Raw genomic sequence first — 288,358 nt, 5'->3', positions numbered from 1 at the left:
TGTTTCCTGGCTTTTAAAGCCTATTCGTCGTCAGGTTCTGTTCCACACACAGTTACTTAAGAACTTAAACTCGGCTCAAACGTCATGTTGACACACCTGCAATGACACCTCTAAATATTTAAACTGCAATCGGCACGAGAGGTGCCATCATCATCTTCAGCTTGTCCTCTGCAGTAGAAGGCTGCAGTGTGAACATATCAGGCCATTTAAGATTGTGCACTGAGTTTAGAGTCATGTCTCTGAGACAGCGAACAGATAGAGGTGCGTCACTGCTGTCTTGCCTGATGATGGACACGAGGCAGCCATTCTGTGGAAACCATTAGCAAACACGTATGTAGCCTGAGAGGCCCATCAAGACCATTTTCACTGGCTTAGCATCAGCTACAGTTTGGCTACACACGTGCCCAGTGGAAGGAGTGTAAGTAAGGAGTAGATACTGAAACATTTTCAGGTCCAAAACTGCAGTAAACTCCTGTTACAGGTCGTGCTTGAGCTGGAGTACCGTGTTATTCAAAGGACGACTACAGGCTGTCCAACTCGTTTGCACCCATCAACACTGACACTCCTCCTTCCATCATACACTAACAGGACAGCTGCAGAGCAAAGACATGTCCTTGAGTTACATCTTCTAAACACATCTAAAGATTTATAACAATGATGATAACCACATGCCAAAACCAGCTGGGCGAGGGTTTGAAAGTGTGAAAATCACAGAGCACGTGTGTTGTGGACACGGCTCACTAACCACAGACGCATACAATGATTCAGACTGTTTCAGATCAAACTGGGCTGTTTATAGTGCAGGCTTACTCAGCGTGCAACATTCAGACTGTTCATATGAAGAATAAATGAGTAAATGTAAAAAGTCAAACACACCTCAACACAGTTGTCACAGACAGAACAGTGGGAGCAGCGTGGCGGCCTGTAGAAGCGGCAGGTTGAACACCACTTCATCCTGACCTGGATCCCTCTGATCTCCACCGTCTTGTACAGTGGAGCGCGGAAATCGTCTTCTTTGTCCTCGTCCTCCTCGGCTGCACAGAGAACACACACAATCCTAAAACTGACGATCTATTGGTCAAAAGTGAGACAGTGAAAGTGCCAAAGCTCGCAGCTGCCCACTCAGTCCACCCGAGTTTGACCGTAGGCGTCCACGTTCAAATGATGGACTACAAAGAAGGTTTCAGTCTGTAGAAACTATTTACTCTTTCATAGCAACTGTTTTTTACAGTTTCAAACAAGCCAGTCGTGTGGAAAGGGTCACGGGTCGCCTCTCCGTGTCAGTCAAACAAAGGGCCCTCTGACCCCTCGGTATTTTAACAATCCTGTGACTACACTGAAACCTCATCATCTCATATTTCGTGTCAGACTTTTCACCTCAGACTCAGATCAAAAGAAATAAAAAACAAAACAGAAATGAATGTAAAATATAATGTAAATTCACTGGTGTTGGGTTGCCTAGGAACACACATTCTGATAAGAGGCTGCTCTGACATGAGCCAGAGATAGCTAGCTAAAAACACAGAGGACTGCAGTTAAATAAAAAAGCAGAGCGTGTGACTGAACGCATGGACAACTGGGTGGACGGAAGTTCTGAACTGTGGGGATCCTAGCAGAGAATCCACAGTGTGGAGAGCTAATCCCACCAAATAAAGAGTCAAATCCAGAACAGCAGCGTGGACGACGGGGCGAGGCGACCGCATGCAGATGTGGACAACACGAACGGTTTTTGTAGCCAGCTGTGAGGCCAGTTTTAAAATGTTTAGTATAACTAACAACACACGTTATCCAAAACTCATAATGTTTATGTTCCGTAATAATTACATTATTTTATCTGTTAGCTGTTGTTGTGTTCACCATAATGATCTAAATGATAACAACTAATCAAACCTAAAAACCGTGTCAAAGCTTACTTTACATGAGGAGAATCGGATTAAAATGAACACGCGACCTTAAATGATGCCTGCTGCTAAACTTCACAGCTCCACTGTATCTATCTCAATAGTATGAACAGACCTCACACCACAATGAGGCTTTTGTGTTCAATTTGGAGTTTCCATTTGTAGCTACACCCTGGTGGTGGTGATGGGTAGACGGCCCTTTTGAATTTTAGATGTAATTTTGTTTTCGACAAAATCAAATTAGAAGGACGTAAGACATCCCAACGACTGAGCCGCGGCACGCTTCCTGTGCAGCGCGCCTCACTGAGGTGCTGCTGCGCTCTGCAGCTTTAATCCATCACTTCATCCAAGTCCTGCCTGTTCGACACAACTTACCTGTTTGGTGACACCCAGCATTAAAGGCATTCATTCAACCATCCGTGCACTCACCTCGGGGGAAGATGCCAGGGTCCATGAATGTGGCCATACAGAAGTTAGCCAAAACAAAGAGGAAGATGATGCCATTGTAGATGGGGATGGCCACTGAGAAACGCTCTGAAAGCCACGGACACCTGAAACAAGACCAAGCCTCACGTTGGAGATGTCCAAACAAATGCATTACAGAACTGTTAGAGCTGAGTGTCGTTAAACGTGAGGCTGCGGTCTTTGTAGCAAAGCTGCAGCACCATGTGTTTTCTAAGGAAAATGTTTATAAAGGAGCTGTTCTGCTAACTTCCACTATTTGTCTATTCTTGGATCTATCAGAACAGCACCCTGGAGTGCTCCTGCAGGGATCGATCGATAGATAGATGTTCACTATTTTAATTACAGATTATATCAGTAAGGAAGCTGACTAAATATTAACTGATAACTCATGGCAAAGGGGTGGGATTAAATAAGTGTTTACTTCTTCCCACTCACTTTCAACATGTCAGGGCTCGCAAAATCGCTAGCCCGATGTCCCGGGGCTAGCGATTTTTCCAGTCGGGCTACCAAAATCTATCTCTGCCCTGCCTGTTGGCCTATCGTAGGAAGGAAAAATATATGTCAATGCTTTTGCATTCTTTCAGAAATGTAGCTGGGTAATTATGTCATTGGCATCGATGAGCCACTGTCAATATGTGACATATTGAAGTCGCGTTTGAATTTGCGCTTGTTTTTTTGCTTTCACTTTGCAATCAGCACTGATCTGTGAGTGATGATAATTTGCGCACCAATTCCTCTGACATCGTCTTATCAATCGTTAGCTTACTATGCAAACATGACAAGTGAAATCTCCCGCAGCTTAAACATGTGAGAGGCTGATCGCGCAGAGAATCGCTGAGCTTATGTGAGTCCGTGTGTAAAAATAGCAGTATATATATTTTAGTTCTGCTGAGCCAAATAAGACAGGTCAGGGTGAAGAAGTGACAGCCAAAGAAAAGCTTACCACAAAACGGAGAAGTTATGACAAATCAGACTATAAGGCAAAAAGAAAGTGCAGCTTTATGGTTTCATGGACAAAATAATTTCTGTGGCTGCAATATGACGAGCTAAATAACCAGGGCTGCACATAAGTAGTCCGCAGGTGCGCATTCGCTGTCAAAATAAAAAAGATAAGAAGTTGCAACGCGTGTTTGCGTACATAAGATTTTCTGGAGGAGGACAGACATTTGTTTAGAACTCTTAAAGATGTCAAGAAGCTCCTTTAAGCAATTACTGTGATGTTCCTCCACCTCCAAAGAAATGTCAGAAGGAGTCCGAACCACAAAAGAAGCACGTATTCTCGGAAAAGTGGTTGCAGGAGGTGAGCTGGCTTCAAACAAATGATGAACGCACAGAGATGTGGTGCAGAATGTGCCGTGAAAATCCCACTCTAGGACAAAAACAGCCTTTTATATGGACGCAAACGCGCGCTGCAACTTCTTATCTGGTGCGCGTCTTTTATTTTGACAGCGAATGCGCACATGCGGACCACTTATGTGCACCCGTGTAAATAACATAATGTTCTGCCGGGTGTGTTGTTGGTTTTCTCTCGATTTCTGAACTGACAAGCGCCTTTGTTACTGGGACCAGTTATTTTAACTCATTCACTGCCAGCCATTGGCAGTGAATGAGTTAAACCCATTGACTCATACACTGCAATTGACGGCTATAGACGTCAATGGCAGTGAATGAGTTAAGAAAGGCCCCCATTAGAACCCATGAGAAATGCAAGAAATGCATTATTGCTCAGTCTGCAATATCTTTCCCAGAACAAACACCAATTGCAAATAACAAACTAAAAATAAACCTGAAAATCTGTTTAGAACAGCTACTATGTTGCAAAGAGTGAACGACCACTGGCACAATGCAGCAGTCTGTGCAAACTTCAAAAAGCAAACGGCCTCGATCTTGGTTCCACTTGTCTCTTACCCGTGACTTCAGTGGAAATTTCAAATTCAGGATCTGACACAGGCTGATTCAAGTCCTACACAGTTCTTACAAGTTCATAGAAATTTCTGTTCAATTAGAACCAAGTGTTTGAGTTGATGATTGTAATTTTTATACAATGTTGTAATTTGTGTTTAAACTATTTTTGATTGATGTTTTGTTTCCGTTACAATATTATACTTTAATGTATAATATTGTAACAGAAACAAAACATCAATCAAAAAATTGCTCTCTTTTTTATTCGGGCTACTTAAATTTATTTTGGGCTAAAACTGACGAGTCCCTGCCCGAAGGGCTACCAGGGGTTTTGAAAGTTTGCGAGCCCTGCATGTAAATGAATCAGAACAGTAGCAATATTGAAAAGTATTGACTTTTGTATAGTATTTTTTTCTCTCTTATTTTCTTTACTACATGTACCTGTATATTGTTTACATGTTTGAAATAAATGAACAAACAATAAAGAATAAACCACTCTGGATGCGAGTGGTCCAGTGCTGGACGCCTTTGAAAAACAAAAGCAACATGAATTATGTGATCCTGGATGGTAACAATCATGATTTTAAAATCTGGATCTTTCTGATCCTGAACTTGTGTGGGGCGTTTTTGTTTTTTGTTAGTTATTAGACACTGGGATCATAAAAAGACCATCTCCATTTTAACTGTCATACACGGCAACATGACAGAATACAGCAGGGGAACAAAGAGTGGCAGACCAGATGATGAGCTTTTGTCAGGGTGACAGATGTTGGCCTATTTTCTCTTCACTAATCTGATGCACAGAGCTGACTGACCACCATAATGAGCCCCCCTCTCCCACGCACGCACGCCAATCTGACATATTCATGTTTCTCCTACAGAGGACACACGCCCACTATTTTTTCCTCACACTTCCTGACACACGTGCACACCAGAGTGAGGTGTTTGCAAGATTACTGATAATAGTCTGTAACCTCATTGGCTTAGCATTCTCACACTCACAGAGTCTGCTTACCCCCCTAAATGTATGCTATCATGTGTGTGGCAGGTAAGTGAACCTGTTGGGAACATCCTGGCGAGTTAAGGGGTTAATGTCAACAATGAATTGGGGGTGAGGTTGCTCAATACTCCCATGGTCCTTTTGTTCCCCTCTGGCATCACCAGTGGACGACAACATTCCCACCATGTAGCAGGGGAGGTTATCCACCCTCCACAAAGCACACAACGTGCACATGGCACAGTGTTTATAGCTTTGGGACAAAAACCACCAGTGGGATAAAATAAATACATACTGGCAGCTAGTGCTAGCCCTCAGACTCCTACTAGATACACCGATGGGATCATTTCAGTGGCCGCCCAGCAGCCAATGACTCCATTGGCCTTTTACAGGTAAGAGGCAAAAATGGAAACAAGTGTCTCTGCAGATGCACCGTCACACTACAGTGGAGCACTGAAGTACATCACACACAAAATTCCTCTGCTTTCTTTTATTTGATGATGATAGACCAGTGCCACACACACACACACACACACACACACACACACACACACACACACACACACACACACACACACACACACACACACACACACACACACGTTTTGTGTGTCTGGGCAGGAGGAAACCGTACCAATGCAGATTGAAATGATCATCATCATTATAATACAGTGTTGTTATAGTCATAATTATTATTATTAAAACTAGAATGCATTAGAGGAGCAGTGAAATTGAAATGGTCTGGACTGGCGAGCTACCACTGCTTACTTTGACCATCAATGATTTGTGACGCGGCGTCCATCAGCACAACCCTAACTGGACGTGCTGGGCCTCATTCATTAACGTGTGCACAGAAATGTTCTCGCTCTGCACGCACACGTAAACCAACAGCTGTGTTCGTGAAACCTGCTCATCACCAACTCTGTTCCCACCACCATGGATATGCTAGTGAGTGAGAATCATTCTGAGTGGATCGTCTGTGGTACTGGCAGTATTTAGCTACGTGCTGTGGCTCAGGTACAAAAAAGAAGAAGAGTTTGAATCAAAGTTGATTATTGAACAAGATTAAGTGTCGGGCTGGGCGTCGTCACTGATTTCTACCACTGATCCAATTCTGATTCACAAGCTCCCGATTCGATTCAGAAATATTATAACTCTGATCATTTATCAGTACATGTCCACATTTTTGTATCTGTGTATACAAACAAAGCTGACGCTGTGAGACTTCAGAGGTGTGAACATCACAGCAGATGTCTTTGTGTCAAAGGAACTGAGGATAAAACATGAAGGAGATTTTCCTGGCCGGGCTTTTATAGCAGATAATAAATCCACCAATCAACATCTGAACATTAGCTGATGCTGCTGAAGAGAAGCGGAGCAAAGTTACAGAGTTTGATCAGAGACACAGCTGAGAGTTTGTAATTTGGTATAATTTTTAAAAGTTTACATTTCTTTGACAACAGTAGGCTGATGCTTAATAAGCAGAGAGTAATGCAGAAACAGATCTGAGGCGGGAAACTGTTCTTGAAGTACAGAGAGAGCTGTGCAGGAAGTGTGATTTTATCGTGGTGGAAGCAAAACAGCAAAGGTCAGAGATGACGATGCTTATCAAACATGAAGTGTAGTTTGGATCTCCTTTTGCTGCTGGTTCAGTCAGTTTTAGTCGGAGTTACTCAACCTGCAGCATCAGAATCTGTGAGATGTCTGCGTTCAGCACCCGACGTGTCCACGATCCACGCTGTGGACTCCGTGGACTACCGGCGCTCATTTCCTGTTTTAGCTGTTCGCCGGTTGTTGACGTAGTTTTGTGAGCTTTAAGCTGAGATTCTGGCATTTCTGACAAAATACATTTATATTTAAAAATCGATTCAGGATTTAATGAATCGATGTCACTTTATTCAAACTAAAATCGATTTTTAAACCCGCCCCTTATTCACTGACCACCTGAATGAAGAGCAGGCAGGAAGCAGAAGATTAAAGACCAGTGCTCCCAACATTCATAAGAAGAGGAGCGACTCTGGTTTTATATGTTAAACATTAGGGAGGAACACATGAGCATGAGAGTGTGAAATGGTTGGTAATCCTGCTGAAGCAGAACAACACGGCCGCTCTTTGGAACATGTTACAGGTATGCACTCCGTTTACATGTGATAGTCACATTTGACTTAATTACTCACGTACGGCTGGAAAAAACACTTTAAAATGTTCATTAGTTTAAGTTAAACAATGACTTTTGGCTCCCAGGTTGCTGCATGAAATATTCATGCTCAGTTTGTGTGCACTCGTTTGTCTATTTGCCTAACTTTTAATGTCAGAGAGAGTGACATACGTGCCACAGGGTGCTGAAGAGTTTAGAAAAGAGTTTTAAACCTCATGTTTGGTCATAAATGAATCTCTACGTCCTGCATGTGCAGCCAAAACCAAATGTAATGATTGCATTGATATTTTCATCATAATATAACTAATTAACGCATTTACACAAATTAATCTGCCATCACAGTCAATGCGATTAAAAATTTTCACACATTTAACGCATCTGGAGTGCAGAATGCCTCAAAATCCCTGAAATGTTTCTGTCAGCGCATTTCATGCAGTTTGTCCAAGTACAGTTACCTCCCCACATGCCCGACTGGGCAATAGGTCTGGTAGTGACGGGCAACTGAACCAATCAACTCAGTAGGAAGATGATAAACGCACATCAGCCCTCTCGATTGGACATTTGAGCATTAAAACAAATAAGACGGAACAGTCGGCTGATATAAAGTATTATGCACATTGTGCAAGAAGGAATTTTCTTTTCACCGAATCACTTCCAGCTTAAAATATCACATTGACACGAAGCACACGTTAGCCGGGGATGCTGCTAGCACTTTGCGACAAACCACTCAGGGAGCATCGGGGACTCAGTAAGTCTACCTCGGACACTGACTGACGCCAAGTGGATCGCAACAAACTGCAGACGTGTTAATATCACTGAGAACAGGCGCTTTACACAGCTTTGGTTTAGGGCTGGGCGATATATCGAGGTTTTTAAAAAAATATTGATATATTTTCATACGAGATATAAGATGTGACAATATCCTTCATATCGATATAGTCTATGTTACGTTATAATTATACTTGTGGAGCCACAAGTTTGCCTCTCTTTCGTCCACTTTTGTCTCTACGCAACGTTACTGAGCCTCGCCTCTCCTGCACTGAACACAACTCCCCCTTCTCCCCCATCGCTTCACCTGCAGGCAAGGACAAGATGGAGACGGCAAATCTCCGTTAACGAGTTACCGCGGATCGCCCCGTGCGTGGGGCTGGACGGCGTCAACGTGTTAGTGAGCTAACCGCGCTAACGACATGCATGGCCTAAAATCGACAGCGCGCCTTATGTATGAATTCTGGTTGTGCTTACTGACCGCAAACCGTTTTTATGTGATACATGGCGCTCAGCAATCTGTCAATAAATGTTTTAGTTCGACTTTGCTAAGCTACGGAGCTGCAGCGCTTGATGGATTGTCGGAGCATTACGGCTACCGTAGTAGTGATGTTTCGGTCGCGAACGAAACGGCTCTTAGAGCCGGGTCTTTGACGTGAGCCGGCTCCTTATTGGGAGCCGTGGGTTTTTTTTTTTCTTTTTTCTTTCTCACCCTCCCTCTCTCTCTCTCCCTCTCGCACTTTTTTCCGCTTCACTCCGCATGCGAGCCGTGTGCTTTACGCTGGGCAGAGGGGGGAGGGGCGGTAGTTACACTGTTACACTCGCAGTAGCACAGAGAGAGAAAGAGAGCAGGGACAACAACGTCCCATTAGAAAGGTATAGTAATCATCCACAACTATTTTCAGTTGCAGGTGATAAAGGATTCAGAAAGTTTATTCATGCAGGTCCATATGACAGAGAATGTGCATCTTCTTTTTGTTTTCATATTGTAATTTATACTTAATTGTGTTGTGGTTTGCAGTGTTTTGTGTTGTTTCACTTTAAATTTGTTTAAAAGAAAAAAGCTGAAAATTTAAATAGTTAAAAGTTGAAATGTGAATAGTTGGTTTTTGTATTATATGATTTATTTATTACATTTTATGTAGAGTGGATAAATAAAAGTATATTTACGGTGGCCCCTAGAGACAAAGCACTACAAACTCCGCAGCAAAACACAACAGAAGTGCTCCAGGATGCTAGGGGGCAGTGTTGAGCTTTTGTTACCTAGTGGCTACACAAGCCAGCAAGTACCAACGACCGGATCTGGTGTGTGGTAGTAACAGGTAAATGAACCTTTTTTTTATTTTTTTTATTATTTGAATATATGTGAGTGCTTGTGTACAAATACACAAACAATACACACATGCTTTCAATTGTGTAATTTAAGTAGCTCTGTTTTGGAAGTTCAGTTAACGCTAGGGATGTGTTTTGGAGTTTGTACGTGCTTTGTCTCTAGGGGCCACCGCATATATTTATATATAAACATATATAAATAAAACCACTTTTTTTACATTAGTAATTCCTTTTGTGCATAATTTTATATTATTGTTAATAATAAATTAAAGCAAAGAACAACCTGAAGAGCCGGTTCGGAGCTGAAAGAGCCGGTTCTCTAAAAAGAGCCGGAAATCCCATCACTAGTAACCATGTCTCTTAACAGGTGCCATTTATGGTCCTTATACACACACAAAACAGTAATATTACGTTGAAGCGCTGGAGCACTTCTGTTGTGTTTTGGAGTTGGTACTAGACGCTTCTTTTGGGCTATATTCTCAGCAGCATATTAAACATATCAGGTCCCCATAAGGAGAATCCTGTGCTAACGGCTGTCTAAATGACTCGGGTAAAGTTTGTAGCATGCATGCTTGTTGTTTTTGTCTGCTTCCACTTGTCTTTGCACTAGGATGATGTCGGCGTAAATGTGCAGTCATATTCGTTGTGTTCCCACTAGTGCTGTCAGCGTTAATCTGAAATGACGTTAACGCCACAACACGGCAAATCTCCGTTAACAAGCTACCCCTGATCGCCCCGTGTGTGTGTGTGTGTATATATATATATATATATATATATATATATATATAAATATAAAAACACCCAGCACGCCCCTGCGGGCGGTTTATCCTTCAAGCTCGGGTCCTCTACCAGAGGCCTGGGAGCTTGAGGGTCCTGCGCAGTATCTTAGCTGTTCCCAGGACTGCGCTCTTCTGGACAGAGATCTCCGATGTTATTCCCGGGATCTGCTGGAGCCACTCGCCTAGCTTGGGAGTCACCGCACCTAGTGCTCCGATTACCACGGGGACCACCGTTACCTTCACCCTCCACATCCTCTCGAGCTCTTCTCTGAGCCCTTGGTATTTCTCCAGCTTCTCGTGTTCCTTCTTCCTGATATTGCTGTCATTCGGAACCGCTACATCGATCACTACGGCCGTCTTCTTCTGTTTGTCTACCACCACTATGTCCGGTTGGTTAGCCACCACCATTTTGTCCGTCTGTATCTGGAAGTCCCACAGGATCTTAGCTCGGTCATTCTCCACCACCCTTGGGGGCGTCTCCCATTTTGACCTCGGGACTTCCAGGTTATACTCGGCACAGATGTTCCTGTACACTATGCCGGCCACTTGGTTATGGCGTTCCATGTATGCCTTGCCTGCTAGCATCTTGCACCCTGCTGTTATGTGCTGGATTGTCTCTGGGGCATCTTTACACAGCCTGCACCTGGGGTCTTGCCTGGTGTGATAGACCCCAGCCTCTATGGATCTTGTACTCAGAGCTTGTTCTTGTGCTGCCATGATTAGTGCCTCTGTGCTGTCTTTCAGTCCAGCTTTGTCCAGCCACTGGTAGGATTTCTGGATATCAGCCACCTCCTCTATCTGCCGGTGGTACATACCGTGCAGGGGCCTGTCCTTCCATGATGGTTCCTCGTCTCCCTCCTCTTTCTTGGGTTTCTGCTGCCTGAGGTATTCACTGAGCACTCGGTCAGTTGGGGCCATCTTCCCAATGTATTCTTGGATGTTCCTTGTCTCATCCTGGACTGTGGTGCTGACACTCACCAGTCCCCGGCCCCCTTCCTTCCGCTTAGCGTACAGCCTCAGGGTGCTGGACTTGGGGTGAAACCCTCCATGCATGGTAAGGAGCTTTCTTGTCTTTATGTCAGTGGCTTCTATCTCCTCCTTTGGCCAGCCTATTACCCCAGCAGGGTACCTGATCACGGGCAGGGCGTACGTGTTGATGGCCCGGATCTTGTTCTTACCATTCAGCTGACTCCTCAGGACTTGCCTGACCCTCTGCAGGTACTTGGTGGTTGCAGCTTTTCTAGCGGCCTCTTCATGGTTCCCATTCGCCTGCGGGATCCCCAAGTACTTGTAACTGTCCTCTATGTCTGCAATGTTGCCTTCTGGTAGTTCAATCCCCTCAGTTCTGACTACCTTCCCTCTCTTTGTTACCATCCGACTACACTTCTCCAGTCCGAACGACATTCCAATGTCATTGCTGTATAGCCTGGTAGTGTGGATCAGTGAATCGATGTCTCGTTCACTCTTGGCATACAGCTTGATGTCATCCATGTACAGGAGGTGGCTGACAACTGCGCCGTTCCGTAGTCGGTATCCGTAGCCAGTCTTGTTAATGATCTCACTGAGGGGGTTCAGGCCTATGCAGAACAGCAGTGGGGACAGAGCATCTCCTTGGTAGATCCCGCACTTGATGGTGACTTGTGCTATGGGCTTGGAGTTGGCCTCTAGTGTTGTACGCCACATCCCCATTGAGTTCCTGATGAAGGCTCTTAGGGTCCCATTGATCTTGTACAATTCTAGGCATTCCAGTATCCAGCTGTGGGGCATTGAGTCATAGGCCTTCTTGTAATCAATCCAGGCAGTGCACAGGTTGGTCAGTCTGGTCTTGCAGTCTCGGCTGATTGTTCTGTCTACCAGTAGCTGGTGTTTTGCGCCTCTGGTATTCTTGCCAATTCCTTTCCGTGTCCTGCTCATGTATTGACCCATGTGCCTGTTCATCTTAGCCGATATGATGCCTGACAGGAGCTTCCATGTAGTACTGAGGCAGGTTATTGGTCGGTAGTTGGAGGGGACCGGTCCCTTCTTGGCGTCCTTGGGGATCAGGACCGTCCGGCCTTCGGTTAGCCATTCCGGGTGTCTCTCGTTAACTAGCAGCTGGTTCATTTGTGCTGCCAGACGCTCGTGGAGTGCAGTCAGCTTCTTCAGCCAGTAGGCGTGAACCATGTCGGGCCCTGGTGCTGTCCAACTCTTCATACTGGAGACCCTTTCTTGGATATCTGCCACTGTGATGGTTACTGGACCCTGTTCAGGGAGGTCGCTGTGGTCTGCCCTCAGATCCTCTAGCCACTGAGCATTGCCGTTATGGGTTGCATCCTTCTCCCATATGCTCTTCCAGTATTGCGCCGTCTCCAGCCTTGGTGGTGCTGTTCTCTTATTGTTCCCTTGCCACTGAGAGTACACCTTTGCTGGTTCTGTGGAGAACAGCTGGTTTATTCTCCTGCCTTCTATCTCTCTGGTGTACCTCCTCAAGCGGCTGGCCAAGGCTGTGAGTCTTTGCTTGGAAGTTTCCAAGGCCTCAGGTATGGACAGCTTGCTGTATTTCTTAGGCACCTTATTTGTCGCACCTTTCTGCAACTCCGTTAGTTGGCTAACCTCCCTCCGTGCTACTTTGATCTTGCCCTCTAGCCTCCTTCTCCATGGAGGGTACTGCCCCTTGTCGCTGTTCAACTTGTAGCCAAGCATCTCACTGATCACTGCTGCCGTATTGTAGATCAGCTTGTTAGTGTCGGTAATCGTGGTTGTAGGTATTGCCCGTAGTGCTGCATTAACATCATCTAGCAGACCTTCTGAGGGTACTTCACGTAATCTTGGTAACCGGCTACGGGGGATCCAGGTTTCAAGCTTGGCCATGATCCTATTTTTCAGGTCAGTTCCTCTCGCACTCAACGATCCTTCTCCTATCGCACTTGGGGCTATGTACCCAATCTCGGGTGGGGGTGATGATATCTCCCCCCTGACCTGGCGTCCTGACTCCTCCTTGCCGTAGCATTTGTGTTGTACCTCGTCAATCTCTAGCTGTGAGAGCAGTCCCTTCTTTCGAATGTTGGAACACTGAGCTACTAGTTGTTTCGCCGTCATTGTGGATGTTGGGTATCGAAGAATCCATCCTATTCATGTACCCCCCTTCTTACGCAAGTAAGAAGGGGGGTACATGAATAGGATGAGGGGGCCTATGGATTCTTCGATACCCAACATTCTTACTTGCGTAAGAAGGGGGCCTGTTTTCGTCTCTTGCCCACCGATGCCTTCTTGTTCCAGTAGCCCACTTTTCGTCAGGGTGCCCTGGTTCCTCAACACCTGACGCGGACCTTGTTGATCCGGGCGACGTCCGAGCCGGCATGCCTTCATATTTATCTGTCTCGCTCATGTCTGCGGTAGGCTTGCTTAGCATAGGGGGTCTAGCCTTAGGACCCTTACTGGATACAGACGCCCCAGGCAGGAATCGAACTTGCGATCCTCTGTTCCAAAGGCGTGTAGTCTAACCACTACGCTATCCAGCTGCTTCCTAATATATATATATATATATATATATATATATATATATATATATATATATATATATATATATATATATATATATATATATATATATATTTTTTTTTTTTTTATTTATTTATTTATATATATATATATTAGGGGTGCAACGATACACAAAATTCACGGTTCGGTTCGATACTTTGGTGTCACGGTTCGATATTTTTTCGATACAAAAAAATGTTCATGCCTTTTTAATTTGTCATTTATTAAAATTATAAATATATATTTTAACTCAAAAGTACAGTTTTTAAATTTAACCCTAACCCTTGTGCGCGTTTTTTATTTTGACAGCGAATGCGCACCTGCGGACCACTTATGTGCACCCCTGGTTATTTAGCTCGTCATATTGCAGCCACAGAAATTCTTTTGTCCATGAAACCATAAAGCTGCACTTTCTTTTTGCCTTATAGTCTCATTTGTCATAACTTCTCCGTTTTGTGGTAAGCTTTTCTTTGGCTGTCACTTCTTCACCCTGACCTGTCTTATTTGGCTCAGCAGAACTAAAATATATATACTGCTATTTTTACACACGGACTCACATAAGCTCAGCGATTCTCTGCGCGATCAACCTCTCACATGTTTAAGCTTGCTGCGGGAGATTTCACTTGTCATGTTTGCATAGTAAGCTAACGATTAATAAGACGATGTCAGAGGAATTGGTGCACAAATTATCATCACTCACAGATCAGTGCTGTCATTGCAAAGTGAAAGCAAAAAAACAAGCGCAAATTCAAACGCGATTTCAATATGTCACATATTGACAGTGGCTCACCGATGCCAATGACATAATTACCCAGCTACATTTCTGAAAGAATGCAAAAGCATTGACATATATTTTTCCTACAATAGCCCGACGGGCAGGGAAGAGAGATTTTTGTAGCCCGACTGGAAAGATCGCTAGCTCCGGGACGTCGGGCTAGCGATTTTGCAAGCCCTGTATCTGATTGAGGAATCACTCATCTTTGGAAAAGAGAGTTTATTACAGAGAAATGTCTCTTTCCAAAATAAAAGCTATACTATCCGCTTCTTCTGGGCTATATTCTCAGCAGCATAAGGAGAATCACGTGCTAACAGCTGTCTAAATGACTCGGCTAAAGTTAGTAGCATGCTTGTTGTTTTTGTCTTTGCACTAGGATGATGTCGGAGTAAATGTGCAGTCATATTCGTTGTGTTCCCACTAGTGCTTTCAGGTTAATCTCGTTGAAATGACCTTAATGCCACAACACGGCAAATCTCCGTTAACGAGCTACCGCCGATCGCCCCGTGCATGGGGCTAGACGGCCAACACGTTAACGAGCTAACTGCGCTAACACACTAGTTCACACCAATGTAATTAAGCATTGCATGGCACATCCAACATACTGTTTTACTTTAGTCCATGACTCGCTTACCTTCAGGGTCATACGTCACATGAAAACCAAAATAATTCCAAACGCCAGATCTGAATGAGGGTGGGGGAGGTCCATCTTGCAAGGAGAGCTTAACTTCTGTCTCGCTAGCTTGCCCTGCGCTCTTCCTCCTGACTATGCTGTCTGTGTTGAGCGCTCAGTGGATCTGCGCTCGACAGTGCAGCCTAGGCGGAGTAGTCGAACACAGATTCACTGAGCGCTCAACACAGACAGCATCGTCAGAAGGAAAGTTGATAAAATAAATTACAAATGTTGTATTGTTCGATACATATGCGTACCGAACCGAAAGCACTGTATCGAACGGTTCAATATCGATACGAATATCGTTGCACCCCTAATATAAAAAAAAAAAAATATATATATATATATATATATATATATATATATATATATATATATATATATATATATATATATATATATATATATATATATATATATATATCTATCTATCTATCTATCTATCTATCTCTCTATCTATCTCCCTCTCCATCTCTCCCTCTCTCTCAAAAGTCCGTCTTAACTCTCTTAACTCGTCTGAACTCTCACAGGAAAGAACCTGTGTTGAAAGACTGAAGAAAACTATTCTCTTTGAATTGAAGCATTTAACATTCTGCATTTACTTCATTATATTGTATAAATGTCTTTTAAAAGCTTAAATATAAAGCTGAAAAAATGTAATTGCAACCAGGGTATTGATCAAGTAATTGTGATTAATTGCGATTAATTACAGAAAACTGAGATCAATTAGTTAAGTTTTTTTCATCTATCGACAGCACTAATTATAACATGTATTAATGTGAAAGGGCAACTTCAGACAATGTTCAGTCCTCATTCTTTACAGAGCGTCCGCAGGCAGTGGATTATTGTTCTTTTACTTGATAAATAATAAATATATCCTTTGTTACTTAATATATTTAGATGCACCTCATTTTGCATACACAGACCTGTAACATACATTTCTATGGGAAACACTGGGGTAAGGGTTAGCTGTGGCAGTTACACTCTGAGTGGCAGTGAATGTTCTCACAGGGACAGATATCCATGTCTGTGCTTATCCAGGTAAGTGAGAGGCATCAGTGACATTAGCTACCCCAGTGGTTCCCAAACTTTTTTTGCTGGGCCCCCCTTTGTTTCACAAGAAAAATGCCCCCCCCCCCACAAAACAAAAAAACCTTCCTCCAACCACGCGCCCATATTTTGCTCCATTGCTGTTTATTTCACACCTCAAACATTTAGTGAACAATTAAGCAAATACAAGTAATCTGCAGGAAGTAATAACATAAACTACTAACTCTGTCACGCTGCGTCCGCACCTACACGGGTGATTTTGAACACGCAGCTGTTTCGTCCACTTAAACGGCGTTTCAAATCACCGAAAACTGAGATTTTTTAAAACTCCTTTTTTGCGTTTACGTGTGGACGAGGAATACAGAGTTCGTCACGCAACGTCAAAGGTATGTGCCTTTTTCCACGTCACGCTGTGGCCACGTTATTGTTTACATGAGATGAATTGCAGAATGGCAGATATTCAGGGGTCCGTTCTTCGTACCTCGCTTACTACATCCAAGATCAAATCATCGCGCTAACTTTGAGCTCTCTATTCCGGTTCTCCAAACACACCTGTTGTTGACGATCAGTACAGCTGGATGAAGTAATGTGAGATCACTGGGTGGCTTAACAGGGGCTACGCATCGATAGTAGAAACATTGATCGGCAACCCTTTGATTGGTCGGCGAAAATGTCGAAGGAGCGCGCTCAGTATTTTTCGGCAGCAGAGCAAGAACTCTTGATTGAGAGATTTCAGGAGTTTCAGAGTTTAATTAAAACGCAAGGGAACACTGCAAAGGCTGCAAAAGCAAGGAGAGAGGGCTGGCAGAAAGTTGCTGACAAATTAAACTCGTAAGTGATTTAATAATAACAATAATAATGGATTGGATTTATATAGCGCTTTTCAAGGCACCCAAAGCGCTTCACAATGCCACTATTCATTCACTCTCACATTCATACACTGGTGGAGGCAGCTACAGTTGTAGCCACAGCTGCCCTGGGGCAGACTGACAGAAGCCAGGCTGCCATATCGCACCATCGGCCCCTCTGACCAACACCAGTAGGCGGTAGGGTAAATTTATTATATTATATTATATTATATTATATCATATTATATTATATCATATTATATTATATCCTTTCACATTAGAGCCACAACAGGACCCACGAGAACATGGGAACAAGTAAAAGTGAAATATAAGAATATTCTACAGAATGGTAATATTTATCACTTATATTGCTTTTAGTCTCTTGGAAAGAGACCCTGAAATAATCTGTTTGTTTGTTTATAACAGCAACCAAGAAAAGGGCAGAGCAAAAAAAGACAGGTGGTGGTCCTGCACCCCCTCGTCAACAAGTTGGTTAAGTAAATAATACCCTCACGGGAAAATCGATATCTCTCTATGAGCACACTGTCGCGCTGAGCTAAAGGATCCTGTCTATCCCGCAATATACGCTGGATTCTGAGGACTCTCCTTATCAATCTTGCACCTTCCGCAATGGGCTGCTCGCGTAAACGGACAGGACATGGCTGCGACAGGCTTCCCAAATCCACCTTCGCTTTTATAGCCGTGGTCTCTCATCTTGATTACACGAAGTAATTTACAATTACTACTCTGAAATATGAATTACATCTGTAATAATCACATACATGTAATAGAATGTTAATAGTACATTTCCCTTTTTTAGGAAATGACCTGTATGTATCTGTGTGACATCAATAAATGGATCAGGTGCTGCATTATCTTTAGTTACATTGATAATATTTATTTATGGTGAAACAGTGGTGGAATATCGCTGTTGCTTTCGTATAAATGAAGCGGACATACCTGCGTGGCCACGATCTAATCCTGTTTACATAAAGTAAACCTGCTCCCCAGCAGGTTTACGCTTACGGCTCTGTTGCTATGGCAGCAAGTCCCGGATGAGCTTCGGGGAACCGAACGATCCAGGATCACGCGTAATCATCAATAATCAAATCCAGCTAACTTACTTAGCGAGGTACGAAGAACAGGCCCCAGATGAACAGTATTTTGTCTCTATCTGCAGGTTTACACGCTTACATATAAACACGCAGTTACTGTCCCTCCATTTACAAAGGCAGAGACGTCACAGTGTGATTGTTTTACATGTGGTTGTTTTTTCCTGTGTAATAATGTTCAACATTGCATCAATACATTTTTCTCTCTGTGCAAAATGTGTTCAAAAACATAAACAGCTGTGGGATCCTGTTTGTCTGTGATTTGAACCGGGGGAACAAACTGTGTCAGGATCAGCCTGATGTTATTTGTATCCTGCTGTAACTTTACTGTATAAAGAGCAAACATCTCCAACATGTCAGGAGCAGTTAGTCATTACAACAAGTGTTTGTGAACTAAAGATCAAGAATGTGGGATCCTGTTTGTCTGTGATTTAAACAGCCCAGCGCTGCTCCCGACGAAGGGGAACCTGCAGGGAGACCTACCTCAGCACCTGTGCAGGTGAAGCCAAAGGGCAGATTTGCTTCACCATGTTTTCTAGTCTTTGGCTCAGAATGAAGTTGGTTTGGAAACATATTCAGCGACGCTTCATCTCCTGCTTTGTGTTTGTGTGGGAGCCCCGTGCTAGCAGTGTCCAAGCATTGTTGGGGTTTTTTTTTTCCCCTTTTCATGCCGCGCCCCCCCCCCCTTGCAATGGCTCTGCGCCCCCCCTAGGGGGCGGGCCCCACACTTTGGGAAGGTCTGAGCTACCCAAACATACAACGCTGACTGTAAAATAACCAAACGGAGCAATAAAACAATGGAAATGATCACAGCCCATGAACTGTGTGTGTGCGCAGTGTTTGCACTCACGTGAAACAGAAGAAGAGCGTGGTGGAGCCGACGAGGAAGAACGCTGCTGCTGACACAGGAACGTAGCGTGAAGGTCGCAGGGGTCTGCTGGACGGGACTACAGCATGAGGGAGGGGGGACGAGGATGGACCCCGCCCTCCGCTCTTACTACTACTGCCTGGCATCACTTCCTGTTAGTAGTGATGTGTGTGTCCACTAACTGCTATCCAAAGTCATTTATCATCAGCCTTAAACGTTCCCTTACGTGTACAGAGAGGGTTTGGTGTGCAGGGACTGTCGATAATAGTTGGAAGGTTTCACTTCTGAGATGGAAAAGAGAAAAATGCTTTACTGCACGCTCAGATGGGAGGAGGGCTGGATGCTTGTTATCTCAGGTTCTTAGGTCAATCCTGATCAACTGTGACAGATTAAAGTAAGCTTACAGGTATGTGCTGTAAAAGCCTCGTTTCCCCGTCTGCCTAAAAAAAAAAAAAAAAAAAAAAAACAGGTGGGAAGACAGGCTGCACAAATAAGCCACTGAACGTAAAGAGGAAGGTGCCTGATCCACCGTGTGCCACGAGCAAACACACTAAAGTTCTATTCTGTTTATTCCAACGTGTCAGTCAAGTATGAATACGACAGAAGGCGGTCTTTCCCAAAGGTCCCAGAACAACTGGTCCGCAAACGTCAACAAAACAAAACAAAAAAAATTGGCAAAATGATAAGAGTACAGTTTTAAATGGAGAATGGCTAATTGTGAAAAACAAAAACTATTTAGTACTTTGGTGCTGTGAAAAAACTCAAATTGTAACAGAACCTCGCAGCCTGATTGGTCCTCAAATAGGAGAAGGGTGAGCGCAGAGGCGGAGCTGTTTGGGTAGCAAGCAGTGAGAAATGTGATGAGGCTTAAAAAGAAAAGTGTGAATGAAAAATAAAGCACTGGATGAAAATGTCACTGCTTTGTGTTTTTTAAAAGCCGAGTCCTTCACATCAGCAACAAGCTCGTCCACACTAGCAAAATGTTCTCAGGTCAGGGGAACGATCCGAGGACAGGCTTTAAATTTAAAAAATGCATCAACCCCGACTGGCCTTCAGTCCAGGACTTGTATTAGAAACAGCAGTCTGTAAGCGGGCCAATGGAGTAGCCTGGTTTTCTTGTGTCGGGGCATCCCTAGACCCCGCTGGTGGCAGATTCAAACCACCACACCTGCAAGCTGCACTGTAGATGTGATCGCAAGACAGGAGGCAGTTTGTGAGTGGGTAACACTTTCCAAAACAACTGGGGGAAAATCCAGTAGACCATCCATTAGTATCCTTTTCATTAGTATTGGAAGTGTTGAGAAAGAGCCAAACAGGGAGGCCCGGGCTATGTGTAAACAGGTAGTGGTATCACATCAGCCAGCCATGGCAACACGGACCTACTCTGTTCCTCCGATGGTTTCATGGGTGTCAGTTATGCAACAGAAATGTCGGGCATCCCAGCTTCAGGCAGTTTTGTGTTTTTGTGCCCTCTCCTCCAGGGACGTCCCTCCACTTCCTTCCCTAGCAGAGCACTGAGGCATTGATAACACCCTCCCCACAACAATCCCGTGGAGGTTACAGTCTCTCCAGAGCCGTGCCCTAAAAACAACCTCAACAAGAAGGGAAAAGTGGTGCCTTTAATATGTAGGAAATAGAGGTTCCAAAGGCCAGCTGTGTACTGAGTATTCCTCAGGATGCAAACACGTTTCCTCGTCTGGTGGGTAAACAGATGAAACACTGGAACAGTAGAATCTGTCCGGAGTCACAAACAGCTGAATCCAGTCCCACGGTTGGTCAGGATGCTCCTATAGTGGTAAGAACAGGAAGAGAAACTATTATTTTCCACAGCCTTTGGGAGCTGCATTCACTGATCAGCTGTCACTGATCAATAGGATCAAACGCTGCTGCTGTGGAATTACTGACTGACTGCATTCACTTTTATTAAGAAAACAGTAACTCGAGGTGCTGCAGTCAGTGGTGCTGGAAACACTACCTCCTCAGACTGTTCTGATCAGCAGTGCTGCTTACAAATCAAATAATGAGAAGACATGTTTTATGTTTCACAGCAGGGATTTTCCCAGGGGACCAAGAACCAATTCAGGGAGTTGGGAAGTAATCCTGCATTTGGATGGGAGAAGGCAGCAAGAATGTCCATCTTATGCTGCAAGTGTAAAAATCTATGAAAAAGACAATGAGGGAACTAATCTGACAGAGTGTGACTCTCCGTGTTTAAGTGTACACTGAAACTTCAAATGGAAAGTATAATGGCAAAAACAGAAAATCATTTTATGGTCAACTTCAAAGTTTGCCCACGGACTGCAGTTGGTGCTTCCAGGGTGTGATGGCTGCACCTACAGCCACACAGTGGTAATACCCACCATGTTAGTGTGGAGGCTTATAAGTAACCTTGCATTCACATGTCTTTCTTTAAATATAGGAATTAATTTACAGGACAATAAATAACTGGTTTTGGTTTAGAGTTAATTCACATATCCACATAACGCTGCATTCTAAAATAAGTGCGCACATTTTAGTTTACACTGTTATGTATGATTGATCTTTTTGTTTTCTGAGTTACCGTAGTTGCAGCTGTTCCAGTCCCTTGATTAGGAGCCAAGACGTGGAAAAGGGGCGGAGCGAGCTTTAAAGGAGACTACAAATTGGTTCATGCCATAACTCAGGACCATGGGGGGGGATTGGAGTTCATTATGTTTAGTTAGGTTTTGTGTGTTTTAGCCCTTCTCCTGTTTTTGTGGGCTGATCAGCCACTATTTAAGTTTCTCCTTTGTCTCATTAAGTTAGGTCAGTTTGTTTGAGTTATCAGTTGTGTTGTCAACTTTGAGTAGAGTTTTGTTATTTTGACCTCTTTTATGGGCCCAAGAGTTTGATTCTTTTTGCATGAGTTAACCAATTATGTTTTTAGGGTTAAATAAAAAATCATTTTTTTGGACTTTAACCTGTGCCTAAGTTTCCTTCACTGCTCGGTCCATCACACAGGGCCTGACGATGCTTCGTCTTGTGATAAGCTGTCAGACTGTGCTACCAAAGAGTAATTCTACCTCACAGGCCAAACCTCTGTAGCTTTACAGGTTAGTTTATGTATGTGACTTTTGTTAACTAAGTAAAAAGTGTTACTGGTAATTTGATGAGAACAGTCAAAATCTAAAAATAAGGGTCTTGGGGACAGACCGTCGCCCCCTCGGCACTGCCTGCATGTGTGTGTGCTGGCAGAACGTTGACTGGCAGCGTCACAGGCCAATCCCTGCCTTTCTGATACTGCAGCAGAGCCCAGCAACAAACTGGGAAAGCTAGTATAGGGACATGGTTTAAGATGCTGAGGCTGAATTTGATCCCCTCTTCAACCAGCTCCTCCATCACACTCGTAAAAGCTGCTGCCACTTGGAGCTCACGGCAGTTTTTTTGGTTTACAGGCATTTCCTGCCATTCCTGAAATATAGTCATGCCTTGGTTAGGACAGACTCAACAGTGGGACGCGCTCGCTCTGTGACACTGCACAGGTTAGCTTACAGTCTGATCATGTGGAGCAGCAAGGACCTACCCTCATTGGGCACAACACACTTCCTGGTGCACAGACCGGGAAAGTGGGAATCCCCTCAACGGGGAGTAGGACTAAGAGGTTTAGGAAAAGGGAACCAGCTCTGTATCCTGGACTCATCTCATGAAGGAAGCTTATGCCACATCACTGACTGGCACATTAGGTGCTGGTGGAGGCCACTGTGATGGCATACGAGTGCCAGGACTACAACTTCCTGCGTGCACGTCACACCGGAGGAATGTCGATCTCACGGACCCTTCCTGAGTGTTTCTGTGGAGGACATCAGTGCAGCAGCTCGTTGGGTATCTCCACATACAGTTGTTAGCTTACTGCCTCAGTGGGACTGTGCCCTCACTGCCACACTCAGTCTTTTGTGTGGGTTCTTGGCTTTAAGCTGACCTTTAGGGTGGACGTCAGGTTGAAGCATGTGGGTTGATGAGTTGTAGGCTTTGTAGCAGACTACAGCTCCCATACGAGATGCCCAGTGGTTACCAGAGTAAATCCGGATTTCTGGAAACTGAGTAAAGCCGGCCAGTCTGCCAGGGTCCACCTAGGCCTGAATGAGTTATATTTCAATGTCCGTCAGACTGACAATGTTTTATAATTCTCACATCAAGGTACGAGGAACCAGTTACTGGAGGTGAAAAACATTTTAGTTATATAAAAACCAGACTTGATTTAAAAAAAGAAACTGAAATGGTTTTCTAAACTTACAAAAAAAAAAAAAAAAAAAAAAGACTAAATGTCTAGAGGAAATATCCTTAGTATTTGTATCTGTTAGTTTGTTAATAAAACAAATAAACTTACCCAACGAGTTGACAGATATGTTTGAGACTCTTGATGTCTACAATTACACCGTGAGTCATCTGCTTTCAAAAATCAGGTTTTTACTGTACCATCTATACTAATTTTCTTAAAAACTTTCCTCTGACACATGGCCTCCATACAGTAATGATTAAAAAGACTAAAACTAACTGAAACTAAACATCTTGAAACAATAAAAACTAAGAGGAAATAAGACAATCCACTCTGGAAACTAAAACCAAACTGAATTCAAAACAAAAAGTCTGAAAACTAACTAGAAATGATAAAACTACGATAACTCTGCTGTGAACAAACGTTAGCTATGAAAACTTAACAGATCACTTAAAGCCTGGATCAGTCCGTTTCTATTAGAGATTAATTGGCAGGGAAAAAACAACATCATTTTGATCGAACAAAGTTATAAAAAAAATAAATAAAATGAAAGTGCACATGTCAGGACTGCAGTATGTGGTCACCCTGAGGGAGCATTCAAAACTGTTGGATCCAAAAGCACCAGGAGTATTTCGCTAAATTCTTGAGCCACCACTCATTTCTTTACATTTTTGTGAGCAAAATGGTGCAAACACAGATGGAAATGCTTCATATAACCCACAGACAGACCCTGTACAATTCTAACAAGTTTCTCCTCTTTTCAGCAACGGGTCTTATGTAAGCTGGTCAGTACTTCACAGTGGATTCATGCTCCCATCAGGCAGAATCTCCACCCTTCAAGAAAACCTACAAGCACAATGGCACCACCTTCCATCTGAAGCAGCCTACAGCGCTGTCAGCACCTATGCACACACAGATACTGGGTGTGTATATCCTGCTGCAGTCCCAGCAGCAGACAGAGCCTTGATATATGCAAAGTGGAAAAAGGATGGCTTTTACTCAAAGATTATAATCTCCGAACACTGGCTGTGAATTGTCATTTTAATCGCGTTGAAAAAGGAAAAAACCCAGTAACGTGTCAAGTGCAGCGCGGGGATGTTCGGCTGATCCCGCAGAGCCAGGCGGCTGCCCGATTTACATGAAGGAAGCGGGCAGCGGACCAGACTCGGCCCTGCCAGGCTGGTCTTTACAGACGAACAGGGCGTCACGCTAAACGGCTCTGTGAAGCTGCCAGTGTTAACATGGTGGTCGTTATCATTACCATCCTTTCAGAGACACCGTGCAGTGGTGTCAGGGCTTCACTGCCAATACTCAGGAAGCAGAAGCTGACGGAATGTTCTGAGCCCCCGAGTGAGCGACACACAGCCCACACTGAAGCCGGGGTGGGGACGCAGAGCATTAGCCACCGAGAATGGTGCTAACGTCAAAGGGATTGGAGAAAATTTCGCTAAGATTTCAATTCCGGTGATAGCTAGCTTACACGCCTATCTTCATGAAATGAGTGGGATGGAGAAAACGAAGCCGAGCCACAGGACGCGAGAGTACGGCCACAGCCACGGGCTCTGCCTTGCTACTATGAGCTATGTGGACATCTAAAAATACCATTCATACAGGCACTCCACCGACTGCTAAAGCTCAGTATAACGCTGCTGCCCGAGTAAGCATTAACATGAGCTAACCGTGAGCTACCTAGGTCTGTACTGCTTAACCCTGGCTAGCAGCTAGCTAACAATTCATCTCACCTGCGAGGTTCAGTTCCAAACACAGTAAACCCGATGTTTCACTGTTGGTCATATTTTTTCTTCCTGCGGTTAGAATGACAGAAAAGTCGTTGTATCCGTCAGAAATCCATACTCCAGCCTTTCAGCGGTGATGGGGTCTTGTCTTGGTAGCTAGCTGTACCAGTTCCTGGCTAATTCAAAGATAAATAATCAGCTAGCAGCCCACCGATACGTCTTCCGTCATTTTACTACAGGCGGCTAGCTTGACCAACTGTTCGTAGAAGAGGCTGCTCGGTTTGTAACTTATCCAGGCCCGTGCAACGCCGAGAGGCCGCCAAATAAACGTAATCCCACAATAATTACGTGTTCTTCTCACAAATCCATAGTATTACTGGGTAACAGACTCTCAAAGAGCGACATATTTCTCAGTACTATTAAACTCTGATGCCAGCGTCCAACAGCAGACTTATCGCAATAAAAATAACAGTGATTGGACAACAGGGCTGTCAATCACCCTACAAGCGTATTGTATTCCTTCTGCACCTGCAAGCCCTCCCCAGTCCCCGCCCCCTGAACGCCGAGCGTCATGATTGCTCTTTATCGTGATAAAATTGATAGAGCAGCACAGAGCAGCACCCACACGTGTTAAAATACTTGCAGCTGAACGTTATTGTCACTGAGGCTGGATGCTACATAAGCTGAGGGTTTAATCCTTTCATGTGACACACTGACACAGTAACGTATGTTTGTTATATGTGTATGTGCACCCGTATTCTCGTTATAGGACTAACACACGCACACGCATACACCAACAACACAAAGGAGAGATTAAATGGACAGCAGGCGCTGTGATAAGCGCACAAACAAGTCCCCCATCAGCAGCCACAGACACAAAATCGCTAATATTAAATCTAAAATCCTGCCACAGGAAAAACATAGATGCGGCTGTATTATGGCACGGTGTGTGTGTGTGTGTGTGTGTGTGTGTGTGTGTGTGTGTGTGTGTGTGTGTGTGTGTGTGTGTGTGTGTGTGCTTCTTGAAAGACTGGACAGTTGGTGAAGGGGCAATCATAGAATTGAAAACAAAAACCAATGGATTTTGTGATGACCCACTTCTCAGAGGGGGTGGGGGTCATTATGTGCACTTCAGTCTAAAAACCTGATTAGTAAAGAATAGGTTACATTTTTTCACTACTTATCACTTCATGTAGACCAATCAGTCATAACAAAATTCACAATCAGTACTGGTGAATATTGTAGTCTCAGTTATTTAACAGGATTATTGACTACACCTTTCCTTATTCCAGTGAAATTTAAATGTAACACACAATGCCTCTGTGGTGTTATTAATGAAATAATGACTCAGTGTAGCACATCATGTGCTGTTGTTTATGTGTACTTTTTTTTTTTAGCACCACTTCTTTCTACATTGACCAAGGTATGAACATCAGACCACTGCTAAGAGCATCACACTGTTCTAATAAGCCAGGATGCAAAGCAGGGATACTTACAAACCAAAAACATAAATGTGAACAAAGAGAGTTATTCTAACTGACGGTGGTTTTGTTTTTCTTCCTTCAAAACAATAAAGAGCGTTCTCAAGAAAACAGCTGACAGTTGGTATCAGTGTTGGGTGTAACATACCCAGATTCATTTTTTGTTGTAGTTTGTTGTGCCTCCTCTGGGTACTCTGGCCGTCCCACACAGTCCATAAACATGTCTCTGTGTTAGTTCAGTTTATTTTCATTTATAGAGCACCAAATCACAACAAGAGCTGCCTCAAGGACTCGACTTTAAACACTCTACAGCTCTGGTATTGTGCCCAGGGTGCAACACACCTCAGCCCAGTATCAGCTGGGATATGGTCTAGAAACCCTAATTTGTATAAGTAGTCAAGAAAATGAATGATGGTTGTGCGGGTTCAGAGCTGTTTCCCAGTCATCTCGAATGTTAGGAGCTTCAACAGAAACGCAACTGTTTGATATAACATTTTCAGGGACCTTTATTTATTCATATAATTCTACAACAAATCAGAGCAGCATTGCAATCAAGCAAGACACTGCACACACATGTACAACAATGTACACAGGCCTTAATCACCACTGCTGAACAATGTCACAATAACACACAACAGGTGGATACAATAGGCTGGCTACACCATAACTACAACATTCTCTCTGTCTACAATGTGTTATGAAATCAGTCACCCGGTTCTTTTTATTCCTCGAGCATCCAGAGACGGCACCGGACTCAGTAGTCATTTTCACAAAACCTTTATTCACCTTCATTCATCTTCATTTAAGCATCTTCTAGAAGGGGAGAGGTGCCAGCGACCCCATCATAAAACCCCCACGGTGTGCTGCAAACTCTGTGTCTGTGTGTGTACGCACGAGCACGTGAGTGCCTGTGTGTGCGCGTACCCGTGTGTCTATGTGAGTGCACGTGAGTGAGTGTGCATGTAGGTGTGGGTGCGTCATAACAGTCAAAGCACTGCGTGTGTGTCTCTGTGTATGTGACTTCCTGCAGGTCACAAAAGTAATCTCCTCACCCAAGCTACACCAAATTCCTCTACACAACAGAGAAAACAGAGTTAACATATTACAAACACGGAGACCCCCACCCAGGTCTCCCCTGGGGAATTTCCACTCAACATTAACTTCTCTTTGTCTTACTGTCACAGTTCAAAGTGGGGGAGGGCCTCCTAGAAATCTACTCCCAAATTCATGACACACTCGGGCCTTTATTGCATCCAGGCAGTGTCAGTGTCTCTACAATAATTCTACATCCTACCTAACACATTTCTAAACTCTCAAATAAGCACATCTTCAAGCGTCCTATTATATATCAACTACGCCATATCAAGTTATTTGTGGGTGTTGTGTATTCGATTAGATTTTACAGCATGTATGGTGCCTAAAATAAAGACACTTTAGTGAGTTTAGTCTAAGGCACTAACACTAAAGCATGTCTCACATACACAAATGTACATACGTACACCTCTTATCTTTGCAGTGTTATCACTTTTTCTGTTCACTCTGTACAAGCTCTCTGGACTTTACCAGACATGACAAGACATAGTCTCAAGTAATTCTATATTTCTACTGATAGACTCTAATATGTGCTGTTGTGTTCCGAGTGTTGTTTACTGTGTTTTCCACTGTGTTTAAATCCCGTCACATTTGTCTGTGCCTGCACAGAATAAACATTAAAGAAGGAGAGAAAGGAGGAGGAGCTCTTGCTGATGTTTTACTCACAGCTAAACCAAATCGTATAATACTGTTTATGGCACTGATGATTAGTATTTAATCATATGTGGCTGTAGCTCAGGTGGTAGAGCAGGTAACCTCTTGATCCAAAAATTGGTGATGGCCCGCTTGAAGCGAGAAGGGTCTGGCTGCAGCCACTGTGGAGCTCCACACTAACCGGAAACACGTGACCTCCACAGTAGCCGTAAACACGCATGGATACCGTGGAAGTCTTGCAAGTTGATCGCAAAGGTTGGTTAAGTCTTTCTTAAATAAATTTGCCGTTAGTGATTTCATAATTCTAGGAATCGTCTAGTTTTCTTACAATGATCATGTTGCCACTTTTTTTGCGTTACAACAACATTCCTCCTTATTTTAATGTTTTTTCATCGTGCTCCATGGCAGAGAAACACACAGATATGCTTTTTCCTGGGCCTGGTTTCAGTAAGAGAGCTGGATTAACGGCTTCTGTGGGCGAGAAGAAGCAAAAAACACATTTTGCATTAGAGTATGATTTATTGTTGGCGTCAGAGATGCGAAATAACGAATACTTCAATACTGTACTTAAGTAGAATTTTCTGGTATCTTTACTGCTGTACTTTTTTGTGCCTACTGTATACTTCTTTATACTTCTACTTCTCACATTTTAGCACGCGTATCTGTACTTTGTAATCCGTACATTTGTAAATCAGCACGCGTGCTTTGGACGCAAGATTACTTCAAAATTTTGTACATAAATGATATTTTAGACCCTGTACTTCTTACTTCGACTTGACTAAAAAGTCGAGTCGGTGCTTTTTAAACAGAGGTAAGGAACGTGTGCACTTGTGACACCTTTGGTTAGCGTCAACACTGCAAATTTCGTCACAAACAGATTTATATATTTCTCAATACTTCTATTCATTATTCTTTTCTGTACAGCTTTTTTATTGCCCAGATTTTAGTTAGCCTCTGTTCAATTGACTGTTATATGTCAATAGAAACATGTCTCACAAATTAAAGTGTCTTGTAAAATATTTGTGGGGTTTTTTTCAAGGATTTTCTTCCCAAATCTATTACATGTCAACTGTAAATTGTTATTTCTGCTAAAACCTTAACTTAAATGTATATATGGTGTTTATCTGTTTCTCTCTCTGTTTTAGATGCACACATCAATCTGGAATTCGGGCTTAAAGCCAGAATTGCAGGAATGCAACACGTGTTGCAGAGGACTCTTTCACTGCCCTCTGTGCCCCACTTTCAGCCCTACTGTCAGGGCAAAGATTGAGGAGCATCTAAGTGTGCATATAAAAAAATGCTTTGCCTTTCAAAGGTATGTTTGTATTAAATATACTTTATAGTTATAAATATGCACTTTTTTAAGCACTTCTGCAGTATCTTTGTTGACTTAAAAGTTGCTGTTGATATTGTACTGTTCATCTGCAACAAAAATAGTGTTTTTATAAAATATATTTTTATTTAGTTTTCACCACTTTCCTAGACATAACTTTTGTGATCCATACCATTTTGCTTTCATTATTGAGGTTGGCTTGGATGTTTTTGTTAACATGTACAATCTGATTGTTAGACAAATTGGTTGCATTCTATACAACTACATTTAAATTACATCTGTTTGTTTGTTTGTTTGTTTTTTTCTCTTACAGATAAAATGATATGCCGGTGCAGGCTGCCTTGTAGGACAACAGGACACTTTCACCGCCCTGTCTGTAAGATTACAATCATACGGCGTGGGGATATGGCAAGGCATTTATTGTCTTGTCAGCATTCTTCAATACCAAGTCAGCCACCATCAACCCCCGTCATCAACGAGTGCCCAGTGGAGAGAGTGGACAGCTTCAAATACCTCGGAGTTCACATCACGCAGGACCTGTCATGGTCCTGTCACATCAACACCGTGGTGAAAAAGGCCCGACAGCGTCTCTACCACCTCAGACGCTTGAGAGACTTCCAACTGCCCTCCAAGGTGCTCAGGAACTTTTACTCCTGCACCATAGAGAGCATCCTGGCGGGAAACATCTTAACCTGGTTCGGGAACAGCACCATGCAGGACAGACGAGCTCTACAGAGGGTTGTGCGGTCAGCTGAGCGCACCATCCGCTCCGAGCTCCCTGACCTGCACTCAATCTACAGCAGGCGGTGCTGGACCAAGGCCAGGAAGATGGTGAAGGACCTCAGCCATCCCAACAACAGACTGTTCTCTCTGTTGAGGTCAGGAAAGCGATTCCGCTCCCTGAAGACCAACACAGAGAGACTGAGGAGGAGCTTCTTCCCGCAGGCGATACGGTCTCTCAATCACACCACCACACAGTACTGACCCACACATATGGTTCTTACACACACACTGGACTTTCTGGACTTTGGTTTTGCACAACACTGGTCACTATATTCTTCATTTCCGGTTAATACTTGTACAGCTGCTGTTATTGTGTATATATTTATTTAGATTTAGATTCCTTCATACATTCTTATATAGTTCTATATTGTGTATTGTGTATTTTGTTGTACAGTTATTTTATTTTCAACTTTAATTTATATATTTTATCTTATTCTTCCCAGTTAAATTTACCCTTCATTCTAATTTGTGTTGTACAGTTATTTCATTTTTAACCTTAATTAGTGTGAATGCTTGAAAAGCATTCACAGTATTGTTCTTCTAATCTTTATTATTATTATTATTATTATTAGTGTGAATGCTTGAAAAGCATTCACAGTATTGTTCTTCTAATCTTTATTATTATATTTTATCTATTCCGTACGTTTTTTGAAAGCCTACTCCTTCAAAACCGTTCAACTTAGAAAAACCATTCAAACACCATTAGATTCCTATTATTTTGGACATGATTGCTTGTATTTTTCTCATTTTTAACATTTATATTTTTAATTTTATTCAACTTTATTCAACAAAAATTTCCCATGTATTTCAATGGGGAGACCCTTCAAATTCTCATTCAACTTACTCATTTTTAAACTCTTACTACTTCAACATACGTTCACATAGAGCCACCATTCAAACTTTAAAACGAAGACAAGACATTCAACTATTCAACTTGTATTTATCTTTTCAATATCTATTATACTTTTTCTTCAGTTCCAGTTTAAGTTTCATGATGTTTTTTCACCCGTTTCAGAGTTTATAATGGGTGTGTATGGGACGGAATGTTGGGGCTAGAGTGAGGCAGCTCAACTGCTAGAGTGAGAGGAGCAAAAAAAATAATCTTAAAATCTTTTTTAAAACTGCTGCTGTGTCCGCAGCGTTTGCTCTACAGGTATGATTTTACCCTCAAAACGTAGCCATGGCTGTCCTCTTTCATCCAATGTGTTTACTATTGTACTAGGTGTTATGGTTCTTTCATAAATGTCACCAATGCACAGCCTCCTCCCTCCAACTCTTCCATAGACTCTAATGTTAAAATGGCTCAGAAGGTTCGTTTGAAAATCAGAAGAGCATGGTGTCTTTCCACTGTCACCACGTCCATATAATAAACTCCACAGACATGAAAACTGAGAATTTGGTAGACTAGACATTGCTGTCGCTCACGGTGAAAGAATTTTGTCAATACGACTTTTACTTTTCATTTGGGAACGATTTGTTTCGGCCTGACTTTTCTGTTCATTTTAAGCAGCAAAAGTGAGGTGCATGTCTGTGTCCGTGTGTATGGAGCCATTGGGTGCGGTCACTATAGCAACCAGGCTCACACCTGCCTGCTTAACGAGCTCTCTCTGCCACTCTGCCAAGATTCATCTTAAACACTTCTCTTTCAACTGCTGCTGTGTCCACAGTGTTAAAGCCATCATTTTACCCTCAAAACGTCGCCATCGTTGTTCTTTTTCCAACATCTTGTCTTTCAAAGCTCAGAGATGTAAACTTTTTAAACTGTGTGGGTCCAAGTGGAGGGATCACATTTTAGTCATTCAGTGATTCAAAGAATATGACCTTTTAATATTCTTTCAGATGTTTTCTGACTCTAAATGTTCTTTTCTCATTTCTTAGGTTTTTCTAATTTACAATTAAAACATTTTCAGCTTTTTTCCAACTTCTTCTTCTGTGTAACCTTCAGCTTTTAGCAGTTCCGCACTTTTGTTTTCAGGTTAAATTCGTTTGTTTTTTTTTAATCTCATTCAAAATTTTTAACTCAAAATTCAGCAATTAATTCATTTCAGTGCATACATTCAGATTCAAGCATTCACACTGCAGTTTCTTCAGAAAATGCACTTTCTAGTTATTATATTTGTGTGGATGCTTTAAGCATCCACACTATTGAGTTCCTGTTTCTCTTTATTCTTTATTGTGTGGATGCTTTAAGCATCCACACTATTGAGTTCCTGTTTCTCTTTATTCTTTATTATTATTATTATTATTATTCTTAGGACTTCCGTACACTTTTCGCCGTAGAACTACTTCCACAATTTTCAGCCGATTTTCACCGTTCAAATTTTAAACTATTCAGCTATTTTTGCTCTTTCCGGCTATGACTTTTGCTATTTTTAACTATTATACTTTTTAAAATATTCCACTTTTTTCCTTTAATTTGTCCCATTGAAATGAATGGGAAACTTCAGCAATTCTGCTAAAATTTGCTTGTTTTTGAAACTTAACTACTTCCTCATACTTTCACCTAGAACAACCATTCAAATTTTAAAATGTTCACAAATTATTGGGCTATTCAGGTATGATTCAGCTTTTTCAAATCTTTTACTGTTTTACTTTTATGCCTCTTAAAGTTTTGAGTTGCAAAATTGTGATTTTTCACAAAATACATGCGTTGTTATGGTTGCTATGCTCTTGGCTTCCAGTGTGACACTGAAGCTTTTGCAGTCTTCTCTTCATGTCCGAACAACTGTTTGCTACTTGCTCAATATTCACTCAACTTCCACAAATTATACATCAAAACGTAGGTATTTTTTCTGGCTTTCAGAAAATGTCACTATCATTGTTGTGGTATTCATAGAACTTTCGCAAATCTCCTCAGACTAACACAAGGTCAGAAAACTCTCCATATAAAGTCAATGGAGAGTTTGTTCAAAATCACCGCTGCATTTCTGTAATGAGAGGCATATTCGAATCGTCATATCTCCTTAACGAAGCAAAGTTAAGACATGAGGCTTGTCCCGGCATATCTTCAGACACTCCTGACGCTCACAATTCAAGAATTTCTTTCTCACCTATTACCGTTCTGAAATGAGTTGGACTTGTTTGAGGGTAGGAAATTCGTCCTTCGCTCAGATTTCTTCAGATTTCAAACTGTGGAAATGAAGCACTTTTTTCTCTCGTCATAACTTTTTGTTGGATTTCCACAGAGACCTGAAAATTTCCATGATTGTTCACCAAAGCCTGCTGTCTCTTACGGTGAAAGAATGATATCGATACTCCAAATAGATTTCAAGTTACAAAGCGTTGTTTGAGGGCAAGTCAAGGCAGTTTTTGCTTCGCTCTACTCAGTTATGGTGCATTAGAAGTCAAATATCTTTAATAATTCATATTTTAATGATAAATTGTAAACACTGGAAGATTCCCCCATGTCTTCTGAACAAAACGGTGTAAGAATGACCGTTCTAGCCCCTACGGTTAGGAAATTATGGTCATTTGTTTGAGGGGAGTCGTCACTATGAGAAATAGACTGCAATAATCCTGTGCCTCTCTCTGCTGCGTGTGTAAAAAGATGCACCTTTTTTGGCGGGAAAACGTAAACAGCCACTCTGATTGGTGGATTTAAATTCGGCAGCTCTCTCCCTCTGTGTCTGTCTGTGTGTGTGTGTGTGTGTGTACTAAATGTAGTATTTCTGCTTTTTATACTATTTGTGCTAAATTATAATATTTCTGCTTTTTATACTATTTGTGCTAAATTATAATATTTCTGCTTTTTATACTATTTGTGCTAAAACATAGTATTTCTACTAAATGTAGTATTTCTGCTTTTTATACTATTTGTGCTAAATTATAATATTTCTGCTTTTTATACTATTTGTGCTAAATTATAATATTTCTGCTTTTTATACTATTTGTGCTAAATTATAATATTTCTGCTTTTTATACTATTTGTGCTAAAACATAGTATTTCTACTAAATGTAGTATTTCTGCTTTTTATACTATTTGTGCTAAATTATAATATTTCTGCTTTTTATACTATTTGTGCTAAATTATAATATTTCTGCTTTTTATACTATTTGTGCTAAATTATAATATTTCTGCTTTTTATACTATTTGTGCTAAAACATAGTATTTCTACTAAATGTAGTATTTATGCTTAATCATACTATTTCTGCTTTTTATAGGATTTGTGCCTAATATAGTATTTCTGCTTTTTGTAGGATTTGTGCTTAATATAGTATTTCTGCTAAATTATAGTATTTCTGCTTTTTATAGTATTTGTGCTAAAACATAGTATTTCTACTAAATGTAGTATTTATGCTTAATCATAGTATTTCTATATATTTCTGCCAAGTCCCCAGGCAGCCAATCCTCTGTGAGGACTTAGATATTCAAATTTTCAAATCAGGGCCTGCACGGTTTCCCAGCCAATCATATATGTGTCCTGAGGCATTCAAATTTGCATATTGGGGCCTTCATGGCTTCTAAGCCAGCCAATCATATCTGAGGGCTGAGGAATTCAAATCCACAAATCAGGGCCTGCATGGCTTCCCAGGCAGCCAATCATATATGTGGTCTCAGGCATTCAAATTTGCATATTGGGGGAATTCGTGGCTTCTAAGTCAACAAGTCATCCATGTCGTATATCTCTAAAAATTCACATTTTAATGATAAATTGTTAACACTGGAAGATTCCCCCATCTCTTCTGAACAAAACGGTGTAAGAATGACCGCTCTAGCCCCTACGGTTTGGAAATTATGGTCATTTGTTTGAGGGGAGTCCTCACTATGAGAAATAGGCTGCAATAATCCTGTGCCTCTCTCTGCTGTAGTGATGGGTCGTTCGCGAACGAAATGGCTCTTAGAGCCGGCTCTTTGACGTGAACGACGCGAGCCGGCTCCTTATCGCGAGCCGTCACGTGGGTTTTTTTTTTTTTTTTTCTTTCTCTCAGCCTCTCTCTCGCACCTTTTTTCCGCTTCACTCTGCACGCGAGCCTTGTGCTTTACGCTGGGCAGAGGGGGGGAGGGGCGGTAGTTACACTCAGTAGCACAGGAACAGAGCCAGAGAGAGAGAAAGAGAGGCAGGGACAACAACATTAGAAAGGTATAGTAATCATCCACAACTATTTTCGGTTGCAGATGATAAAGGATTGAGAAAGTTTATTCATGCAGGTCCATATGACAGAGAATATGCATGTTCTTTTAGTTTTCATATTATAATTTATATTTAATTGTGTTGTGGTTTGCAGTGTTTTGTGTTCTTTTCACTTTAAATTTGTGAAAGGAAAAAGCTGAAAATTTAAATAGTTAAAACTTGAAATGTGAATAGTTGATTTTTGTATTATATGATTTATTTATTACATTTTATGTGGAGTGAATAAATAAAAGTATATTTACGGTGGCCCCTAGAGACAAAGCACATACAAACTTCAAATCACGTACGAACTCTGAAGCATGTACAAACTCCAAAACACGTAAAAACACGTACAAACTCCAAAACACGTAAAAACTCCAAAAACACGTAAAAACACGTACAAACTCCGAAGCACGTAAAAACTCAGAAGCATATAAAAACTCAGAAGCACATAAAAACTCAAAACACGTACAAAAGACAACAGAAGTGCTCCAGGATGCTGGGCGCAGTGTTGAGCCTTTGTTATCTTGTGGCTACACAAGCCAGCAAGTACCAACGACCGGATTTGGTGTGTGGTAATAACAGGTAAATGAACTTTTTTTTAAATTATTTGAATATATATATGAGTGCCTGTGTATAAATATACAAACAATACACACATGCTTTCAATTGTGTAATTTAAGTGATCTAGTAGCTCTGCTTTGGAAGTTCAGTTCATGCTAGAAATGTGTTTTGGAGTTTGTACGTGTTTTGTCTCTAGGGGCCACCGCATATATTTATATATAAACATATATAAATAAAACCACTTGTTTTTACGTTAGTAATTCCTTTTGTGCATAATTTTATATTATTGTTAATAATAAATTAATTAAAGCAACAAAACAACCTGAAGAGCCGGTTCGGAGCCGAAAGAGCCGGCTCTTTTTAGTGAGCCGAACCGAAAGAGCCGGATCTCTAAAAAGAGCCGGAAATCCCATCACTACTCTGCTGCGTGTGTAAAAAGATGCACCTGTTTTGGCGGGAAAAAGTACACAGGCTCTCTGATTGGTGGATTCAAATTCAGCAGCTCCCAGGCTGACCTAGAAACTTACTTCTCTCTCCCTGTGCATTTTTTTGCTGATTTTTTCATTTAACAAGTATATTTGAGGGACCCTCAGCATGTTCAGCATTTTTTCAGCTGTCCATTTTGCTTTTCCAATTTTTCTGTTTAACTTATTACTATTGTGCTAAATCATACTGTTTCTGCTATTTCATAAGATTTGTGCTTAATATAGTATTTCTGCTTTTAATAGGATTTGTGCTTAATATAGTATTTCTGCTTTTTATAGAATTTGTGCTTAATATAGTATTTCTGCTTTTTATAGAATTTGTGCTTAATATAGTATTTCTGCTTTTTATAGAATTTGTGCTTAATATAGTATTTCTGCTAAATTATAGTATTTCTGCTTTTTATAGTATTTGTGCTAAAATATAGTATTTTTACTAAATGTAGTATTTATGCTTAATCATAGTATTTCTATATATTTCTGCCAGGTCCCCAGGCAGCCAATCCTCTGTGAGGACTTAGACATTCAAATTTTCAAATCAGGGCCTGCACTTTTTCCCAGCCAATCATATATGTGTCCTGAGGCATTCAAATTTGCATATTGGGGCCTTCATGGCTTCTAAGCCAGCCAATCATATCTGAGGGCTGAGGAATTCAAATCCACAAATCAGGGCCTGCACGGCTTCCCAGGCAGCCAATCATATATGTGGCCTCAGGCATTCAAATTTGCATATTGGGGGAATTCGTGGCTTCTAAGTCAACAAGTCATCCATGTCGTATATCTCTAAAAATTCACATTTTAATGATAAATTGTTAACACTGGAAGATTCCCCCATCTCTTCTGAACAAAACGGTGTAAGAATGACCGCTCTAGCCCCTACGGTTTGGAAATTATGGTCATTTGTTTGAGGGGAGTCCTCACTATGAGAAATAGGCTGCAATAATCCTGTGCCTCTCTGTGCTGCGTGTGTAAAAAGAGGCACATGTTTTGGCGGGAAAAAGTACACAGGCTCTCTGATTGGTGGATTCAAATTCAGCAGCTCCCAGGCTGACCTAGAAACTTACTTCTCTCTCCCTGTGCATTTTTTTGCTGATTTTTTCATTTAACAAGTATATTTGAGGGACCCTCAGCATGTTCAGCATTTTTTCAGCTGTCCATTTTGCTTTTCCAATTTTTCTGTTTAACTTATTACTATTGTGCTAAATAATACTATTTCTGCTATTTTATAAGATTTGTGCCTAATATAGTATTTCTGCTAAATTACAGTATTTCTGCTTTTTATACTATTTGTGCTAAAACATAGTATTTCTGCTTTTAATAGGATTTGTGCTTAATATAGTATTTCTGCTTTTTATAGAATTTGTGCTTAATATAGTATTTCTGCTTTTTATAGAATTTGTGCTTACTATAGTATTTCTGCTTTTTATAGGATTTGTGCTTAATATAGTATTTCTGCTAAATTATAGTATTTCTGCTTTTTATAGGATTTGTGCTAAAACATAGTATTTCTACTAAATGTAGTATTTATGCTTAATCATAGTATTTCTATATATTTCTGCCAGGTCCCCAGGCAGCCAATCCTCTGTGAGGACTTAGACATTCAAATTTTCAAATCAGGGCCTGCACGGTTTCCCAGCCAATCATATATGTGTCCTGAGGCATTCAAATTTGCATATTGGGGCCTTCATGGCTTCTAAGCCAGCCAATCATATCTGAGGGCTGAGGAATTCAAATCCACAAATCAGGGCCTGCACGGCTTCCCAGCCAGCCAATCATATATGTGGCCTCAGGCATTCAAATTTGCATATTGGGGGAATTCGTGGCTTCTAAGTCAACAAGTCATCCATGTTGTATATCTCTAAAAATTCACATTTTAATGATAAATTGTTAACACTGGAAGATTCCCCCATCTCTTCTGAACAAAACGGTGTAAGAATGACCGCTCTAGCCCCTACGGTTAGGAAATTATGGTCATTTGTTTGAGGGGAGTCCTCACTATGAGAAATAGGCTGCAATAATCCTGTGCCTCTCTCTGCTGCGTGTGTAAAAAGATGCACCTGTTTTGGCGGGAAAAAGTACACAGGCTCTCTGATTGGTGGATTCAAATTCAGCAGCTCCCAGGCTGACCTAGAAACTTACTTCTCTCTCCCTGTGCATTTTTATGCTGATTTTTTCATTTAACAAGTATATTTGAGGGACCCTCAGCATGTTCAGCATTTTTTCAGCTGTCCATTTTGCTTTTCCAATTTTTCTGTTTAACTTATTACTATTGTGCTAAATCATACTATTTCTGCTATTTCATAAGATTTGTGCTTAATATAGTATTTCTGCTTTTAATAGGATTTGTGCTTAATATAGTATTTCTGCTTTTTATAGAATTTGTGCTTAATATAGTATTTCTGCTTTTTATATGATTTGTGCTTAATATGGTATTTCTGCTAAATTATAGTATTTCTGCTTTTTATAGGATTTGTGCTAAAACATAGTATTTCTACTAAATGTAGTATTTATGCTTAATCATACTATTTCTGCTTTTTATAGGATTTGTGCTTAATATAGTATTTCTGCTAAATTATAGTATTTCTGCTTTTTATAGGATTTGTGCTAAAACATAGTATTTCTACTAAATGTAGTATTTATGCTTAATCATAGTATTTCTATATATTTCTGCCTGGTCCCCAGGCAGCCAATCCTCTGTGAGGACTTAGACATTCAAATTTTCAAATCAGGTCCTGCACGGTTTCCCAGCCAATCATATATGTGTCCTGAGGCATTCAAATTTGCATATTGGGGACTTCATGGCTTCTAAGCCAGCCAATCATATCTGAGGGCTGAGGAATTCAAATCCACAAATCAGGGCCTGCACAGCTTCCCAGCCAGCCAATCATGTATGTGGGCTCCAGGTATTCAAATTTGCATATTGGGGAATTCGTGGCTTCTAAGTCAACAAGTCATCCGTGTCATATATCTCTAAAAATTCATATTTTAATGATAAATTTTCAACACTTGAAGATTCCCCCATCTCTTCTGAACAAAACGGTGTAAGAATGACCGTTCTAGCTCCTACGGTTAGGAAATTATGGTCATTTGTTTGAGGGGAGTCGTCATTATGAGAAATAGACTGCAATGATCCTGTGTCTCTCTGTGCTGCGTGTGTAAAAAGGATGCACCTGTTTTGGAGGGAAAGAGTGCACAGGCTCTCTGATTGGTGGATTCAAATTCAGCAGCTCCCAGGCTGACCTAGAAACTCACTTTTCTCTCCCTGTGTGTGTGTGTGTGTGTGTGTGTGTGTGTGTGTGTGTGTGTGTGTGTGTGTGACAGAGAGAAAGGCTTTTAATGGGATGATCTCATTCTAAGATTCAAATTCAATATATTTAGACTGGTTGACTGAATTGGATCTTGTGTGTGTGTCTCTCTGTGTATGTGTGTTTTCTTATGTGTACATATTTGTGATTGTGTGGCTGTTATAGATTTTTTTGCTGATTTTTTTCATTTAACAAGTATAGTTGAGGGACCTTCAGCATGTTCATCATTTTTTCAGCTGTCCATTTTTGCTTTTCCAATTTTTCTGTTTAAGTTATTACTATTGTGCTAAATCATACTATTTCTGCTATTTTATAAGATTTGTGCCAAATACCGTATTTCTGCCAAATATAGTATTTCTGATTAATTATAGTTTTTTCTACCAAATCATAGTACAGTATTTCTGCTTTTTATAGGATTTGTGCTTAATATAGTATTTCTGCTAAATTATAGTATTTCTGCCAAATTATAATATTTGTGCTAAAACATAGTCTCAATTTAAAATTACAATATTCATAGTTCATCACAGTGTCTCTGGTAAATCACAATATTTCTGCTCTGTTGTACTATTTTTCTAAATCATAGTGTTTCTGTAATGTTTAAGTATTTTTGGCTAAATATATTCTTTCTGTTATCTTATACTATTTCTCCTAAATTCTTGTATTTTTGAGAAGTTATCATGTTTCTGGTAAGTTACAATATTTCTGCTAAATTCTGCTATGCTATTGTATTTCTGCCAAGTATTATGTTTCCTCTAAGATATTGCAGTTCTGCTAAGTTATTCCATTTTAGCAAACTTCTTTTGCTTCTGCAAAGTTTTTACAATTTCTGCAACTTTTCAGCTTTTTCAGCTAGTTTTTGCATACAGCTTCAGCTTTAAGCATCCACACTGCATTTCCGCAGGAAATGCAAATTTTTCTAGTTTTTATTATTATTATTCTTCAAGTTGCTTCCGTACACTTTTCGCCGTAGAACAACTTCCACAATTTTTGTGCTATTTTCACCGTTCAAATTTTAAACTATTCTGCTATTTCTGCTTATTCCGGCTATGACTTTTGCTATTTTTTGCTATTATACTTTTTAAAATATTAAGCTTTTTTCCTTTAATTTGTCCCATTGAAATGAATGGGAAACTTCTGCAATTCTGCTAAAATTTGCTTGTTTTTGAAACTTAACTACTTCCTCACACTTTTGCCTAGAACAACCATTCAAACTTTAAAATGTTCACAAATTATTGGGCTATTCATGTATGATTCAGCTTTTTCAAATCTTTTACTGTTTTACTTTTATGCCTCTTAAAGTTTTAAGTTGCAAAATTGTGATTTTTCACAAAATACATGCGTTGTTATGGTTGCTATGCTCTTGGCTTCCAGTGTGCCACTGAAGGTTTTGCAATTTTCACTTCATGTCCGAACAACTTCCTGCTACTTGCTCAATTTTCACTCAACTTCCACAAATTATACATCAAAACGTAGGTATTTTTGCTGGCTTTCAGAAAATGTCACTATCATTGTTGTGGTATTCATAGAACTTTCGCAAATCTCCTCAGACCAACACAATGTCAGAAAACTCTCCATATAAAGTCAATGGAGAGCTTGTTCAAAATCATCGCTGGATTTCTGTAATGAGAGGCATATTCGAATCGTCATATCTCCTTAACGAAGCAAAGTTAAGACATGAGGCTTGTCCCCGTATATCTTCAGACACTCCTGACGCTCACAATTCAAGAATTTCTTTCTCACCTATTACCGTTCTGAAATGAGTTGGACTTGTTTGAGGGTAGGAAATTTGTCCTTCGCTCAGATTTCTTCAGATTTCAAACTGTGGAAATGAAGCACTTTTTTCTCTCGTCATAACTTTTTGTTGGATTTCCACAGAGACCTGAAAATTTCCATGATTGTTCACCAAAGCCTGCTGTCTCTTACGGTGAAAGAATGATATCGATACTCCAAATAGATTTCGAGTTAGAAAGCATTGTTTGAGGGCAAGTCAAGGCAGTTTTTGCTTCGCTCTACTCAGTTATGGTGCATTACAAGTCAAATATCTTTAATAATTCATATTTTAATGATAAATTGTTAACACTGGAAGATTCCCCCATCTCTTCTGAACAAAACGGTGTAAGAATGACCGCTCTAGCCCCTACGGTTTGGGAATTATGGTCATTTGTTTGAGGGGAGTCCTCACTATGAGAAATAGGCTGCAATAATCCTGTGCCTCTCTGTCCTGCGTGTGTAAAAAGATGCACCTGTTTTGGCGGGAAAACGTAAACAGCCACTCTGATTGGTGGATTTAAATTCGGCAGCTCTCTCCCTCTGTGTGTGTGTGTGTGTGTGTGTGTGTGTGTGTGTGTGTGTGTGTGTGTGTTTAGTGGGAGAGAGAGGACCCTGCCCTTATTTGGCAGCATGTCATTGTAGGATTTAAATTGAATATAGTTAGACTGGTTGACTGGATTAGAGCCTGTGTTTGTGTGTCCCTCTGTGCATTTGTGTTTCAATATGCCTCCATATTTGTAATTTTGTAAGTTATTACTATTCTGCTAAATCATAGTATTTCTGCTTTTCATAGGATTTGTGCCTAATATAGTATTTCTGCTAAATTATAGTATTTCTGCTTTTTATACTATTTGTGCTAAAACATAGTATTTCTACTAAATGTAGTATTTATGCTTAATCATACGATTTCTGCTTTTTATAGGATTTGTGCCTAATATAGTATTTCTGCTTTTTATAGGATTTGTGCTTAATATAGTATTTCTACTAAATGTAGTATTTATGCTTAATCATAGTATTTCTATATATTTCTGCCAGGTCCCCAGGCAGCCAATCCTCTGTGAGGACTGAGGCATTCAAATTTTCAAATCAGGGCCTGCACGGCTTCCCAGCCAATCATATATGTGTCCTGAGGCATTCAAATTTGCATATTGGGGCCTTCATGGCTTCTAAGCCAGCCAATCATATCAGGGCTGAGGAATTCAAATCCACAAATCAGGGCCTGCACGGCTTCCCAGCCAGCCAATCATATATGTGGCCTCAGCCATTCAAATTTGCATATTGGGGAATTCGTGGCTTCTAAGTCAATAAGTCATCCATGTCATATATCTCTAATAATTCATATTTTAATGATAAATTGTCAACACTTGAAGATTCCCCAATCACTTCTGAACAAAACGGTGTAAGAATGACCGCTCTAGCCCCTACAGTTAGGAAATTATGGTCATTTGTTTGAGGGGAGTCCTCACTATGAGAAATAGACTGCAATAATCCTGTGTCTCTCTGTGCTGCGTGTGTAAACAGAAGCACCTGTTTTGGCGGGAAAAAGTACACAGCCACTCTGATTGGTGGATTCAAATTCAGCAGCTCCCAGGCTGACCTAGAAACTTACTTCTCTCTCCCTGTGTGTGTGTGTGTGTGTGTGTGTGTGTGTGTGTGTGTGTGTGTGTGTGTGTGTGTGTGTGACAGAGAGAGAGAGAGAGAGATAAAGCTTCTTTAATGGGATGATCTCATTCTAAGATTCAAATTCAATATATTTAGACTGGTTGACTGAATTGGATCTTGTGTGTGTGTCTCTCTGTGCATGTGTGTTTCCTTATGTGTACATATTTGTGATTGTGTGGCTGTTGTATATTTTTTTGCTGATTTTTTTCATTTAACAAGTATATTTGAGGGACCCTCAGCATGTTCATCATTTTTTCAGCTGTCCATTTTGCTTTTCCAATTTTTCTGTTTAAGTTATTACTATTGTGCTAAATCATACTATTTCTGCTATTTTATAAGATTTGTGCCAAATATAGTATTTCTGCCAAATATAGTATTTCTAATTAATTATATTTTTTCTACCAAATCATAGTACAGTATTTCTGCTTTTTATAGGATTTGTACTAAAACATAGTATTTCTACTAAATGTAGTATTTATGCTTAATCATACTATTTTTGCTTTTTATACGATTTTTGCATTATATACTATTTCTGCTTTTTATAGGGTTTGTGCTTAATATAGTATTTCTGCTAAATTATAGTATTTCTGCTTTTTATAGGATTTGTGCTAAAACATAGTATTTCTACTAAATGTAGTATTTATGCTTAATCATACTATTTCTATATATTTCTGCCAGGTCCCCAGGCAGCCAATCCTCTGTGAGGACTGAGACATTCTGCTATGCTATTGTATTTCTGCCAAGTATTATGTTTCCTCTAAGATATTGCAGTTCTGCTAAATTATTACATTTTAGCAATGTTCCTTTGCTTCTGCAAAGTTTTTACAATTTCTGCAACTTTTCAGCTTTTTCAGCTACTTTTTGCATACAGCTTCAGCTTTAAGCATCCACACTGCATTTTCGCAGGAAATGCAAATTTTTCTAGTTTATTCTGTATTCCGTACGTTTTTTGTAATCCTACTCCTTCAAAACCGTTCAACTTAGAAAAACCATTCAAACACCGTTAGATTCCTATTCTTTTGGACAACACTGATTCTATTTTTCATATTTTTAACATTTATATTTTTAATTTTATTCAACTTTATTCAACAAAAATTTCCCATGTATTTCAATGGGGAGACCCTTCAAATCCTCATTCAACTTACTCATTTTTAAACTCTTACTACTTCAACATACGTTCACATAGAGCCACCATTCAAACTTTAAAACGAAGACAAGACATTCAACTATTCAACTTGTATTTATCTTTTCAATATCTATTATACTTTTTCTTCAGTTCCAGTTTAAGTTTCATGATGTTTTTTCACCCGTTTCAGAGTTTATAATGGGTGTGTATGGGACGGAATGTTGGGGCTAGAGTGAGAGAGCTCAACTGCTAGAGTGAGAGGAGCAAAAAAATTTATCTTAAAATCTTTTTTAAAACTGCTGCTGTGTCCGCAGCGTTTGCTCTACAGGTATGATTTTACCCTCAAAACGTAGCCATCGCTGTCCTCTTTCATCCAATGTGTTTACTATTGTCCTAGGTGTTATGGTTCTTTCATAAATGTCACCAATGCGCAGCCTCCTCCCTCCAACTCTTCCATAGACTCTAATGTTAAAATGGCTCAGAAGGTTCGTTTGAAAATCAGAAGAGCATGGTGTCTTTACACTGTCACCACGTCCATATAATAAACTCCACAGGCATGAAAACTGAGAATTCAGTAGACTAGAAGCTGCTGTCGCTCACGGTGAAAGAATTTCGTCAATACGACTTGTACTTTTCATATGGGAACGATTTGTTTCGGCCTGACTTTTCTGTTCATTTTAAGCAGCAAAAGTGAGGTGCATGTCTGTGCAGGCTCACACCTGCCTGCTTAACGAGCTCTCTCTCACTCTGCCAAGGTTAAACCTAAAAATGTTAGATTGTAGTAAGATTAACTTTTTCAAAAGTACAATAAGACAGATTTGACAGGGTTTTGCCACAGATTAATTAGTATATGCCAACTAAGTAGAGCATTGTGATTGGCACAAAGGTTTTTCAGATCTGGGCAGTTGGAGTCAGTTGATGACTTCAAAATCATCCTTTCTGACTGGATAATTAAAGCTCTCAGCATCTATCGGTCTGTAGTTAATTTCCCCACCTTTTAACTAACGTTTAACTAACCTAATCTCATTTAATGTCTCTGTTTATAGTCTGTATAGTTTATCTCCCCACGAATACACTCAAAGTAGTCTTAAAATAAAACCCACAAAACAGTTCAAGATTTAATACTTTTTATTTGCTCATTTAATGCCAGTTGTCCTGTTTTTCTGTATGTCACTCATTCGCTTATACTTGGGCAAAAAGGACCAATTTGTACACTAGTATAGTGTATTTTTTCCCTCTATCTCTCTATGTCTGTCACACACACAGAGACCAACACACAGACATGTATATGCTCATTATTGCTGTTCAAACTGATGGTCAAATTTCCAAGCACCACCTGAACGCCTCATCTGTTTTTAACCTATCACTGGACCAACTGTCGTCATTCCGCTTTGCTCTCTGCTGTGGTAAGTACAGTACACTCAGTACTGCAGTGTTTTATTTTTATGATGGAAAAAATACATGTTTGACATTTAAACTCACATATCAAGTCCAACAGAGTTAAAAACAATTCAAAGAAGAAAGAAAGAAAAAAGAATAACCTTCGCTATCATTTATATACGTTTATTACGTTTTGCTGTTAGCAGCAGTGCTAACGCTAGCTTCAATGCTAATGCTAGCAACAATGCTAACGCTAGCTATAGTGCTAACACTAGCCTTAGCAGTTGTTAACTGACAAAAATAATATTCCTGTGATATTTCTTGCTGGTCAGTGAGACAAAAGTAAGAAATTAGCTTTATTATTGCCATTGTGGCTCAGTTTTAACAGTAAGAGTGCTAGCGCTAGCAGCATTGCTAGTGCTAGCAGCATTGCTAGCGCTAGCAGCATTGCTAACGCTAGCTGCATTGCTAACGCTAGCTGCAATGCTGCTAGCGCTAGCAGCATTGCTAGCGCTAGCAGCATTGCTAATGCTAGCTGCAATGCTAACGCTAGCTGCAATGCTAACGCTAGCTGCAATGCTAACACTAACTGAAGTGCTAATGCTAGCCGGAATGCTAGCGCTAGCAGCAATGCTAAGGCTAGTAACAGTCTAACAGTAGCCTTACATAAGTGGCAATACTTCAGTTAACTAGTTTGAATTGTAAAATGACTGCTGTATCAGTTGGTGTGCTATATTACTCTATAATTACCCTGCTGACTAGAAGTTCAGTGTATCATGTCGTGTGGGCTTTGTATTTCTGTTAGTCTGATAACACTGTACAGACAACTAACGTATTATTTCTCGTTTCTTTCAGGAACCTGACTGACACTGTGCTTTGCCTGGTAGGTGTGCACATACTGTAAGAGAAGTAGACCAAAATAAAAAAATTATATGACTAATATAAGCTGTAAAGTGATGGGTTCAAACTTTGTGCTAGACCTTTTAAACACAATTTTATAATAAATACACATAAGTGCAGCTTAACAATTGGGCTAAAATATTTTTTTCGTACATTTTTGTAGTCACACTACATGTGATTAATTAATGATTCACTCAATCATATTTGTATTTAAAAATATTATTGCTGAATTTAATTAAATATTTATTCTTTTAAAAAGTGCCCAATTATGCAACTTTTTGCACATGGCAGCCGACAACAGTTTAGCTTGAATATTTGTTTTGTCCTTTTGCAGTAGTCACATTTAGTTCATACAATTACCATGTGATATAATTTTAATAAAATTATTTTTTTTTCTTGTTTTTTGTTCAGAGTGTGTAGAAGAAGAAGAACAAGGACCAGATCTCCAGTCTTCTCTCTCACATCCCAACCCCCCAACCCCTCTATCCTCTGTCCTGCTCCACCTATTGTCTCTGCCTTCTTTCCATCTGTATTTCACTCTGTGGTTTGTGAGAAATTTTGCCAAACCAACAATCCTTTTGCGGTTTGATTTAAAGCCGTGTCTCTCCTGCTCTGTCTGTTCTCTCTGCTAAATTTTCTCTCTACCTGTTTTTCACTCTTGGCTTGCTGCTGAAAAACGCCAAGCCAACAAAGCAATAAAGAGTGCATATTTTGCCTCAACCTATGAACAAACTGAACAAACAAAGAAAAATCTGCGGTTTGATTTAAAGCCGTGTCTCTCCTGCTCTGTCTGTTCTCACTGCTAAATTTTCTCTCTACCTGTTTTTCACTCTTGGCTTGCTGCTGAAAAACGCCAAGCCATTAAAGCAATAAAGAGTGCATATATTGCCTCTAACTGAGAACAAACTGAACAAACAAAGAAAACTAATTCACGGTTTGATTGTGATTTCCCAGCCGTGTCTCTCCTGCTCTGCCTGTTCTCTCTTCTAAATTTTCTCTCTACCTGTTTTTCACTCTTGGCTTGCTGCTGAAAAATGCCAAGCCAATAAAGAGAGTGCATAATATTCTCTCAACTGAAGAACAAACTGTCAAACGAAAGACAACTGTTTAAGACAAATAAAAACTGAAATATAAAAACAAAGACAACATCTCCTGGTGTGTGCCACTCTTATCTTGTGAACATATTTTCTAAAGACTAAGAAACACTTGCAGGTGTGTGAAAATGCCAAGGAAGCAGAAAAAGTCACAAGCTGCAAAACAACGCTGGAAGAAGTTTCATGAGTTTCACAAAGTACCAACATGTGAACAAGCTGAGTTTGATTTTCCTCAGAGCTCTGCAGAAGACAGTGTGTCTACAAAGACCAATTCTGACAGTGTCAAACAGGCAGGTCAACATGTTCCTGCACATGTACAACAGGTATCTTATGCTGATGCTGTAAAGCGTGGACTGCAGCATAAAGTTAATGAACAACATGAGGTGTCAAGTGCCCCACAGGTGGGTTATGCTGACTTTTTGAAAAGAGGCTGTCACAGTGATGTGGCAGGACCATCTCATGCAGAAAGAGTGAACCTTGAAAACCAGCCCTCTATTACACTTGTCTGTGCATCTCACAGCCAGGCACATCCTAAATATGGAGACTCCAGAAACAAGCAGTGCACATGCAACTCACTCACATTTCTTGCATTCCTTCATGAGAATGACAACATGACTACAGCTGACCTTAATCTGGTCTTGGATAAAGGTGATGTGATGTACAAAGAGGCCAAGAAAAGATTTCCTAAAAATATTCATTTGGCAACCGATGAGCTGCCAGACAAAGTTGATGCTCGCTGGTCTATATATGATGTCGACATGACACAGCCTTCCCGGTATGGGACATTTGAAGAACCTCCAGAGGAGGCAGTAGATACCTTTCTCAGCTTAGAAGCAGGACTGAGCTGCCTGTTGTCAGATGTGCAGTATGCCTTATTGATTATGAGTGGATTGTGTATCGCAGTGTTCAGATCCACATCAGGCAAATATGGTTTCTTTGATCCACACTCCAGAACACCCAGTGGTCTTCCTCTATTACTACAGTCACGTAATCGTGGTACAGCAGTGATGCTGAAATTCACACTCCTCAGTGACATGATTAAGAGGATCCAAGATTCTTATGAAATGATGGAGATATCACCCTCTTGTAACTATGAACTGAAGCCTGTGCAGTTCTACAGTATGAGCACAGTCAACCTGAGTGATACTATCACAGACACAGTCTGCAGACCAACAGCTGCCACTGCTGTGGCACCTACTCACTCTGATACAACTGTTGATGAAGCAAACTCCTCTTCTCCAAGGAGAAACACAACGACTGATCTGACTGAGAACATCTTTTGTCAAATGTCCATTTGTACGCCACCGGTGAAACAAAAAGAAGTTCACGTGACTCAGTTCACATCATATGAAGATCAGAATGAACCTCCTAATATACCAACTGAAGAACTATGCAGTGAATTAAGTTTCCTTCCATCAAGGGATGCTTTTTTATGTCAATCAAATGCTGCAATAACAAATGTTGCTTCCTGTGATCTTTCTGATATAGTTTTACAAAAACTGAAAAAAGTTAATAAACAACAAAGGCACAAAATGAAAAGAAGATTAATGGCATCAGAGAAACCCAGAAATCAGAGAAAAGAAAACCAAAAAAGGAAAGAACGACAAAAGTATGCTTCAAACAAAGAGTACAAAGAAAAGAAAAAGTCTTGCACAAGCGAGGCATATAAAAACAATCCTGAAGTCAGACAGAAAAAACAACAGTATATGAAAAGACGTTATTGTGAGAATGATGAATTGAGACAGAAACAACAGAGATATATTAGAAGACGTTACTGTGAAAATGATGAATTCAGAAAGAAACAAAAACAATATGTTAAAAAACGTTTTTCTGAGAATGCTACAGTTAGAAAGAAACAACAACAATATATTAAAAGACGCTACTGTGAGAACGATGAATTCAGAAAGAAACAACAACAATATATTAAAAGACGCTACTGTGAGAACGATGAATTCAGAAAGAAACAACAACAATATATTAAAAGACGCTACTGTGAGAACGATGAATTCAGAAAGAAACAACAACAATATATTAAAAGACGCTACTGTGACAATGCTGAATTTAGACAAAAACAAAAAAACTATATAACTAAAAGGTATCAAGAAAACCCCGAATTCAGAGAGAGACAGAGATCTCGAGTGACTCAGCGTTATGCACGTGACAATGCATTCAGAGTAAGACACAGACAACTAATGAAACAACTAATGCGAGACAGGTATCAAAGTAATCTTGCATTCAGGATTATGCACAACATGAGATGTGCAATGAAAATAAAAAGGAAATACAGATGGGTGAACAGACAAACCCAAGAGAGTGACAACAGTGTGATCAACGAGGCCATATCTGTGTTCAAATCACAAATCAAAGCTGGACCATCATACCCATGTACTGTATGCTTCAAGGCTTCATTTCCAAACCAAGTGCGACCCTGCACAAGGTCAAAGTATGTCAAAAACCCACATGTGGTTGCAACATGTTTGACTGGAAGATTTGTTCATGTTTGTGATGAAAACTGCAGAAATGAGCAGTGCAATGTTCCCGATGAGAGAAAGAGAGAGTGGATTTGTCACACCTGCCACGATCATCTTAAAAATGGATCCATGCCAGCACTTGCTGTTGCCAATAAACTGGATCTTGCTGATACTCCACCTGAACTGTCTGATCTCAACATACTGGAGAGACATCTCATAGCCAAGTGCATACCATTTGCCAAGATCATTCCTCTTCCCAAAGGCAGACAAAGAGCAATTAGAGGAAATGTGGTCTGTGTCCCATCAGAGGTACAGGAAACTGTTGAAGCATTGCCTCGATTAAGAATTAATTCTCAGGTCATGAGAGTAAAATTGAAGAGACGCTTGTCTTACAAAGGTCATCAGCTGTTTCAGACTGTAAGCTGGTCTAAACTTGTGCAAGCACTGCATAAACTCAAGCAGATTCATCCACAGTATAAGGATGTGAGCATCAGAGATGATGCTGAGCTGTGTGATCCAACACTTCCTGATGAAGATGATGATGATGATGAAAACATGAATGAGGACGATTATGATGAGGCTGATTTAATGGAAATTGACAGCTGTGAGAAAAATGCACTGAGTGAAGCACAAAATAAAAATGAACAGGATATTGACATGTTACCCTGTGATGGTGAACAATCACATGAACAGATGAGAGATGATTCAGAGCAAGAAGATGGACTGACTAATGGTGGTTTTGCACTCGAGTCCTGTTTGCAGCCCCCTGATGTGGCTGAGGAGATATTATGTTTCAGTGAAGGAATCTACTCTGTTGCTCCTGCAGAGAGAAACAATCCAATAAGTTTTTTCAAAACACCTAAACTGGAGGCCATGGCCTTCCCTGTGCAGTTTCCTACAGGCCAAAACACACTTGATGAAAGAAGGCTGATCAAAGTATCCCCCAGTGGGTATTTCAAATCAAGACTTTTCTGCATTGATGATCGTTTTGCCAAAGACACAAACTATTTATTCTTTGCACAGTTTGTGACTGAAATACACTTGGCTACATCCAGCATGACAGTACAGTTAAGGAAGGCAAAGCCTCTGACCAGAGATGGTAGAAAAATAACCTCAGGCATGTTACAAGATAAACATGAGGTGGAGAAACTGGTGCGAAATAAAGATGCAGTGAGATTCATGCAGCCTCTGAGAGGAACCCCAGCCTATTGGGAGAAAACAACAAGAGATCTTTTTGCCATGATCAGACAGTTGGGAACTCCCACGTTCTTTTGCACATTTTCAGCTGCTGAAATGCGCTGGCCTGAAGTGATCGAGGCAATAACAAGGCAGCAAGGTGAACAAGTGAATTTTGAAGGACTCGACTGGTCAGCAAAGTGTGACATCCTGAGAAGCAATCCTGTCACAACAATGCGCATGTTTGACAAGAGAGTTGAAGCATTATTCAGAGATTTACTCTTATCTCCTGCAGAGCCACTTGGCAAAGTCATTGACTACTTTTACAGAGTTGAGTTTCAGCACAGAGGAAGCCCACACATACACTGCCTCCTGTGGGTAGAAGGTGCTCCTGTGTTTGAGGAGGATGATGAGCAAACTGTTCTTGATTTTATAAACAAATACATCACAGCTCAGCTGCCTGATCCACATAAACAACCTGAACTGTACAAAAAAGTAACAGAAGTGCAAAAACACAGTAAGAACCACACAAAGACGTGCTTTAGGAGTTTAAGCTCCGGGTGCCGTTTTGGTTTTCCCAAACCACCCTGCAATGAGACAATGATCACAAGACCCAGTGAGGATGATGCACTGGAAGTAGAAACGGCAAAGAACAAGCTCAGACCACTGAACCAGCTGCTGAATGAACCTGAAACTGCTTCCATGAGTTTAGAGCAGCTCTTGGAAAGATGCAAGTTGACACATGCAGAATATCAGAGATACCTGAATAAAATGAACATGAGGAGTACGATCATACTAAAGCGTGATCCAAAAGACTCTTGGATAAACGGCTATAATCCACATCTGCTTGAAGCCTGGAACAGTAATATCGACATAAGCTTTGTTTTAGATGCTTTTGGTGCTGCAAATTATTTAATGAAATATATATCAAAAAAAGAGGGCGGGCTATCTGAGTACCTGAAAACTGTCATTGAGAACTCCCATAAGGACAGTGTAAATGAGTGCGATGAAATGAGAGCCGTCATGCAGGCATATTCAAAGAAGCGAGAGATCAGTGCACAGGAGTGTGTTGCTCGTGCATGTGGTCTTCACATGAAGCAATGCTCACGTGCTGTAATATTCATTCCAACTGATGATAATCCTGTGAAAATGAGTCGTCCCCTGTCAGTTCTGGACAACACAGCACCTGAGTCTTCCAATGTTTGGATGACATCTTTGAATGACAAATACAAAGCCAGACCTGAAACACCAGAGTATGAGGAGATGTGCATGGCAGACTTTGCTGCTACTTGCAGGATTGTCTATGGCCAACAGAAAAAAGGTAAAGATGTTTTGCCCCTTCTCAATGAGATGGGGTTTGTGCAAAGGCGCAAAAACAATAAGCCTGCTATCATCAGATTTCACCGCTGCTCACAAGAAAAACATCCAGAGCAATATTACGGAAGACTGCTTAAACTGTACCTTCCTCATCGTTCAGACCACGAACTGAAAACACCATCGTTGCCAACCTATCAGGCTTTCTATGGTGCTGGCTGTGTACAGCTACCAGGTACTGACCATCTTGAGTACGTGCAACACATTGTCAAAAGAAACAGAGAAAAATATGAGAAAAACAGTGAGGAGATCGAGAGCGCTGTTGAGGAATATGAGCAGAACAGAGGTGTGACTGACGAATGGTGTAATCTGGCACCTGAATCAGATCTCGTAAGGTTGCCACTTGTCGAACAAGAAAGAGAGCGAGACAATGAAAATGAACAGGAAGATGTGCCCGACTACAGCCGTCAGGCTGATGCTTCAACAGAAGTCAGAGCCATCAGGGAACCCCCTGCTATTGATCCCACATTGTTACGTCAGATGTTTCAGAATCTGAACAAGAAGCAAGCCTGCATATTTTATGCAGTTAGAGACTGGTGCATTAAAAGAGTCTGTGCTCTAAATCCAGAGCAGTTTTTCTTTTATATTAATGGTGGTGCTGGAACAGGAAAATCACATCTAATCAAATGCATCTACTCAGAAGCATCTAAGATACTGAGCAAAGTGCCCAGATATGCAGACGACGTTGACATATCAAAACCCACTGTCCTGTTAACTGCTTTCACTGGGACTGCAGCTTTTAACATTTCTGGAACAACACTGCATTCTCTTCTCAAGCTGCCTAGAAGCTTAAAACCTCCCATTCAGGGACTTGGCAATCAGCTGGATGAAGTCAGATCAGAACTTTTGAATGCTGAAATAATCGTCATTGACGAAGTGTCTATGGTGTCAAGACATCTGTTTGCATATGTAGATGCAAGACTCAAACAGATCAAAGGGACTCGGAGACCCTTTGGAGGCATGTCAGTCATTGCTGTCGGAGACTTCTATCAGCTACCCCCAGTGCGACAGTCTAAACCTCTCTGTGTGCACGACCCGTCTGAGATCGACCTGTGGCGGGAGCATTTTCAGATGATCACTCTGACTGAGATTATGCGTCAGAAAGATGATGTTGTCTTTGCAGAGATGCTGAACAGAATTCGTGTAAAAGGAAAGTTGGATGAGCTTTGCGAAGCAGATAGAGATTTGTTGTTACAGGCCATAACTGAACCAGCCCATTGTCCGACTGATGCATTGCACATTTTTGCAACTAATAAAGAAGTGGATGCACACAACTCTTCAACACTGGCTCTGCTCCACACTCATATCATTGACATCCATGCAGATGATTATAGAAAAGATCCTAGAACTGGCAGAATGGCACTTCAAGACAGACCATTGAAAGGAGGTAAAAACGAGTTACCAGACACACTGAAAGTTGCAGAAGGAGCTCGTGTCATGCTCACCAGAAACATTGACATACAAAATGGTTTGGTTAATGGAGCTTTTGGAATACTACTTAGAGTAGTTTACTCTGAAAATGACCAACACATCATCAAGCTTGGACTTAAAATGGATAATGAGACATCTGGAAAGAATAACCGCACACCAGCAGACGATATGGTGTACATTGAGAGAGCAGAGGAGAATCTGAAGCAGAAAGGAGTGGTACGAAGACAGTTCCCAGTGAAGCTGGCCTTTGCATGTACAATACATAAGGTACAGGGTATGACAACTACATCAGCTGTTGTCTCTCTTAAGAGCATTTTTGAGCCCGGCATGGCCTACGTAGCTGTCAGTAGAGTGACGTCTCTCAGTGGACTGTATCTTCTTGATATGGAGGAGAAAAAAATATTCACCAACCCAGAAATCACTGCAGCGCTTGAGAACATGAGACAAGCCAACCTTGATGACATGATGCCTCTTCTACACGTGAGGCAAACACTGAGCAGGTCAGAGGTTTTCACCATTGTTCATCATAATACAGAGGGACTGCCAGCTCACATTAATGACATCAAAAGTCACCATGAATTGTGTCTAGCAGATGTTTTGTGCCTAACAGAAACACACCTGCGGGGCTCTTTTGTCGCAGAGAGTCTCCACTTGGAAAATTACAATTTGTTCAAACGCAACAGACACCTGTCCTACACAAACTTTCCCCAGATGGCAAACAGAAGTGGTGGTGGAGTTGCTGTTTATGTGAAAAGTGACATTCAAGTGCATGAAAAACAGTACATCCATAATGTAACTGACCTTGAATTTCTGGCTTTAAAGGTTGAAGCACCAGTCAGTGCTCTGATTGCAGTTGTATACAGACCTCCAGACTACACTCTGAGGCCATTCCTGAAAAACCTGGTAAGCCTATTAGACTCATTGGAGATCATGGACTGTCATCCCATCATAGTTTGTGGTGATTTTAATGAGAATGTTTTATCCAGTGCAAACAAACCAATCCTGGAGCTGTTTGAGTCTAGGGGATACGCACAGGTCATCACTGCCCCTACCACAGAGAAGAACACACTGCTTGACCTAATTTTCATTTCTCAGTCAGATCGATGTCTCCATTCTGGAGTCATGAAGACATACCATAGTTACCATGACCCAGTATACTGTGTATTGTCCTGTGATGATTCATGATCTAGATCTTTGAATACAGTAAGTAATATCTATATTTTTGAATGACTTAAGAAAGTAGAGCGATGCTTGAACTCCAGAAAGAAGTCCAGACGCTTTTCTTTGCAAGCTCCTTTGACTACGATGACCTGGATGACTGAGAACCTTCACAGACATAAAGTAGAGCGATATTTAAAAGTTGACGCCCTGCATTGCAGTATAATGTTTGAATTGTTTACATAAAATACAATTACATGAATTAAGTAATGATATCAGTAAAAGATGACAATTTTATTTATTACAGAAAATCTAAAATTCACTAACAGTAACCTATAAATGTCAGAAAAATCAAATATAGCAGTTTAAAATGAATAGTGTAGGCATATCCTCTCTGCAGCCAGGCTTCAACATCCTGCCAGGCTGCCCCAGTCTCACTGTGGCTGGGAGGGAGGGAGGGTGGACCAGAGGATTGCCTACACAACACATAAATGTTCAACAGCTTCTTCATTGTTTCTGAGAGAACAATAATGACTAAAGGTTGCTTTTTAAAAAAACAAACAAACAAACAAACAAACAAACAAACCTAATTACAGCAATAATGACAGTTAAGCCACTTTATGTGTGCCTCTATTTTGAAATACTATTTACAAAAATGTTATTATTTTGGTTTGTTATAAACTTTAAACTTTTTCAAAAGTATACGATTATATTTTTGGACCAATTTTACTATGAAACATAAATTTTTATGAGCTTTTATCATGTTTCTGGCCAGTGCAATCATCAGGGTGGGTCTGGGTTGATAACTGCACATTTCTGGCCAGAAATGTTTCAGCAGTGTTACATATGTAGTGCATATGTTACACTTGCTTTCTGTTACCAGCTGATACCCTACATTTGTATAGACATTGGATGGTGTGAGGTTGGGGAGTTGAGTGGGAGGGGGGGGGGGGGGGGGGGGGGGAGGGTACGGTGGGAGTTGAGGGGGGGGGTTTCCTTTCCTGTTAGGTTTCCTTTTTTTTTCTTTTTTTTTTTTAAGCAAGACACAGTCCTCCTGTGTCTTCTCCAAGCTTCACATGTAAAATCCAACAATGTGAAGCACATAGCAGCCAGAAACTGTAATGCCACAGATCAGAGAAACTTCATGATCACCATCTTCATCGCCATACGATCAGAGCGTGAGACTTCACATCTGGAGCACAGGAGAGATTCTGTGATAAGTCCTCCTTCTAGCTTGTCCCACAAGCAGCCGGTGAGATTTACTCACAACAAAAAGGGTTAATGACATAATTTCCATGAAAACATGTATTCATTCTTTGTGAAGTGTTTAAATTGTGTTTTCACTTGACCTTAGGAGTGTTAGAGTGTATTGTAATGTCTGTACTCAGGTGTTTCCCTCTGTGATCCATCCCCTTCAGAGCTGAGACACTCAGGACTGAACAGACGGCACAGTTTCTGTGACTGAGCCTCCAAAACACCTTCTTTGAAACCACTCATGATAGAAGGGCTTCATATTTGCAGCAGCACTACTACAGGTATTCAGTTTATTACAGGATGTGTTTGTTTCTTAGGACCAGCTCTGAGTGCACACTACCTAACATATACACCTTTCTGTTCATTACAAACCCACTACTCTGGATCATATGGCCAGTTGGCAGGAATGTTGCTGCAGGAAAACATCCCTGGAGATCACCATCATTGTCAGACTGACTGTGCCTCCTCTGTGCAGTGTCAAGATCCTCCCTAAATGAGTGTGTAAGTTAACATTTTCATTATTTTATTCCCTTTGACAAGACAAGTATCACTGATATTTACATTTACAACTACATATTCCTGTTTTCTGCTCTTCTTTTAAAGTCCTCAGCTATCCTGCTTCTGTGCTGCTTGCCACACATCAAACACTGGCCGGATGACAGGGAGGATCCACTCTGAAGTCACTGGACATGATGAGGATCATATGGGACTTTATAGTTTCACAGAAACGATGTGCTCTGTGATTACAGGTTTTAAATGGACATAATGACTGCCTCTCTCTGATCAACAGGCTAAAGGATTGTTGTCATTGTTAGTGCTCTGTACAATGTATGCTTATTTAGTATTTCATCACAGAGCAAACCTTTTTTTCTTTAACATATTTTTATTTTTTTATTTGTGGGGATAGGTTAATTGATTAATCCAAATTGTCACTAGGTGTGAATGTGCGAGTGAATGTGAGTGTGAATGGTTGTCTGTCCCTGTGTGTTGGCCCTGTGACAGACTGGCGACCTGTCCAGGGTGTACCCCGCCTTTCGCCCTATGACAGCTGGGATAGGCTCCAGCGCCCCCCGCGACCCTGGAAAGGATAAGCGGAAGCGAATGGATGGATGGATGGATGGATATTTTTATTTTGTTCTAATGTTGAATTAACTGTGGGGATTTTTTTTAAGTGGGCACTCGGGATGTCATATGACCAGAAATGTGGTAACTGGAATTCAACAGTATGGAAGAAAAAATCTGCTAAGAACAAAACACACACAAAACCCCCCAAGAAAATTCAAATTCATTCCATGTAATCCAATCTAAAACATTTTAAACTGCTGAACAGCAACACAAACAGCGTTAAAAAACAGTGTTAACAGAATGATTATGATGATTTTGTACCAAAGTTTCAGGTCACATGGCACACCTAGTGTGTAGTGTGGGGTATCAGCTGGTAAGTATAGGTTTTTTTTTTTCATATTTGTGTCCTTAGAGTTCAGATAGATAAAGCCTTGTGTATAATAATTAGTCATAACCACAACTCAAAGTCAGGGACTAACTAATTTTGGGACTTTGTGTCTGAGCCCAGGTTAAAACAATGTGTAAAAAAGCATTTAGTGGCATGGCTGAACAATGCTGTATTGATACTTATTTATCCATGTTCACAAAAAGGACTAATGTGTTTATTTGATTATTTGCATGTGTTAAACTGTGTCACCACCTTACGCTTTCATTTGACTTTACTCAAAAATCTCTATACAGTTCTCTTTTACCACTGTGTGGACTCTGTTTACATTAAAACATAAAGAAGAATGAGTAATAAAAAGATGTGTAGACAGATTAAGTAGACCGATAGAAACAGCTGTTCAGCCATGTTCTAAGAAACCAACACAATTTAAAGGTTCAGGATTGTGGTTTTAAAAGTTGAATTTTCATGTATTTCATATCTTGCTTATTATTTTTTATTTAGTTATTTAATTTAGTTATTTTTATTTATTCTACTAGTCCTTTTCAGAAAGAAGCTGTAAAATATGACTTAAGATTTTTATGTTATTTTCTATGACATACAAAACAAATTGATGTATGTAATACTATTAAACATGATATACACATGTGTATATGTCTGAAAAACATTATGCTGTATATTAAAGTTTGTATTTTCTCCAGAATTTTTGTTCATCTTTTAAGTTCATTTCAATTAGAAGAATTTGAACTTTTAATATTCATTCAGAGGTTTTCTGACTCTAAATTTTCTTTTGTCATTACTCATCTTTTTATTATTTACATTTTAAACATATTTAGCTTTTTTCCAACTTCTTCTGTGTGAACATCAGCTTTCAAAAGTTCTGCACTTTTGTTTTCAGGTGAAAATTTCTGTATTTTCCAGCTCATTCAGAATTTTTAACTTAACATTCAGCAATTAATTCATTTCAGTGCATACATTCGGATATGGTTTTTAGTGCTGAACTTTTAGCAGTTCAGCACCTTTGTTTTCAGGTTAAATTCGTTTTTTTTTTGTTGTTTTTTTTAAATCTCATTCAATATTTTTAACTCAAAATTCAGCAATTAATTCATTTCAGTGCATACATTCAGATTCAAGCATTCACACTGCAGTTTCTTCAGAAAATGCACTTTCTAGTTTATATTCTATTCCTTCCTAGTTAAATTTACCCTTTTTAATTTTTCATATTTATTTCCTATCTTATTCATAGCCTTTTCCTTTTTTTCTTTAGGTCACGAGCAGTTGTCCAAGCATTTCACTACATATCGTACTGTGTATGACTGTGTACGTGACAAATAAAATTTGAATTTGAATTTGAATAAAACTCTCTCTCAGCTTGTTTGTTGCCAAAAATGGCCACTTTTTGTGTATGTTCACAAAATGCTATAAAATGTATATTTCTTAAAACATTTTTCTACTTTTACCGACGTGACTCTTTAAAATAGCACCAGTCCTTTTCATCAAAATCAAAATTGTATATAAATTTTTTACTCTTTATAGCCAGTTAGGTTATATATTACCATTAACTTTGAAGATAAAACGGTGATAAAGTCCTAATGTTTTCATGAAACTTCCTTTTTTTCCCCATCTGAGCATCGGGGAAAAGGCTGTCTTGCAATTGTTGAGGTCACTAGTGTGTGCCCCATTTCTTCCAGGATCACTCTCTTTATAGGTTTTAGTGGACTCCTAGTACTGCGAAGTGGTTTCTTGGTACAAAGGGATTGTATTCCAAGATCTGGGAGATTGTAGGAATGAGCAGTGATGCCCTTCCTACCATCTTTCCAGAAAAATAAGTGATCTGGAAGCTGTTAGGCTGACTTACAGCAGCAGCACTTTCTGCACCTGCATAAACTCCAGGACACATTTAATAACGGTGTTTGTTGCTGTATGTGCTGCAGCTTTTAAATTTTTAATAATACATATTTTGTTAATATTTTGGCTATGGTGTCTTGTTATGAAATGTACAAGAGTAAAAGTGTTTTTAGCAGGTGCTTCAAAGCTAAGTTTGACTGGGAAACTCAAAGCTCAATAGTCTGTATCAACAGAAATTCCCTGCAGCCTATGTAATATTTCATGCGTCATAATTTATTCTACTCTATCTTGCAAATACATATTTGTGTGGCAATGTCATGCACAACACACACAACTATTAGATCCTTAAGATCAAACCCGTGTCATTGTTTTGGTCCACTGCAGTGCAGTAGTCAAAAAAAAGAATAAGTGAAGTGTCCACAAATGGCCAGGATAGAGCCCAGAGTGTTAATGTTTAAAATGTATAAAAATATTATTGATTGCAATTCTTTACTGTTAATATCAACAATAAGCTTTTTATTTTGAAAATACAAGTTTAAAAAAATGCTGTTACATTTACATTTAATGCTGTTACACTGTAATCCTTTATTATAAGTATGGACACAGAATCAAGTGAACAACATTTTGAAATAAGTTTAATTGGAATTTTGTACTACGCAAAAAAACAACAACAACAACATATTAAACAAACAAACAAACAAACAAACAAACAAACAAACAAACAAACAAACAAACAAACACAGCCAGTGCCTTCATTTGTCCATTACATGTCAAACATAGCACTGACCCTTAGCCCCTGCTCATCAGCACATGCTTTCAAAAAGAGCTCCATGTCCTCTGCAAACTGAAAAACAAAGAGGAACAAGTCCCTTGCTCCAGTGTCTTCTTCCTCTGACATGTCTATTAAGACCCTCTGCTGGTCCTCTTGATTTAAGGACACATATTTGGGCATTGTTACATGTCCACGGAAAAGTGCCTTATTTTGGACAACCCACTGCACAGCAGGATGCAGATCTTCAACAACTGCTGGCTCCTGTGTCAGGCAAATGGGGATGAAAACATAGTTATTTCTCTGTTGCAGAACAGTTTTTTAACAGTTATTCAAATGTCACTAACCATGTAATTACACTACTGTTTAAAGTGAATACTGACCTGACTGACTTCCTGGAACTTGCGCTTTTTCAGTCTGAAAATGGGCACGTGTTGTCCTTCAAGCACAGCTTTGGCTTCCTCTCTCCAGTGTGCAAATAGCTTGCCAGAGCTACGAAGAGTAAGGCCACAGTGAGGGCATGTCATTTTCATGGACTTTCCATCAGCAGCAGTTTTATTGAACACAGAGGGTAGAGCATATGAATGTTCTAACAAAGCCTCAGACAAAACCTTGGGGGGGAGACGGGGCTCCTCGAAGAGTACTGCCGGAGGAATACGGGTCTCCTCGGAGAGTTCAGCGGGGAGCAGTCCTGATAATTCAAATTCAAATTCAAATTCAAATTTTTATTTGTCACGTACACAGTCTGGTAGTTCCTCTTTATATTTTTGGCTCTCCTTGAACAAAAATAATAGTGCATAATAATCAATGTCGATGTTAATCAATTAGATGTCCCAGACTCTACTATCAATAATACAGCAGCCCCTCGTTTATCGCTGGTGTTACGTTCTAAAAATAACCCGCGGTAGGTGAAATCCATGAAGTAGCCAACTTTATTTTTTACAATTATTACAGATGTTAAGACTGTGAAACCCCTCACTACATGCTTTATACACTTTTCTCAGACAGGCATGAACATTTTCACACTTTTCTCTTTTGTTTAAACACTCTTAGAGTTCAAACCTTCGTAGAAACATGACTCCAGTATTATGGAATGAAACCTAAAGGTGCATTTGAGGGTGCAAAACGTTTCGTCGGCATTGTTGTGTTTGTTTGGGAGAAAACTTACAAACATACAGTACAGCACTTCAGAGTTACATTGCTAGCGATCGAAGATTTATGTAAATTCGACAAGCTAAACGCATTCTGTACTGTACAGCAGGAGTCCCCAACCTTTTTTGCACCACAGACCACTTTAATGTCAGACAATATTTTCAGGGAACGACCTTTAAGGTGTCGCGGATAAATACAACAAAAGAATAAAAAAAAGACACTGTGGTATTTTGTAAATATAATAATAAACGTGACTTGAGCTGTGCGCCAACAACAATGACAGTGACATCCTCCTCTCTGCTTTTTAATGCTCTCTGGTCGCTATGGTAACGCGTAAATAGTTCTTTCAAAATAAGACACAGAAACTACAACCATACATTTCACACCGGAGGATCAACTCTCCCGGAACAGTACCAAAGGACTCACGGACCGGGACCGGTCCGTGGGCCTATTAGGGACCGCTCCTGTACAGGAGACACTGGACTAGATTGATTGACAATGGTCTACAGCAATCAGAACGCACAACACGATGTACTGTAAAAATAATAATAAATCAGCAAAACAGCAAGTGTCACTTTTGGCCACGAACAATTTAGGGGATGGTGAATTTTTTTTGAACAAACCCAGAGTGTTAAAAAAACACCCCACTTAAAACCATTTTATAGTAACAAAAACGCAATTTAGTTGTCGCTGTCAAAGTCGATTTAACCGAAGTTACGTGTTTACGGCTAGTGTGGAGGTCACGTGTTTCCGGTTAGTGTGGAGCTCCACAGTGGCTGCAGCCAGGTCCTCTTGCTTGAAGCTGACGCTCCGGTGCGTGTGTCACAAAAATGAACACACAGCTTCAGAAGCACTGTGTCGAAGCTTGATTCGTTTGGCCAGAGTCACGTGATCAGTGACGTCCGAAGCTTCATTTAGAACCTAACTGCTTCGGTGTCTGATTCAATGGTTTATAAGGAAGCGAATCATTCGCGGGATTTGTGGAGTGTTTGATGGTGACAGAGAGCGAACCACTGATCATTCTACTGAGAGATTTGGAGCCAGCGAGGAATAGAGGAGGTTCTGTTGTGTGGGAGGATTTGGAGTTGATTTTGGTCGATCGGGTGGGTTTTCCAGCTTTGTGTTCTGGTTGTTTGCTTTTGTTTTGTGCGTGTTTATTTTATCTGACAACGGGAAAAAGGTAAAATGTCAAAAATCCTATTTTCATAATATAAATATCATTAAATAACTTTAGAAAAACTTCCATTTTACTCTTCACATGTAATGTTGTAAAAATATATATCTTATTTTTTTTAAATTAATCTTAAAATGTTAGTCTGCCAAATGTGCAGCAATTGAATTTATTTATTCTCTTTAGCTGATAGTTTGTGGGGCCCAGACTGTATAACTGCATCTCTACCAGTTTCTCTGCACTGCAGCCTCCTCTGTGCCATGTGAAGAGAAATTATCTCCACGAAAAGGAACAGGTTCGGCCATCGCACACTAGAACAAATTCTCTTTTTAAATAAAAATGAAAAAGGGTTGCTTTAAATGCATCATGTTTTTAATTTGCAAGTTCATAAGCATTTTCCTTTTCCAGTTCACAATCAATTCTACCCCAAGGTCACAAATATGTATAGGAAAATGTCCCTAACATAATATTATTTATAAATATACCCGTCCGGCGATTAATTGCACAAGTACAAGGAGGCGGGACCTCAGAGCAGAAGCATACTCCATAATGTGTTGTACATTATCATATGTATATTATATGTAATGTGGTATTTTTCAATTATTGTAACCAACATCAAGAAGTCACAAGCAAAGAAAGACCACACCATGGTGCATGTTTAAACAAGGAGAGTTTACTGGTCAAAATTATGTATTAAAGAAATAAACAACATTTTTTTCACCCCCAAAAATACATGTTTAAAGCAACACAGCGGTGGCTCAATATCAGACAGAACTCCACTCTGTCGAGTGGGCAGTCATAATGAAGCGGTTGGTTTTATTTTGTGGATTCAAGCTGCTCTTCATATATTTGGCCACCAGATGTCACCAGAGAGGACTGTGTTGAAAAGCTTCGAGTAATGAACCGTTTTTCAATACAAGCTTCAGAAAGCTTCATTTGGCCATCACTAGTGGTTTGATCCCAGTCTGCCTGCCAAATATCCTTGGGCAAGACACCATTTACCATCATCAGTTCAATTTCTGTAACAAAATTTCCCAAATATGGGGTAAATAAAGAAAAAAGCCTTACATTGTTATCATCTTCTGAATCCTTCATTTGAGAATGAAGCTGCTTTGTTAGCCTAAGACAGGGGTGGGCAGCTCCAGGCCTCGAGTGCCGGTGTCCTGCAGCTTTTAGATATCACCCTGGGTCAACACACCTGAATCAAATGATTAGTTCATTATCATTAGTTCACATTCATTTGTACGCCTCTGGACAACTTCAAGACATGTTGAGGAGGTCATTTAGCAATTTGAATCTGCTGTGTTGGATCAAGCACAGGTCTAAAACCTGCAGGACACCAGCCTGAGGCCTGGAGGTGCCTACCCCTGGCCTAAGAGACCAGAGAGAGAGACTCTGTGGGTTTGCCTGAGCTGGAGACAAAGAATCATCTGAGTATCTTAACTTTGCTTTATTATCGAACAATCACTGTAAATAAACGTGCTGAGCTTAACCTCCCACATCTTGAGTCCTCAGATCTCCTTAGTTATGACCAGTGTTGGTCAAGTTACTTGAAAAAAGTAATCAGTAACTAATTACTGATTACTTCCCCCAAAAAGTAATCCCGTTACTTTACTGATTACTTATTTTCAAAAGTAATTAATTACTTAGTTACTTAGTTACTTTTTAAAAACACGATTTACAACCTGAAGAGGTGATAAAGCAATGGCTCTTTCAGCCCAATTCTACTTTTTCTGCATAATCCATCATACAAAATGTAATCAAATGGAAAAGTCTCTTTTTAAAACTTGTTTTATTAGTTTTAATCTTTAAATTTTATGCATCAAGCAAAAATTTAATTATCTGCAACATTCTCTGACTGGAAGAAATTAGTTTAACATTTAAACCTATTTTCTGCACATTCCAGCACATAAAATAAAATATTTTTTGTGTTTACACTCAGTCTTTCAAATAGATGCAAGTAAAACACAGCAGAAAATAAATAAAGTCAGAGACTCAGCGGTCCTGTTGCTCTATTTTCACCTGTAAAGCAGGAGCAGGGTAGGCGGAGGTTTACCCTGGTGCAGGTGTGCCGCGGTCAGTGGAAGAATCTGCGAGTTTCTCTGTGAGTTTCCCATTACGTCGTAGCTACTCGGTGCTTGCTTGGAGGTTTAGGGGTTTTTTTCGCTGTAAAAAGAAGTTTTCTTCCCACGCACAGCGGACACTAATGTTTTTGTCACTTTTTATGGAATCAAACTCAAAGTAAGGTCAGTACTTCCACGCTTTAAACGCTGCACGCTCATACTCTCTCCCACAATCGATATATGATCCACTTTCAGTGTTGGGAAGGTTACTTTTAAAATGTATTCCACTACAGATTACAGAATACATGCCCCAAAATGTATTCTGTAACGTATTCCGTTACGTTACTCAATGACAGTAACGTATCCTGAATACTTTGGATTACTTAATATATTATCATGCTTTTTACAACAACGTGAATGTACTATTGCTGTGTGATTTATTACTATTACTGAAGGTCCGCGACTCCGAACTGTAGTAAAGGGACCTCTGACTAATACGGCGGGGTCCCTGTCGGCTCGTAGCCGAAAACTAGCTTTACTTTGTTGTGTGGGTCAACTTTTCTTGCGAGAGACAGAGAGAGGCGTTGAAAGGCTGCTCCAACGGAACTTATTGTTTTCGGAGGAAAACACGAACACGGTGTACAGTCGAGTCTTAACAGCTTACTTACAACTGGGCTCGTCAGGCTCTCTTCTTGGCTGCAGTGGTTATTATTATATTTACATGCTTCCAGCTCCCGTTTTTCCTCGATGACAACTCGTACCTTTCCACTCCCCTTTTTCTCCCTCCTCACTCACAGACACATAACGTGTATGGCAGTCCATTCTCCCTGCAGCACGGACTACACTGCCCATGATGCTACATTCTTTAGAGCTATGCTTGTAGCATTCTGCCTGTTAGCTTAGCACAACAACAACAACAACGAAAAGGCGCTCTCTCACCCAGGAAACACACAGTCGCAGAGAGAGAGCGTCGCCCTGTAACCATGGCAACCGTAACGCTGCCGCCTGGAACAAAGAACGTAGCTGTCAAACAAAACCCAAACAGTCCTGACCCGCCACAATATGAAACAGGAAAGTACCGCAGTGTAATCCATTTATTTCAACAAAGTAACTGTATTCTGAATACCACCTTTTTAAACGGTAACTGTAACGGAATACAGTTACTCATATTTTGTATTCTAAATACGTAACGGCGGTACATGTATTCCGTTACTCCCCAACACTGTCCACTGTTGATCTGCACACAGCTGTTGTCACAAACGTCGCACTCGCTCACGTCACTGTCATGAGACATTCTCGCAAAAAAAATTACGGTTTTAGTAACGCAGTAACGCAGCGTTCCTACGGGAAAGTAACGGTAATCTAATTACCGTTTTTGCAATAGTAATCCCTTACTTTACTCGTTACCTGAAAAAAGTAATCAGATTACAGTCTGTCATAACCCATCTCTGGTTATGACAGAATGATTTAGCCACATCTCGACCCAGACCTGAATTTGCTGCTCCCCTGTCCTCCAAAAAGCCCAGCTGGATATACATAGGGACTACTCCACCATGTCTCTGGCCAACAAGATGCCAGTCTTCAGAGTTGAGGTATGTCTGTTTCCACTGTCCTATCACCAGCACGATCTGCTGCCCTGGTTAGAATAACCCCAAGTTCTGGTGGAGTTTTCCCGGAGGACTTCCTGAAAGGTGTGACAGAAGTTGGCCAGGCGTGGCTTTCTCCATTTGAGAGACACAGAATAATCAGAGAAGGTGTCATGGTCCCTGTGCCCCCCCCCCCCCCCCCCCCCCCCCCGGCCAGCCCAGTGTGGCCACAAGTGCTTGTTGTTTTTCTCTCGCTCTGAGTGTTTAATAAAGTGTTGTTGAACCGTGCTACTTCAGTCTGCACCTGAGTCCGTTCCACCTCCGTGACAGAACGGGGGTGGAACGGACTCAACAGTTTAACAACACTTTATTAGACACTCCGGTGCGCTATGTACACGTGAAGGGAGGGGGGGGGGGAACACCAGGGTCCCGGGGATCAACAGGGGGGAAACACACGTCTTCACACTCGCTCCGCTCCTCGTCCAAACACTCCTCACACGGGCAACCCACTCACACTCACGGGGTCCAGGAATCAAAACGGGCAGGTCCAGATAAACCTATCAACATAGACGAGGGTAAGTCGGCGGCAAGCACAGGAACAACTAATTCACAATGAAGCCAGGCAATACTGACGAGGGTCACTCAATATTCCAGCGACGAATAGCTCAGAGCCCCAGCCTTAAGAGCCAGAGAACTGCAATTCACCCGAGATCAGCTGCAGGTGCGTGGGCCAAGGGCGGGAGCCCAATCAGAGCTCTGCCCAGGCAGACAGGTAGGAGAGAGAGAGTGAGACAAAAACAACAAACACTTGTGGCCACACTGGGCTGGCCGGGGGGGCACAGGGACCATGACAGAAGGTGAGTTTTTTTTAAACATATCTGCGGCATATAAAAGACAACACCCCTCAGGAAAGGTGGGGATACTGGTGGGCACGTTAAATAAAGGTAAAGGGGGTGGCACGGTGGTTAGCACTGTTGTTGAAAAGCAAGATGGGACTGGGTTCAGTTCCACCATCAGGCTGGGGTCTTTCTGTGTGGAGTTTAGCATGTTCTCCCCGGTTACTCCGGCTTGCTCCCACAGTCCAAAGACATGCATCTAGTGGGGATAGGTTAATGTGAATAGGTGTGAATGGTTGTCTGTGCGTTAGCCCTGCAACAGACTGGCGACCTGTCCAGGGTGTACCCCACCTCTCGCTGGGATAAGCTCCAGCAAACTCTGAAAAGGATAAGCAGAAGCAAATGGATGGATGGAAGTTAAAGAAACATTCCCTGCCAAGATTGTTGTTGCCAGATAAACTTGTTTCCCGGTCTATTTCATATTCTGTCCAAGCCTTAATTGATTCTGGAGCAGAGCAGAATTTTCCTGAGTAGAACCTGACTGCCACACTCAAGATTCCCCTGGAAGAATTATCCAAACTCCTTCAAGTTTCACAGTTGGACTGGACATGTCTCCTGGAAATGATCTCTCTCTCTCTATAAATCCAGTGCCCACTCAGAACATATCCAAGTATACTTTTGCAGTGCTAGTGTTAGGATACCCTTGGCTGAGCAAACACATCCCTCACAGTTAAAAACAAATATCCATCGCCTCTGTTATCATCAGCATTTGAACTGTTGTAGCGACCCACAATCTTTTCAAAACTTGATTTATATGATGCAAATCACTTGGTGTGAATCAGAGAAGGAGACATATAGGCCCAGGTAATGGGCCACCTCTTTTTGTCCCCTCTTGTGTCCACTCCCAGGTCATCCACTGAGCTCATACCTCCGAGTTTGCATATCATCCCAGTAATAATGTAATTCTTCAAGCTTCTGTTTTGGTTGCAAACATAAAAAAGATAAAAGATCCATCGATCCATCTTCTTCTGCTTTTCTGGGGCCGGGTTGCAGGGGCAGCAGCCTAAGCAGAGAAGCCCAGACTTTCCTCTCCCCCGCCACCTCCTCCAGCTTATCCGGGGAAAGACCAAGGCAAGCCGACAAATATAATCTCTCCAGTGTGTCTGCCCCAGGGCCTCCTCCAGTTGGCACATGCCCTGAACTCCTCACCCAGGAGGCGCCCAGAAGGCATCCTTATGAGATGCCTGAACCACCTCAACTGGCTCCTTTTGATGCGAAGGAGCAGCAGCTCTACTCTGAGCCCTTTCCTGGATGGCCGAACTTCTCACCAAATCTCTAAGGGAGAGGCCAGCCACCCTTCAGAGGAAGACCAGTTCCACCGCTTGTATCCGAGATCTCATTCTTTCAGTCACTACCCACTGCTCGCGACCATATGGGACGGGACGTAGATCGACCCGTAAATACTCGTTGATATCTTGATAAAAGATGAAAAAAGAATGCGTTGCTTCCTGTACAGTGTGTGCTCAGAACAAATCTTCCAGGTCTCCTTCAGTCGGTCTGCTCCACCAACTTCCAACTCCAGGAAGTCCTTGGTCCCACATTGAAGTGTATTTTCTCACCGGCTTGTCCCCTTGCTCTGGTAACACAATAATCCTCACTATTGTTGATCATTTTTCAAAAGCTGCACACTTGCTTCAGCTCCTGGTAGACGATGTGTTCATTGAATTCGACTGGACATAGTTTCAATCCAGGGTCCTTAATTTACAGCACTTGTATGAAAGAATTCTGCTCCATCCTCGGTGTCCAGGTGAACCTTTCTTCTTCTGGTTTCCATTCACAGAACTGCATCACTTCCCTTAATCAGTCCACCCGGAGCACGCAACTCACCTGGATTAAGTATGCACAAAACACCATGACACCATCAGCCCCTGGTCTCTTTCAGTTTGAAGCACTCCTCGGGTATCAACCTCCACTGTTTCCAGCAATGCCAAATCCTCTCCGCTGCTGTCAGCGGATCTGGAAGGCAGCTCGGGCAGCACTATTGTGGACCAAGGATCGAAATAAAAGTCGTCCAGACCAAACTCCAAGTTACATGCCGAGACAAAAGGTTTGGTTATCAACAAAGAAAATTCCTCTAAGAACGGAATCTGATAAAACGTCTCCAAACTTCATCAGACCGTTTGAAATTGAGGCTCTGTTTAATCCTGTGTCTGTCAGCTCAAAATATGAGAATCAATAACATGTTTCTCAGATCAAATCCACTCTTGGTTGGTTCAGCCTCAGTGAGCCAGCCTTTACTGGCCAGCAGATTATGAATGTTCGACATCGCAGGAGAGATCTACGATATCTGGTGGAGCAGGAGTGATATGGCCCAGAAGAGCAGTTGTGGATTGGTGTCATGGTCCTTCAGTCCTCCTGTGCTGGCTCACTCTTTCTATCTGTCGCTCCTCTCCTCTGTCTGTGGGAGTGTATGTTTGCATTATTCACACCTTCTGTTGTGGGGTCTGGTCCTCCTGTTTCCCCCCCTTCAGTCCAGCATGCCTGTGTTAATTAACTTACCTGTTGACAATCCTGTGATAGGCCTGGCTGCTGTTTAAGACCTTCATTTGACACTGAATCGTCAAGCAGGAAACAATCAGTTTTGATGGCTCATCTTACTTGATGCACCTCTTTGTTCTCGTCTGCTCAGGATTCCTGGATGTCCTCCTGATGTCAGTTACTGAGAGTGAGAAAAGATTTTCCTGTGGGAAGAGACTCTTTTCCTGAGCTGGTGCCGAGGAATCCTCTGACTACTGCCCATTCACTTTGCATTACGGCATTTATTAACATTTTTAACATTCACTGTAAATAAATGCACTGAACTTAACCTCCACATCTTTAGTCCTGCACATCTCCTCAGTTATGCCAGATGCACATGTTGAGTATTGTTTCTTTTGATTCCTGTTTATTTGGTAATGGTAAATGGAGTGATCATTATATAGCGCTTTTCTACTCTCCCGGAGTACTCAAAGCGCTCTATACAACATGCCTCATTCACCCAATCACACCCACTCATACAAGCACTTCCTTCTATACATAAGTGCAATCTAACCAACATTCATACACACTGCGATGGATGCATCGGAGAGCACCAAGAATACTTGGGCATGCAGACTGGGGAAGCCAAGGATCGAACCTGCTCTACAACTGGCTGGGTGTTCTGCTGGTAGTGGGGATTTTTCTCCTAAGAAACACTGGCCTGAACAGAGTAATCTGTTATAAATACCCTCAAACTGGGATAAAGTACAGCAAAAACAAACCACCACCAATGAGAAAGCCAGTCTGACTGGAAAAGCACAGTACAGTCCTAATTCCCAAGGTTTTAAATACTAGTGTGTTTGTGTCTTTTAAAATGTCAGCAATAAATCACATGTATGCAATGTAACAGGGTACAACAGCTAACAGTTTATTTCTCCCCACAACCTTTGTCTTTGCAGCAGGAAATCATAATACCAACTGGGTTGAAAATTATTCTCAGGATAAGTTTTTGTGACATGCTGAGTATTACAACAACAGTTTCTGATAATAGAAGAGTTAACTGTGGTAAATAGTTGAAGATCACACATCTGCAGCTGTTTACATGGGTAGAAGTTCACATTCAGTTATTACATTTGCACTCAACAGCCTTCATGTTCTACAGAAATACACAACAAACTGGCAGCCAGTCGTGTCCTTTGAGTTGTGCTCATTGACAAAGACTCATTCACTAATGGCAATGTGTTCGCAACCTGTCCGCATTTAAGGATTAGGAAATATGAATAACGATGAGGAAACAAGGGGAAAGCAAATCCCCGTACCTGCATCGGTTAACCAAACCGACACTACAGTTACACTTGGTCCTTGGTCCTAGGATTTGATGAAGTGACCATACTGAAACAAAATATTTATGTTTCACACGTTTCCACACCTGTGTGTGCTCAAAGTAAAGAACATAAACTTCACTCACGTTTAAAAGGTAAGATGAAGCCATCCTAGTTACAAGCTGCCATCTGGCAGTCAGAGACAAGCTATTGCTTTTATACCCAGTGTGGGATGATTGTCAGTGATTCATACACATTATTTAATCCTGCTGCTTTCATGTTAGAGCCAGCAGTAGCTACTTCAACATAAGGAAGTGCCGACTGGTCAATCCTCGATTCATTTAGGAAACATCAGCTAAGAGAACGATTTCTCCACTTCGAGCAAAAACTCGTCTATAAAAAATGACTTAATTATGCTGAAGATGATCTTCTAACAGCGTGAAAGTTATTTTCATGAATTCTGTTACTCTCACTTCATAAAAATAAGACACTAACAAATCCACAGAAGAACTGAAGGAAGTTCTCCAAGCTGATGGAACAAAGGAACTGCCAAGTCCCTAAGGGCTGAGCACTCACCAGGTCAGCTCTGGCCTGCTCTTAGGCACAGGGCGAGGGTTGGCTTTGTGTAACTCAGATGTTACAGTCAAACAATCGCAAAGATTCAACAGATTAGTCATCTGACATGTGACATTTTGTCACATGTCATAATTGTTTCCAGCATGTAATGTTAGCACAGAAGTACTTCGGCCATGACTAGCCTTCAGTGCTTCAAGCCATAACCTCAAATGTCTGTATTTTAAATATAACTAAAGCCCAGAGCACAGACATTTATGTCTTCAAAATTAATTTCTCTGGAATTTAACTAGACCCTGTTCTTTGCAGTGGTACTGACTTCCTCCAAACCTCCTAGCCTAAGGGGACAATGAAATGTGCATGCTCATGCTAAACCTGGCTAATGTTTCAAATAATGAGCTCAGCAAATGCACAAGTAATCTCTGTAAGCCAAAAGCTTCGACTGCAGGATGCTCTAAACACTTTTCTTCTACAGTTTTTTCTACTCTCCAACCTGTATGATGTCACAGAGAGGGCAGGTCCCTAATATGGTCATCACAAGCACACACGTTTGGCTGTGAGCATGAAAGCACCACCCACCTGTGTTTACAAGGTCATCTTTCATGGGCACAGGTGCTCACTGCAATGATGCAATGACATTTCTTGTGCGTAAGTTCAGCAGTCTGTGTGCAGAGAGTCAGCAGCCACACACACAAAGACGCCATCATGCATGCGAGTGCTGCAGTGAATTCAAGCTCACGCAAGGAACTGTTGTTGAAACTAAATTCTGCTCACTCAAATCAACCCGACCACAAGGTTGGAGGGCGGGACCTCAGAGGAACAGGCGCCCTAATGTGATTGGTCAAGAGCTCTGTAACAGTTTACTGTGTCAAACCACGTTACACAGTGGCAGCAGCAGAAGTTTATAATTCTGAAAATAACGTTTGTGAACTATCAACAGTTCTTTTTCCATATTACCATTAACATAAATTATTTTCTCAAGATCGTAACAATATTGTCCATAATTGTCCTCAGTTACCAGGAAACAAGTGACTTTAAACCCACTTTAAATAACTAGAATATTTAAACAAACCAAACAAGCTCATAACTTGTGTAATAAGCATTTCATATCTGCACGCTTGCTTGAATTTCTACACTTGCATTGCTTTGTAAGCACAAGCCCACAGACCACCGTCACAGTTTAAACTACAGCTGGAAATGTTCTCATAAAACTGCTGCATGTGGTGAACAGGATGAAAGGATACAGGATGTTTCCCACATATTTCCAGGGTCATATGGGGATTGAAGCTCTTCTGAACAAGCCGTTCGTCACAGCCAACTCTTATTCTCACTCACGGAGTAATGCAGGATGTTATTTTTTGAAATATATGTTTTCTTTGGTTTGTGTGTGTTGTCCTTTTCATAATCAAGTTTGATTTATATCCTCAAAAATGAGCAAACTACTTACTAAGTTATTAATTTCATCTTAAACACCATTTGGCATGAGTTCATTAGCTGCATCCCCATTGGCTAGGGTCTTAGCAGTTCCACCGAATGACTGGGTTAGAGCAACATTTTCAGGCTTCGATTGGCCGACAGCTGTCCTATCGTGTTCTGCCTTTGCCCTGATCAGGTTTCTCCGGTGATAGAACAGGTAGCCTGGCAACAGGAAGCCAGCAAGGGAGAAGATGAGAAGGCCCAGATTGATCTGTGGTAAGGAGACAGCGTCGGTACATGTTTCAAACCAAAGCTCTTCTAAAACCCGTTGTTGAAAAACTCCTCTCGGTGTGCACGTGTCCTACCCAGTAAGGATTTCCACTGAGGGGTCCCACCATCAATATGAACAGTGGTTGTTGAAGCAGGGCAAACGCAGCACTGATCATTGACTGCATACCTGTCAGTGTCCCGAAGTGGTTGGCTGGATATCTAGAAAGAGAGGTAGACGAGCTTCTTTTTCTCGTTCATTTGTATTCATTCATTCTTAAATTACTGCTAAAGTACACCGAACCCAACCCAAGGGACTCTCATGTATTAATGTATTACAGACAGAGCTCATGAACTCTGGCTGACTCTGGCCCTTTTCACAATCATACAGTCATGTACAGGGAGTGCAGAATTATTAGGCAAGTTGTATTTTTGAGGAATAATGTTATTATTGAACAACAACCATGTTCTCAATGAACCCAAAAAACTCATTAATATCAAAGCTGAATGTTTGTGGAAGTAGTTTTTAGTTTTAGCTATTTTAGGGGGATATCCGTGTGTGCAGGTGACTATTACTGTGCATAATTATTAGGCAACTTAACAAAAAACAAATATATGCCCATTTCAATTATTTATTTTTACCAGTGACACCAATATAACATCTCCACATTCACAAATATACATTTCTGACATTCAAAAACAAAACAAAAACAAATCAGCGACCAATATAGCCACCTTTCTTTGCAAGGACACTCAAAAGCCTGCCATCCATGGATTCTGTCAGTGTTTTGATCTGTTCACCATCAACATTGCGTGCAGCAGCAACCACAGCCTCCCAGACACTGTTCAGAGAGGTGTACTGTTTTCCCTCCTTGTAAATCTCACATTTGATGATGGACCACAGGTTCTCAATGGGGTTCAGATCAGGTGAACAAGGAGGCCATGTCATTAGTTTTTCTTCTTTTATACCCTTTCTTGCAGCCACGCTGTGGAGTACTTGGACGCGTGTGATGGAGCATTGTCCTGCATGGAAATCATGTTTTTCTTGAAGGATGCAGACTTCTTCCTGTACCACTGCTTGAAGAAGGTGTCTTCCAGAAACTGGCAGTAGGACTGGGAGTTGAGCTTGACTCCATCCTCAACCCGAAAAGGCCCCACAAGCTCATCTTTGATGATACCAGCCCAAACCAGTACTCCACCTCCACCTTGCTGGCGTCTGAGTCGGACTGGAGCTCTCTGCCCTTTACCAATCCAGCCACGGGCCCATCCATCTGGCCCATCAAGACTCACTCTCATTTCATCAGTCCATAAAACCTTAGAAAAACCAGTCTTGAGATGTTTCTTGGCCCAGTCTTGATGTTTCAGCTTGTGTGTCTTGTTCAGTGGTGGTCGTCTTTCAGCCTTTCTTACCTTGGCCATGTCTCTGAGTATTGCACACCTTGTGCTTTTGGGCACTCCAGTGATGTTGCAGCTCTGAAATATGGCCAAACTGGTGGCAAGTGGCATGTTGGCAGCTGCACGCTTGACTTTTCTCAGTTCATGGGCAGTTATTTTGCGCCTTGGTTTTTCCACACGCTTCTTGCGACCCTGTTGACTATTTTGAATGAAACGCTTGATTGTTCGATGATCACGCTTCAGAAGCTTTGCAATTTTGAGACTGCTGCATCCCTCTGCAAGATATCTCACTATTTTTGACTTTTCTGAGCCTGTCAAGTCCTTCTTTTGACCCATTTTGCCAAAGGAAAGGACGTTGCCTAATAATTATGCACACCTGATATAGGGTGTTGATGTCATTAGACCACACCCCTTCTCATTACAGAGATGCACATCACCTAATGCTTAATTGGTAGTAGGCTTTCGAGCCTATACAGCTTGGAGTAGGACAACATGCATGAAGAGGATGATGTGGACAAAATACTCATTTGCCTAATAATTCTGCACTCCCTGTACTTATCCATTTTTTTAAACTGCTTTTAAAATTTGGGGTCTCTTTCTTCTCTAAGCTTCAACTTAAGGATGTTCCAGCTGACTAATTTGCTTTTCCACAGTGGTCTGATGTCTGTCTGTGTTAACGGGAACGTGAAGCTCAGTGATGTTGCTTGTTTGGTTAATCATAAGAGAGGAAAACAATGTTCTGTTGAAAAAACTGCTTTAGAGTTTCAGGGTTGGGGGATGGCTACAGCCTATCTCAGCCATAAACCCTGGAAGGTTTTGGCATTTTAAGTATGTTTCGATGGAAAAACATTTGTCTTTTAGTTAAGTAAAGAATCCAAATACTTGTCACAGCACTCGGCGATGCAGTTTAACAATATAAAACAAAGTTCAGCTGCCTGTGTGGTCATTTTCCACGTACAGTTGTACCGTCTATACGAGGGCACAGGACCCCATGTTAGGGCTGAAAATCAATATTTCAAACTCTGATTTCCTTGCCCATGCCTTCCTTACAGGGTTTCTAACTGTAAGCAAAATCTCTCACATTACATATGTTAATATATAAATACTGTAGCTTTATAAAAGCCCTGTTGTTACCCACACAGCAGCATAGAGACCTCCACAGCAGGAGTGAACAAATCCTCTTACTATGGTATGCAGAATGAATGACACCATCTATCAGAGAAGCAAAGTCAGATGTTAACAGTGATACTCGGATGTGTCAGTGAGGACTTCTGAAGCTCAGGATTTTGCTAACCTGTAAGGGCAAATTGTCTATCAGGGATGTGATGCCAAAGGTGACCAACAGGAGGTTGGTGAAGATGAAAGCTCTCATGGCATTAGTGAGTTTCTGGATCTTCCTGTTCCTCTTTGAGGCATTCAGTTGGCTGAGAAGGACAAAGTTCAAGTGTCAAAAGAGGCTCATGGCTACACAAAAAGTTTGAATGTGGTGAAATCAAGATGCAGAGGTACACTGTGATGTTAGTGACACCACCAGGCTTCTCCTCTTTTATATCGCAATCCAAGTTCAAAGTTAACATTAAACCCATCCTATGTACTAAACACCAGCCTTTGGGTCTGTCTGTAGTATCTTATCCTGAACACTTTTCATACCAATTGTCTGTTTGTGTGTTTGGACTTTCCTCTTCACAGTCCTTCATCCTCCAGTCCATGATGTAGCCAATCAACGGACAGGTCAGTAGACACAGCAGCTGCATCGTACCGAAGACAGATGAGTAGAATCCAACTGGAGAGGACATTTATAGAGAGGGGGAGTCAATAAAAAGTGATTTACATGGGTAATATCATTTGCCCCATGGCCAGACACAACTTGAACCTATACAATGAAATCCATCAACAATACGTTAACATTAAATCTTTGGCACAAGCCATATCTCTGAGCTGTATTACTTTTCTTTACCACCAGTACTACAGCTTTTATTCCCGTCTAACAAACGTTGTGGGCCAATAGGATGTCATCCTGTAATATCTTTAAATGTTGCAGACTCTTTCATTGACTGGACAGGGCCTGGAGCTGGAATTTTTCAGTGCTCTCGACATAGACAGGTAACCGGCATGTCAGCTTCCCACATGTCCGATTACCAGTGATGGGAATAACAGCGTTACGTTTTTCAGTAACGAGTAATCTAATTACTATTCCTATCGTTACAACGCCGTTACCGTTACTAACAAGAAACTGCGGCGCGGTCGCGTTACTATTTTACAGCAAACAGATGGTTGAAGCTGTCTGTAGTTTACAGCATCTTATATCAGCTGCACAGAAGTAGCTGTAAGTAATCTGGGCGCTGCAGCTTTAAGCAGCTGCGCTCCCGCGGACAGCGATCACTTTCTGCCCGACGATCACTTTTTGGCACAACACCTGGAGCTCAGGGGGCAAAACAATGGCATGAGTGCTGCTGTTTGACTGAGGAAGAATAAAGTAGTCGTGGTAAGCCGATCACATGACCACTTCAAGATGACAAAGCAACAAGGTGCCAGTTTTTAAATTGTGCTGATAGGCCACGTAAAACCAGAGTCATGATAAACAATATATACGTGTGTTTACTGTCTGAGGACAGCGCAGCGAGACCTCTCTGCTAATGAGCAAAAAAGAAAAATCAAACCAAAATCAGCCCGTTCATGTTGGTGCAAAAATGCACCATGTTGATATGGCAACATGACATTTGGTTGTTTAGGAAGATTTAGGAGTGACGGCGAGAGAGAGAGAGAGAGAGAGAGCGAGTTTTGAGATGTGAGAGATGTTTGCAGTGTGTAGTTAATGTGTTGTCTTGTGTAGTTAGTGTGTAGTGTTGTGGATAGTGTTGTGTTGTGTGTCAGAACAATGAGGCGACTGCTGTCTCCAGGTAGAAACAGGAGTGACACACCTGCTGCTGTCAGACCTGCAGGTATCAGGCTGTGATGTTTCCTTTATAGTGGACAGAAATATTTGGAGTGGCACAAACAATTTGTGGCATCTTATTGAAGAACAGCTGATTGTTCTGTAAACAGTTTGACATGGTTAAAAAAGGTAAATGGCTGCAAATCACTTTGTTGTTTGCAAAACTTGTGCAAATGATTTTAAAACTGACAATTTATATTTGCATTTAAAGTTATGAAATATGATTCAATAAACATGTTTGTGGTTGTTACAGTAACAAATATAACTTTCTACTCGGATTTTGTTGTTTGTCTGATTTTAGATCAATTGTGTTAATACAGTTTGTCAAAATGAAAACATGACTGTAAATTCAGACACGTGAGGTTGTGCTGAAACGAATGACACCAAACAAGGCAAAGTAACTAGTGAAGGTGAAATGTAGAGGAAACATCAGAAGTAGTTACATCGTGGACATGCAATAATGCCACATGCTAACACTGGGAGGGAAGACACAGCTCACCAAAGTAAACTGCAGGTGGACTACCACAAAAAGTTTGAACATGGCCATTTTAAAGAAGCCAAGAAAGACAAACTGGCTGAAACCAACTGTCATGGTCCAGGTGAGTGCGGGGTTTTTCCACTCTGCTGGGCTGCACCTTCAGGCGGAGACTCCAATCAGCCTTCACAGCTCAATGCAATCAAGTCACCAGCATTTAAGACCAGCACTCACAACAGACCTTTGCCAGATCTTCAGCTAACTCGCTTTAGTCGTGGCCACCTTATCTTTTGCATTTCTACCCACAGTGTTTTCTCTCTGTCATAGTACCACGTCACACTTCACAAGCAGGAAAAATACGCATCTCTGTCTGGACGCTGGTTTTCTGCTATCAGGTTGCACTCCCTCCATCGTGGCCTTTCACCTACCTGCCCCCTGCCAGGGCCGTTGCTCCAAGTATATTCTGGACTCTGTCTTGACCACTCCTCACCCAGACCCCCTAGACACCCTCCTTGCCTGACGCCTACCCCTGCAACACGTAAACCATAACCATCATAGCTTAATCTCTGGCTGTGATTCACTGGACTGCCACTGACTGCCTGTCTCTTCTCATTATAGTGACTCAGTGTACCTCCACCCAGGCCGCTGCCCCTTTTCCCTCCCCAGGATCCGTACTTAAACTCTTGTGTAACATGGTAGACTAATGTACCTGTGTTAATTCAGCTCCATATTATTGTGTGAAGTTGCACTGGGTTGGGAGTGGTTTTGTGTGTGTGTCACATTTTTGGTGAGCCAATGGGTGGAATGGGGTTGGACTAATTAGAGGCAGGTGTACTTGATTGCACTGATACACTGGTCTACTTATAGCCCACACTACAAACACTGTTGTGTCGTTTTGTCTCTCTGTGCAGGTATGTACTGTGATGAAATCAGATATGTTTGGGATGGATGGGTTTTGTCCTATGAATTCTATAGTGAAAGTGTAGTTTTGTCTCTCTGTGCAGGCCAGGGCCTATTATATGCCACAGCCTAAAGGTAGCAGAGTTGCAGAGGCTGGAGTGACCACTGGCTATATGCTTGCAGGGTGGTGGGTCTCCAAGGACAACTTCTAACCCTGTTACAGGCAACACATGGAGTGTAACTGGCCGTGTGGCATAGCTGGCTCTGGCCTTGGGACTGTGTGTTTTTATTTGATTCATAAATGGGACACTGGACTGTTTTATCTTTTATCTCTTGATATTTTTTGTCAATAAAGTATCTTTTAGAATTTTATTGACTGTCATCTTTTTGCCCACGACTGAGACGGTTGGTCAGACCTAGAGTCTTTCTTTGGGTGTGTTACAACTGGCGTTGTCGACAGGATCTGGCTACCATAATCTGTAGTGGGCAAAAGCAAGATGACTGATCAGAGTGAATTACAGTCTGGCCCAAATAGAGACGCACCAGTTTCTAGTGCAGGGTTTAGGCCCTTTGGTATGATCCCTATGTTTAATATGGTCACAACTAAATTTAGAGGGAAGGATTCAGATATTAGTCTAGGTGAATGGAAAAGTAATTTGCAGACAACATTTGCTTTGCAAGGAGTTCCTGTAGATTTTAGAGCAGAATTAACACTCTGTTGCTTGGAAGGCAAGGCTAAAAGAGAGATTTTAATTCTAGCACCAGAGAAGCGTAATTCATCTGAGCTAATTTTTAATGAGTTAGAGAAGTTGTATGGGGATAAAACAACTGCTTTGGTCCTGCGCTCTCAGTTCTTCAACGCTCGCCAAGAAACACATGAAGACATCAGTTCATTTGCACTGAGATTACAAGAACATTTTCTCAGGTTAAAGAGGAAGGACCCTAGAGGTATGAATGACGAAGATATTCTTCTCAGAGATCATCTGGTTGAAGGCTTGAGAGACACTGCCCTTAGAGGTGAATTCAGAACAAAAAGTCTAATGAATGATCAGTTGACTTTTGCAGAAATTAAAGCAGAACTAATCCTGAGGGAACACGTTTATGGTGAAATGGTTGATCCAGTCCAGTGTTTTGCTGCCAAAGGTGAAAGATACAAGACCTGTAATGCTAAGGATATGGAACAGATCAAATCAGAGTTGTGGGAGGACATGAACAAGCAAATGACCACACAATTCAATGATTTATCACAGACTTTGATCAAAGAAATCCGATCAGAACTCTTTTGTGTAGCTTGATGAATCAAGCTACACAAAAGACTTTGGACTGGAAACAGACTGACCAGTCCAGATCAAGAAAGAAAGGAGGGAGCAGACCCAGAGTCTACTCAAACAGCTATGATGAACAAGGTAGCCCCATCTGTAACACTTGTTCCCAGCCAGGCCACATAGCTCGGTTCTGTAAAAGCACGCCTAGATCTGGATCGTTAAACTAGACGACACCACTGTGGTGGCCCAGACAGTGGGTTGTGTCGATGCCAATGGGCCTCAAACTGATGTGAAAAAACTGATTGGAAAAGTTCCTAAAGTCAGCTTGTGTCTTGATGATGTTCCAATACAGTGTATTCTGGATACTGGATCAAATGTGTCACTGATAAAGAACAGCTACTTCTCTAAACACTTTGGCAGTAATGGGATGAAATTGAAGGATGCAAGCAGCTGGCTGGTGCTCGAGGCTGCTAATGGACTAGATATTCCATACCTGGGTTATGTATTGCTACATGTGAAGATTGGACAGGTGAAACTCCCTGAATGTGGTTTTTTGGTGATTAAGGACCAATGTTTAACCGACAATGAAGGCGTCCTGGGTATGAATGTTATTTCAGTGTTATGAAAAAATGGATCAGGAGAAGCCCTTAGCCTACCTCTCCTCTAGTGGGGCCGAACAGAGAGCTTGGACTACTGCTTTTCAGATTTGTGCCAGTCAGGCACGGTTTGCAGCTTCAGATGGGTCCATTGGGTATGTACGTACCATAAATCGCCATCCTATACAGATTCCCCCTCGGAGTGAGATGTTGGTTTGGGGTCGTACGAAGACTGGAGTGGATGGCAGGGATTATCAATGCCTGGTGGAACCTGTCGAGGTGGGTGAAGTCTTAATTGCTAGAAAATTATCTACAGTCCATGATGGGAGGCTTTTGATTAGGGTCCAAAATCTTAATGACTCACCAATGTACCTTTATAGACATCAGAAGTTGGCTAAGACTTTTATTATTGACCCAGCAGATATCATACAAGAGAATAGTGTGAACATGACTCGTGTTGGTGTAAACAGAGTATGGACAAGCCCTGCCCAAGGAGAAATGCATGTTCCCTGATTTAACTGGTCTTCATTTGTCCACAGAGGAATTGGAGAAACTGCAGGCTTTATTGCATAAGCACCGAGCAGTGTTTGCTGTGCATGAGGAAGATTATGGATTGACAAGCACCATGCAGCATTCAATTCCTACAGGCAATGCTGCACCAGTCCGTGAGCGCTATAGACAAATTCCACCAAAGTTATATCAGGAGGTGAAGAGTTTTATTCAAGGTATGTTGGATGCTAACATCATTGTGCCTAGTCGCAGTCCATGGGCTTCTCCGGTTGTGTTAGTCCGTAAGAAGGATGGGACACTTAGATTTTGTGTGGATTATCGTAAACCTAATGCTGTGACCCATAAAGATGCTTACCCTCTTCCAAGAATAGAAGAGTCACTTGCCAGTTTAGGTAACGCAAAGTATTTTTCCACACTTGATCTTGCCAGTGGATATTGGCAGGTTGGGGTGTCCCCACCAGACAGAGAAAAAACAGCCTTCACTACACCCATGGGTTTATTTGAATTCACCAGAATGCCCTTTGGCTTGTCAAATGCACCAGCCACCTTCCAAAGGTTGATGCATGTATGCCTGGGTGAAGAAAACTTACAGTCTGTACTTGTCTACTTAGATGATGTAATAATCTATTCTCCAGATTTTGACACCCACTTGGTTCATTTGGATGCAGTCCTTGGTAAACTGTCAAAGCATGGCCTCAAATTAAAACCCAAGAAGTGCTGTCTTCTAAAACCAGAGGTTCAGTATTTGGGTCATCGTGTTTCAGCAAAAGGGGTTGCTCCAGACCCTGACAAGATTAAATGTATTCAAGAATGGCCTATTCCAACTGTGAAACAATTACAATCATTTCTGGGTCTGGCAGGCTATTATCGGAGATTTGTGAAAGATTTTGCAAGAATTGCCCAACCATTAAATCAAATATTAGTTGGAGCATCACAAAATTCTAAGAGGAAGGATGTTCCCTTGTCCACTAAATGGGACTCTACATGTGACACAGCCTTTAGTTCTTTAAAAATGGCTCTAACATCTGCACCAGTGTTGGCTTTTGCTGATTTTAATCTACCTTTCATCTTGTACACAGATGCCAGCAACCAGGGCTTAGGAGCCGTACTTGCACAAGTTCAGGATGGAAAAGAGAAAGTAATTGCTTTTGCTAGTAGGAGTTTGAGCCCTTCTGAGAAAAATGATAAGAACTATAGCTCCTTCAAACTTGAGTTTCTGGCCTTGACCTGGGCAGTAACCAAGAAATTTGCTGAATATCTGTATTGTGTACCCTTTACAGTTTACACAGACAATAACCCTTTGGTACATTTGAGTTCAGCCAAACTTGGTAGCTTAGAGCAGAGATGGGCAACACGCCTGGCTAGTTTTCAATTTGAGATCAAATATAGGCCAGGGCGTATTAATCAGAGTGCAGATGCACTATCCAGATATCCATCACCTGTAGTAACTGAGGCTACAGAGGGACAAAGGGAAGAAGTAGAGGTTCCATCCTTTAAACAGGTTGAAGTAAATGTGGTCAGAGCAATGTGTGTTGGCGTAAGCAACTCTAACCAGGAGGGTTTACAAAATGTAACCTGTGGTGTGCCTCTGTTTCCTGAACGCACGCCATCTCAGTGGTCTGCCTTGCAAGGGGAGGACTCAACGCTAAGAAGGGTGGCCTGTTATCTACAGAGGGGCCATCAGCCAAATAAGCGTGAGAGGCAACAGGAGTCTAAACCTGTTCTGTCTTCTGCGGCACTGGGAACGACTGTCACTAAAAGATGGAGTGCTGTGTCGGACATCACATGATACCAAGGAGGTCGATCCAGTAGTTCAAATTTTGGTTCCTGAGGGTGAGAAGTATTCTATATGGCAACCGTACCATGAATATGCAGGACACTGGGGCCCAGAAAAAACAATATCCCTCATTAAAAGAAGATATTTCTGGCCCAAATTAAATGCTGATGTTATAAATTGGTGTTCCCAATGCAAGGCCTGTGTCCTGCGTAAAGCGGCTGCTGCGAAACATGCTCCGTTGATTCCCATTAAGACATCTGCACCCATGGAACTGTTGTCTGTAGACTTTTTGTCTATAGGTGTGTGACAGGTGAGACCTGGAGACTTGGGACCGCCCCTGGTGGGCGGAGCTGGTCTTCGCTCCTTTCATAAGCGCAGGTGTGGGCAATTGGGTATTCCTTTGCAAACCTGAAGCTGCGAGCGCTTGGTCCGAGTTGGGCAAGTTGGTGTTTCTTAACTATGAAAGTCTGATACGCGTCCTCCCCTAAACTTCTGTTAGAACGGTAGGTTACACAAAAATGTACCACTTGAGCTCTGGCTGTTGGCAGAGGTTTCCAGTTATTTGCACCCTTGTAGGTGGGAAACATTGCTCCCGTGAGAACGGTATAGTGGACTTCATCGCCACTGACCCACATTTATTAGGGTGTGACACGAACTTGTGGACAGGTAACAAAACCAATTCAGTGGAGGAATATTCCTGTGTTTTATTGTCCAGCTAGTGATCGCCTGCCTTTTATTTACAGAGTACCGAGCTGCTGCTTTGCCAGGTGGATTTCTGGCTGCGGGCAAAGGACCCGACACATCAGTGTGTTTTAATTTGTTTTAAACTGGTGTAAGTCGACGGACTGACTGCTGCGACTGTCGATGGTTTTGTTTTTTTGTTTTACTTTTTTTCTGTATCAGTAGGCACCACAGATATTGATTCGCAGGCGGTGAAGGCGCTGCAGGGAAAACAAATCCTTTTTTTGTCTCCCCGCTTTTGCATGCACAGCGGGGGGCCCGAGTGAAGACGGCACCAAAGATTTGACTTTTTTTCTATAGTGTTTTACCCATTTGGGGTCATGTGTGAGTTGCCGTCCATTTTTAACCTGTGTGCTATGTCGATTTGTTTTTAAACTGTTCCCCGCAGCGCTTGTCCTGTCTCACGGGCAATCGTACAGTTTTATCGTTTTTAATAAGGTAACGTTTTTAATTGTTTTTAGGTGCTGCTGTTATACTGTTTCTTTTATTTTGTATTAAAAATTAAACTCTTTTAAACTGACTGTGCGCCTACGGCTCTGTCCTATTTTAAATAGGTACCTACCACGGGTCACAAACGGTCCAGAAGATCTGTATCATAATGTTTTGGTCATGGTGGATCACTTCAGTAAATTTGCTTGGGCTGCAGTTACAAAAGACCAGACTGCAGTGACGACAGCTAAAGCACTCTGGAGCAAGGTAATTCAGCCCTTTGGTGCACCGAGACGACTGCTGTCAGATGAAGGTCCTAACTTTGAATCGCAACTAGTGCAGGAGCTGTGTGAATTGTATGGTATAAAGAAGGATCATACAACACCCTATCACCCAGCTGGAAATGGGGCCTGTGAACGGCTTAATCGGACTCTTCTGGGGTTGCTGGGCACATTAGGTGAAGAGAGGAGAAACTGGCGAGATCACCTGCCTGAGATGATCCAGGTATATAACCATACAGTGCACAGTTCTACAGGATATTCACCACATTATTTGATGTTTGGAAGGCATGGATTTCTTCCCCAGGATCGGCTGATGGGCCTTACTGAAAATGTGGGCTGTTCTTCTGTAAGCAACTGGGTGCAATGCCATCAGAGACGGCTGCAGTATGCCTTCCGAAAAGCTCAAGACCATAGAGACTCTGAAATGTCCCGGCAAAAGAAATATCATGACCTGAAAGCAGATGCTCTTCCATTGCTGCCTGGAGAGAGAGTATTGCTACAGGACTTGAGAGCAAGGGGCCGAGGTAAGTTGGCAGATAGGTGGGAGCAGCGACCTTATGTCGTCATAAAACAAGCAGATCCTGATTTGCCGATGTATGTAATTAGACAAGAAGGGGGAAATGTTGAGAAAGTGATGCATCGTAACTTAATGAGACCTTGTTTGCTACCTATGCAACAAGATATGCAGAACTCTAGGAGTGAGGTGGAGACAGCCAGGCAGGAAGATTTAAAAACTGGAAATGCATGGCCACACACTGGTAGATCTCCAGCTGCTCCACCCTGGGTCGGGTTTTGGCTTCCTACAGAAATCCCTCTCGAGGCTGGCCCAGAAGGCATCGAGACAGGACTCATTCATCAAGAACCCAGACGGTCAACAAGAACAACCAAAGGACTGCCTCCACAGAGATTTGGAGACTAATATTTATAGATTACATGGTCATTGGGACAATGACCATTTCAGCAGGGAGGGGTGTAACATGGTAGACTAATGTACCTGTGTTAATTCAGCTCCATATTATTGTGTGAAGTTGCACTGGGTTGGGAGTGGTTTTGTGTGTGTCACATTTTTGGTGAGCCAATGGGTGGAATGGGGTTGGACTAATTAGAAGCAGGTGTACTTGATTGCACTGATACACTGGTCTACTTATAGCCCACACTACAAACACTGTTGTGTCGTTTTGTCTCTGTGCAGGTATGTACTGTGATGAAATCAGATATGTTTGGGATGGATGGGTTTTGTCCTATGAATTCTATAGTGAAAGTGTAGTTTTGTCTCTCTGTGCAGGCCAGGGCCTATTATATGCCACAGCCTAAAGGTAGCAGAGTTGCAGAGGCTGGAGTGACCACTGGCTATATGCTTGCAGGGTGGTGGGTCTCCAAGGACAACTTCTAACCCTGTTACAGGCAACACATGGAGTGTAACTGGCCGTGTGGCATAGCTGGCTCTGGCCTTGGGACTGTGTGTTTTTATTTGATTCATAAATGGGACACTGGACTGTTTTATCTTTTATCTCTTGATATTTTTTGTCAATAAATTATCTTTTAGAATTTTATTGACTGTCATCTTTTTGCCCACGACTGAGACGGTTGGTCAGACCTAGAGTCTTTCTTTGGGTGTGTTACACTTGCATCTAGTCATAGCACAAGAACAAGAGCTCAGAGCCGATCAAAGCAGGTATTGGCCTTTTACAAAACAGCTGCAATTTTGAATTGGCCAAGAAAATTGCATTTGGTTGATCTCTAGAAAATGAATCACGAAGTTCCCATGAAATCTGAGTAACTCACTGTTCAAGGTGCTTTCTTGAAGTCGTTTGAAATTGTAAGTCTAACATGTTCCTTCCACAGAGTAAAACCAATCTGAATCTTAAGTCAGGACCCAAACAGGTCTTGGTCCTGGGTCGAGTCTCAGTGGACAGCAGTCATGTGTGTGCACCATTAGAACTGAGTGTTTTGGTTTATACCTTGTTTTTCCACCTCCTTCTGTAGCTCCTCAGAGGCTGAAAGAGACAGCAGCAGGTCAGGGATTACCAGAGACGGGTTAACAGCAATTATTCTCATTAGCAGCACACTCACTTTGGCCCTATAAACAAGTGACAAATAAAAGAAACGCTGAAACCATGTTCCCTTTGATTTGATGATTTGGCTCCAATGTGCACCTTACAAGGAAGCTCATTGCAGATCTGAGTGATTGCCTTTATGCTACGGTGAAACTATGGTAAAGCAGTCTTTTCCAGATTGCCTGCATTCATGTGGTGAGAGGGTTTACTAAATGGTTTGATGAGAATAAAAATGATGTGAATTCTGTGCCATAACCTTAACTTTCACCCAGCAGAACACTAAACACTTGATATAGAGTTTTTTTTTTTTAAAAACCACATAAGGAATACCAAAACTGGAGCCTATCCCAGCTGTCATGGGGCGAGAGGCAGGGTACACCCTGGACAGGTCGCCAGTCTGTCGCAGGGCCAATGAAATAAACCATGGAGCATTTAGATTTAAAAAATAGAAACTGGACCATTATTCTTACGGTTGGGGTCGCCGTGGGTGACTAGGAACTCCATCATCTTATTCATAGCACCCATGAAGAAGATGAGCCTCAGCTGTGTCATCGCCATGGTGATAACACTCCACAGGAATATGGGAGAACACACAGAATGACAGAGCGGCACAGACGCTGAAGAAGGAGACAAAGAGAGAAAATGTATGAATGTACATTTAGCTTTTGGTTCAGCAGATACAGACCTCAGAGCCGTGCAGGTTCCAGCCAAAACTCTTTCAGTTCACTGAGAGTTCAGGTCCATCGCAGATTCTCACACAGTTCATTTTGCTGTTCATGGTAGTTTACAGTGCACACAAGTCTTTAAAGACTAGAAAGCCCAGGGGTGGCTGTAGCTCCGATGGCAGAGCAGGTCAGCCACTAATCAGAAGGTCGGTGGTTCAATCCCAGGCTCCCCCCTGGCTGTATGCCAAATATCATTGGGCAAGATACTAACCCCATGTTGGCCTACTGGTGGTGGTCAGAGGGCCTGGTGGCGCCAGTGTCCGGCAGGTGTGGCTTGCCATCACCAGTGTGTGAATGTAGGGTAAAGTGCTTTGGGGTCCTCAGGGACTGAGTAAAGCACTATACTAATGCAGGCCAGTTACCATTTTCCCATCACTTTCATCACTGCAGATGCTGGACCACTGGTCTGTCAACCACTGGTCGACTCTCCCCTCGTGAACAAGACCCTGACGGTGTTTTTCTGGACTCGGGGCAACACTTAACCCTCATCAAAGGCAAGGGAGCCATAGATGACCGCTCGGACGATGGGAGCTTGATTTTTTTGAGAATAAAATCACTGAGAGTGTTGGCAGCAAGCTCAACTTAAACTAAAGCCAAAATAACAAAACAAATACCTTGGGCTGTGCTGTGGGGGTCTGTGTGCTCAGGTACTGTCTGTCTGGATCCCATTGTGTCTTCCATTGCAGTCATGTGGGTGATATTCCTGTCCCCGGTCACGCTGTCCTCTGTCACAACCCCACTTATCTTCACCCTTTTACTGTTAAGAGGAAAAAAACACACAGAATGTAATGGGAAGAGTCATAATGTGCAATTCCCACTATCTCAAAGATGTTTTAAGTTGAAGACTTTTGGAGATACTCATAAAACGTGCCCGAAACCACAGCTGACGTTACTGAATCTGTAAAACTCAGAACACATGGGAAAGGTTCATCATGAAGCCTCGTGACAGCTGACATGAGTGGGTAACATGAAGTCACAACATGAGGAGCGATTCCCTCGTCAATATCTATATTAGTCTGAAGGCAGTGATTTATAGCCTAACCGACTGCAATGACTCTGTCCTCTGAGCAGCCTGTGCACAGCTGTCCCAGGTGTTGTTGTCACTCTTCTGTTCTCTGTGTTTTGTTCATGTCTCTTTCCATTGTGAGCTTTAGTCGACTCTCAGCGCTCTCAGTTCTGCATCCTGCACTCAGGTTTTTGTGTCGTCCCTGGAGAAATCTCTCAGGGAGAATGGAATCACCCCAAACTGGTACCGCTGTGGGAATCCAGGGAGCATCCACGCTCACCACTTCATGCATAATGGACCTTCCATGTGTACGGACATGTGCAGGTGTATATGCATGTATATGTATACATATGCATATTTAAGGTGTACATGTCTATAAATAGGAATAGTAGTGGTACAATAGTTATGTCAAGCTATATAGTTGATGTCTTCCATATTTCCAACCATATCCATAGTCACATACTGTGTATGCTACCGTTGTATGTAGTGTATTATCTTACTTTTTTCATTGATTGTACTTATTTGTATTTTTGTATTTCCTTCTGATATCTGTACCTGAGCTGAGGTGACGCAAAAACTTCCCCGTTGTGGGATCAATAAAGTCTTATCTTATCTTACAGTTCAGATATGATCACTACGCTCTGTAGGAGCAATCATACTGATCACAACTGTCTCATCATGAGACTTGTGTTCTACTTTTAAACGTCTGACACAGTTTCCAGTGTTAATTCGTCTATTCTGTTAAAACTGACGTGTATCTGATGTCTTCGGGTGCAGGGAAAGATTCAGTGGGCCAGTTCAGGAAGCAGTTTAGGATCACAGTGCACGCCATTCCAGTCCAGACCCACATGATGACCCGGAAAGAGACGCCAAGGTCATAAATCACCTGGAGAGGAGGAGGAGGAGTAGGACAGAGAAGCATGAGGGAAGAGATTTCAGGGTTGAGGTGAATAAAGGAAAGGTAAAACGTGTGCATGATGCTGCAAACTTGACCTTTAGTTACTGTTAATGTGAAATCTCACGGCAGTATCCTCCCTTTTATTTCCGCCCAGTGTTGTCTCTTGTTTATTCTTCTTCCTGTTTCCTGTCCACTGTACTCTCTGTCATCAGCTTTTTGGTCCTTCTGCCCCCTTTGCTTTCTTTCATGTTCCCTACAGTTTACAACCCTTCTGCTACAGTTTAACAAGCAATATCTTTTAGCTTTCAGCCAAGAAAGGTTTTCCACCTTTCAACGAGGTGTGTGAGTGTGTGTCTGTACCTTGACACCGGGGAAGGTGACAGCTGAAGAAGCATAGGAGCCAATCATCAGGGAGAGGATGGTTGATCGAATGTTCCCAAACATGTTCGGCAGCTAGATGAGAGAGAGAAACGATCGTGCTGTCACACGGAGCAAATCTGAGTTTCTGTCCAAGGACAAAAGCTTCAGAGCTTTCAACATTTTCTCTACAGTTGTACATTTTAATAAGTGACCAGCAGGTGGCGCTCTTAAAAGCTTTGTACAAACACAGGGGAAAAAAGTCGTGCCGTGTGTGTATGTGTGTGTGTCTATGGGTTCTTACTATACTGGTGGGGACCAAAATCCAGGTCCCCACGAGGAGAGCAAACCAGACGTGTGTGTGTTTGGGTGTGCGAGTGTGTGTGTGCACACGTGTGTGTCACTCTAAGTATAGACACACGTGGAACAGTGCCGCCTCATGAATGTGGCTCAGTTACACTACAGGCTGTAATACTCAGTTGAAACTTGCATCAGTTTCATATATTTGGAGGATTACATTTAATACATCATTTGTCTTAATTTATTCAAACGTTACTTATGTAGCCAAGCGGCTACACTGTAACTCTGTAGTTACATTCATTCATTAAGTGTTGCTTAAACAACAAATTAGTGTAAGAGTCAGAGAGTGGAGGGATACATGAAGTGGAAATGTGAAAATATTTTTTCTCTACAGGAAGATGTTCAGTTGGTGGTTTGGGTGTAAACTGTACAGCTCTGTAAGACAGAGCCACCGTGACAGCATGCACTGGGCTGTAATATGGTTTCAGTTGTGTCAAATCCACACAGCCGTTCATAATTTTAGTCATGACTGCATTTACTCAGAGTTCACTCTATCTATAACTCTGCACTCTGGGGTGAGCTTGGATCCAGCCAAAGGCTCATCCTTTTGCTTTTCTACTGACTAACATCATCTTATTTTAACAAGCTGCACAGTGCATGTCAGGAGAGACTTTAATCAACACGTCCTGTGTTAAGTTACTACAGCGCCTTCCAAATGATTACGCACACAGAGTTTCAAAAGATTTTATAGGTTGTAGAGAATTGAAAATGGCCATTTGTTGAATTTGCAGCATTAGTAGATCAATTTCACTGACATCAAAAGTTATTTCAATCAAAAACATCTTAACAGGTCAAGTCACACAATAACACAGGACCCCGTATTTGTTAGCAGTTTTACAATTCTTGCATCCATGGAACTTGTTTTTGGAAAGCTTCTGCTTGAATGTCTTTGCAGGATGTCAGAATAGCCTCTCAGAGCTGCTGTTTGGATGTGAACGGCCTCCCACCCTCATATTCTTTTACCTGAGGATGCTCCAAAGGTTCTCAGTAGGATTGAGGTCAGGGAAGAATGGGTTCCTCTCCTTTTATGCTGATAGCAGCCAAAGATGCAGAGGTGTGCCTCGTAGCATGAGATGGTGCATTGTCTTGCATGAAGATGGTTGTGTTGCAGAAAGCACAGTTCTTCTTTTTGTACCAGGAAGAAAGTGGTCAGTCTGAAACTCTCCCCGTGATTCCAGCTCAAAAACGACTCCACTACCTTTTAGCTGACGACGCAGCCAGCCATCCACCTCTGCATCCATCTGGACCATCCAGGGTGGCGCTGCACTCATCAGTGACCAAGACTGTTTGAAAATTAGTCTTCATGTGGTTCTGGGCCCACTGCAGCCGTTTCTGCTTGTGAGCATTGGTTAGGGGTGGCCGAATAGAAGGTTTATGCACAGCTGCCGGTCTCTGGAGGATCCTACAGCTTGACGTTCGCAGGGCTCCAGAGGCACCAGCAGCTTGAAATGTCTGTTTGCAGCTTTGTAATGGCCTTTTAGCAGCTGCTCTCTGGCAGAAACCTTCATCATTGTGCCTTTATCTGCACGAACCCATGTGTGCTCTGACTCAGCCACAAATCTCTTAACATTATGGTGATCACACGTAAATTTTCGTGAAATATCTGAGGTTTTCATTACGTGTCCAAGGCGGTCAACTATTTCACGCTTTTCAGCAGAGATCATTTTTCCTTCCTAAATTGCTTGAAAATGGAGGCCTGCTTAATAATGTGGAACATCCTCCTTTAGTAGTTTTTCCTTTAATTGGGCTCACCTTGCAAACAACTGATCACAGGTGTCCGAGATTGATTTCAGTGATACAAAGAGTCCTGAGACACAATCCCATCCACGGGTTTAATTGAAAAACAACTTATTTAATCTTTATAACACTTAAACACTATTTGCATAATAATTTGGAACGTGGTGTATATTGACTATGACAGTATGAAGAAGAAGCGTCTCTGTTTTGTCTCAAAGGCTCTGCTCGTGTCGTTTCCTGTGGATCAGCGCTGTCCTGCTCTGATCTTTACACTTACACTGTTGTAGCAGCAGTGGTCATAAGCAGCTGCTGTGTGTGTTACATATTTGTATCACAGATATGAATAACACACCTTCATTTCTCACACACCTTCATTCGAAGAACAACAGAAGCTGCACTTGTGTTCACAGACCATCACTACTGGAGGTGTTTCTGAGCCCAGTCCCTGATTCAACGGCACCATCGTGCCTGTTCTTAACGCACACACATCCATCAGTTCCAGGTTCGATGGTTGTGCTCGGAGGTTTCTCCACATTCTCAGAATCCTTTGCTATCACGTACAGTTTACGATGACACAGTCTTCACAGTTTCACACTGACGGACATTATTCTGAGATATCTGAACAGTTTCTAGATGCGGGGTTATTTATCTATTTTTCACTTCTGTTACTGACCTGTGGTCAGTTAACCTGACGAGTCACTGTTCTGTTTTGACTATGTTCACATGCTAATGAGACAAATAAGAGGAAATTGTATTTCTATTGTTATACATCAGAAATTTGTGAAGCTTTTATTTTGACATCCGAATAGACAGGAAAGCCTTTATTTTGACATGTGCATAGACAGGAACAGTGGGGAAAGCATGGCTACACCTTTGAAATCTTTTGAGTTGAATCCAAAATACTCCTTCAGAAAGCAAAAGTAAGTTCAGTCAGTTCTTTGTATATTAGACAATTAGTAATGGGGTGTTTGAGACATTATTTTGTACCTTCCTTGAAGTGCAGTAGTTATAGGTCGTAGCTTCTGAGCTAATGATACAAGTGTACACTTGCCCACTACCTGCTTATTGTTCTTTGTATTAATATCAGATTGTATATCTACAGGATGCTTATCTTGAAGTCTCCTATGTTAGTGGCTAAATACACTTACCTGCTGATTGTATGACAATCATTAAGAGTTTAGTTTTATGTGTTTCTAGTTTCACTCCAGTTCAATGATGTCAGTTCAACACTATGTTCGAGGAGCAAGTACGCTCACCTCCCTGGCTCTTGAGTTTGGCTGGCTGTTCACGCTCAGGGAGTTCAACACATAGAGAGAGCAGTACAGTCACCGTGTTTTCCTCTAACTGTTTCTTTTTAGTATCGTTTACCTTTTTGGCCTTTTGTTGCTCCCATTAATCAAAACAAGCCATTTTTTTTAAATCAAATGATACAATGTCTCAGTTTAAATATTTAAAATCATTTTTATGTTATACTGTGGAAACAAAACATGGCTTTGTCAGAGTTACAAACCATTGAGTTCTGTTTTTATTTACGTTGCGTCTTAACTTCTTTTTTGAATTGGGGTTGTAACTATGGTGTCACAAGTGTTCACGCTGAAGGTGTCATGAGAAACACTCTTTGTTTACATAAATGAAATGAAATGAAACCGATAATATCGGAGAATTCAGCTATAGCATGCAACAGGCCGTCAGTTTCTTTGTTTGTACATTGCCCTCATTTGCCCCAGTGTAAATATCACTGGGTTTTATTTGTCTGTCTACAGCCTCAGGTTCAGCTGAAGTCATGCCTTCCCAGAGTAATGTTCCCATGTTGTAGGTTTGCCTTGGCTCTCCATTCTTATCAGCCCTCCCCTCTTTTCCATCGCTGTGTTGCCTCTGTGCACACACAGCTTATAAAGCATAAGCATGAAGTTCCAACCACAAATATCACAACACCAGCTGCAGGTCAGTTCCACAGAATGACACCAGTGGGTCTTTTTGTGTTAATTCATTGCAAATTAACATGAAGCACAAGCCCGTAGCTACATAAATCCGATAACTAGACAAGAATGTTAATATTGATGCATATGTATATACAGTATATGTATGGTATGGTATACATATCTATCTATCTATAAAATGAAAATGCAAAAAGAGTCATTGTTGTTTCACAGTAACATGCTGCAGCCACTCTGGATCGTGGCCGGCTGGTTTCTTAAATTTCTGCTGAATATTCAGTTTTACATAAACTAGCACACACTTGGTTTCATGTCTGATTTATTCCTTTTCTATTCTGGCTGAGCACTCAAAGTGTTTTACTGCAAGCCACCCAGCACGTTACTTCATGTCTTCTGGTGCTGTTTCTGACTGTTTCTGACTGTTTCTAACTCGCTCACATCATCACTGGATTTGTGGACAGGACACTTTGACATGTGGATGCTGGAAGAGCTGGGAACCAGTTATTATACGGCAGCTTTATCAAAGCTAAACAAGTGTTACTGACTATATATATCAGGTACTTATGTAAGAGCCCCCCCCCCACACACACACACACCATTGTGTCTCAATAACTTCAGCCAGCATTACCCATATGGAAAAGATATATATAAATCTTATAAAGTTATTATCTCTCTTGTATGAAACTTGTATGAAAAGCATACAAGAGTGAAAACACATATAAGATCCCTTAAAAAATTATATAATGAAACTTGTATGTTTTGTATACTTACTAAAAACATATATGATTTACTCATGAAAGTGGCCACTTTCATGAGTAAATCATATATGTTTTTACGATTTCTTTTCCATATGGGTACACTTGGAACATTCACTTAGACACTGTTTTTAACCCTAAGATATCGGCTTGTTGCCCCACCTGACCTGAACCCTTAACAAACAATACACTCACCTACACACACCCACTCAGGCTCATGTTATTTTAGGTCTGTAGGAGAGAGACCAATGGAGTGAGGGGCTGACAGGGGCGTGGGAGGGTGTGTTGACCAGCCAGCTTTGTGATTGGTTGAAGGACTGCTGCTGAATTTAGAACAAGTTTTTGAAAACACACACACTCTAAGTATGTTCTGCATCTGACTGTGTGGACAGGTGGTTGGAGTTTGGACCTGGGGCAGATGGAAACGTAGGGATATGGGGCAGTCTGATGCCCAGCAGTGTATATATTGCATCATACTGCGAACTTTGTTCCATGTGCAAGTCTCTGCTTCCCATCACTGCTGAGTGAACTTGTTATAACTGACTTTAACTCGATTGACCCCTCGTGATAAATGTTTCTGGTGCCTCCATTCCGGCTGCAAAAAACTGAATATGCCATTTACCATAGACTTCTGCAGTCGCAGCTATCGCCATCTGGTGGTTGCAAGATAGAATGCAGATGCAAGGCACTTCATCAACACAAAGTTTGTGTTCTGTGAAATCAGCAGCTGTGCGTTCATACTCATCTCTCTCTCTACCACACAGACCAGCACAGCGACTGCATCACTCTTTGTACAGTATGTCCACTCACAACACTGTGAACAACACTGAGAGGCACGTGACACAAACTGAACGTCAAATTAGTTCCCCCGAAAGGTCGTGTTTGGTTGTCACTGATGGTAACTTACTCATCCCCAGAGGTTTGAAATGCCAGAAAAGGCAGTGTGAGTGTGTGTGTCTGTGTGTGTGTGAGTGTGTGTGTGTGTGTCTGTGTGTGTGTGTGTGTGTCTGTGTGTATGAGTGTGTGTGTGAGTGTGTGTGTGTGTATAAATGGCCTGTATTTATATAGCGCTTTACTAGTCCCTAAGGACCCCAAAGCGCTTTACACAACCTGTCACCCACACATTCGTGATGGCAGCTACATTGTAGCCACAGCCACCCTGGGGCGCACCGACAAAGGCGAGGCTGCCGGACACTGGCGCCACCGGGCCCTCTGACCACCACCAGTAGGCAACGGGGGAAGTGTCTTGCCCAAGGACACAACGACCGAGACTGTCCAAGCCGGGGCTCGAACCGGCAACCTTCCGATTACAAGGCGAACTCCCAACTCTTGAGCCACGATCGCCCTTATGTGTGTGTCTGTGTGTGTATCTGTGTGTATCTGTGTGTGTGTGTGTGTGAGTGTGTCTGTGTGTATGAGTGTGTGTGAGTGTGTGTGTGTGTGTGTGTGTGTGTGTATGAGTGTGTGTATGAGTGCGTGTGTGTGAGTGTGTCTGTGTGTCTGTGTGTATGTGTGTGTGTGTGTGTGTATGAGTGTGTGTGTGTGTGTGTGTGTGTGTGTGTGTGTGTATGAGTGTGTGTATGTGTGTGTGTGTGTATGAGTGTGTGTATGAGTGTGTGTGTGTGTGTGTGTGTGTGTGTGTGTATGAGTGCGTGTGTGTGAGTGTGTCTGTGTGTCTGTGTGTCTGTGTGTGTGTGTGTGTGTGTGTATGAGTGTGTGTGTATGTGTGTGTATGAGTGAGTGCGTGTGTGAGTGAGTGGAAATCGTACTGTGAGTGAAGTGAAGGTCAGGCAGATTCCTCCAAAACCATTCAAGGACACAGCCAGGAAGATGAGGCCCGACAGGACTGATGGACCAAACGAGAAATACCTTCAGCTGTGATGAAACCAAGTGTCACTTCCTGTCTACTTTCCCTGACCAGAGGTGGACGTTGTAAACATGTGGCAGTGTTATATCATAATGAGGAGGGAGGGTGGCATACTAAAACTACAAATATGTCTCTGCTAGAGTTTGCCTTTGTGTGTGCTGACGTGTTTCCTCACCTTCAGGGTCATACGCAGCAGCAGCTATTATGGCGCAGGAGGCTGCGAAACATGAACTGAAATACATAAAGACACAGACGTCTGAGTACCTCACATTTCACTCTGTTTGACACTAAATCAGGCATCCCTGCCAAGCTGCTCAGCTCAACAGTTAAACTCACACGTGATGATGCAATCAGCCCTCAAACCTTTTCACTCAAAACATGAACTAAAGTTTAAAGTGTCTTTGATTGGTTCATTTAGCTGTCATACCTGCCAATGAGTCTCAGTGGTCGTGGCCCATATTTGTCCATCAAGATCCCCAGGGGTAATGTGGCTGCGCTCAAGAGGAAGGATCCGATGGTGAAGCCGAGATTCAGTATCTCCTCTTGTTCCACACAACTCTTCCAATCGTTGCCCTGCATGAAAGTCGCATTCGTGTCCGCAGTCTCATTTCCTGGGACGGGTCATAGAAGAAGCAAATCAGGACGACCAAATAAAGACCCCGAGAAACTGCTTCAGCTACCGAAAGCACCTCGTGCCACAATATCCTCATTTCTAGCAAGGTTAAATACTGCAAGGCTAAAGTGAAAGAGGCGCCTGCTTGTGGATGATTCCTGCAGTGCATTGTTTCTTTTAATGAAACAGACGTCATTTTACAGCGGTCTTACCAGGGCAAAGGTGAGAATAGAAGCCTTCCTTCTTCAGCATGATGAGCAGCGAGGCCCAGCCCAGCAGCACAGCAGAGAACAGCAGGTTCTCTACGATGGCTGTGATGGCCATCCACCACCTCCTCCTGTATGCCTGTGACAAGCTGGGAGCCATGACGGCTGGAGATACAGGGAAGACGTGAGTGTGATTCCCTGTCTCTCCTGCACAGTGTCCCCAAACACAGCACTGGACTTTTTCAGATCACTGCTTAAATCAACTTCTCTGGCCAAACAAGTCATTAACCCAGAGTCTATATGTAATAGATTACAAGTGGGCAAGTTATTTACTTGGAGGTCTTTGTTTGTTTTACGTTTCTTTGTCAGTGTCAGACACAACGCAGGAACACATCTGTTACATATACATGAACCTAAACTTGTGGAGTTCTTGCAATGCTCTTTGTTGGACTTGATTCATGCAAAGCTATAAGAGTAGCTTTGCATGAATTACAGCTGAACGTGAGACACCCAGCGCGACTTGGCGCGACATCGCCCTTTGTTTGGTGAAGTCTTGTCGTGTTACCTTTTTAAACCGTGAGGAATCTTGATTATGAGTCAGTCACTAGTTACAAGTCGTCCCGCCTCCATCTGGACTCCTGTGCACCATCGTCAGTGTGGAAACAATAAACTCCTTTCACACTGCAGAGCTGCAGTTTGTGCTCTTCATCAGCCAATGAAACACAGGACAGCGCTAGCTTAAATATAGGTCACGTGACCACCACCAGTGACTGCATTTAATTACTCTTATTTCCTTTTGTCTTTTTTCCTCATGTCAAGGCGATGTGTATTACTTGTAGCTTTCTCAGCTGTTTGTGCTTCATAAGATGTTGTTTTCATTGGTTATTCCTGCTGTTGGTCATGGTCCTGTGACCTGTGACAGGTGATGACGAGCACGTGGGCCTGAAACATCAAGCACTAAACAAACTGGGAGTTCTGCAGTGTGCGAGCTGTTGGTGGTGGTCAGTTCCACGTGGTAGTGAGGACGTGCGAGGATGCTTTCCTGTTTGAGGGTCACTATATTTATGTTATTATTTTTAAAAAGCAGGTGGAGCTTCACCTTAGAGCTGTCACAAAAGGAATTATTGAGGGGGTAGGAAGGAGGAGGAGTTTGACCTCATATGACCCACAGTAGGAGCTATCGGGTGTCATCACGTTAGAGGGCATTACGCTGACTTTAACTTCATAGAGACTGACCCTGGGACTAACGTTAACCCTGACAACAGTGCCAGTAATGATGTAGGTCTGTCCATGTGTCAACATCTGCAAATAAGAGATCAAATCTTTATGAAGTCACAGTGTGGGCATATCCCTGATGTGGTCATATTAGCACACTGCTGTTCAAACCTTATGTTTTTGAGGGGCAGCCAATCAGAAGAAAGGGGTCCTTAAAAGAGACGAAGGGCTAAAACAGCATTTTTCAGACAGATGATGACCTGCAGAGCTACTTTAATGTGCAAGAATTAGACTGCGTGACTGGAAAAGAGCAAAAATAAGCTAACTAGATGTGACGTGGCAGAACGGTGGTGCGTTGTTTGAATTGTTTCCTCACATGAAGACGATTCCTGGCAGCCTGTCTGCGTGGGGTTTGCATGGTCCCAGTGTGCCTGTGAAGTACTCTAGCTTGTACACTGGTTAGCGTGGTACTTAAAGGACCTTGAGTGGTCAGTAAGACGAGCCCAGCATTAAATAACTGCCATGCTTTTGGAAATGAATGAGTAACTTGGTGCTGTGTCCACTGTGGTCTCCACTCGATGTGATGTTTCTGATCACTATGTTTCTTTTAATGCTGTTAGCCTGCTTTCATGTTTCAAAGACCTTTCTGATTGGCCAACAAAAATCTCTTTACTGTCAGCAGTTTTAAAATGCGGACACAGAGAGGACACGTGGGAACGACTGAACAATATTAATAGTTACAAACAAAGACGTGGTCCACATTCATCAAGCACGACCTCCACTGCACGTGGCAGCGTGAGGTGAAAACACACCTTAGAATGACTTACTTTACAAGCTGCTCTCCACCTGCAGTTGATCTGTTTCACACTTCTGCTCTGCTCCTCCTCTTCCCGACAGGAGAACGTTCAAACTCTCACGATGTTCGTCCCACTGTGCCGGCAGTATGTGGTGGCACATGTGTGAGCTCACATGGACTCTTTCTCTCTCTATAAATGGAGCTCAAGTCTCACCCACCCTCCTCCCTGACCTTAACACAGCACACACTTTTGGGCTTGCTCGGTCAGCTCGGCCATGATTTGTGGTTTGATCTGAATGAAGGCAGATAAAGTCTGCTGTCTATCAGCTGATGCATTTTTACACTTTCAGTGAAATTCTTACTCATTAAAAACGATCAGGGCTTCAGATTTGACAGTTTCACTCTGATCTCAGTACAGGGCGTACTGGCAGCTTACTCACTGGACCCACCTTGTGGTGAACTATAACACTGTTGAAATCTGACACCTGTGAGGGAACCACAGAAGTCGTCAACCAAGATTGATGTGAGGCGTTTGCATTCATCACACCTTCATCTTATGTATTCAGTACAGTGCCCACATGTTTCCTGCTCCAAGTCAGGTGGCTTTATTGTCATTGCAGCCATGTGCAGAGGTACAGTACACAGTGAAAGGAGACAACGTTCCTCCAAGACTGTGGTGCTACGACAGAACGATGCAGACTCACAACAGTGCAAAAGACTAAGCATTGTACAAAAAGTAGCTCTGTGTGTGTGTGTGTGTGTGTGTGTGTGTGTGTGTGTGTGTGTGTGTGTGTGTGTGTGTGTGTGCGCGGGGTTGTTTGAAACACTGTAATGCTGGACACTCTGGTGACAGTGGCAGAGAAAAGGACATTAAAGAAACTGATGGACATTATGGACAATGCTGGGCATCCTCTGCACACGGCCATAAACAACCAGAAGAGTCTGTTCAGTGACAGGTTGCTTCTCCCCAAGACAAGAACTAACAGACTTAAAAACTCCTTTGTCCCACACGCCATCAGACTGTTTAACTCCTCTCTGGAGGGGAGAGGGAGGGGAGACAGGAAGACAAAGGAGGGGAGAACAACTAAGCTGCAGTGCCTCTTCACCTCACTGTACAATACCTTGTGCAATACTTTTGTAAATAGTCAACAGTGCAATAGACTCAATACTTGAAATGTGCAATTCACTTGTATTTTTATTTTTATTCCTATTTATTCTATTTATCCCCTTCGTATATTTTATTTATATTGTCTCTGTATTTATATATGTGTGTGTGTATAACTCTGTAACTTCTGTCGGTGCTGTGCTTTTTTGGAAATCGAATTTCCCAGAGGAACCCACCCGAGGGATTAATAAAGTTCTATCTAAATCTAAATCTAAATCTAATGGTAACATTATGTAATAGATGCTGTACTCCAGGAAACATTCACATAAATATTTGTTTCCTGGAACAATGCTTCCATGTCCGACACCAAACTGGATCTACCAGTGAGTAACAACACTTATTATTGTAAGACATAAACCCTACAATATTACAGAGAATCCCCAACAATCACATGACCCCCTTTCAGCTAGTACTTGGAGAAAGTAGGAAGGAAAAACTCCCTTTTAATAGGAAGAAACCCCTGGGAGAAGCGGGCTCAGGGAGGGGCGGGGCCATCTGCTGTGAATGAGGGGAGGAAGACAGACGAAGACAGGCTGTGGAAGAGAGTCGGAGATTAATAATAACTAATAATTGAATGCAGAGAGATGGATGAACACATTGTTCGTACGATGGTCTTTCGTTCGGTGCATTTCAAGGTCCTGCACCCATCCGTCGGTAAACTGTACCTGGGCTTGTTGCAGTGACCTGAAGTTACTAAACTTCATGAGTGTATGCGCTCACTCCAAGAACCGTATGATTATAAATATGAGCGTGGTGAAAGTTGGGCAGCACATGTTTTGTCCACTCTGTGCGCTCGTACGGGTCTGACCCTTTCACTCCTTTGATTTTTTCCTCGTATCTTTTCTTTGACTTTTCATCAAGTCTGTCTTTGTGCGGTCCGGCATTGTTCTCCTTCGTTTTGTACACTCCTTTTTTGGGGGGCAAAGAAAAAGCAAGAAGGTATTGGAACCGGAGAATGAACGTTTTGCGGTGCAGCAAATGCTTGCGTTTGATGCATTGCTTTGATTGTTTTGCCACGAGTACCCAACATGCAATGTGCAAAAGTCACGTGGTCTGTCAATCTCTATACAAACATGCAATAAAACCATAAAAAACACTGTATGTTATCAAAAGATCAAAAATGATGAAACACAGCAACCCAAGCAAGATGATTAAAAACACTGGTTAAACCTGTCCAGTCCATCCCGTGACACATAGTATGGTCTCTGTTAAAGTGCGTACACTGTTCACTATTATAGTCTGTTCAGAGCGCTACGCTTCCACTACTGTAGATCTGTTTACCTCACACTGCTACATCTGTATATATGTAGCACATCTGTATATTTGTTCATAGTACACCTGTATATCTGCCCATCTGTACAGCAATACAGATCATCTGTATATCTGTGCATATGTATAAACAGAACATCTGTGTATATCTGTATCTTTGCTCTCTGTACAGTAACATAAACATCTGTATACTTCACTTATTTGTACGTAATGTGTTCACAGCTATTCCCACCTTTTATGCTACCCTTATCTGTATATAATCTGCTCCTATTGCACTTACTGCTCTTGCACTTCTGATTAGATGCAAACTGTATTTCGTTACCCTGTGTTTATACATGTGTAAGGACAATAAAGTTGAATCCAAATCATAACACAGTTAAAGGTGAGCCTTCAGTCAGGGTGTTTGTGGCACTTTGTTGAATTAAAAAAACCCTGTTTTATCTCTCTCTAAAGTTACAGCTGAGATTGCACACAGTGGCTGTGTGTGAATAAGCAATAAGTGATCTGACTGCTGTTTGCATCCAGAGGAGCCCCCTGCTGGTCAGCAGAGACAAAAGGTGAGGCTGAGGAGATGGAAGAAGACAAAGATGAAGGAGTGAGCAGGACGACCCTCGCTGCTATTCGGGCAGGTGACATTGAGGTCACTGTTGGTCCCAGTGGACGTGAACGTCATGAAGCCCAGCTGGTTGGAGGAAATCCGGCTGTTTATCCAGGTCTGGTACTGGGATACTCTGGTGTAGACTCCTGGAAAATTCGGCTCAGCACAACCTTCCCCAAAACTGATGATTCCCGCCTGAATCCAGCGACCGTTCTGCTTGCTCACCGTTGGACCTCCTGAATCCTCCTTTGAGAGCAAAGCTGAGGAGAGGAAACTGTAGAAGGTGAAAATGTGCCAAACACAGGAAACAGCGATCACCTGACAGGAGTCCTTTCCTCCTGTATGTAGCCCGGCACAGATCATGTTGTCAGTGATGTTTCCCACTCCATAGTCACAGTTACACTGTCTGTTTCCTACAACAGGAACCTCCACCTCCATGAGGTTTTGTAGAGAAGGAAGGGACACTGAAGGGGTAAAATAAATATATCAGTTTGTAATAAATGATGTGAGGGATTAAATGCACCTTCAAGCAAAATGATGGCTCCACCAAATGTAAAGTGCAGTCATGTGTGCAAAGATGGAGACATGTGTTTGTCTGCTGGGTTTATAGCTCCCTGCAGAACACAGTCGCCTGGTTAACTTGTGTAGTGTAATGACCTCACTTCACCTCATTGTTTTAGAAGAAGCACAACAGCTGCTGGTTTTAAACGTGCTAAAAAAATAAACGTAACTTCACACAGACATTAGATGGACGTCAACATGTAGTACTGTCTAATACCACTTGGGGGCAGTGTCAGCTACACAGAAAGTATACTTTCTTTCAACCAGGGATCTTTGTGACTCGGTGCAGATTCAGCACTTCCAGACTGGTTAATTCACATAATGATTCTTTCTTGTTTTGAACTCTCGACAGATTTAACCTCATGGAAACATTTTATTGCTCTAAATATTTCTGAGACAGCACACTTGTTTCCTGCATTATAGTCAAATTTCTCTGAAACAGTCAGATGTCTTTATGACCTCCACTCCCTATATCGGCCCAGCCGGTGACCCAGCTGTTAACACCGCTGTAGAAGGTGCTGCTTGAAGCTGCCAGGCAGACGGGAGAAACGTAGTTGGTGAAAGCCACCGGTGAGGAGAGCTGCAGGAGGCAGATGTCGTTGTCATTGGTATCAGAGTTGTAGTTTGGATGGATGATGATCTGTGTCACTGTCTTAGACGCTGACGGCCTAGATTCACAGTCAGGCCACTCAGTTTGGTGCTGAGATCATCATGAGACACAAACAGTACACAGTTATTCTGATTGTTATCAACATGAAACGATATAATGTTCGACTTCCTGTTTACCACATTTTTTAAAGCCTGTTCAAATCAAATCAAATCACTTTTATTGTCACATCACATGTGCAGGTACATTGGTACAGTAAATGTGAGTGAAATTCTTGTGTGCGAGCTTCACAAGCAACAGAGTTGTGCAAAATACAATAATGTAAACAAGCAAAATACAAGAATGGCTACATCTGAAACTAATAAATATATGTACAATATATAATAGTATATGCATTTCTGGATGTGTATACTAAATATTTTTCTACGTGTGTGTGTGTGTGTGTGTGTGTGTGTGTGTGTGTGTGTGTGTGTGTGTGTACACATATTTTACAAATTAAATAGAGTAAACAATAAAATAAAATATATAAAAATATACAGAGTGAGACATGTGCAAAACAGTGGCATTACTGTACAGTATGGAGTGCATAATGTTAAAGTTCCAGTAGTGAAGCTGAGGTGTCTATGACGTGTTCAGCAGTCTGATGGCCTGGTGGAAGAAGCTGTCTCTCAGTCTGCTGGTACGGGACCGGATGCTGCAGAACCTCCTTCCTGATGGAAGCAGTCTGAACAGTTTATGCTGGGGTGACTGGAGTCCTTGATGATCTTCCCCGCTTTCCTCAGGCAGCGCTTCCTGTAGATGTCTTGGAGGGAGGGAAGCTCACCTCCAATTATCCGTTCAGAGCACCGCACTACTCGCTGGAGAGCTTTGCGGTTGTAGGCGGTGGTGTTGCCATACCAGGTGGTGATGCATCCAGTGAGGATGCTCTCAATGGCACAGTGATAGAAGGTCCTGAGGATGCGGGGCTCATGCCGAATCTTTTCAGTCTCCTGAGAAAGAAGAGGCGCTGCTGCGCCTTCTTCACTGTTTTGTTTGTGTGTACTGACCACGTAAGATCCTCAGCCAGATGTACAGTGGGGCAAAAAAGTATTTAGTCAGCCACCGATTGTGCAAGTTCCCCCACTTAAAATGATGACAGAGGTCAGTAATTTGCACCAGAGGTACACTTCAACTGTGAGAGACAGAATGTGAAAAAATAAATCCATGAATCCACATGGTAGGATTTGTAAAGAATTTATTGGTAAATCAGGGTGGAAAATAAGTATTTGGTCAATAACAAAAATACAACTCAATACTTTGTAACATAACCTTTGTTGGCAATAACAGAGGTCAAACGTTTACTATAGGTCTTTACCAGGTTTGCACACACAGTAGCTGGTATTTTGGCCCATTCCTCCATGCAGATCTTCTCGAGAGCAGTGATGTTTTGGGGCTGTCGCCGAGCAACACGGACTTTCAACTCCCGCCACAGATTTTCTATGGGGTTGAGGTCTGGAGACTGGCTAGGCCACTCCAGGACTTTCAAATGCTTCTTACGGAGCCACTCCTTTGTTGCCCGGGCGGTGTGTTTTGGATCATTGTCATGTTGGAAGACCCAGCCTGGTTTCATCTTCAAAGTTCTCACTGATGGAAGGAGGTTTTGGCTCAAAATCTCACGATACATGGCCCCATTCATTCTGTCCTTAACACGGATCAGTCGTCCTGTCCCCTTGGCAGAAAAACAGCCCCATAGCATGATGTTTCCACCCCCATGCTTCACAGTAGGTATGGTGTTCTTGGGATGCAACTCAGTATTCTTCTTCCTCCAAACACGACGAGTTGAGTTTATACCAAAAAGTTCTACTTTGGTTTCATCTGACCACATGACATTCTCCCAATCCTCTGCTGTATCATCCATGTGCTCTCTGGCAAACTTCAGACGGGCCTGGACATGCACTGGCTTCAGCAGCGGAACACGTCTGGCACTGCGGGATTTGATTCCCTGCCGTTGTAGTGTGTTACTGATGGTGACCTTTGTTACTTTGGTCCCAGCTCTCTGCAGGTCATTCACCAGGTCCCCCCGTGTGGTTCTGGGATCTTTGCTCACCGTTCTCATGATCATTTTGACCCCACGGGATGAGATCTTGCGTGGAGCCCCAGATGGAGGGAGATTATCAGTGGTCTTGTTTGTCTTCCATTTTCTGATGATTGCTCCCACAGTTGATTTTTTCACACCAAGCTGCTTGCCTATTGTAGATTCACTCTTCCCAGTCTGGTGCAGGTCTACAATACTTTTCCTGGTGTCCTTCGAAAGCTCTTTGGTCTTGGCCATGGCGGAGTTTGGAGTCTGACTGTTTGAGGCTGTGGACAGGTGTCTTTTATACAAATGATGAGTTCAAACAGGTGCCATTCATACAGGTAACGAGTGGGGGACAGAAAAGCTTCTTACAGAAGACGTTACAGGTCTGTGAGAGCCAGAGATTTTCCTTGTTTGAGGTGACCAAATACTTATTTTCCACCCTGATTTACGAATAAATTCTTTACAAATCCTACCATGTGGATTCATGGATTTTTTTTTCACATTCTGTCTCTCACAGTTGAAGTGTACCTCTGGTGCAAATTACTGACCTCTGTCATCATTTTAAGTGGGGGAACTTGCACAATCGGTGGCTGACTAAATACTTTTTTGCCCCACTGTATGTAAGACTGCGTTCTTCCATTTGCGCAACATCTCTAAACTTAGGAATATCCTGTCTCAGAGTGACGCTGAAAAACTAGTTCATGCATTTATTACTTCCAGGCTGGACGACTGTAATTCATTATTATCAGGATGTCCAAAAAACTCACTGAAAAGCCTTCAGCTAATCCAAAATGCTGCAGCAAGAGTCCTGACAGGGACTAGAAAGAGAGAGCAGATTTCTCCTGTTTTGGCTTCCTGTTAAATCCAGAATTCAAAATCCTGCTCCTCACATACAAGGTCTTAAATAATCAGGCCCCATCTTATCTTAATGACCTTGTAGTACCATATCAGCCTATTAGAGCACTTCGCTCTCGCTCTGCAGGCCTACTTGTTGTTCCTAGAGTATTTAAAAGTAGAATGGGAGGCAGAGCCTTCAGTTTTCAGGCCCCTCTTCTGTGGAACCAGCTTCCAGTTTGGATTCAGGAGACAGACACTAAAAAGTAATTCATCAGGCCTTTTACCTCCACTTGATTAAATCCATGGCTGCAACATAAAAATTCTAATTTATTGATTAAGACAGACCTTCTAAGTTGCAAACTTTATTTTTTTGGGTTGTGTTGAAATAATAATGTTGGTAATTACATTAAATTAATTTTATATGTAATTTGAAATTAAATCCCAATGTTAGTGGGTTCAAAATAAAATTCAAGTTGTAATTACTTAAAGAAATTGAATAGATAACTTTTTTCCACTGTAACTTCTGATTTCAAATTCCCTCCCCTACCGACTTAACTAGCCCGGGCAAATTCACACATGTTGGGTTGCATGGTGCAAGCTTTTGTAAAAGACATTTCAAGGTAAGTAACATTTCATTTACAAATAACAGTTCTACCAAAGCAAAGCATTTGTGCTAGTCACCTGTAGTGGATTTGTGTATGATGTGATGCTCATACAGATAAGGAAATACTTTGCACTACCACATGTAGCTAATGCTAGCCATTCTAAACTTTAGCACAGCAGAGGATAAGACTTATAAAGTTTCATTTGACAAAAGTCTTCAGCTAGAGAGTGCAACTGTGGCTAGGAAAAGCGTGGTTAAAGTTTTGCTACACAGTGCAATCTAATTTCGATTTTAGGCTGATTTTGTTTTTCTTTTTACCAAAATTAGAAGCCTTAAACTGTGAATAGTTTTGTCAGAGGGATAACCTAGAGGCTTCTTTTTTCCATCTGGCTCACCTATTTTATGTCTTTATAAAACTTGCATGACCTATACGTAATATTACATTGTAAATGATTTTGGTTAGTATTGTGATACAGCTTAAAGTAAGTATTGTTCTTGATCTTAAGAGCTGTAGCTACAGTTGTGGTCAAAAGTTTACATACACTTGTAAAGAATAGAATATAATGGCTCTACCGAGTGTCCCGTTATTTCTAAAACTCTGATTTTTCTCTGATAGAGTGATTGGAACAGATACTTCTTTGTCACAAAAAACGTTCATGAAGTTTGGTTCTTTAATGACTTTATTATGAGTTAACAGAAAAAAGTGATCACATTTGCTGGGTCAAAATTATACATACAGCAACATGAATTAGCAATTTTGGTGACTTAGAAAGTTGTCAGTGAACTGAGCTTCATAGCATGGCCTCTTAACTTCTTGTGAGTGATTATGAGTGACTACAGCTGGTGACTTCTCTTAGGCCAGTTAAATAGGGCTCATTGGATAGAAACGCCCACAAACGCTACAATGGGAAAGTCAAAGGAGCTCAGCATGGATCTGAAAAAGCGAATTATTAACTTGAACAAGTCAGGAAAGTCACTTGGGGCCATTTCAAAGCAGCTGCATGTCCCAAGAGCAACAGTGTAAACAATTGTTTGTAAGTATAAAGTGCATGACACTGTTTCGTCACTGCCAAGATCAGGAAGAGAACGCAAGCTATCACCTGCTGCTGAGAAAAAATTGGTCAGGAGGGTGAAGAGTCAACCAAGAATCACCAAAAAGCAGATCTGCCAAGAATTTGAAGCTGCTGAAACACAGGTGTCATTGTCTACAGTCAAACGTGTTTTGCATCTCAATGGACTGAGAGGCTGCCGTGCAAGAAGGAAGCCCTTGCTCCAAAAGCGGCACCTTAAGGCTCGACTGAAGTTTGCTGCTGATCACGTGGACAAAGATAAGACCTTCTGGAGGAAAGTTCTGTGGTCAGACGAAACAAAAATCGAGCTTTTTGGCCACAATGTCCAGCGATATGTTTGGAGGAGAAAAGGTGAGGCCTTCAACCCCAAGAACACCATGCCTACAATCAAGCATGGTGGTGGGAGTATTATGCTGTGGGGCTGTTTTGCTGCCAATGGAACTGGTGCTTTACAGAGAGTAAATGGGACAATGAAGAAGGAGGATTACCTTCACATTCTTCAACATAAACTAAAATCATCAGCACGAAGGTTGGGTCTTGGGCACAGTTGGGTGTTCCAACAGGACAATGACCCCAAACAGACATCAAAAGTGGTAAAGGAATGGCTAAGTCAGGCTAGAATAAAGGTTTTAGAATGGCCTTCCAAAAGTCCTGACTTAAACCCCATTGAAAACATGTGGACAATGCTGAAGAAACAAGTCCATGTCAGAAAGCCATCAAATTTAACTGAACTGCACCAATTCTGTCAAGAGGAGTGGTCAAAGATTCAACCAGAAGCTTGCCAGAAGCTTGTAGATGGCTACCAAAAGCGCCTAATTGAAGTGAAAATGGCTAAAGGACATGTAACCAAATATTAGCACTGCTGTATGTATATTTTTGACCCAGCAGATGTGATCACTTTTTTCTGTTAACCCATAATAAAGTCATAAAAGAACCAAACTTCATGAATGTTTTTTGTGACAAAGAAGTATCTGTTCCAATCACTCTATCAGAGAAAAATCAGAGTTTTAGAAATAACAGGACACTCGGTAGAGCCATTATATTATATTCTTTACAAGTGTATGTAAACCTTTGACCACAACTGTATCTTTGTTTTGTTTTTTAAAAAAAATCAGATTGTGTGAAATATTGTTAATGTCATTCCAATAGCATTATTCTGACATAGGCTATGTGAATCTACTTAACATCAAGACTTTATGTAAGCAGTTAGTATAGTGTGATAATCGAGGGTCATTAGTGCTTTGTTAAGTTGGGACACATTTTTTACAAAATGGGCTGGGAGTGAACAATGTGTAAATTCGAAACCTCTGCAAAAACAGGGTTACTAAAACATTAGAGATTACACCACGGTTATGGTGGGGAAGTCTCCCTTGTCTTCACCAAGATTGTTTTTGTTCCCTCAAAATTTGGGGTAGCCTTAGATCACTTCTATCCTCTTTAAATAATGTATTACAGCGTTCATTAATGCAGTATAGCTAATAGTCTGCAAGGCTTAATTCTTGTGTTTGTGTGGTCGACAGATAAAGGAGGCGTTCAAGAGAATAACCACTTAAGCCTTGAATGGCTACACTTGACCATTGCACCCCAAAACTGATGGATGTCATTTTATCAAGGGGAGAAGCTAAAGGAGTGAGAATCAGGCAGATCAAGGACATGCTTCTTGAGGTAGGACAACTCTTTAGACTTTGGGTATCTTTGAAATGCACTTTGTTGGCAGTCACCCATGTAGTTTATACGCATACTTTATTTTTTCTTAAATAGCACAATACAATCGAAACACACAGAGAAGTAGCCATCTGCTGCCTTATCACTTTCCTTGGAGAGAAGGACGAGGGCCTGTTCATGGAGTTTGGTGTAAGTAATCCAGCATTGTGTGTGTGTGTGTGTGTGTGTGTGTGTGTGTGTGTGTGTGTGTGTGTGTGTGTGTGTGTGTGTGTGTGTGTGTGTGTGTGCGTGTGTGTGTGTGTGTGTGTTTTCCATTGATCATCTGAATTCATTAAGATTCAGTAAGTATAAAAGTCTAATCTATAATTCACTAACCTATTTTTTTTAAAAATTTGCTTTACAAGGACACCGAAGAACTTAAGGCAGGTGATGAAAACTGCCATCATCAGTGACCGGTACACCCCTGGATCTAACCATAAGACTGCAACCATTGTGGTGGAGGAAACAAAAATCATGGAGGGCCAGAATTTCCCAAGGTGCTGTGTTTTGCTCATGGGCATAATATATGCTCTCAATCTGAGCTAATGCAAGGATCTGAAATATACTTTTGAAGTTGTTCAGAAGCTGTTCCTTGACCTTGATGGAACCATCATTATGTTAAAGATGTTGACTCTGTTTCAAAGATTGTTAACTGTTTTGAATCCTGTATGTGTAACATTGATCTTAAAGGTGTTTGCTGCATTGTGTAATAGAAAGATGCAAGATCTTGTAAAGTTTGGTAGGCATTGAAAGTTAACATTTACTGAACACTTGCATGGAAGTATTACTGCAACAAAATGTTTTCTAAGTAGATTTTTTACCAATTGAACACATTTGTTTCTGTGGTGTTAAATACATAAAGGCATATTCTATAACTTGGCTGTGATGGTATAAATCTAAATTTCTGGTTTATTTTCACTTTTTAAGTACAAAGTGTTGAAATGCCTACTGTTAAAAAATAAAAAAGTTATTTGATAAAAAAAATGTTGAATGAATTCCTTTCTTAAAAGCTATTACAATAAAAAAAATGAGAGAAAGCTAAAATGATGATAATAATGATGAAAATCAGCAACTTAATATTTTAAATAATGAACTTTAAAAAATTGTTTTTGTAATTGCTGTAATTAATTACATAACATTTAAAAATCATTTCAAATAATGTGGAAAAAGTAATTGGAGGAACATAATTTTTATGAGTAAACAACTTAAAAATGTTTTTAAGCTACCAAATATTACCTAAATGGTAATTAAAATCACCTTTGATTATGGAGGATAATTTAATTCCCGTAACTCAATATAGTTTGTTGGTTCAATCTAATTTCAACATAAGTTATCATAACTCAAAAAGAGTAATGGAAACTGTTGCGTTAATTTTTTTTGTTGAGCTTAAACAATAGTTTTTAGAGTGATATCTCTACTTTCAAGATAAGGCTTCAAACTTTCCTTTTTGCTAAAGCATATAGTTAGGGCTGGACCAGGTGACCCTGAATCCTCCCTTAGTTATGCTGCAATAGACGTAGGCTGCCGGGGATTCCCATGATGCATTGAGTTTTTCCTTTCCAGTCACCTTTCTCACTCACTATGTGTTAACAGACCTCTCTGCATTGAATCATATCTGTTATTAACCTCTGTCTCTCTTCCACAGCATGTCTTTATCCTGTCTTCCTTCTCTCACCCCAACCGGTCGCAGCAGATGGCCCCGCCCCTCCCTGAGCCTGGTTCTGCCGGAGGTTTCTTCCTGTTAAAAAGGAGTTTTTCCTTCCCACTGTTGCCAAAGTGCTTGCTCATAGGGGGTCATATGATTGTTGGGTTTTTCTCTGTATCTATGAAGCGCCTTGAGGCGACTGTTGTTGTGATTTGGCGCTATATAAATAAAATTGAATTGAATTATGAAACTATGTGGTTATGGCGTGCCATGAATGACCTGCCTGCATCTTACACCCTGCTGAACTCTAGATTCTGTCAGTGTGCTTAAAGCTTCTTCATGTGCTGCTATCAGTGCTTCTGTGTGTTTTTAGTCCAGCTCTATCTAAACGTGCACACACACAAACACACACACAAACACTTTACCCTAACATTTTAGTGATGGTCAAGCAGAAGGCTGACAGTAATTTGAGATGCAATGACCTGAAAGACACTGTGAGCTTTTTCTAATCCAACCTTTATTTCAGGTGTGTTCCCTTCACTTCTTCTCCGTGGAGGACGGGGGCAGCAGAGGAAACAGCAATAATAACAAAGTACAGAGTAAATGCAGTTGATGCAATGTCGTTGTTTTAAAGAGATGGGGTGGCATCTGCAGAAAAGCTGCTCATTACAGTCTCACTCTTTATTTTAAACCAGTTTTTAGTCTATTGTGAGAAAAACTATAAATTGAAATGAGAAAAAAAAGATTCTGTGCCAAACAACAAAACCTCCAACAGCTTCACACTTCTGAGAAAATCAGTTATACCATGAATAACACAAATACAAAACCCCTTAAATCAGCTCTTAGTGCGAATCTTAATGATTTATTTCTCTACAAAATGACTTGATGTCAGAACATTAGGGCTACTTTCTAACTCTTCCTGTCCGTTCAGTAATGATATTCCTCCTAATGAAGGCTGCATGTGTTACATAATGACAGCTAAGTTCAAGACTTCATGGCATCGCTGGACAAAAAGGCAGACCCTCGTTCAAATCTGTGTTTACATCAAACTGAAACGCTCCGTGTGATGTTCACCAACACAGACACGGCTTCTGTGGAGGAGAGAGGACCGACCTGAAAGAAACACATGACGTGCTGACTTTGAATCCCTGACATCCAGAACCAAATCAATCACACACAAAGCAGGGAAAGCGCGTCAGGTAGAGGCCGACTGGCAGCACAGCCGTACTGAACACCAGTATTTGTTAACTGAAGAACTTATTCTGCCCTCAGCCTGTCTGAGAAGAGCCAACGAACGCCACGTCAACTTCAAGACAGTCAGCAGTGTCAGCATCGATACACAGAAAAGACAACAGAGGACAGTCGGCCATCAGAATCAAGGTCGTATATGCTAGAAGGGTTAGCCTCTGATAAATATGTGCATCCTCATCAGGGTTGTCCCACTTTCACTCCCGGCTGCAGGGAGACGGCACGCTTCTGCAGGATCAACTTTAAAACTCAAAGCCAGAAGTGTGTGACGTGCACTCACATGCATTTGAAACGCTAGCCGTCCTCACGGCTCGGATTAGTTTCCCGTGAGGACGTCCAAACAACAGTGCAGACTATGAAAGCAGCCGGCTGGCGGACTCTGCTGTTCCAGAGGCAGGCGGCCTTATCGTGGAGCACACATTATTACTACGTGAACAACAGTGTGGATGGAGAGCCTGCGTGTGATTCTAATCCACTCGTTTCCTCATAAAAGTGCTGTGTGAAGCACGGTAGCATCCACACAGCAGGGAGCCGGGAATGTCAGGAGAAATATGGAAAACACCAACACACACTGTAAGCTACACACATGCACCAAACCTCAAACACTAACATTTCTCTCTATTTCAAATTACATGAAAGAATAAATCAGATCCAAGTTCACACAAACCAACAGCACTGTTTGGAAGATTGTAAAGAAACCGGCGGTGAGCTGTGACGTGTCTGTGGGTGTGACGTGGCGACACAGCAGGAACGTGGGAGGAAGTGTGAACTCAAAGCAGACACACAGCACCTTTATCGGTGAGGCTGTCACACACACTCTTTCTCTGATTGTCTCAGGGTTACATGTTTCCTTCGTCGCATCCATCACCTTTGCTCGTGCCTCGTTTCCCCACGCCCCACCCTTACACCTTCCACACCCCTTTCCCCTTCTTTCACCGTGTTTGTGCGTCCCCGGCAGCCCACCCACATCCCTGTCACTCCCAGAAGATGTTGGTGATGTCAGAGTCCAGACTGAAGATCCAGATCACCAGCGGTGCAGAGATCAGTACGAAGGACCAGGACACGCCCTCAAGCGACTGATGGAGCCTCATCACCGCAGCACCAACCGACCCCACGTTGGCCCTCGCCCTCTGCTGCTCCTCTTCCTCTTCTAAAGTCTTTGGGAGACGTGGATTTCAACAGAGAAGTGTTAGAAAAGAAAAGTGTTATGGTGAGACAACGTGCTGACGTCACTTGTTCTGACCTGGATGTGGCTTCCTGGCTCGATGTAGTTGCGGGCCAGTAACTTGAGGGCCTCATCCATCAAGATGACAGGAAGGGACAGCTTCAAAACCACCACCCACTGCGTCCAGGACAGTGGGCGTATCTGAAATATCACCTGGAGACAGAAGCATCGGCGGTTCAGCTCTGCGGTCATAGAAAAGGACTGAACGTCCAGGACTGTCTCTGGTGCTTACCGGCAGGGGGTCCACATATAAAATGAGGAAGTGCAGGGCCATGGACAGGCAGATGGCCCCCACCAACCAGGGGTTGGACCACGGGGGCATCTTTAGCAGGGACTGGTTCTCGGACAGACTGGACAGCCCAAAAAAAGCGAATTACTTTCCTCTGCCATCGTCACCTCTCACCTGACTGTCTTTTCTTACCTGTTCAAGGCGTTGCACATCTCTATGGTGACCAGCACAGACAGAGCCATAGTCATAGGATAAGGAGACTCAAAGACCGAACACTGCACTCCAGCAAACTCAGCGTGGCCTTCGCTGCACTGCAGATAGTGGGACTGTAGTGGGAAAAAGCCAAAACAGCATTACTACACCCTGCAGGGGGCGTACGGCTCACGAGGTGGAGCAGGCGCTCTGCATAGTGACGCTGATGGTTGGACCCCTCCAGTCTGTGTGCCAAATGGGCCAGATGCTGAACCCCAGGTTACTCTCTGCTTCACTGGTGTGTGAACGCACAGAAACGAGGCAGTCAGAGTGCTTCATGAGGACATTTACGCTGTATCACAGTTTGTCTGATGTGCGTAGAGCTCATGTGGTAACCTTTGACCTTTGAAGCATCAACAAACAGACTGCCAGTTCAGTTTTATTCATACAGCAACAACAACAGCAGGTTGATCCTGTTCATCTGGACGTAGCGTTTCATCATCATCAGGTGACGTCTTCAGTCTCAGCTGACTGCAGGTCTCAACCTTATAAGCAGTACATCTGCATAATGACTGAAACCAGCCCTGAAGGAACAATGGGCTGGGAGCTCAGCTCCTTCATCACAATTATGCAAATTCTCATGAGCATTGATGAACAAGCACAAACCTGCAGTCAGCTGAGACTGAAGACGTCACCTGATGATGACGAAACGCTACGTCCAGATGAACAGGATCAACCTTTGGAGAGTGAGTTACCTGGATGACTGAGCGTGCATCGAGACAACAACATGATACTGTAAGGCAGACGAACAAATAATAATGATGGATTGCATTTATACAGCACTTCACAAAGCCACTATTCATTCGCTCTCACATTCACACACTGGTGGAGGCAGCTACATGTAGCCACAGCAGACTGGGGCAGACTGACAGAAGCGAGGCTGCCATATCGCGCCATCGGACCCTCTGACCACCACCAGTAGGCGGTAAGTGAAGTGTCTTGCCCAAGGACACAACGACCGAGACTGTCTGAGCCGGGGCTCGAACCAGCAACCTTCCGGTTACAAGACGAACTGCCCACTCTTGAGCCACGATCGCCCCACAAAAAACTGTCTCTTCAGGTTTGCAGTTGTGCTCATGTTAGAAATAAGGTGCTCTTCAATATTTGGGAAGATGTAAGATGCTTACCAGCTGATAGAAGGTCAGTTTGGGTCCATCGTGGGCTGCCATGAACCACCAGGCAGCAGCTCCCACTGTGGCAGCTCCTACATAACCTGTGGACAAACACAAGTCACTGCGGTGCACTTTCAAAGCAGTTAAACACGCAGAATACAGAAATCCTGTGCTGTGCATGTAATTTAGCTTAATCCTGGTTCAAACATGAAAGGGACGATGCTCCCAACATGGCAGGAGGTGAGCCACTCACATCCGATGATGAGGTAGCGGCAGAACAACCAGCTGGAGATGAGCGGCTCCTTCGGGGAGCGAGGAGGACGAGACATGATGTCCAGGTCCGGAGGGTTGAAGCCCAGAGCGGTTGCTGGGAATCCATCAGTGACCAGGTTGACCCACAGCAGCTGGACGGGGATCAGCGCTTCAGGCATGCCCAGTGCTGCTGTTAGGAAAATACTGCGGACAGACGGAGAGCAGGGATCAGAGAGGAGGCGTCTGGTTTACCACAAACACAGGTGGTAACGCCGCTTCTTCCTACTCACCAGACCACCTCTCCTATGTTGGAGGATATCAGGTATCGGATGAACTGCTTCATGTTGTTGTAGATGGCTCTGCCCTCCTCCACGGCAGCTACGATAGTGGAGAAGTTATCGTCAGCTAGGATCATCTCGGAGGCAGACTTGGCCACCGCTGTGCCGCTGCCCATGGCGATGCCGATCTCTGCCTTCTTCAGCGCCGGCGCGTCGTTCACCCCGTCACCTGTCTAAACCGTCCAGAACCATTAGGTGACAGCAGCAGACAGCCTGAGCAGGCGATGAGCACACGCTCGCTCTCTCACCATGGCCGTTATGTCGTTCAGGCTCTGCAGGTACTCCACTATCCGACTCTTGTGGGCCGGTTCCACCCGGGCGAAGCAACGGGCCGTCTGACAGGCCTGACGCTGCAGGTGTGGGGGCAGCTCGTCAAACTCCCGCCCCGTTAGGCCCCCGATGACCCCCGCGCCCTCCTGCTCTTCCTCCTGCTCTGTGATGATGCCCACTCGCCTGCAGATGGACAGCGCTGTTCCTTTGTTGTCTCCTGCAGAAGAAGAAGAGCGGCGAGTCGTCAGAGTCAAGTTCCGTTTAGCTCGTTCTTGTGTTGGTTTCCTACACACAGACTTTACTTGGGTGGGGATTATTAACAGGAAGTCGCCTGAGTCACTTCAGGCGCTCTGGCTGGGATTTATTTATTAGTCGGTCCAGTGTAGCGCAGATCACAGCTTACCTCGGCCGTCAAAGGCCAGTTTGAAGCATCTACGTCTAATTACACCAGAGGAGGCTGTAAACTTTCAGGAGCCTCAGACGTGTATCACAGCATCGTTACCAGGCCTGGGACACCAGCACACCCTTCTGGGGAAATCAAATCAAATCTCACTCAGTCCATGAGACGTTACTTCTTCTCCAGCAGTTTCCTCACCTGCCACGAAAGCCTTGTTTCAGATTAATGAATGCATGTCGTCCTGGGACCATGCAATGAATGTGCGTACCAGCAGTGGCACTGGTTAGATAAATGCTACTTATGTGTTCTCACTGGCTGAGATGGCTGTTTAGTCAAACCCAGGTTTGTTTCTGGCATAGATCACGCCGTCAGCTGTTCACCCGTCGTCTCCTCGTCTCAGCACCAGCGACACAGGTTGGAACAGTGAGTGTCTAAAGAAACTCAGGATGCTCAATTGTTGTCAGCAGCATCATGGAGATGCTCCTGACATCCTTCAACTTGCAACAAAAGCAGCTGACTGAACACGACAGGCAGAGGAGGTAGGACTGTCAGTCAGACCTCTTTGACATGGATGGAGTCAGGACCCCATCAGGCCATCGGGCTTTGTGAAGAATGCTGAAGCGCAGCTCACAGATCAGGCACAGTAACAATAAACTATCTGTTTGCACAGTTTTGCCGTGCGCTCTGAGCACACGAGTGGTCAGACCGGTTTATTTGCAATCAACAAATCTGAAAAATAAAGCCTCTAATGTGTCCTTCTAACTGTAACAGCTGAGCTGAGGCTGGCACGCTGTGGTCACTGTGTCAGGCCTGCCAATAATGCTGTGCTGCCCAAAGACACGGAGTGGGCGGAGTCAGGGTCACGTGACAAACAGCTGATAGAAACTGTGGTTGCTTTCAACATCAAACCGCCATAGGCTCAGTGACTCCATTTAAGGCCACGGCCGTATCAGGTCCACCTGATGTGCGTCCTCAACAGTCGACATTTCCACTGATCCACGGTAACAGTGCTGCCTGTATTTACACATAGGAGAGAAGAAGAGCTGCTATCTGGAGGTGCGAGTGAGTACCTGTGATCATGATGACTCGTATTCCAGCCTGCCGACACATTCGCACCGCGTTAAGCACTTCTTTTCTCGGGGGATCCAACATCCCCACACAGCCCACAAAAGTCAGGTCCGACTGGGAAGAACAGACGACAGAAACCTTTACGTGTCTACAGCGTGATACTCCCTTTCATCGCTCAGTCGACCTGACCACGCGTGTGACCTAACAAGGCCCAGCTCTCACCTCGTAGTTAGCAAAGGCCGCTGAGTTCTCCAGGTTGAGGCGGTGGATGTCAGGAGGCGCGTCCCTCGTCGCCATGGCGAGACATCGCAGCGTGTCTCGGCCCGTCGCCCACTCCCGTACGACGGACAGGAGCTGCTCTCGAACCACCGGGCTCAGAGGCACGCGAGCAGAGCCGCTGACTCTGACGTAGCTGCAGCGTTCCAGGACGCTCTCCGGAGCTCCCTGAGCAGAAGGATCAGAGCGCTCAGTGTCGGCTGTTCCTCCATAAAAGTGGAGAACCAGCGTGTGCACCGACCTTAACAAACATCTTGGCTCCTGCAGCAGATCTGGTGAGTTTGTTGGATGAACAGAACACAGACATGGACTTCCTGTCTCTGGAAAACTCTAAAGTCAGCTCTTTCTTCATAAGCTGCTTAATCACCTGAAAACAAACACGAGCACATGTTTAGTAAGACTCCGCCACACCGTCATCAGCACAGCGATGCTGCTCTTTTCTTTCAGGTCTCTACAGGTTTTTCTTTGCTGTTTGTGGCGTTCTTCAGCAGACCACCTTCACATTACACGATTCCCAGTTTGCTTACTGGGTAATGATGTGTAAGACAGAAGCAGAGCACGGAAACAGACCCCAGTCCTGCTTAAAGCTGGGGCAGACTTTCTGTTTCCACGTCAGCCTTCAGCCGTGCACTTACAGAGCAGCAGGCGGTGGCTCGCTCAGCAGGGCTCAGGCCTCTCAGGTCAGTCTCAAACGCGTTCATTTTCTCCACCAGACAGCAGAGGGCAGTCTCTGTCGCCTCCCCGACCTTCTCATACGCTCCCTTGGCCTGGATTACACACACAGAGACAGGACGCTGTTTCTGCCTTGTTTACCGGCCAGTTTAGAGCAGCACGTGTGAAACAAGTCTCGTTCCAGTCCCACTCGGGCCAGAACCATGTACGGTCATCCGTGACGGTTTGTTTGCATTTCTTACCTCATTGTAGTCGAGCGATGAGTCATTACACAGCGCACAGATGGTGGCCATCTCCACCAGGCCTTCATACCGACTGCACTTCACCGCTGAACCATCCTTGTAACTGAACGACGAGGAACACAGACAGGAATGTTTTTAAACCACAGCGAAAAGAAGAGATTTCAAAGTGTGAGCTTGAACACTGAATCGTCACAGTTAAGTAGTAAAGGCTAAAGACACTCACACGTCCCCTTCAGGGGCATACGTAGATCCAGTCACTGTGAACTCGCTCAGGCTGCAGCGCTCCCCTGACACACTGTCTACTACAAACATCTACACACATGCAGGCACACACAGACACACATTACAGGAGCTCATTAGTCCAGGTTAGAACATGTTATTTGACCTCATCTGTGACGAATGCTCCACGTTTTTCTCCTGCTGCTAAAATCTGTCGAGGCCTTGCTGTGCTACAGCAGCACTGATCTGATGGACATAACGGATTATATCATCAGAGTGAAAGCATTAAAAAGCAGAGGTCAGTAACAGACACCTGCTGGGTCTCACGTCAGTCACTCAACTGGACTGCTCGACCTTTGTCGTGGTCCCTCACATATCACACGCATGAGACTGGAGTGCAAACTAGACTCCAACTAACCCAACATGGAAACAACCGGAGAAGTCTGCAGGACCGAGGCCAGCAGCTTGCATCCAGGAGCAACATGAAGACGGTGTTTAGAGACAAAGCAGTCTGAGACACATCGAGTGTTAGTGCAAAATTACGAGCTGTTAATTTGTAAAAAGTAAGAACGTGCACGCTACAGCAGGCAGAGGCGTACAGCAGTTTAGGTACTGGGTCCCTCTCACGTCTTACCCTGCAGACTGACATCTGGTTGGTGGTTAGTGTTCCTGTTTTGTCCGAGCAGATCACAGAGGTGCAACCCAGCGTCTCCACTGACGGTAAGCTGCGGACTATGGCATTCTTCCGAGCCATTCTCCTGGTTCCCAGGGCAAGGCAGGTGGTAATGACTGCTGGAAGGCCTGGAAGGGAACAAGCAGAGGAAGGAACTCTGTTCACCTTCGTATCCTAGCGAGACGTTTACAGTTTCCTGTCTGAGACCACTGAGCTGGTGCTGCGTGCCTTGCTTAAACAGAGATGGCTGGTCAGTCTGTCAGCACAGATCTGGCCATCCAAGCAATTTAACACCCCCAAAATGAGATCTGAGAGAGATCAGCGTGTGACAATTAACTGCGATGTAACAGGCCTGACCTTCTGGTATGGCAGCCACAGCCAGGGCCACAGCAATCTTGAAATAATACACAGCCCCTCTCAGCCAGCTGCCTCCATGGACCGGGTCATTAAAGTGTCCCACGTTGATGGCCCACACAGCCACGCAGATCACACTGATGACCTGCAGGGTGCACCAAAACAGAGTTACTTGGACTCCTGTTGTTAATAAAGACTAAACATCACAGGCGGACGGCTCGATCCTCGCCTTGGACAGCTGCTCTCCAAACTGGTCCAGTTTTTGTTGCAGTGGGGTCCTCTCGGGGTCAGTGGAGGCCATCTCATCGCGGATTTTCCCAATCTCTGTCTGCACCCCTGTTGCCACTACGACTCCGATGGCTCGGCCAGCTGCAATATTGGTACCCTGAGCAAAAGTTCAGGCTGTCAGTACACAGAGCAGCAGAGCTCACACTCATGCTGCTGAATAAAACATCAGTGGCTGCTGTTCTTTGACCACAGAGACTGCCTGGTGACTCAGCAGCCTTTGAGGCACACACACACACACACACACACACACACGCACACACACACACACACACACACACACACACACACACACACACACACACACACACATAGATTCCTTCCTCACCTGAGCCCAACACACACTACTAAGTGTGTGCATACTGCAGGTTTTAGATTCAAAGCACTGTCTCATGCCATTTTATCTTCTTAGTACAGAAATAAATAAACCAGTAAAATGAAGAAACAGGTGGATGTTAGACGTTTCTCTGCAAACAGTCAGTTCTTTCATTTTATCCCTCCAGTTTGGCTGTGGGTGTTAAGAAAGCCTCCCGCTTTGTGACGTATTGAACGTGGTGAGCAGGCATGGTTACGCCTGGCACACTTGGGCCTGGATGAAGTCGTTTCAGACTGCTATGATTGCTAGCATCACCACGTATGCAAGTCTTGGAGCGATGTAGTGCCCCGACACCATAAAACTGAAGCAACTACCAATAGGATCATGCTGGCTGACATGTACGAGGGTAGTAAACTAATTAGGTTACCAACACCAGCAACTCTTATCTAAAAGCAAAGTCCACGGAGTAAATCACTTCATATGAATGCTTCCTCAATGACAGCTGCCTCCATAAAATTAATGAGTTAACTAACAAATCTATGAGCCTCATTTTACACCACGTTGGTCCAAACTGGAGGGACTAGTTTTAGCGGCGGATTAATCCACGTTTGGCACTGAAGTGGGTATTTGTGGTAGTGTTGCTGTCAGAACAGTATGTGGATGGAAACAAAGGAATATGTTGTAAATGGTAAATGGCCTGCATTTATATAGCGCTTTTACTAGTCCCTAAGGACCCCAAAGCGCTTTACACATCCAGTCACACACACATTCACACACAGGTGATGGCAGCTACATTGTAGCCACAGCCACCCTGGGGCGCACCGACAGAGGCGAGGCTGCCGGACACTGGCGCCACCGGGCCCTCTGACCACCACCAGTAGGCGACGGGTGAAGTGTCTTGCCCAAGGACACAACGACCGAGACTGTCTGAGCCGGGGCTCGAACCGGCAACCTTCCGATTACAAGGCGAACTCCCAACTCTTGAGCCACGATCACCCATGTTGGGATAATGTTGTAGTTCAACAACATTATCCCTTGAATGATGGTTCCACAGTCAGTGGTCAGGGCCGCTGCACATCCTCTGTGTTGATTATATCTGAATTATACAGCATGTCAAAGCGAATCAAAAACCAAGAGGACAAATGTGGGTGTGGCCTATGAGAGCCTCACAGAGAACAGCATGTTCTTCTTGTCCTGGTTGACAGCTCTGGGATCGGGTACAGGGTCGTTGTGTTTGAGCACTGAGACAGACTCCCCGGTCAGAATGGACTGGTCCACCCTGAGTGTGGTGGAACGGATGGATGTCAGCCTGATGTCAGCCGGCACCTTATCTCCAACTAGAGATGAAACAAAGGAACAGAGTACAGAGAACATGCGGTTATTCAGCGTGCTGAATCGTCTAATGTTAGTCATTATGTTTGGAGATGAGTCGACAGCAGCGTCACACAGTTCAGTAAGAAGAACAAAAGTAGCCACACAAATCCCAGAGCACAGCTGGGTCCTTTCCAGTAAACTCAGTTCCCATGCTCTGGGAGGCTAATACGTTTACTACAGTCAAAGAGACACTAGATCACCCAGTGCACGCACACGCACGCACGCACGCACGCACACAACCCTGTTTCTTCTCTCTGAGCAGCCTGAAATATCAGTGAGTATCTGGAGGATTCAACAGTTTTCTTACTGGGTCAAACTACAGTTCTCTGTGTGTGTGCGTGTGTGTGTGTGTGCGTGTGCGTGTGTGTGTGCAACCCAGTATCATGGCTAAACCTGTAGCAGGCACGGCGGTCCTCTGTGTCCACGTTGCTTTGCCTCTGCACAGGCTGCAGCGGGGCAGAGGATACAGTTACAGTTTTTTTACAGCCGCTAGGACACATGTCTCACGTTTGCAAAACTCCTCACACAGTGAGCACAACAGAAGTCTATGTGGGCTAAACTGAGGACCAGTTATCATTGTTTTGGCACAAAATGCATTCAATGACTACATCTCTCAAATTTCATGAATTATCTTCTCACTCAGACACAACAACTGCCAAAAATCTTTGTACGTACAGGACATTTTGCATGTGCTTACATACTGTTACAAACTTATGGCCAAAACAATAACACAATGCAAAACTTACAGTTTTTTACAGACGCTAGGACACATTTCCCAATACTTAGGTCACTTTTGCAAAACTCTTCACACAATCCTCCTAACTGACCTTCAGCTTGGCAAAGCAGTTCATTTCACATTCAAAATGCACTACAACTACCAAAACACTTCATTCAGGTCTCAAATAAACTCATTCTTCCAGAACACTAGCAAAGGTTGACAGCCGACAAACATACTTTGTCACCCACAAAACAATGACCTAAAAAACACTAACAACATGTAGCATTACACAGTGTTTTCCTGTGTAAAACAAGGACACATCTCTGTTTATAATTTCAATATATGTTACTGGAATGAATCAGACATCATGCAGAATTCGTTAATATTTGTTTATGTATTTTTATTTTTTTGCACTAAGTAATCCCAAAATACAAGTATTTATATACACACCATCCACTGATACACATACAATAGTAATGCTAATCTACTCGGTCTTCTCCATTTGGCCACAGGTTCTCATCCACATCACATCTTATGTCATCTAGGGCAACACACCTAGGAAAGAATCTTCTGGCTGCCAGAATTGAAGGAGTTGAAAAATTGAAGGAGTAACACCTGTGCAGATGTTCATCTACAATGAGAATCAGCTGTGGCTGGTTAAACTGCATTTTTAGATTTAAAATATGTTTCAATAAAATATTGAGCAGCAAAACTCAACAGCAATATTTTATTGAAACATATTTTAAATCTAAAAATGCAGTTTAACCAGCCACAGCTGATTCTCATTGTAGATGAACATCTGCACAGGTGGTGCATGGTCTGAAAAATACGTACTGCACACTGCAGTTTAATGTTGCAAAGCACCTCTTTTTAACTTCAGTGGATATTATACATGGTTATGCTCAGGATATGTCAGCCCATTTCTGCTGGAAATGCCTTTTGGTTAAACTTTCAGCAAGGAATTTGCATTTGCACTGTTACATTTTTATAAAGCTTTAATGTACATAAAAACCAGCTTCTTGTTTTAGTGAAAATAAATGGAAGGTTGTCTTTTTGCGCTAGTAATGTTGTGGAGTTGTATTTTGTCTCGCATCAATTATATCGTCGGTTATATCGTTATCGCAAATTTTCAAATATATATCGTGATAAATATTTTTGGCCATATCGCCCTGCTCTAAAGCCAACACGGTTCACAGATGTCGTGTGAGAGCAGAGAGTGAACGTGTCATCAAACCACAGCCTTTGCTGTTCTCTGCGTCACATTATTTGAAGCCTTTTGTCTTCGACGTTCATTCCAATCACATATTTTCCATGAAGGGTTTCCATGACGATAGCAGCTAAAGGACAGGGCAGAGGTGGCAGCCATGTCTTTGGAGACGTTGGCCAGAATGTTTAAATAAAGATCCTGCAATGTTATTTCAACAATGTCAAAACAATCATGCAGTGGAAATGCGCTGAGCTCAAACACAGACGTCCTTCCACCCTCGCTGCAGTGCTGCACTCGACTGCACTGCAAACACGTACACAGTCTGGGCCACTTCAGCTTTAACAATATGAAACCTGAGACAAACAGAAGGAAACCACTTTATAAAAAGTGTGTAAGCCTGCCAACAGGGCTCCCTCTTCAATCATGCTTTCACCTCCCCAGTCCTAAAGATCCATTCTGATGTAGCTGCAGTAAAGCTTTGAGGCTGCAGTATGATGCTTGGTAGCCAGTGCTCTCTAACATGTCTTTATAGGCTCAGATACACGACAGTGAGCACGATGCACCGACTCGTGAAGGTGAGCAGAAAGCTCTCAGGTGCTATTTAATGGGAGCTAACATTATTAGCATGCACTCATTTTGGCTCACAGGAAGTGCTGAACATAACGTGTGACGTTCCCACAGGAACAGAGGAGCGGTCACGTGCACTGCTGCAGGCAGCCGGACCCAGGATCAGTGGACCACAGAACGGCGGCTCAGACCCAGAGCTAAGAGTCTTTGTGAATCCTTGATTCCTCTTTGACCGTGTCTGTTCTTGGTTGTCTTTGCTGTAGTAAATACTCTGTGTACTCTTTGTAGGGCTGTTTTAGTTTGGTCCCCTGTGTTTAGAGGAGTCTCTTCTTTACGGTTTCCTTATTAAGTTTTTTATTATTCTTTATGGTGAGGTTGGAGTTCTCGTGGTCTCGTGTGTTGTCTGAATCCTCGCTGCTGTTCCACCGGGGATTTTGGTTTTCAGACTTTTCTATTTTCTGTATTATGAGCATTAAAAGCTTATGTCTGTCTCCTGCATCCTGCATTTGGCTCATATAAGATGAATTTGCCATCCACACAGCAGAACCTGACACAATCTTGACAGATGCATCTTTGAATCTCATGATTTCGTTTACCTGCCACTTCCACAATATCTCCAGGAACAATGTCTCGGGCTCTGACTCTCTGGACGCTCTTCTTGTCCTGTCGGTACACTTTGCCCATCTCTGGCTCGTACTCCTTCAGAGCTTCAATGGCGTTCTCTGCATTACGCTCCTGCAGGACACAGTGGCACGTCAGTTTTCAACATAGCTCATGTATGTTGGTATGTGGGCATCAAACATGACAGGAGATCACACACACACACACACACAGAGGCCTAATCCAGGAAACAGAAAGCCAAAACGTGATTAGGTCTTTGGTTCTCTGTTGGTTATTTCCTGTTGACCTACAAACACAGCAGAAAATGAAACCGTTCAAAGTCCCAGGTATCAGTGACAGGAACCACCAACCTTTTATGAAAGGATTAATCAACAAACCTTTAATTGTGCTAATAAACTCCTGAAAGAGCGCTCAGCTCAGATGTCTCTGTTACAAACACACATACAAATGTAATACATGGAAGATGCTTTAACCATGATGCAGTACTTTACACTGCGTCCAGGAACAGGAAGAAAGTAATCCAACCTGTACAAGTATACTGCCCTGGTGTTACCATTAGCACGGTGTCTTAACTACAAATCAATTATTAATTCGATCCATTAATTGAAGCCAAAAAGCCAAATTAAGTTCAACTAATTATGACCTAAGCAGGGCTTTACAGGGTGACAAACTGCTGCTGCTGGTCCCAGTCCTGGATAAGCGGGGACGGTTACATCAGGAAGAGCATGTGGTGTCACATCAGTGCCAAAGCAAACATGCAGATCCATCTGCTGCGAGACCACTCGGGGATAAAGGAGCAGCTGAAAGCAAAGGCGCATGAACTATCGACTCGTGGACAGCAACAGTGTAACTGCTTTGGAACAAATAACATCTTCGTTTTATAGTTTTTAGTTCATTTTCCAAATAAGCAATAATCCACTGCAGACGTTAGCGAGTGCACCAGCTCTCACAGAGCGTGGCATTTACAGTTTGGAAAAAGCATCACTCGAAGTGACACGAACACGTTTTTAGCTGGTTATGTGGTGGAGTAAATGAGGTCAGTGCGCAGCAGGCTACACATCGTTTATTTTTGGAAAGATTCAAGTGAGTAGCTTTTCTCAGGCTCGTCATACAGTCACCTTTTAATGGCAGTAACCTTAAGTGTGTGAAGTAACACAGTAACATAACCCAAACTGGTGAGGAAGGAGGTGGTTTCCTAGTGTTAAAGTGTGCGACTCAGGGCCATGCAGCCCAGATACGCACATATACAAACTGTAAGCAGCCACATTCTCTTAAATGGCAGAAATGAAAACATCATCAGCTGCCACAACACCTACACAGCAGTCTGCTATATGATCCCAACATTTAGAGATTCAGTCATACTGTTGCCAACATGACCTTATACTGATGAGACAATCAGCTGTGCACACACACACGGGCTTTACCTGCCATACACCCACGATAGCATTTGCAATGAGGATGAGGAGTATGACGAAAGGTTCGACAAAGGCTGTGATCGTCCCTTCACCTTCTTCAAACCATGCCAGGGTCTGGTGGACAGAGAAGCCACAGACAGGTGAGGGCCTACACACACTTCATTTACACTCTGCGTGTATAACAGATTATATGAATGAAGGAAAAGCAAAATTGTGACTCAAAAACCCAAAATAACTTCAGACCAAAGCCAGTGTGCCTCTGCATACCAGCATGATTAACCTGATATATGCTGTGTTATTCACACAAACAAGATTCATGAGCACTTTAACTGTGGAACTGGTTATGATGAACTTTGTGGTTTCCTTACGAATGAGATACATGCAGCCAGCAGCAGGATTCGAACCAGGAGATCCTCAAACTGCTCCACCACCAGCTCCCACAGGGACTTCCCTGCATGGACCAGTGCAGAGGAGGAAGAGGCAGACTGAGACTGAGAGGCACTGACAGAGTGAAAAACCTGGTGTCAGAAAGAAAAATACTGCAGAAGGAGATAACTCACCCTCTTCAGCTGGTAACTCTGGAAGCAAACAAGTAAAAAAAGAGGTCGGTCATTTGCAAAGGGAATAAGAAAGACAACAAAATGAAGCAAATGGGTCATCTGCTGTACACAACACAAAGGACACAGCTACAGTGACTGCCTGCAGAATTCATGAGATTCAGCCAAGTTACGAAAAACCAAGTCGATAGGAATAAATCAGGAGATGCCTCCGTGAATGCACAGAGGCTGAAAACCAACGTGTGCACTCTACATGAAGAAAGACTGAACGTGAAACCTGTTTTTTTGATTGATGAATGATGGGAGGAGAAAAGGAGACGGTGTGGCTCTGCTCGTCTGTAGAGTACACAGAGCTAGTGTCAGATAAAACTGCTTCACAGTTCAAATGGAGAATGACCACAACATCCAGAAACACATCCACGTTACTTCAGTGCGTGATGGTGCGTGTCCCTGATGTTTGCAGGGGTGCTTTTGCAAACATTCACTTACATGGCAAAGCTAAGAGAGCTTCAGTGACTCAGCTGTGCTGGAGACGCTAGCTGCCTGTACTAACAGGACCCTGCGCTGTCTGATGACCACATGTACGACACTGAGAGCTGAGCCAACTACCCCTGCTTTAACCCCGCGTTAGTGAGACTTTCTTTAAGGTGGCCTGTTGGACATTCTCATGTGATGTGAGAACGTAATCAAACTGTTTTTGTGACGTCAGGATACTGAACCCTAACATTAACTGGCAAAATGCTAGCTTACAATCAGCTGCTGTTGCTGAATCATTTCCAAGCCTTTGGGTCACATGTCTCTCTCTGCTTTAGATTTTTACTTCCTGTTACAACAGACAGTTGTGTTTTGTGTGGCCAATAATTAAACACTTATGTGTTACATCTTATTTCACAGTGCAATCTTCAGACACTTCCAGCACCAAAATAATAAAGCACACTCTCTGTTGAATCACCAGCTAATTATATTCACAGTACTCAGTCCCTAGCTTAGCTTAGCTCGTAGCCAACTTGCTAGTAGCATGGCCTCTTCACCTGTCACCTAAAATTGAATTGAACAAGTAAATCAGCCATCTGAGAGAAAGGTTTTTATGAGGTTTTTAAGCTACGGTGGGACCTGATTATTTTAGACCTTGTATGTGATAAGCAGGATTTTGAATTCTGGATTTAACAGGGAGCCGACACAGGAGAAATCTGCTCTCTTTCTACTTCAGTTTGATCTGAATTAAGAAGCAGAAAGTTAGCGGCCATCCAGGTCTTTATGTCTTTAAGACATTCCTGCAGTTTAACTCATTGGTGTGTGTTATCTGGCTTCATGGACAGATAGAGCTGGGTGTCATCTGCATAGTAGTGTAAATGTATGCTATGTCTTCTAATGATGCTGCCTAAGGGAGACAGAATTGGTAAAATTGGTCAAATGACTTGATGCAGCAGTTGTTGTGATTTGGTGTGACTTATAAGGCGTGCTATGGATGCGGCTCGTCGTGATGATTCAGCAGAACAACGTCTATCTTGGCCACTGCATTGAAGGTGACTTGGCAACAGTGTTGCTTCCAAACCAGCACCTGCTCCTATGTGTTTTTAATGTATTATTTCTAAGTTTATGAGAATACATTAAGTTGTTGAAGAGATCATTACACAATAATTGATGTATATTTATGAGCACAACATTTATTAATGGTAAAAATATAATTAATATTATATCTGTACCTGTAAGATCACAAAGTCGGACATGTAAGGGAAACAATACGGCTCTCTAAAGTCTACATGGTACCAGCAGACTATGAAACACCAAACAAAGGGCCAGTAATGATTTCCATATTTACCATTGGGTCCCCATCTCTCTCTGTTCTTCTTCAGCTGCTCACAGCTCAGACCTGTAGATTCATTTACACCAAAGAACCCCAAAACCTCCTCCACCGTCTTAGTATGAGCATTATCCATCACTGTGGTGAGAGAAGATGTCAGTAATAAGAGTATCAAACATTTACCACCAATAGTCTATTTGTACATAGTTGTATTTGCCTCCTTTCTCATTTTTTTGCATATTCGTCACACTGACTTGCTACAGATCATCAAACAAATGTTACTGTTATACTGTTCAAGTACAAAATACAGTTTGTTAGATTAGGATATCTGTTGTTAACGGACAAACTCTATCTACACCTACCTGCCCTGTGTGACAAATAATTGCCCACTAAAGCTAATAACTCTGTGCCACCCTTGGCAGCAGGAACTGAAATCAAGCATTTGTAATAACTATCAATGTGTTTTTCACTTCACTGTGGAGGAACTGTGCCTCAAACCAGCATGAACACCCTGTTTGAGGTCATGCCAAAGCATTGCAATTGAATTCAAGTCCCATCAGAGGTGGCCTTGCTGTTGCTGCACAGCCCAGGTGTGTTTGGGCTTCCTGACACTGATGGATGGACATTCTCCCTCAGGTTCTGGTCGTGGTCAGAATTCAGCCAGGTCCTGAAGTAGCAAAGTAGCCCCTGACCGTCACACTAGCACCACCATGTTTGACTGTTGCTACCATGATCTTTTTCTGAAATGCTGTGTTAGCTTCACTAACGCAAGCCCTGTAAAAAGTTTGTCTCATCAGTCCACAGAACATTTTCCCAAATGTCTTGGGAATGAGCGAAATGATCACTGCCACTGTAGATCTCCCACAGATGCAACGTTTGCTCTCTGTCTTATTGATGAATCATGAACCTCAACTAGGGTAAGTGAGGAAGCAGTTTACATGTTGTTCTTTTGTGTTGAGTCGTTGATATGCTATTAGTGTAACTCTGATGGGCCGGATGATCTGATATCGTCGTATCGGTGTTGTTCCCAGATCATCATGAAAATGTTCCAGGTTCAACATTGCAAGTGACCAATCACATTGTTGTGACGTTATTCTTTTGCGCGCCAAGCCATTCGTGCATTTATGAAATTCCAATGTTGCAAGGACAATATCAATTCTGCTCAGCGTTTATTAAAGGGTCAGGGTCCGTTGATTGGCGGACAGAGGCGGTTTCTCGCAGCTTAAGTACAGTTTTTTGTTTTACGGCGGTTTTTCCCGAAGTCGCAAAAGTATGACGTCACAACATTCTGATTGGTCACTTGTTGATCCTGGAACAACATTTTCATGATGATCTGGGAACTACACCAACACGACGATATCAGATCGTGCCTGATGGGCCAGCCATTCCTTGGAAGATTCAGCACTGTTCCAGGTTTTCTTTATTTGTGGATAGTGGCTCTCACTGCGGTTCGCTGGAACCCCAAAGCGCAGAAATGGCTTTGTAGGCCTTCCAGACTGGTACATATAGATGACTATAGATGAAAAAGACTTAGCATATTTAATGTTTAAATTAAACCAGTAATATTATACAATTATAAATAATGTTAATAGTTTGCCACCGTTCATTTGCTTTATGATTTAGGTTCTAAAATAACAAATGTTTAAAAATGAAGAGATTGCCTATTATGCCCATTGTAGTCCAGCACATCATGTCAGAGACCAGGAAACAAAGCATTACCGTATTTTCCACATTTGAAAGAAACTTGCTGGTTCAAAGTGTTTCACAGCATGGCAATAGAAACCGTTCCAGCATCAGATGGCTGGGGAATCAGACGTACCGTACAGCCAAGCAACCAGGCTAACTGGAACCCGCAGAGACAGACGAGCCCATGAGACGGGAATTATGGTCATGGGACACAAGCTGGCACTAAAACAAATATCACACTGGATGCTGTTTTATTTCTGCTGTATGAGTCTGGTCTTCTCACGAACCCTGTGTGGATTTGGGCTTCCCAACTCCATTAACAAGTGTGACAACTTAAGGCTGAATTAGATGAAGATTGGAGGCCTTTTCCACACAAACCATCTAATGCACCAAGAAGGTTTTCAATAATTTAAAGGATGCCTGTTGTCCCCATCATCCCGGCCCACTAATCATCACCATGCTGTGTGCTGCCTGTGACAATCAGGAAACTTTGAAGTGCAACATGGTAAAGCACATATGCGCAGCCTGTCACAAAGACTTTATTCTCAGGATATTATTAGTTGTAGACGCTCCAGGCCAGGCTGACACAGGCCCGCGTTAGATCATTACTGTCTTCTGCTGCTCTATAATCACCTACTATCCGTCTGAAAATAATAAATATAATCCAATAATATTCCACACAGATTTCTACTACCACACACTATAATAAAGACACTTCTGTCCATTTGGTTAATGTTAACATTTAGCATTCAATATTTGGCCGTTTTCCCGATGAGCCTGGCCTAAATGCTGGGTTATATTGGAGATGTAGCACTGATTTGTAATGGCAACACAATTAACTGCCTATAATAATATAGTATGAAATGACTTGTGAACAATCACTGCACACTGAAATCTGTCGAGCTATAGAGCAGCAGTTAGCCAGGGAGCGACAGAGTCGCGGCTAGCACGCTCGGCAGCTAGCGTCCGTTTGGACGGATAATCCTGCGGAGATGAACAGGTTGCTTACCAGTCCGTGTGTCCGCTGCCCCGGGAGTATCACAGCACCATGCCTTCTGGCTTTACCTCCTCACGGCAATCAAACAAAGGTGGCAGGAAGTAATTTTTAAACAGCCTGTTCCTTTTCTCTTATCTTATCACAACAGTCTACAGAGTTACGTGACAGCCGCTCATGAGTGAAAAATCATCGTCAACAGATTTCCACTGCAACAGCATCCAGTCGTTCCCGAGCGGCTAAAGGTTGTATGTAAAACAAACACACCAGTGAACCGAGGCCTTTTAAAGGCTTCTCTAAATATGATTCAGGGTTAGTTTACCTATGCAGTACAGTAGTTATCGTTCTCCTGAGTACAGGAGGAGAGCGGCTCCGACAGCCAAACGGGCTACAGCATCCACCGTTATCAAGCTAGCCTCTCACTCACTAACTACATCATCCGGTAAAATCTTTCAAAGTAAAGACCTCTCCTAAAGAAATGACACAGTCTGTGATAAAATATAAATGAATATTTTACAAGCTAATGTTTAAATGACACTTTCAACGCTTCCCAAGTTATGCACAAACGATATCAACACGTTTAAGCCATTTAGTAAATCAAATTTCTCAAAGATCGGGATATACGGGCTGAAGCTAATCCAATCATAGGCCCGGGAATAAAGTCGATCACGCATGTAGACGGTCATTGTCCCGCCCACCGAAAGATTTACAACCTGAGTGCCCCGCCTCTGATGGCAGCCCGGAGCCTCTCCACCAATCAGCAGGTCGTGCGACTGCTGTCGCTCAGCTCTTCGAGTGACAGCCAATTAGCACCGAATGTGTGAGTAAACAACAAACCAATCAGGCGGCACGGAAGGCGGGCTAACATGTATGCAGAGCACTGACGCTCCATTAGCCCTACTCACCTCTCATCCTCTTCAGACCAGGAATTAAAAATCCAGCAGTTATAAAAACCCTGAAGCAAACAGGTGTCAGATTACAGAGCACATGGAAGAAGCCGAGGGAATTGATTTGTCCTTCATGTGTCTTTCACTATTTATTTCAACAAACAACATTAAACTTGCATAATAAGACAAGAATAAGTCAGTTTGGGTTCAATGTGTTTATTAAAAATATTACAAGCTACTAAACCACACAAAGACAACGGCAGGGTTTAGTCGCTGGAACATGGTTGCTGTTGTACAGATTTGTTTCTTCCTCTTTTCCTTTTCATATAAAACGCTGACGTAAAAAAACCCTGGTTTTGACTGCAGTTTGTTTGTGTCCTCCTCAGAGAGGATATCCACTCCACAAGCTGAAAGACAGAGAACACAATCGTCACTCAGCCAGTGAGCAAAAACAATGAAAGTACACTTGACAGTTCTCCAAGTGTTCCATCCATCAGTGATTGGCTTTGTAAGAAAACCTTAATCATGTTTAACTTGTTTTATGTGACATCTTCAAAATGAAGCTTTTTTATTCAAATCCATTAATATTATGTTATGAAAAATGCTGGCAGCTGCCAGTGCTGCCCTCCAGCCTCCTAGCAGATACGTCTATGGTATAAATGTGAAAATCTTAGGTGATTCTCAAAAAACTGCTGAAACGGACTTTGAAGATCAGGGAGATTCGAACTCATCCGGGATTTTTAGCAGATGCACGTGTCTCTCCAGAGCCTACGTCACCTCGTTCTTGAGGTATTGTCCTCATGAAGAGGCTTTTACAGCTGAGGGGCACTTCTCTACATCTCCTTAGAGATAAAAAGAGAACATTTTTAACAAAAGAAACAATGTGACCTTTAATTTGCACACTATGTTTGTGTCTGTTACGAGGTGATGTGTCTGGAACCTGATGGCTTCATGAACCCTTCTGACACAAATCAGCTTTAAGCTGTCAACATCTGGGCTGTCACTCATCCTTCAGTAATGTTTATGACCCATCATGTTGTGGTCTTTTCAAATATTCTGGGGATACAAGTGTGTGTGTGTGTGGGTGTGTGTGTGTGTGTGTTACCCCAGGTTGTACTCTGGGTCGGCGTGGGTTTGTAGCAGCAGGTCTCTGATCTCCTCAGGTGGGTTCAGACCATGAAGCTTTGCTCTCTCCCACCTCTGCAGCCTGCTGATACCTGACACAGACACATCAGGATGAATCATTCAGTCACTTCAGTCTGTTTTACTGCTAGCAAAGAACGGACCCAAAACTAACGCAGTGCAGTGAGCATCAGGACAACAGGCGAGCACACACACACCTAGCAGGATTACTACGGCTTACATCACTCTGGTCACTCTGCGTTGCTGTGCTAATATGGCACAAAGCACTTGAACATCCCATTTTCTATTTGCACAATGTACATTTTCAGTTTTTTAATCTAAATGTACTTATTGTTTATAATGTTTTGCACAGTCGAGGATCAGCTCAGGACACGTTTCTGTGTCTGTGCACGTCTGTGGTCCTGCCTACAGACTCGTGGGGCAGTTGTCTTCTGCGGGCGGTCACGTCATTAACTGAAGTTGAGGCGTGGCTGCTTCGATCAGCAGGTGTGGAGGCACAGGTAGTAGTTGCTGTGTGAGTCTGCTCCAGAAAATGGAGTCCCTGAAGTAGACCTCCCCACCATGTTTTTAACTTTGGTGATTGAAATCCAAGAATCCAGTCTAATTAGCACAGATTACATTTAACACAAGCATTTTGTTAACCAAGCATCTTTTTGAAGCCATTCATCCAAATTTGTTTACATCTCACTAGATCAAAGCAACATGGTGGCAGCCAAAATGCTTAAGTTGAGAAACAAATGGACTGGTCTCACATACGGCCTCTCTGCTCCACTTATACAGACGTTTACCACGAGCCTGACACACAGTCACACTGCAGTGGATGAATAGTGTGCAACTCCCTGCATGCTGATTCCTGCCTGCCCTGCTGAAACACCAGTGTCTGTCCACAGTGAACCAGGATTTACATTGGTGTGGAGAGAGTGGCGACCAAGAAATGAGCCCTAATCCCAAAACATCTTCAAGCTCGACTGAAATCTGTGGCTGTCAACATGAAAACATGCCTTGTGGAGAAAGGCTTCACAGTCACGGGATTTTTGGACTACCTCCAAATTCTTAACTTCACCTTAAATCAGCAGCTTGAAACTTGGACGCAACTGGGACTTCCAACAGTACAATGGTGCCAAACACACATTACAACTTTGTTTTGGAATACATAAAGCCCTGACCTCAACCCTACTGTAAATTCGTACACTACGCTTAAAACCCAGCTCCGTGCCAGAAAACCAACCAATTCAAATGAACTCAACCAATCCTACCAAGAAGAGTGGTAAAATGCCCAGCCACAATCGTGCCAGCAGGCTGACGATGACTACCAACTGCGTCTGGACGAGGTACGACTTCCTAAGAGAAATTCAACCAAATACTAGCAGGGTGTCCGTATATTTTTACCTGAAATCCCAAATAAATGGAAAACTTGCAGGGCAATAATTTCCAGAGGAGTTAGGGGGGTTATGACCCCCCCAATAATCAGACCCAGCCAATCAAACCCCCCCCAATAAAATGATGAATTATCTTGCATAAATAGGCTGTTGATTTTCTTTACTCATTTCAGTTATTACCAGGAAAATAGCTGCATGTTTAATTATCTGGGAATTTACCCAGATTTATTTATTTATTCAGACAGAGCTCTTGACCGCCCCAAATGTTCAGCACAAAGTTACACCCATGAAAACTTGTATATCCAATTGTTGTTTTGAAGTTCATTAAAGGTGTAAGCAGTGTAATCATTCCACCTGGAAAAGGAACAGTTCAAAGGAATCAGCCCCAAATGATCATTTCACCTTTGGTCTTAATAAAGGTAAATAAACGTCTGACCACAGCTGCCCTGTTATAGTGATGACTGGGGTATGTCAGCGAGCGTAACAGATAAGGGGGATCGGGGTCATTTCCTGTTAATTAGGCCCATCAGTGTGCATTTTTGACAGGTTGCATGATGCTGCAGCACTAAGGTCTGATTCCACGATATCGCTCATTGTCTCCACTACAATCAGGCAAATTCATTACAAGCTGCAAGGTCAAACGTGTGTGAGTGTTGGACGTGTTTCCTCTCTTTGTTGTGATCGCTGTTGGAGTCGTAGTAAAAAAGTTACTGCACATGTTAACCAGAATCGTAACAGTAATGCAGCACGTTACTTACACCCAGGAGAAAGACATTTGTTACACTACTCACTGCGTTACTTTCATGTTACTCTGTCTCATAATCATCATTTAACAATATAAACCTACAGGCTACCCCACACACCGACACACATCCCTGTCCCAACGAGGACACGCGTGATCGTTCTCTTAGTGTTTAGGTATGAACACAAAGCAAAGCTGGAAAGCAGCACAAAGAGACATTACAGCGACATTACTGTAGAACGCTGCAGACGACGGCTCACTTCATCACAGGGCCGGGCTTCACTCCGCTTTAACATCACTCTGGGTTCTTGGCTAGCTTAGCGTTAGCATCCTGTCTGTGCAGGTGTTAACACCATGGTGCAGCTGATTCTGTCCAGGAGCAGTCTCCATTGTAGCATGGCACTCTCATCCTTTTGTGCAGTACAAATCGACACAGCCCCCACCGCAGGCCGAGCCATTATTCTCCTGCGAATCAAAACCAGCTGATCGCAGCGAGAGCGCAAGAAGCGATAAATGGGATCAGCTAACGATTCCAAGGAGCTGGACTGCTTCTCAATCTACCACAGCATGAATCTTACCTGTGCAGGGCCCAAAACTCCAGTCGAGGTCAAACTGTCGGAGCTTCTCCAGTTCCTCCTCTCTAACTCGGTCAGCCTCTGCTCACAGGAAGAAAGGGTCATGTGACAACAACACTCACATTAACATCAGGGTAAATATACTGGATGGATCTGCAATTTGGAACTTTCATAGAACACTCATGCAGCAGGTTTTTGGACATGTTTAGACAGACAGGTAGATGTTCATGTGAGGGCAGTAAGCAAGCACTAAACTGATGAACCGAGGGTCACCGAGGGTCAGCATGAGATACATAATGACTATTTTTATTTGTGAATCATGGAAAGCTGCGTTTGCAGGGAATCTGTTTACAGTGACACCACAAAGAGTGCTGCTCTTCACCTTTCTGTGGAGAAGGAGGAGGAGTTGGGCTCTTCTCTCGCTTCCCTCCTTTTCTGGATCTCTTCACCACTTTGAACGAGTCCGTGATAAGTCTGCGCTTGGTTGTCATGGTGACCGATCCACAGCAGAAACACACCTGTGCAATGGGTTTTTGTTAAAAAGATGGAAGATTTCACATAAGAAACTCTCCTGCGAGCTCACCATCACTCCCTGATGTGATAAGGGCCGCCAAAGTGACGCGTTCAACTGCCAGTCAGCTATCGAGCAACATTTTCTTCAAATGAAAAAGAAAACGCTCGAGCCTAATGACTGAATCCTATATCTATTCACAAACTAAGAGTCGTGTTAGTAGCTGCTGCCTCATCACGCTCACCTTTTGTGTCTAAAAGTCTTTTCAGGTTTTTCCAAAGCTGATTGTTGGTATTTAAGCAGTTGTAAACGAGTTCTTGGCCCATCATTTGTGAAACGTTTCTCTCATGAATGACATCAAGCTATTTGTAGACAGAAAGAACATCTCTGTCACGAGGTAGAAGCTCTGATCAGTTCTTGGCTATCCAACGTCTATATAGCTGAATTTATGTAAATGTAAATATTTATATTGTAAGTGGTCAGTAAGGACTCACTGATTATAATTATACCTGCAAACAGCTCATTCTTTATTACCACTGTTTCAATCAGGAATAATTACGCAGTAATAGCGAGTCACAAGATAAAACGGTTTAACCCACAGTTAGTGGGTGTATCACGGCTCACGTGTGTAATATGCCACATGTAAGCTTACATGTTGTATTAGCATGAAGCTGCAAAACCGACCGTTGATTTTTCTAAAACACATGAAGGCGATTATAAGCAAGCTCGTTAGTTTGGCCTTTGCCTCTAAATTCGACCGAAAAAGTGAACAATAATGATAATAATCATAATCATAACAATGACTCGTGTAGTTTTTGAACGCCTCTGACGTCACGCCCATGCAGTGACGTGTTGTGAAAAGTAGAAACGGGGACCACAGGTACGCCGCACAGGACTCACGCATTGACCAGCTATTACAGGTTTACTACCACCTGCCGATGACATCACTCCGTTTAGTTTCAGACCACTTCACTGATTTCAAGAACACGGAAGAGTCACAGTGTCCCTACTTTTCCACATCCACGGGCGCAGGAAATACGGTTCGCCGTGAAAAACACGTTCGTGTTTCACCGTCAATCTAAGGTCCAGCTTCACGTTTTAGCCGCACATCCTTCTGTGACCCAGCCTATTTATTTACGTGCGCTGTGATGGACATTTGTTTTGGTCTGTATCTTTTCACTTAGCCTAATAAATCATGTTGAGCTGTAGAGTGCACCCTGGCCTTCTCCTGTGACACGTCGTGTGTTTGGGCGGCCCCTGTCAGCCCCACAGAGGCAGGAAGACCCGAGTGTCCTTTGAACTTACCTTGTTGTTTAAGCGATAACAGCTGTTTGAAACAGATCAGCGCTTTCTCTTCTCTCAGGCTGCAGCACTTTCTTCTTCTCCCATCGTCACTGCGCTACACTGAGCCGGGGTCACTCCTTTGCTGCCACCTGTTGTTTGCTCTGCGTACTGCAGATCAGTGTGTTAAAGCGATGGGAATTCCGGATCTATTTAGAGAACCGGCTCGTTCGGCTCAGTTCACTACAAAGAGTCGACTCTCTCTCTCTCTCTCTCTCTCTCTCTCTCTCTCTATATATATATATATATATATATATATATATATATATATATATATATATATATATATACATATATATATACATATATAAAGCTCTGACTTGTATTATGAGTATGATCCACATCAGCCAGGCCGCTTTGCTAGCTAAAACACTGGTGTCGGCACATAAGAACGCTGTCATAGCCTGTCAACAACGTTGATTAGCTGCGTATATACGAATGTGAATCGCATCATTGGCTGGACTATGGGATAAGGTGGCATCGTTCTAATCCCATACAGGAGCAGCCAGTCACTTACTGATTAACACTGCAAAACAGAATTATTGAAGTTTTAATTTAATTTCAATTCAGGTTAGATTTTTCTTGTGCGCAAAGCAGATTTTCTGTGCGCAGAGACCGTGCCAGCAGTGCGCAATTGCGCACGTGCGCAGCTTAGAGGGAACATTGCTCCCAACCAGGGTTTTAATATTTTTGCATTTTTCATTAGTTTTTATTTTTATTTAGTTTTGACTTCAGATTTTCAATTTTATATCAGTTTTAATTAGTTTTTACCAATTGTTTGCTAGTTTAGTTTAGTTTTTATTTTTTTGAAAATCCTTAGTTTCAGTTTAGTTTTGATTAGTTTCAGTTATAGTTTTAGTTGTGTTTGCAATAATTAAGTGTAACAAAATCCCAGTTTCATCATATCAGTCATGCTCTTCTGCTTATCCTTGGGTATGTTACTATTCCAGCTACCATACCCTACACCCTGGACAGGTTGCCTGTCTGTCGCAGGGCTAACACGCAGAGACAGACAACTCACATTCCCACCTATGGGTTCTTTAAATAAATAAATAAAGGCAGATGAACAACCATTGATACCAGGCAACTATAAAATGTATATCTTGGCCCCAATGAGACTATTAACTCTTGCAGCACCAGGTGTTCGTAATTTTGGTTCAAGTGAATTGATAAACTTTTTGAAGGCAATTGACTCACACAGTTATGTAGATGTCCCCGTCCTGTTGTCTCGGGATGCATCACGCTGCCTTGCCTGGGGTTAGCTTCTGTTTCTGGGGATGAGGGTTGAGTGTGCTCCCTTACCTTCTCAAGGTAAGCTAGGTTAGCCTTCTTGTGTGAGCTTTTCAAGTGCACTTTAAGGTTTGTGGGATTTTTTTCCCTTTAGAAATGTCCCTCATAATTTGTCTCTTTCCACTACAAGACACTTGCTTTATCCAAAACACAGTCATATTCAAAGTAATCCCAAATTGGACTCTGGCGCTTTCTCCCGACTTTTCCTGACATGATTCTGCGCGTGGACGGAGCAGCAACACAGACGACTCGACTAACGTGCTGCCACCTGCTGGCATAATGAGACAGCAAGAAAAAATCTGGAAACTAAACTTCATTTTCACCCTTGACTATTGTATGACACGCACACATCAATGAAAACTAAACACATTTTTGCTATAAATTCAGTTAACTTTAGTTAGTTTTGTGAACACTCATTACAGTTTTAGTTAGTTTTCCTTTTTTTGTTTTTATTTTTATTTCCGTTAACGAAAATGTTTTTCACTTCTAGTTTTCGTTATTTCGTTAGTTTTCGTTAACGTTAATAACCTTGCTCCCAACCGACTCTTCGGGTTGTTTTGTTGCTATAATTAATTTATTATCAACAACAGTATACAATTCTAATTACTAATGTAAAAAAAAACAAAACCTTGTGGTTTTATTGTTTATACATGAATACATGCGGTGGCCCCTAGAGACAAAGCACATACAAACTCCAAAACATGTACAAATTCTAAAGCACAAACAGAGCTACCTAGATCACTTAAATTACACAATTGAAAGCATATGTGTATTGTTTGTGTATTTATACACAAACACTCATATATATATTCAAATAATTTAAAAAAAAAAGTTCATTTACCTGTTACTACCACACACCAAATCCGGCCATTGGTACTTCCTGGCTTGTGTTGGCACTAGGTAACAAAAGCTCACCACTGCGCCCGAGCATCCTGGAGCACTTCTGTTGTGTTTTGGAGTTTGTACGTGTTTTTCAACTTTGTATGTGCTTTGTCTCTAGGGTACCGTAAATATACTTTTATTTATTCACTCCACATAAAATGTAATAAATAAATCATATAATACAAAAACTATTTACATTTCAACTTTTAACTATTTAAATTTTCAGCTTTTTCCTTTTAAATAAATTTAAAGTGAAACAACACAAAACACTGCAAACCACAACACAATTAAATATAAATTAAAATATGAAAACAAAAAGAACATGCACATTCTCTGTCATATGGACCTGCATGAATAAACTTTCTGAATCCTTTATCATCTGCAACTGAAAATAGTTGTGGATGATTACTATACCTTTCTAATGTAACATTGTTGTCCCTGGCGCTCTCTCTCTCCCTCCCTCCCGCTCTGTTCCTGTGCTACTGCAAGTGTAACTACCGCCCCTCCCCCCTCTTCCCAACACAAAGCACAAGGCTCGCATGCAGAGTGAAGCAGAAAAAAGTGCGAGAGAGAGAGAGAGAGAGAGAGAGAGGGAGAGACAGAGAAAAAAACATGGCTCCCAATAAGGCTCGCATCATTCACTTCAAAGAGCCGGCTCTAAGAGCCGTTTCGTTGGCGACCAACACATCACAAGTTTTCCGCTGTATCCATGCAGGGTACGTGTTTCCGGCTACTGTGGAGGTCGCAATATGGCGCTCCACAGTGGCTGCAGCCAGACCCTTATCAAAAAAAGTGTGAGAGAGAGGGTGAGAGAAAGAAAAAAATACATGGCTCCCAATAAGGAACCGACTCGCGTCATTCACTTCAAAGAGTCGGCTCTAGTATCCGTTTCGTTTGCGACCGACACATCACTAGCGTGTTAAGAGTACACTTGTAAATATGATCAAATCTTTGTTTCACTCAGTTTATCTGGGAGAAGAAATCCATTATACCAGATTTAGCTACCTCATTTCCATCTGCAGTCTCCGGGCAGGTCAAGCAACAAATATAAATACACAAAATTACAATATATGGCCTGTATTTGTATAATATAAAGAAATCAGTTATATGAACAGAAATGGGATTGACACTTCCAACATAATACCACAGACAGCCCAGTTAAAACCACTTTAAAACCACATAGACTGTAATGCAGCCCCATGTATCAATTACTATTTGGTTAAAGGCTGAGCAGACCAACTGGCAGGGATCCTCACCAGGCTGTCCACCCTCTCCCTCACTCATGCCACCGTTCCCACCTGTGTGAAGGCCTTCACCATCATTCTCACCCCTAAAAAGACTGGCATAGACGGCCTTATTAACTAAAGACCTATAGCCCTCACGTCTGTAGTCAGGAAGTGTTTTGAGCGGATAGTGTCTTAGCACATCAGAGACTGCCTACCTACTGCCTCCCTTAACCCCACAGATTTCATTCAGCAGACAGATGCCTCTGGAGTAGGCACAGGAGCAGTACTGCTGCAGGAGAGAGAGTCTCGATAATCCACTGTGGAAAAGGAGTGTCTTGCAATGAAGTGGGTGGTGGAGTCACTGAGACACTATCCCCTAAGCAGACATTTCATCCCGGAGACAGACCACAGCCCTCCAGTGTCTACACAAGATGAAAGAGACCAACATGCATGTTGCAACCCTACGATTTCACAGCATTAAAAAAACAAGGAAACACATTTGTGGGTTAGTGATTCCTTATTATGTTCATTAGGTAGTATTTGATTCACTGCTCGTGCAAGGTGAAGAGACAGGGGGACTGGCCATCCTACCTGTGTCAGGAAAAAGAACCTGAGTTAGAGCTGATAGAGCGGATCTTGCAGAGTCATGTGAGAAAGAGTGGAATAAAAGAAAGCTTATTCGGGTCCCTGATTAAACAAAAAGACAGATTTGGAAAGTCGAGTAAAGCTTTCAGAAATGATAAATATCCTTCAAAAGTTCTTTGACTAAAATCTCTGAGCCAGTGTTGTGGGAAAGGCAATTGTCAGTCTCAGTGAGCTTTGTCTCTGTTTCTGCTAACTCTGGTTAAAAGTGCCACAAAAAAGCTTCCAAATGAATATGAACATTTATTCAGACACTGAACTGGTCTCATCAATCTTTCATTCAGAGCCCTAACTGCACTGATTATAGGGGTGTGGTATAATCTAGGAATAACTTTAAGAATAATTCTTATCATCATAATCAGAATTTTCATAATTTCTTTGCTCCGTTGGGAAACTCACCAATTCCAGATGTCATCACATCAATGAAAAACAAAAGACTGGACTTAAGTCCTTATTTGGACCCCCATTAGCTCCAAGACTGATTACAATGTTTCCAGTGCTTCAGTCACATGGAAGCATGGAAGTGATGTTTTCAATGAAAATGATAGTTCTGGTGTTGAGCATTAAGCTAATGAAAGCAGCAACCTCTCACTGTCTCTGAGCATAAATCAGAAAATCAATACAAATCTGTTCTGTGGTATTTACTGCTCTGCGCCTGTAATCCATCCAGCCTGACACATCACTTACACATAATCTCATCTAAGGTGCAGAAGAGAGAAGTGCTGTCTCTCCTTTGTGGCTTATACAGTAAAATGCAGGAAAAACATGTGAGAGACACATTCTGTGGAAATGAATGTTGAGTTTTTTGTGCCATGATGTAATAATGAGCTTCACAGCTTAAAGTGGAACCAGGCTCTGTCTGTGCTGTCCGTGCTTTTAGCGATGTTGCTCCCTTTTCTCTTTGTGTAATACTACACCGTTGCTTAGCACATCTTCTTGATTTTTTATATATGTACGCATATGCTCAAACTAAATGATCAATCAGTATGTGCACTGTTGGCTCTTTAGAGGGCTGCATGCAAGGCTCTCTGCTTTGGTTGCACACCCATAATCCTTCACTCTGCCTAACCCAAGTCAGATCCCAATGGACACAATTATGGTGCCATGAAGTCCACTGTAGGTGGGACAAACCAAAGAGCATGATCATAAGCCTTCTCCAAATTTACACATTTAGAGTAATTGGGTAGACTGCCTCATTTTTATGGCTGTCAAACATAAAGAGATAATAGTAAACCTTAACACGGTTATTTTAAGTGTAGGAAATGCACATTTGTTTTTTCCTGTTTACACCAACAATCCTCTCAAAGATGTAAATGGACTGATTCTCATATCAGTACTCAGAGCACTCTTCCCACGCAGAGCTGCGTTGAATCTAACGTTCAAACACTAACACAGGACCTCCCCTATCCCGAGCTACAGCCACCTCGTGTGAAATCCTTTGACCCTTTTAGACAGTTTGGACATAAGGGATGAGCAATCACTATATGATCAGATAACCATGAGAAACACAAAGAGATTCTGTCAGTATAAAGTTATCAAAGACAATATTTTATGCTCGTGACTAAATAACAGTACAGTATTCTCAGGTTTAATCTGCATAATGGATGAGGGTTGAAGTTCTGCTAGTAATTGTGACGGGTTCCAGTTATAGACTCCAGGAAATTAGTCTAATATCCATGAAGTCAGGAATACATGGACATGTGGGTGTGACTGTGCACTTGCATCAGAAATTCAAAGGTCGTCCGCCTGACTGGAAACGAAGCAGCTTTCTACAGTTTTTCTTTGACATTTGTGTAAACCACCTCTCCATCCACATCGTGATCTTTTTGATCTTTTTATAACCAGTCGCTCAGCCCCACGACGCTCTACACTAATTCAGCCTTCAGTGCTTCTGCAGCTTTTTGCTTCGTGTCCAGTGTCAGACCATTATCGACTCCTAGTAAGTGACTGCTTTGTAATGGAGGCATTCAGTGAGTTTCAATGGCATTACATAAGCAGCTATTAAATTAGTGGGAAATACTATCTCCTGGATGTGGTTTGTGGTGTGTATCTGGATGTGGAGACTGATCCACAAGCTTGAAAGTAGCCTCTCATACAAAATGACTTCTGCTCTCTTCGCTTTGGTGAGCCTTTGACATAATGGACATCACAAACCTTGCATTGTTAAATATTTATTAGGGAATTAGTCAGTGCTGTCCTGCACTGGCTCTGTAAGTGAAGTCATATTATGAAGTTGAAATGATTCAGTTTGCATTCGATGTTTTCGTGGTTAGGGTACGGTGCCAGCTATGAGAGTGTGTAATAAACAGCCATCAGCATGTTAAAGCTTTACAGTCAATGATGCAAATAGAAATAAATCAGCTGTTGTATTTTGTTGTATTTCCATTCTTTTCATTTTCTTTGTTGTAAAGCACTTTGTGATTTTTATCTGCGAAAAGCGCTATATAAAAAAATTTTACTTACTGACTGACTGCAACTGTTTGAAAGGAAAATAGGCCCCTTTCTAACAGTTTTAAACTGGTTTACTTGCACTGGTTTCCAGTAAATAGGTGTGTTAGTAATAACAGGCTTTACTCATCTGGTTTCCCTGTTTGTACGTCTTGGTCTCAATGTTAGCTACTTCTGGTTTTATTTAATGATGATAATGTACACTTTATTGATCCCCGTGGGGAAATTCCTCTCTGCATTTAACCCATTCACTCAGTGAAGCAGTGGGCAGCCTTTGGGTGCCCGGGGAGCGGTGTGTAGGGACGTTACCTTGCTCAGGGGTACCTCAGCTAGTTTATATTGTTTCTTCTCTCTGGGTACTCTGGCTTCTTTCCACAGTCCAAAGACATGGAGTCCATGGTGTTAGGTTAATTAGTGATTCTAAATTGTCCATGGGCGTGATGTGACTGCGAACGGTTGCCTGTCTCTCTTTGTTACCCTATCACTCAGAAAAATTATGGTTCTTAAATGGTTCTTCAGATGTCTTCATGGTTCTTTAAAGAACCATCATACGTCAAAGAACCTTTTTATTTTGTGGATGGTTCTTCAGCTATTACAAATGGTTCTTTAAAGAACAAAAGGTTCTTCATCCTTAGCTATCTAAGTTTGATGGTGTAAATGGCATAAATATTTAGGTAGGGGTGGGGGGGGGGGGGGGCACACACACACACACCCCTAACCCCGCAAACCCATTATGAATATGGTGAGTTAACAAACAGTAGACACAATACACACATTCAAATACTGTACTTTAGTTTTAAATTTTAATAAGGTATTACTATTTTCTACTCCAAGGCATTACTTTTGAGATTATTATATATTTTTGAAAATATAGCATAATATCCTTGAATCGCTACCTTATCGTGGTGGAGGGGTTTGTGTGTCCCAGGGATCCCAGGGGCTATGTTGTCTGGGGGCTTTTGCCCCCTGGTAGGGTCTCCCATGGCAAATTGGTCCTGGGTGAGGGACCAGACAAAGAGCGACCATATGTTCTGGACACTTGGGTAAAGAGAGGGGCTGAGCTGTCAACTGATCACCACCTGGTGGTGAGTTGGATCAGGTGGCGGGGGAGGACGCTGGACAGACCTGGTGCACCTAAACGCGTAGTGAGAGTGTGCTGGGAACGTCTAGCAGAGGGGCCCCAGTCTGCGAGATCTTCAACGCACACCTCCAGCAGAGCTTCAATAGCATTCCGAGGGAGACTGGGGACATTGAGTCCGAATGGACCATGTTCAGCGTCTCCATTGCCGAAGCTGCTGCATTGAGCTGCGGCCGCAAGGTGGTTGGTGCCTGCCGTGGTGGTAATCCCCGAACCAAATGGTGGACACCAGAGGTGAAGGGAGCCACCAGGCTGAAGTAGGAGTCCTATCGCGCTTGGTTAGCCCGTGGGACTCCGGAGGCAGCCGACAGGTATTGACAGGCCAAGCGGAATGCGGCTCGGGCAGTGGCTGAAGCAAAAACTCGGGTGTGGGAGGAGTTCGGAGAGGCCATGGAAAAAGACTTTCGGACTGCCTCGAAGAGATTCTGGCAAACCGTCAGGCGTCTCAGGAGAGGAAAGCGGTGCTCTACCTGCACTGTGTATAGTGCTGGCGGAGCTCTGCTGACGTCGACTGAGAAAATTGTCAGGCGGTAGAAGGAATACTTCGAGGACCTCCTTAATCCCACTGACACGTCTTCAGAGGAGGAAGCAGAGTCTGGGGATGAGGGGAATGACCCGCCAATTTCCGGGTGCGAGGTCACTGAGGCAGTTAAACAACTCCTTGGTGGCAGAGCCCCTGGTGTTGATGAGGTCCGCCCCGAGTTCCTGAAGGCTCTGGACGTTGTAGGGCTGTCCTGGTTGACACACCTCTGCAATGTTGTGTGGAGATCATGGGCAGTACCCGTGGACTGGCAGACCGGGGTGGTGGTCCCCATCTTTAAGAAGGGGGACCGGAGGGTGTGTCCCAACTACAGGGGGATCACACTCCTCAGCCTCCCTGGGAAAGTCTATGCCAGGGTGCTGGAAAGGAGAGTTCGTCCGCTAGTCGAACCTCGGATACAGGAGGAACAATGCGGTTTTCGTCCTGGTCGCGGAACACTGGACCAGCTCTTTATCCTCTCGAGGATACTTGAGGGTGCATGGGAGTTTGCCCAACCAGTCTACATGTGTTTTGGGGACTTAGAGAAGGCATTCGACCGTGTCCCTCAGGGTGTCTTGTGGGAGGTGTTGCGGGAGTATGGGGTGTCTGGCCCATTGCTACGGGCCATTCGATCCCTATACAACCGTTGCAAGAGCTTGGTTCGCATTGCCGGCAATAAGTCGGACTCGTTCCCGGTGGGTGATGGGCTCCACCAGGGCTGCCCTTTGTCTCCGGTTCTGTTCATAATTTTTATGGAGAGGATTTCTAGGCGCAGCCAAGTGGCGGAGGGCTTTCACTTTGGTGGCCTCAGAATCTCATCTCTGATTTTTGCGGATGATGTGGTTCTGTTGGCTTCATCGGGTGAGGGACTCCAGCTCGCACTGGAACGGTTCGCAGCCGAGTGTGAAGCAGCGGGAATGAGGATCAGCACCTCCAAATCTGAGGCCATGGTTCTCAGCCGGAAAAGGGTGGAGTGCCCACTCCGGGTCGGGGATGAGTTCCTGCCCCAAGTGGAGGAGTTCAAGTATCTCGGGGTCTTGTTCGCGAGTGATGGGAGAAGGGAGCCGGAGATCGACAGACGGATTGGGGCTGCAGCTGCAGTAATGCGGACGCTGCACCGGTCCATCGTGGTGAAGAGGGAGCTGAGTGTAAAAGCGAAGCTCTCAATTTACCGGTCGATCTACGTCCCTACCCTCACCTATGGCCACGAGCTGTGGGTAGTGACCGAAAGAACGAGATCGCGGATACAAGCGGCAGAAATGAGCTTCCTCCGAAGGGTGGCTGGCCTCTCCCTTAGAGATAGGGTGAGAAGTTCGGCCATCCGGGAGGGGCTCAGAGTAGAGCAGCTGCTGCTCCACATCGAAAGGAGCCAGCTGAGGTGGTTCGGGCATCTGACAAGGATGCCCCCTGGGCGCCTCCTGGGTGAGCTGTTCCAGGCATGTCCCACCCGGGGGAGGCCCCGGGGCAGACCCAGGACACGCTGGAGAGATTATATCTCTCGGCTGGCCTGGGAACGCCTTGGTGTTCCCCCGGATAAGCTGGAGGTGGTGGCTGGGGAGAGGGAGGTCTGGGCCTCTTTGCTTAGGCTGCTGCCCCGGTGACCCGGCCTCGGATAAAGCGGATGAAGATGGATGGATGGATAGCATAATGATAATACTAGTTATTGTAAACTTCACGTACATAACCTAATGTCAGCTAGACCGAAATTAAAATTTAATATACAGTGGGGCAAAAAAGTATTTAGTCAGCCACCGATTGTGCAAGTTCCCCCACTTAAAATGATGACAGAGGTCAGTAATTTGCACCAGAGGTACACTTCAACTGTGAGAGACAGAATGTGAAAAAAAAATCCATGAATTCACATGGTAGGATTTGTAAAGAATTTATTCGTAAATCAGGGTGGAAAATAAGTATTTGGTCAATAACAAAAATACAACTCAATAATTTGTAACATAACCTTTGTTGGCAATAACAGAGGTCAAACGTTTACTATAGGTCTTTACCAGGTTTGCACACACAGTAGCTGGTATTTTGGCCCATTCCTCCATGCAGATCTTCTCGAGAGCAGTGATGTTTTGGGGCTGTTGCCGAGCAACACGGACTTTCAACTCCCGCCACAGATTTTCTATGGGGTTGAGGTCTGGAGACTGGCTAGGCCACTCCAGGACTTTCAAATGCTTCTTACGGAGCCACTCCTTTGTTGCCCGGGCGGTGTGTTTTGGATCATTGTCATGTTGGAAGACCCAGCCTCGTTTCATCTTCAAAGTTCTCACTGATGGAAGGAGGTTTTGGCTCAAAATCTCACGATACATGGCCCCATTCATTCTGTCCTTAACACGGATCAGTCGTCCTGTCCCCTTGGCAGAAAAACAGCCCCATAGCATGATGTTTCCACCCCCATGCTTCACAGTAGGTATGGTGTTCTTGGGATGCAACTCAGTATTCTTCTTCCTCCAAACACGACGAGTTGAGTTTATACCAAAAAGTTCTACTTTGGTTTCATCTGACCACATGACATTCTCCCAATCCTCTGCTGTATCATCCATGTGCTCTCTGGCAAACTTCAGACGGGCCTGGACATGCACTGGCTTCAGCAGCGGAACACGTCTGGCACTGCGGGATTTGATTCCCTGCCGTTGTAGTGTGTTACTGATGGTGACCTTTGTTACTTTGGTCCCAGCTCTCTGCAGGTCATTCACCAGGTCCCCCCGTGTGGTACTGGGATCTTTGCTCAACGTTCTCATGATCATTTTGACCCCACGGGATGAGATCTTGCGTGGAGCCCCAGATCGAGGGAGATTATCAGTGGTCTTGTATGTCTTCCATTTTCTGATGATTGCTCCCACAGTTGATTTTTTCACACCAAGCTGCTTGCCTATTGTAGATTCACTCTTCCCAGTCTGGTGCAGGTCTACAATACTTTTCCTGGTGTCCTTCGAAAGCTCTTTGGTCTTGGCCATGGCGGAGTTTGGAGTCTGACTGTTTGAGGCTGTGGACAGGTGTCTTTTATACAGATGATGAGTTCAAACAGGTGCCATTCATACAGGTAACGAGTGGGGGACAGAAAAGCTTCTTACAGAAGACGTTACAGGTCTGTGAGAGCCAGAGATTTTCCTTGTTTGAGGTGACCAAATACTTATTTTCCACCCTAATTTACGAATAAATTCTTTACAAATCCTACCATGTGGATTCATGGATTTTTTTTTCACATTCTGTCTGTCACAGTTGAAGTGTACCTCTGGTGCAAATTACTGACCTCTGTCATCATTTTAAGTGGGGGAACTTGCACAATCGGTGGCTGACTAAATACTTTTTTGCCCCACTGTATTGTTAAAGTCACTAAAATGGCGCCTGAAGCCTGTTGTGGCGTGAGCTCTGTGTCTGCTCTAGAAACTCTGAAATTCTGTAGATCTGAGCCATACATTAAATACTCACATGAACCTGCACTTTGAATTCTGTATGAGCTGTATAAAATACAGCTATGCATAAGTGTTTTGAATGAATAATTAGATTAGATAACTCTTTATTGTCTAATATAGAAATGAATAGAAATGTGACATGAGAAGGTGTGTCTTTGACTGTACCTGCATAACTTATTTTTGGACTAGTTGGCAAGTTATGCTCTGGTCATTTGATGTTTCCAAGCTAATGTTCTTTTGTAATATAGTTAAATTTTCTTTGTATATTTCATTTATCCACCATCATACATACAAGCTAAGAAGAGGTCGTTATACTAACAAGAGGTATCAACGCTGGGCCAAAGTTCAGCACATGGTTAAAGTTTGTAATCCAGCCAGGGTCTAAATATCACTCAGCAGCCAGAGCTGAAGCAGGTAGCATCAACACATAAATCTACTCTACCCGGCTTAAATCACAAGAGCACCTCTGACCAAAAAGCTGTAGATTTTTCTTGTTTGCACAAATTAATCCAGATTCACATTAATTGTGTTCACAGCTCCAACAAAATGAGGAAGAGGAGGGGGAGAAACACAATTAGGTTGAATTACAATTGTATGGAAGCTGAGGACAAGGAGAAGGAAGCTTAGGATGAGGAGGAAGAGAAGCAGCAGGAGCATCTTTAGGGATCCCTATGATGTCATTGAGGTTTGTTTCATTAATATGGTCCTCTCACAAAGAAAGATGACTTGTTTTAGTTCACCTACTTCCTGTATTTAATAGTGGTGTGCAAAATGTTGTGAAAAACCATGGAGCAGGTACGTATAGTGCATCTGCAGGTAAATGAACATCAAATCTCTAAGACAGACTGAAATCTGTATATTTATCACCCTTATGATAAAACCCATGTCAGCCATTGGTTTATGGACTTTGTATTTTGAAGCCTCAACATTTGCTTTATTGCTGTTGCTATGTTGGGACCATATTAGGATGAGGGATCAGAATCTGGAGTCATGCACACTATTGTTTCATTTAGTGTGTATCCATAAGATTCGTACAGCAGATCCAAGTTGTGCCTTGAAAACAGGAAAGTCGTCTGCATAGAGGAGAACTGTAATAGCAGGTTTGTACAAAGTGAGGCTTTGTGCACTCGTTTTACTTCTGTCACCCTGTTTTGATGCAGAATTCATTTGAAATCAGGCAAGAACTGGACTTATTTTTTTATAATGTGTTCTTGTGAATTGATTGTGTATCGCATATGTTTGATTTGACTTTCTGCAAGACAACAGTCGTCCGCTGGCCAAAAAAGTTTTCCAAATACCTCCACGTGATCTAGCCTGGATTTAGAAAAGAATAGCAAAAAACATCTGCACCTCCTGCTTCAGATGCAATTTGTGTTTCTGTGTTCAGAGGCAGCGGCGAGAGGGGAGACCTCGGCTCATCCAGCTGGAGAGCCTGACCAGGAGGAGTCGAACATTAACTCAGCTCTTCCAGGGCACCCTGCAGACTCGGCTGTTGGCATCGGCGAGGGATGACGTGAACGCCAAACTGGAGTCCATCACAGGTCAACTGCAGGTATGCGAGTCAGACCTTCTGAGGAGGGTTTCACTTTTCTCTCTTCTTTATAATTGACTCTTTTCTCTCTCTTTCAGCTCCTTGTCTCAGAGTGGGAGGGATTTGAAGCACAAAGGGAGGAACTTGTCGTTTGGTTGGCTGATATGGATGTCCGCCTGAGTGAGGTTGACCAGCTGACAGGAAACACCTGTGAAAAACTGAAACAACTGCAGGTGTGGGCTTGTTTTGATATGACATATATTTGATATGATACATACGTCAGAGACATTGTCCTAAACTGGACTAACAAAGGACCATGAGTACAACATGAAACGTACATTACATAACGTAAGGCTGAAGTTCATTGATCATTTTAATCATAAACTTGTTGTTGAAATGTTTTTACTGAACATGCAAACATCTGCTGATGAAAATGTGTTGATTTATTGGTCTGTTATGAAGCTATTGCTATTTCTAATGTGTTTTATCACTTTCTGATGTTTTATTAATTAAACAATATATGCATTAATTGTTGTGTTATCTGTAGATATAGTATTTATATATATTTATTTATAGTATAGCAAATATATTTAATTATTACTGTTTAAAACACTAATATGTGACATGTATTAGTAGTGATGTTGTGCTGAGGGTTAAAATGCCTTTTTGTCTTTTGGTAACTGCAAAATGACAATAAACCATTAATATGTCTATGCTGTGCTCGTATTTATTTTTACCCTACTCAAATTCAATTTATGATACATTTTATTTTGAAAGATTTAAAATGTTTTTTAAAGAACCATTTGAAGGATCTTTTTAAAAATGGTCCCCACTGTCTTCCTGTCAGTTATTTTCAAGCTTTACTCTTCCCCCCATAACTGATGTATCTAATCTCATTAAAAAATCTAAGTCATCAACCTGTCAACTTGACCCTCTCCCTACTGTGTTAGTTAAAGCCTGTCTTCCCTCGTTAGCTCCTCTCATAACCAATATTATTCATTCCTCCCTGAACACTGGACTTGTTCCTGAAGCACTGAAAAAGGCTTCTGTTATCCTAACTCTCAAAAAGCCTGGTGCAGACCCCAATAACTTTGATCATCTTCGCCCAATATCAAATCTCCCCTTCATTTCAAAAATTCTTGAAAAAGTTGTCGCCGCCCAGCTTCATTTACATCTCAATGACCATAATCTCTATGAACGATTTCAATCTGGTTTCTGCCCCAATCACAGCACAGAAACTGCTTTGTTAAGGATTACCAATGACCTTCTGATGGCAGCTGATTCTGGTCTCCTATCCATCCTCATCCTTCTTGATCTTAGTGCGGCGTTTGATACCATTTCTCACAATATTCTCCTGAACCGGTTAGCTTCCATTGGTATTAGTCACACCCCCCTTGCCTGGTTTACCTCATATCTCTCAGACTGCACTCAGTTTATCCAATTTAAATCCCATTCTTCAACTCTCTATCCTGTGTCTGCTGGTGTGCCCCAGGGTTCAGTATTGGGACCTCTTTTATTCATTACTTACATGCTCCCTCTTGGTTATATATTCCGAAAATATAATATAAATTTTCACTGTTATGTCGATGACACCCAGCTCTACATTTCTTCTAAACCCAATTCATCCCTCCCACCTTCCTCCCTCTCGGACTGTCTTATTGAGATTAGACCCTGGTTCGCCTCCAATTTCCTCAAACTCAACAGTAATAAAACTGAAGTTTTACTTGTTGGTTCACCATCTATCTTATCCAAATCCCACAGTTTTTCCATTAACATTGAAAATTCTCCCACCCTTCCCTCCCCTCAGGTTAAGAGTTTGGGTGTCATACTTGATAATACTCTTTCATTCCAGTCTCACATTAATTACATAACCCGTCTGCTTACTTCCACTTACGTAATATTAACCGACTCCGCCCCTTCCTTCCTCCCCATGCTGCTGCCGTCCTTGTCCATAGTCTTATTACGTCCCGTATTGATTACTGCAATTCCCTCCTATTTGGTCTCCCTAAAAAGTCCCTTCATAAACTCCAACTTCTTCAAAATTCTGCAGCTCGGGTCATAACTTGCACTCCGTTAAGTGTTCATATTCCCCCAGTTCTTCAGCAGCTTCACTGGTTGTCCGTAGAAGCCAGGATAAACTTTAAATGTCATGGTCCTGGGCCATGTGGGCCCAGTATTCTTAGTTCCTTGTATTTTTGTATTTCGTTCCTTATTTAGACCATGTTTTCTGAGTTGCCCTGTTGTGTTGTTCCCTAAGTGTTTTCCCTTCATGGCTTTTACCCCCTGTGTGCCCCTCTGTGTATCTGTGAGCCCTCGTCTCTCCTTATGTTTTATTCCATGTTTCCCCTGCCCTTTATGTCTAAGTTCTCCCCGTGCTCTCTCTCTCCCCCCTGTGTGCCCTCTATGTATTTATGAGCCCTCGTCTCCCTTTGTGGTTGTTTCATGTTTCCCCAGCCCGTTATGTCTGTGTTTTCCCCGTGCTCTCTCTCCTCCTGTCTGAACCTCTGTGCCTGTACATGTCATGTTCAGTTCACCCCGCCCTGTCTCGTTATGATTATCAGTATCACCTGTGTTCCCCGTGTGTGCCCACTTTCCTCGTTTACCCTCTGTGTATTTCTGTCTGAGTCTCCCTCTGTTCGGCGTCGCGTTCTCCCTCATGCTGTGTGTGATTCCCCTGTGTTCCTTGGTGAGCTTTATGTTAGTTTTTCCCAGTTTAGTTTTGTATTGTTTCTCGTGGCCAGCAATAAAGCTGTGTTTTTGAGTTCATCCCCGTGTGTGTGAGTTTTGCGATTGGGTCCTCATCCTGCCTGCCACACAGCCGAAACATGACAGAAGAACGCGACCACAACATGGACCCAGCAGTTCACAACCCCTCCGCGGACCTCCAGGACGACACGACCATGTCGGACTCAGCGGACATTTCAGAGGAGGTAGGGGAGGAGCTGAACCGGCTCTGCCGCATTATGGATCGCATCATCGGATGCGCGGATCCAAGTGTGGTTTCCACAGGATTGGCGGCCGTGGACGCCGTTTTGTTGCGGGAGCCACGGTTGCGACAGCTCCCCCACCTCGTCGAGGCGTTTGACTCCCTGGGCCCCCTTAAGGAGGAGCTTCGTGCCCGTGCGCTGGCCCAGAGGGTCCTGAATGCCGCCTCAGCACCCACACCTCCGTCCCGTGAACGGGTGTCATCGCCGCTGTCTCAGGAGCCAGTAGCGGTCAGAGTTGGAACGGTGAGGCTCGCCACAGACACACCTTCCGCCCGCACCCCGCCGGCTTCCGCGTCTTCACCGCGGTCTGGCCGCACGGCGTGGCGCACGGAGACAACGGAAGCCATAGACTTTGGCGAGGAAGAGCGGCAGCAGGTGTTACGGGCTTATCGGGAGGACGAGCTCCGGCGGAAACCCTGGCTCATCCCGGAGGAGGACCTCTCACCTGCTGCACAGCCTACCAGCCGCTCGCCGTCTCCGATCCGCTTAGGCTATTTTTCGCCTGTCTCATTTCTGGCAAGGATGGGGGCGGACGACGGGGAACTCACCACTACGTCACCCTCTGTGTTGGCGCCATCAGCGCCCATCGCGCCAGCTTCCTCTGCTCGAAGGAGGCGGCGCGCCCGCCGCCATAAACCGGACAATGCTAAAACTACAAAACATGAAGTGGACGGCGGGTTCATTTTTGATAGAGCTATTTTTGTCGACCCTGAGCCTGCCATTTCTCGGACAGTTTTTTCTGAGCCTGCTCCTTTTCCTGCTCGTGTTTCTCCTCCCAGGCCAGTTCAGTTAGCTCCCTCGCAGCCACCCTCAGTTCAGTTAGCTCCCTCGCAGCCACCCTCAGTTCAGTTAGCTCCCTCGCAGCCACCCTCAGCTCAGTCTCCAGTGTCCCCCTCAGCTCAGTTTCCAGTGTCCCCCTCAGCTCAGTCTCCAGTGTCCCCCTCAGCTCAGTCTCCAGTGTCCCCCTCAGCTCAGTCTCCAGTGTCCCCCTCAGTTCAGTCTCCAGTAGCTCCAGTGCCGCCTGTAGCGCAGGCCCCAGTAGCTCCAGTGCCGCCTGTAGCGCAGGCCCCAGTAGCTCCAGTGCCGCCTGTAGCGCAGGCCCCAGTAGCTCAGCTCCCCGCGTCTCCAGTAGCCCAGTCCCCGATAGCAGTACGGTCCGCTGGTCAGCTTAACATTCAGCCAGGGGTCTCAAATCTCTCTGGCTCTGCATCAGCTCCTGCTGGGAGCTCGGATGAGCTCATCCAGGACTCCGCGGCTCCCACGCCGCCATCTACCTCGTCAGCTGGAGGGTCCGAGGGGCCCGTTCAGCCTCCTGTCTCCGCTGGAGGGTCCGAGGGGCCCGTTCAGCCTCCTGTCTCCGCTGGGGGGTCCGAGGGGCCCGTTCAGCAACCTTCCTCGTCAGCTGGGGGTTCAGGAGAACCGCACCAGCCTCATGCCACGTCAGCTGGAGGATCCGAGGGGCCCGTTCAGCCTCCTGTCTCAGCTGGAGGGCCCGAGGAGCCCGTCCAGCACCATGCCACATCAGCTGGAGGGCCCGAGGAGCCCATCCAGCCACCTTCTGCTACGCCTGGTCCAGCCTCTGCTTCTGCTACGCCTGGTCCAGCTTTGGCTTCTGCTCCTCCCGGTCCAGCTCCAGCCTGTGCTTCGTCTGCTGCAGCTCCGGCCTGTGCTTCGTCAGCTGCAGCCTCAGAGCCTTCATCCTCGCCCGGTCCGGCCTCTGCATCAGCTGCTCCTGCTCCGCCTGGTCCAGCTCCGGCTTCAGCCTCAGAGTCTTCGTCCTCGTCTGGCCCAGCCTCAGAGTCTTCGTCCTCGTCTGGCCCAGCCTCAGAGTCTTCAGCCTGTGCTTCGTCTGGCCCAGCCTCAGAGTCTTCAGCCTGTGCTTCGTCTGGTCCAGCCTCAGCCTGTGCTTCGTCTGGTCCTGTGCCCACCGGGCCATGGCCAGCACGCCTGACACTGGAGAGCCGCCGCTGCCTTCCGCGCGGCCGGCCTCCTGAACTGCTCCGTCGTCTCCCTCGCCGCCGCCGCTGCCTTCCGCGCGGCCGGCCTCCTGAACTGCTCCGTTGTCTCCCTCGCCGCCGCCGCTGCCTTCCGCGCGGCCGGCCTCCTGAACTGCTCCGTCGTCTCCTTCGTCGCCGCCGCCATTGCCTTCCGCACGGCCGGCCTACGGACCAGCTCTGTCACCTGTGCCACCCGCCTGGTCGGCCCCCCGACCGTGTGACCCGTGAACTCTTGTGCCTGTGGGCTCTGGGTCGGCCCCCTGAACTTTATTTGGACTATGGTCATGTGCTCCTGTGTTTTCTGTTGTTTGTTTTGTTTCCCGTTCTGGTCCCTCCGTCCTGGTCCCCCGCCTCCCGCCCTGGGTGGGTTGTTTTCTGTTTTTGTTTTGTTTTTCGGGTTTGGGCTGTCGGGAGCCAGCCCTTTAGGGGGGGGGGTGATGTCATGGTCCTGGGCCATGTGGGCCCAGTATTCTTAGTTCCTTGTATTTTTGTATTTCGTTCCCTATTTAGACCATGTTTTCTGAGTTGCCCTGTTGTGTTGTTCCCTAAGTGTTTTCCCTTCATGGCTTTTACCCCCTGTGTGCCCCTCTGTGTATCTGTGAGCCCTCGTCTCTCCTTATGTTTTATTCCATGTTTCCCCTGCCCTTTATGTCTAAGTTCTCCCCGTGCTCTCTCTCTCCCCCCTGTGTGCCCTCTATGTATTTATGAGCCCTCGTCTCCCTTTGTGGTTGTTTCATGTTTCCCCAGCCCGTTATGTCTGTGTTTTCCCCGTGCTCTCTCTCCTCCTGTCTGAACCTCTGTGCCTGTACATGTCATGTTCAGTTCACCCCGCCCTGTCTCGTTATGATTATCAGTATCACCTGTGTTCCCCGTGTGTGCCCACTTTCCTCGTTTACCCTCTGTGTATTTCTGTCTGAGTCTCCCTCTGTTCGGCGTCGCGTTCTCCCTCATGCTGTGTGTGATTCCCCTGTGTTCCTTGGTGAGCTTTATGTTAGTTTTTCCCAGTTTAGTTTTGTATTGTTTCTCGTGGCCAGCAATAAAGCTGTGTTTTTGAGTTCATCCCCGTGTGTGTGAGTTTTGCGATTGGGTCCTCATCCTGCCTGCCACACAGCCGAAACATGACATTAAAATCTTACTTCTTACATACAAGTGTCTCCATAAATCTGCCCCTTCATATTTGTGTGACCTGCTCCATATCACCACTGTTTCCCGCCCTCTTAGATCATCATCTGCTATTCATCTTACTGTTCCATCCTCACATCTCATCACTGTGGGGAGCAGAGCTTTCAGTCGCTCTGCTCCTCGGCTCTGGAACTCTCTTCCTCCTGTACTAAGAAATATTGACTCCCTCTTCACATTTAAGACACAGCTCAAAGCACATCTGTTTGAACTGGTTTATTTGCTTTAATGCTGATTTTATCTGTTGTCATGCTCTGTTTTGTAATTTTAACTTATTTTATGTATTTTATGACTATTGTTCCTTTTATTAATTGTGTTTTTTGTAAGGTGACCTTGGGTTTCTGAAAGGTGCCCTCAAATAAAATGTATTATTATTATAATTATTACTATTTAACTAGATTTGTCTCATTACAATCAAAAACTCATATTCAGTTTGACATATGTTCCCACATGTTTGCTGTTCCTGCTGAAATGAAGGTAAAAACAATAATAACATTTATCTAAGTAATGAAACTGGACACATTTTCTCAGTAATAGGATTAAAACCTTTTACAACATCACAATTTGATTCACACAGAAAATGTCCATCGTGCTCTGAGCAGAGACAGGAAGAGAGAGAGAGAGAGAGAGAGAGCGAGAGAGAGAGAGAGAGAGAGAGAGGAAACGAGATTGGTATTTTGCATGAAGAGAGGAGTAATGGCATAGAAAGGCGCTGCTAAATGTGCTGCTCGTACTAATTACTCATTTTTCACGACACATGAAGCCTGAAGTAACGAGTGAAGAGGAGCAGCTGAAATTAAAAGTGACTGAGCTCCTTCACACAGTGATGAGCTGCAGCTCCTGCGTTCTGTCTTGGATCTAAATCTGTCGCTATCTTTCCTATTTTCAGATCATCTGGAGTCAACTTCCAGCTTTTTTTATTTCGATTCTTCACACAGTGGAATTATTTTTCTAACAAAGGCTTGTCAAGCACAAATACTGCCAGGATGTGGTCTTGCATCACAGACTTCTTCACCTATGAAACCACTAAGTCGGTGGTTGTGAAAAGTTGGACTATTGGAATCATCAACCGTGTTGTCCAGCTCCTCATCATCACTTACTTCATTGGGTGAGTGTTTGCTTGGACTTGGACAGTACCGACATTTATCTGGTTGAATAAAACATCATAACACAAACATGTATTTTAAAGGCTTTGCTGTTCAGTGTTCTGGATTAGTTGTTACATTAGGAAGGTTTAATTCTTCACTTTATTACTTTATATTTTATTATCTTTATAAAGCCACAGTTGTGTTGGTTAAATACATCGTTCATGTTTTACATAAAACCTCTTTGTTACTAGGAAAAGTAACCCATTCACTCAGCTGTAAAAGAAAGCTAACGAAGCATGCTTAATCATCCAAGTAAGGAAACCCCAGAAAGTTGATTTGGCTCATTTGAACGTAGCATTTTGAATGGTCATGATCATGAAACTGAGCTCACGAGCCATTGTTAGTCAGTGTACTAGGTTTGGTCTTCATACAGATGTACTGTAAATCTAACAAACCTTCATGTATTACTACAGTTTGTGGCTCTGAGAGTTAGTGTCTCAGTCCGAGTACTTAGGAATTACAACTGATTACTCGCTCTAATTTAAACGTCAGCAACTGGTGAAAAAATTGAAATTGAAACTTGATCCTTTTCGTCATTTGAGGCAAGAAAGATGTGATTTGTATGCATGCATGCTCTGCTTATGCTGGATTCTGTTCATCGTGAGCTTCCTTACACACTCTAAACCTCTTACTGTCGGGTTGGGTGGTTATGTTGTAGACTCAACCTCTGGTATGTTCTTATTTATCAGGCTATTCTTATTTACAAACTAGCACCCATCAAAAAAGTATGGGAAGCTACTGTTTTGGGTGCCAAGAATTGTTCTTCTTTCTCAGAGATTCACAGTAAATTTGGAAAAAGAGCATGCAGCTCCTTCCTCCTGGAATCAGCTGGGGAACCAACTGGTCTCACTCAATGAATTTAAAGTAAATGTAAACAACTTGAATGCAGTTAATTCAGGCTCTTTGACTGTGCTTTACTGTTGTATGGATATGCATGCTCTATTAGTTTATGCAACGCATGATTGTCCTGCTGTCCGTCTTGGCCAGGTAAAAGAGATTTTTAATGTGAAGAGTTTGTCGTTTTCCTGTTTTCATAAAGGTAAAAATAATAATAGCAATACTGTGGAGAACAGTCAGAATTGTTCTTTTGGTCCATAGCTGATGAAAAATGGAAATAGCTTCTTGGTCTGAAAGTACCTTGAACATGAATTATTTGTAGTAGCCAGCAGGGGGCAGAATCCTCTGGTTCTGAAAAGACTTGTACATATTTTCCTGTGACTGTAGAGGTCAACAAACAGGATTGTCCAGTCCCACTGGCTAATGTCTTGCAATTAAGAAGTAATTAGCCTCTGAGCATGTGGTGTCCACACTTACCCTGCCTTTTTTTAATCACAGTCTCCAACACTGAGGTGCTGATGTGAACATTCTGAGCTTAGCTTCCTCACTAATGCTTTTCCAACCAGTTACTGTGAGAAGCCACTTTTTTTATGCCCAATTTCTGTTGGAGTCTCTGTCATGCTGGAAGCTAGCCATGTTTCCTCCTTCAAGCACAGGCCGGGGAGGACTGGTGGCAGCTATCTTTTACTCCAGCTCATGAAATAACCAAAGACCCAGACTGGAAGCAGGAGTTTACATTTGGAAGCTTGACTCTAAGCCTCGAATACACTAATTAAAAAACTCTAAAAATAGTTTTGTTTGTTGCTTTCTGTTGTTTATCCCCTTTAATCAGAGTTTCTATTTGAATTCTCTTTTACCTGATTTAATGCTCATTTCAGATAAAATAATTATAGTGGGTGATTAAATTTTCGTATAGGTACTGAAATCAACAGCCTAAACACTGCATTTAATCTATTATTAGACCCAGTTGGCTTTAATCACACTCTGGGCCTCATTCTGACACAAGGCATAGGAAATGGACATTAGTGAATACTGTTTAATGTCTGATCTTTTCTTAATAAAGTTTACATGTGCAAAAATGGACTACAAGAAAAAAAAAGAGAACCTCAAATCAGAAGTGCTTGACTTCCTTGTACAACTTACAGACACGGGCTTTAAAGCAGATAGCTCTAGAGAGCAAATGGCATCTCACTAATTTAGAAATTCGTTTTTTCTTTCTTTTTAAGGCCATCAGTGAAGATAGGACTTATTTATCACTGAGTGAAGTAAATGAGTACATCTCCAGGTTTCTCGTCAGAGCTGTAACCAGGCTGATGAAAACTCAAAGCGCTGTTCAGCCCAGCATTCCTTTATCCTTAAACAGTAACCACTCCATCAATTTCTTCACAGATAACATTTTAACCATTAAAGAAAGAAATATTGATGACCATCTCACAGACATTATGTCCAAAACTTTCATTACTACTGATATTTATTTAGACTCGTTTTCTTAGATTGTTTGAGTAATTTGATTACTTCCTCCAACATATCTTTTAGACCCCATTCCTACAAGACTGCTCAAAGACATCCCACCATTAACTAATCCCTTTATCTTAAATATGATCAAAATATCTTTACTCCCTAACTTCTCTTAATATCACGTGACCAGCTGTCTTATATATCTCTGACCTTCCTTTTATCAATTGTTGAACGAGTAGTTGTAAAACAACTGTTCATCTGTAGATATATGGTTTTGTTGAAGTCAGTCAGAGCTCATCACAGCACAGAAACAGCACTAGTGAAAATACTGAATAATCGTACGGCCTCTGACAGTGGACTCATGCCTGTGCATGTCCTGGTAGACCATCGCTGATCTCAACATTGTACTGCACAGATTAGAACATGCCGTGGGTATGAAGGCCACTGCAGTGGTTTGAATCATGTCTATGTAACAGACTCCAGTGTGTTTATGTAAATGTCTTCTTCACATACCGAGGTTAATTATGGAGTTCCACAGGGTTCTGTGCTGAGACCAGTTGTCTGGCCATCGTGGCTCAAGAGTTGGGAGTTCGCCTTGTAATCGGAAGGTTCTCGACAGTCTCGGTCGTTGTGTCCTTGGGCAAGACACTTCACCTGTTGCCTACTGGTGGTGGTCAGAGGGCCCAGTGGCGCCAGTGTCCGGCAGCCTCGCCTCTGTCAGTGCGCCCTAGGGTGGCTGTGGCTACAATGTAGCTTGCCATCACCAGTGTGTGAATGTGTGTGTGAATGGGTGGATGACTGGATGTGTAAAGCGCTTTGGGGTCCTTAGGGACTAGAAAAGCGCTATATAAATACAGGCCATATTTACATTATTTTACATTATTACTGCTATGCAGATGATACTCAGCTTTATCTGTACATGAAGCCATATGAGACACACCGATTAGTTAAACTACAGAAAAAAACACTAATAGATGAAGAAAACTGAACTGAATTGTTTATGCTAGCGATTCCTTCTTAGACTTAGTCTCTCCTACACCGATTGGCACATAGGATAACTAATGACTTCCAACGACTCCGGTCATTTGTGGTTAGCTCAGCTTCCCAGATGATGCCAACAATGTTCAGATCTTTAACATCTTCACTTCAGTCTACGACATGGTTGCTCAGTAGCCACTGATGCCTGTCCCAAACCCAGAGGTTAGAAGGAATGGGCATGCACCCCGTAAAAAGTTATCTTGCTACAGAATCAGCTCATGATATCTCGATGTTAGGGATTAGTAGACTCCATTTCTAATTTGATATTAGCTGCTGCTGTTGACTGAAGCCAAAACTGAGCATGAGTATCACGTTCTGTTTTTATTTATTTATTTAACATAACACAAAAGGTTTTTAACCTCCTAAGACCCCAACTCTTCCATGACATGTATTTTTAATTTCTCTTTGATATTTGGACATATTTGGGCCCAATGAATGTAAAAACAAAGAATTACCAGATTCTTTTTTAACCTTATTTTTGTTGTTTTTTTAAGTATAATGATGCTTATGATTACATTTTGGCATGCGTCACTCTCTATGTAATGTTTCAGATGGGTGTTTCTCACTGAGAAGGCCTACCAGATTAGAGACACGGCGATTGAATCCTCTGTGATGACCAAGGTCAAAGGCTTTGGAATCTACAATAACAAGGTTATGGATGTAGCAGACTACGTCACTCCTACACAGGTGTGTGTGTATGGACGAATGTAAGGACTGACTGAGTGAAGATGAGATACTGACAGACTGCATTTGTATCTCCTGCAGGGAGCTTCGGTGTTCTGCATCATCACTAAACTGATTACTACAGAGAACCAAGTCCAAGGATACTGTCCTGACGTAAGTCATCATCACCACGACTAACAGATCATCACTCAGTCCTGGGGCTCATTTACTTTACAGATACACAAAGCCAATGTTGGCTACGTGCTAGTTGTAAACACAATGCTTTCCCTTTTGGAAAAAGCAGTAGTATCTCACCCTGTACAAAAAAGGACAGCGCTCCATTACTTTAACCAGCTGCTGTGATGTGATATAAAGATATAAAGGAATTTGCTGCATTTCTAACTGAAGTCACGATAAAATATGACTCCTTTCTTATTGTTGGGGATTTTAATATTCATGTGTGCTGTCCAGATAAGCCCATGGTTAAAGACTTTTTGAATCTTACTGATTCCTTTAATTTAGTTCGATGTGTGTCTGCACCCACGCAACAGTGTGGCCACACTCTCGATCTGGTTTTAGCCTACTCATTGCCTGTTTTTAATCTGAAAGTCTCCGATCCTGTTTTTTCTGATCATATGCCGGTTCTGTTTGACATCTCTTTATCTAGAAATGAATTCAGGGGGCTTGTCCCTGCAAAGACATCTCGTTTGTTAAATTCTTCCACGGCAGCACGGTTCTCCACCTACTATAATCAGTTCTCCATTCCTGAGACACTCCAATACGTAGAGGAACTCAGTTTTTGGTTTCATACCACTTGTCAGACTGTCTTGGATATTGTTGCTCCTCTAAAAATTAAGCATCCTAAGACAAAGCTTGAACCCTGGTTGAACGATGAAACCCGTGCTGCGAGGCGTGAATGTCGTAGGGCTGAGCGGAGATGGAAAAAAGATAACTTACAGGTCTCTTTACAAAGTTTAAGAGAGTGCTGGGCCTTATATCAGCTTACAATAAAAGAAGCAAAGCGGAAACACTTTGCAAATATTATTATGGTGAATTATCAGAAACCACACATATTGTTTAAGTCAATTGAGACTATTTTAAGCCCTCCCTCTGCTCTTAGTTTTGAGCCTTCACTTGAAATGTGTGAAAGGTTTCTGCACTTCTTTATAAACAAGGTAGCCTTGGCTAGGGCGCAGATTATTTTGCCCACATCTGACCCCTCTGATCTTCCAGTTTGCTCAGCTGTCTTTCAACAGTTTGAGTCGGTTACTCTTGCTCAGCTACAGGAGGTGGTAGTTCATTTAAAGCCTGTAGGCTCACCTTATGATCCTATCCCTCCCCTTTTTCTGAAAGAAGTTTTTTCTACCATAGGTCCAACCATTTTAACCATTTTAAATAGCAGCCTTACTTCAGGTGTGGTTCCAAAGAATTTCAAAGATGCAATTGTGCAACCACTTCTTAAGAAACCTGGGCTAGATACAAACGCTGTTGAGAATTTTAGACCAATATCTAAGCTGCCCTTTTTATCTAAAGTCTTGGAAAAAATTGTATATGACCAATTGATCTCATACTTGAATGCACAAAATGTTCAGGAGATTTTTCAATCTGGTTTTAAAGCAATGCATAGCACTGAATCAGCACTTTTAAGAATTTTTAATGATATATTTTTATCATGTGATTCTGGTGAAAGTGTCATTCTTATTTTACTCGATTTAACTGCTGCATTTGACACTGTAGACCATGAAATTTTAATCTCACGTTTGGAGCAGTGTGTCGGTATAACAGGTGTGGCTCTGAAATGGTTCAGGTCTTACTTAACAAACCGAACCTTTTCAGTTTGCTTAGGAAACTGTGAGTCCTCCCGAGCTCCGCTGTCTCACGGAGTACCACAGGGTTCCATTCTGGGCCCTATCCTGTTGTCACTTTATTTACTTCCATTGGGCTCAATTTTTAGAAAACACAGACTCTCGTTTCACTGTTATGCAGATGACTGCCAGATTTATGTTCCTCTTAAAAAGAAAGATGGGTAGTCTGTAAATCGTTTACAAACATGTCTGGAGGACGTCAAGTCGTGGTTGGCGCTAAACTTTCTTTGTTTTAATGGTTCTAAAACTGAAGTAATGGTGTTCAGACCTGCCTCCACTGCTGTTCCGTGTGTTGATTTGCAATCCCTGAAATCATTCTGTAAACCAGAGATTGTTAATCTGGGTTTTAAAATGGATCCTGAGCTTAAGCTTGAAAGCCAGATTGGGTTGGTTGTAAGGTCTAGTTTCTTTCATCTGAGGCAACTGGCCAAAATTAAGCACTTTCTTACAAGACAGCAATTTGAAACAGTAATCCACGCTTTTGTAACCGTTCGGCTGGATTACTGTAATTCTCTTTATTTTGGGGTGAGTCGGTCTTCTGTTTTTCGACTGCAGTTAGTCCAGAATGCTGCTGCACGCCTTTTAACTGGCACTCATAGATACGAGCATATCACCCCAGTTTTATATTCACTTCATTGGCTGCCCGTGCATTTTAGGATCCATTTTAAGATGCTTTTATTTGTTTTTAAATGTTTGTCCAATGCTGCCCCTGTGTACCTCTCTGAGCTTCTTCATCCATACATACCTTCCCGGTCCCTCAGGTCGGCAGACCAGCTCCTCCTGAGTGTGCCCAGGACTAATCGTAAGCTCAGAGGGGATCGGGCGTTTGCTGTGGCAGCACCAAAATTGTGGAATGAGTTGCCTTTACATGTTAGACAGGCACCTTCCTTATCTGTTTTTAAATCACGTCTTAAAACATATTTATTTACCTTGGCTTTTAGCACAGCAGGACTTGTTGATGTCTCTTAATACGTTTCTTATTAATTATATTACTTTTAATTTTAAGATATTTTATATGTAATTTAAACTGTTTCCTCTCTGTTTTATATTTGTAGCACTTTGGTCAACATAGTTGGATGTAAAGTGCGTTATAAATAAAGATGCTATGCTATGCTATGCTATGCTATGTGAGTGGATTTAGAGAGACGTCGGTGTCAATACAACTGCTGCACATGATGAGAAAATTAAAAATTAATTATAAAATGTATGCACGTATTTGAGGGATGTAAAAAACTAAACACTGTACTGTAAAACAGCTGTGATGCAGCTTTAATGTTCTCTTCACATGTCACTGTATTTTATCCAGAGTGAAAAAAGAAAGTTTCTTTGTACAGACGACAGAAACTGCACAAAGCACATCAATAAGCCGGCAAGTTATGGTGAGATACTTTGTCTTTATCATGCAGTAACAATATTTCACGTTAAAATGATCTGTTGATGACTAGATTTATGTGCATTAATATGTTGAAGTGTTTTACTTTGGACCTTGTACCTGTATTTTCTTTTCTACTCAGGAATTGCTACAGGGAGGTGTGTTCCTTTTAATGCCATGATCAAGACGTGTGAGATTAAGGGTTGGTGTCCTGCTGAGATCGACACCATCAAGCCGTAAGATGATGCTCTGCATGTGGTAAAGAGCTTTTTAGTAGTGATGTGTCGGTTGCAAACGACACGAGCCGGATCTTTGAAGTGAACGATGCTCCTTATCGCGAGCCATGGGGTTTTTCTCTCTCTCTCTCTCGCACTTTTTTCCGCTTCACTCCGCATGCAAGCCGTGTGCTTTGCACTGGGCAGAGGGGGGAGGGGCAGTAGTTACACTCGCAGTAGCACAGGAACAGAGCGGGAGGGAAGGAGAGAGAAAGAGAGCCAGGGACAACAACGTCACATTAGAAAGGTATAGTAATCATCCACAACTATTTTCAGTTGCAGATGATAAAGGATTCAGAAAGTTTATTCATGCAGGTCCATATGACAGAGAATATGCATCTTCTTTTTGTTTTCATATTATAATTTATATTTAATTGTGTTGTGGTTTGCAGTGTTTTGTGTTGTTTCACTTTAAATTTGTTTAAAAGGAAAAAGCTGAAAATTTTAATAGTTAAAAGTTGAAATGTGAATAGTTGGTTTTTGTATTATATGATTTATTTATTACATTTTATGTGGATTGAATAAATAAAAGTATATTTACGGTACCCTAGAGACAAAGCACATACAAACTCCAAAACATGTAAAAACTGTACAAAAGACAACAGCGGTGCTCCAGAATGCTGGGCGCAGTGGTGAGCGTTTGTTACCTAGTGGCTACACAAGCCAGGAAGTACCAAGTTTGTACGTGCTTTTTGGAGTTTGTACGTGTTTTGTCTCTAGGGGGCACCGCATATATTTATATATAAACATACATAGATAAAACCACTTTTTCTTTTACATTAGTAATTCCTTTTGTGCAAAATTTTATATTATTGTTAATAATAAATTAATTAAAGCAACAAAACAACCTGAAGAGCCGGTTCGGAGCTGAAAGAACCGGTTCTCTAAAAAGAGCCGAAAATCCCATCACTACCTTTTAGCAGGCTTTCCCATATGGAAAAGATATTTATAAATCTTATAAAGTTTGTATCTGTCTTGTGTGAAACTTGTACGAAAAGCATACAAGAGTGAAAACAGATATAAGATCCCTAGAAAAATTTGATAAATGAAACTTGTATGTTTTGGATACTTCCTGGAACAATATCTGAAAGTAATGAGAAAGTGGCCACATGAGTAAATCATATAAGCCTTATATGATTCACTATATGAAGTAGGCCACATCTGATGCAAGTTTTTACTATTCCTTTTCAATTCAATTCAATTTTATTTATATAGCGCCAAATCACAACAAAAGTCGCCTCAAGGCGCTTCATAGATACAGAGAAAAACCCAACAATCATATGACCCCCTATGAGCAGCACTTTGGCGACAGTGGGAAGAAAAAACTTAACAGGAAGAAACCTCCAGCAGAACCAGGCTCAGGGAGAGGCGGGGCAATCTGCTGTGATTGGTTGGGGTGAGAGAAGGAAGACAGGATAAAAGACATGCTGTGGAAGAGAGACAGAGATTAATAACAGATATGATTCAATGCAGAGAGGTCTGTTAATACATAGTGAGTGAGAAAGGTGACTGGAAAGGAAAAACTCAATGCATCATGGGAATCCCCCGGCAGCCTACGTCTATTGCAGCATAACTAAGGGACAATTCAGGGTCACCTGGTCCAGCCCTAACTATATGCTTTAGCAAAAAGGAAAGTTTGAAGCCTAATCTTGAAAGTAGAGATAGTGTCTGTCTCCTGAATCCAAACTGGAAGCTGGTTCCACAGAAGAGGGGCCTGAAAACTGAAGGCTCTGCCTCCCATTCTACTTTTAAATACTCTAGGAACAACAAGTAGGCCTGCAGAGCGAGAGCGAAGTGCTCTAATAGGGTGATATGGTACTACAAGGTCATTAAGATAAGATGGGGCCTGATTATTTAAGACCTTGTATGTGAGGAGCAGGATTTTGAATTCTGGATTTAACAGGAAGCCAATGAAGGGAAGCCAAAACAGGAGAAATCTGCTCTCTCTTTCTAGTCCCTGTCAGGACTCTTGCTGCAGCATTTTGGATTAGCTGAAGGCTTTTCAGGGAGTTTTTAGGACTTTCTGATAATAATGAATTACAGTCGTCCAGCCTGGAAGTAATGAATGCATGAACTAGTTTTTCAGCGTCACTCTGAGACAGGATATTTCTAATTTTAGAGATGTTGCACAAATGGAAGAAAGCAGTCTTACATATTTCTTTAATATGTGCGTTGAAGGACATGTCCTGGTCAAAAATGACTCCAAGGTTCCTCACAGTGTTACTGGAGGCCAAGGTAATGCCATCCAGAGTAAGAATCTGGTTAGATACCATATTTCTAAGCTTTTCAGGGCCGAGTACAATAACCTCAGTTTGATCTGAATTAAGAAGCAGAAAGTTAGCGGCCATCCAGGTCTTTATGTCTTTAAGACATTCCTGCAGTTTAACTCATTGGTGTGTGTTATCTGGCTTCATGGACAGATAGAGCTGGGTGTCATCTGCATAGCAGTGTAAATGTATGCTATGTCTTCTGATGATGCTGCCTAAGGGAAGCATGTATAATGTAAACAGAATTGGTCCTAGCACTGAACCCTGAGGAACTCCATAATTAACCTCAGTGTGTGAAGAGGACTCTCCATTTACATGCACAAACTGGAGTCTATTAGATAGATATGATACAAACCACTGCAGCACAGTACCTGTAATACCTACAGCATGTTCTAATCGCTCTAATAGGATATTATGGTCGACAGTATCGAACGCTGCACTGAGGTCTAGCAGGACAAGCACAGAGATGAGTCCACTGTCAGAGGCCATAAGAAGATCATTTGTAACCTTCACTAAAGCTGTTTCTGTGCTGTGATGAGCTCTGAAACCTGACTGAAACTCTTCAAATAAACCATTCCTCTGCAGATGATCTGTTAGCTGTTTGACAACTACTCTTTCAAGGATGTTTGATATAAAGGAAGGTTGGAGATTGGCCTATAATTAGCTAAGACTGCTGGGTCTAGAGATGCTTTTTGAGTAAAGGTTTAACTACAGCCAGCTTGAAGGCCTGTGGTACATAGCCGATTATTAGAGATAGGTTGATCATATTTAAGATCGAAGCATTAATTAATGGCAGGACTTCTTTGAGCAGTTTTGTAGGAATGGGGTCTAAAAGACACGTTGATGGTTTGGAGGAAGTAATTATTGAAGTTAACTCAGAAAGATCAATTAGAGAAAAAGAGTCTAACTTAACATCAATGGTACTAAGAGTAGCTGTAGATAATATTACATCTGTGGGATGATTATTGGTAATTTTTTCTCTAATGATAAAAATGTTATTTGTGAAGAAGTTCATGAAGTCATTACTAGTTAACGTTAAAGGGATGGTTGGCTCAACAGAGCTCTGACTGTTTGTCAGCCTGGCTACAGTGCTGAAGAGAAACCTGGGGTTGTTCTTATTTTCTTCAATCAGTGATGAATAGTAAGATGTTCTGGCTTTGCGGAGGGCTTTCTTATAAAGCAACAAACTATTTCTCCAGGCTAAATGATGATCCTCTAAATTTGTGACACGCCATTTCCTCTCCAGATTACGAGTCGTCTGCTTTAGGCTACGTGTTTGAGAATTATTCCACAGAGTCAGGTACTTCTGATTAGAGACCTTAGTTTTCACCGGAGCTACAGTATCCAGAGTTGTACGTAGTGAGGAGGTGAAATTATTAACAAGATAATCGACCTCTGTTGGGGTAGCGTTCAGATAGCTGCTCTGCTCTGTGTTGGTACAGGGCATTGAAGATGATAACAGTGGGTGGATTATATTCTTAAACTTAGTTACAGCACTTTCAGAAAGACATCTACTGTGATAAAGTCTACTCTCCACCACTGTGTAATCAATTATTGTAAATGTAAATGTTATCAGGAAATGATCAGACAGGAGAGGGTTTTCAGGAAACACTGTTAAATGTTCAGTTTCTATGCCATATGTTAAAACAAGATCTAGAGTGTGATTAAAGTGGTGGGTGGGTTCTTTTACATTTTAACAGAAGCCAATTGAGTCTAATAACAGATTAAATGCCATGTTGAGGCTGTCATTTTAGCATCTACATGGATGTTAAAATCACCCACAATAATTATTTTATCTGAGCTCAGAACTAAATTAGATATAAAGTCTGAGAAATCAGACAGAAACTCTGTGTAAGGCCCAGGTGGACGATAGATGATAACAAGTAAGACTGGTTTCTGAGTTTTACAGCTGGGGTGGACGAGGCTAAGCATCAGGCTTTCAAATGAATTAAAAGTCTGTCTTGGTCTTTCATTAATTAATAGGCTGGTGTGAAAAATTGCTGCCACACCTCCCCCTCGGTCTGTGCTTCGAGATTTCTGATAGTTAGAATGACTCGGGGGTGTTGATTCATTTAAACTAACATAATCATCCTGCTGCAACCAGGTTTCTGTAAGGCAGAGTAAATCGATTTGTTGATCAATTATTAAGTCATGTACTAACAGAGACTTGGAGGAGAGAGACCTAATATTTAATAATCCACATTTCACTGTTTTACTCTTTGGTACAGATGTGGATACTGTATTGTTCTTTCTTTGTAATTGTTTATGTTTAAGTTGTTTGTTGCTGGTTTTTAGTTTGTTTTTTGTCTGTTTGGGAGCTGACACAGTCTCTATGGAGATGGGTTTTTGGGGGGGTAGCAGGAGAAGAGAAGCTGCAGAGAGGCGTGTAAGACTGCAACTCTGCTTCCTGGTCCCAACTCTGGATAGTCATATTTTGGGGGGTTTAATAAATTTGTCCATATTTCTAGAAATGAGAGCTGCTCCATCCAAAGTGGGATGGATGCCGTCTCTCCTAACAAGACCAGGTTTCCTCCAGAAGGTTTGCCAATTATCTATGAAGCCCACATCGTTTCTGGGACACCACTCAGACAGCCAGCAATTTAAGGAGAACATGCGGCTAAACATGTCACTCCTGGTCTGATTGGGGAGGGGACCAGAGAAAACTACAGAGTCCGACATTGTTTTAGCAAAGTTACACACCGATTCAATATTGATTTTAGTGACCTCCGATTGGCGTAACCGGGTGTCGTTACTGCCGACGTGAATTATGATTTTACTGAATTTATGTTTACCCTTAGCCAGCAGTTTTAAATTTCCTTCAATGTCGCCTGCTCTGGCCCCTGGAAGACAATTGACTATGGTTGCCGGTGTCTCTAGCTTCATATGTCTGAGAACAGAATCACCAATTACCAGAGTTTGACCCCCGGCGGGTGTGTCGCCGAGTGGGGAAAAATGGTTAGACACATGAACGGGTTGGTGGTGTACCTGGGGCTTCTGTTTAGGACTATGCTTCCTCCTCACCGTCATCCAGCCGCCCTCTTTCCCCAGCTGCTTGGGGTCTGCCGGGAAACAGCTAGCGGGGCCTACGCTATCTTCGGCTGCACCAGCTACAGGGGCCTGGCTAGCTACGGGTGAATGAAGGGTGCGAAGCCGAGTCTCCAATTCAGTAATCCTGGCCTCCAGAGCTGCAAATATGCTACATTTGTTACAGATATCATTACTGCTAAAGGAGGCCGAGGAGTAACTAAACATCTGACACAATGAGCAGGAAAGTGCAGGAGGGACAGGTGAAGTAGCCATGGTGCTAACGAGTCGGCTACGAGCTAAGCTAAGCTAGCGAAACACCAAAGACACAGTGAGCTGGTAGGCGTACACCCGCTCTGACTGCTATGCTTATAAAAACACTGACAGTGTGAGAGGTCGGATGATCTGATATCCTCGTGTTGGTGTTGTTCCCAGACCATCATGAAAATGTTGTTCCAGGTTCAACATTGCAAGTGACCAATCACATTGTTGTGACGTTATTCCTTTGCGCGCCAAGCCATTCGTGAATTTATGAAATTCCAATGTTGCAAGGACAATATTAATTCTGCTTACTGTTTATTAAAGGGTTACGGTTAGGGTTAGGGTCAGGGTCCGTTGATCGGCGGACAGAGGCGGTTTCACGCAGCTTAAGTACAGTTTTTTGTTTTACGCCGGTTTTTCCCGAAGTCGCAAAGGTATGACGTCACAACATTCTGATTGGTCACTTGCAATGTTGATCCTGGAACAACATTTAGTATGATGATCTGGGAACAACACCAACACGAGGATATCAGATCAACCGTGAGAGGTCACAGTTATCCTGATAGCAAGAACAATTCTGCAACACTATGATCCATGACCAGTGAGACCAATGCTCACTGGTCAGTGTTGAAACTGACCTCCCAGCCCATTGTTCCTTCAGTGCTGCTAGTTTCAGTCATCATGCAAATGTCCCGTTTATAAGGTTGGAAACCTGCAGTCAGCTGAGACTGAAGATGAAACGTTTCTCAAACATCCAGATGAACAGAATCAGAGACAAGTTTTATAAATCACTACCTTTGGTCCACCAGTGTAAACGAGGGGGGAAAATAGACTTTTAAAAAAAATATTTCAGCACCCCTACTGTAGTGTCTGTAACACTATTAAACTGCAGTTTTGTGTATTATATTTTTCTAGCTTTATTTTTATAGAAATGCAGAGTTTTGTTGGCCGATTCTGTTTTCCAACATTTTTGTTAGTGTGACCAACCAGTTTGTGTTTATACTGGTTTTCTTTCTAATAACTAGAAGGAAATATGCTTATCTTTAGTGTAAGGTATTATTTTCATAGCTAAAGTAATGATTAGAATTACAACTTTGCCAAACTGCAGCAGGTTATAGATTTTTCTGCTTTCATCCGTCTTATTTTACCTCACCCAACAAAAGCAGTTGCAGCAGATTTATGTAGCAACATTTGTATCACATACCTACAAGATGCCTTAAAAGATACCTGTTTCTCTTTTTCATTCGTGTCTTTCATTTTCCTCATAACTGGATCCTTTATCTCAGGGGCGGGGCAATCCACTGTCCTGCAGGTTTTAGATGTCCCCCTGGGACGGCACACCTGAGGCTTGGAGTTCCCCACACCTGCTTTATCTTTTTGATTATTTGTGCTAGCCTGTGGCTGGCTTCAAGCTCCAGCTTTAGTTTTAGCCACTTTGCATTTTTTAGCAATTAAAATAACCATGTTCAGCTGCATGAGTATAATATCTGATTAGGTTTGTTCTTATGAACATTATCACAGTGGTTCCCCTGCATTTTACTTTGGTCTGTGCATCTTCACTCACAGTGAAGAGCTTCCACACTAAGGACATATCAGTGCGTGCACGGCTATTTGCATGGGCTGCTGCGTGGGTGCTGTGCATGCATGAAATGGATGAGCTAATAATTGGACAAGCATGATACAAGCGAGCCGGTCACCAGCCGAGAACATCGTCCGGTTCTCGTCCCCGGCAGTCAGTCGGTGCATTTTTTAATTAAATATATGTTAAGTAAATTCTGTCTTTCCTGTGACTCTGTGTGACGTTTTCATGTTTGTCTGTTCTCCCCTATGCAGCACACCAATGATGGAAACAGAAAATTTCACCATCTTCATCAAAAACAGCATCCGCTTCCCGACCTTCAACTACACCAAGTATCACACACCCTTATATGTTGACATTAAGGCTCGTCTGTAACATCTGTTTGTTTGTTTAACAAGGACAAATTATTCTGTTTTCACATTATTGCTCACTTTAATGAAGAAATGTTATATTCAGACTACTGAGTTGTGAAGAGAACGCTTTATCCCCGATAACTGTCACTCTGAATGCACTGGCACTAACACTGGAGTTGACATTTGCAAAGCATTCAATGCAAAACACTGTCAGCTCTGCATTCAAGCCAAGGATGCAAAATGAATATGAATCAGTGTTGATATAACTGCACAGTACCGCCAATTTAAAGGGAAAATTAAGGACTGTGAATAGATGGAGAGATCAGTTTCACTGAGCAGGAAAGGGTTCTGCTGTTTTTGCAGGGATGAAACCCCAACAGGTGACATTAATTAGCTAGCATTAGCATCTGTGTAATTCACTGTTTCACTCATGCTTCAATGTAAAGTGTAATGTTAGCCAAGCACCAGACTGAGCAACGGCAGCCTGCTCTGACAGGATGAGACACACTGGCTAATTCAGTTGAAAGCTGTTATGTCGTTATCACAGAGAAGTGTGTGCTACAGGAGGAGTCTCCATCTTTGTGCATACTTGTCACGTCTCAGATCATCAGACACATTTTATATTAGCCAAAGATAACTTGTGTGAATACAAAATGAGGTTTTTAATGATTGTTTCTTTTATAAATGTAACAAAACCGTTCAAAACTGGCCTGTGTGGAGAAAATCGCCCACTAAACCTAATAACTGGTTTTGCTACGTTGGCAGCAAGGCTTGGAATGAAGAGTTTGTGATAACTGGTCACACTAAAGCATCTCAATCTGGCAGAAGTCGGGAATTTGACTTGGTGTTCAGAGAATGACTTCCTGGTGTGTTTTGGATGTCCTGCTTGCACCGAGTGCACAGCTTGTTGGCTGAATAGTCTGCTTCAGGACTTTTTGGTAGTGACCAGACCATCACACCACCATCACCACTATGTTTGATGTGTATTTTACAAAATGCACATCATACCAAACCTTTAATGGGATGCAAACCTTCCAAAAGAAATACAATCTTTGCACCACCCCTTGAAAATTGCTTTGTAACCCTTTCCACACTGACAGATATCAATGACTTTGATTCTGAGCTGTTTCTTTAGGTACTGGCATGCTGCTGTTTGAGAACTCTTAGGCTACTTCACTTTGTTAGACAGGTAATCAGGTAATTTCTTGAATCAACAGTTCTGGCTTTAATCAGATTTGAGTCGAACAAAGTGAACTCTGCTTTCCAAAAGAAGCGGTTAACCACAGTAGTACATAATCGAACAACATTTATCCTCCGATTAATAAAATCATGACTTAAAAAACACATTTTGTATTCAGTCAAGTTATGTTTGTCTAATATTACATTTTTTGATGATCCGAAACATGCAAGTGTGACAAATATGAAGCAACTTGAAAATAAGAAAGGGGGCAAATACTTTTTCATGTCACTGTATCTGTTCAGAGTTAAGCCACAATTATACTTTTGTAAAAGTCAATCTGAAAATGGCACAATTATAGTTCAGAGACGCTTTGGCATGTGGCCATTATGCACAGCTGTAGCATGTACTTTTTGGTGATCATTTGGTGACATTACTGAAGTCATTTGCAAACCAAAACATGCAGTAATATTTTAGACATTTTCATTTAAGACAAAGGACTTTGTACCAGGCCAACTGAGAGGAAATGTACTTGTCCAAAGGGCAGGTGCCACAAAAGTTAGTGTCGAGCCCAGAAATGATTAAATCTTACTGTTAGAATGATTGTCATATTTAAGGCTGACATATTGATGTGTTTGTTGGCAGAGGGAACTTCCTTCCTAACATCACGAAAAAATATATCAGTGAGTGTAACTTTGACATGGTCAACAACACCTACTGCCCGATCTTCAGAGTGGGAGATGTCGTCCGCTACGCCCAGCAGAACTTCACTAATCTGGCAGAACATGTACAGACCAAGCCTGTGTGTGTGTGTGTGTGTGTGTGTGTGTGTGTGTGTGTGTGTGTGTGGGGGGGGGGGTGTCCACTGGTTTTGGTGGGATTTTACCAGGATGGAAACTGACTTACGAGTGCTGGTTAGCTATTGCTTTACTTCAGTTTTATGCAGCCCTAACTATAAGCTTTATAAAGAAAAAACTTAATAAAGCCTAATTTTAGAAGCAGATGAGGGACTCTCTCCTGAACACAAACTGAAAGCTTGTTCCACAGGAGAAGAGCCTCATAGCTAACAGGTCTGCCTCCCATTTAACTTTTAGAAACTCTAGGAACCACAAGTCAGCCTCCAACCTGTTTGGTAGTGAATAGTCTTTAAGAGGCTTCATAGTTTCATAGTGCAAATGCAAACAGAAAGCAGACCTTAAAAGTAGTTCTTGGAGGAGCTGCTACCAGGTCGTTGCCCACAGGTGCTGCAGGGAGTCAGCTGAACTAACCCAGTGACTGAAAAGGAAGTCGTTTACATGTGTCAAAGTAGCAAGACTGGACCTGAAGTGATTGTGTCACTTACACAATAAAGCCTGTATGTACTTCTGTCAGGGAGGAGTGATTGGAATAAAGATCGGCTGGATGTGCGATCTGGACAAGTCGGATGACCACTGTAACCCCTCGTACTCATTCACCCGACTGGATGCTATGTCACAGAACAACACTGTCTCACCTGGCTACAATTTCAGGTATTAATGCCAAGAAATATGCAGACTCTGACTGACCATGAAACTCCACATTTACAGAGGAAATATGAGACTACTATAAATATCAGAAAAATCAAAATCTCTGATTTTCTCAGCTGCAATTATAATCAATCAATCAATCAATCAATCTTTATTTATAAAGCACTTTTCATACAAAAAATGTAGCACAAAGTGCTTTACATAGTTAAAAGCAGCCCACCCCACCCTCCAACTCACTCCCCACACTCTCATTAACATAAATGATGTGAATACACACATATCTCCCCCCCCACCCCACCCACCCACCCACACACACACACACACACACGCACACACACACACTTAGAGAGTGAAATTGGGCTGGGCACATATGAGCCAGGTGAGGAAACACTATCACAGGGAGCCGTCTGCACCGGGAGCCGGTCACAGACCTCCAGGCTGGGCACACAGCAGGAGGGAGGCGCAGGAGCCCCCCAGCCAGGCTGAGAGGACCCCCAGAGCCCCAGCAGCCACGGTCGATCACAGCCCCGGTGCAGAGAGCCCCCTCCGAGGAAACACTGGAGATATGCCACAATAGGATATATACAGGGTAAAAAGATAAAATAAATAAGAACGGGATACAATATAAATATAAATAGAGTAAGAAGATAAAAAAATGGATAAGAATAAAATCAATAAATATTAGGTAAAGCCTGAATTAATAATAGAATAACAGGATAGAATAAATAAGCATAAAAAATAAATAAACGCTAAGTAAAAGCTAAATTAAAAAGGTGGGTCTTGAGCCTGTTCTTAAAAACATGTACGTTCTCTGCGGCCCTGAGCTCCTCCGGCAGGCTGTTCCACAGACGAGGACCATACCACTGAAAAGCTGCCTCTCCGTGAGTATGTGTCCTGACTTTAGGGACAATCAAAAGGCCAGCACCAGAGGACCTCAGGGTCTGCGAGGGCTCATATGGTAAAAGCAGATCTGAGAGATAAGAAGGCCCAAGACCATTAAGACATTTAAAAACCAATAAAAGAACTTTAAAATCGATCCTGAAACACACGGGGAGCCAGTGCAGCGATTCTAAAACCGGTGTAATGTGGGCCCGCCCTCTGGTCTTCATCAGCACACGAGCTGCAGAGTTTTGCAAAAGTTGTAAAGTTGAAATATTCTTCTTAGGAAGACCAGAGAGCAGGGCATTACAGTAATCAATGCGACTGGTAATAAAAGCATGGATCAGCATCTCCGTGTTGCCCCGAGAGAGAATAGGGCGGACTCTGGCTATATTTTTTAGATGATAAAATCCAATTTTGGTTACATGTTTAATATGTGGGATAAAACCAAGCTCAGAGTCAAAAATAACACCCAGGTTTTTCACTTGTAGCGAAGGACATAGTGAAAATGCCTCTAATTTAGACAAGAGTTTCTCTCTCTGAGCCTCAGGACCGACGATTAAAACTTCAGTTTTGTCCTGGTTAAGCTGTAAAAAGTTTTCTGCCATCCAAGATCTTATATCCAAGATACAGTTAAAAAGAGCATCCATTGGTCTGGTGTCATCAGGAGACACGGAGATGTACAGCTGAGTGTCATCAGCGTAACTGTTAAAGTTATAACCACTGTTAGGAAACTGGTAAATAGACTGGTGCTAATATAGGTATTTCCTACTCCAGTTAACCACCCGACACAAATTCATTCAGTGCTGTGCCTAAGCAGCACGTCTAACACTCACACATGCTCATTTATCCTCTGATGAATGCATCAGTATTCCAGTGTCTTTAGAACAGGTACTGTCAATATAAATGCTGACAATTGGAAAAAGACACAATTCATTAGACAGTTTAAAGTTTTTAGACAACAGAAATTACAACCAACAAATGTACGGTCATTTACAAGATGGTAGGTTTGATTAGGAAAGTCAGCGTGCAGACAAGGTGTTTGTGCGGAGGACCCAAATGCAGATGCATGGAGGCGGGGTGCGTTCAGCAAAAAGCAAGCTGTTTATTGGCTGATGATGAAGATACCAAGTACAAACATAAAGTTCACAAAGGGAATTTAAATCTTGGACAATCCTGGGAACAGTGAACAGACAAACTGACAAAGGCCAAGACAAGTGTGGAGAACACATCACAGGTGAACTAGACTGCAGCAGATGAGCCAAGGGAAGCAAAAACTGAAAACAAAGCACCACGACAACAGCTCACTAACATCCAGCAGGAAATGTGAAAACTGAAATCCTGCTGATATTTAGGGCAGATCAAGCCTAACCAGACTGCAACAGCCTGATGAATCTGTTTGTGTTCCATGATGCTATAAAAAATGGATGGATGTGTGCACGTTCACTATAATGCTGCACTTCTCTCTGGATAAGCTGGACACCCGATACTTTAAGAGTGCCTCAGTTTTCTGTTGCATGTCTTGACTCTGGAATAATTAACGGAAGCTGTGAGAACTTTGAGGACTGTTCTAATATCTGTCCTTCAGCCTGCACTGATATCTTGGACTCCACTCAGACTGTCTGCGCTAAGCCATTGTCAGAGCCATGGTTCAGTGAACATAGGTGCACCCTTAGACATGATTGTAGATGTGCTGAAGGTAGATGGAAGAAGGATAGGATGTATGTTTCTATAAAGATACTTAGGGACTGTCTCTCTGTTTACCAAATAGCCACAAGCCTAATCATATCATCAGTACAAGTAATAATGTTGGAGCTTAGTATGTGTGAGGCAGTAGGTGACGAGACACAAGACCTAATAGCTGAAACTTGGTCAGTAAAAAATGCCAAAAAAATCGTCAGTGTTCCTCCTGTGTGCTCAGCTGTCTTGGAGCAGTTTGAGCCTGTTTCCCTGAGTTAAGGATCCGTGGTAGTTCATCGCCTAAGATAATCACACTGCCCATCAGATCGTCTCCCCCCAAACCTCCTTAAACATAATTGGGCTTTATATCCAGAAATTAATTGACACTTTGTGTCCCATCATTTTTTAAACAGCCTCTTCTTAAAAATCACACTGTGGACCCAACTGTTCTGGTTAATTACAGGCCAATCTTGAAGCTCCCCTTTCTTTCAAAAGTTCTAGAGACAGTGATCTGCTTACAGTTGGAGGCTCACCTTGATCTTAATGAGATCTCTGAAAAGTTTCCGTTTGGTTCTAAATCACTACACAGCACTGAGACAGCACTTTTGAATGTTTTAATGACATTTTCTTAACTCTGGGTTGTAGCAGCCCTGCTGCCCTCTTGATGTTGAGCCTTTTATCCTTTCACTGTAAGACAAATGTTAAAAACCTCGGTGTGCTGTGATGCTTCCTTCAAACTGTGTAGGCAGGTGAGTGCAGTAGTCCGATCTAGCTTTTTCCATCTGAGACAGGTAGCCAAGGTAAAGCCAGACCTTCCAGCTAATGTCTTTCAGTGTGTTATTCATCTCTTCATTATGTGAAGATTACTGCCATTCTCTGCACAGGCCTCTCTTTATCATCTCCAGTTGGTCCGAAATGCCGCCGCTTGTCTGCTAACTGGCATTAAAAGGAAGGAGCCTGTGACCCCAGTGTTGGCCTCTCTACACTGGCTTCCTGTTCCTCATAGGATCCAAATTTAACTTTTTGTTTTTAAATCACTGAACAGTCGAGCCTGCTCTTACCTGTCTGAGCTCCAGAAAGAACCACGAGGTCCAGGTCAAAACTAATGCTATCCATTTCACAGTCTTAAATCTGGTGGCAACAGAGCCTTCTCCGTGGCAGGTCCCAGACTCTGGAAGAGTCTGCCTCTACATATTAGATCTACACATGTTTGGGTTAGCACACACTGACCCAAACCTCTCTTTGTTTTAACAGCCTTAGTCATTGTTGTTGTAGTTGGTTTTTGTGTCTAATGGTTTTATTCCTTCTCTTTTATTGCATCATTTTTGTGCATTTTAATTTGTAAAGCATAATGTGCAGCATGAGCAGCACTGTGGTAGGCAGTGAGCAGAGGGCCCAGTAGAGGACGTCAGGCCCTCAGGCCACGATCATGAAATCCATTTCTAATTGTTTGGTCTGAGACATTGACACTGGTGGCCTGCTGGAGGGCATCCTGTAGAGCTTTGGACATGCTCATTTTCTTTGTCCTTGCACAAATGAGGAGATATCAGTCCCCCCGATCGGTTAAAGGCTTCTACAGCCCCGTCCAACTCTCCTAGAGTAACTCCCTGTCTCCTGGACTCTCCTCCATGCTCTTGAGACTGTGCTGGGAGACACAGCAAACCTTCTGGCAATGACACATATTGATGTGCCATCCTAGAGGAGTTGTACTACCCGTGCAACCTCTGTAGGGTCCAAGTATCTCCTCATGCTACCAGTAGCAATGCTCACCCTATCCAAATGCAGAAATACTGATAAAACAGTCAGAAAAGATGAGGAGGGACAAATGTCAGTGGCCTCCACCTGTAAAACTATGCCTGCTGATTATTTCATTAACACCAAAGCTGCTGAAACTGATAAACTCCTTTGGTACTCAACTGACCAGGTAATTACCTCAGAAGTTTAACTGACTGTACTCTGATAAAAACTGTTCTTTTAATTGTATTTTGGAGCAGTATATTTAAGTTACGATAAGGTACGATCGTGGCTCAAGTGTTGGCAGTTCGTCTTGTAATCGGAAGGTTGCCGGTTCGAGCCCTGGCTCGGACAGACTCGGTCGTTGTGTCCTTGGGCAAGACACTTCACCTACCGCCTACTGGTGTTGGCCAGAGGGGCCGATGGCGTGATATGGCAGCCTCGCCTCTGTCAGTGCGCCCCAGGGCAGCTGTGGCTACACCTGTAGCTGCCTCCACCAGTGTGTGAGAGTGAAGTGAAATTTATTTCGGTCAACAACACAGATTATCATTTTACATAAAAGTACTCAATCATACAGCCTGTGGCTTATAATTATCCTATCCTTTACCCCATAGGAATAATCAAATCCTTAGCCAAGAAAATAAATAGCATTGACAAATAAGTTATATAACAGTTTGAAAATAAATCAATGATAAATCAAGAAATGAAATCAACACAAAGTTATTCATCAAACCAAATTTCCATAAGCTTGAATGATACCAATTTGTAAATTCTTCCTGAAAAATGACAAAGAAAAACACATCTTCAGTTCATCATTAAGTCCATTCCATAATTTCACTCCCAAAACTGGCACATCTATACCTAACATTGGTTTCCACTTTAGGTATTTCAAACTTATAAGACCCCCTCAAATCATATTTTCCATCTCTTAGTTTAAACATACTTAGAATACAAAGTGGAACATTCTTTTTCATCACTCGATATATCATTTCTAAAGTTTTACAATACATAATGTCCATGAATTTTAACATAGATGATCCTACAAAAACTGGTTGGTGGACTCCCTATACGCAACTTTATTTATTATTCAGATTGAATGAATAGTGGAATTGTAAAGCGGTTGAAAAGCACTATATAAATGCAATCCATTATTATATGTGGCCAAATAGCATTAAGTAAAAACTAGCTTTAATTGTGGCATATAAAAACAGTGTTTGATCTTTGTCTAATCATATCTACATGTCTACAAGAAATGTGTTTTTTTGTCTTGTTTTATTGATCATTCATGAACCTTCTAGTAAATTGAACAGAATAGATGTCACTATAAGAATGATGTGATGTTTCTTTCTATTTAGATTTGCAAAGTATTTTAAGATGGAAAATGGGACTGACTACCGCACTCTGGTCAAAGCCTATGCTATCAGGTTTGACGTCTTGGTCAATGGAAATGTGAGTGTGTAGTTTCACTGTCAGTTCACTGAATAAAGAAGTTTACATCCAGTTACCTTTATTTCACAAACACATTAATGATACAGGAATATAAATATGTGTGTAATTTTTTAAAATATATTTTTAAATGATACATCTATAGTCTTGATTGTCATGTTTCTGTTGTTGTTTGTGAATAAAAGAAGAAAACACAAAACACCAGGACTTTTTTGTACCGATCTTCTCCAGGAAACTGAACCTGACTCACTCTTGTTTTGCAGGCAGGAAAGTTCAACATGATCCCTACACTCATTAACATGGTTGCAGCCTTTACATCAGTGGGAGTGGTGAGTTAACGTTTAGATTTAATCAAATCGTTATAAATGTTTAATTCAGGAGTTTTGTTAAGATTAGTCAATTCTAAAAAGCAAAAGTTTTCCTCTTATCTTTTTCTACCCTTTAAAAAGGAAAATGGAAAGCCTGACATAAAAAATTTTGGTCTAAGAACTGAAGGTGGCTTTGAAGCAGCTTACACCTCAAATGTAAGCCAAAAATCAGGAAGGGGTCTTTATTATTAAGTGGAAAAAATCCAGAGCTACTTGGCCCTGTGTGAAAAGTTCATTGTCCCCTAAGCCTAACAACTGGTTGGGAATTTGAACAGATGTGCGGACATTCTCCATCGTGTTTTGGTAAACAGCAGAAGTCGTGCTTCCATTTACCACAGCAAGTCTTCCAGGTGCTGATGCAGCAAAACAGCCCCAGACCATCACGCTGACACCAACATATGTTACTGTGGTATGATGTTTTCTGAAATGCTGTTACTGTTACTCCAGATGTAATGGGACACACACCTTCAACATTTGTCTCGTCAGTCCACAGAGTGTTTTTCCAAAAGCCTGGGGGACCATCAAGATGTTTTCTGGTAAACAAGCCTTTATGGTTCTTTTGCTCAGCAGTGGGTTTCGTCTTTGAACTCTGCCATCTGGGCAACAATGGCCTGCATGGCGGAGTCATGAACACTGACCTTAACTGAGGCAAGTCAGGCCTGCAGTTCTTTGGATGTTGTTCTGGGCTCTTTTGTGACCTGCTGGATCAGTCGTTGTAGCACCTTTGGGGTATCTTTGGTCAGCAATCAATTTTTCACTCAGAGCCATGTAGGTTTGGGTTTTATTTCCCCGTAATAATAAATACCTTCATTTTGTGTACTTGTGTTATCTTGGTACCTGGACTGGTTCTTACAGAGCACTTTTCCACTATAACTGCTTTTTCTATTTAACATTCACACACATTCATTTTCCAATGGATGCATCAGAGAGGAGCTTGGGGTTAGTATCTTTCCCAAGGACATTTGGCATGCAGACTGGACCAGCCAGGGGAACAAACCACCAGCCTTACAAGTAGTAGGTGACCTGCTCTACCACCTGAGTTACAGCCCCCCCTTAAATTGGTGTGGTGATCCGAAACATTTAAGTGTGACAAACATACAAAAAAATAGGAAATCATGAAGGGGGCAAACATGTATTCGCACCACTGTGTGTGTGGTGTCCCTATCCCATGAAAATAAAAGCCTTTTATTACATATTAAAACCTATCAGAAGTTCCTGGACCACAATCTTTCCAATTTTCTTTATTACTGTAATTCCCTTCAATGACCATTATTGTTTCTTCTTACTTTCTAATTTAGATTTAAAGAATGTTTTGAAAATGCTCATGAAAGTGAGTTCATGAGCATTTTCTGCATCTGAAATTAGAGAAGATCCATTAGTGTCATCGTTGTCAGTCAAAAATATATCAAACATCTGCAACTGCTTGTTTTCAGGATGAAACAACCAACATGTGCAACACCGCTTCATTTTTCCAAATTAAGGGACATTCATATCATTAGTTTATTTGCTGTTGTTTTCTAAACTTACAATAGATTTTCTATGTTTAGACCCGAACTCTTTCATGGCATGCATTTTTAAACTCTCTTTGCTATTTAGGCTGTTTGGGACCTGATTAATGTAAAAACAAAGAATTACCAGATTTCTTTTACCTGATTTTTCTTTCTGAGAGAAATGAGATCCACATATGAGGATATTTGCTTTAAATTTTGATAGAACAGAGGCAGTATAATGTCCTCGTAATTGGAAATCAGGCCCTTGTAGAGCAACATTTTGTATTTTGGTCTAGATATCCCAAAATGTGATGTCCACATATGTGGATGCCAGGTCCTAGGAAGTTAATATATTTATTTAGGCCACTTATATTTGGAAGCCAGGATTATTAAATAAATACATAATGGGTTACATTTGAGGTGTGATTAAAAAAAGTCCCAAATTGATGAATATTGACAAAAAGGTAAAGCATCCATGATGCTTCACACAAAATTTTGGTTAGGTTGGAAAAGAGGTTGATTTTATTTCTCAGTAGAAGTTCAAGGTTAGTGGGGAAATCAGTGCTCAGTGTTCAGAAACAGACAGCTAGAGAACAATCTGAAAATAGCAGCTGTGCTTGAAGATGTCTGCACATGTCCTAGAAAATGATCTTAAACTGGTGATCATCAAAAATTCAATCAGGTTAGACTTTTGATTTTTATTGGCCTTAAATACCAGAAAAAATGAACTGAAACTAAATGGAAATGAAGCTGTGGACCAAGGGGTGGTGACAAGTGACATTTTGGAGGTTGAAGGGGCTTGCTTGTAATTATTATTATTATAATTATAATTATTATCATTATTATTATTACGTAGGGCACAGTGCTGTGTGACATCATACTGCTCAACTTCCTGAAAGGTGCGGAGCAATACAAGGCCAAGAAATTTGAAGAGGTAAAATACGCAGCTCTTAATCACGTTTTAATGTGCACGTTATCTGATTTTTATTGGTGACCATGTTGCTGACATGTAAGGTTAAAACATTATTACATTAAAACACAAAAAGGCTCAAAGTTCAGCAGAACGCAATTTGGAAAAAGTGCGTTTTAAAAAATGGTTTTAAAAAGGACACCCAGCTTGAACCCCTTTCACTTTTGGCAATTCATTCAAATTCTTGGGGTCTTAGATCATATTTAACTCTTGACTCTCTTTTCTGAACTAATCAGATTTCAGGCCTGCTTAAAGAACAACTGTTGCGGGTTCAGATATTGAGGGTGAACACAAAAACAATAATGGTCCAGAAGAGCTTCGGTCAAACAATGATTTTAATGAACACATGCGTGGGGAGATGAACACTGCACACAGACAGCATCGATCTCCAAATGGTGGAGCATTACTCAAACTCTTATAGCCACTGTTGACCCCCACCTAGTCGTAAAAGCCTAAACATTCACATTTTCCTAACTCCTAGCGAGCCTGACTTATGGCCTTGGCTCCCTATTTTGTCTGCCTTTAACAACGGTGGGAGTGAAGCTCCCGTGGAATGTGCTCTGTCTCCTCTACTATCAGAAAAAGCAAAGTCCTGACTCTCTGAAAACAGTATTTCTTATAACTATAACAGGGAGTGCAGAATTATTAGGCAAGTTGTATTTGTGAGGAATAATGTTATTATTGAACAACAACCATGTTCTCAATGAACCCAAAAAACTCATTAATATCAAAGCTGAATGTTTCTGGAAGTAGTTTTTAGTTTGTTTTTAGTTTTAGCTATTTTAGGGGGATATCTGTGTGTGCAGGTGACTATTACTGTGCATAATTATTAGGCAACTTAACAAAAAACAAATATATACCCATTTCAATCATTTATTTTTACCAGTGACACCAATATAACATCTCCACATTCACAAATATACATTTCTGACATTCAAAAACAAAACAAATCAGCGACCAATATAGCCACCTTTCTTTGCAAGGACACTCAAAAGCCTGCCATCCATGGATTCTGTCAGTGTTTTGATCTGTTCACCATCAACATTGCGTGCAGCAGCAACCACAGCCTCCCAGACACTGTTCAGAGAGGTGTACTGTTTTCCCTCCTTGTAAATCTCACATTTGATGATGGACCACAGGTTCTCAATGGGGTTCAGATCAGGTGAACAAGGAGGCCATGTCATTAGTTTTTCTTCTTTTATACCCTTTCTTGCCAGCCACGCTGTGGAGTATGGGCAGAAATCTGTGCCATCAGAAACTGAATTTGAATAAGTTAAATTTGAATTTGAATTGCTGACGACACAGTGGTGTTGGGTGCCATCTCCAACAACGATGAGGCGGCCTACATGGATGAAGTGAAGAATCTGGCATCGTGGTGCCAGGACAACCACCTCCAGCTGAACGTCAGCAAGACCAAGGAGCTGGTGGTGGACTTCAGAAGGGGTCAGCACAGAGACTACAAGCCCATTATCATCAATGGAGCTCCAGTGGAGAGGGTGCAGTCCTTCAAGTATCTTGGTGTCCACATCTCCTCAGACCTGACATGGGCTGCCCACATTCAGGTCCAGACCAAGAAGGCTAGGCAGCGCCTGTATCACCTACGACAACTGAGGAAGTTCAGGGTCTCTCCAAAGATTTTCTATACAGGCGCTGTGGAGAGCATCCTCACACAGAACATGACATCGTGGTTTGGGAACAGCTGTGTGAAGGACCAAAAAGCTCTCCAGAGAGTGATCCGTACAGCAGAACGCTGCTGCAGGATTGCTCTCCCCCCGCTTCAGGACACCTACACCAGGAGATGCCGGACTAGAGCAGCGCAGATACTGAAGGACCCGTCCCATCCTGGCAACAAACTGTTCCAACTTCTGCAATCTGGTAGAAGGTTCCGCATCTTCCGGGCAAGGACAGAGAGACTCAAGAGGAGCTTCTATCCCCAAGCCATCCGTGCCCTAAACACACACACCCGCCCTCTCACATCATCTATAATTGACTGAGTCAGGACTCTTCCAGACACTCTAAACCAAGGCACAATGTACATTTCAATTCCTTTAATTTTAAATATGTTTATATTGTCTATCCTGTAAAATAGTCAGATATCTATTCATATTAATGTACAGAATTCACCTGCTTGCTGCTACTACTGCACATTCACCCAGTGTGTGTGTGTGTGTGTGTGTGTGTGTGTGTGTGTGTGTGTGTGTGTGTGTGTGTGTATATATATATATATATATATATATAATGTTCCTCCTCTACACCCCCCCCCCCCCCCAATTTTTGCACATGTCGAGGAGCGTGTCAGGCTACATTTCACTGTGTGTTATACTTGTATAACTATGCATGTGACAAATAATAAAGAACCTTGAACCTTGAACCTTGAATCTGAATTGTAACTTGAATAAATGCTTTTGAAAACTGAATTTGAATTAGTCTAATTTGAAATTGAATTTATGGTTTGAAAATGATCATCACTAAATTGAAATTGAATTTTATATTTTGAAAATGAATTGATTTGCTTTGAAACTGCATTTTATCCTTTAAAAATTCAGCTCTCGAATAATTTCAGTTTCACTTCTCACCATTCAGTTTCAGTTCCAAAATTCAGTTTTTTGGAACTTACATCCGGTTCCGGTTCAAGCGCAGATTAATAGAACTACGTTTTACTAGCGGACCGAAAGTACTGACGGGAATTATAATTTCACCCTCAGATGAGCCAAGCTACGACTGTCAGGGAAGGTGATGTAGGTTCAGAGCATATGAGAGTGGTTAAGTTTGTCTCTTGTCTAGATGAAGGCACAAGAGGGATCAATGGCAAGGCGTAGAGATTCAGTATCTTCAGTCTTCAGTGGACACTCCATTTCTGGCACAAAACACCTGTAAAAGATGGTCGATTTAGGAGGTGACCCGACAACTTCAGCCTGTCAAACATAGTAATGGAGCAGTATGCTTTAAAAAAAGAAAAAATCTAATTAAGCATGCACTCAGTACCCTAAGAATTATTATGGTAGTTAAACACAGTGATAGTTGTATATCACATTATATCACTTCAAACAGAGGTGATCCAGTAATGCTGCACTAATGAATTAGACTAACTATTCACTTTAGCTAAAGTTATGAAGTTAGCTAAAGAGTTGGGATGCTGTGTAAGACATAAATAAAGCTAAAACACAAAGGTTTGGACACCGTTTTGCATGTTTCCCTACTGTAGGGGTCTCTGCAAGCATACAGAGGGGGTACTCTGAGAGGGTCCAAGATGACAACTTTGGAATTCTACTAGAAACAGTCGATCATATTTGTTTGTCAAAGCTGAATTCAGGGCAAACTACGCTAAATTACCGTTTTTAGCTAACAGCTACAATAAGCATAACAGTTACTGTATGGCTATCATTTGTTAACATGATGCTTGTTCTTATACATGTAATACATTTATTACCAACCTAAGAGTTCATCCGCTGGTCATTCGACATGACGAATGACTTCTGAAGTCTTAATTCAGCTCAAGACGCTGTAGATTCCCGTCAGTAACACTTTCGGTCCGCTAGTAAAACGTAGTTCTATTAATCTGCGCTTGAACCGGAACCGGATGTAAGTTCCAAAAAACTGAATTGTAGAACTGAAACTGAATGGTGAGAAGTGAAACTGAAATTATTCGAGAGCTGAATTTTTAAAGGATAAAATGCAGTTTCAAAGCAAATCAATTCATTTTCAAAATATAAAATTCAATTTCAATTTAGTGATGATCATTTTCAAACCATAAATTCAATTTCAAATTAGACTAATTCAAATTCAGTTTTCAAAAGCATTTATTCAAGTTACAATTCAGATTCAATCTGAGCAATTCAAATTCAAATTGAACTTATTCAAATTCAGTTTCTGATGGCACAGATTTCTGCCCATAGTGGAGTACTTGGACGCGTGTGATGGAGCATTGTCCTGCATGAAAATCATGTTTTTCTTGAAGGATGCAGACTTCTTCCTGTACCACTGCTTGAAGAAGGTGTCTTCCAGAAACTGGCAGTAGGACTGGGAGTTGAGCTTGACTCCATCCTCAACCCGAAAAGGCCCCACAAGCTCATCTTTGATGATACCAGCCCAAACCAGTACTCCACCTCCACCTTGCTGGCGTCTGAGTCGGACTGGAGCTCTCTGCCCTTTACCAATCCAGCCACGGGCCCATCCATCTGGCCCATCAAGACTCACTCTCATTTCATTAGTCCATAAAACCTTAGAAAAATCAGTCTTGAGATATTTCTTGGCCCAGTCTTGACGTTTCAGCTTGTGTGTCTTGTTCAGTGGTGGTCGTCTTTCAGCCTTTCTTACCTTGGCCATGTCTCTGAGTATTGCACACCTTGTGCTTTTGGGCACTCCAGTGATGTTGCAGCTCTGAAATATGGCCAAACTGGTGGCAAGTGGCATCTTGGCAGCTGCACGCTTGACTTTTCTCAGTTCATGGGCAGTTATTTTGCGCCTTGGTTTTTCCACACGCTTCTTGCGACTCTGTTGGCTATTTTGAATGAAACGCTTGATTGTTCGATGATCATGCTTCAGAAGCTTTGCAATTTTGAGACTGCTGCATCCCTCTGCAAGATATCTCACTATTTTTGACTTTTCTGAGCCTGTCAAGTCCTTCTTTTGACCCATTTTGCCAAAGGAAAGGACGTTGCCTAATAATTATGCACACCTGATATAGGGTGTTGATGTCATTAGACCACACCCCTTCTCATTACAGAGATGCACATCACCTAATATGCTTAATTGGTAGTAGGCTTTCGAGCCTATACAGCTTGGAGTAGGACAACATGCATGGAGAGGATGATGTGGACAAAATACTCATTTGCCTAATAATTCTGCATTCCCTGTATAATGCATCATAAACAATATCATTCATTCACAATAAATCAGCAGTCTAATGTAATACAAATAAGTTTAACACATGTAATAGTTATCACCTTCTTCTAATTCAGGAGAATGCAAACTAAAACTACATAATAGCTTCACAATCCTTAATCAGGGGCATAACATGGCGTAAGATAATATTATAATCTCACACAACCTTACTGTAAACGCAACAAAAATGAGTGAGTGTGCATCTGTGCAGCTATGCTTGGAAAAACCCAGAAACTATTCTGTTGGTTATTCAAGCTCTATCTTTACTGATATTTACTGAGGTGTGAAAACTTCAAAAGGAAACCACTTTGAAAAGTTCACTTCATTTGCCATCATTTGACTTTTCAGACAAATTTTCAGTTTAGTTTTGTCACAGTTTGCCGGGGCAAGCCGTGTGAATAATAATGGATCCAAACTGCAGGCTGCTGAAGTGGAGGGTGAGTTTATTTGCAACCAAAAGGTACAACAGACAGGGTGGCGAGGAACAGAACGGTGAAAACTCTAAACTGGGAAAACTAAATAAAACACTAACCGGAATACGAACGTGACTTGCAGGGAGAATGACCAGAGAATCAACACAGAAGGGTGGAAGGGAAATAACACAGACGAACCAGCAATTACTATGACAGAAGACACAACTTAAATACACTCAGAGAACACAGGGAGATTACATACAGGTGGGAACACAGCTGGGAGTGATTAACATGACGAGACTAGGGAGGCAAACTGAAAACACTCACATAAGACACAGACCTTCACAATAAAACAGGAACTTACACAAGAAAAGACACAAACTAAGAAACGCGGACTAGATACAGGAACACACGGGAAGAACAGAGTAAACACTAACCAGAGAATTAACAGAACCACAATCACGAAGAGAAAACACAAAACGCTGGGTCAAAAGGACCCAGGATCATGACAAGTTTCTTATTGTGATAGCCCGGTCCTGTGTGCAGCTGTGTTCTCTTTCCCTGCTTATCTCATGTGTATGTATTTAAGCCCATAGTTTTCCTTTTTATATTTTGTGTCTAAGCGTTTTGCTGTGCGGCCCCTGTTTAGGACTACCTTTAAAACCTGGTTTCTTCAGCCAGCTGGACTTGCTGCCTCACCTAAATAAAGGTGTATTTTTGTCTATTATTTACCACGACACTAGTGATGTGTTGGTCCCAAACGAACAAACTCTTAGAGCCGGCTCTTTGAAGTGAACGATGCGAGCCGGCTCCTAATTGGGAGCCGTGATTTTTTTTTTCTTTATCCCATCCTCTCTCTCGCACTTTTTTCGGCTTCACTCCGCATGCGAGCCTTGTGCTTTACGCTGGGAAGAGGGGAGAGGGGCGGTAGTTACACTCGCAGTCAAAGCGTTCTCACTCCCGAGGCGTAACATGTCGACGTTTTGTCACGTCCCGCGGCGTTCCTGAGGAACGCGAAAGGAGACCTTCGGCGTTCTTATGGTACGCGGCGGGTCATGGCTGGAATCCAGTGCAATGACGCTCCCGCGGTAATAACCCAGCCCTAAACCTAACCTTATCCCTAGCCCTGACCATAACCTTATTCCTGACCTTAACCAGGACTTTAATGATGTTAAATAGCGTGTTTCTAAGCTATTTGAAGAAAAAGCAAACATGTGTAGATTCAGTCCAGACGGTTCGCATATTTCCTCTTTTTTCCGAGGTCGTCATTTAGGAACGTGGTGGGTAGCCGAAAACGTAATATGGTGATGATTTGTCACCTAGCGTAAAATGTTACGCTTTGGGAGTGAGAACGGGTTGTCGCAGTAGCACAGAGAGAGAAAGAGAGCCAGGGACAACAACGTCACATTAGAAAGGTATAGTAATCATCCACAACTATTTTCAGTTGCAGATGATAAAGGATTCAGAAAGTTTATTCATGCATTGAAGCCTATGTATGCAATTCCAAGCAGGAAACACCCTAGGCCTATATGACTGAGAATGTGCATCTTCTTTTTGTTTTGTTTTGTTACGCTTTAAATTTGTTTAAAAGGAAAAAGCTGAAAATTTAAATAGTTAAAAGTTGAAATGTAAATAGTTGTTTTATTGTATTTTATAATTTATTTATGACATTTTATGTGGAGTGAATAAATAAAAGTATATTTACAGTGGCCCCTAGAGACAAATCATGTACAAATTCCAAAACACAGCAGAAATGCTCCAGGATCCTAGTGGCTACACAAGCCAGCAAGTACCAACGACCAGATTTGGTGTGTGGTAGTAACAGGTAAATGAACACTTTTTAAAAAACCATTTGAATATATATGAGTGTTTGTGTATAAATACACAAACAATACACATATGCTTTCAGTTGTGTAATTTAAATGATCTAGGTAGCTGTTTTGGAAGTTTAGTTAACGCTAGAAATGTGTTTTTGTCACGGCGGGGTGCGCCGATGTGTGTGGAAACAGGACCCAAAAGCAGATGACGACGAGGAGTAGTAAGGTTTTAACGGAAAAGTGATCCTTTAATGATAACGGCAAGGAAAAACCAGGAAACCAAAGCAAACTGTCAAAACACTAAGAAACAAAACACTAAGAGGTACTAAGACCAAAAACTATAACTATAACTGTGGTGGAAAATAACAGGCTAAGACTAAGACTATAACTGTAACTCTGGTGAGATAAACAGACGACCTGACAATGGCATGCAGAAAACAAAGGGCTTAAATACATACATGAGGTGATCAGGGGAAGTGGAGACACATGGGGGAACAGCTGACTGACATAAACCTAATGACAGGACCAGGAGAGGAAAGCTAAATACAATGAACAAAGAACACATGACACTGTCAGAATAAAACAGGAAACACTAAAACTAGACATGACAATACAAACTTAACAAACCTAATGTGTGATGAATGATACAAGAACCCAAAACATAGAAAACCAGAGGAACAATAAACAATAACTGCCCAAACTAAAGACAGATAGGAAATGACACAAAACTAATCACATAACAAAATGAGACAAATACAAACATGAACTCAGAGTGCTGGGTCAGAGACCCAGCCTGTGACAGAGCCCCCCCCCTCAAGGGCGGATTCCAGACGCCCGAAAACAACCAGAAAACAAACACAAAAACAAAACCACAACAACCCACCCAGGGCGGGCGGAGGGGGACCAGGACGGAGGGCTGGAAACAAAACCACAAAACACAAAGCGAAAACACAGAGCAAACACAACAAGGGCACAAGAGGCCGAGACCCAGCTCCAGGAGGGCGACCATGAACCCGGCAGAACAGGAGTGAATGGCGAAGCAGTTCAGGTGGCCGCCCCGGAGGTTGACAGCAAAACAAAAGAAAGTTCAAAAGTTCAGGCGGCCGACCAGGAGGCCAACGGTCCAGCAGTCCAAAATCCATGAGCTCAGGGGGCCGACCCGGAGGTCGAGAGCACAGCAGGTCAGAGGTCAAAGGTTCAGGGGGCCGACCCGGAGGTCGAGAGCACAGCAGGTCACAGTTCATCAGTTCAGGCGGCTGACCCCGATGGCAACGAAGTCCAGCTGACGGCCCGGAAAGCGGCCGGCGATTCCGAGGGGCAAAACGTGGCTTGGGCAGCGGCAGCACAGCCGCGGGACCAGGCGAGGCCGACACAGAAACAGAGGCCGATGCTGGACCAGGCGAAGCAGAAGCCGAAGCCGGACCAGGCGAGGGCGAAGCAGAAGCCAAGGCCGAAGCCGGACCCAGCGAGGGCGAAGCAGAAGCTAAGGTCGAAGCTGGACCAGGCGAAGCACAGGCCGAAGCTGGACCAGGCGGAGGCGAAGCAGGAACAGAGGCTGATGCTGGACCTGACGATGGCGAAGCAGAGGCAGAAACTGGACCAGGCGAAGCAGAGGCAGAAGCTGGACCAGGCGAAGCAGAGGGAGAAGCTGGACCAGGCGAAGCAGGAGCAGAGGGAGAAGCTGGACCAGGCGAAGCAGGAGCAGAGGCAGAAGCTGGACCAGGCGTAGCAGAAGCTGAGGCTGGACCAGGCGAAGCAGAGGCAGAAACTGGACCAGGCGAAGCAGGAGCAGAGGCAGAAGCTGGACCAGGCGAAGCAGAAGCCAAAGCTGGACCAGGCGAAGCAGAAGCCAAAGCCGAAGCTGGACCAGGCGAAGCACAGGCTGAAGCTGGATCAGGCGAAGCAGAAGCACAGGCTGAAGCTGGACCAGGCGTAGCAGAAGCTGAGGCTGGACCAGGCGAAGCACAGGCTGAAGCTGGACCAGGCGAAGCAGAAGCCGAAGCCGAAGCTGGACCAGGCGAAGCACAGGCTGAAGCTGGACCAGGCGAAGCAGAAGCCGAAGCCGAAGCTGGACCAGGCGAAGCACAGGCTGGAGCTGGACCAGGCGAAGCACAGGCTGGAGCCGGACCAGGCAAAGAAGAAGCACAGGCTGGAGCCGGACCAGGCGAAGCACAGGCTGGAGCCGGACCAGGCGAAGCACAGGCTGGAGCTGGACCAGGCGAAGCAGAAGCCGGAGCCGGACCAGGCGAAGCAGAGGCAGAGGCTGGACCAGGCGTAGCAGAGGCAGAGGCTGGACCAGGCGTAGCAGAGGCAGAACCAGGTGACAGTGAGGCAGCCACAGGTGGTGGCTGGACGGGCTCCTCGGGCCCCCCAGCTGACGTGGCAGGAGGCTGTGTAAGTTGCAGCAACACACAGTCTATAGTGGGTGAAATGAGTTTGTATGAGTTCTCAGACTGAGGTGTGGCAGAACCAGGCGAGGCGTCGTCCTCAGGCTGAGGCGCAGAAGCAGCAAGCGGTAGCAGGTGGCGGCACGGGAGCCGCAGGTGGTGGCGCTGCAGCCACAGGTGGTGAAACAGAAGGTGGCCAGACGGGCTCCTCGAGCCCGCCAGCTGACGAGGCGTGAAGCTGGACGGGCTCCTCGGGCCCTCCAGCTGACGTGGCATGAGGCTGGTGCGGTTCTCCTGAACCCCCAGCTGACGAAACATGAAGCTGGCTGGGTTCTCCTGAACCTCCAGCAGACGAAACATGAAACTGGCTGGGTTCTCCCGAACCTCCAGCAGACGAGACATGAAGCTGGCTGGGTTCTCCCGAACCTCCAGCAGACGAAACATGAAGCTGGCTGGGTTCTCCAGAACCTCCAGCAGTCATAATACAATTTGTTTTGTCTCACTCGAACTGAAGATCAGGGGTCTGGATCTATAATGATACAAACTCTTTTTCTCTCTTTCTGTAGGTGTCCGACAACCCATCCGAAGGCAATGGACTGTATCGTTCCCAACTGTCTCTCAGACAAACCATGACAAAGTCCAATGACTCAGGGGCATTTTCTATTGAACCTTACAGCTAAATGGACAGCATACGTGTTTATTTCATGTTTTATTATCCAGCAGTACCAAGGTGAAACCATGTCTTTATGTTGTTAGAGATAATACGTAGAATGCTGAATTATTGCTGCTTTGCACTGATTCAAGTTGGATACAAACAAGGACAAAGACATAAAATGAAAACAAAAGCATGACTATCTTTGCATGACTATCATTTGGCATGCGACAGGAGCTCAGGATTTCTGATGTGGTCTGGCTTTTGAAAAGAAATGAGAACTGACTGAAGTTACCGTTTTAACAATAAAGTTAGAAACAAGATAACTGTGATGAACTGGTTCTTGTTTAGTATTTCTATTGTGATTTCCACTCTCATTCATTTACTAGTGATGTGCGGATCGATCCTGAAATATCGATTCCTCCGATACCAATCATTTATGTTCTTGAATCGATTCTCACATTAAAATATCAAAATTTTAGTAATTTAGGGTAAATTTGTAGTTTATCATTAACAAGAACACAGTGGAAAGAAACTATAACATTCTAATTGCCTACATTCAAAGGAACTACTTCCTCTTCCGCCTTTCATAGTCATGTGCGAAATACGGCTGTATAAATGTCTCGCAGCCCCTGGTGTGCGCACTCACAACAATGGCTGAGCGTAATTGTGTGGACGTATTTTACCTCCACAAACAGCTGAGACGTGGTTTGCATACATGTGGCAAAAAAGTGAGGTGTTGTGGCCATACTTACCAACCTTGAGACCTCAGAATCAGGGAGACATTCAAAAGGGCTGTTTATTACAGTGTTTATTTATCGGATAAAATACGTTAAATGTCACCGTTATTATTGGCCGGCCCGGAAACAGCGGGGGTGTCCAAATTCAGAGGCTGCTTCCACCTGAGGACCCGGCCTTCGCGGTCTAAAGAAAGCCAGGTAGTACCTCACGAGCTCCCTCGGTGGAGTGAAACTCTGCCGTCTGCTTCTTGCTCTCTAAAATATAACCGGGCGCTGACGTAAACTCTCGACTGTCTCACACTTTGTTTATTTAGTTTTATTCAGCTGTGTGAAAACCCGGAGGAACCCTCCCGAGGGATTAATAAAGTTACATGTAATTTAATCTAATCTAATAACTTTAATCTCAGCCAAACCAATTTAATCACGAACAAATAAAACACTGAAAAAGCCAAACAATAACATTTTTAAGTTATCAAAGTGACTTATATATCATGTTTAACCCGAGTAGCGAAAGACCGCGGGGGTTTGAAGACGATGTGTCGGTCGGCTCAGATATTTGAAGTTTACACAGCTACATTCTGAAAATATGTTAAAAATTTTTTTGCGACCCAGAAAGAGAAATAAGAGTAATATTAAAACTAAGTCGCTGCCTCCATTGTTGGAAACTGGAATTGGCTGGGCCGCGCTATGAATTCTGCGATATGGTTTTTCAATTTTGTTGTCCGGGTGGAAAATTGGAGAAATTCAGGAGAATGGTGGCTCTGGGAGATTTTTGGGAGGGGCACTGAAATTCGGGATTCTCCCGGAAAAATCGGGAGGGTTGGCATGTATGGTTGTGGCAACATCACTAACCTTGTCAAACACCTCAGAGTAAATCATATCACAGAATATGACGAGCGTATGTTGAGACGAACTGAAGAGGAGGACAGGGACAGGTGCTGCTAGGGCGAGACAGACGTCTCTCATGGAGTTCTTTAGTGCTGCAGGCAGGCAACGTGTTCAAATATGCACAACTTCAGGTTTTTATTTCTATATGATGAACTCTGCATTATTAAGTGATAAGAACAAGTAATCTGATGTCCTGTAATCATTATGACGCTATAATTTGAGATACAATTAATAAAATAAGTTTTTGTACAAAGTATCGGTAAATGGCCTATATAGCGCTTTACTAGTCCCTAAGGACCCCAAAGCGCTTTACATATCCACCCATTCACAAACTGGTGATGGCAGCTACATTGTAGCCACAGCCACCCTGGGGCGCACTGACAGAGGCAAGGCTGCCGGACACTGGCGCCACCGGGCCCTCTGACCACAGTAGGCAACGGGTGAAGTGTCTTGCCCAAGGACACAATGACCGAGACTGTCCAAGCCGGGGCTAGAACCGCCAACCTTCCGATTACAAGGTGAACTTCCAACTCTTGAGCCACAATCGCCCCATCGGTATCGGATCAGTATCGTCGATACCACCCTGAATATTACTTGGTATCGGATCGGAAAGGAAATCAGTGGTATCGCACATCACTATCATTTACGGTGTGTAATATAGACTGATTGTGGTTTGGTTAGATGACAGCAGATACGACCTGATATGGTTTTTCAACCATAGTGATGGAAAGCTTGGTATCCTTTCTTCATCTTCTTGTTCTTCTTTGTGCCACAGTGGGTCACCTGCCTCCATCTTGCCCTATCTCTACCATTCTTTCCTGTAACATCAACCCCCTGTGAATCTTTCCTGCAATCTACCTTCTTAACTCCTGCGTGGCAGCTCCATATTCAACATCCTTTGCAAAATATATCTACCACCACTCCCCTGCAGATGTCCGAACCTTTTCCCTTTAACTTTGTCTCCAAAATGTTCAACCTGAGCTTTCCCTCTGATGTATTCATGTCTAATCCTAACCAACCTCGTCACTCCCAATGAAGACCTTAGCATTTTTAACTCTGTCATCTCTAGTTCTGCCTCCTGTCTTTTTGTTGGTGCATTGTTAATTTCGTTGACTAATAATTTTCATAATAGTTTTTGTCAACCTTTTTTTTCTGACGAAAACACAACTGTGATAACACGATGACAAAAACTATGATGAAACTTATTGACACTTTCATCGAGTAATAAAAATGAGATGTAAATGTTCTGGAGTGATGAGATCCAATTAAAACTAATTAAGATGTGTAGAAAGAGGGGATGAGTTTGGAAGTGATCCAAGCAGAAGTTATCTCCCTATGCAGTAAGGTTAGTTTGGTAGAGATGCTCCCGTGCTCCCTGTTTCTCATGAAAAGGTGACAAAATGTGAATACCTGGAAGTATATAGTATCAAATGTGCACATTCCACATTTGATGAAAAAGCAGATAAGATACTTTATAAACCGTGAGGAGCAACTCTCACTGGTTCAAAACACGACGTACTTTATGCTTTAGTCAACTGAATCAACTTCAGATTCACTGTAGCTCTACTATATTTTATTCAGTCAACTAAAAATAGACTCAAAGAATTTAGATGCCTTAATTAATTGAGTAAAACTACATCAAAGTTTTCTGTCAAAATGAATGCTGCTGACTGTTAGGGTGCCTGGGTCATCAACGCAGTTTTGAGTTTTCATTATTATTGAACTTTGATTTTGATATTATTTATCATTTCTAGTCTTTGGTTTCTTTATTAGAGCTCTGTCTTCTGGTTTCTGTCTGTGTTCCATAGTTACTCTCTCTCCCCTGGCTGCTGTGTCCCCTTGTCAGGTCTGCGTCTTTGTGTTATGTTTCCTGTTTTACTTTGAAGTCCGTGTCTCATATTTTGCCTCATTGCGGTTTATTTCAATCAATCAAAATTTATTTATATAGCACATTTTTAAAGACCGAAGTACACCAAAGTGCTTTCCAGTAAAATCATGATACAGATAAAAATCAAAATATAAAATATAAATTACAGATATAAATAAAATATAAAATAATTACATAATCTAAATGCAAAGCTAGATGTAAATTACACTAATTCACCTTGAATGCCAAGTTAAACAAATACGTTTTTAGACGTGATTTAAAAGACTGAATGGAATCTGATGCGCGAATATGAAGAGGAAGAGTATTCCATAACCTGGGTGCAGCAAAGGCAAAGCACGGTCTCCTCTGGTCTTCAGCCGAGACCTAGGTTGCACTAAGAGCAGCTGGCCCGATGATCTTAGCGCTCTCTGAGGGCTATACAGACAGAGGAGATCAGCTAGGTAGTCAGGTGCCATATTGTTAAGAATTTTATAAGTAAACAATAAAATTTTAAAATCAATTCGGTATTTAATAGGAAGCCAGTGTAAATTTGCCAGAACAGGGGTGATAGAATCGTACTTTCTAGTGCCGGTCAAGAGACGTGCTGCGGCATTTTGGACCAGTTGCAAACGCTGAAGAAGAGAAGATTGTAGACCCAAGTAGAGAGAATTACAATAATCCAGTCTTGAAGTGATGAAAGCATGAATGAGTTTCTCCAGATCTTTGTGTGGTATGTAAGGTTTAGCCTTAGAAATTAGGCGTAGTTGGTGAAAGCTGGTTTTTACCACAGTAGAGACCTGTTTATCTAGTTTGAAGGAGCTATCCATGAAAACTCCAAGATTCCTGGCAGTATCAGTGAGGCGGTTAGCAACAGGCCCGAATGTGCCAGTCAGTTGTCCCAGAGGCATATTTCTATCAAAAACAATAATTTCTGTCTTCTTTTCATTTAAAGTAAGAAAGTTACGTGATAACCAGTCTTTGACATCGCTCAGACAATCAAACAGAAGATGTAGTGAAGATGAAACATCCCCAGTCAGGTGGAGGTAGATTTGAATATCATCAGCATAGCAGTGAAAAGAGACATTATGTTTTTCAAAAATGGAGCCCAAGGGCAGCATATACAGAGAAAACAACACAGGACCCAATACCGACTCCTGGGGCACACCACACCGAAAAAGGGCAGAAGAAGAGGAATATTTTCCCATCATGACAGAGAACGACCTCAAACATTTAGTGAACAATTAAGCAAATACAGGTAATCTGCAATAAATTACAGGTAGTAAGAAAATAAACTACTAACTCTTTTACGCTGCGTCCGCACCTACACGGGTGATTTTGAAAACGCAGCTGTTTCGTCCACGTAAACGGCGTTTCAAATCACTGAAAACTGAGATTTTTTAAACTCCTTTTTTGCGTTTACGTGTGGACGAGGAATACAGAGTTCGTCACGCAGCGTCAAAGGTATGTGCCTTTTTTCACGTCACGCTGTGGCCACGTTATTGTTTACATGAGATGAATTGCAGAATGGCAGATATTCAGATCAACAGTATTTTGTCTCTATCTGCAGGTTTACACACAGTTACTGTCCCTCCATTTACAAAGGCAGAGGCGTCACAGTGTGATTGTTTTACACACAGTAAATTTCCCAGTGTTAAATCAGCAGTGTTAAAGTGTATTTACTCTAATAGAGTCATTATAACAACAGCTGGAGCAAAACGCCCCCCAGTGTGGGTGATGATTCCTGGAGTTAAAAGAGACAGTGTCAACGTTACTCTAGAAAGCTCCTCCCACCACAGACTGGTTTTCAAACCAAGAGGATTTTTCACGACGCCATTTTCTTCACATCAGTTGCAGGGTAAGTTGTTCATATTTACTTTTTTTTTTTTTTTTAAATTCATATTTTTATTAAGGTTTCAAAAGCAGGCATTCACAGTATGTACATCATGTAAGCATTCTTCATACTTAGGTTATCTGCCTTAAATACTGAAATAGTATTTTAATTTACATCCAAGTCATAAGGGAAGAATACTTACAACGATAGAAGTAATTGAAACCATCACATAATCCGAAAATCAAAAAACAAAAAACAAAACTAACAAACCTAAGAAAAGAGAAAAAAAACAAAAAAAACAAACAAAAAAAAAAAAAACACGGATGTGTTGGTATGGGGTGATCCTATAAATATATATACATACATCATAATTATTGGTTTGTAATAGTAAAATCTGGCCTATGAGGCGTGATATATTTAACCCAGTTTTCCCAATATGATGTAAATTTCTCCAGCTTGTGGTTAACAGAAGCTGTTATCTTTTCCATGTTATAAATTTCCATTGTGATTTCCATCCATGTACTTATGTTTGGGCTCTCTGGGGATAACCATTTTCTGGTGATATTCTTTTTACAGGCCACCAATAAAATATTTATTAAATGTTTATCATATTTAGGCCATTCCTGAGGTATATATCCAAAGAACATAGTCTTACTCTCAAGAGGTATTTCACGTTTAAAGATATCCTGTAAGGCATTATGTATTTCTCTCCAATAATCCCTCAAGATTGAGCAGTCCCAGAAAATATGGTAATGATTTGCACTTTGATTTCCACAGTTCCTCCAACAAGCAGGGGGGTTATCATCATAATGAGACTTCTGAGAAGGTGTTATAAAGTATCTAATTAGGCACTTCCAGCCAAATTCCCTCCACTTTTGTGAGCTGGTACACATCCACTGATACCTCCATATTGCCGTCCATTCTTCCTCTAATATTTTTATCCCTCCTTCCTTCTCCCATTTTGTTCTAATATATGAAGTCGAATGTGGTTTCAAATCCATTAGACCCTTATAGAGACATGATACAATTCTATCAATAGTTTCTGAGTTATAGCTTTTTATAAACAGTTCCATCAAGCGTGTGTTTATCATTGTTACGTTTCTCATCTTCGTGTCGGCATAGTGCCTTAACTGCAGATATCGATAGAAGTCTTCTTTTTCTAATGAAAATGTTTTTCTAAGCATGTCAAAGCTGAACAATTTTCCATCTTTCATTATACTACACAGGGCTGTTATGCCCTTACCTGTCCAGTCCTTGAATCTAGAATCCAGTTCATTAGGTTTGAACTCTGAGTCGTAAGCACACCATTTAAGAACTGTAATATTGGTCTCGAGTTTATATTCCTTTATAATAGTTCTCCATGTTTTAAGGGTCCTTTTCACCCACATGTTATCAGTATTTTTTATATAGGTTTGTAAGTTATTGTCAGCTAGAGTTGCCTGAATAGGTATAGACAGCATTTGTTCCTCAATGGTTTTCCATTGGGCAGTGTATGATTGGTTACACCAGCATATTATTGCTCTCATCTGTGCTGCAAAATAATAATATCTGAGGTCAGGGAGGCCCCATCCTCCCTTTTGCTTAGCCAGCTGTAGTGTTTTAAGGCGAACCCTTGGTCTTTTACCTTGCCATATATATCTAGATAACATTTTATCCCACTCATTAAATTGACTTTGGTTAATCTCTATTGGTAGGGTTTGAAATAGATACAAAAATCTTGGCAATACATTCATTTTAATAGAATCAATTCTTGAATTAAAACTAAAGAAAGGAATTAAATTCCATCTTACTATATCTTCCTTTATTTTTTTGTATAAGGGTAGGTAGTTCTGTTCGAATAGTTTTGTAAGGTCTTTCGGTAAATTTATGTCTAAATATTTAAAACACTCCGTTTGCCATACCCGAGAGTAACTACATTTTATTTCTTCTGGTGGGCTGTAGTTATATGAGAGTAGCTGGGTTTTACCTATATTAATTTTATAGCCTGATAATTGGCCGTATTGTTCAAATGACTGCATCAGCTTGGGTAAAGAATATGTTGGGTGTCCAAGGTAAATCAAAATGTCATCCGCGTAGCAAGCCAGTTTATATTGTGTCCCTTTGATAAAAATTCCCTTAATGTCCTTATTTTGCCTGATGGATTGAGCTAGTGGTTCCAAGTATAGTGCAAAAAGTAACGGTGACCATGCACAGCCCTGTCTAGTGCCCCTTTTTAGGGTAAAACTGTTGGATAGGCATCCATTAATTTTGATCCTGGCTGTAGGATTATCATATAATGCTTGTATCGTTTTAATAATCATATCATGAAAGCCAAATTTATATAGTACCCTGTAGAGGAACTTCCAATTGACAGAGTCAAAGGCTTTTTCAGCGTCTACACTCATCACAATTGCTTTGATTTTGTGTTTTTGTATATGGTCCATAATGTGTAGTGTCTTTCGTATATTGTCCTGTGTTTGGCGTTGATGTATGAAACCTGTTTGATCATTACATATCAGTGTTGGTAGGAACTCTTCTAGCCGTTTGGCCATGATAGATGTGAAAAGTTTATAGTCCACGTTAAGAACAGAGATTGGCCTGAAAGATCCACATTCCATTTTATCTTTGCCTTCTTTTGGTATAACTGAAATAATTGCCTCCTTCCAACTGGGGGGCATTTGTGCCTTTTTCAAAACCCAATTCAATGTAGGCAGTAAGACAGGTATCAGTTCCTTTTTAAATTCTTTATACCACTCTGCCGTGTAACCATCTGGTCCTGGTGATTTACTTAATTTAAGCCTATTAATTGCAGCTTTTAATTCTTCCTCAGTTATATTCATTGTCATTGCTTGATTTTGTTCTTCATCTAGAGTGGGTAAGTCTAGAGAGTTCAGAAAGCTATCCATCTGAGCTTCAGTCCCGCCCGGGGCTTCAGAGTATAGGGTTTTATAAAATCTTTCAAAGGCTTCCTGTATTTCATTTAATTTATTTTTTATCACTTTTGTACTTGGGTCCCTAATTTTATAAATTGTATTTTCCGCTATCTTTTTTTTCAATTTCCACGCCAATATTTTGGTAGATTAATGCCACTTTCATATTGTCTCTGTTTCAAAAACATTAAATCTTTCTTGATTTCTTGTGTGGCATATTTACTTATTAAACCAACAATTCGACATTTTAAGCACAGGTAGCACGTTAAAATAAGGTTACATTCCTTTTGTCCATGTTTATTATATATTTCATTTTGTACCAGAAGCAAATGTGACACTATCTGTATGCTAATGTAAGGTTGTTAATTAGCTAAAAAAGTTGACTGATATCAGTGTTGGACTGTAAGGCTTGTTATCAAAATTTATTTCAGTGTGTAGTGGTGATTGTGTTGTGTTCTAGCATGTTCGAAATTCCATTAAATGAAACCCTCCATGTGTTGGGATCTACATATTAACATTAGCTAGCTAACTAGCATTTTGGCTAACCTCAGTGCGCGGGCAATTCGCTAGTTATCGTTAAATTTTAAATCACCTAACTCAAGCATTAACTAATTAAAATTGTACACTAAATGTTACATCTTTCTTTTTTTCTTTTTTTGATACCTAGGTACCAGATATAGAGGTCGTTTTTAGTAAGGTTATTGTCTTATTTTAACTCGGCTGTCTTCAGTGATTTTACAGTTACAGGATTACAACCAGCAGGTGTTATAAGCTTGATAAAATATCCAAAATGTCCAGGATTCAGTTTTTAATGCATTTTTTTAGTAGTTTGAATTTAAGATGACAGCGTTTGTATTTATTGTGAGTTGATGGTATTGACAAAAGTTACCCTGCTGCTTTCCATTTTGGTTACCAGACTGTTCAGTATGTTAAACTAAAGATGAACAAAATACTGACTCCCTAGTGCTAAGTTAGGTCAGACAAATGGTAAAAAGTAGTAGTTATTATTTTAGTTTTGTATTGAGGATTATATCTTGACACCTTGTTACACTGACATAAAAGTAACATACAGTGTAAGAAATCACATTGCAAGGCTGTTTATGGGACTGTTTTAATATTCACATTTTCTGTTTACTGTAGTTCAATGAAGAGCACCGACTATAAGAAATTACTGTCTACAGGAAGCATGCTGCTTAAAGCAAAACTCGGAGGTGTGCAGAAATTTGTTAGAGTATCTGAGCCAAGCCTTAAGGAGTTTTTGATTGCCGGTAAGAAACCAACATTGTATTAAAAGGGTGTACAAGAGGCTTTAAGTTCTTTTTGTTATTTAGTCTCTTCAAACTGCATTTTATGATTAATTGAAAATGATCTGTGTTTTGGAAGCATCTTAGTTATGAATGTATATTTAGTGGGGGGGAAAACTGCATAATGTGAGTGTCACTCCTTTTAATCTACCACTTATCAAGCATGTTAGTGGCGCTTAATAATTTAGCCTTTGTTTATCTGACTCATTTTTGAAAGAGTATCTTGAAATGATCTTTATTTTAAGCTACAAAACATTAAATGTCATGTCTTTTTGTTTACACAAACTTGTGTGCTTGTTTCCAGCATTTGCAAAGTTTGGTGCGCCAGCCGTAACAGAAGGAGTGAAAGTTTTTGATAGTTCAGGGACTGAGTTGGATGAGGATGTTTTTGAGGATATAGTAACAGATCCCTCAACCGGGGTACTAACCATCAAATATGAAACAGGTTTGTTTGAGTGATTTGTGTTTCATTGGATGTCTTTTTTTTTTTTTAGTGTCATTATTACATTGTTTAATCAAAGAGTGTATAAAATGAGTCTATGGAGGGACCATGTAAACTAATTTGTTTTTCTCCTATTTTTAAGGTCTGGAAACATCTGTTGCAGAAGTGTCTCCTGAGCGGTTCCAGTTATCATCGCCACATTCATCAGATTCACAGGATACGGTCATCCTTTCAGACAGCCCTTTGAGGAAACGTCAGAAGCTGGATGCAGAAGCTAAGCAAGTAAGAGTTAACAGATTTCCACATTCTTCTAATAGTGTCTTTTTTGTTTGTAGTTTAAGTGTTCTGAACTGTAGTGGTTATATCAACATGTAGAATGTTTTTATTGTGTTTTCCAGTTGGTGGAATCCATTCTCACAAGCAAACCTGGTGGAGAACGTATAATAAATGAGTACAATCGGACCAAGTCCCTGGTGGATGAAACCAGAAGAAAAATGGTCAACATACTGGTAGCTGACATGACAGAAAAAAATGGGTAATTTATTTCTGGCCCTGTGATTTTTACTATCATTTTCAAATTATTTTAAATCTCTATTAATTCCAGCGAAGCTGACTAGTTCTTTTCCTTTTGATCTTGCAGTACATCACCACCACGGCAGGTAAAAGAAATGTATGCCAGAGGAATTGTAACCTTTTTCCCTTACCTCAGTGACCCGTACTCAAAAAATGGCTATGTAAGTAGCTAACAGCAATAACTGATACAACTAAAATCAAAATTTTAAATCCTGCCAAAATGTATGTCCTTATCAACTGTTCATGGTCACATAACTTACTGATAAATTAATAAACAAAATGTCTGTATATGTCACTCTCCAAGGAACATTATTATGATGGCGAGAGTGGCACTGGGTACTTGGCCTGGAGGATTAAAACCATACAGAGATGCACTGCTAAAGAGAGGCGATTAACATCTGGAGGTAACACTTATAATTCAGTGGAAACGTATAATACAGTTCCAAATTGTGGTTCTGTATTAATAATGGTTATCAAATGTTATTATTAGTTTTGATAAAGTTGTATTTCATATTGTCTAGCACCAGGAGATGGATCATCGGGTGAAGACCAGTGTGGTGGACCAACTGTCAGACGAGAGTTGCAGTTTGTTACAGAGAACGTGCTGAGTGAGGATGAGTGCAAGGAAGCAATCTCTCTGATGAAACATTCAGCTGATGAAGACACAGTCAAGAAGAAGATGAAGTTGACATTTGTTTATCGACACAACATGGTCCTTGACCCCCTGCTGTCAAGCAACATACTGTCTGTGTTTCCACGTTTCAAAGATATCAAAGGCTTGGTGAATATTTTTCATTACGTTGACAATGTAAACACATTTTATTTTTTGCAGATAGCAGATATAATTCTCTGTTCTCTATCCCTGTTACAGATCGAACAGGATTTTGTACTGATGTTTGGTGAGGATGTATCAGGCAGGTTGCTGGAGAGGTGGCCAACAACATTCAAAAGATAGATTATCCAACAAGGCAGAAAGCTTCCTTCTACCAGTGACCTGGAAGAACTCTTGCTGGCAGCTGACTCTCCTGAGGATGCCACTGAAGTTAATGCTGACATTGGTGAGCTGTTATTTCTTTAATTAGAACATTCACAGGATATATAATGTTTGTCACAGAACAGCTGTCCTTTTGTATTTTGGGTCTACTCAAACATTTTGTCAATGCAGATGCATTGAAATTTGTTATTGATGAGGATGATTCAACTTTATTAAAAACAAATATATTTTTTCAGGCTGGGACAGTGACCTCTCAGCGATTCTATTGCTATTACATTTGATTCCACCATCTGGTCAGGGTCGGAAGAGACCAGGAAAGGTGTCAGCTTCTCAAGCAGAAAGGCATCTTGTGGTCTTCAAGAAGGTTTGTTTCTTTTCTATTTTTATGGTATGAATTACCAGTTTAAGAAACACTTGATTCTTATTGCCTGTCTGTATTTGTCTTTTCAGACTGGAACAAATATCCAAGAGCACCTTGATGCCATCACTACCAGCACTCAACCCTACCTCCTGGCTGTTGGGGTGAAAAAGCATGACATCCACCAGTTCTTCATTATTCTTGACAAGAATGCCATACCATGCAAGTCTACCTCTTCACTTGGTGCTTTTGATGAACTGTTTAAAGCACATTTTGTGTTTGGCACATCTTACAACACCATGCTTCACAACATGTACACGTTCATCCAAACCACTGTGTACAATATAGATGTTGGCAAAATCAAAGAAAGTCCCAGAGTTGCTGAAATAAGGACAAGGTTGCTTCGTTAGGGCTTGAAGGTTAATTCTCCATCATGAAGTGTTTTGTCTGTCAAGCTGAGTTTACTGGTTCAAACATGCTTGTTAGGCATTTACGGTTAGTCCATGGTTACTTACCTGGAAGAAACCTTCGCCTTAAATGTGCCCAGCGTGACTGTGGCTGTGTGTTTGGCACTTTTTCAGGTTTTAGAAAACATTTAAATACCAAACACCTTAACTATTTCGACCAACAGGCTGACACTGATGTTAATTTACAGCCTGATGTGGCAGTTAAAGAAGTTAGCACTACAGGGCAGGTGGTGTCAACTAATGTAGAAGAAACACCCACAACATCTGAAATGTTGAAAAGTTCAAATAAGAGCACTTTGGATACGTGTGCCTCTACTGTTGCACAGCTCAGGGCAGCTGGATTAAGCCAATCTACTGTGAATAGTTTTGTCTCCTCAATGGAGGAAGTGTTTTTTGAGATTCATACTCAGGCTAAAGATGCAGCTTTACAGAGCTTACCTTCACAGGACACTTCAAGTAAAAAGAAATTAGAGCAGTCATTCAAAAACTTTGAAAACCCATTCACACTGTTAAATTCAGAAGCTAAATGAAATAGGCACTTTAAACAAAAATGGGCAACTGTTGAACCTGTTGAAATGGTGCTTGGCACAAGATTTGACAGTAGAAGAAACAAGATCACAGGGACTTTTGATCAAGTCACTGTAACCGATAGGTTTGCATATGTTCCTATTTTGGAAACACTGAAAACTATCTTTCAAAACCACCATGTTGTCGACATGTTCAAGTCGAGGAATATGTCCAGAGAAGGTGTGTATGCAGACTTAATCGATGCTGCCTATGTTAAAAGATGTCCCCTATTTTCTGCAGAAAAAGATGCCTTACAAATGATGACTTTGAAACTGCAAATCCCCTGGGCTCTGAAAAGGGTGTACATAAATTAGGTGCAATATACTTTACACTAAGGAATTTTCCTCCAATCTTTAATTCGTTGTTGGTCAATATTCATTTGTGTGCTCTTTTTCATGCACAAGACTCAAAGCGTTATGGCTTTAATTCAATCCTTGAGCCACTTGTCAATGATCTGAAAGTTCTTGAGACAGAGGGACTGAAACTTCCCATGTTTAAACACTTGGTTCATGGCACTGTAATCCAGGTCACTGGGGACAATCTTGGCTTGCATAGTCTGTTTGGGTTCGTGGAGTCATTTGCAGCTCGATATTGTTGTCGTTTTTGTCTGCTTGAGAAGGATTGTTTTCAAAGTGTGTTCTGTGAAGATGATTCTGGTGTTGCACTAAGAACTCTTGATATGCATAAGCAGCACTGTGAAAGTGTACAAAGAGATCCTACGCTACCTCATGTATGTGGTGTGAAACGCACTTGTCTCTTGAATTCACTTAAATATTTCAACACAGCCAACAATTTTTCTGTAGATATCATGCATGACATTTTGGAGGGAGTTGCTCAGTTAGAGGTGAAACTTGTGCTGCAGTACATTCAGGAGAACTTCCTAAGTGCTGAACAACTTGCTGGTAGAATACATGCCTTTTACTATGGCTTCAATCAGCAGCGAAATCGCCCACCAAGGGTAAAGTTGTTTGATGGCAGTAATGATTTAGGACTAAATGCAATTCAATCTTGGTGCTTATTGCGTAATGTACCTTTGATGTTTGGCGATTTGGTACAGGTGGGTGATAGCTACTGGCATCTTCTACTTCTGCTTCTACAAATTGTCAATATTGTGTTTTCACCAGTGCTGTCAGAAGGTATGACCATCTACCTCAAACATTTAATTATTGATCATCATCAGCTCTTTAAGCAGTTATTTCCTACACTCAGTCTCCTACCAAAGCATCACTTCATGATACATTACCCTCGCAGTATACGAAATATTGGCCCAATTCTGCACATGTGGTGCATGCGTTACGAAGCCAAACATAACTTCTTTAAGAAGCAATTAAAAAGCTTTAAAAACATTACAATGACATTGGCCAAGAAACACCAAAGTTGTATGGCCATTTATTGGGAGTCTTTTAGCCTCGAAAGATTAGCTTTAGGACCAGGAAAGATGGTGACACTTGGAGAGCTGAAAGAAGGTCCAGAAATTGCTTTAAAATTTGGAGCTGCGTTGTCTACCAGTGTTTTTTCAGCTAAGTGGATAAAACATCATGGTACAGAGTACCGCCCTGACTTTATCATCTGTACAGAGGTAGTGTCTGAGATTCCAGTGTTTTATAAGATCAAAAGTATTGTTGTGAAAGATGACATTGCATTGCTCTGTGGAAAACTGATGGAAACCCTGTGTTTTGATGACCATTATCATGCATTTAAGGTCAGAATGCACCCCAATATGGTGCTGAAGGTGTTGAACATAAAAGAGCTGTGTTACTTCAAACCATTTGATCTTCAAATGAAGTATGGCACTTCTGATTCCTCCCTGTATGTGGTTCCATATTGTCATTTTATGCCGAACTAAATTCATTGTTTTAAAGTGTTTTATGACTGTTTTTGTGTGTGTAGTGTTTTATGTACACTACATGAGATGTTTTAATATTTTGAGCCTGACATCAAAATAAAGCCGTTAAACCTATTATCTAGTTGTGGTTTTTGCTTACTTGTTTTATATTTTAAAGCATTATTAGAAACCAGGTTTTCATGCTGGAAGAGGAAGAGTTTTAGTAACACTACTTGGTGTAAAATTAATTTAAAATTTTACTCTATGAGAGCTAATTTTTCACAAGAAAAAGTGTACGAATAACACAGTATAGAGTAACATCAACTCTCATCAGAGTTATTTGAACCCCCAGTGTTAACTTGAAATAACTCAATTCAGTGTTAAAAATCAGTGGAATTTTACTCAAATAGAGTTAATTTATCACTATGTTAGAGTAAATAATATGACACTACTAGTAGTGTTAGGTTCATTTAACACTCTGCGGTGTTACTCAGTGTTAAATTTTTACTCTATTTAGAGTTAATTTTACTCTAAAATTTTAACACTATAGAAAGAGTTGATTTAACACCAATTCCGAATGGGACCAAATAGACTCGGGACCAGTGTTAAATTTAACTCTTTAAGTGTTATTTTAACACTCCGAATTTTACTGTGCATGTAGTTGTTTTTCCTGTGTAATAATATTCAACATTGCTATCAATACATTTTTCAAAAAAATGCCTCTCTGTGCAAAATGTGTTCAAAAACATAAACAGCTGTAGGATCCTGTTTGTCTGTGATTTGGAGAGCCCAGCGCTGCTCCCGACGAAGGGAAAATCTGCAGGGAGACCTACCTCATGTTGCGAAATCAGTTTTACCCCGGTTCTTTTTATTCCTCGAGCATCCAGAGATGGCACCGGACTCAGTAGTCATTTTCACAAAACCTTTATTCATCTTTACTCATCTTCATTTATCTTTACTCTTCTTCATTTATCCTCATTTAAGCATGCATCTTCTAGAAGGGAAGACGAGGCCGGTGTCCCTCTCCAAATCTTCACCCCTTTGTTCGTTACAGCCAGCTTTATAGAGGCGTCCCCATCATAAAACCCCCCACGGTGTGCTGCAAACTCTGTGTCTGTATCTATGTGCACGAGCACATGAATGCCTACATGTGCGCTTTCCCACGTGTCTATGTGAGTGCTCGTGTGTGACTGTGTACGCATACCTGTGTGTATGTGTGAGTGCACATGAGTGAGTGTGCGTGTGGATGTGTGTGCGTGACAGTTAAAACACTGTGGGTGTAGGTGACTCCCTAGAGGTCATAAAACCCATCTCCCTTCCAGACCACAGTTATCCAGTTACAAATGTTGAGACCCCCACCCAAACATTCTCTGGGAAATTTCCACTCAGCATTAACTCTTCTCTGTTTTACTTTCACAGTTCAAGTGGGGGAGGGGTCTCCTACAATCTACTCCTAAGTTCATGACACAGTGAGGCCTTTATTATATTGAGGGCAGTGTCTCTACAATAGTTCTACATTCTATGTTAACACATTTCTAAACTCTAAAATCAGCTAAACACTCCTACACCCAGCACTTGTGCAGGTGAAGCCAAAGGGCAGATTTGCTTCACCATATTTTCTAGTCTGTGGCTTAGAATGCTTCATCTCCTCCTTTGCGTTTTGTGTGGGAGCCCCGTGCTAGCAGTGTCCAAGCATTGTTTTTGTTTTTTCCCTTTTCATACCGCGCCCCCCCTGCAATGGCTCCCCCGTGGGGGGCGGGCCCACACTTTGGGAAGGTCTGTGTTAATTCATCTGGTTTTGTCTGTGAAGGTTCTCAGTCATCCAGGTCATCGTAGTCAAAGGAGCTTGCAAAGAAAAGCGTCTGGACTTCTTTAAGTTGCTTGAAGAACTGAAGAAGCTTCTCGGATGAGAGGTGAAACGTCTTCAAGCAACTTAAAGAAGTCCAGACGCTTTTCTTTGCAAGCTCCTTTGACTTATCTGGTTTTGCTTACCTTGTCTCGTTAGCCCTGATTTTTCCCAGCTGTGTTTCCCTCCTGTATCCCATTCCCTGATTGCTCCCTCTGTGTATTTAAGCCCTGTGTTTCTCTTGTCTGTGTTGTGATCGCCCACATCCCACACTGTGCCAACCTTCCCGTTCACTCTAGCTATCTTTCTGCCACAAATCACCCCCTCCACTCATCTCCACCCACTCCACCCTGGCTCTTTCTTTTGTGAACTGTGAATTGTTACGCATGGTTAGCCCTAGGTATTTAAACTCATCCATCTTCTCTGCTCCTTGCATCTTTACTGTTTTTTTTTTTTGCCTGTCCCGTTTGGCTCTTTTGCCATCAGATTTATTGTCTAAAGGTGAAGAAAGATGCCCAACGGATTTACTTTACCAAATAGACCATCCCAGCCTTGCCATAATGGTCCATTTGATTCACCTTTTATTGTTTATTTTATTTTTTATTTTCACTTGCTGAATACGGGACAGACTTGACTGAGGAAAAGAGAAGGGAGAAAGAAAGAGGGAAAGAAAAACAGCAGATAAGATAAAGGGCAAAAAACAAAAACTAACAAAATAAGCAGACAAAAAAATCCATATAACAATCACCTGGATCACCTGTTGAGAATGGAAAAAAGAAAACAAGCAGAAGAGAACAAGAGTAATAGAATAAACAACATCACAATGATATATGGGAATATGACAGTAAATACTAAATATTAAACATTATTGTGCAGCACATAAGCTCAACAGCACACAGTGTGCTTTGAGGTAGGAGCCAAAAAGGGTGTAGTTTGTGGGTGTGATCACCCGTGTGTACACCTGTGAGCATGGATGCGCTTGTTTTTTTTTTTTTTAAAAAAGGTTCCTTCATGTAATGATCTGCTAGGGAGTGTGGGGGGACAACAGCCCCGTCCTCCAGGGCATGAAGCAGGTATGGAGGAGATCAAAACTCCAGACATCCAGAGGCCCCCAGAACACAAGAGACCAAGGAAGACCAACAGAGGGGCAGCTGCGCCACTGTCCCAGAAAGAGCTGAGGAGAGTCCCAGATGAGGGCTCACTCAGCAGCCGCGGAGCAGAAGCCAGGGGGAGTTGCAGTGACGCGCCCGTGAGCTCCGCCGGCAGCCAGCTGCGCCTGAGTGACCGAGCCCCAGGCCGAGAGGCCGGGGGCACCCCACCTCCGAAGTGGCCCGAGCGAGCCCCAGGCTCCAGGCCCCGATAAGCGGCCGCCAAGGAGTGAGCCGGTGTGTACCTGGACGCCCATCCCCGGACACAAAGAACCACCAACGCACCGATGTCTGAGGGAGTCCGCCACTGGCAGGGGAAGTGGTGGTGGGGGGAGATAGACCTCCATACCTTGGAGGGCCTGAGATGTCCCCAGAGAGGTGGCGTCTGATACCCAACCTGACATATAGACACAGACATACAGGCACACACAGATACAAACATCCATTCCCACCCTCATGCTCTCATATGCACTTACTCCACACTCAACCAACGTGGAGACAGACATAGAGAGACACGCCCTAAGCCTGTCCCTACACCCACACCAATCACAACAGCGAAGGTGGGACCAAACTATGACCCCCCACCCACACTAGGTGATGGAGCTGATCAAAGGAGCCCAGAGCAATTGATCTGATGTGGTGGCAGAGGCTGTATCAAGACTAGTGTAATCTAATAGATAATTTCTATATTGGTTAGAATTAAGATTTTTATTTTTCCAGTTCATGAGGACAGTTTTCTTGGCTATGCATAGGGCAGTGAAAACCATATGGGCGATATTCTTTTCTGAAGTTATCTAAGCTGCCCAACAAACACACTAAGGGGGAAGTTGGAATGTTACATTTCAGACACTTTGATAAGTCTTCACATATCTCGCGCCAAAACTTCTGAACTGGTGGACAGAACCAAAGAGCGTGGATATAATTGTCCGGTGAATTGGTTTGGCAGTGTGAGCAGTTGTTGGTAGACGTAAAGCCCATCTTGAACATCCGATGACCTGTATAGTGCACTCTATGTAATATTTTGTATTGAATTAATTGAAGACTGGGATTTCTAATTAGATGAAAGGTTTTTAAGCAAATCTGAGACCAGAAGTTTAGGTCTAAGTTAACTGATAAATCTGCTTCCCATTTTGCAATAGGAAGTGATATTGATTCATCTGTTTTAGAAAGCATTCTGTATATTTTGGATAGTAATTTGGGGGTTTTAAGAGTAAGAAATTGAACCACACTTGGTGGTGTTTGTAGTTCAACTTGACCCGGTTTAAATTTCTTTTTTACTATGGATTTAATTTGTTGATATTCTAAAAATCTTTTCTTGTTGATCCCATATTGTGTAACTAGTCTGTCAAATGAAATAAATTCTGTTCCTTCTAGTATATGTTCTAAATATTTGATTCCTTTACCACTCCAATCTGAAAAGTTTATCATATTATTGTTTTGTAATATGTCAGGGTTGTTCCAGATAGGTGTAGGTGCATGGGATTAATGAAGACGCCATCAATTTTAGAAACTCCCACCATGCTGTCAGAGAAGAGCTGATGTTGATGCTTTTAAAGCATTCCTGTCGTTGGATGTTTGAGCTGATAAATGGTAGGTCTGAGATCTCTAGATTATTGCAAAGTGCTTGTTCTACATCTAGCCAAGGTTCATCTAAGAGGGTATGTTTTAGCCATCCTGAGATAAACTGAAGCCTGTTGGCTAAGAAGTAGTGCTGAAAGTTAGGCAGTTCTAGTCCTCCTTTATCCTTGGTCTTTTGTAGTGTTTTTAAGCTTATACGTGGAGGTTTATTTTTCCAAAGGAATTTGGACATACATGAATCTAGAGATCTGAACCAATCTTGTGGCGGTTTAGTTGGGATCTTTACTGTTAAACCTATTGCTTCTACCGACTATAGCTGTTTCCGAATTCAGGGAAGAATGCTTAAAATTAGGGATGCACCGATACCACTTTTTTGGAAACGAGTACGAGTACTTGCATTTCAGTACTCGCCGATACCGATACCGAGTACTTAATAAAAACATGATTTAAATTTACAGGTAACAGCTTTAGTTTTTAGTATTTTTTTTTGTTGTTGTTTTATAGCGACTTCATAGAACAGCTACAGCATAGGCAAACATTCAGTGAGTGAGTAAGTAAGTACATAGACTGCATTAGAACTAGAAATCCTAGAAAACAAGTGAAATGAAACTCAGCCTTCATAGTGTAACAAGGAGAAACGGGGTGGGTTTAGCTAAGCGAACATTGCCAGTGTACAATTTAACTGAGAATATCCAAGGGCTCCACCGAGCCCCATGAGAACATAAGATGTAAAGTACGCTCCTGTGCCAAATAATCCCAGGGAAGCGAGGCGGAAGAATTTACACCACTCCTTCAATTCGATCCTCTCCTCTTCTTCCCTTTTTCTTTGTTCTTCCTCCTTTCTCCTCTTCAGCCTTTCTCCTTCGAGTTTCTTCTGGGCCGCCTTATACATCTCGTCGGTGTAGTGGTTTCCTCTATTGAAATCCACCATTTCATATATTTCATCCAAAAGACAGCCCCAGAGTGTCGATCACAGCGATATTTCTTCTCTGCCTCTTTTCTGAGACAGCCGTCGGTGACAGATTCAGGCGAAACGTCTTCTTTGAAAGCGTTCGCATCCCCCAGGATGGTGTTTCTGGATGCACTCTTTCCCGATCCTGTTTTACCGACCAGAAGGAGTCTCAGTTCTTCACGGGTCGCAGAGCCTGCGCTGGTTGGGGAAATGATAGTAACATTTGAATCATTCAAAAAAAAAAACAAACATAAAACACTACGTTACACTAGGCTTTTCTTTTGTTATCTTTCTATCGATGTTGACAGCAAGCAGTTTGTCCACATAAAGCGAGTACCACAAGCAGCACACAACCCTGGGATTGCACTTTACCTTTGTATCGATGTTGACAGCGTGTGTGTGTGTGTGGGAGGTACTGGGTTCCTCACAGACGGTGGTGTTCGCGAAACCCACCCTCCCCAAAGCTAAGGGCTCGCCAGCGAGGCGTGTGAGAGCGAGGAAAATGTTTTAAAAAAGGGAAAGGAGGATGAGGAGACACTGAGGGTCCGAGGTCTAAACGGAAGGCTGTGTTCAGGTAACCCGCCCTCCGCAGACCTAAGCGTACGCTAGCGAGGCTCTTGAGAACGATGTAGAGGGAGGAAGGATGAGGAGGAGGCAAGGAGTGTCTGAAGTCCAAACGGAGGGCGGTGTTGCGTAATAGGCAGGCCACATAGCTGGTCTTTCACTAGCGAGGCAGATGAGAACGAAGGCGAGGGAGCAAGAAGGACATCCGCGTACGCTCGCGAAGAGCATAAACGGAGGCCCGTGTTCACATAATGGGCAGGCCAAACAGCTGCGCTTTCACTAGCGAAGAGCATGAGAGAGATGAAGAGCACGAGGAGGCATGGAGGTCCAACTGGAGGGTGGTGTTCGCGTAATAGGCAGGCCACACAGCTGCTCTTTCACTAGCGAGGTGCATGACAACAGTAGAGAAGGAGCAAGGAGGACGAGGAGCAACGGAGAGCCCGATGTCCTCACCGAAGGGGGTGTTTGTGAAACCGGCCCTCCGCAGACCTAAGCATACACTAGCGAGGAGCATAAACGGAGGGCGGTGTTCGCGTAATAGGCAGGCCAGACAGCTGCGCTTTCACTAGCAAGGCACTTGAGAATGATGGAGAGAGAGCAAGGACGACACGGAGGCACGGAAAGCCCGAGGTCCTCACCGACGGGGTGTTCGCTAAACCGGCCCTCCGGAGACCTAAGCATACGCTAGCGAGGAGCATGAGAACGATGTAGAGGGAGCAAGTATGAGGAGGAGCAACGGAGAGCCCGTGGTCCTCACTTAGGCCCATTTACGCATAACCCAAGGCCCATCCGGCAAAGCGCTCACCTGCGAGGAGCAGGAGAACGGAACAGAAGGAAGTCGCAGGACGGGGAGGCAGGGAGAGTCCAAAGTCCTCACTTAGGCCGGTTTACACGAACACTGCTGAGAAGGAGACATTGATGATGATGATGATGATGATGATGATGATGATGATGATGATGTGAAGTTGAGAGTTGTTTGCTCCGGCGGTTCGGGGTCCCTCCAGACCCCAGTGTTTGCCATCGTAACTTACGAATGTGCATTGGGGTTGCGAAATACCCCATCGCCATTACTAAGGGGTCACAGTGTACCCACGGAGTAGAGAGCACCCCCAGTCCTCGCGAAGGCCGGTTTACGCGTAACTTGGGGCCCACCCGGCTAAACGCTTGCCTGCGAGGAGCAGGAGAATGGAGCAGAAGGAGTTAGGAAGGAGGCAGGGAGAGTGAGGCCCTCAAGGAGGGCGGTTTACGCGAACTCTGCCCTCTGTAAAGCCAAGCGTCCAACAGCGAGGCCCAGGAGAACTGAGGAGAGGGCCGGTTTACGTGAAGACTACCCTCTGTAAAGCTGAGCGTTTGCAAGCGCAGGGTAGAAGGAGCAAGGAGAAGGAGGAAGGAGACGATGATGATGATGATGATGTGTAGTTGAGAGATGTTTGCTCTGGTGGTTCGGGGTCCCTCCAGACCCCAGTATTTGCCATCGTAACTTACGAATGTGGTGTGGGGTGGCGAAATACCCCATCATAATCACTAAGGGGTCACAGAGTACCCATGGAGCACGGAGCGCCCGCGGTCCGCACTTGGGCCGGTTTACGCATAACCCGGGGCCCATCCGGCTAAGCACTCGCCTGCGGGGAGCAGAAGGAGGTCGAGGAGGAACGGAGAGTCCGAGGTCCTCACTGAGGCCGGTTTATGCGAACACTCTCGAGAAGGAGACGATGATGATGATGATGATGATGTGAAGTTGAGAGTTGTTGCCGTGGCGCTTTGGGGTCCCTCCAGACCCCAAGGTTTGCCATCGTAACTTACGCGATCGATGGAGGGTTACAGCCAATTAGGTGCCTTTGTCTGACGCTGTGACGAGACCCGCTATACCCGGGGGTCCGCCTGACCCCCATCTGCCCCCACTGCGAACCGGAGCCCCTTTTCGCGACGAGACCTGGGTCAGCGCTGTGTGACCCCCCCTTCTTTTTTTTTTTTGGTCCAGGCTGCACAAGGATTAATAATATACTTTGTGAGCTACTGGACTCTGTTGCTCCTGTAAAGAAGTTAAAATGTCAAAAAAGGAACCCCATGCCCTTGCTAAGTGAGGAGCTCTAGAAAAGCAGAGCGTCGCTGGCGATCTTCCACACTAGAAGTATTTCTCCAGGCTTGTAAAGACTCATTTTCTGTTTTTCATTGTGCTGATAAACTTTTTTCTGACTTCAAGGTTATTTCCCTGTCTGGATTAACTAAAATTGTAAACGCAGCTCGATGTACAACCTGTTCTTTGGATCCTCTACCAGCCTGGGCAATAAAGGAACTGTGGTCAAGGTCAAGGTCAAATTGATTTATATAGCACATTTCAAACAGCCGATGCGGCACAAAGTGCTTAACAATATAAAAATGGCATTAAAAAGCAACAATGTAATACAATAATAACAATAAAAAAACAATAATAGGACAATAAAAGAATTCAAACAATAACTAAAACTAATTCAAATAAGACCAGAATGCTTCGGTCATAGTGTGTTAAAAGCCAGGCATAGAAATGTGTCTTTAGTAATGATTTAAATTGCTCAAGTATTTGTGCAGATCTAATATTTAAGGGGAGACTATTCCAAAGTCTGGGACCTGCCACAGAGAAGGCTCTATCACCACGGGATTTGAGATACCGTATTTTCACGACCATAAGACGCACTGTACTAAAAGGCGCAGTCTCAGTTATGTGTGCCATTACTGTATTTAACACACACATAAGGCGCACTGGATCATAGGGCGCATACAAGTACCGTATGCGTATTTAAAAATAAAGCGGGAGCAAACCTGAGTTTGGTACCTTACTCACATTTCTATTACCGGTAATCATCATCATCAACAACACACAAGCATACAAGTGTGCGTATTTAAAAATAAAGCGGGAGCAAACCTGAGTTTGGTACCTTACTCACATTTCTATTACCGGTAATCATCATCATCAACAACACACAAGCATACAAGTGTGCATATTTAAAAATAAAGCAGGAGCAAAACAAAGTTTGGTGCTCACATTTTTATCATCAATCAAACCCATCGAAGTCCTCATCCTCTGTGTCTGAATTGAACAGCCCTCATGCTCTCATATGCAATTATTCAACACTCAACCACATCGTAGTTTGACATCGTCAAGGCAGCGTAATAAGAGCTGGGGATGGTCTGACCCTGCTTTTAAAGGTAGATAAATCATCAGCAAAACAGTGAAATGAAATGCTGTACTGTGAGAAGATGGAGCCCAATAGCAACAAATAGAGTGCGAACAGGGTGTTGGGTCTGTGTTTCCACAAGCCCCGCTAATTCTAGAGACTTATTCATCATGAAGAAAACAAGACAGTCGATCGATCAATTATTTGCGCAAGGGAGGCCTCGTCTGTGTCCACCACGAAAATGACCCCAGATCTGACCTCCTCCTGCTACCTTTTATTGAGAGACAGTTCACACAAAACACGTCAGAACAAAGCCACGCCCCCTTGGTTCTAAGACAAAGCATTTTATGTATATGTGTGAACTTCTGTAAGAGTGTGTGTGTGTGTGTTATGTCAGAATGTGTGTGTGTGTGTGTGTGTGTGTGTGTGTGTGTGTGTGTGTGTGTGTGTGTGTGTCAGACTCCTGCTGACCAAAGGGTCGTAAACCCAGGAAGCTTACATCAAAAGAAACAGCACAGAGTGGTTGGAGAGGTGGTCAGGATCAATGGAATAGCTTTGATCCTACTGCTTCAAGTAAACAACTGAATGTCAAAGGTCAACAAGAAGAATCATCATTCTCAAAAATCATATGTCACTACAATCCAACTGTATACAGACATAGGTATTTAAACGCATCAGTTGACTTTATTGTTTGTTCATGTAGCTCTCAACTAACTTCAAAGCTGCAGCCTGGTCAACACCCTTCTTTGTGACTCCTATCAACCCCCCAAATCTTCTCACTGTAGGCATCCTGTGGGGGTTAGAGTCAACTGGTGAGTTATCTGCATTTACAACTCTTCTCCTGTCCTGTTGTCACCACAGAAAAAGCTTTGTAAAGGAAATTGGATCAAGCTGTTTTGATCTTCTTGGCTCAAAACCTCAAGTGTTCATGATGTAAATGTAGACAAAAGGCTTCTCTGTTTACATCCTTCTTGCAGAAGACAAAATAGGTGATGTTGCACAAATTCCATGGTAAATCTCCAACTTGGACTAATCTATTGCCCTTCATACACATAGGCAATTGACCTGTTTCCAGTTCGTTTAACTGTATAATGTCCTGCAACAAGTCATATTCTTTAAGTCAGACGAGCAGGTCTGTCGTACCAGAGCAGTTCATCTTCCCAGCTACTGGTGAATCAACCTTCCATTCAGGTTCAGAGCAGTTGAAAAGTTGGCAGTGTTCCTGGATGTGTTGCTAAAGCAACCAAACAAACTGTCTCGCTCTCAGTGATGCTATATGGCCACAGTCCAGAAGAATGTGTAGCCAGTGGCATCACAAGCATAACAATTGGTCTCGTTGTTTATGTGAGCGGTTGTGTTCTTAAACTGCCACCAGTAGTTGTTGAAAACCCATGCGGGTACTGGGTGTGGTTTTCTCTGTTCCAGTGCGCTCCCTGTCATCCCACTCAGGGTCCACAGGCTCAAGAAGATGCACAACACATTCCCAGCTTTCCCTCCCCTTTGTACCCGGTCTTCCTGCCACTTACTCCGAGCTGGCCTGGATGTGTGTCACCTTCTTGCAGTGCGCTTGATGTATCCAAGTGTTCCTTCCAGCAATCTTCACTGCTGTGGTCGTCGTCAGCAGCATCCGATATGGACCTTCCCACCATGGACTGGACCAGCACTTCCTCTCCATGGCCTTATCAACATCCAATCTCCAGACTTCAGACTCTGCTCCTGCGGAGAAACAGAATCATCTGGCAGATCATTTGTTCTCATGACTACTTTACTTTTAAACATTTCAAGCATCTAATCTGCTAATATGCTCTCTCTTCTGCTCTTCTATCATCACTACAGAAGACTAGAACTCTAAATGCTCTAACATCTCAAAGAGTCAGACCATTCTCTGTTGGAGTAATCCTCATGTACATCTTAACTAATTCTATACAGTCTAACCATGTCCTGCCTGTCTTCCTAAATCTTAACTTTACTGTTCCATTAGTTCTCTCTGCCTGCAAAAAGTTTTTTTTAAAAAAAAGTATTTAATAATCCTAGAGTGAGTATAAACGACTGCTCATCTCCCTCCTGTTGAGACATGGTATAGCCCATGGCTCAAAATAGCAGCAGTCTTATACAAATTATTAGGCAGTATTGGTTCATCACACAGATAATAAACACCAACCTGCAAGCTTGCTCCCTCTGTAAGTCACAACTGTTTTCCTGCAGTAGGTGAGTGGCCCTATATGTCTGCTGATGTTGTACTGCTAAAATGTTAACACCATGTTTAACTAAAGCTGCCTCTTTTGCGATTTTATCTGCAAAAACTTTCCCTAATGCAACTGGATCTTTCCCTCACATGTGTGCTGCACATTTACAAAGAGCAATTCTACTGGGTAATAACACTGCCTCCAGCAGATTTTGCAAGAGTTTGGTGTGTTCTGCAGGTTTCCCTGTAGAGGTTGTCACACCTCGTCTCACTCACTGCACTACAAAGAAATGTACAGTAGCAAATACATACTGCCTATCAGGGTATATTGTCTCTCTACAGCTTGACACGCTTCCGTTAAAGCTAGCATCTCTGCTGCTCAAGCAAATATGAAACATGATAGTTGCCCTACATAGATAACTCTCTCTCACTGTCTGCTACAGTAAAACCTGTTCTAGTCTGTCCCTCTGCTGTTGTAAAACTCAAATCATCAAAAAACCAAACCTTTCCCTCAACGAGTGGCACATCTATTAAGTCATCCCTCGGCTTACACTTCTTCTCCTCGCGCTCTCTACTCTCATGAGAAGTGCCCTCCTCCATTGGCAAAAAGGGTTTGACAGATTCTGTCACGGCGAGTGAGATAAGCCGTGTGAAAATAATAAATGAGGATCCAATCGCAGGCAGTCGTGAAGATGCGAAGGTGGTTTATTGAACACGAAATAAGGACAAACAGCAAAAGGAGCTCGAACTAAACTATACTGGGAAACAACTAAACTATAGCGCAGAAACCAGAACATGAACATGAAGCAGGGCGAGCAGAGGCAGACGATGGTAGACAGCAGGGTGAACACACGAGCGAGACACGGTGGTTACACAGATGGACCAGCAACTACAATGACGGAGGACATGACGTAAATACACACAGGTGGTGGACACAGCTGGGAACAATCAGTAAGATGAGACAGAGGTAAAACTGAACACACTCACATGAGACGCAGACCTTCACAATAAAACATCACACGCAGGCTCGACATCGAGAGACAGACAGGAGATGACATATGAAACTAAACCCACATCTTAAGCCCAGATAAACAGAAACATGGAACTCTAATAATAGACATCATAATCATCACCCCAACACGACAAGAGAACAAGAACACAATCCCTGATGCAAACTTAAATCAAAACACAATAAACTCAAAATACTGGGTCCCACGGACCCAGAACCGTGACAGATTCAGAATTGTGCACCACTTTATGGTAATATGTGTGGTTGTGAGAGTAACAGTAACATTAAAGGCAAGTGTCTTGTAGGTGAAAGAAATGTAAGTTTAGTCTGCAGTAGTAAACATCTACCTCGTGTGGAACTAACAATGTCAAAAGGTGAAATAAACTATTTCCTGAAACATTGTACAGCTTAAGCTGCTGCACATACTGATCTCACGCATGGAGGTAAAGCATGAGCAACTAGAGGTAATCTTTTAGGATAGTAAGTTACTGGCTTTACTTGTGGAAAAAGTGCTGTTAGTTATTTTACAGTCACCTGGCATTTGTTTTTTTTTTGTTTTTTTGTTTTTTTGCCTGTCCTGTTTGGCTCTTTTGCCATCAGAATTATTGTCTAAAGGCAAACAAAGATGCCCAACGGATTTACTTTACCAAATTGACCATCCCAGCCTTGCCATAATGGTCCATTTGATTCACCTTTTATTGTTTATTTATTTTGACTTGCTGAATACGGGACAGACTTGACTGGAGGAAAGAAGGGGAGAAAGAAAGAGGGAAAGAGAAACAGCTGAGAAGAGGGACGGGGGAGAAGGGCAAAAGACAAAAACCAACAGAATGGGCAGGGAAAAAAAATGCATATATCAATCACCTGGATCACCTGCTGAGAAAGAAAAAAGAAAACAAGCAGAAGAGAACAAGAGTAATAGAATAAACAACATCACAATGATATATGGGAATATGACAGTAAATACTAAATGTTAAACATTATTGTGCAGCACATAAGATCAACAGAACACAGTGTGCTTTGAGGTAGGAGCCAAAAAGGGTGTAGTTTGTGGGTGTGATCACCCGTGTGTACACCTGTGAGCATGGACGCGCTTGTTTTTTGTTTTTTAAAAGGTTCCTTCATGTAATGATCTGCTAGAGGGTGTGGGGGGGCCACAGCCCCGTCCTCCAGGGCATGAAGCAGGTATGGAGGAGATCAAAACTCCAGACACCCAGAGGCCCCCAGAACACAAGAGACCAAGGAAGACCAACAGAGGGGCAGCCGTGCCACTGTCCCAGTAAGAGCTGAGGAGAGTCCCAGATGAGGGGTCACTCAGCAGCCGTGGAGCAGAAGCCAGGGGGAGTTGCAGTGACGCGCCCGTGAGCTCCGCCGGCAGCCAGCCGTGCCTGAGTGACCGAGCCCCAGGCCGAGAGGCCGGGGGCACCCCACCTCCGAAGTGGTCCGAGCGAGCCCCAGGCTCCAGGCCCCGATAAGCGGCCGCCAAGGAGTGAGCCGGTGTGTACCTGGACGCCCATCCCCGGACACAAAGAACCACCAATGCACCGATGTCTGAGGGAGTCCGCCACTGGCAGGGAAGTGGTGGTGGGGGGAGATAGGCCTCCAAACCTTGGAGGGCCTGAGATGTCCCCAGAGAGGTGGCGCCTGACACCCAACCTGACATATAGACACAGACATACAGGCACACACATATACAAACATCCATTCCCACCCTCATGCTCTCATATGCACTTACTCCACACTCAACCAACGTGGAGACAGACATAAAGAGACGTTGTACACACGATCACACTCCCCGAGTGTACTCTACAAACCGGGTCTAGGTACCCTTGCCCCTGGAGGGGGGAACTGCACCCAGACCCCGGTGGTGTTACCGTTTTCCCTGCGGTGGGGGGAGGCAGACCGCCCCGACTCCGCAGCAGCAGGGAGGCCCCACACTCCAGACCGCAGTCGGACGGCCAACTCCTCCTCCCAGCCCCCCCGCTCCAGCAGGCCGCAGAGAATGGGGGTGAGAGAAGACTCCAAACCTCCCTCCACCCGCTCATTGTAGTGTTGATGCATGTGTGTTCTAAGGTGCATTTAAAACCCAGGAGGGCATGGAGCTACCTGCCAGAGAGCAGCAGGTAAGCGCATGGTCCCTCCTGCTAGCCCTCAATGTCTATGTGTATTTAAAATTGAGAGGTGGGCAACGACGCCAGGGGTGGGGTGTACACCCTGATGGTACTTTGGATTCCGTGTATCGTTCCCACCCCCAAGATCCTATATGTATGTGTAATGAGAGTGTGAGTAATGTGAATGTCTAAGTTGTGGGATAAAATTGAGGCAGAGGCAGCCAGAAGGGGACAGGGGGGTAGCCTCCCCTGCACCCTGGTGACATACCCCTACTCCAAGGTCCTGCATGTGTGGGTGGTTGTGGTGGAGCAGGAAGAGGGAGGCAGCTGGAGATGGGGAGGGAAGGAAGGGAGGGGCAAGTGACCCCTCCCTGGGGCCAGCTCCCCCGCTGACCCCAGTAGGCACCCCCATACTCCGCGACCCGCCAGGGAAAGGGGGCCCAGGCCCATCCAGACCGGGGCCCAGTGCAGCAGCGCCTCCCGGCCCCACAGAGCCCGGGACAGTCCACCCAACCCCACCACAGAGAAAACTGTACCCACCCCACCATCCACTCATCTTCCAGACTACATAAGACAATAAACACCCAGGCTGAGATCTTCCTCCGCCTCTCCTGTATCTCCCCCTCCTGCAGAGAGAGCTCCTGAAGAGAGGAAAGCTCCTGCAAGATGTGACAATCTCCCCCACCAGTTGAAGAGCCCCCCAGGCGGCTCGATGCACCGGCGGCACCCTGCTCCAGGACTGGGCCCCCACGCACCCACCCGCCCACAATCCCGGCAACACACCAACCAGGACCCGAGCCCCCGAGGCCCGGCCCGGGCCCCAGCCCAGAGACGGAGCGCCCCCAGAACCTCACGCCCATCCCGGACCCACCCAGGGGCAGCCAGGCTACCAGGTCAGTAACCCACGTCCGTCAGCACAGACCCTCCCCTAGCCCCGCTGCACGCAGCCGCGAGGAAACAGTCACTTGAGAGCCAACAGAGCCCCTAACCGGACATGACCGCTACCCCGGGTTGAGCCCCCCAAGGAAGATGCCTCCGGGGAACCCCCCGACGCCCTAAGCCTGTCCCTACCCCCACACCAATCACAACACTGAAGGCGGGACCAAACTATGACCCCCCCACCCCCACTAGGTGATGGAGTTGATCAAAGGAGCCCAGAGCAATTGATCTGATGTGGTGGCAGAGGCTGGATCAAGACTAATGTAATCTAATAGATAATTTCTATATTGGTTAGAATTAAGATTATTTTTATTTTTCCAGTTCATGAGGACTGTTTTCTTAGCTATGCATAGGACAGTGAAAACCATATGGGCGATATTCTTTTCTGAAGTGACATTATCTAAGCTGCCCAACAAACACACTAAGGGGGAAGTTGGAATGTTACATTTCAGACACTTTGATAAGTCTTCACATATCTCGCGCCAAAACTTCTGAACTGGTGGACAGAACCAAAGAGCGTGGATATAATTGTCCGGTGAATTGGTTTGGCAGTGTGAGCAGTTGTTGGTAGACGTAAAGCCCATCTTGAACATCCGATGACCTGTATAGTGCACTCTATGTAATATTTTGTATTGAATTAATTGAAGACTGGGATTTCTAATTAGATGAAAGGTTTTTAAGCAAATCTGAGACCAGAAGTTTAGGTCTAAGTTAACTGATAAATCTGCTTCCCATTTTGCAATAGGAAGTGATATTGATTCATCTGTTTTAGAAAGCATTCTGTATATTTTGGATAGTAATTTGGGGGTTTTAAGAGTAAGAAATTGAACCACACTTGGTGGTGTTTGTAGTTCAACTTGACCCGGTTTAAATTTCTTTTTTACTATGGATTTAATTTGTTGATATTCTAAAAATCTTTTCTTGTTGATCCCATATTGTGTAACTAGTCCGTCAAATGAAATAAATTCTGTTCCTTCTAGTATATGTTCTAAATATTTGATTCCTTTACCACTCCAATCTGAAAAGTTTATCATATTATTGTTTTGTAATATGTCAGGGTTGTTCCAGATAGGTGTACGTTTGCATGGGATTAATGAAGACGCTGTCAATTTTAGAAACTCCCACCATGCTGTCAGAGAAGCGCTGATGTTGATGCTTTTAAAGCATTCATGTCGTTGGATGTTTGAGCTGATAAATGGTAGGTCTGAGATCTCTAGATTATTGCAAAGTGCTTGTTCTACATCTAGCCAAGGTTCATCTAAGAGGGTATGTTTTAGCCATCCTGAGATAAACTGAAGCCTGTTGGCTAAGAAGTAGTGCTGAAAGTTAGGCAGTTCTAGTCCTCCTTTATCCTTGGTCTTTTGTAGTGTTTTTAAGCTTATACGTGGAGGTTTATTTTTCCAAAGGAATTTGGACATACATGAATCTAGAGATCTGAACCAATCTTGTGGCGGTTTAGTTGGGATCATTGAGAATAAATAATTTATTTTTGGTAAGACCATCATTTTTATAGCGGCAACCCTTCCCATGAGTGATATGGGTAGACATTTCCATCTAGCCAGATCATCTTCTACCTTCTTTAAAAGTGGGATATGGTTTAATTTAGTTAGATCTGCAAGCTTGGGAGAAACATTAATACCTAAATATTTTGTATTTCCCGATTGCAGTGGTGTAGAAGAGGAATTATGGAGGGAGCAATTAATCGGTAGGACTGTAGATTTTGACCAGTTAATTGAGTAATCTGATATTCTTGCAAAAGAGTTTATCAATTCAATCACCCCAGAGATATTGGTTTGTGAATTTTGGAGAAAGAGTAACACATCATCCGCATAAAGGCTGATTTTATGTTCCACGTTCTTGCATTTTATGCCCTTAATTACTGAATTCTGTCTAATTGCTGCTGCTAGTGGTTCAATAAAAATTGCAAACAGTGAAGGGGAGAGTGGGCATCCCTGCCTGGTGCCCCTCAAGAGACAGAAGCTGGAGGATGTCTGGTCATTTGTTCTGACACAAGCTGTTGGGGAATTATATAATATTTTTAACCAGTTTATGAAAGAGGATCCAAAACCAAATTTGTGTAAAGTTGCAAATAGAAATTTCCAGTTAACTCTGTCAAATGCTTTTTCTGCGTCTAAAGAGAATATTGTAGTTTCTAGGTTTTTATTGTATGAGTAGTCTATTAAATTAAGTAATCTACGAGTGTTTGTTGAGGAGTGCCGACCTTTTATGAAACCAGTTTGGTCAGGATGAATTAAGAGGGGGGTTATTTTCTCCAGTCTCTTTGAGAGAGCTTTGCAGATTATTTTAAGGTCTACGTTTATAAGGGATATTGGACGATAGCTTGAGGGATATACAGGGTCTTTGCCTGGTTTTAGCAGGAGATTAATGTTTGCAGAATTCATATTTGATGGAAGTCTGCCCTTTTCTTTAATTTCCAACAACGTTCTGTAGAAAACTGGTGCTAGAATCGACCAGAATTCTTTGTAGAATTCTGCAGGAAAGCCGTCTGGACCTGGAGCCTTATTATTGGGCATACTTATCAGAGCTTCCTGGAGTTCACCTGGTGTCAGTGGTGAATCCAGTGCCATTGCTTGAGAGTCTAATAATTTTGGAAGAGTTATGTTGTCCAAAAACTGATCAATTTCTTTTTTAGATGGGTTTATTTGTGGTGAATACAACGTTTTATAGAAATCCCTGAAAATGTTGTTTATTTGTATCGGTTCATATATTGTGTTCCCAGATGAATCTTGAACAGCACATATAGTTGTTTTTTCTTTCTTTATTTTTAGCTGGTTTGCTAGAAATTGACCGGATTTATTACCATGTTCATAATTTTGTAAGTGTAGTCTTTGTACTAAGAATTTTGTTTTTTTATTAATTATCTCATTTAATTCTAGTTTTGTTTTGCGTATTTTGTTCAATGTTTCCTGATCTTGGTGGGACGCGTAGGCTTCTTCTAGTGATTTGATGGTTTTTTCTAATTCCTGAATATTTTTGTTTTCTTTTTTCTTTTTATGTGATGAGAAAGAAATTATTTTACCTCTCATCACAGCTTTTCCTGCTTCCCATAGAACAGAAGCTGATGTTCCGGGAGTGTCATTATAGTCCAAATATGAAGTCCACTCTTTTTTAAAATATTTAATAAAGTCTTCATCTTTAAGTAGTGATATATTAAATCTCCAGTTTTTTCTTGGCGTAGTATTATTCTTGTGCATTAGTGTTAAAGATACAGGACCATGATCGCTGACAGCTATAGGGTGAATCTCAGTGTCTGAAATGTCACTCAGCAGTGAGCTGCTGACCAAAAAATAATCCAGACGAGAGTAGGAGTGATGAACATGTGAGAAAAAAGTATATTCCTTACTGTTGGGGTGAAGGGAGCACCATGCATCGCAAAGACCAAAGTCGCTCATATACTGTTTGATTATATTTGTGGACTGCCAATTACGCTGAGTTCCTGCTGTATTGAGCCTATCCATGTCTTCATTTAGTCCAAGGTTGAGGTCGCCTCCAAGAACAAGTGTGCCATCTAAGTGTTCAGAGAGTGCACTGAAAAAAGTAGTAGTAGTAGTAGTATTTATTTATTGTCATTGTCAAGAACAATGAAATTGCGTTTGGGGCTTCCATACAACCCAAAAAAAGAAGAAAATAATAAATACCCCTTAAAACCCAAGTGTACATATTTAACCCAGTGTGACTCCAATGCAATAAGACAATCCTTAGCAATAATGTTCGTAGAAATTCAGACAAAGACCTGAGAAACATGACAAAATACAACAATGCAACCCATTCAATATTATTGTACTGTGAGATATGATATCAGATATGATAGTTATCTATTTAAGAAAGAGGGGGGGGGGGCAGGAGGGGGAAGAGAATAAAGATATGATGCACCAATGCAGACCAGTTCATTGCTATTAAGAAGTTGGATATGGTTATTGTCCGTGAGAGGGGGGCAGAGAGTTCAGGAGCCTCACAGCCTGTGGATACAGGCTGTTGGCCAGTCTGGATGTTCTGGCCTGTATAGACCTGTACCTTCTCCCTGAGGGCAGCAGATGGAAAAGGTGGCGCGCAGGGTGATGTTGGTCCCGCAGGATACTGTGCACCCTCCTCAGACAGCGAGTGGGGAAGATATTACTGATCTCTGGCAGACTTGTTCCAATAATTCTGCCAGCTTCTTTCACCACCCGCTGGAGTGCTTGCTGATCGGCCTTGGTGCAGCTGGGGAACCACACTAGAAATCCATACGTCAGAACGCTGCTGATGGCACAGTTGTAGAAGTTCAACATCAGAGATCTGGGAATGTGTGCGCTCCGCAGTCTCCTCAGGTAGTAGAGGCGCTGTTGGGCCTTCCGTGCAACTGAGGTGATATGGTTGCCCCAGGACAGGTCCTCGGTCACAGTTACCCCCAAGAATTTAAAACTGCTCACCCTCTCCACCGCCTCACTGCCAATGAAGAGAGGCAGATGGTTGTTATGACCCCTCTTCCGGAAATCTACAATGATCTCCTTGGTCTTTTTGGTGTTTAAGACCAAGTTATTGTCGTGGAACCATGACTCTAGTTGTTGCACCTCTGTCCTATAGTTTGTCTCATCATTGTTGGATATAAGTCCGAGCACTGTAGTGTCATCTGCAAACTTAACAATGAGATTGGACGCGCAGGAGGAAATACAGTCATGGGTGAAGAGAGTGTATAGCAGAGGGCTCAGAACACACCCCTGAGGGGCACCGGTGTTGACCACAAGGGTGGAAGAGGTGTTCTTACCCACTCTGACACTCTGTCTACGGTTAGTGAGGAAGTCCACAATCCAGTTGCACAGAGAGGAGTTAAGTCCCAGTTGGTGGAGTTTGGGACGGAGTTTGTATGGCCGGATGGTATTAAAAGCCGAGCTGTAGTCTACAAAGAGGAGCCGTGCATAGGTGTTCCTGTGTTCCAAGTGCTTCAGTAATGTGTGCAGCACTGTGGCGATCGCATCCTCGGTTGACCGGTTCTCCCTGTATGCAAACTGGTGCGAGTCCAGGGATGGTGGAAAAGCAGCTCTGATGTGTTTAATGACCAGTCTCTCCAGGCATTTGGCGGGAATGGGGGTGAGTGCCACAGGTCTGAAATCGTTCAGACATGTGACATTTGACTGTTTTGGGATGGGAACGATGGTTGCTGCTTTGAAATAGGATGGTACCAGTGAACAGGACAGCGAGGTGTTATATATAGAGGTGAAGACGTCCGCCAGGTCCGCAGCACAGTCTTTTAGCACCCGGCCCAGCACTCCATCCGGCCCGGCCGCCTTCCTGGTGTTAATGCTCCGGAACACACGCCTCAGCTCATGAGTGCTCAGGACTGGAGCAGGATCGGTTGAGGGGAGAGGGGACAGGACAGGGTCGGTGTTCTCCCTATCAAAACGAGCATAAAAGAGATTTAGATCCTCAGCCAGAGTAGAACTGTCGGCTGAGGGTGATGGTGTTCTTCTTTTGTAGTCCGTGATAGCCCTGATGCCCTCCCAGACCTGCCTTGGGTTTGTGTTGTTCTCAAACCTGGCCTCGATACGCCTCCTGTGCTGCTGCTTGGCAGTCTTGATGCCTCTTCTCAGGTTGGCCCTGGCAGCACTGTATGCCTCCTGGTCCCCGGATTTGAAAGCGTTGTTCCTTGTTCGAATAAGTTGTTGAACTCCGTGTGTCATCCAGGGTGGATTATTAGGGAACACACGGAATCGTTTCCAAGTTGTTACATTGTCCACACAGAAACAGATGTAGTCCAAGACAGTGGAGGTGTAACTGTCCAATGCGACACGATTGTCAGTGTCCTGCACCTTGAATACATCCCAGTCTGTGCAGTGGAAACAGTCCTGAAGCATCGGAATAGCATCCTGCGGCCATGTTCTCACGGTTTTGGTTGTAATCCCAGTGCTCTTGATCTTTTGTGTGTATATTGGGTGTAGCAGAAGGGAGAGATGGTCTGACAGACCCAGGTGGGGATAAGCCTGGGCTCTGTACGCATTCGCCATGTTGGTGTACACCTGGTCCAATGTTCTATCTCCTCTGGTAGCACACTTCACATTACGGTGGAAATTGTGAAGTACAGATTTCAGGTCCGCGTGGTTAAAATCCCCAGCCGCAATAAAGACACTGTCCGGGTGTGCTACCAGGCTGTTATTGATGCTGCTGCTCAATTGTGCTAACGCTAGCTTAGCATTAGCATCTGGTGGAATGTAAACAGCGCAGATGTAAACGGCAGAAAATTCCCGAGGGAGATAGAATGGACGGCACTTTAACACCAACAGTTCTACCTCTGTACTGCACAGTTTTTCCGTTACCGTGACGTTCGTGCACCAAAGGTTGTTAATATAGATGCACAGCCCCCCGCCGGTCTTCTTACCCGAGTCCGCAGACCTGTCGGCTCGATAGGCGGTGCGGCCTGCTAGATCGATAGCCGCATCGGGAATGGCGCTGTCCAGCCAGGTTTCAGTGAAAATCATGCACGAACAGTTATTAAAAGTCCGTCGAGTGGCGATCTGCAGTCGTATTTCATCCAGTTTGTAATGGATTGAACGGGCGTTGGAGAGGAATATGATCGGGAGTGGTGGTTTAAACGGACTAGTCTTTAGCCGTGCCCACAGGCCTCCCCGCCTGCCTCTCTTCTGCCTCCGCTCGCAACGTCTCCTCCTGCGGCTTGCTGTTGCGGGTAGCCCCGGGGGTTGCTTAACGATCTCCGGGGGGATGAGATACTCGGATGTTAGTTGAAGATCTCCACGGCTTAGTTGTAGTAGATCATCTCTGTTGTATTGAAGTAACCCCAGACTGTGTGAAATAATACACAGTACCACCAAAAGTGCAAAAGTGTAGGAGCTCCGGGCCGCTGCGTCTGTGCGCGCCGCCATCTTAGATGGAAAACCGTGAAAGAATGAGGGATCATCAACATTTGGACCATATACACTTGCAATACATAGCTTTTTATCAAGTATAGATAGTTTAATGATTAAGAATCTGCCCTCTGGATCTATAACTGTATCGAGTACCATGAAATTAATATTTTTATGTATTAAAATTGCTACTCCCCTTTGTCTAGAATTATAACAAGCTGAGAACACATTAGGAAACTCAGGTGTTTTAAGTTCATTCGAACCTCTAAGAGGTCTGTGGGTCTCTTGTAGTCATAAAGTCATAAAGTTAACACTCGCTGTGGAAAAAGTAACAATGGTCTCATCACAGTATGTCTCACACTGCATTAATTTCTCCCCTGTAACATTCACATTTTCTCAACAACACAGTGTAATTTCATCATCAACATATAGCCTGTAACTACGGTTTCCTTCATACAAAATCTCAGTAATCCTGTGGTATGAAGATGGCGCCGGTGAGGTCGGCTGCCGTCACGACTGCTCCGACCACTTTTTCTTTGTCTTTGTTTTTTAAGTTAGTTTTCAGCGTTTCTAAATCGGCAAAATCATCACCATTGGGTACATTAGGTATGACAGTGACACTCTTGTTTCTATTGGTATACAATGTACTCACAATTCGAAGTTTTTAACTCCGGATCCGAGCTGGCCGAGTGAGATCTCGAGGGAGAACAAAGGGAAGCGGCGGCGGCCTAGAGGGAAGCGAGCCGGCGTCAGGAACAGGCTGAGAGCTCGTGCACACCGCACACCTCTGCCTAGCATCCTGCTCGCCAACGTCCAGTCACTGGAGAACAAGCTTGACGACCTCAGGGCCAGGATAAAGTTCCAGAGAGACATTCGGGACTGCAATCTCCTCTGCTTCACCGAGACATGGCTGAACCCAGCGGTGCCGGACCACGCCATCCAGCCGGCCGAGTTCTTCTCGGTTCACCGCATGGACAGGACACGGGACTCGGGGAAGTCAAGGGGAGGCGGCGTGTGTTTAATGGTGAACAACAACTGGTGCAACAGTGCGAACGTTGTTCCTCTCACACGCTCCTGCACACCAAATCTGGAACTACTGCCCATCATGTGTCGTCCTTTTTATCTACCTCGGGAATTTACATCGGTCATTGTAAGTGCCGTTTATATTCCACCACAAGCGGACACGGTCACCGCCTTATGCGAGCTGCATGAGGCACTCACACAGCACCAGACACAACACCGGGACGCTGCGCTTATTGTGACGGGGGACTTTAATAGCGCCAACCTCAAACGCGCAGCGCCGAACTTTTATCAACACATCACCTGCCCCACCAGGGGTGAAAGGACACTGGACCACTGCTACACTACGGTCAAGGACGGCTACAAGGCACAATCCCGCCCCCCGTTTGGCAAATCTGATCACGCCGCCATCTTCCTCATCCCAAAATACAAACAAAGGCTGAAACAGGAAGTTCCGGTTCAGAGGAAGGTCGCACGCTGGACGGATCAATCGGTGGCCGCGTTACAGGACGCACTCGATGACGCAGACTGGGGCATGTTCAGAAACAGCTCCGACGATGACGTCAACGTGTTTACGGAAGCGGTTGTGGGATTCATCGGGAAACTAGCGGATGATACCGTGGAGACAAAGACTATCACAACGTTTCCCAACCAGAAGCCGTGGGTGGTATTAGATTATTCTGTTATTATATGTTACCTTATATATGTAATCAAAGTAGTTGAATTAGAATACTGCTGTAGATCATATTATACCCTTTAATATAGAGTGTGTGAGCTGTATGTAGTTTAGTTCTCGTTATACTTTTGAGTTAAAAGAACATATTCACTTATTAGTTTGTTAGACAAGTGTGCATCACTCTGTATCCTTGATCTGCTGTGAATGTGTTACATGCTTAATTGTTGAATCATGAAGAGAAGATTGTAAGCAGGAGACTCTGTGTCTAAGACAGGGGAGATAGACAGACCACATTCCATACCCCCACCTTACAGAAAGCAGAGAAACAACTGCCGAGGTCATAACTTAGGCGCTGTAACAGAGAAAGAATGTGATGTTTTGGCTTTTACGACTAGATGGGGGCCACTAGAGACTATAAAAAGCTGAGCAACCCATCACCATTTTGAGACTTGCTGTGACCCTCTTCAGGCATGTCTCCCCATCATGATGGTTCTTATGCTCTTAAGTGTTGAATTGTATGGAAATAAATTATTGTTGATTGAGCATAAATACACAGAGTATTGTCCTTCCTTCAGCCCAAAGATTCAAAGAATTGGAAGATTTCAACAGTGGATAAAACCATCCGCAACGCTCTGAGATCCCGCACCGCTGCCTACAACACGGGACTCACAACGGGGGACATGGACCCGTACAAAGCCGCGTCATATAACGTGCGGAGGGTGGTGAAAGAGGCGAAGCAGCGCTACGGGAGGAAACTAGAGTCACAACTCCAACAGAGTGACTCTAGGAGCCTGTGGCGGGGACTAAGGACAATAACGGACTATAAAGCACCAACAACCGGTATGACGAACGCGGCCGTGACTCTGGCAGACGAGCTGAACACTTTCTATGCTCGCTTTGAGGCTGCAGCTAAGGTCTCCAACAATGCTAGTGTTGGCGGCGCTAACGGCTGCAGACAGGAAGATACTGCCAGCACCGGAAACGTGCTCGTCATCTCCGAGCATGAAGTAAGGAGAGCCTTCAAAAGAGTGAACACCAGGAAAGCAGCAGGACCAGACGGCATCCCAGGTCGTATCCTAAGAGACTGCGCATACCAGCTAGCTCCTGTGTTCACTGAGATATTCAACATCTCTTTATCTCAGTCGGTGATCCCCACATGCTTCAAAGAGTCCATCATTGTTCCTGTCCCGAAGAAACCCCACCCTGCTTCTCTCAATGACTATCGCCCTGTAGCCCTCACGTCAGTAGTGATGAAGTGCTTTGAACGCCTGGTCAGAGACTTCATCATTTCTTCACTACCAGACACACTGGACCCACTACAGTTCGCTTACCGTCCAAATCGTTCCACAGACGATGCCATCTCTCATCTCCTCCACACATCACTCACTCACTTGGACACTAGAAGGGGGAATTATGTTAAAATGCTCTTCATAGACTACAGCTCTGCATTTAACACCATAATTCCCTCCACACTCACCACCAAGCTGGAGCATCTGGGACTCAGCTCATCTATGTGTCAGTGGATCTCCAACTTCCTAACTGGCAGACCACAGGCAGTAAGGATGGGCGGACATGTCTCAGCCTCCACCACTCTCAGCACTGGAGCCCCCCAGGGGTGTGTTCTGAGCCCCCTGCTGTACTCTCTGTACACATATGACTGCGTGGCCACTACCAGCTCCACCACCATCATCAAGTTTGCTGACAACACCGTCGTGGTGGGCCTGATCTCTGATAACAACGAGACGGCCTACCTGAAGGAGATTAGGAATCTGGAGAACTGGTGCCAGAGGAACAACCTCCTTCTAAACGTCAGTAAGACAAAGGAGCTGATAGTGGACTTCAGCACTAAGCAGGAGAGGAACTACCAGACCCCCGTCATCAACGAGTGCCCAGTGGAGAGAGTGGACAGCTTCAAATACCTCGGAGTTCACATCACGCAGGACCTGTCATGGTCCTGTCACATCAACACCGTGGTGAAAAAGGCCCGACAGCGTCTCTACCACCTCAGACGCTTGAGAGACTTCCAACTGCCCTCCAAGGTGCTCAGGAACTTTTACTCGTGCACCATAGAGAGCATCCTGGCGGGAAACATCTTAACCTGGTTCGGGAACAGCACCATGCAGGACAGACGAGCTCTACAGAGGGTTGTGCGGTCAGCTGAGCGCACCATCCGCTCCGAGCTCCCTGACCTGCACTCAATCTACAGCAGGCGGTGCTGGACCAAGGCCAGGAAGATCGTGAAGGACCTCAGCCATCCCAACAACAGACTGTTCTCTCTGCTGAGGTCAGGAAAGCGATTCCGCTCCCTAAAGACCAACACAGAGAGACTGAGGAGGAGCTTCTTCCCGCAGGCGATACGGTCTCTCAATCACACCACCACACAGTACTGACCCACACATATGGTTCTTACACACACACTGGACTTTCTGGACATTGTTTTTGCACACATTGTTTTTTTGCACAACACTGGTCACTATATTCTTCATTTCCGGTTAATACTTGTACAGCTGCTGTTATTGTGTATATATTTATTTAGATTTAGATTTCTTCATACATTCTTATATAGTTCTATATTGTGTATTTTGTTGTACAGTTATTTTATTTTCAACTTTAATTTATATATTTTATCTTATTCTTCCCAGTTAAATTTACCCTTCATTCTAATTTGTGTTGTACAGTTATTTCATTTTTAACCTTAATTTATATTTTATTCCTTCCTAGTTAAATTTACCCTTTTTAATTTTTCATATTTATTTCCTATCTTATTCATAGCCTTTTCCTTTTTTGTTTTCTTTAGGTCACGAGCAGTTGTCCAAGCATTTCACTACATATCGTACTGTGTATGACTGTGTACGTGACAAATAAAATTTGAATTTGAATTTGATTTAGAAAAACATATTAAGTTGTGTCCTGCTGTAAATCACATGATCAAATCACATGATTAACCATCTGCTGTAAAAAGAAATGTAAATGTTAGCGCTGCGCAGGTGTATACACTCTTTCTCACAGTAATCTCTGTGAGCAACACAAGGTAGTGAATAACACACACATGGTAAATTCACAGACAGAGAATTTAAACTAAAAAGGTTAAATTTTCAGAGTTCACATAGTCATGTGACCCAAGTTTCCTCCTGTGGTCTCCTTCTGCTCCTGCAACAGAGACACACACAGAGATACATCCACACCTTTGTCAGGTGTGGGTTAACTTCACACAATGGTGTTAAGTCAGTCTTGTCAGCTTTTGTCAGCCAGTCAGTTTCCCATTTATTTTAAAATTCTTACTCATTCACTCAGTGATTCCTTCTTTTGCTAATTGTGGACATTATCGTCGCAGTCGTTTCCACGCTCAGCAAAACGACGTCATTTCAAAAAGAAAAACAATTTAGACTGGATTTCCTCGTTGAATCCTTTTAGACAGGAACTTGTTTCCTAATTGTCCCAAATAAGTGGCTTTCTCCTGAGCCCATTTTAATTTTGGAGAAGCTCACTTTGCAACAGTTTTCTCGACGACGCTTCGGTTCTAATTGTGCAGATCTGCTCAAACAAAGATCATCAAACAAAACTTTCAGTGCACCATGAAAGTAACAAAATAAAAGAAAGAAAATAAAGGAAAGCAAAGGAAAGAAAGGCCTTGTTTAAGTCATGACACGTGTTCTTCATGCCAGGGGGATAAATCGTAACAACCCAATTGGCAGGCTCAACTTAATAACAAAAGACAAATGAACAGCCAGTTTAATCTCAAACATTCATCCAAATCAGCCATACACACACACAACATACAGCATAACCGTGTTGTCTCAGCACATAATAAGTTTCTTCTCATGTAACTAAATGTGTTAAAACTTCTTCACACATCAGAAACTCACAATCAGCTCACTCATTTAACCTTCGCTGACCCTTAAAAATGCATCCCTTTAGAGCCCTGGGGACCAAAAATGGTCCCGCCCCAAAAGTGCAATAAAAAGATTATATATTCATATTTTTTTCCACTTTAAATTGGTCAGTCTTTTAAAACTACTTCTCCCTGAAATATTCATATAAAGTTTTAATTATATTTTCGTTGTTTTAACCCTTTAAATCCCAGTTTTATTACATGAGCGCCCTGTTTTTTTAGCCCCAAAAAACAAAAAACTAAATATTTTCCAAAAAAAACATTTGAAGTAATATTTGTTTGTTATTATAATTAGGCCTTTAGATGGACCAAAGATTGGCACCAACAGTCATTTTGATCGCCTTTTATTTTTTTTGCAGGAGCGCATTTCATAAAATGCACACCCTATCGGTCCTAATCGACCACGCCCAAAAAAGTGCTATAAAAAATTTATATATTAATATTTTATTCCACTTTAAATTAGCCAATCTTTTAGACCTACTTCTCCTTGAAATATTCATGTCAAGTTTTAATTACATTTCGCGGATTTTAACCCTTTATATCCCGGTTTCGTCACATGAGTGCACTGCTTTTTTTGCCCCAAAAAACATAAAACTTGAATATTTTCCAAAAAAAACATTTGAGGTAATATTCAATTGTTATTATAATTAGGCCTTTAGATGGACTAAAGATTGGCACCAACATTCATTTCGATCGCCTTTTTTTTTTTTTTTTTTCAGGACCAGAAAATGGTCTCCAGGCGGCAAATGCTCCTCCTCTAGGCCGAAATAAGTGCATGTTGCCGGGGTAAGTCGCGACGATCACCGGGGCACGATCACCGGGGACTGCTTTTTCCAGCCCACACATCCGATACCACGTGACAACAAATACGTCATTTCCTGTTGACTAAAAAAAAAAAAAAGCACCCTCTAACGGTCCTAGGGACCAAAAAATGGTCCCGCCCGATCATCGGGCGAAGCCGCTGCTGCACGCCGGAAATGAGGCTTCGTTTCCCGCAGGTCTGTCCAAGCAGCCCGCTGTTTTCCAGCAGGGATCAAATGTGGAGCAAGGGCGCCACCCGGTGGACAAATAAAAAAATTACAACTCTAAGGCTCATAGACCAAAACGAGACGGAAACATAAGTAATCACCAAGACATTAACGGTAATAATTCTGCAGTGAAAAATAGCGTTTATAATGGAAGTCAATGGGCCAAAAATGGTCCCTAGGGCTCTAAGAGGATGTGTATTGTTAGCTTAGCCACTGAAGCTAATTTAAGGAAGTCAGACTTGAATTTTGAAATGAAATTATGCCAAACTTTTTTTTAGAGAATTTGGCTATATTCCATTCAACACAGTGCAAATGGCTTGTAACTGAAAAACTAAAGGGACCAAAAATGGTCCCAGGGCCAAAGAAGGGTTAAGACCCCTCATCAGCATTCTGTTTTCTCCTCTATGATGCAACCATCTGTCCTCCTATAATATTCAGTCCACTAGTCTATGTATCACTTTCATCTTACTAGTGACTTGGACAAGATGACAAACAGAATCTCATGCTTAAGATGCTGTCTGGTCTTCATGAGTGTCATTGTATGTGTATATGCATGTGGGGTTAGTATAGTAAATGCACTTTCTGTATGTTTTTGTGTTAGTCTCTCATCACACTTTCATTATTCTCATCACTGCTTAAACAACACACATCTCTCTCTGATTTTTTTTTAAACTGTACTTTTCTCAAAACAGAAAATAGCATTACAGCTGTTTCAGACTGAGAAACACCAAACACTCTTCGTGCTATCATTCATCCACACAACTATTTTATTCCTTTTTGTCCACTGGGCAGGTGATCTGCAGAATCATGTCTGCCCCAGCTGGATACCTTTTCACACACACCGTGACGTCAAACACGCTCACACTCACGGAATGGATCAGGAGAAAAACTTTCTTCATCTTCACACTCTGGGACCGAAACACCATATGTTTTTTTTGTGTTGTGTCAGGGATGGATATGTGGTTGTAACGTCTGTGTTCACTAACTTTACTTTCTGTTTCCTGCCCTGCCTAGTCTGTCTTGGACTCAATGCTGCTCCCAATGCCTCTCCATACCCAGCCTTTAATTTCTCCTCCACCTCTGCTCTCTCACGCTCTTCTCTGGCTCTTCGTTCTGCTAACATTCTTGCTCTTCCTAATGCTTTTCTACGGTTCTAAAGTAGTTGCAGTGGATTGAGCTGTTTCATCCTCAGGTTTCACAACCACTGCTTGCAATATTGCTCTTTTAACGTTCTGTGCTTCTCTTCTCTTTTGAGCCTGCTCCAGCCACAACTTAGCAACTGCTAACTGCAATTCCTTCCTCTGCTTCGCTTCCCCTGTTTTACCTGCTATGCTTACAGCTATTCTTTCTACCAGCATTTTACCTTTAACTTCCATTAATGTCCCTTCAAATCCATATTTTTTTATTTTTATTTTTTACGCCAACAACCTACATACTGCGTGCTGCCCGGTGAAAATTTCTCCATAAATTTTACATCTCCTTCTAAGGCAGACTTACACATTTTATTCTCCATTACAAGACAACAATCAGCCACACTCACGCAGACCACATCTGGCCCGCACACACACACAACATAGGCCTATCGCTTGCGTCTGCACGCACAGCTAGCGCCTGCACACACAGCTAGCGCTCTCTGTTGAAAACTCTCAAACGCCCCATATGGCGGAGAATTCAACCTTCGGACACTCTCTAACGCCCCAAATGGCGGAGATTCCGGACTCTCTTCACGGCGGAGTCACCGAACCTAGGTTATCTCTACGCCCCACACGGCGGAGAAGCCTGCGTCTCTCTCACGCGGCTAGCGCGCTCCCGTACCTGCGGTCAACGCAGGGTCACGTAGCCGCTCTCTAAGGCCTTCTGTACTCACTGTTTGTTTACGTTCATGGGAAGTAGTGATGGGTCAGTCGCGAACGAAATGGCTCTTAGAGCCGGGTCTTTGACGTGAACGACGCGAGCCGGCTCCTTATCGCGAGCCGTGGGTTTTTTTTTTCTCTCACCCTCTCTCTCGCACTTTTTTCGGCTTCACTCAGCATGCGAGCCTTGTGCTTTATGCTTGGAAGAGGGGCGGTAGTTGCACTCAGTAGCACAGGAACAGAGCAGGAGGGAGAGAGAGAGAAAGAGAGCCAGGGACAACAACGTCACATTAGAAAGGTATAGTAATCATCCACAACTATTTTCAGTTGCAGATGATAAAGGATTCAGAAAGTTTATACATACAGGCCCATATGACAGAGAATGTGCATCTTCTTTTTGTTTTCATATTATAATTTATATTTAATTGTGTTGTGGTTTGCAGTGTTTTGTGTTGTTTCACTTTAAATTGGTTTAAAAGGAAAAAGCTGAAAATTTAAATAGTTAAAAGTTGAACTGTAACTAGTAGGTTTTTGTATTATATGATTTATTTATTACATTTTATGTGGCGTGAATAAATAAAAGTATATTTACGGTGGCCCCTAGAGACAAAGCATGTACAAACTTCAAATCACGTACGAACCCTGAAGCACGTACAAACTCCGAAGCACGTACAAACTCCAAAACACGTAAAAACTCAGAAGCACATAAAAACTCAAAACACGTACAAAAGACAACAGAAGTGCTCCAGGATGCTAGGCGCAGTGTTGAGCTTTTGTTACCTAGTGGCTACACAAGCCAGCAAGTACCAACGACCGGATTTGGTGTGTGGCAGTAACAGGTAAATGAACTTTTTTTTAAATTTTATTTGACTCTATATGAATGCTTGTGTATAAATACACAAACAATACACATATGCTTTCATGCTTTCAATTGTGTAATTTAAGTGATCTAGGTAGCTCTGTTTTGGAAGTTCAGAGCTACCTAGATCACTTATGCTAGAAATGCTAGAAATGAGTTTTGGAGTTTGTACGTGTTTTGTCTCTAGGGGCCACCGCATATATTTATATATAAACATATATGAATAAAACCACTTTTTTTTTACATTAGTAATTCCTTTTGTGCATAATTTTATATTATTGTTAATAATAAATAAATTAAAGCAACAAAACAACCTTAAGAGCCGGTTCGGAGCTGAAAGAGCCGGCTCTTTTTAGTGAGCCGAACCGAAAGAGCCGGTTCTCTAAAAAGAGCCGGAAATCCCATCACTAATGGGAAGAGTCTCTGGATCCCGTCAATCGTCATCCATCCCGAGGGGAGGTCAGGTGCAAACTTCCCGGCCTGGTGACAAGCAAAGTGAAACACCAGGGCTTTACGTCAATCATCCCAGACGTTGTGGTGGCGTCCTCTCCCTCTCCTCGGTGGATGCAATGTGTTAGGTTCCGGCTCCGAAGGACTAAATAAATGTTGGGTCTGTGTTTCCACAAGCCCCGCTAATTCTAGAGACTTATTCATCATGAAGAAAACAAGACAGTCGATCGATCGATCGATTATTTGCGCAAGGGAGGCCTGTGTCCACCACGAAAATGACCCCCAGATCTGACCTCCTCCTGCTACCTTTTATTGAGAGACAGTTCACACAAAACACGTCAGAACAAAGCCACGCCCACATGGTCCTAAGATGTGTGAACTTCTGTATTTAAGTAAGAGTGTGTGTGTGTGTATGTGTTTGTGTGTGTGTGTGTGTGTGTGTGTGTGTGTGTGTGTGTGTGTGTGTATGTGTGTGCGTGTGTGTGTATGTGTGTGTGTGTGTGTGTCAGACCTCCTGCTCACCAAAGGGTCATAAACCCAGGAAGCTTACAAGGTCGACTGTGTCGACAGCTTGACAGCTGCTGACAAGTCCAACAATAAGAGGGCAGCAGGGCTGCCAGAGTCCAGAGTTAAAAGAATATGGTTAAAAACCCTTAAAAGTGCCGTCTCAGTGCTATGTAGTTATTTAAAACCAGATTGAAATTTTTCAGAGATCATATTAAAATCAAGGTGGGCCTGCAACTGTAGGTAGATAGACCACTTTCTCCAAGACTTTAGATCAAGGGTGTCCAAACTTTTTGCAAAGAGGGCCAAATTTTATAAAGTGAAGATGCCTGGGGGCCAATGGTTCCTTTTGACTTTTTTTCCATAACAAAGTTACATGAAAATATAATGAAGAACAATTTTAATAGTCACAATTACCTTTGTTTTTAAAATAGAAATGTACCTAAATAAAAGACACTCAGGCAAGCATTTACAACTCTAAAGACACAATTCCGCCTTTCATTTATATCTGGAGAGTCAGACAACAGTGAACAAACTGTATAGAATACCCTAAATTTCCATGAGTTTGCAATATCTTTGCCTAATGAACATTTAAACAGGTGTTATAAGTAATGAAAAGTGTTCTGTTATCAATAAAGTTTTTTTTAAAGTGAATTTTGCCCTTGACTTTTACAAGACCTTTCAGGAAGCCAAAGTTTTTCACATCTACTGCACAACTGGAAGTTCACTTGCCGCAAGAAATAAACACATTTGTAAATTTACACAATATGTACACAACACACTCAACTATGAATTAAGAGCATAACATCAACAGTTAAAACCAAATCTTAAGAGTTTTAGAAAATACGTTTCCTTTTGTGGATTACATTAGCATGCTTTATGCTTTTTACTGTTCAGGAACACATGAGTAATGCAGGGATGTCACTCCTGGAGGCCTGCTCTTCATTTGATTCAACTGTGCTAAACCAGAAAGAACTAAAACATGCATAGCAGCTCTCCAGTACAGAATTTGGACATCCCTGGACTAATGAGAGGGGTGATACTGGGATCTAGATTTTAGTAAAGCAATTAGGTCTGGTTTGAGGGCAGTGGTTGAGATGTGTAAAATATCACGCAAGTGGGAGTCACTCATCCTTGATCTCAATCGGTTCTTGTTTAAGTTCATGACAGAGAATGTTTGCTCACACAAATATGTGGAACCAAATAAGCTCAGCATTTTCTTAGCAAGAGATCGCACTTCAGGAAACCTGTCTTTGTCTAGCTGCTGATAAAAGTCAACAAGAGAACACTGCCGGTGTTTTCCACTCATCGTCACACTGCAGCTCAATGAGCTCCAGCTGAAGCTGTGGAGGAGCATCATTAGGGTCCACGGAGAAGGGCGATGAGAAAAGCAGCATGTCTTTTTCAATAGCTGCAAAGTCCTGAAAGTGTTTGTTAAATTCTCCAGAAAGAGACGCGGTAGCTGTTGCGTACCCCTTCATCTGGACATTGTTACACCCCGGCCTAGGCAACCGGCGTGCAACTCAGGAAAAATAGAAATAAGGGAAAAAGGGCCCCCAAGCTCACTGCTCTTAAGGAGGGCGAACTCATAAAAAAGACTAATACGGGCTTCCACAAAAATAATCCCAAAACGAAAGTATCGACAACTATTTTCTTTAAAGCAAAATACGATATTTATTTACATCACAACACAAGGCGCCAAACTATTTACAACGGGGGGGGGGGGGGAGATCGCGACCATGACATACTGAAACACAGGGTTTAAATACCTAGAGGGAGCAATCAGGAAATGGACAACAAGAGGGAAACACAGCTGGGGCAACGCTTACACTGACGAGACAGGGACACGTAAATTGAACACACTAAGATAACACAGACTTTCAAAGTAAAACGGGAAGCACATAACAGTCACGCCAAAACAAAACGCCTAAAACAATACACTGCCAACGCCGAACCGTAACAACATTAATGTCCACTGGGAAACTGTCAATAACGTCTTTCAAAGCTGGGAAGTGTGCAGTACAGGGCTCTGTTAGGGACAAGTGTCTTTGGAAAAGTTGCAGTTTGGTTCCAAAGGCCTTGATGTGAGCGTATAGCTGGCTCACCACTGCATCTTTTCCTTGAAGATTAACATTCAGCGCATTCACGTGTTTCGTAATGTCAACCAAAAAAGCCAGATTTGCCAGCCATACAGGATCAGACAGTTCTTCCATTGGTTGTCCCGTCTCATCCAAAAACTGTCTAATTTCCTCTCTGAGAGAGAAAAATCGCTGTAGTGCAGACCCCTGACTTAGCCACCTCACATCATTGTAATAAATGACGTCACCATATTCAGCCTGGATGTCGTGAAGAAACTGCTGAAACTGTCGGTGGTACAGAGCTTTAGAGCGAATACAGTTGACTGTCTTTGCTACTGGTTTCATAACATCATCAGATTTGAGATGTTTGGCACAGAGAGCCTGCTGATGAATGATACAGTCAAGTTTAACAGCGTTACCTGCTTCTTCACTGACTTTATTGCAGATCAGTGTGGACAATCCGCTTCGCTCACCAGCCACGGCAGGTGCACCATCAGTAATGATCCCAGAAACTTTACTCCATGGTGGCGTCACATCATCAACAGCTTCACAAACAGAAGCCAATCCTCTGGTTTGACCCTTAAGGCTTTTGAGATCCAGCAGCTCCTCTGTCACGTTCATCTTGTCGTCGACTCCTCGTAAATAAATCAGCAGTTGCGCGGTGTCAGATGCATTGGTGCTTTCATCGCAGGCTAATGAGAAATAATCAAAATCCACTCCTCTGTCCCGCAGCTGTCTGTGAATGTCTGACAATATATCCTCACCTCTTCGTGCCACAGTGTTGCGTGCCAAGCAAACACTCAGAAATTCTCGCTTCTTCTCGGGGCAAATGTTCTCCACTATTTTCATGACACAGTCTTTGACAAACGTACCTTCAGTGAAAGGTTTGCCATGTTTCGCTATTAACATAGCCACTTCGTAGCTGGCTTTCGTGATATTTTCATGTATCTCACAGGCCCGCATGAAAAATCGCTGTTGCGAAGCCAGAGCAGCTTGGAGTTGCTTCACTTTTTCAGCGCGCTCACTCCCTGTTAGCTTGTTATATGCTGCAACATCTATACTGTCCTCTGTGTCCACTCTCCTTGTCATTGTTTGTTCTAGTATAATGTGATCACTGTTTTTGTCCTTGTCACATGACCTGTAAATAGTGTCTCTGTATGTTTTTACTAATTTGTGTTCAACACCAACCTGCCAGAGGGTCTGCAGATGGAAATTAGCCCAAGGCTGTAATCTAGCATATTTACATTTGTTAAAATGTTCATTAATATGTATTGCCCCTCTTTTTAAAAAATAAATAAATAAATAAAATAACAAGCTAACAGCTTAGTCTCGTAGTGTCTCCTAATGTTAAAATCCTTAAACAAGGCAACAGTCTCTTTACAAATCAGGCAAATACAATTGCCTCAAATTTCAGTAAAAAAATACTGCAATTCCCACCGCTCCTGAAAGCGGCGGCCCTCACCATCAACTTTTCTCTTTTTTTGTACAGTCGCTGATAGGTTTGTAGCATAAACCTATTCGCTGGAACGTTAAGGACAATTTAATTACACAGCAAAGCAAGACACGAGTAGGCAAAGTTCTTTATGTTTCTCGTGCACGGGAGAGAACTGGACAAACCCCGTTCCTTCGCTTGACCCCAGTTGCTCTCATCTGCTCCCCCATAACACTGCTCTTTTATTGTGGTTACATGAATATGCATAGGTGCATTAACATACGACGTATACATACACACAAAGAGTACCTTGCCTGTGCGTTGTGTAAGGCAAGGCAAGGCAAGGCAAGTTTATTTGTATAGCACAATTCAACAACAAGGTGATTCAAAGTGCTTTACAGAGACATTAGAAACAAGAACAAATAAAAAGCATGATTTAAAATTGATTAAAACAAGCAAATAAACTAACTAACTAATTAACAAACAAACAACAAACAACAGTATATAAACTCAAAACAGATAAAATCAGAACAGTAGATAAAATCAGTAGTTAAATGTAAGTTTTGAAATTTAAGCTTAAAGTGTGGATTTGGTGCTTTATTCAAATGCAGCTGAGAACAGGTGAGTCTTCAACCTGGATTTAAATAAACTGAGTGTTTCAGCTGATCTGAGGCTTTCTGGGAGTTTGTTCCAGATATAAGGAGCATAAAAGCTGAATGCAGCTTCTCCGTGTCTGGTTCTGACTCTGGGAACTGATAAAAGACCGGATCCAGATGACCTGAGGGATCTGGATGGTTCATACTGGGTCAGGAGGTCACTGATGTATTTTGGTCCTAAACCATTCAGAGCTTTATAGGCCAGCATCAGAACTTTAAAGTCTATCCTCTGACGGACAGGCAGCCAGTGTAAGGACCTCAGAGCTGGACTGATGTGGTCCACTTTTTTGGTCTTAGTGAGGACTCGAGCAGCAGAGTTCTGAATGAGCTGTAGTTGTCTGACTGATTTTTTAGGTAGACCTGTAAAGATGCTGTTACAGTAATCAAGCCTACTAAAGATGAATGCATGGACTAGTTTTTCCAGGTCCTGTTGAGACATCAGATCTTTTATCCTTGATATATTCTTGAGATGATAGTAAGCTGACTTTGTTATTGTCTTAATGTGTTTTTCTAAGTTTAGGTCTGCATCCATCACTACACCGTGTAAGTGTGTGTGTGTGTGTGTGTGTGTGTGTGTGTGTGTGTGTGTGTGTGTGTGGGGGGGGGGTCAGAGTGTGACCCATAAACAACTTCCCTAACCCTGCTGGTTTGGAAGTCCAACAGTTCATCTAAACAAAAGGCTCTTAGCCTAAAACATATAGACACGTTTATCCTACCATAAAACAATAAGAGAAGGTACGACCTCTCCCATGCTCCCAGAATGTGGGTGTGAATGCCACAAACTTGTAATCTGTCCTTTTTCCATCTCCTTTCAGCACGTCTGTAGTCACATCTGAGGGAGCGCGTATGTTCATTCAACCACGGCTCTGATAAATTCTTAGGCACAGTCCTGAGCGGAGCAATAGAGTCCAAGATATCAGTGCAGGTAGAAGGAAGAATGTCCGAAAGGTCCTCAACACTTTTACAGTTGGAGTTCATTATTCCAGAATCCATAAAGGCAGCAGAAAAAGTGGGCACTGTTAGAGTATTTCTCTGCTTTATCAGAGAAATAAGAGAGCGGAACCGGCTGTTCAAACCCCCACATGGCTGCCCGCTGAATTCGAAGCGCCGGGACGAGGTGCGACCTCTCACAACGAACGTAATATGGTCAACACCTTGGAGACGCTTACTGCTGCTGTGAAGGCTCAAAACAACACCATTGAGCGTATGAGGGGAAACATCAGAGAGAGGCCTGCTCAAAATGACACCCTTGAGCGACAGCTGGAAAACATCGCGGAACGGATCACTGCAGTTGTGAAGTCTCAGAATCAAAAGACTGACAACACCTTGGAACTGAAGTTTGATACCATCATGGGGAGGCTCGCGGCTCTCCAACGCGAAGTTGAGGGACCAGTCTCAGAGTGCTAAAATTCGAGCTGCTCACAAAACAGAAATCAACAATATTCAACATTCGGACACCACGGCGCCAGCTGCAGGCCCAAGGCTGGAGCCCACCAAAACAACTCCCTGATAACGACTGTGTGATGACTATTCTTCCCGTCCCATGAAGGCCACCTGGGTTGGCTGGCAGACTGTTTACTTAGCCTGATAGTGCGAAGGACACTGTCTCCGCTGAACTCTGGACACACACACACACACACACACACTTACACTGACAAGCACTCACTCATCCCCCTCCCTTTCCAACGCCTTCGATGCTTGTGCCCTACCGGGGAAGATAGCAGTCAACTGGACCAGCGCAGATGCTGCAGGACCAGATGCGCTGTCTACGCCGGCTCTCTCTTACCCTTTACCCGCCCCTGTTGCTTGTCTCGTGTTTCTATGGTGTATTGATAGTCATGTGCTTTTGTGCTGAGGTGTTTTTTCTGTTATCAAACTGTTCTCCCACTAGGAGCTCAGTCTGAGTGGAGTTTTTTTTCTCCTCCTCTTACCTCATGTAGTGTATTTTCGTTGTTTTTTCCTATCAGCCTACCTTTCTGACATGTCTCCCCAATGTGATGTTTGTGTAAAGTTGGTCAGAAGGTTCCTTTGTGAGTGCGCATGCGCCATTAGCGTGCTGCCTGCTGTAACCCCTAATTTCCCTCGGGATGAATAAAGTATTCTGATTCTGATTCTGAGTATTAAGCGCTCGCTTTTTGTGCGCTGGGACGTACGGCTTATCTACCGAGCAGCACAGCGTTAGAGTGAACAACACAGGAAGATGATCGGAGATGCGCAACTCAGATATTTCCGTGATGCACACATCCAGCCCGTGGGAGAGCACCAAGTCCAGTGTGTGACCTTTTTCATGTGTGGGACCGGTAACCCACTGGGTCAAGTTAAAAGAGTCAATAATATTTAAAAAGTCCTTGACCAAAAGTTTAGAGTCACAGCAAACATGGATGTTAAAATCACCAAGGATTAAAAAACTGTCAAATTTAAGAATGATTCCAGCCATAAAACCTCAAAACTCTTTGATAAAATCCTTGTTAAACTTGGGAGGGCGGTATATGAGGGCACACAGCAAAGGCGCAGCCGAGTTCAGGTGTAACTCAAACAGCTGGAGTTCAAAACTAGAAAATGAGTCGTGCTGTAATGTTTGATGGCAATGAAATCGAGCGTTGAACACGGTGGCTAAGCCTCCCCCCCTACCAGAGGACCGAGGGAGACTGAAGAATGAGAAATTAGGAGGAACCAGTGCCGAAAAAGCTACAGACTCACCGGGTTGAAGCCATGTTTCTGTCAGAAACAGAAAATCCAACTGTTGTGACTTTAGGAAGTTGTTTAATACAAACGTCTTGTTTGCTAATGATATTACATTTACTAAAGCCATTTGGAGTTTGCGACAACAGGCAGGATCCATCTAAAGACGCACTCTGCTGGTCCAGTAGTTCCACGAGAAGCACGGAGAAGAGCTCGGACTTTGATGAGTGTATCAGCCCGCTTTCCTCGTTTCCTCGGGCGCTTCTTCCAGGAAGTGGAGTAGGAGTGTTGGCACAGATAAACCGGAATACAGGGCTCAAAAAGTGGTGGAGGAGGCCCATAATCATCTCCTGTCTCCGTTTGTTTAAGAGCCAGGTCATACGATGCTTTGATTTCTAAGAGTAACTGGTGAGAGTAACATGCAGAGCGAGGGCATTTTGGGATAAAATAGAAAAGGATAAGCCAAAGCAAAGCTAGCAGAGTTGACGGACGTGTCGCCGTGCATACTGCTAGCGCCATCTTCTACGTGTATTCACAGTACACGGATTTCTCTGACGAACTGTCTGTATTAGGACCCTACATTCTGTTTCTTTTAAATACTTCGTTAACAACTGGAGTCTTCCCTGAATGTTTTAAATCAGCTGTGGTAGTACCAATCTTGAAAAGGCCTGGACTGGATGTTGACATAGTTGCAAACTATAGACCCATCTCACATTTGTCTTTCTTATCAATCTTTCTTATCACTGAGCATTTGTCAACAAACAATCTGTTTGAACCATTTCAGTCTGCTTTTAGACCAAATCACTTTAGTCAAAGTGGTAAAAGATCTACTGGTAAATGCAGACAATGATCGCTCTTCAGTTTTATTATTGCTGGATCTCAGTGTTGCATTTGTCACTGTGGCTTACTGTATTTTATTGGATAGTCTAGAACAATTTATTGGAGTTACGGGAAATGTTTTATCATGGCTGAGATCCTACCTGTCTGGGAGATCTCACACTGTTAGTTTTAAAAATGATCTGACTTGAGGGGGTGCTCAGCTGGTTAATTACTTCCGATAAGGTAGGGATAACAACTGAGCTGATTTCTGAATGAACAGAAGTGACAGCAGCAGCTTGGGAAGAGTTGATGAATTGAGAGACTGATTAGAGGGTCGATTGTGTCGAGGGTGGATGCCTGATGATGCTGGTGAATGCACATGAGAAGTGAAGGGACGCCACGAAGGATTATGTGCACGGATTAAGTTTGGATGTCTTAAAAGGAGCAATAGAGGACAGAACCTGGCATTCCGGTGCCACGAAGGTTCGCCGGTGCTTTGCGAAGGCAGGAAAGATGGCAGTGACTCTGGCATCTCAGTGCAGAGCAGAGAAACTGGCAACTCTATATTAGAAAGCATGCTGCTGTGTTTGCGAATGAGGGATAAAGAGAGAACCTCATATCTCGGCGTCAAGCTTGATATTGCATTCGTAAAGGAGGGACAGAGGAAGAGAACCTGGCATCGCGGTGTCAAAAGCATGCTGCTGCATTTGCGAATGAGGGATAAAGAGAGAACCTGGCATCTCAGTGCCAGAGGGGTTTACTACTGCTTTGCAATAACGGATGCAGAGAAACTGGCAAAGTGGTGGAAGAAGATTGCTGCTGCCATTACGAATGATGGATATAGAAGGAACCTGCTAGAAGATTTCGCTGCTGCTTTTGCCATGATAGATGGACAGGGCCTGGCAACTCAGGTGTAAGAAGCTTGTCACTGAAGTTTGGAAATTATAGATATAGCAAGAATCTGACACCAAAGTCCTAGAAGGGTTTGCCGCTGCTTTGCGATGATAGATGCGGAGAAACTGGCAGTTTGGTAGTAGAGAAGCTTAATGCTGCGTTGCAAATGGGAGATGAAGGAAAACCTGGCAACCCAGTGTCTTTTTAAAAAGAAAGTCTTTAGCAGATATAGGGAAGCTGGCAACTCTGTGCCAAAGCATGCTCATTTTGCATTGAGAACTGGGGGATTGACAACTGCTGCTTTTGCGAATGAGGGATAAAGGAAACCTGGCAACCCGGTGCCGACGTTTGCTGTAGAGTTTAGCAAAGGAGGAATTAGTGGCTGAAAGCCTGGCAAGTCGGTGCTGAGGTTTGCTGCATAATTTGCAAAAGAGGGATGAGTGCCTGAGAACCTAGCAACCCAGTGCTGGCGTTTGCTGCAGAATTTTGCAAAGGAGGGATGGAGAACTGGCAACTCAGTGCCTTTTTTTTATGCTGAGAAACTGCAACCTGATGGTGGAAAGCTTCCTGCTGCTTTTGCGAATGAAGGATAAAGGAAACCTGGAAACCCAGTGCTGACGTTTGCTGCTGCAGAGTTTAGCAAAGGATGGCTGAGTGGCTGAGAACCTGGCATACGCTGTAGCTTTTCCTGTTGGAACTGTAATTTGCTTCTGCATGGAAGAAGACTTTGTATTGACATTTGGATCTGCGAGGACGAGGAGCGTTTGAAACCAGGCTACAGTCCTCTACAGTCCTTAACAAAAGGATATACTTGGGATCTTACGGAAGCATGGGTTCGGCACTGACATCTGTCAGCTTTCTGGCTAACTCGCCTGGCCTGAGGGCCTGTTTCAGAGCAACACGAGAGGAGCTGTGATTTCTGCTAGTGGGCACCTGCTGGTTTTCATTGAAGTGGTGAGTGGCCAGAGTTACTTCATAACTGGAGTTAGCGGAGATAAGACGACTGGATGGATCGACGTAGCAGATCATATGACGGGTGGAGAGAAAACTGCTAGAGGGTTTCCCGGAATGGGCGTCAGCATGACGTTCAGTGTGTTTCTCGGATTGCCCGAGGAAAAGCGATGAATGCAGAGCTTGAGTAGTTGTTCGCCTGATGCCCCGATGGATGAGAACGAAATTGTAAGAAAATGGAAGGGTGAGTAAAATTATGTTATTCCTGAGAGATAAGCTGTGTTAAAGGCATTTGCAGAGAAAGGACCCTGTTTGGAACTGGGGGAACCTATATAGATGTGAGCCGGAAGGAGCGTGTTTGGAGGTGTCGTCCCGCTCCTGATATCCCGATATTTAATCGCCAATACACTTGTTATCAAATGCTGAGTTTATCCACTGCTGACAAATAACTCTCCAGATTGCAGGACAACAGGTTAACTTTTGTGAAATGATAGATTAACAGAATTGGGATGAAAACAGGCCAGGCTTTGGCTTAAAAATTTGACAGCTTCACCTCTCATTCTGTCCTTATCCTGAGAAGAAGCTTAAAGGACAGTCAATCTCCTGATGAAGACAGAAGACAGACAGAGCAACACCATGTACTTGAAGAATTAACAGCAGGCAAAAGACAGCACAACTGACCTAAAATACTATGAATACAATTGTGGATGGAACATGCACTCTGGATTACAAGCTGGGAAGTTGAACAGTGAGATGACTGTGTGAAAGCACTGGACAGCACTGGACACTGATTTTCATATTTGCCATGCTGGGAGTTAACCTCCAAGAAAAGACTGAAAAGATAAAGAGAGAAGGAATGGAGAGAAGAAACAGCTGATTTGGGCCTGTGTTTGATCTGGGAGGCCACACAGGAAACTGTGAGAACAGGGACGAGGACCAGTGAGAGGTGAACCTAGACGTGATAAAGTGAAAGCATGTGGGAAATTGGATTGAAGATTGAGACTGAACTCATGGAGGTTTAGAAATGTCCAGAGCATCACAACAGAAAGGTTAAAAAAAAGAGAGAGAGATAGAGAAATAAATGAACTAACAATTACATGAATGTATAGAAAAGACACATATACAAACTGGCATATGTGAAATTATTTTTGGAGAGAAACAGAAGTGAAACAGTTTGAATCCAAAGCTCACATTGAGGCAATGAAGATCAGCTTACACTCAATATTATTCTGAAATAATATTAATTTAGTAATAATAATAATAATAATTTAGTAAACCTAGTGTTAATCAGCAAGCCTCAGTCCATTAAATACACCGGGAGTTGTTCTGAAATCACATACGGATGCGTCACTACTTGGTTACCAAGTTCAGTCTTTAAAGGTGTTGTGACAGGCAGCGTCATTGGAACCCCAGAGAAGCCGACTACACTGACTTCGTCTACTAGGGTGGTGGTCCCCATTTTTAAGAAGGGGGACCGGAGGGTGTGTTCCAACTACAGGGGGATCACACTTCTCAGCCTCCCTGGGAAAGTCTATGCCAGGGTGCTGGAAAGGAGAGTTCGTCCATTAGTCGAACCTCAGCTACAGGAGGAACAATGTGGTTTTCGTCCTGGTTGTGGAACACTGCACCAGCTCTACCAGTCTACATGTGTTTTGTGGACTTGGAGAAGCCATTCGACCATGTCCCTCGGGGTGTCCTGTGGGAGGTGCTGTGGGAGTATGGGGTGTCTGGCCCATTGCTACGGGCCATTCGATCTCTATACAACTGTTGCAAGAGCTTGGTTCGCATAGCTGGCAATAAGTCGGACTCGTTCCAGGTGGGTGATGGGCTCCGCCAGGGCTGCCCTTTGTCACCAATTCTGTTCATAACTTTTGCCCACTCCGGGTCGGGGACGAGTTCCTGCCCCAAGTGGAGGAGTATCTCGGGGTCTTGTTTGCGAGTGATGGGAGAAGGGAGCCGGAGATCGACAGATGGATTGGTGCTGCAGCTGCAGTGATGCGGACGATGCCACCCATCTGGTTTCCACTCAAACTTAGTAATCACCGAAGCATTTGGGTTCGGGTACTTCTGTCTGATAGCATTCCCCACTCTCTCCTGCACACGGCAGTAAGGTGTGGTGTCAGGAAGATCCACAACTCTTGCTATAATCTGTACTGCTTCTAATGCTGTTATAGTAATGCATCTTCCAGCTATGGCCCTGAAGTCCTCCAGAGCAAGTAGGGTGCCTGAAGTCACTATCCAATTGTCTCAGTAATTGGAGGCAGCATCTGTACCAAACCGGTACGTAGGCGCATACGACAACCCCCTTTCTCTAGTACTCTCTCTTCCTCCTCACGTCGCCCTCTCTGTCCCCACCTATAGAATACTTCATACTCTTCAAGTTCTTCAGTCTCGGTGAAGTTCAGTCGCCATTTCATAGGATCCTCATTCTCCTCCACTGCAGCTGTCACCCAACCGCCCCACAAATCATCCCATTCTTTATCATTTGTCTTCATTTTTTGCTCCATCAGCAGAGTAAACCCTTTCTGATATTTTTCCCGACTCCCTCACTCCAGACCTCCCTCTAATTCCTTTACCAGTTCCTTAGGGGCCGGAGTCACAGCAGGAGTATCCACTTTTCCTCTCGAGTTCTGTATCCAACTCTTAAATGCATTCAGACTCTCTTCTTCCTCCTGGGTTGGACTGCACCCTCTTTCCTCCTTTTGTGTCTGAGCTGGAGTGGGTAGTTCTGAACTGAACCAGCTTTTCTCCCTCTCCACTTGCCTCCTTCAGCGAGGCCCCCTTAAAGCCCTCTCCTGTGGCCACTTCCCAATGTGGCATTGTTTGGGCCTGAGTTAGAAGTCGTTGGAGAGATTTTATTCAGGGGCCTAGGTCGCTTAGTCGGCTCATTAATCTCCTCCCCCTTTGTAAGTGTGGACACTTCATCTCTTTGCTCTCTAAATGCTTTGCTTCTTTTATTGATTTTTACCGATTTTTATGCTGATTTTTTCCCTTTTTTCCGTATGAGCTTACCTGCGATAGCTTCTGGACACTTATAGATCATTAGGACTAAAGTGTTCTTAACAGAAACAGCAACATTTTTATAGTTACCTTATCCTCAGCGCTCCGTGTGTCTGTGGCCTAGACACAGCTGAAGCCTGATTACAGCGTCTGGGCACCGAGCAGCCTCAATAGCCTAGAAAGGTGCTAACCGCTAGGCTAACTAGCAACAAGATGCCTTCCCCCTCCACAGATGACTACCACAGCCTCCTGCAGAAGATTGCAGCACTGGAGACAAAAATTCATCGCTTAGAAGTAAACGTGGAGGTAAATGGACTGTGTGGAAATGAAACAACCTTGCCTTTGACTCAAAACAATGGCGATGAGCAAGCTAGTACACAGCTAAGGAGCACAGATAACATGACCAAGAAAGTAGACTTTGTGCACTATTATAAATCCTCAAGCGATAATCCCCCCTTGGACTGTCTTGGTGCAAAACCAAGACATAAATCATGTCTCCTGGAAGGGGGAGGACGTACCACAGGCAGGGCACAGCGAGCTGAAATCTCTGAAACCGACTGGCCTTCACTTCCTACGAGACAGAGAAGCTCTTCTACCCCTGTATACGAGAGGAAACAGGACTGGACAACCGTGAATAGGAAGGTTAACAACAAACCTTCAAAACAACTGAATGTGAAACTGCAGAACAGATTTGCTCCACTATCAAAGGACCCTGGATCTATATCGGACAACCATCCATCTAAAAGTAGCGAAGTAAGGCCTGAAAATCCACGGGGAAAGCTAAAGGCTAGGCCTGAAACGCTGATTGTGGGTGACTCTGCCGTAAAGATAAGATAAGATAAGATAACCTTTATTAGTCCCACACGTGGGAAATTTGTTTTGTCACAGCAGGAAGTGGACAGTGCAAAAGTTATGAGGCAAAAATTAGAATACAATAAGAATAAATACAGTACACAACTGTACAGAATAGAATAAAATAAAATAAAATACTATATACAGTAGAATAAAATAAAATAAATATACAATAAGATAAAAATAGAATACAAATACAAATACTATATACAACTGAGTAAAAATACAACGATGACAGAAAGGATTATTGCATATGTATGGATGTGTGTGCTTGATCAGTTAAAGTCTTTATTATGGAGTCTGACAGCAGTGGGGAGGAAAGACCTGCGAAATCTCTCCGTCCCACACCGTGGGTGCCGCAGTCTCCCACTGAAGGAGCTGCTCAGTGCTGTCACAGTCTGCTGCATGGGGTGGGAGATGTTGTCCATCAGGGATGACAGCTTAGCCGCCGTTCTCCTGTCACTCACCACCTCCACTGGGTCCAGAGGGCATCCTAGAACAGAGCTGGCCCTTCGGATCACCCTGTTCAGTCTCTTCCTGTCCCCAGCAGAGATGCTGCCGCCCCAGCAGACCACGCCATAAAAGATAGCAGAAGCCACAACAGAGTCATAGAATTTCTTCAGGAGTGGGCCCTCCACTCCAAACGACCTGAGTCTCCGCAGCAGGTACAGCCTGCTCTGCCCTTTCCTGTAGAGGGCGTCTGAGTTATGAGTCCAGTCCAGTCTATTGTTCAGATGAACACCAAGGTACCTGTAGCTGTCCACAGCCTCAATGTCCATACCTTGGATGTTCAGTGGTTGCAGTGGAGAATGCTTGTGCCTGCGGAAGTCTACCACCAGTTCCTTGGTTTTACTGGCGTTGATCTGGAGGTAGTTCAGCTGGCACCAGTCCACAAAGTCTTGGGTCAGACCTCTGTACTCCTTGTCGTCCCCATCAGTGATGAGGCCGACTATTGCAGAGTCATCAGAGAACTTCTGCAGGAAGCACTGGGTGGAATTGTGGGAGAAGTCTGCAGTGTAGATGGTGAAGAGGAACGGAGCCAGAACCGTTCCCTGTGGGGCCCCCGTACTGCAGACGACCCTGTCCGACACACAGCCCTGAGTCCTCACATACTGTGGTCGGTCGGTGAGGTAGTCCAGGATCCAGGTAGTGAGGTGATGGTCCACTCCAGAGTTCACCAGCTTGTCCTTTAGAACCGAGGGAAGAATGGTGTTGAAGGCACTGGAGAAATCAAAGAACATGATTCTCACAGTGCTTCCAGCGGTCTCCAGGTGAGCGAGGGAACGATGTAGGAGGTGAATGACGGCATCATCCGCTCCAATGCCAGGCTGGTAGGCAAACTGAAGTGGGTCCAGTGATGAGCTTATTAGGCGCCGAAGCTGAGCCAGGACCAACCGCTCCAGGGTCTTCATCAGGTGGGATGTCAGAGCCACCGGCCTGTAGCTGTTGAGGTCCTTGGGGCGTGAAGTCTTTGGCACTGGTACAACACAGGAGGTTTTCCAGAGCTGTGGGACTCTTCCCAACCTCAGGCTCAGGTTGAAGAGGTGCTCCATCACCCCACACAGTTGGTCCACGCAGGACCTGACGACCCTCGAGCTGATGCCATCTGGACCCGCTGCCTTCTTGCCATTAATCCTCCTCAGTTCCCTCCTAACCTGGGTGGTTGAGAGAGACAGGCTGGAGCCTTGTGTTGAGTGTGTATTGGATGCTGTTGTTGGGGGTGGGGGGGAGTGAGCAGGGTGAATAGAGGAGGTGTGAAGTGTCTGAGGTGGAACAGCAGCAGTGGGGGTGGGTGAGTCTGCAGCCGATGTTGTAGACTGCCTCATGGCTGAGTCAAATCTGTTGAAGAAATGATTCAGTTCATTTGCCCATCTCACATCCCTCCCAGGCAGAGAGTTCTGCTGTTTGTGGCCCGAGATGGTTCTGAGGCCTCTCCAGACTTCACCAACGTTGTTTTGTTGAAGCTGGTTCTCCATCTTCTGCCTGTAGCTCTCCTTCCCATTCCTTATCAGTCCCCTCAGCTCTCTCTGCACCCTTTTCAACTCCTCTTTGTCTCTGGATTTGAAGGCCCTCCTCTTCTGCTTGAGGACGGTTTTAATTTCTGGGGTAATCCAAGGTTTGTTGTTGGAGAAACACCGTACAGTCCTGGTAGGTACGGTGTTATCCACACAGAAATTAATATAGTCAGTAATGCATGTAGTAAGGCTGTCGATGTCCTCACCGTGGTCATCACAAATCACCTCCCACACAGTCGACTCAAAACAATCCTTAAGAGCCTCCTCGCTCTCCTCTGACCATCTCTGTACTGTGCGGGTGGCTGGTGGCTCCCTGCGCACTAAGGGCTCATACACAGGGACAAGGTGCACCAGGTTGTGATCAGATCTGCCCAGGGGAGGGAGAGGTGATGAACTGTATGCCTCTTCTGCATTGGCATACAGTAAGTCCAGTGTTTTATTGACTCTGGTTGGGCAGGTCACATACTGGGTGAAGGTGGGCAGTGTGGAGTCCAGTGAGGCATGATTGAAGTCCCCTGATATTATGAGAAGGGCTCTCGGTGATTGTGTTTGCAGTCTGCTGACCACAGAGTGGAGAGAGTCACAGGCTGCATCCGCGTTGGCCGAGGGGGGGACATACGCTGTTATCGCGATAACATGCGAGAACTCCCGGGGCAGGTAGTACGGACGCATGCTAACGGCTAACAGCTCAATGTCTCTGCTGCAGAGTTGCTCTTTTACAGTGATGTGCCCAGGGTTACACCATCTGTCGTTCACAAAAACTGCCAGTCCCCCTCCTTTCCTCTTACCGCTGTCTCTGGTCCTGTCCGCTCGCAGCAGCTGGAATCCCGGTAGTGTCACGCTTGTGTCCGGAGTTAGCGATGTTAGCCACGACTCCGTTAGCATCATGATGCTACATTGCCGGTACTCCCTCTGTGACCAGGTTAGCGACATGAGCTCATCCATCTTATTGGGCAAAGATCTTACGTTTCCAATAATTACAGAAGGAAGAGATGGTCGATAATGTCTCCTTCTCGGGCGACGGCGCTCCTTCCCAGCACGACACCCCCGTCTTTTCCTCCTCAGCTCGCTGGGAATATCGGGTCTGTCCGCCGGCAGTACCGCTGCAGGACTCAGCGCTAACAGCTGATCCTTACTGTAAACAAAGGATCTCTGCTCTGGGTCCCCAGACACGGGTGAAAAAAGTAGAAATAAACTGAGAAAAACGACCAGGACTAGCACAAAACGGTAGAACATGGTTGCAGAGTCTAATTACTAATACGTTAGTTATAAAAAAATTACGAGAAAAAAGATAAGAAAGAAAGAAACTCAGAATGAGCAGAGCTGCTGTAACAGGCTGCCGCACACGGGGGGCGCCGGAAGTTTAGTAAAGGATGTACAAAGGATGTGCGGTAAGAACACTAAAGTCCTCTGCTTTGACGAGCTCTACAGAGGGTTGTGCGGTCAGCTGAGCGCACCATCCGCTCCGAGCTCCCTGACCTGCACTCAATCTACAGCAGGCGGTGCTGGACCAAGGCCAGGAAGATCGTGAAGGACCTCAGCCATCCCAACAACAGACTGTTCTCTCTGTTGAGGTCAGGAAAGCGATTCCGCTCCCTGAAGACCAACACAGAGAGACTGAGGAGGAGCTTCTTCCCGCAGGCGATACGGTCTCTCAATCACACCACCACACAGTACTGACCCACACATATGGTTCTTACACACACACTGGACTTTCTGGACTTTGGTTTTGCACAACACTGGTCACTATATTCTTCATTTCCGGTTAATACTTGTACAGCTGCTGTTATTGTGTATATATTTATTTAGATTTAGATTTCTTCATACATTCTTATATAGTTCTATATTGTGTATTGTGTATTTTGTTGTACAGTTATTTTATTTTCAACTTTAATTTATATATTTATCTTTATCTTATTCTTTCCCAGTTAAATTTACCCTTCATTCTAATTTGTGTTGTACAGTTATTTCATTTTTAACCTTAATTTATATTTTATTCCTTCCTAGTTAAATTTACCCTTTTTAATTTTTCATATTTATTTCCTATCTTATTCATAGCCTTTTCCTTTTTTGTTCTCTTTAGGTCACGAGCAGTTGTCCAAGCATTTCACTACATATCGTACTGTGTATGACTGTGTACGTGACAAATAAAATTTGAATTTGAATTTTGAATTTGAATTTGCTTTCCTAACGATATGGTCAACAACCTGAAGGAGAGAATTCTTCAAATTGCAGATGAATATCCAACTGTGACAAACATTGTTCTGCATACAGGGTCAAACGATGTGTCCAAACAACAATCGGAGGTTCTGAAACGGGACTTTACTGGATTATTAAATACTGTAAACTCTCTGAATGCAGCTGTATTCATCAGTGGACCTGTACCGCCGGTCAGAGGAGGAGACGAGAGATTCAGCAGGCTGTTTACACTGAATAAATGGCTTATATCAGCATGTGCTGACCACTCAGTGCATTTTATCAACAACTTTAATATTTTTTGGGAACGCAGGCATCTGTTTAAAGCAAATGGATTTAATTTTAACAAGTCAGGGGTGAAACTGTTCACCTCCAACTTGTTTTATTCCATACGTCATCCATCTGTGCTTGGAGCCAAGGCTGAGATAAACGAGGAGTTATCTCATAAAGAGGAACAAACAGTCCCCCGGCCCAATCCCTCTTTGTCCCCCATAAACCCCCCACCAAAGCACCCAAAGGTTCGCCACCGAGCCCCACCCTCAACAGAGCAATCGAAGTCACATTGCCCAGCCTCGCCCCCCTTAGTCCCTCTTCATGCCCTGTCTCCGCAGTCTGATGTGTGATGTGTGGAGGGTCCGGGCTGCGTGGATTATGGCAGTGATGACTTTTCCCAGGAGAAGCTGGAACCCTGTTTACTAGAAGGTTTTAAAATCTCTGTACTTTTAGGTGACAGAAGGAGACATGTGGCCTGGTCAAAACACAGAGAGCTGCACTCTAAAAGATCTTTAAATATAGTAAACATACCTCGTGTGCCACAGACTGCTCCCAAACATGAGGGGACAAGTAATACCTCTAAAACACTTAAGTTGGCTTTATTAAACGTTAGATCTTTAGCTGGGAAAACATTTTTAATTAATGATTTAATCATTGAGCACAGCCTTGATTTTATGTTTCTAACTGAAACTTGGTTGGACCAAAGTAACAGTGGAGCTGTTCTCATCGAGACGACCCCTCCTAACTACAGTTTTATCAGTGAGGCCAGGGTGAGCAGGAGAGGAGGAGGGGTCGCTGTCTTATTTAATGAACCATTTCAATGTAAGCAGCTATCTCCTGGAAGTTTTCAGTCTTTTGAATATGTGGCTTTACAGCTGAAGGCCCCATCCAAAGTTGTGTTTCTTAATGTTTACAGGCCTCCCAAATACTGCACAGACTTTTTTAATGACCTCAGTGAACTGCTGTCTGTGATCTGTGTTGATTTTGACTGTGTAATTATTGTTGGGGATTTTAACATCCATGTGGACAACCCTCAGGACAAAGGGACTAAAGACCTGAGTAACACTCTGGGCAACTTTGGGCTGACTGAGCATGTAACAGAGGCCACACATAATAGAGGACACACTCTTGACCTACTGATCTCCAAAGGCCTGAGCATTTCAAAGGTTACTGTGTCTGATGTGGGCCTGTCTGATCATTACTGTGTTTTCTTTGAAAGTAAAATCTCAGCCCACACAAATATATCAACAGCAGTGATCACAAAACGGTGTATAACTGAAGACAGTAGTGAGATCTTTAACCAGGTCTTCCCATTAACACCTGACCTGCCCAGAGGGTCAGTCAATGAGCTCGTCAATAGCTTCAACGCTAACATGTTAAATGTAATGGACACTATTGCTCCCATTAAGGTGAAGGTTATCTCTGGAAGGAAAAAGTCTCCATGGAGAAACTCCACACTGGTGAAAAATGAAAAAAGAGAGTGTAGGAAAGCTGAGCGCAGATGGAGAAAAACAAACCTCCAGGTTCATTATGACATTTATAAAGAGAAACTTCACAATTATAATTTACAACTGAGGAGTGCAAGAAGGTCCTACTTCTCTGACATCATCACTAAAAACAGCCATAATGCTCGGGTCTTATTTTCTACAGTTGACAGGCTAACAAACCCTCCTGTGCCAGTGGCAGCTGAACTTCATTCAACCATGGCCTGCAATGACTTTGCCAAATTCTTCACTGAAAAAATCCAAAAAATTAGACAAGCAGTTGGTACATCAACAGCAGATCCAGGATATGTACTGTGTCCACCGAAAAACTGTTTAAACACCATGAAACAGTTTCACCCTATTAACAGCAAAGACCTGGAGGACATCTTAGGTCAACTGAACTCCGCCTCCTGCTGTTTAGATGTCCTGCCAACAAGTTTTTTCAAAAAGGTCTCAAAGACTTTAGAGTCAGACCTGTTACAGATCGTCAGCTTTTCCTTAATGTCAGGTGTGTTTCCAGAACCACTAAAAACTGCTGTAATCAAACCTATACTGAAAAAGGACAATCTTGACAAGACACAAATGAACAACTACAGGCCGATCTCAAATCTCCCGTTTTTAAGTAAGATCATTGAAAAAGCAGTTTCTCAACAGCTCAATTACTTCTTAAAACAAAATAACTGCTATGATGCCTTCCAGTCAGGTTTTAGACAGAACCACAGCACTGAAACCGCTCTGACCAAAGTGTTTAATGACATATGTCTGAATACAGACAGCGGAAAAATGTCAGTCCTAGTTTTACTGGATCTCAGTGCAGCATTTGATACAGTTGACCACAACATATTACTCAAACGACTGGAGAACTGGGCAGGTCTTTCAGGAACTGTACTAAACTGGTTCAAAACATACTTAGAAAACAGGAAATACTTTGTATCAATAGGTAACTTCACATCTGAGCAGACAAGTATCACATGTGGAGTTCCCCAAGGTTCCATCTTGGGACCCCTTCTGTTTAACATTTACATGCTCCCACTGACACAGATTATAAAGAACAACAAAATAAACTACCACAGCTATGCAGATGACACACAAATATATATCACAATGTCACCAGGAGACCGAGGCCCTGTACAGGCTCTTGGTAAATGCATTGAGGAAATTAATGACTGGTTGTGCCACAATTTTCTCCAACTAAACAAAAACAAAACTGAAGTAATAGTCTTTGGCGCCAAAGAAAAACGATTACAGGTCACCAGAGAACTTCAATCTATACATCTAAAAACCACAAACCAGGCGAGAAATTTGGGTGTAGTGATGGATGCAGACCTAAACTTAGAAAAACACATTAAGACAATAACAAAGTCAGCTTACTATCACCTCAAGAATATATCAAGGATAAAAGATCTGATGTCTCAACAGGACCTGGAAAAACTAGTCCATGCATTCATCTTTAGTAAGCTTGATTACTGTAACAGCATCTTTACAGGTCTACCAAAAAAATCAGTCAGACAACTACAGCTCATTCAGAACTCTGCTGCTCGAGTCCTCACTAAGACCAAAAAAGTGGACCACATCAGTCCAGCTCTGAGGTCTTTACACTGGCTGCCTGTCCGTCAGAGGATAGACTTTAAAGTCCTGATGCTGGTCTATAAAGCTCTGAATGGTTTAGGACCAAAATACATCAGTGACCTCCTGACCCAGTATGAACCTTCCAGATCCCTCAGGTCATCTGGATCCGGTCTTTTATCAGTTCCCAGAGTCAGAACCAGACACGGAGAAGCTGCATTCAGCTTTTATGCTCCTTATATCTGGAACAAACTCCCAGAAAGCCTCAGATCAGCTGAAACACTCAGTTTATTTAAATCCAGGTTGAAGACTCACCTGTTCTCAGCTGCATTTGAATAAAGCACCAAATCCACACTTTTAAGCTTAAATTTCAAAACTTACATTTAACTACTGATTTTATCTACTGTTCTGATTTTATCTGTTTTGATTTTATATACTGTTGTTTGTTTGTTAATTAGTTAAGCTTAAATTTCAAAACTTACATTAACTACTGATTTTATCTATTTCTGATTTTATCTGTTTTGATTTTATATACTGTTTTGTTTGTTTGTTTGTTTGTTTGTTAAGTGGGTTTAGAGCTCTGGGTAGCTCCCCAGCTGGGTCTAGACTGGGTCTAGAGAGTATTTTAAATTCAGGGAATTTAAAATAGAAAGTAGCTCGTCCACAGAAGGACTGGTAGCTCCCCTTACGATAAGGGTTCAGATCGCGCGAACAGGTGTGAAATGTGTGTGTTTAGTTAGTTTGTTTGTTTGCTTGTTTTAATCAATTTTAAATCATGCTTTTTATTTGTTTTGGTTTCTAATGTCTCTGTAAAGCACTTTGAATCACCTTGTTGTTGAATTGTGCTATACAAATAAATTTGCCTTGCCTTGCCTTGCCTGGCACAGAGCCTCACCACTGTGCCATCCTCATTCTCCATACTTCCGTCCATATCAACCGTCACCCCCTGCTCATCACATATTTCTTTAATTTCTCTCCATATTTCCAATATTTTCCCATCCTTACCTGTATTGTTTCCAGTGATGGTGCTCTTCAGAGCTTTTCCCAATTCTTCTCTCTGTTTTTCAATGGTTTTCCATTTGCTTCCATCTTCTATTTTAGCCCTGGGCTCTTCTCTAATGATTTGTTTTAAATCTGCCATTTTCACTTTTTAATTGTAATACTTACCACCATCCACCAGACGTCACCATTGTTCTTTTCTGTCTTCCTCGGCGCTCCTCCTCAGTTACGCCCTCGCGCTCAACTCCACTCCTCTGAGTTGGGCTGCCTGCTCCTCCTCTTTCTGTCTGTCTGCTTCACTCGGCTCTGGAAGACACTTCCTTCTCCCTCGCACTCAACATACTATACAGAGCACGTGTCTCGCTCTACAAACCCAAACATGTGGTTTTAGACGCAAATTTCAATCTTAAGCCTAATATACTAACCCAAAATTGACCCACACTGTCTAGAGGCACTGCAGCGGGCCAAAGATCTCAGCTCGGAATGTAACCGGCGAAAGAACTTAGCCCCACTGTCTGGCAGACTGTCAGCTGTAGCAAATTTTAACTTTTTGGGGTTTTTTATATACACACACACACACACACACACACACACACACACACACACACACACACACACACACACACACACACACACACAATCTAAAGACATTGTAGCAAGATTCCCAATCTCAGTTCGGAATCTAACCGGCGAAAGAACTTGGGCCCACTCTCATACAGGCTGTCAACTGCGGCGAATTTAACTACTTGATTTCAATCGAAATGTGACCTCTCGCCCTTTCACATACACACACAATCTAGAGGCACTACAACGAGTTTGCTCCCCTCCACATGGAATCTAGGCAGCCGAAAAACATGGGCCCGCCCTCGTGCAGGCTTTCAACTGTGACGAGGATCCCACACCTCGATTTAGCCGTTCAGGGGTCCTCAACTTCCCAGATTGCCACCCTAGTTCCCGTCCCACGGGTCTCGCCTCGCGTCCAAAGTGAGTGGAGCAACCATGCCTAAGGATAATTACTCCTACTCTCTTAATTTCAGTCGTTATCCACAACAACCAATTCGTTTACTCGGCTTATTTACTTATTATACTCACAATTTAGTTGCTCTAATGCATTGGGACGGATCACACACCGCCTCTTTGTCTACTGCAGCAAATTGACAACAACTTAGCGAACAGACAATTTAGATAAGCTCCAATGTGCACACTTTTGATTAAAGGTGGTGCTTACCTTTTTAAGATGACCCGGAGTGCTTCGTATTAAAGCACGTCAAGTAATATCATTCTAACACAGGCCTAGAAGAATTTGGAGAAGACAAGAGGTACACAGAAGGAGAGATATTGTTCCTCACCTTACTAACTTTTTCAACAAAGAAAGAAAGAAATTTTTCAGTCATCATTTGATGAAATTGGGACAGCTGGTGGAGCTGGAGCAACAATATCACTAATGGTATCAAAAAGTACCTTGGGGTTACCTCTACTCTTTGAGACTAAGTCAGAGAAATTGTTAGGTTTTGTATTGTTGATTGTCATTTATGCTTAGAAATATTTAACCATATATGCTTAGAGGTGTATAATCAATTGTGTAGTGATAGGATGTGTGATCTTTAGCAGGCTGCCTACATCCTGGGAGCATGGGAAGAGGTCGTACCTTGTCTTATTGTTTTATGGCAGGATAAACGTGGCTGTATTTGTTTTAGGCATGAACTGTTGGACTTCCAGACCAGCAGGTTTAGGGAAGTTATTTATGGGGTCACACACACACACACACACACACACACACACACACACACACACACACACACACACACACACACACACGGTATTCTTTGTTCACATGTATACCTATGTAAGATGTTATATGTTAATGACCCTATGCATATTCATGTAACCACAATAAAAGGAGTGCTATGGGGAACCTGGCTGAGAGTCTGACGGAGGTCAAGTGGTGGAACGACACTTGGCTCCAGCCAGGTCTCCCTCATGCATGAGTAACACGAAGAACTTTGGTGCCTTGTGTCTTGCTTTTTGCTGTGTAGCAAGTTGTCCTTAACGTTCCAGCGAATAGGTTTATGCTACAAACCTATCAGAAATAGGCAGCCCTTGCATTTCGAATTGAAGGATTAAAAGAAGCTAAAAGGTTGACATGCACGTTTTAAGCAGCGAATGTTGTCGTTTATCCAGGAGGATGATTTTAAGACAGGAGCTAATCTGGATTTAAAAGGACAAATACTATCTAAAATAGAAAGACTAATTATTAAAAAGATTCTTAATAAATCAACATTAGAGACAGACAACACCAAATTAAAAACATCAGAAAATTAGCAGTAGTAGAGAAATATAAAGTTAAATATAATAGAATAAGGGTCAAAAGTCAATGGTTAAGCCTAAAGAAAAAACGAGGTCCAGTGTGTGTCCTTTGATATGTGTGGGTCCAGACACATGCTGTGTAAAATGAAAAGAGTCCATGATGCTAAGAAAACCTCAAAGACGTCATAGTCATCATCAATGTGTATGTTAAAATCCCTAATTATAACCAGTCTGGACAGCTTCAGGGTGGAAGGTAAAAAGTCACTGAACTCCTTTAAGAACTGACCATTTGGGACAGGTGGATGATACACTACAGAACAGTAACACAGATCTTTATTTCCAGTTTTAACCAGATGTAGTTCAAACGAAAATTTTTTATTATTATTATTTTTACTATTAATGAGCAACAATACATCCAACTTCGATACACCACAGCAAGACCTCCTCCTCGACTGGACATCCGAGGCTGGCTAGTGAAGGAGTATCCACCCGTGCAAAGTTTGATGAGGGATGAATAGTCACTGCCGCACTGCCAAGTTTCAGTTCTAGGATGCCCTCTGGACCCAGTGGAGGTGGTGAGTGACAGGAGAACGGCGGCTAAGCTGTCATCCCTGTTGGACAACATCTCCCACCCCATGCAGCAGACTGTGACAGCACTGAGCAGCTCCTTCAGTGGGAGACTGCGGCACCCACGGTGTGGGACTGTCGCGGGCTCCTTCTCCTAAACTTCCTCCGAACAAATACAGGCGTAGTCGGAAAGCATTCAGTGTGGATAATTTATTTATTTTGCCGGCCTCCCAGGTGCACAAAAAGTTATTTACAAAGAAATAGAACTGACTTAAGTCAGCACAAACAAATATCTATATACAAAACACAGTCTGCATGTTACCCTCTCTGTAACAGCTCACTGGAAAGAAAGCAAACGCAACAGGTGGGCCCTGACCGCCTTCTCTTATACCCCATAGCCCCTCCCACTAGGCGTAATAGTCATCTCTTTATTATTATCAAACCGTCTTTCCCCCTCAGCTTATTTCCTGCTGTAGTCCTACAATACATATATGTATATACAGACATTTATGGCCACTTCCCGGCAGCCTACAGTGTTTCACAATAACACCAAACAAACCAAAAGAATAATGCAGTTCACGTGACTCTTCAAGCGCGCGCGAACCCACTATTTAAACCCCGGAACCCCGTACCATCGGCTTGCATAACCCCCGTATAATTCAGCGATCATAGCGAGTCTCCGCGACCGGCTTTATGGAAGGTAAGTGGGAAAATACGTTGGCCACCTTCTGCGCTGCTCAAACTATACCTCTCACCCCTTTTTGTTTATCTGCCCGGTCGCCGAAAAGCCGCGCAGCCCCGGTAATTGTAAAAACTAATGGTGGTGGTGCGTGTATGCGCCCAGATCAGCTGTCGGCGGCTCGGGACGGGGTGACTCCGTCACATCATCCCCTTCCACCCGGAGGTTGGCGTTGTGCGGCAACCTGGAGAGATAATCTGCCACTACATTGAGCTTGCCTGGTCTGTGACGGATGATGAATCTGAAAGGCTGCAGTGAAAGGTACCAGCGTGTCAGTCGGCTGTTATGGTCCTTCATGGAATGGATCCAGGTGAGCGCTCGATGATCAGTTTCCAGCTCAAACTCTCTTCCAAGTAAATAATACCTGAGTTTCTCCAGTGCCCACTTAATGGCCAAAGCCTCCTTCTCCACCGTTGAGTAGTTGGTTTCCCGTGGCAGCAGCTTGCGGCTCAGGTATAGGACCGGATGCTCATCTCCCGGGTCCCCTTGGGCCAGCACTGCTCCCAGGCCACTTTTGGAGGCATCCACCTGGACCAGAAACTTCTTCCTGAAGTCGGGGCTCCTGAGAACTGGAGTCGTACACAGGCAGGTTTTCAGCCCGTTGAAGGCTTGTTCACATTCCGCTGTCCATATGACAGGATTCCGTTGGTCTTTGCTGGTCAATGCAGTAAGAGGGGCCGCAATAGTTGCAAACTGGGGCACAAATCTTCGGTACCAGCCAACCAGCCCCAGGAAAGACCGGACTTCCTTTTTTGTGCGAGGCCGAGGGCAGTTCTGGATAGCGTCCACTTTATCCATCTGCGGGCGCACCTCACCTCTGCCCACTTGGTAGCCAAGGTAGCGGGTATCCTGCCGTGCCCACTCACATTTAGAGGGGTTGAGGGTCAATCCTGCCTTATGGATTCTTCCCAGGACTTCGGACAAGTGCTGCAGATGCTCCTCCCAGGTGTTGCTGAAGATCACTACATCATCCAGGTAGGCAGCACTATAGGGGTCACACCCCTGTAGTAATTTGTCCATCAGCCTTTGAAAGGTGGCCGGTGCCCCATGTAGGCCAAATGGCATCACTGTGAACTGGAACAGGCCGGCAGGGGTCCTGAAGGCGGTGTACGGTCGAGAAGACTCCTCCAGTGGCACTTGCCAGTACCCTTTACACAGATCCAAGGTGGTGATGTACCTGGCCGCTCCGATCTTCTCCAGCAAGTCCTCGATTCGAGGCATGGGGTAGGCATCAAACTCTGAAATAGAATTTAGCTTCCGGAAATCAATGCAGATGCGTAGGGAGCCATCCTTCTTGAAGATGATGACCACCGGGCTACACCACTCTGAGCAGGACGGCTCTATCACCCCAAGCTCCAGCATCTTCTCCACCTCCTGTCGCAGTTTCTCCACCAAGTGTTGTGGAATCCGGTATGGCCGTTGGCGGATGGGATGTCCCTCCTTTAGGCGTATCACATGTTCGACAAGGGTGGTCCTGCCGGGGTTAACTGAACACAAAGAGGGAGTCTCCCGAAGGATTTGGAGTAGCTCCGCCGCCTGCTGTAGGGGGAGATGAGTCAACACCGGAAACATCGGATCGGCTCCCTGCTCGGGTTCGGTCTTCCCTTCTCTTGGCACTTCTCTTGCCATCAGAGCTTTCGCAGGGGCCTGGTGGGGACGCTCTTCCCATTCTTTCAGGAGATTCACATGGTAAGTCTGCTTCTGTTTTCTCTTTTCAGGATGATGAATCTCATAGGTCACTGGCCCCATTCTGCGAAGAACTGTGTATGGCCCTTGCCATTTCGCCAGCAGTTTACTGTTGGCTGAGGGGAGAAGTAACAACACCTTTTGACCAGGTTGAAACTCACGTTGCCGGGCCTGTTGGTCATACCAGGTCTTCTGGCTTCGTTGAGCGTCTCGCAGGTTGACCTCGGCCTCTTCATGGTATCTCCCCAACCGATCTCTCATTTCCAGCACAAATTGCACCACTCCTTTCTCATTTGCAGCAGAAGCAGGAGACTCCCAACCCTTCCGGAGGAGATCCAACGGGCCCTGCACATCCCAACCATAGAGTAGCTCGAATGGTGAGAAACCAGTGGAAGCCTGGGGAACTTCTCTGTACGCAAACAGCAGGAAGGGTAGCCACTGGTCCCAGTCTTTCCCAGTGTCTGACACAAACTTCTGCAACATCCTCTTCAAAGTTTGGTTGAACCTCTCCACCAACCCATCTGTCTGTGGATGGTAAGGTGACGTCCTGATGGCAGAGATGCCTAGCTGATTGTGGAAGAGCTGCATCAACCTAGAGGTAAAGTTAGTCCCTTGGTCAGTCAAAATCTCATCTGGTATCCCCACCCGGGAGAACAGCTGTACCAGTGCACGCAGAACATTGGGTGCCGTGAGCGTACGCAGGGGGAACGCTTCCGGGAAACGAGTCGCATAATCACACACCACCAAAATGTACTGATGACCCCGACTACTTTTTACCAGAGGACCCACAATGTCCATAGCTATCCTACGGAAGGGGGTGGAGATGACTGGAAGTGGCTGTAGCAGAGCCCTGTCAGACTTGCGAGCTGGACATGTTTTCTGGCAGATAGGGCATGTACGGCAATATTTCTGTATATCTGTGTACATTGACGGCCAAAAGAAACGTGAGCTAACTCGCATATAGGTTTTTTGGCGACCCAAATGACCTGCCCAGGGGAGGGTATGTGCTAGGTGCATAATGAGGGGTCTACAACTAGAAGGTATCATAAGCCGTTGGTGATCACCGTCAACTGCATACAACACATTTTTGTCAACAATGAACTTCTCTTTCCCTCCCCATTTCCCAGTTCCCCCTTCAGTCACATTAGCAAACAAAACTTTCAACGTTTCATCCTCCCTTTGCAACAAAGTGATATTTTCTGGCACATCCCATTTCATGTTCTTAGTGTCCGGCCCCTTTGACCATAGCTGCTTTTCAAAGCGGCGTTGGCGGCGGGATTTTCTTGGCCCCTTAGTGCCACCCTCGCACAGACTACCGTCAAAGTCTGGCAAGGGTTGGCATCCAGCCTTCGCCTGGGCTCTAGTGACCACTGGGCCAGACACATTTAATTTAGCATTCCCCTTATCCCCCATATCAGTCTCGGTCCACTGTTCTTCTTTTTCTTGCAGCAAATCCATGAGTACAGGCAAGTCCATCCCCAGAATAACCTCTACAGGCAAGTTCTGGACCACCCCAACTGATAACAGGTATGGCTGTTCATTAATAGTCACTGTTACCTCCACTTTTGGGTATGGATGTTTATCACCATGCACACATAAAACTTCTTCCTGTCTGCTATAGTCCACACTGTTCACTGGTACCAAACTATGCTTAATTAAAGACATAAAACTACCAGTGTCCAGCAAAGCAGTAGCCTGCTGACCATTGACCTTCACTTTTTTATAGCGTTGCACATCCACTGGCTGGACCCTTGTGGGCTCCATTTCCAGCCGGGGTGCATAGCAGGCACCAGTGACTTTAGCCTTCCGGATAGGGCATACCGAGGCTTTATGACCTGGCTGCTGGCAATAATAACAAAGAAAGTCCTTACCCGGCCCTCGTACGTTGAATACCTTGGGGTTCCGGGGTGGCTCTGGGTTGCTCTCCCTCTTCAGAAGACCCGATGATGGGAGTGGTGGTCGCTGTGGCGTCCCAGATGAGCGTGCAGGTGGTGCTCCTTTACGCGCATTGAAGTACTGTGACACCAGCTTAGCGGCGGTCAGTCCATCTGCTGGCTCATGCTCCCTCACCCAGGTCCTCACCTCCCCTGGAAGTACGCGGATTAACTGCTCCATGATGATAGCTTCTCCCATCTCTTCTTTCGTATGCTGCTCTGGTCGGATCCAGCGCCGATAGAGGCCCTTCAGGCGATAATAGGTCTCTGTGGGGCTCTCACCAGGTGGAACAGTATTGGACCGAAACCTCTGCCGATACGTCTCAGGGGAAATGTCAAATTTGGTTAGCAACGCAGCTTTTAAATCTTCATAACGATGGGCTCTTTCTTCATCCATTGAAGTGTAGGCCTCCAACGCCTTCCCTGATAGCAGTGGAACTAGACGACAGGCCCATTCACTCTCTGGCCATCTCCAGGTTTTGGCAACTCGCTCAAAACGCAACAAATAGTTCTCAATGTCTTCCCCCATCTGATAGGGTGGAATTTTTGGCCCAGCAGATCGCATCCACTCTGGGACTGACTGGTTGAGGCTGTTGGTCACTGCTTGTGACTGACGAGAGGGAAACTCCTCTGGGGAATCCCGGTATCCTCTTTGACGTGCAGGTGTAGGCAGAACCATTCTGGGGCTGCTTGCTGTTGCCGTGCTTGGTGTGGCCGTTGCTGCTGTGGTGCTTGCTCCGGCTGGTGCTTGGACTGGACTTTGCTGACCAGCAAAACCTGAATGCGGCTGAGCATTGGGAGGGGAAACAGTCCTCAGCCCCCTGAGTTCTGCCAAAAAAACCTCCTCTCTCCTTTGCTGTCCCGCCAGGAAGTCCCTCATCATCGCAATCAGCTCTCCATTTGGGTCACGTGCTGCGGTCGCAGCAGTCGGCAATTCTGGACCAATTCTGCCCGAAACCTCCTCCTCCTCCTCTGCTAAAGAAGATGACGGCACTGTGTCCCATGCCAGCTCCTCTGCTGTCTTCCCCGCTGGAAGCTCATGCTGCTGGGACCGCAGCCCTGTGCGCTTAACTGGGAGGCACGTTCTCCTCTTCCGACTAGCCATCCCACTCCTGACACCATATGTCGTGGGCTCCTTCTCCTAAACTTCCTCCGAACAAATACAGGCGTAGTCGGAAAGCATTCAGTGTGGATAATTTATTTATTTTGCCGGCCTCCCAGGTGCACAAAAAGTTATTTACAAAGAAATAGAACTGACTTAAGTCAGCACAAACAAATATCTATATACAAAACACAGTCTGCATGTTACCCTCTCTGTAACAGCTCACTGGAAAGAAAGTAAACGCAACAGGTGGGCCCTGACCGCCTTCTCTTATACCCCATAGCCCCTCCCACTAGGCGTAATAGTCATCTCTTTATTATTATCAAACCGTCTTTCCCCCTCAGCTTATTTCCTGCTGTAGTCCTACAATACATATATGTATATACAGACATTTATGGCCACTTCCCGGCAGCCTACAGTGTTTCACAATAACACCAAACAAACCAAAAGAATAATGCAGTTCACGTGACTCTTCAAGCGCGCGCGAACCCACTATTTAAACCCCGGAACCCCATACCATCGGCTTGCATAACCCCCGTATAATTCGGCGATCATAGCGAGTCTCCGCGACCGGCTTTATGGAAGGTAAGTGGGAAAATACGTTGGCCACCTTCTGCGCTGCTCAAACTATACCTCTCACCCCTTTTTGTTTATCTGCCCGGTCGCCGAAAAGCCGCGCAGCCCCGGTAATTGTAAAAACTAATGGTGGTGGTGCGTGTATGCGCCCAGATCAGCTGTCGGCGGCTCGGGACGGGGTGACTCCGTCACAGGGACGGAGAGATTTCGCAGGTCTTTCCTCCCCACTGCTGTCAGACTCCATAATAAAGACTTTAACTGATCAAGCACACACATCCATACATATGCAATAATACCAAGTGCAATAATCCTTTCTGTCATCGTTGTATTTTTACTCAGTTGTATATAGTATTTGTATTTGTATTCTATTTTTATCTTATTGTATATTTATTTTATTTTATTCTACTGTATATAGTATTTTATTTTATTCTATTCTGTACAGTTGTGTACTGTATTTATTCTTATTGTATTCTAATTTTTGCCTCATAACTTTTGCACTGTCCACTTCCTGCTGTGACAAAACAAATTTCCCACGTGTGGGACTAATAAAGGTTATCTTATCTTATCTTAAAATAAAAAAATGTAATGTTTTGGAAAGAATAAAATAATTCAACAAGAATGTTTTATTGGTTATTGATCAGCCATTGAGAAGCGCCATGCTCAGTGAGGTAGAGGTCATGTCACTAACAGAACTGAGGGACGTAAATTCCATTCATTGCAGGGACAGAGGGCCAGACAACTGGAGAGTCTCGATAAACATTTGTAAGGTAACACGGTCCCATAGGTCCAGGCCCTACATGATCAAGTAGGGACATGGAAGAAAAATTCCCCTCCATACGAGCTGTCTGAGCACAGGTGACCAGAGATGCTAGGCGTCGCTTACCAGCGGATCCTGCTCTTTTACCTCTTCTGCTCCGCAATTTACATGAGCCCAGAAGGGTACCTGTTGGTAACGTCTGTTGAAAATCCAGACTCCGGCAATGGAGGGTGGAACATACTGTTGTAGGAAGAGGAGGTATCCAGGCCCACCATAGTGGAGCGAATTGCCAGCAGCATCAGACGATCGTAGACTAAAGTGGTCAAATTCAATTATTATAAAATACATCAGAGACAAAAAAGGAGAGCAGTAAGGTCGAAAAAAACAGCACTAGAGTAGAGTGAGAAAAACTGCGGCAGAGCCAAACACAGGCGCCATCATCGCGGAAGCATTGAATTCCAGAACACACAGGATGTGTGTGTTCTGGAATTCTTGGTTGTATGCTAACCAAGAGCAGTCACAGTTTAATATCTATTGTTCTAATTTGATGGAATAGAATAAATATTGTAAAATGAATGATTTTCTACTTCCTAGTTTGTCTTGACAATGTGACAATAACTCAGACTGGAAGTGATCTTAATGACAAATAAATTTTCAGCCTTTCAGAGGTCATGTACAGTAACCACACTGACACCAAGAGGAGAAAAACAGAGAGATAAATAATAATGAAGGTGACAGTTTGAATCTGTCATATTCAGTGTTGGGACTAACGCGTTATTTTATAACGCGTTACAGTAACTACGTTATTATTGTGGTAACAAGCACGGTAACTAGTTATTATGCCAAAACCAGGAACGTGTTACTCGTTACTGGGATTTAGATAGGCTCGTTATTCGTTACTTCATGTGGTGGCTATTGCAGAGCTTCCACAGATTCAATAACATTAGCAAGTGGTGGAGGCCAGCAGGTGGATGAAGGAAAAAGGAGGCAAGACTGACTTTTTCGTACTGCGTGCTAGCTAGCATGACGGATTTTCTATACAGCTGGGTGGTGCTATGAAGTTACTGATGTTGAACTTTATTTTGTTCATACGGTTAATTATTAGAGTTGCCAACCGTCCCGTAAAAAACAGAATCGTCTCGTATTCAGAGAAATTATTACGCGTTTCGTGTTGAGGTGAAAAGGAACATTTTGTCCCGGACTTCAGCTACAATGAAAAAGACACAATGTCAGGGTCCTGGGTCTGAGCGACCCAGGATCCCTGAGCAGTTATGAATTATATTATTATTATTATTATTGTATGTATATTTGGTGTTGCTGTCCTTCTCCCTGTTTGCGTGTGTATGTATATGTGTTTCGGTGGGCGTCTTCAGGCCTGGTGGGTGTGGCCCTGCTGACGGTCTGGCCACACCCGAAGCGACACACCTGCTGCTGATCAGGCCTCGTCGGGGGAGCTACTTAGGAGAGTCTTGGAGCTCCCACCGACGCGGGATCATTCCATGAGACTCCACGTTAGTCATCCTGTTGAAGTGAGTTAGTGTGTATGCCCGCGGTTATATGTGTCCTGACGGCTGCGTCTATTGTGTCCTCAGGAGAAGTGTGGAGCGCCTGACAGCAGCCAGCACGAGGGGTGCTGAGACACGGGAGCGGAGAGCACTGAGACACGGACTATTCACGGAGAGACACGACACGGGAGTCAGGGAGAGCACGGGGATTTACTGTTATTGTTTCCATCACTGTAAATAAACACACTGTTTATACACAGAGCACCGCGCCTGGGTCCTCCTTCCCCACACCTCCCACGGTTTGCCATGCCGAACCGTGACACACAAAGCTGGAGTTATTCTGTGTCTTTGCTACACAGCTGTTCTTCTTCTCTCATTCTCCCCCCTCCCTCTCCCGTTTCTACTTCAATCATGAAACTGATCAATGATCAGCTGATCGGCTTTTCTCTCTTGTTTATTTGTCGCCCACTTTGTGCCAGAAAGAGGAAACCAGCGGATGTCGTGCTAAACAACAGCAGCACGTGTAAGCTTGATCAGCTGTTGTTAGACTTTATTTAATATTACTTTCCAGTATCAGCTGATGTTTGCTGGAGCCACAGCTGTAAAGCTGCTGGTCATGATGTCGGTTTGGATATGTGGTGAGAGGGAAACATGAAGATGAAACCAGGAGATGTCCTTACTGAATCATCAGAACTGAACAGGTGATGGAGAAACAGGTTTAGCTGCCTCCACCAGTGTGTGAATGTGAGAGTGACTGAATAGTGGCATTGTCATGCGCTTTGGGTGCCTTGAAAAGCGCTATATCAATCCACTCCATTATTATTGTTATTATTAAATTACTTACGGGTTTAATTTGTCAGCAACTTTCTGCCAGCCCTCTCTCCTTGCTTTTGCAGCCTTTGCAGTGTTCCCTTGCGTTCTGATTAAACTCTGAAACTCCTGAAATCCCTCACTCAAGAGTTCTTGCTCTGCTGCCGAAAAATACCGAGCACGCTCCTTCGACATTTGCGCCGACCAATCAGAGGGTTGCCGATCAATGTTTCTACTATCGATGCGTAGCCCCTTTTACGATACCCAGTGATCTCACATTACTTCATCCAGCTGTACTAATCGTCAACAGCAGGTGTGTTCGGAGAACCGGATTAGCGAGCTCACAGTTAGCGCGATGATTTGATCTTGGATGTAGTAAGCCACGTACGATGAACGGGCCCCTGGTCTTCATCTATTGGAGATTGTTCTCCTGAGGAAAGACAATAAATACAAAGCACAAATATAAATATCACACACGTAACTTATTACAGCTGTATAATATTGTTATATCATTTAGTAACATTACTGCATGCTATATTATCATGACATTTGATGGCTCACCTGGTCTTGCTCCACAATCGGTGTTCCCTTTATTCTCATGCAAGGCTCTGTAGTGCCTAAGCATGGATGAGGTGTTGTTGTTATATCCAGTGTTGGGGAGTAACGGAATACATGTACCGCCGTTACGTATTTAGAATACAAAATATGAGTAACTGTATTCCGTTACAGTTACCGTTTAAAAAGGTGGTATTCAGAATACAGTTACTTTGTTGAAATAAATGGATTACACTGCGGTACTTTCCTGTTTCATTTTGTCGCGGGTCAGGACTGTTTGGGTTTTGTTTGACAGCTACGTTCTGTTGTTCCAGGCGGCAGCGTTACGGTTGCCATGGTTACAGGGCGACGCTCTCTCTCTCTGCGACTGTGTGTTTCCTGGGTGAGAGAGCGCCTTTTCGTTGTTGTTGTTGTTGTGCTAAGCTAACAGGCAGAATGCTACAAGCATAGCTCTAAAGAATGTAGCATCATGGGCAGTGTAGTCCGTGCTGCAGGGAGAATGGACTGCCATACACGTTATGGGTCTGTGAGCGCGAGGAGGGAGAAAAAGGGGAGTGGAAAGGTACGAGTTGTCATCGAGGAAAAACGGGAGCTGGAAGCATGTAAATATAATAATAACCACTTCAGCCAAGAAGAGTGCCTGACGAGCCCAGTTGTAAGTAAGCTATTAAGACTCGACTGTACACCGTGTTCGTGTTTTCCTCCGAAAACAATAAGTTCCGTTGGAGCCTTTCAACGCCTCTCTCTGTCTCTCGCAAGAAAAGTTGACCCACACAACAAAGTAAAGCTATTTTTCGGCTACGAGCCGACAGGGACCCCGCCGTATTAGTCAGAGGTCCCTTTACTACAGTTCGGAGTCGCGGACCTTCAGTAACAGTAATAAATCACACAGCAATAGTACATTCATGTTGTTGTAAAAAGCATGGTAATATATTAAGTAATCCAAAGTATTCAGAATACGTTACTGTCATTGAGTAACGTAACGAATACGTTACAGAATACATTTTGGGGCATGTATTCTGTATTCTGTAATGGAATACATTTTAAAAGTAACTGTCATGGTCCCCGTGCCTGCTCGGCTGGCCCTGTGTGGCTACATGTTATGTTTTGTCTTTTCTCTCTCTCCTCTCTCTCTGCTCGCTGCCTGGGCGGAGCTCATTGTGAGCTCCCGGCCTCCACCACCTGTAGGCAATCACCTGTGGCTCCTCACCTTGTTTGCTCCCGCTACTTAAGGCAGTGACTGAGAGCACCTCGCCGCTGGACTATTGAGTAGCGCTCGTCAGTGCTACTTTAGCCTCGGCCAGTTTTGAGCTCTGTCCGTGAAAGTTCCGTGCTAACTCTTGTTCTCTGTATGCAGATTTCTCGTGCTTGGTTTGGAGACTCTGGACGCTTTTCCCGACCCCTCTCTGCACCCCTGGGAACCCTGGCCCCCTTCTCCTTCACCTGTATATAGTGCACCTGGAGTGTGTAAATAAACCTGTTTTTCTGAGATTTCAGTCTGCGCCGAGTCCTCCCTGCTCCTCCGTGACAGTAACCTTCCCAACACTGGTTATATCCCAGCTCCCTGGCACATAGCAAACACTTTACCTTTTACAAAAGTAAAGCCGCTTAACATAAATTGTATTGCACCATCAGTATTATGAAAATACATCTTCTGTAGAAATTTACATACCTTTTTGGGAGGAATAAAATCAAAATGTTCCCACACAGGGGAGGACATCCTCCTCTTCTTAGCTGGCTCCATTCTCTCCTGACTTTTTCTCCTCACTCTCATAAATCTCCAAACTCTCACTAACTGCAACTCTCCATCAAACACCCACATTTTGAATGAAGTCTGAGGGGTTTATATCACTGTCATAGCTCGCGGCAAAGTTCGAACCACTTCATGAACCAGTCACGTGGTACAGCCGGGCAGCGAGGCTTCGGACGTCATCATTTTCAGCTCCTCCCATAAATGAAGCAAGCCTCGATACGTGCATCACGGAAACGCCCCCTCCATTACTCGACACAAGCTTCGAAGCCTCGATACAGAACGTCACATCACTAGTGAACATCCGTGTGTACACCTGTGTGCACACCTGTGTGGATCAGCATGCTTGTATTTCAAAGGTTACTCCATGTAACGATCTGCTAGGGAGTGTGCGGAGCCATAGTCCCGTCCCCCAGGGCATGAAGCGGGTATGGAGGAGATCCAGGCCGCAGACATCCAGAGGCCCCAGAGTACGAGGACCCGAGGAGGACCACCACAGGGGGGGAACCGTGCCACCCTCCTGGGAAGAGCTGAGTAGAGCCCCAAATGAAAGGTCACCCAGCAGCTACAGAGCAGAGGCCAGAGGGTGTTGCAGTGGCGTGCCCGCGGGCTCTGCCGGCAGCCAGCTGTGCCAGAGAGGACCGAGCTTCAGGCCCAGAGGCCTGAGAGCACCCCAACCCCCGGAAGGGGCCCAGCCGGGCCACAGGCGTCAGGCCCCGCCAATCGGCCACCAGGAGTGAGCCGGTACATACATGAGCGTCCAGCCCCAGTCGACAAGAACCACCAACACACCAACGTCTGAGGGCATCAGCCACCGGCAGGGAGTATGGTGAGGGGAGATAGGCCTCCGTACTTTGGAGGGCCTGAGATGTTCCCAGAGAGGTGGAGTCTAAGACCCAAGCTGACATATAGACACAGACGAACAGGCACACGCGGACACAAACGTGCATTCCCACCCCATATGCACAACCAAATACTCGGCACTCACCCAACGTGTAGACAGACACAAATAGACACTGCACAGACAGTCGCACTCCCCAAACATACTCTATATCCCAGGTCCAGGTACCCCCACCCCCAGAGGGGCAAGCCGCACCTAGACCCAGGAGATGTAACCCTTCTCTCTGGGGTGGAGGCAAGCGGACCACCTCCTTATCTGCAGTAGCAGGGAGGCCCCGCATCCCAGACCCCAATCTGACGGCCAGCACCTCCTCCGGGCCCCCCAGCCCTGACGGCTAACAGAACCGGGGTGAGTGAAGTCCCCAAACCTCCCTCCGCCCGCTCATATGTAGTGTTGCTGTGTGCTGTTCTAAAGTGCATTTAAAACTCAGGAGAGCATGGTTCCTGCTTCCTATCAGAGAGCAGCACGGCTCCTCCCGAAAACCCTCAGTCTCTATATGCATTTAAAATTTAGGGTAGGGCACCAGCGCCAGAGGTGGGTTGGAATACACCGACCATCCTCTGGATGCTGTAAAACGTGCCCACCCCCAAGGCCCTATATGTATGTGTTATGTGAGAGTGAGTAATGTGGATGTCTAGGTTGCAGAATAAAATTGAGGCACAGGCGGCCAGAAGGGGACAGAGGGGGCGTGCCTCCCCTGCACCCTGGTGACATACCTGCACCGCAAGCCCTGCGTGTGTGGGTGGGTGTGGTAGAGCATGAATAGGGAGGCAGCTGAGGATGGGGAGGGAAGAAAGGAGGGGCAAGCGGCCCCTCCCTGGGGCCAGCTAACCCGCTGACCCCAGTAGGCACCCCCACACTCTGGAACCTAACAGGGCAAGGGGGCCCAGGCCCATCCGGACCAGGGCCCGCAGCAGCAGCACCGCCTGGCCCCACACAGTCTGGGGCAGCCCACCCGACTCCACCCCAGAGAAAACTGCACCCACCCCATCATCCAATCATCTCCCAAACTACACAAGACAATAGACACCCAGGTTGAGTTCATTCTCTACCTCTCCTATATCTCTCCCCCCACCTGCAGAGTGAGCTCCTGTAGAGAGGAGACCTCCTGCAAAGATACAACAACCTCCCCACCACTTAGAGAGCCCCCTAGTTGGGCCGATGCACCAGAGGTCCCCTGCACTGGGGCTGAGCCCCCCTGCACCCACCCTCCCACAGCTCCGGCGACACAACAGCCAGGACCCAAGGCCCAGCCAGCACCCCAGACCGGGGGGCAGAGCACCCCCAGACCCCCAAGCCTCCATGCCCGTCCCGGACCCACCCAGGGGCAGCCAGGCTGCCAGGCCAGTAACCAACGTCCGCCAGCACAGACCCGCCCCCATCTCCGCTGTACGCAGCCACAAGGAAAACACCATCTAAGAGCCACCGGAGCTCCTAACCAGGTCATGGCCACATCCCCCGGGTTAGGCCCTCCAGGGAAAACATCCCTAGGGACTCCCCAGACGCCCTAAGGCCGTCCCTACCCCCATATCAACCACAATAGCGAAGGCAGGACCAAACCATGACCCCCAACCCCCACTAGGTGATGAAGCCGATCAAAGGAGCCCAAAGGGATTGATCAAATGTGATGGGAGAGGCTGTATCAAGATCAATGTGATCTATTAGATGGTTTTTATATTGGTTAGAATTAAGATTATTTTTATTTTTCCAGTTAATGAGGACCATTTTCTTGGCAATGCATAGGGCCGTAAAAACAACGTGAGCTGTGTTTATCTCTGCAGTGACCTCATCCAAGTTGCCCAGCAAGCACACTAAAGGGGAGGCTGGAATGTTGCATTTCAGACACTTTGATAAGTCTTCACATATCTCACGCCAGAATTCCTGAACTGGTGGACAGAACCAAAGAGCGTGGATATAATTGTCCGGTGTATTTGCTGTGCAGTGTGAGCAGTTGTCGGAAGGCGTATAGCCCATCTTGAACATCCTATGACCAGTATAGTGCACTCTATGTAATATTTTGTATTGTATTAATTGCCAACTGGGATTTCTGATCCATTGAAAGGTTGCGCCACTTCTGCCACCTGTCCATCGTGTATCCAGCAGGGAACATCCCTCCAGGACACTCGGGCTCTCCCGAACCCAGGCTTCTCATCGAGAAGTGTCAATTGCATTAAAAGACCAGTTGATCAAATCCATAGTTATTCTTCTTAAGGTTTTAGAGATCAAGAGTGAGAATGAGAGGCTCTCTCAGGGTTAGAGTCAGACGAGACCAGACAAGGACATAGAAGCAGCAAGCAGGGAAGGTAAGGGAAGGAGAGGGTGAGAGATGTGTCTGCCTCCACCGAGAGCTCAGTAAATAGATGTAGCAATCGCTAAGAGAGAAAACAGCTGCTTTTGTTATGATGAGCACACATGTTTTCAGCTGTTTTGAGGTTTTGATTTCTGCCAGCCTTGGAAAAAACACTCAGAGTTTTATGTGTTTGGATTACTTGAAGTTTTCTGTGAGTTGGTGTCATCAGATTTCTTCCAAACACTGTCAAAAAAACACTAGAAGTTGCTGTGACAGTCCGCAGCTACAATAATAATGATGGGGTATTGTTTTCTTGTATACATACATGTGTCACTTTGGAATAAATAGAAGCGCTAGTATGGTGTGTGTGTGTGTGTGTGTGTGTCGGGCTGTGAGCTGAAAAACTACAGCCGGCTGCGTGGGTACAGCAACCATGTGTGAAAAGTGGTCAATAAAGAAATGCTAAAAAGCGTGTTCATGCAAAAATCGCTGCTTAGTAGGCAACGGGTGAAGTGTCTTGCCCAAGGACACAACGACCGAGACTGTCCGAGCCAGGGCTTGAACCAGCAACCTTACGATTACAAGGCGAACTCCCAACTCTTGAGCCACGATCACCCCGCTTGTCTATAAGAATGTCTGGGATGATGGTATTGAAGGCCGAGCTGAAATCAATGAAGAGCATCCTTACTGATGTCCCAGTATTATCCAGGTGATGCAGAGCGGAGTGGAGGGCGGTGGAAATCACATCCTCTGTGGACCTATTTGCCTTATAGGCAAACTGGTGGGTGGCTTCTCAAAGCACTTTGCAACCACTGGAGTCAGTGCGATGGGTCTGTAGTCACGGAGGCTACTGATGGCGATGGACTTGGGGACTGGGACTATTGTTGATGATTTCAGGCAGTGAGGGACAGAGGCATGTGTCAGGGAGAGGTTGAATAGTCTGGTGAACACAGGAGCCAGCTGGTCGGCACAGGCTTTGAGCACTCTACCAGGTATTCCGTCAGGGCCTGCAGCTTTCCTCTGATTTACTGCTCTGAACACATTGCAGACCTGATGTTGTTGGAGGCTAAATGTGTGGGGGCTGTGTTCAGAGGACGCTGTGGGCAGGGTGGTGTGCATGGTGGGGGCAACTGTAGTTTTCTCAAAGCGGGCAAAAAAAGTGGTTAAGTTCCTCTGCTAACAAGATGTCCATATTATCTATATTTATCCCCTTGCCTTTGTAATTGGTGATGTGTTTCAGGCCCTCAAATACCTTCCTGGAGTTGTTATCAGAGAGGTGATCTGATAGCTTGTTTGAATAGTCCAGTTTTGCTGCTCTGATGCCTTTTTTTTTAAGGTCTGCTCTTGCTCTGCTGTACATGTCCTGGTCCCTAGATTTGTATGCAGAGTTCCGTGCCTTTAACAGTGCCTGAACCTTGCTTGTCATCTGTTATGTCCCTGGCCATAATCTGTTTTGGTGGTTATTTTCTTTGTCTGTGCCTTTAAGTCTTTGCAGGTCCCTGAGTGGATGAGCTGACGGCTGGCGATTGGTCCGCCGATCATGTGGTCGCATTCAAAATCCCTCCACCAGCAGTTGTCCCGGGGCAGCCACTGACAGCAGCAGCAGACCTGACCCTGGCCTCCAAAACTAGAACCGGTACCGAAAAAAAGATTTATTCATAACACACGTGAAAAGACCCAGGAAAACCGAGTTAATGATAAAAACAATAACAAAATAACACTGAAAACCGATTTAAAAACCCTGAAAACCACAAATTTCACACCTGAGCCTCTACTCTCGCAGCCTGGTACCAAACGACTCATGGTACCGGTCTGAGGCTTGGGGGTTGGGGACCGCTGTTTTAGACCCCATTCCTACAAAACTGCTCAGCGTTCGACAGTATCGAACGCTGCACTGAGGTCAAGCAGGACAAGCACAGAGATGAGTCCACTGTCAGAGGCCATAAGAAGATCATTTGTAACCTTCACTAAAGCTGTTTCTGTGCTGTGATGAGCTCTGAAACCTGACTGAAACTCTTCAAATAAACCATTCCTCTGCAGATGATCTGTTAGCTGTTTGACAACTACTCTTTCAAGGATGTTCGATATGAAAGGAAGGTTGAAGATTGGCCTATAATTAGCTAAGACTGCTGGGTCTAGAGATGCTTTTTGAGTAAAGGTTTAACTACAGCCAGCTTGAAGGCCTGTGGTACATAGCCGATTATTAGAGATAGGTTGATCATATTTAAGATTGAAGCATTAATTAATGGCAGGACTTCTTTGAGCAGTTTTGTAGGAATGGGGTCTAAAAGACACGTTGATGGTTTGGAGGAAGTAATTATTGAAGTTAACTCAGAAAGATCAATTAGAGAAAAAGAGTCTAACTTAACATCAATGGTACTAAGAGTAGCTGTAGATAATATTACATCTGTGGGATGATTATTGGTAATTTTTTCTCTAATGATAAAAATTTTATTTGTGGAGAAGTTCATGAAGTCTTTACTAGTTAACGTTAAAGGGATGGTTGGCTCAAAAGAGCTCTGACTTTTTGTCAGCCTGGCTACAGAGCTGAAGAGAAACCTGGGGTTGTTCTTATTTTCTTCAATCAGTGATGAATAGTAAGATGTTCTGGCTTTGCGGAGGGCTTTCTTATAAAGCAGCAAACTATTTCTCCAGGCTAAATGATGATCCTCTAAACTTGTGAGACGCCATTTCCTCTCCAGATTACGAGTCATCTGCTTTAGGCTACGTGTTTGAGAATTATACCACGGAGTCAGGTACTTCTGATTAGAGACCTTAGTTTTCACAGGAGCTACAGTATCCAGAGTCGTACGTAGTGAGGAAGTGAAATTATTAACAAGATAATCGACCTCTGTTGGAGTAGTGTTCAGATAGCTGCTCTGCTCTGTGTTGGTACAGGGCATTGAAGATGATAACAGTGGGTGGATTATATTCTTAAACTTAGTTACAGCGCTTTCAGAAAGACATCTACTGTGATAAAGTCTACTCTCCACTGCTGTGTAATCAATTATTGTAAATGTAAATGTTATCAGGAAATGATCAGACAGGAGAGGGTTTTCAGGAAACACTGTTAAATGTTCAGTTTCTATGCCATATGTTAAAACAAGATCTAGAGTGTGATTAAAGTGGTGGGTGGGTTCTTTTACATTTTGAGAGAAACCAATTGAGTCTAATAACAGATTAAATGCCATGTTGAGGCTGTCATTTTTAGCATCTACATGGATGTTAAAATCACCCACAATAATTATTTTATCTGAGCTCAGAACTAAATTAGATATAAAGTCTGAGAAATGAGACAGAAACTCTGTGTAAGGCCCAGGTGGACGATAGATGATAACAAGTAAGACTGATTTCTGAGTTTCACAGCTGGGGTGGACGAGGCTAAGCATCAGGCTTTCAAATGAATTAAAAGTCTGTCTTGGTCTTTCATTAATTAATAGGCTGGTGTGAAAAATTGCTGCCACACCGCCTCCTCGGCCTGTGCTTCGAGATTTCTGGTAGTTAGAATGACTCGGGGGTGTTGATTCATTTAAACTAACATAATCATCCTGCTGCAACCAGGTTTCTGTAAGGCAGAGTAAATCAATTTGTTGATCAATTATTAAGTCATGTACTAACAGAGACTTGGAGGAGAGAGACCTAATACTTAATAATCCACATTTCACTGTTTTACTCTTTGGTACAGATGTGGATACTGTATTGTTCTTTCTTTGTAATTGTTTATGTTTAAGTTGTTTGTTGCTGGTTTTTAGTTTGTTTTTTGTCTGTTTGGGAGCTGACACAGTCTCTATGGAGATGGGTTTTTGGGGGGTAGCAGGAGGAGAGAAGCTGCAGAGAGGCGTGTAAGACTGCAACTCTGCTTCCTGGTCCCAACGCTGGATAGTCATATTTTGGGGGGTTTAATAAATTCGTCCATATTTCTAGAAATGAAAGCTGCTCCATCCAAAGTGGGATGGATGCTGTCTCTAACAAGACCAGGTTTCCTCCAGAAGGTTTGCCAGTTATCTATGAAGCCCACATCGTTTCTGGGACATGTAGAATGTTTAGCTTATTTTAGAGTTTAGAAATGTGTTAACATAGAATTTAGAATTATTGTAGAGACACTGACACTGCCCTCAATATAATAAAGGCCTCACTGTGTCATGAACTTAGGAGTAGATTGTAGGAGACCCCTCCCCCACTTGAACTGTGAAAGTAAAACAGAGAAGAGTTAATGCTGAGTGGAAATTCCCCAGAGGATGTTTGGGGTGGGGGTCTCAACATTTCTAACTGGATAACTGTGGTCTGGAAGGGAGATGGGTTTTATGACCTCTAGGAAGTCACCTAAACCCACAGTGTTTTAACTGTCATGCACACACATCCACACTCACTTATGTGCACTCACACATACACACAGGTATGCGTACACAGTCACACACGAGCACTCATATAGGCACGCGGGAACGCGCACATGTAGGCATTCACAGGTTCGCACACACACAAGTGAAAGTATGTAAACATAGCACTTAGTTTTATGGCACCTTGTAGAGGGTTTAGATGGGGGGTCACTGATACAAAACTGCATGTAACAGACAAAGGAGTTGAGATCTGCAGAGAAAGTCCGGGGTCCTGTACATCTCCCTTCTAGGTGTAATCAATAAGTGTGTATTAATAAAAGTGTTGTTAATTGACTACTGAGTCCCGGTGTTCTTTCTGGAGTCCTGACGAATATACGAACCAGGGTGAAACTGCTTTTGCAACAGACACCACTCAGACAGCCAGTAATTTAAGGAGAACATGCGTGTAAACATGCCACTCCTGGTTTCTGTAAAACTCAGAAACCAGTCTTACTTGTTATATCTATCGTCAGAGAGGCGTGTAAGACTGCAACTCTGCTTCCTGGTCCCAACTCTGGATAGTCATATTTTGGGGGGTTGACAGGGGGTTTCTTTAAATCACCCCGTAGTTCTTCAGCTAAGACACCTGAGTTAGAAAACAGAAAAACTGCAGTTGTCTTTACTTTAACCTGCTCCTCCATCTACATGTAGGTAGAAGGGCTTATCATAGTCAGGCAATGCTAAAACTGTATTTGTCTGTAATGTCTATTTTTAAGTTACTGAATGCTTCTTCTTCTTTTTTTTCTATAGATGCAACACTACATTTTCACTTAAGGTATTTTAGATAATTTCTATTTTTTTTTTCAAAGAATTCACACATCTCACACATCTTATATATTTCAAACTTTTAAGTTAGGAAAAAAACTTCGCATTGCTCACAGCACATACCTCACAGCTCTAAAACTAGGCATTTGTAAATCATATGCCTAATCACTATGTGTCACTATGATCCACAAGTATGGTCACAAATTCGTTTCCAAACCAACAAAATAACCAAACAAAAAACATACATGAGTCAGGACACAAAAAGAAAAAGAAACAAAGCAGAAGTGTGAGGAAAAAAAAACTGAGCTCATAGACTGCTGCATGTGTGAGCTTTTAATAGCATGCAGCTTCTGCTCTAAAAAACAAATAAATAAAAAATAAAAGAAAATGTGTAAGATGCTCATCAGCTTAGCAGTGTCCACATATTTAATTCAGCTTCTCAATCCTGTAGCTTTAGCTGTTGTCTACAGGGTTTGGCTTATTAGTTGTTACTATAGGTTTGCTCTATATCTCAGCAATGTCTCATCTAGGATGACAGGTTTTCAAGCAGGTCAAGTGCCTCTATGCACTTAATTTGTCATGGTCCTGGGTCGGTGACCCAGCGCTTTAAGTTGATTATTAGCATTTTCCAATTTATTATCATGATTATTATTATTGTTTGAGTTCTACGTGTTATATTCGGTCTGTGTCTGTATCTGTCTGTCTATGGTGTCACCCCGTCTGTTTGTGAATCTGTCTGTTTAGTTCAATGTCTTGTCTGGTTCCATGTGTCTGAGTTTCCTGTTTTATTGTGAAGGTCTGTGTCGTATGTGAGTGTGCTCAGTTTACGTTTCCCCTGTCTCGTCAGCTGTGATTTCTCCCAGGTGTGTTCCCCTCCTGTCTCTCATCCCTTGATTACTGCCATCTGTGTATTTAAGCCCTGTGTTTCTCTGTGTCAGTGTCGCGTCGTACCCTCAATTTGCTGTGTGTTTGTAATGTCCTGTCCTCCAGCACCTCGGTTTAGAGTTTTGTTTTTGTAAGTTTTATTTCGTGAATCATTCCTCCAGCAATAAAGCTGCGT

At 43.2% G+C, this 288,358-nt stretch overlaps 8 protein-coding genes, 2 long non-coding RNA genes and 1 pseudogene across 10 annotated transcripts in view; 5 read left to right on the top strand and 6 right to left on the bottom strand.

Moving 5' to 3' along the window:
- Positions 1-25,610, bottom strand: part of zdhhc5a (zDHHC palmitoyltransferase 5a) — a 40,127-nt gene extending 14,517 nt beyond the window's left edge. Inside the window, exons 1-4 of the mRNA XM_085408958.1 lie at positions 25,124-25,610; positions 19,130-20,934; positions 2,331-2,452; positions 877-1,034 (exon numbers count right to left, since the gene is read on the bottom strand). Coding sequence (XP_085265084.1) covers positions 877-1,034; positions 2,331-2,452; positions 19,130-19,293 — 444 coding nt within the window. The 5' untranslated portion in view covers positions 19,294-20,934; positions 25,124-25,610. The remainder of the gene's footprint in view (positions 1-876; positions 1,035-2,330; positions 2,453-19,129; positions 20,935-25,123) is intronic.
- A 31,265-nt stretch (positions 25,611-56,875) lies between these two features.
- On the top strand, positions 56,876-57,504 carry LOC146667297 (uncharacterized). The gene is made up of 3 exons (XR_014911944.1): positions 56,876-56,999; positions 57,116-57,219; positions 57,322-57,504. It is a non-coding gene; the product is annotated as an uncharacterized LOC146667297 (long non-coding RNA).
- Positions 57,505-65,855: 8,351 nt separating this feature from the next.
- Positions 65,856-99,679, bottom strand: slc43a1b (solute carrier family 43 member 1b). Its single transcript, XM_085408957.1, has 15 exons — positions 99,553-99,679; positions 97,517-97,675; positions 97,119-97,302; positions 96,867-96,922; positions 96,594-96,670; positions 90,039-90,131; positions 89,533-89,666; positions 88,389-88,531; positions 87,520-87,666; positions 86,954-86,989; positions 76,734-76,866; positions 76,378-76,507; positions 76,222-76,295; positions 73,787-73,910; positions 65,856-73,692 (listed from the first exon to the last, which is right to left on the bottom strand). Exons 2-15 carry the CDS (start codon positions 97,668-97,670, stop codon positions 73,471-73,473), a joined length of 1,707 nt encoding a protein of 568 aa, XP_085265083.1. The 5' UTR covers positions 97,671-97,675; positions 99,553-99,679; the 3' UTR covers positions 65,856-73,470.
- Positions 83,955-84,449, top strand: LOC146667296 (uncharacterized). Its single transcript, XR_014912036.1, has 3 exons — positions 83,955-84,044; positions 84,118-84,207; positions 84,285-84,449. It is a non-coding gene; the product is annotated as an uncharacterized LOC146667296 (long non-coding RNA).
- A 2,817-nt stretch (positions 99,680-102,496) lies between the features above and the next one.
- LOC146667294 (trypsin-1-like) lies at positions 102,497-113,753 on the bottom strand. The gene is made up of 4 exons (XM_085408378.1): positions 113,556-113,753; positions 103,574-103,814; positions 102,872-103,017; positions 102,497-102,799 (listed from the first exon to the last, which is right to left on the bottom strand). The coding sequence occupies exons 1-4, from the start codon at positions 113,751-113,753 to the stop codon at positions 102,497-102,499; spliced, it is 888 nt and encodes a 295-aa protein (XP_085264504.1).
- On the bottom strand, positions 111,897-132,673 carry LOC146667293 (sarcoplasmic/endoplasmic reticulum calcium ATPase 2). The gene is made up of 24 exons (XM_085408956.1): positions 132,027-132,673; positions 129,350-129,469; positions 127,531-127,548; positions 127,339-127,421; positions 126,980-127,084; positions 125,531-125,669; positions 122,239-122,405; positions 120,697-120,852; positions 120,471-120,612; positions 120,075-120,241; positions 119,445-119,533; positions 119,222-119,324; positions 118,943-119,074; positions 118,549-118,674; positions 118,254-118,475; positions 118,034-118,145; positions 116,545-116,783; positions 116,249-116,469; positions 115,960-116,162; positions 115,722-115,807; positions 114,535-114,668; positions 114,346-114,463; positions 114,132-114,266; positions 111,897-114,045 (listed from the first exon to the last, which is right to left on the bottom strand). Exons 2-24 carry the CDS (start codon positions 129,465-129,467, stop codon positions 113,863-113,865), a joined length of 3,198 nt encoding a protein of 1,065 aa, XP_085265082.1. The 5' UTR covers positions 129,468-129,469; positions 132,027-132,673; the 3' UTR covers positions 111,897-113,862.
- Positions 132,674-133,098: 425 nt separating this feature from the next.
- On the bottom strand, positions 133,099-138,677 carry pold4 (DNA polymerase delta 4, accessory subunit). The gene is made up of 5 exons (XM_085408955.1): positions 138,554-138,677; positions 137,120-137,255; positions 136,741-136,818; positions 134,004-134,115; positions 133,099-133,305 (listed from the first exon to the last, which is right to left on the bottom strand). The coding sequence occupies exons 2-5, from the start codon at positions 137,226-137,228 to the stop codon at positions 133,281-133,283; spliced, it is 324 nt and encodes a 107-aa protein (XP_085265081.1). The 5' UTR covers positions 137,229-137,255; positions 138,554-138,677; the 3' UTR covers positions 133,099-133,280.
- Positions 138,678-150,567: 11,890 nt separating this feature from the next.
- On the top strand, positions 150,568-152,183 carry LOC146667291 (uncharacterized). Its single transcript, XM_085408435.1, has 3 exons — positions 150,568-150,839; positions 151,542-151,706; positions 151,784-152,183. Exons 1-3 carry the CDS (start codon positions 150,783-150,785, stop codon positions 151,949-151,951), a joined length of 390 nt encoding a protein of 129 aa, XP_085264561.1. The 5' UTR covers positions 150,568-150,782; the 3' UTR covers positions 151,952-152,183.
- A 6,369-nt stretch (positions 152,184-158,552) lies between these two features.
- Positions 158,553-195,706, top strand: p2rx3b (purinergic receptor P2X, ligand-gated ion channel, 3b). Its single transcript, XM_085408954.1, has 12 exons — positions 158,553-158,956; positions 162,881-163,016; positions 163,095-163,166; positions 166,164-166,236; positions 166,372-166,465; positions 173,890-173,967; positions 175,811-175,952; positions 176,537-176,673; positions 182,319-182,412; positions 182,673-182,738; positions 185,124-185,201; positions 195,305-195,706. The coding sequence occupies exons 1-12, from the start codon at positions 158,835-158,837 to the stop codon at positions 195,416-195,418; spliced, it is 1,206 nt and encodes a 401-aa protein (XP_085265080.1). The 5' UTR covers positions 158,553-158,834; the 3' UTR covers positions 195,419-195,706.
- Positions 195,707-200,346: 4,640 nt separating this feature from the next.
- LOC146667289 (uncharacterized) lies at positions 200,347-207,721 on the top strand (annotated as a pseudogene).
- A 36,334-nt stretch (positions 207,722-244,055) lies between these two features.
- LOC146667288 (general transcription factor II-I repeat domain-containing protein 2) lies at positions 244,056-245,948 on the bottom strand. The gene is made up of 2 exons (XM_085408376.1): positions 244,737-245,948; positions 244,056-244,202 (listed from the first exon to the last, which is right to left on the bottom strand). The coding sequence occupies exons 1-2, from the start codon at positions 245,946-245,948 to the stop codon at positions 244,056-244,058; spliced, it is 1,359 nt and encodes a 452-aa protein (XP_085264502.1).
- Between the last annotated feature and the right edge of the window lie 42,410 nt (positions 245,949-288,358).

This window comes from Rhamphochromis longiceps, linkage group LG6 (genome assembly GCF_057381845.1).
Source record: "Rhamphochromis longiceps isolate RC_006_pf linkage group LG6, R_longiceps_female_GT1.1, whole genome shotgun sequence".
In the NCBI taxonomy this organism is placed as follows: domain Eukaryota; kingdom Metazoa; phylum Chordata; class Actinopteri; order Cichliformes; family Cichlidae; genus Rhamphochromis; species Rhamphochromis longiceps.
This window is presented reverse-complemented; position numbering and strand designations above follow the sequence as displayed.

Coding starts and splice junctions, on each gene's coding strand:
- slc43a1b (XM_085408957.1), bottom strand. CDS start 97,670: ATGGCTCCCAGCTTGTCACAGGCATACAGGAGGAGGTGGTGGATGGCC. Junction 86,990..87,519: donor CACCCACGGCGACCCCAACC/GTAAGAATAATG, acceptor TGTCTCTTTCAG/CCTCTGAGGAGCTACAGAAG. Junction 76,867..86,953: donor GAAGGAGGTGGAAAAACAAG/GTATAAACCAAA, acceptor TGTCCTCTCCAG/TTGGATTCTACTCATCTGTC.
- LOC146667294 (XM_085408378.1), bottom strand. CDS start 113,753: ATGGATGCGACGAAGGAAACATGTAACCCTGAGACAATCAGAGAAAGA. Junction 103,815..113,555: donor TCTTCCAAACAGTGCTGTTG/GTTTGTGTGAAC, acceptor TGATGATCTCAG/CACCAAACTGAGTGGCCTGA. Junction 102,800..102,871: donor GAGGAAAGGACTCCTGTCAG/GTGATCGCTGTT, acceptor TTGCTCTCAAAG/GAGGATTCAGGAGGTCCAAC.
- LOC146667293 (XM_085408956.1), bottom strand. CDS start 129,467: ATGGATAATGCTCATACTAAGACGGTGGAGGAGGTTTTGGGGTTCTTT. Junction 120,242..120,470: donor TGTGGCTGCCATACCAGAAG/GTCAGGCCTGTT, acceptor GTTCCCTTCCAG/GCCTTCCAGCAGTCATTACC. Junction 116,470..116,544: donor TGAACGACATAACGGCCATG/GTGAGAGAGCGA, acceptor TGGACGGTTTAG/ACAGGTGACGGGGTGAACGA.
- pold4 (XM_085408955.1), bottom strand. CDS start 137,228: ATGACAACCAAGCGCAGACTTATCACGGACTCGTTCAAAGTGGTGAAG. Junction 136,819..137,119: donor TCCTCCTTCTCCACAGAAAG/GTGAAGAGCAGC, acceptor TCCTGTGAGCAG/AGGCTGACCGAGTTAGAGAG. Junction 133,306..134,003: donor GACCCAGAGTACAACCTGGG/GTAACACACACA, acceptor TCTGTCTTTCAG/CTTGTGGAGTGGATATCCTC.
- LOC146667291 (XM_085408435.1), top strand. CDS start 150,783: ATGAGGAGGAAGAGAAGCAGCAGGAGCATCTTTAGGGATCCCTATGAT. Junction 150,840..151,541: donor ATCCCTATGATGTCATTGAG/GTTTGTTTCATT, acceptor TTCTGTGTTCAG/AGGCAGCGGCGAGAGGGGAG. Junction 151,707..151,783: donor CCATCACAGGTCAACTGCAG/GTATGCGAGTCA, acceptor TCTCTCTTTCAG/CTCCTTGTCTCAGAGTGGGA.
- p2rx3b (XM_085408954.1), top strand. CDS start 158,835: ATGTGGTCTTGCATCACAGACTTCTTCACCTATGAAACCACTAAGTCG. Junction 163,167..166,163: donor TCCAAGGATACTGTCCTGAC/GTAAGTCATCAT, acceptor TATTTTATCCAG/AGTGAAAAAAGAAAGTTTCT. Junction 176,674..182,318: donor TCACCTGGCTACAATTTCAG/GTATTAATGCCA, acceptor CTTTCTATTTAG/ATTTGCAAAGTATTTTAAGA.
- LOC146667288 (XM_085408376.1), bottom strand. CDS start 245,948: ATGACAAGGAGAGTGGACACAGAGGACAGTATAGATGTTGCAGCATAT. Junction 244,203..244,736: donor TGGACATTAATGTTGTTACG/GTTCGGCGTTGG, acceptor AAACACTTTCAG/GACTTTGCAGCTATTGAAAA.